The 210,234-nt window shown below is 44.4% G+C and overlaps 5 protein-coding genes across 19 annotated transcripts; 2 read left to right on the top strand and 3 right to left on the bottom strand.

Moving 5' to 3' along the window:
• The first annotated feature begins 9,408 nt into the window (after positions 1-9,408).
• LOC133367141 (uncharacterized) lies at positions 9,409-19,063 on the top strand. Its single transcript, XM_061590973.1, has 6 exons — positions 9,409-10,548; positions 10,929-11,011; positions 14,491-14,559; positions 14,697-14,748; positions 15,910-15,946; positions 16,738-19,063. Exons 1-5 carry the CDS (start codon positions 9,505-9,507, stop codon positions 15,919-15,921), a joined length of 1,260 nt encoding a protein of 419 aa, XP_061446957.1. The 5' UTR covers positions 9,409-9,504; the 3' UTR covers positions 15,922-15,946; positions 16,738-19,063.
• On the bottom strand, positions 15,835-87,627 carry PPFIA3 (PTPRF interacting protein alpha 3). Of its 12 annotated transcripts, XM_061590972.1 has the most exons (30): positions 87,511-87,627; positions 74,908-75,224; positions 62,983-63,084; positions 60,179-60,343; positions 59,602-59,676; positions 58,583-58,663; positions 56,522-56,740; positions 53,784-53,930; positions 53,162-53,296; positions 52,920-53,003; positions 52,367-52,498; positions 50,947-51,009; positions 49,460-49,539; positions 49,048-49,192; positions 46,749-46,951; positions 45,539-45,761; positions 42,694-42,860; positions 41,386-41,531; positions 39,874-39,967; positions 39,030-39,111; positions 38,103-38,303; positions 37,899-37,961; positions 36,162-36,188; positions 34,698-34,873; positions 33,638-33,735; positions 33,296-33,471; positions 32,796-32,864; positions 32,535-32,706; positions 25,420-25,494; positions 15,835-23,276 (listed from the first exon to the last, which is right to left on the bottom strand). In XM_061590972.1, exons 2-29 carry the CDS (start codon positions 75,142-75,144, stop codon positions 25,436-25,438), a joined length of 3,621 nt encoding a protein of 1,206 aa, XP_061446956.1. In that variant the 5' UTR covers positions 75,145-75,224; positions 87,511-87,627; the 3' UTR covers positions 15,835-23,276; positions 25,420-25,435. The 12 variants fall into 12 exon arrangements, with proteins under 12 accessions (XP_061446956.1, XP_061446954.1, XP_061446952.1 ...); XM_061590970.1 differs by lacking the exon at positions 36,162-36,188 and having other exon boundaries at positions 46,749-46,948; positions 49,048-49,108; XM_061590968.1 differs by lacking the exon at positions 36,162-36,188 and having other exon boundaries at positions 49,048-49,108.
• Positions 87,628-101,738: 14,111 nt separating this feature from the next.
• On the bottom strand, positions 101,739-111,787 carry LIN7B (lin-7 homolog B, crumbs cell polarity complex component). Of its 3 annotated transcripts, none has more exons than XM_061589953.1 (6): positions 111,628-111,787; positions 110,557-110,675; positions 109,430-109,501; positions 108,783-108,992; positions 108,074-108,237; positions 101,739-105,768 (listed from the first exon to the last, which is right to left on the bottom strand). In XM_061589953.1, the coding sequence occupies exons 1-6, from the start codon at positions 111,635-111,637 to the stop codon at positions 105,738-105,740; spliced, it is 606 nt and encodes a 201-aa protein (XP_061445937.1). In that variant the 5' UTR covers positions 111,638-111,787; the 3' UTR covers positions 101,739-105,737. The 3 variants fall into 3 exon arrangements, with proteins under 3 accessions (XP_061445937.1, XP_061445935.1, XP_061445936.1); XM_061589951.1 differs by lacking the exon at positions 111,628-111,787 and adding an exon at positions 111,250-111,367; XM_061589952.1 differs by lacking the exons at positions 101,739-105,768; positions 111,628-111,787 and adding exons at positions 106,678-106,906; positions 111,250-111,365.
• Positions 111,788-114,582: 2,795 nt separating this feature from the next.
• SNRNP70 (small nuclear ribonucleoprotein U1 subunit 70) lies at positions 114,583-127,444 on the bottom strand. Of its 2 annotated transcripts, XM_061588681.1 has the most exons (11): positions 127,106-127,444; positions 126,235-126,416; positions 125,670-125,826; positions 125,449-125,511; positions 124,701-124,755; positions 124,400-124,464; positions 124,164-124,226; positions 123,882-123,963; positions 117,271-117,372; positions 116,256-116,343; positions 114,583-115,492 (listed from the first exon to the last, which is right to left on the bottom strand). In XM_061588681.1, the coding sequence occupies exons 3-11, from the start codon at positions 125,814-125,816 to the stop codon at positions 114,838-114,840; spliced, it is 1,320 nt and encodes a 439-aa protein (XP_061444665.1). In that variant the 5' UTR covers positions 125,817-125,826; positions 126,235-126,416; positions 127,106-127,444; the 3' UTR covers positions 114,583-114,837. The 2 variants fall into 2 exon arrangements, with proteins under 2 accessions (XP_061444665.1, XP_061444664.1); XM_061588680.1 differs by lacking the exon at positions 126,235-126,416 and having other exon boundaries at positions 127,106-127,443.
• Positions 127,445-144,961: 17,517 nt separating this feature from the next.
• KCNA7 (potassium voltage-gated channel subfamily A member 7) lies at positions 144,962-180,318 on the top strand. Its single transcript, XM_061589661.1, has 2 exons — positions 144,962-146,095; positions 174,959-180,318. The coding sequence occupies exons 1-2, from the start codon at positions 145,520-145,522 to the stop codon at positions 175,832-175,834; spliced, it is 1,452 nt and encodes a 483-aa protein (XP_061445645.1). The 5' UTR covers positions 144,962-145,519; the 3' UTR covers positions 175,835-180,318.
• The last annotated feature ends 29,916 nt before the right edge of the window (positions 180,319-210,234 follow it).

Raw genomic sequence — 210,234 nt, forward strand, 5'->3', positions numbered from 1 at the left:
TGATATTTTAAACTGTTTTAGAGGTTTTAATTGTATTGTTTTAGTATTGACATGTTTGCCCCCCAAGGCTCCTTTGGAGGAAGGTGCAGGATATAAATCAAATAAATAAATAATAAAGTGTGGTATGTTGCATGACCTCATGACATCAGAACATGCATCACAACATCATGTGTCATTGGGATCCCCTCTTGGGCTGTTTTGACATGTCATCACAATGCCACACACCCTTGCAGTGACTCAAGCATGTACTTTTAGCGCTGTGGCACAAACTCTTCCCTTGGAAGTGAAGCAAGCCCCAGCATTGTTATGTTTTCAACATTAGTTGAAGCATTTTATGTTCTTCCAAACCTTTCTAAATCTTGTTTCTTTTATCACTGCAATTTTAAATTCTTGTTGGTTTTTATTTTAATACTGTTTTATGATATGTGTTATATTTTATATTCTGTTTCTTTACACCACTCAGGTATTCTCTGGTCACATCCATGCAATACATTTAAAGCACATTTAAAAGACATGGCTTCCCCCAAAGAATCCTGGGAACTGTAGTTTGTTAAGGATGCTAGGAAATGTAACTCTGTGAGGGATAAACTACAGTTCCCAGGATTATTTGGGGGACAGCCATGTTCTTTAGATGCACTTTAAATGTATGGTGTGAATGTGACATCTGAATGGAGAGCAGCTTATAAATTCTGAAATAAATAAATTACATAAATAAATGTGTCACTAGGTTCCCTTCTCTGATTCGCTGTTTTCATGTTCCAGTCATGAGCAGCAAGCTGAAAGAGCTGAATGGGCAGTAGTAGCAACATAGAGGAGGATGCCCAGCAGGATCCTTCCTTCAGAAAGTAAAGGGTTAGAGCATGTGAAAAGGCAGTGGAGTTTGGATGCGCAGGAATGCAGAATGCATATGAACAAAACATAGAAATTAAATCATAATCTCTGTTTGAATTACAATATTAAAATTCATTATATAGAAAACTAGACACAGTAGGCATCTGGGAGTTACAAACCTAATAGATTTGACTTATGAGCTACCTAATTTGAGTTTCAGTGGCATCACTAATATAAGGGTTAATAAGAACACTGTTATCTAAGGGTGTAGTCGTGCGAGGTCTAGGGGAGTCTTAGTTCCTTTACTTTTTGGGGAGCAGGGTCCCAGCAGGGTCCCTATGTCTCCAGCATCCTACAGGTCAATCAGCGTGAAAGGGAGTGTGTTAGCCACTGAGAAGAGTCTTCTAGCATCCTTCTTTCCTGCTGATTGTTGCCAATCCGAGTGAAAGGGGGCAAGTCAGCCCCTGAGAAGATTTTTCTCAGTGCTAACACTCTCCTCTTTCATGCTTATTGGTTCCTAGGCATTAACAAGGATCTCATTCTCAACCCCACAGCAGAAAAAGGGGGAGGGAGCTAACTGTGATCAACATAAAGGGACCCTGCACTTCTGAATTTCCCCTTACACTACTGGGTATCCTCCAGGAGATAGAGTCAGGCTGGCAAAGCAACTAGGATCAAAGACATCAAAAAGAAAGCAAATGGAAATCCTTTTGTTTTGTGGGAGACCAGAGAGGCTGACCTGGATGAGAAATACCAGAGAGGCTGCTAACAACATGCATTGACTTGTTTACAGAGTAAAACATCCTTTCAGTATGTTGTCCAGTCCCAGTAGTGTAGTGGCAAATTTATTTATTTATTATTTATTATTATTTATTACTAGTATTTATTAGTCGCTTTTTTTCAACAATAGAACTCAAAGCGACTTACATTCAGAAGTGCAGGGTCTCTTCATGACAGTCATGCCACACACCCTAACAGCCACACACCCTTTTCCACTTTCCCCCATCTTCGTTGCTCTCCCTGTCATCTCATGAATCCACTCTCCACTACAACAGACATTCCTAGGAGCCAATCAGCATGAAAGGGGAGACTGTATGTTAGCTACTGAAAAGAGCCTTCTCAGTGGCTGACCCACCTCCTTTCACGCTGATTGGCTCCGATCAGCACAAAAAGATAAGGACTCTTCTCTTCTTAGTGGCTAACATGCTTAATTTTCATGCTGATTGGCTCATACATAGGGACCTGGTTGAGACCTTGATCCCAAAATAGTAATGGGTCTGTGACCCCCCATGACCTTGGATGACTACATCCCTGTCCAGTCCACTCAAATGCTCATCCATAGATCAATTAAACATCAGAGCTGGGTTAGACACCTGAAGACGTCTGTACAGCAAAGTCTACACATACAGCAACAGGAGGTGAAAATGAGAAAGAATAGACTGCATCACATCAGACTGCAGGTTGGGAATCATATTTTTAATGCTCCCCTACACTAGAAGCTTAAATAGAAATCTAGCATAGCAGATGTCAGGGAGAATGCTGGAACAGAACCATTCTCCCTGATGTGCTCATTTTATACTTGCAGGGAGTTTTTCCATGGAGGAACATTGAAAAAGTGGCCATTTTTTGCCTGCAATCTAAAGTGGCACAGTCTATTTCCCCACCTCTATTGGCTGCATGTGTAAACAAGGTCTTAGTTGATTAATCATATGAGTTTTAGTTGATTAATCCATTAAATTTACATAAATTTGCATATTCATAAAAGTAATACTTCTTAAGAAAAAAACATAGTTTTGTTGCTTTTAGATGATGCACACAGATGTCAGAGAAGACACCACTGTAGGTGAGGCAACGCTTCCTGTTTGAAGAGAGAAAAGAGAATGCCACTTTTTGTGTGTGTATATATAGAGCTACCCATTGCTGGCAAACTCTGAACTCTTGCTGCAGCTAGAGTCATCAGCAGGCCTCCTGTTGTAGCATTTTGCCAGCCTCCTAATTTGCGCAGACTGTTAGTGAGAGCCGTGCTTAAGCCACCTATCACCAATCCTGGGTCTCATCCTTGTCACTCCAAACGCTGTATCACCTGTGTGTACCTCAGGGAGACAGCTACTTTCACAAGCAATAGGACAGGCAGGACATACTACATCAAACAGAACATCACCTGCAGGTCCTGCAATATAATTTATGTCATCGAATGCAAAAAAACAGGATGTCATATCCACTACGTAGGAAAAAAACACAACTGATCTACGCACACGCTTCAGAAACCACAAATCGGCAATCTTAACAAAAAAAGTGGAGCAACCAAGTTGCAAAACATTTCAGCATTGAGGGTCACAGCCTGTTGGACTTTTCTATAACAGCTATAGAGATGCCAACAGATCCAGCAGCATTTACTAAAAGGGAGAACGTTTGGATATACTTTCTGGACACATTGGCACCACATGGCTTGAATCTGGAGGACAGTACAAACATTGCTTCTGCAAATGAAGCCCCTCTGAGCATTCCATCCTCCAAGCTCTATAACTGCCACCTTGGTAACAGCATTTGTATGTTAGCAGCTGATGAAGGCGGAAGCCAAAACATTTTGGTAATACAATAAAAACCTCTGTTTTGTTAATCACTATTATGTGCATATATTTTTAGGTGATTAATGGAATCGTTATAGGGATCCAGAGCAAGCTTGGGTGAAGTTCTGTTTGTTGCTTTCAAAACTGTCTATATATATCAGTTTTATCATATGGACTATCTCCCATACCTTAAGTATTCATTCATCAGATGAAGGAGATGTCAGGACATATCCAGCAGTCACCTCTGCCTGTATTTCCATCTAAAACTTATTATTAGGCAGGACTAGAATATGCTGCATGTCTGCGTTAGTGGCATTACACCTCTAACGTATTTTGTGTTTCTCTATAAATACAATTTATCCTGAATGGAGTTAAGTACCAATGGGATATTACATTATAAAAAAATTGTTTCAGACTGACACCGATAGTTTGATATGGAACATACTTCCATAGCCATTTTAAATTTCTATTGGTATTTCAGCCCCTACATCTCACTCTCATTTAGTTTGATGGCTATTATTTTATAAATCAGAGTCCATAAGAATATTTACTTAACATTTTTTGAGTCTGTTGTATAATCCTGAACATTTCAAACTTAGTTTTATCTCATATATCTCTCTTTTAAGGTGGCACCTGCCACCCGCAGTTTATATAAATCCTTTATTAAAAGCAATTAATTTTAAAAAAAATCTGATTAGCCTCTTGGCTAATAAAAGCTAGCAGGGATGGCACTGTCGGCTGGGCCAGGGAAGTGATTAATGCCTCTCTGTGTGAGGGGGTGGTCCCGAATTGCCTTAAGGCGGCGGTGGTGAGACCACTTTTGAAGAAATCTTCCCTGGACCCTAAAAATTTGAATAACTACAGGCCGGTAGCAAATGTGCCATTCCTGGGCAAGGTTCTGGAAAGGGTGGTTGCATCCCAGCTCCAGGCTCTCTTGGATGAGACCGATTATCTGGATCCATTTCAATCGGGTTTCTGGCCCGGTTTTGGCACGGAGACGGCCTTGGTCGCCCTGTATGATGACCTTTGTCGGGAGAAAGACAGAGGGAGTGGACTATTGCAATGCACTATACGTGGGGCTGCCCTTAAAGACGGTTCGGAAACTGCAGCTCGTGCAGAATGCAGCGGCCAGATTAATAACTGGGACCAAGCGGTCAGAGCACATAACACCGATTCTGGCCCGCTTGCACTGGCTGCCTATATGTTTCCGGGCCCGATTCAAAGTGCTGGTTTTAACCTATAAAGCCTTACACGGCACGGGCCCGCAATATCTGATGAAACGTCTCTCCCGATATGAACCTACCCGTACACTGCGCTCAACATCGAAGGCCCTCCTCCGGGTGCCTACTCATAGAGACACCCGGAAGGCGATTACAAGAAAGAGGGCCTTCTCGGTGGTGGCCCCCAAACTTTGGAACACCCTTCCTGACGAGGTTCGCCTGGCACCTACACTACTATCCTTTCGGCGCCAGGTGAAAACCTTCCTCTTTGCCCAGGCATTTTAACATTTTAACATTTTTTTAACATTTTTAATTTTAGTATTTTGTACTTAATGTTCTAACAGACAGTTAAATTGTAATCTGATGACCAGGTCGTTTTTTTAAAATTGTATTTGTTGTGTTTTTACTTGATGTGCACCGCCCAGAGAGCTTGCTATGGGCAGTATAGAAATTGAATTAAATAAATAAATAAATAAATAAATAACATATTTCTAGTCAGTCAAAAGGCTTTTAAATGATTGATCCAACTGAGTAATTGGCTTAAATGCTGCAGCCCTAATTCAAAGGCAGCATTGTAGCAGGGTGTTATTCTGGTTTTGGGGATACTTTTCTCTCTCTGTTGTTTTCATATTGGAACCCACTGATAACAGGCAGGAAGTGCTGAGGCACCTTTAAAACTAATGGCAGCAATTTGTTTCAATTAAGTGGCCATTTCCTTTGGCTGCCTGGAATGCCTGAAGCTTCTTAATAAAACCAGAAGCAACATCCTCCTCTTGAAAAGGAGACTCACAATACAACCCTGTACATGTAGGAGTGAGTAGAGTTGCATTCCCTAGGGCCTTGGCCATTGAACTCAATGGGACACACTCTCAGGTACATGTATACAGCACAAGTGATGAGCCTGCATGCCAGATCAGGCCCATGAAGTCATTTTTGGTGGCCCACCAGTCCCCATCTTCCCACTGTAATGCTGGGTTTCCTTTCAGATGAGCACTGTGACAGGGATAAATACGTGTTAGGGATGGAAGGATCTGTCCATTCCATTTCTCTCAGTTTCTGAGTTTTCCACCTTAAATTCGTTTCTCCAGATTTCTGCAGCAATTTGCTTTGTTTGCTTGTTTTTAATCATGAAAATTCCTCAGCAATTTAGTGTGACTTTCTCCTAATAAATTACATTTTTGTATGCAGTTTTGACCAAGGCACACATTTCTACAAGCAATTTCTCCTAATATAATGCATTGTTGTATGTTATTTTCACTAATATAGTTTCATTTTATGCACATTTCCCCCTAAAAGATACATTTTTGTGACCATTGTTTTATTGGAGAACTGCATTGCAAAATTCAGTTTAGCACAAATTTCAAAGGATGGCTGTGTTTCGGTTCTCATATTGTTTCAGAAAGTGCAAATTTGGTAAATTCGGCTTTAAAAGTGAATTGAATGAATTTTGTCCCCCATCCCTAGTGTATATACGTGTGTGTGTGTGTGTGTGTGTGTGTGTGTGTGTGTGTGTGAATGAGAGAGAGAGAGAGTGAATGAGTGCTTTGTGCCTGCATGTAAGTATGAGCAAGAAAGAGAGTGCGTGGTGTGTGTATGCATTGTGTGTAATGGTGTGTGCATGTGATGTGCATGTGCGATGAATGCAGTATCCTTGTGCATGTTCAGTAGCTGCTTTGGCCATGGTCATCCTGGGAGGGTTGACCAAACTTGAATGTGACCCTTGGGCCAAAAAAAAGAAAAAGGTTAGTAACCTCTGTTTTAGACAGCTGGTATAGCACAGTGGGGAGGAGAGCCTGGCTGAGAGTTCAGAGTCTGTGAGTTCAAATCCCTGCTCGTGTCTCCTGGGTGTAAAGGGCCAGCTAAAGATCACCTGCACAGTGAGTGGCTCAGGGGTTACGTGCCCTGCCATCTGTGCAGCCGTGGGCAAGCGGCATAGTCCCAAGGAGCCCAGTTGCCCCCCAAGCTGGCAGTTATGGACAAGGAAGGGGCTGGCTTGTGCAGCTGTGGCAAGCTGAGCAGGCCCCTGTTGTGGAGGACTAGCCTCAGAGGGAGGCAATGGTAAACCCCCTCTGAATACCGCTGACCATGAAAACCCCATTCAAAGGGTAGTCATAAGTCGGGATCGACTTGAAGGCAGTCCATTTCCATTTCATCAGTGATGGTGTCATCTCACACCTAAAGCCTTCCATACATGCTACTAGGAGGATTTAAAGAAGTATTATGTGGGGATTGGTGGCAATGAAAGGATTACAGGCGCCTGTTTTATGTGAAGTGAGGCTGAGGAACCAGAGGAATCCCTGACAAGGGCAATGAGGTCTAGAGGAGTTGACTGAGTTATTGGGTGGTATACAGACGCTGTAGAGAGCCAGTGTGGTGTAGTGGTTAGGGTGTTGGACTATGACCTGGGAGACCAGGGTTCAAATCCCCACACAGCCATGAAGCTCACTGGGTGACCTTGGACCAGTCACTGCCTCTCTGCCTCAGAGTGAGGCAATGGTAAACCCCCTCTGAATACCGCTTACCATGAAAACTCTATTCATAGGGTCACCATAAGTCAGGATCGACTTGTAGGCAGTCCAACCTCTGTTTTATAGTATAGTATTGCAGACTCAGTCTTCAGTCCCTGAGGTCTGGTTCATTCTTGTATCTCTCGATTTCTGATCACACAATAGGGTGGCCAAGTGTAAAAGGCTCCTTCACGTTTAATAGTTGTGAAAAAGAAGCACTTTCAACAGGTTTCTGCTCTTCAACCAAGTAGCAGCAGCGCCTCCACGTGACTTTTTGGTGTGAAGCGAAAGAGAAGGGTGTCTGCTAGGCCTCCAGCTCCTCAGTACGTGCCTCCAACCCTGCTTCGGACAGTTTCTGGCCCTTGTCATTAGGAACCTTAGTTTGTGGGCGCCCTCTAAAGTCCAGCCAGGTTCAGCCTGATTGGTTAGACTGGAAGGGATGGACAGATCTGTCAAAGTTGGTTTCTCTTCGTTTCTCATTTTTCCAGTCTTAAGTTCAGTTCTCCACATTTCTGCATCAGTTTTAATATAAAAGAAAAAGCCCTCCGTCAGCCTTTTAGTGCATGTGTTCTCCAAATATACACATTTTGTATGTAGTTTTGTTTCATATACACTTTTTTGCAAGCCATGCTCCCTAATATAATGCTGTGTGGCATGTTATTTTCACAAACATATGCATTTTTGCACACTTTCCCCTCGTATACACATTTGTGTATGCGGCTTGAGAAGTGTGGATTTCAAAGGCTATCTTCGTCTTGGTTTGTATATTGTTTTGAGATGCGCAAATTAGATAGGTTCATATAAAAATGTGAATGGAACCAAATTTCTCTCCCATCCTTATTGGACTGTGACCTGTCATGGACAGTTCCTGCACTGTCATCCAGAGAACAGGACACCAGCAGGAATCATGCAGGCCATTGCAGCACTGCGCAGGTATTTATAGATCTCAGCCAGCTCTGTGGATTTGGTTTCAGCCGCTGGGATTCATCAGCACATTCCTGACACTGCAGGGAATGTATGCCCCCAACCACTAACTCTGAATTAAAAAAAAATACTCTGGAGCATAACCTTAGCTCCTGATTGCTTCATTTCCTTCTCAGAACCCGAGTCCCGAAGCCTTTCTTACCTCCCCACAAGCCTCCCCCCACTAACCATACCCTTGCCTTTTTCTTATTAATCCATGCTGCTGCTGCAATGCCTTCCATAAAATCTGGAGGCTGTATCTTTCTGGGATGCCCAGCCCAATCACTTTAACCATCCATGTTACAGTTTCTCTCAGATGGGATATATATGTTGATTTATTCCGGAGTATGCATAGCTAAAATTGCTCACTTCCTAGAATTTAGGCTGAACTGAAAAAACCAATAAACCAATAAACAAAAAACAGTAAAGCATTTACAACCAGCAAATAATCAATCACATTGATTAAAATCAGCGTTTTCTGTCCTCCCCTTGCCATTCTCCCATTACACCTCTGGTCTGCCTGATTTACTAATATCCAGATATCAACCCTAAACCCATCAGGCCAGGTGTGGGAAGCTTTTAGCCTTCCAGATGTTGCTGAACTACAACTTCTGTCAGCCTCACAAAGCATGGCCAGTGACCAGGGATGATGAGAGTTGTAGTTCAGGAACATCAGGAGGGTGAAACGTTCCCCACACCTACATTAGGCCTTCCTCTTCTTTCAGGAAACACAGGATCCCAGGATTCCAAGTCTGTTGCTCTAACTCCCAGGTACAAAAGAAACCAGGATTCTGAGCTTCCAGTTTCTCTAATACAGTACACTAGAGCACTCTGTCTCTCTATCTTAGAAAACCCAGGAGTCCTGGCTCTTATTTCTTATCTCCTCTGAAATGAAACTCTGCTGGTTTCCCTGTCACTTTGAGGGAGTGCGTTGCAGTTGCTCCTAACAGCTAATAATAGACTAGCACTCTGGCAAGCGGCTTAGCTCCCTCTCTTTCCCTCTCCACCCCTCCAGCCCAGCCACCTCATATGGGCATGGCAGGGCCCATGGGCTTGGCGTTCTCATCTATCTTGGAGGCTGGGCTTGGCAGTCATTGGCTGGGGGCTGAAGGGCTAATCTAGGCCAGCTGTAGATGTCGCTCATACAAACTCTGGGCTGGAAACTGTATATTTCTATCCCTTGGTTCTCCTTGTGGGCTGAGCGCCTTTCCTAGTTGCTTGTCTCTGAGACCTCTACTGAGACTTCTGGGTGCAAGACATATAGCTTCCACCCCTCCCCTTCTGCCATGGCTTCTTGGAAGGCCTGGACAATGGGTCTCCTTCTGGTCCTGCTCTGCTCATTCCAGCTTCCCAGAGCACAGGGAGAGGATCAGCAGCAGCACCATGACCACCACCATGGCAATGTAGAGCACCATGGAAACCACCATGAGGATGAACTCCACCATCACAAGGAACCCCATCACCACTATGAACACCACGATCAGCATGGTCATGATGATGATGGTGATGACAACTATGACTATGATCATCATTATCACCATGCGAGTCACCTTCATGAAGCAGGACATCACCAAGGAGGCCACCATCCTCACCATGATGATGATGGTGATGATGATGACAATGAAAAGGAACATCATCACCACAATGGACATCACCATGGTGAGCACCATCATCACCACGTTGACCACCATGATCATGATGATGATGACAATGATGACCATGACAAGCACCATCAGCAGCATGAACATCATGGTAGCCATCAACACCACTATGATTATAATGACGATGAACACCTCCACCATCATGAGCACCATGGTGACCACTACCACCATCATGATGATGACAACGGTGACAGTTATGACGATGATCATCATCACCACGAACATCAGAGTGACCACCACCATCATCACCACCACCAAGAGCATGATGATGATGAAGATGATGATGATGAACACCACCACCACCATGAACATCACGGCAATCACCATCACCACCATGATTCTGAAAATGATGATGATGAACATCACCACCATCATGAGCATCACAGTGATCACCACCACAATGATGATAGTGATGAAGATGAACACCACTATCATGGACATCACAGTCACCACTATCACCATGATGATCATGACAACGATGATGATGACAGTGATGAAGAAGAGCACGTCAGTCATCACCATCATCACCATGATGAGGAGGAGGAGGAGGAGGAGGAGGAGGAGGAAGAGGCCCATGGGCACCATCACCATCGTGGCCATCATCACCATAAGGAAGGGGAGGATGAGGAGGATGAAGAACACCATCATCATCACCATCACCACGGTGATAAGGAAGAAGAGTCTGATGAAACTTCATCTAAGGAAAAAGAGGAGGAGAAGGAGGAAGGACACAAACAAAAGCATCACAAACATGAAGGCCGTGAAAAGGCCAAGAAACACTCTGAAGGGGAAGAAGGTGAGAGAAATTCAGTGGTTGGGGGCAAGGTGGGCATGTGATAAGACCATGTTTGTTTTTGTTAGTAATAACAGATAGCCTTCCCAACTCTGCCCATCCAGCTTTCATTAATGTCCCAGAAGGCCCATAAATTGTGGCGACCTTTCTTCGCCTGTTAAAGAACCTTGCCTGTTCTCTGCACACAGAAACTCTTGACTCCTCAATATTTCCCTCTCTGGTAATCCCAGAAGCCCAACTCCCTCCTCTTTAGTAGCACCATCCAGCTAGGCCCCAATAACCACCTGGTTCCCACCTGCACCCTAGACCTCCTCCCTCCCCCAGCAAGAGAACCTAGGATGGCCTCTGGACATCTGTCTCTATGTCTTTCTTTTCCATTGAAGAAGAGGAAGATGATGAGGATGAAGAGGATGAGGACGATGAGTACGAGGCAGGCTCACTTTGCCATTACTGCGCTTTCTGCAAGGTAACAAACCTCCACACACAGACCTGCTCAGCTCTGTCCTGTGGGCTTTGATTGCCACAACAGATTGTTGTTAAGCAATTGGGGTCTCTTCCTGTGGCAGATGCATGCCTCACATCTTTTTGTCCACTCCTGTCTGATGCCAGTCGCCAGTTAATCCACAGCATGATGCTTTCTTCGCTGTCTCTGAGGCAGGCATAGGTTTCTTCCTCATTGCCGATTGAGACACTGGTTAGCTGATGTGTGGAACATAGAGATCTGCCTTCTACTGAGTCTGACCATTGGCCCATCTACCTCAGTGTTATCTACACTGAGTGGCAGCGGCTCTCCAAGGTTGCAGGCAGGGAGTCTCTTCCAGCCCTACCTGGAGATGCCGGGGATTGAACTTGGGACCTTCTGCATGCAAGGCACGGTGCTCTGCCACTGAGCTACGGCCCTTTCCCATTTCACAGTACATCTTTCACACATTTCCTTTCCTTTTGATCCTTGGAGCAGAAAGGAGAACTCTGTGTTTCCACCTCTCCACGAAAAGCAGTTTGGGCTTAGTTATGCCATGGCTTGTTCCTCTTCCTGCCCTCATTTGTGGTTATGTCTTTTGTGAGAGTCTACCTTATTTTGCACATCTTACTGCACTGCAGTGTGTGCATGCACATTTGGAAGGCCTGACTCAGAGCTGGCTTTTTCCTGTGCCTTTCCTTGCTCTGTGTCTATGCATGCATCCTTCTCTTCCTTCCTAACTTCTGGATACTGTCTATGCCAAACTACAAATGGCATGAGAGAGATCCATAATCTAAGAAGGCCATGTCTTCTGCTTATTTATAGGGCTGTCAGAAGACAGTCCTCAGTTTGAAGGTGTCTTCTACTGAAAGTGCCCCCTGGGCCATGCCCAGTTTAAAGATAAAGACCTCTAATGCAGGAGAGCAGGAGGAGCCTTGACTGTCCATTAGTAGTTAGCACCTGTACAGCTGAGTGGGCACACAGATCTCCTGGTCACAGTCTTCTCTATTATGTCAAGATATATTGTGTTTCTATTTCATTTGCATCTATACATAGCATATGTATAGATTTTATGCAAAGTGCAGATGCAGATTTGTATACTCTTTTGTCCTCTTTTTTATGATGTACACACTGCCACCCTCCCAATATTTTAATTTTCACTTAAAAGCAACCTGGGCAGTCAATTGAATCAGAGCAGTGGTGCTGGGCGAGGGCAAGGTTAACCTCTCCGGCCCTTTGTCATTTCACCAATCCAAATTCCCCCCTCCCAAAGCTGCTGATTGCCCTGCTGGGGAAAACATACTGATACCAATCTAAATTGGTGGCTGTGGGTCCACTCTGCTTTTAAGTGAAAATGAAGAGGGGAGATCACTTTGAAGAACATGATTGTACACTTCTGAGTGTAAGCTACTGCTGTCTAGCCATCAGTGTGCGTGCGCTCCTGTATATGCAAAGAGTACATCAGAGAGGCCCTTATTCCTGAATAACCCCCCCCCCCAGCCTACTGGAGCATTTAATGCATATTTACACTTGTGTGGACTGTGGACACAGGACCTGCTAACAGAGGAGGAAGCCCACAAGAGTGTACTTTGCCCAGAGACCCTTCAGACCTGGAGCTCACTTTGCAAGGTATCAGGAGAGGATGTGACCTCCTATATCTGGGACCTATTAGTGAAGGGCAGGTGGTAACAACAACAACAACAACAACAATAATAACAACAACAATAATAACAATAATAATAATAATACCCTATTCTTCCACAAATCCTTTTGCCCTCCCTTTGTGCTCTCCTCCTGTCTGGGCTGTGAATGAGGACATCCCAAGACATTTTGCTGCCTGAGGCAAAGACAACACACACACACACACACTCCATGTACAGAAGCTGATTGGACTGGCAGCTGAATCTTACTTCACCACTGAGGACAGGATAGCATCCTCCATTGCACCTGACATTAACAGGCCAGATTAGGGGCCCAGGACAGGCTATGTAGCAACAGAGGGAAATTGCTGGGGGAAGGGGTCAGGAAGAACAGCTGTGTGCTGTCCCTACCCTCAGCATTGGCCACCAGAGGTGGTCACCTCACTGTGCCAAATGATAGGGCTGGCCCTGGCTGTGGAGGAAGACGGGTGAGAAGGCTGATGGAGCAGTGGGGGGAGGGAGTCAGAAAAGCTGTGTCTTCTGCTGCTGCTAGGATTGCGAACTGGAAACTTCTCCTGTACTTTTACGTTCACAGCTGATAGGGAAAGCTGTGGCTTCTTCCCTGTGTGGATAGTGACGCTATATTGTTAAGTCACTAGGTAGCACTGGGCTTAGTTGTTTCCAGGGGGAGTCAGGAGTTTCCTGTGTCTGTTCTATTGCCGTTTAAGAGAGACAATAAAGTTCTTGTCGAGCCCACTAACTGTTGTGTCCTCCTCAAAGGCTCCCATGGTATACCCCATCCCCCATTACATTTCCTCTAGGAACTTTAACCCATCTCCTCACCTGCCTGCAGGATTCCTACATGCTAGAGGAGATATAGAAAGCGGGAGGGGGAAAGGATCGAAGCAGAAGTACGCAGGAGAAGGTCAGATTCAGGAGTGAATTGAAAACTGCAGAGGAATCTCTTGGTTGCGATCAATATTTTTACAGGGACAACAGGCTTGTTCAGGTCAGAGTCTGGCTACTGTAATACAGAATGAGTTACAACAATATTTTCAGGGGGATTCTAGTGGTGGTGGTTTCCAAGGTGGTCGTGACCAGGATAACTATATAGGGCCTGGGATGTATCTCAGAAAGGTCGTGGCTCACTGGTAGAGCATTTGCTTCGCATGCAGAAGGTCCCAGGTTCAATCACCCAACAGGACTGCGGGGAGGGGAACCCTGCCTGAAAACCTGGAGAACTGCTGCCAGTCAGTGTAGAGAATACTGAGCAAGATGAACCAACAGTCTGGTATAAGGGAACTCTTTATGCTCCTATTGGACCGTCCAGATGTTCTTTTTATGATTTGTGCTTCTGATGGTATTGGGGTGGTTATATGTGATCCTGCTTTCAACACAGATTGTGCCTGCAAATGTTTTGGGGTGGACATATTGCTTCATTGGCAATCAGTGTAGGCCCTATCACTTCTTGATGTAATCCAGTAACTTTTTATACCACAAATGTTTAGATTTATTTTTTTGTCCTGCTTTTGTTGTGCTGTAGGGCCAGAGTGCCCCTCCAGACAGCAATATTGCAATAACACTGGGGAAGCAATGCAGAACTAATAAAGCAGAATAATGTGTGGACAGGCCCAGTATGAATCTGCCACGAACACACTGTTATTGTATCAGGGACACGTTGCAGAATGTAATTGCAAAAACAAGCAAACCCATCAGTCTGGAGGGGTCCATTGTGCAGAGTGGTTTTGTTGTGGCATGTAGGCCAGAACTGCTTTGGTGTGGATTTCTCACCCAAACAGACCCAGCAAAGCTGTCGTGAAAATGTCCTCCCTTTTTCCTCCCCAGCATTGCGAAGAGTGTGACAAATGCCCTTGTAAAGAAGGAGACAGCAGTGAATACTGTGCAAGCTGTCAGGTTGGTGTCACAAACTTATCCCTCCATGCTTGTTCCCATTCCTTCCCCTGCCAAAAACTTGCTCCTCTGGTGTTGTGAATGTCAGCCACAGCAGTGCTCTGCTACCAGCAGTAACTCTTCCATTTCTCTTCCTGCAGTACTGTCATTTCTGTTACGTTTGCCCTGTGTGTGAGACAGCTTGTGCGCCAGGTGAGTTGTAGTCTGTGGTTTAGTAGAGCAGTGGGCAGAAGGTAGACTGGGATCCACTGGTAGATCTCTCTTGACTGGTAGGGATGGAAAGACCTGTCAGTTTCGGTTCTCTGTTTCTCAATTTTCCAATTTTAAATTCAGTTCTCCACATTTCTGCAGCAATTTGATACTTTTTTGGGGGGGGGAATCCTCATGAAAATTCTCCAACATTTTAGTGCAAATTTCTCCTAATAAACACATTTTTGCAGGCAGGTTTGACTAATGTACGCATTTTTGCATGTTATTTTCACTCATATATTCATTTTTATGCACACTTTCCCCAATATATGCATTTCTGTAAACACTGGTTGGTGAACTGCATTTCAAAATTTGATTAAGTTTGAATTTTGAAGGGTGACTGTGTTTCAGTTGTTTCGGACATGCAAATTTGATAGATTCAGCTTTAAATGTGAACTGAATTGAATTTCTTTCCCATCTCTAACTGGGATCCACTGGTAGATTTCTCTTCAGTGCTTTTCAGTGGATCAGCAAGGATTCTAACTCCCAATTGTTTAACAATAGTAACAAGAAAAAGGGTGTTTTCCTTCTCAGTTAGGCTGCTGAGCTGAAGAAATATGGGGGTGGCATGTGAAGAAATCAGGAGTGGATTTTTGTGCAATAGGACAGTAAGATCAGTTCCAGTATTGCTCAGCTGAGCATGTGCTCAGACAGAGGCACCCCATTCTTTAATTCTAATGTTTGCATTGGGCTCCAGTCTGTGGATCACAGGTTTGAGTAAAAAATTAAAGAGATCCTGGAAGCCTGTAGTTTGTTCACCTCTGATTTGGTGGGTAGAGCGTCAGACTTGGACTGATAGGAGGCTGGGAAGAATCCAGGTTCAAATAACTGCTAAACCATCTAGCTCACTGTGTAACTTTGGCTGTCACCATCTGTCTACTATCCCCCCCCTCCACCCCCAGGGGTGTTATGAGAAAATAGGATGAATATTCCTGCTTATGCCACCCTGTGTTCTGTGAAGGAAGGGTGCATACAAATAAGCAATAAGCACAGCATGATGACTTTATAAACCACGTTTTAATGGGAAGATGTAAGCTCAGGATGAACAGATGGTATATGCCTTAGAAACAACAAAAATGATTTGTTCTATTTTATGTTCTGCAGGGAGCATTGTAGACGAATTAACTGGAGCCTTATTTCAGTAAGTAACAGCCCTCCATCTCTTTCAGTGTCTAATCCTAGGGAGAGGCAGCAACTGGACTCCAAATCACACACCTGCTCCAGACATTTATTCCACTTTAAGCAGTCATGGCTTCCCCCAAATAATCCTGGGAAGTGTAGTTTGTGAAGAGTGCTAAGTGTTATTGGGAGACTCCAATTCCCCTGACAGAGCTCCAATGGCCAGAATGTTTTAACAGTCAGCCCCTCTTCCCAGAGAATTCTGGGAATTGGAGCTCTGTGAGGGAATAACGCTCTAACAAGTCTCAGCACCCTTTACAAACTATACTTCCCAGGATTCTTGAGGGGAAGCCACAACCGTTTACAGTGGAATAAATGCCTGGTGTGGATGTGGCCCTAGTGTAGTAGCCAGGGCCGGCTCCAGGAATGCCGGGGCCCTAGTAGCCTCTGCCTCTGGAGGGAGGACAGCCAAGATCCAGCAGAGATCTTGCAACTTAAATGTTAGACTTGAGCCTTCAGTTCAAATCTTGTTTCAGCTTGCTAGGTAAAGTTGGGTAAACTTATCTCCCAGCTCTGTTTTCCTCATCTGTGAAACAGAAATAATATGAGACCTTTCAAGACATACGGATCTAGGACAAGCATCTGTCTAGAAAGGAGACACAGCTCTGACCTCTTTGGAGAAAGTGCTAGATATGCGTGTTAACCAGAAATAAAGATTATAATAAAGCCCATATTGAGAGGTACAGAAATAATAATTTAGTGGGGGAGCTATTGACATCCAGAATTCAAACCTTTATTCTCTTTCTCTTTCAGGACATTTGCCAACATCTTTGAGCAGCAGGAGCATTGAAGCACCCCTAGTGGAGAAGCCAAAACTAGGAGGGCGGGGGGGGAAGCAGGTGACCCTTGATTTTTATGCCAAACTACATGTGATGAGAGATTCCATAATTCTTCCTTTCAACAGTCCTTTCCCTGCTTCCTTGTCCTTTCATAAATCTCCCCCTGGTTGTCTTTCTTCTGCTGGGTGAGAGAAAGATACAGAGTTCTATTTATCCCAGACATTTGGAAAATCAGCTGGGGGTTGATTTTGAGAGGACACCAAATGGCAAGAAAGGAAAGGGTTAAGAGGTCATCTTTACCTGACCTCCTGCTCCCAATTTCTGCCTCTCGTAGCTACTATTAATAAAAAAAAAACCTGTTGGAAGACTCACAATTTTAGAACTGGCAGTTTTAACCTAGTTTGGCATATGTAGTTAGCAGGGAAGCCACCCCATGCAGGCTGAAGCCTGTTGGGCAGGGAGGGGAATCAACATTTATGGGGCTAATGTACATTGGGGCAAGGAATAACTAATGCCTCAGTGATCCATGTGTCCCCAGCCTCTGAATCATTTTGAACTTGATCACACTTGTGGCTTGTTCCTGAGCAATAGGTCTGCTGCTCATGTCTCAGCTCACTGGGTTAGGAATCGATGGCTCTCTAGTTGTTGTTGGACTCCAATTCCCATCATCCCTGATTATTAGCTATGTTGGCTGGGGCTGATGGGAACTGGAATCCAGCAACATCTGGAGGGCCACAGGGTCCCCCCCTGCCTTAACTGAATAGGCTAGGCTCAATTATAATGTGATCTTGCACATCTTGATTACTTACTGCAGAATCATGAACTGATCAATCTTCCAAATGTTTTTCCTTGAAAACATTTGTGTCTGACAGCTTTTGGAAGCTTGATCGGTGGAAATGGCTTATTCATAGGTGGGTGTTGTCACTTGACAACTGCAGTCATCAAGGGATAAATGTACCTGTGTGAACCAGCTTTTAACCTGCACTACAACTGGCTTCAACACCAGCTTGACTGCAATTTCCTCACCAAGGAATTCTGGGCTTTGTGGTTTTTATAAAGATGCCAAAGAGCCCATCCAGGATTGTCATGTCTTCATAGAACAGTTACCACAGTTCCTTTCTGCTAAGCAGTTATTGTGGCCATAGCCATAAGCTACACTGGTCTTTGCTAAAAACGAAACAAAACCCTGAAAGCAGTTTTAATGATGTAACATATTAGTTAGGCTCCTGTACATTTAATAAGTTAACAGGGAATTTTAATAGGTGTTTGAATTATGCTGTACTGCAGGGACAAGGAACCTGCTGTCCTCCAGATGTTGGTCCCATCAGCCTCAGCCAACATGGCCAATAGTCAGGGATGATGGGAGCTGTAATCCAGCAACATCTGGAGAACACCATACTTGCTACCCCTGTCCTAGAGATCTGTATTTAAAGCTACAGAAGGACACAATTGCTGCACAGAGGAGGAAGAAATGAAATAGAATCTGGCTAGGGATAATTGGTAGTTCCTCTTAGGCAAAAGATTATTGGCCCTTCCAGACAACCTATTTGAAAATGGAAATGGACTGCCTTCAAGTTGATCTCGACTTATGGTGACCCTAGGAATAGGGTTTTCATTGTAAGCGGTATTCAGAGGTGGTTTACTATTGCCTCCCTCTGAGGCTGAGAGGCAGTGACTGGCCCAAGGTCACCCAGTGAGCTTCATGGCCGTGTGGGGATTCAAACCCTGGTCTCCCAGGTCATAGTCCAACACTCAAACCACTATGCCACACTGGCTCTCAAGACGACCTATTTAATGAGTGTTTATTCTGTAGTAATTTGCATCAAAGCAAGTGTTATCCAACACTTCCCTGGGCATTTTCCCATTACTGCCAAAAGTCCATTCTTTGGGGGAAGTGGGTTCATTGCTCCCAGTCAGCTCAAATGGTGCAACCTGAATTTGCCGGAATGTGATTGAATCCCACCTCAAAATAGTGACAGTGAGTCTGGAAGTGCCCTAAAAGCACAAGTAAGATACAGCTGGTTGCAGGGGGTAGCGATGGCGCCTGTTGCTTCTAGGAGCAAACCCTGTGAAAACAAAATCTGAAACAGAACTGCATGTGAAAGGCTCTCCTCTCCTCTCTGGTTTCTTATCATGACTTCATTGTTTGGGATTCTCCTACTTTGGCTCAAATCAAACCCCTATCTCTCCCCTCTCCTGTCATGGATACTCCTCCCCAGCTGCCTTTTTTATTCTTAATTTATAGCCATCGCTTTGTCTTGTTTCCATGGAGAATAAACCCCTTTTTTTTTTGCTCCTGACATGGCTACAGTTTTCTTTAAAGCCTTTGCCCATGGCCAAGTTAAGTGGGAAATTTGGCTGATATTTCTTCAGGTCTTTCACAGGTTGTAATTAATCCACCTTCCCCCCACATATGTTCCCTGCCCCAGTATTTATATCTTTTATTTCCTTTCCTTGGACCTGCCACATGGATTCTGTCCACCCTAGATCCCTTTAGTGTTGCTCAGACATTGCTATCCCACAATAATCTGGAGTGGAATTCTGAACTGTAGTTCCAGACAGCACATCATAGAATGTTACATCCTTGTTAAAATCTCATAATGTTCATCTACACACTAAACACAAAAGTGGCCAATGCATTACCGACTGGGACATTCAATGCTTTCCAGGTGGTCACTCTCCAACACTGAAGCAGCTGGGCAGCCACCTGTTGGGTATGCTTTTATTTGGATTCCTACATTGAGCAGGGGGTTGGACTCAATGGCCTTAGAGACCCCTTCCAGCTCTACTATTCTACAATTCTATAAATATTTTCCTCCTTCAACTCTCCCCTTTTTAATGGCTTGATTCTTTAATGTCATTTCCCTGGTGGGTTTTAAAAAAATCACCCTGAGATAATAAAAATTGACACCTTTTAAATTTGAGACATACTGAATGCCTCCACAGGTATTTTCCTGGTGAGTCAATTGCTGGATGTGATACTATCACAGTTTGGCTCACTCTTACCTGAGAAGTAGTTTGGTAATAAATTACTACTGGAAGACTGAGAAATGATTTTGCTGCTGTTTGAAAGAGACAATGCAAACAATTCAGAAGCAGTTACAATTTCTGCCCTCTCAGACATAAATAGTCATATAGAATGTCTTTTTCAAAGGCAGCATATTTCTTTACTGAAGCAAAGCAGAATAAGTATGGGATAACCACTATTTTTCTCTCATGAGGTGAGGAGAAATAAGTAGTTTACTCCCCCTAGTGGTGGCAGTGCAAATATTACAGAAGTTAGGTACTTTACTGCTGAAAATATAGGAGTAAATTACAGCTGTTTGAAAAGGCAAATGTGAATGCACCACCGTTCTAGCTTGAACTGTTTGCATAGGAAGTGAACACATTCCTCTTTGTGGTCATGCCAGTTCACACAGGCCGGTCTTGGTGCCCAGATGGTGATGTCTACATAGAGGAAAAGACAGTCGGAACAATCCTAGACCTGGCTGCAAGTTATCTTGCTCTCCCTCCCTTGTTTAGTCTCCACTCAATCCTGGATTTGTGTAAGCCCTCCAGACATTGCTGAACTACAACTCCCATCAGCACTAGCAAATAGGACTAGGGATGATGGAAGCTGTAGTTCAGCAACATCAGAAGGGCCAAAAGTTCACCACACCTAGTGTAAGGAATGGGGTGGAGGGTGACCATGCTGCAGTGGGTAGCCTCTCTTTGTGGTGAGAACTGTGCTTGGTCTTGGCTAAAACAGCCTGTGAGAAATGTGGGCTTCTGCAGTTAGTTGCCTTGATGCTGCAAAACCAAGCAGATGCATCCTTGATGCTAGATGGACTCAGCAGACTCACTATGGATTGGGCAAACACACCCCTAGTAACCTCATATTTGCTATAATGGGAGAAGTGGTGGCAAAGGGAGGGCCTCTGTTGCAGGTAGACCAGGGGTGGATTTTTACTGTTATTTTTTGCAAAGCATATCTGTGTACTGTGGAGTGCAGTTTCTGCTCCTGTTTCTATGTTGACTCTAAATTTTCCAATAGGAAGGAAAAGCAACTATTCATTGATAGGGGAGGAAATACAGAGGTTGGTTCAGGAACACAAGGGAGGGGTTCAATCCAGGGGCTTTTGTACCCTCGACTGTGTCCTAGAATGCAACCCAGAATGCATAGTACTCAGTGGGAGCCACAGAGAACTGAACCAGCTCCCAGACATAAAGTCCCATTTTAGGGGTTTTTTTTAGTACAGTGCAATCCTATGGTCGTTATGGTAGCTGGGGTTAGGATACCAATCAATCAAATTTATTAGGCAACCAAATACAGGTTATAGCCAAGAGTTAGGATACTGACTAAGTCCCCCACACAACAGCAATATTGTCATTGTTGGGACTGCAGCAGTAAATATTACAATGCAGGCACAACGGTGGTGTTGCAAGGAAGAAAAAGTGGCTGCTATCAGGACTTGCTTCTGAAGAGATATGATTAGGATTGCACTGAATTAAATGGGTCTTACTCTTTGGTAAGTACATTTAGGATTTCAGCATGGCCAATGGCCAGGGATGATGAGAATTGTAGTTCAGCAAAGGATCCCCACATCTGGACTAGAATTTTTTTTAAATTGGGCCTTTTAAAGACTGTGACAGAGAGTATTGTCTAATAAGAGAAAGATCCTTCAGCCAATATTTCTTGGTGTTCAGAAGAGAGCGCTTGCTGTTGAATTAAACAAAAATCTGGAGATTCTAGAAAATCTTTTCAAACTTTTTTCTTTTTCTTTTGTTTTTTTTTTTAACATTTCCTATCACTCACTTCACTTCTGCCCCTCACTCTTCCCCTCACCTTGAGGCAAACTGGAGTTGAGGGGAGCAGAAGATCTTTCTCCTCTTCCACCTCAGCTTCCTGCTTGCCCCTCACAATCTCCCTGATAGAATGATTTTTTAAATTTTTTGTCAAGGTTGTATTTTTTCTTCTCCCCTCCCCACTCTCATGCAAAACACACCCCTTTGGTTTGCCCCTCACCTCCGCACACCCTCCCCAGGGCGGTGGGGGAAAAAACAGAAGGCAGAAAATATAAACATCAAATGAAAATTATGGGTGTGCAGGGGAGAGGGATGGGGGTAAAGGACACATTTTTAAATTAACAGAGAACTTGTAACGGCGGTCGAAAAAGAAATTCAATTTACACAAGATTCCACAGCACAGATATACACAGAAAATACAACTCTTATATTACAGTAGTCTTGACGGGAGGGGTGGGGTCAGAGGGTGTCTGTGTGCCATATTGTAAAAGTCCAGAGTTCTATTGCCTAGCCCAGGCTGAGATCTCCCCCTTCCAGTTTGAGCATTTCACACCCGAAATCCTGACTCCCTGCTCCAGAGAGAGAGAGAGGGAGAGTCCATGCTCCACCAATATACAGTTTTATCCCAGCACTGGGCCAGGTTTAGCCTTGGAGGGAGCTTCATGCCAGCACTGAGAATTTTGGGGATCCCTCCACATAATTTCTCGCTTCATAATTCCAGGCCCTTCTCTCTGGAGGGAAAGGGAGCTGTATCTTGGCTGCAGCAGGGGGTGGGGTGGTTGAGGGGGAGAAAAAGAGGGAAGCTGTTTTTAAAAGGGGCTCATTACTTGTGCCAAGATGCGGCTGCTTCTGGGTAAAGGCAACAGCAGTGTATACAGGCATCCCCAACTCAGAGCTCAGTAGTTCAAGTAGTTGCTAAGGATGGAGCATGGCTCTTTATTCAGTGCTTCTCTTCTCATTTCCCATCATGAGCTGAGAGTCCATAGCAGAGGGAGAAAAGCCAGTCCCCCTTGTACCTGTGTCATCCTCATCCCCCTCCACTCTTGTTGAGAAGAGGCACAGCGGGGGCAGAACGAGATAAATTTGAGCAGCAATCCCCTTCTGACAACCATGAGATGAAACTGGGTACACCTTTGTAGCAGCAATGCAAAAATTAAAAAGTGCCTACGGGCATTTAGCACCCTTGGGAGGGCAGGAAAAGGAAACGGGTTACCAGGATAGGTGGGCCAGGTGGGCCAATTCGTGGTAACGGAGGCAAGACGAGATGCCCACCCCACTCCTACCCCCATGGACCTACTGGGGACAGAGTAGAGAGACAGGAAGATCAGGCTGGAGTGGTGCGGGGTGGGGTGAGTGGACGGGTGTATATATTCATTCACATTCCTATGCCCCTGCCTGGAACAGACAACAACAATAAATAGACACCAGGATTGAAGGCCCACTTCCCCTGCAGACTTTGGGAAGGGCCCCCTCCTCAGCTTGAGTTCCTTGAGTATGCCGGTGAGCACAAGCCACTGCTGCTAGGAAGAAGGGGGAGAGTACATTCTCTCTCTCTCTCTCTCTCTCTCTCTCTCATATCCCCAAGTGGCCTCATATTCTCCTTTTTAACAACAGTGGCAGCAGCAGCAGCTCCTCCCAGTCTGGACTGGAGCGCATGATGAGGAAGGAGCATCAGCGGGGAGTTCCTCCTGTCCAAGGTAGGGTGACCAGATGCACTCAGGACAGCATCTGCGCACACACATACACACACACACACACACACACACACACACACACACAGAGAGAGAGAGAGAGAGAGAGAGATGTTATTCACACAAGACTAGAGTGAGTGGGTATGTGTTATTAAAAAAATGAAAAAGTTCCCTTTTTCCTAAAATAGTGATAGGGAACATCCAGCCTGCTAGCCAAATCTGACCCGCCTGGCCTCTTTATTGCCACCCACCCTCCCCACCCAGCATGCTCTCTGGGCCACTTTGCCTTCCCCAGCTCACTGCTTCCCATCACCAGCCTGTTTCATGATCATCCCAACAGACACAAAACAGCCTCTAGTCATTCAGAATAGGACCTGTGGTTGCTTATTATTTATTGTCAGATTTGCTTTTAGCCCATGCTTCCTCCAAAGAGCTTGTGGCACCATATATGGACCTGTTCTTCTCTCCCTTTTATTCTCATAACATTAAAACTCACACTATTATCCTATAACAATTCAAACTATAACTAAAAAATAAACAACAAAATTCAAGAAACCATCTCACCTAAGCTATTATGAGATATCAACAAAATAACAGCAAATAATAAGTCAATGTGACCCTTGTCAGCAACAATAAATTATTAAATTATAAGCAAGCAAGACAATCTCAGCAAAAATACAATAAATTAAATGTCACAGACTATGAAAAAAGGACATCTGTGCCGTCAAGTCACTCCTACTCACTCCTCCCTCCCCCGCCAAAATCTTAGGGGACCTGTTTATCCACAGCAGTCTGGCGATGTTTCCCAAACCTCTCTGATCAATAAACCCTCAGTGTGAAGGTCTGAGAGATATGTCACCAGTTGCTTTTCTCCACATGGAATACGAGAAGGGCTACACAAGTGACCTTTCTCCTCTTGTGTGCAGCTCCTTGGCGCAAAACCTCACATGGCCCCTTTATACATTATGGAGTACATACTTGCTCCAAGACAGAGATTCATATGAGTGTTGGAAAAACAGGCAGTGTGTTGCTCCCATCCACAAGCCCTCCCCCACCTTTTTTCAGCCTCCTCTCCACCGTCTTTCCTGACTGCATCTCTTCTGCAGTGCCACCCCCTTCATTCCTCTTGTAGCTCTCTCTGCCCTTCCGATCACACTCCAATTCCCTTTGTTCCATCCTCCCACTCCCACCTTCATCCTTTCTGCCATGCCCGGAACTACCTCTCCTGTCTCCATCTATCCACTAATTGCCTGCTTTTGACCTCCTAGTTGAACCAAGCCTTTCTCCCACTACCTATTCTGTGCTGTTTTTTACTAGCCAGCCTGTCCATCTACCAGGAGCAGGGAACCTTTTTGACTTGCTGGGCCAGATCTTTATTTCCTCCCACCCCACAGGCTGGGGCAACTTTGACAGGTAGGTGGAACCACCCACCTGTTAATAAATCTGATGTCATAATGGCATCAGGTAATTGACAGGTGGGTAGCCCTGCCCACCTGCAGAATTTAGCTTGCATGGGTGTGGGGGAAAAGTGACCAAGCAGGATTGAACTCCCTGCGCATCTGCTGATGCACAGGGAGTTCAATCCTGCTTTCTGCAGGGATTGGCTGTATGAGCAGCTGATCCACCCGCGTCTCTACCTGACCCACACCTGATGCCACATATGTCATGTGGGGGTGGATAGGTGTAGTTCTTGGAAAATGGGCTGGTGGGCCAAATTGGGATGCCTTGTGTGCCAAATTTGGCTCGTGGGCCAGAGATTTTCCACCACTTCCATATACTCTTGCCACTCCAGCCGCCCTTTCTGTGAAAGAGTTACCAAGGATAGCCAACATGGTGTCTTGCAGATTTTGTTGTACTCCACCTCCCATCAGCCTTAACCAGCTTGGCCAATGGTCAGGGATGATGAGAGCTGGAGTCCCGCAACATCTGGAGATTATCCCTGTGTTAAGCACTCTCATTCTGCATTCTTCCTCACAAATGGCCTGGCTATGAGGGAAATATGAAGTTGGGAACCTCCTGGCTTATTATGGTCCTTATAGAGACAAACACTCAGTACACCTCACTGTAGGATTGCTGAGAGGAAGTCACCTGGGCACCGGCCACATCACTTCTGGGTTTTGTTTTTGCATAGTACCCTGCTGGTACTCAATCAATGGCAAAGAGTGTTAGCACATACTGACCTTGGTCATCTTGGCATTAACAGGAGTACGTTCGCACTGACATACTGTCTGCCCGTTGGCTACCTAATGAGTTCCCTGTGAAAAGAACCGGGTGAAGAGGAGAGGAAGGGAACACAAGAGAAAGAGATCATACAAGATGGCCCTCAACCTTCTGAGCTTTCAAGATTACTTACTGACTAGCCAAGTGGGCAGCCTGAATTCTTAGTATCAGCATGTGTTGGCACAGAAAACCGCCAACACCAGCCACACCTTTTCTCCTCCCACCCCATCCTGTACCACTGCAAGTTTCCCACAATAAGACCCAAGGACGAATGCTTGTACTGATCTGTTTCTAGTTGTTGTTTTTATTGATTGTATTTGCTTTTCACTGGTTTTAATGTATAAATGTGTTTTTAGATTTTACTGATTGTGTTTGTTTTAACACAAACTGATTTTAATGTAAGTCACTTGGGTCACTCTTGTGAGAAAAGCAACTAATAAATATAAATGTTAATAATATTAATGATAACAATAGTCTCCCAGCTTTCCAACAGCACCCGTGACCTTGGTGCTCCAATACAGCCTCCTATTTCCAAGTAACAAAGGTGGGTTGGATCCTGACTGTTAATCACACTTTGTTGTTATCTGCCTTCAAGTTTATTAGGACTTATGGCGACCCTATGAATCAGTGACCTCCAAAAGCATCTGTCATGAGCCACCCTGTTGAGATCTTGTAAGTTCAGGTCTGTGGCTTCCTTTATGAAATCAATCCATGTCATCTTTGGCCTTCCTCTTTTTCTATTCCCTTCTGTTTGCTCCAGCATTATTGTCTTTTCTAGTGAATCAGGTCTTCTCATTATGTGTCCAAATTATTCTCATTATGTGTTTCATCATTTTGGCTTCTAGTGACAGTTCTGGTTTAATTTGTTCTACCACCCAATTATTTGTCTTTTTTGCAGTCCATGGTATGTGCAAAGCTCTCCTCCAACACCACATTTCAAATGAGTTGTTTTTTCTCTCATCCGCACTTTTCACTGTATAACTTTCACATCCACACATAGAGATCGGGAATACCATAGTCTGAATGATCCTGACTTTAGTGTTCAGTTATACATCTTTGCATATGAGGACCTTTTCTAGTTCTCTCATAGTGGCCCTCCCCAGTCCTAGCCTTCTTCTGATTTCTTGACTATTGTCTCCATTTTGGTTAATGACTGTGCCAAGTTATTGATAATCCTTGACAAGTTCAATGTCCTCATTGTCAACTTTAAAGTTATATAAATCTTCTGTTGTCATTACTTTAGTCTTTCTGACGTTCAGCTGTAGTCCTGCTTTTGTGCTTTCCTCTTTAACTTTCATCAGCATTCGTTTCAAATCATTACTGGTTTCTGCTAAGTATGGTATTGTCTGCATATCTTAAATTATTGATATTTCTCCCTCCAATTTTCACACCTCCTTCATCTTGGTCCAATCCTGCTTTCTGTATGATATGTTCTACATATAGATTAAACCAATAAGGTGATAAAATAAACCCCTGTCTCACACCCTTTCCAATTGGGAACCAATCGATTTCTCCATATTCTGTCCTTACAGTAGCCTCTTGTCCAGAGTATAGGTTGCGCATCAGGACAATCAGATGCTGTGGCACCCCCATTTCTTTTAAAGCATTCCATAATTTTTCATGATCTACACAGTCAAAAGCTTTGCTGTAATCTATAAAACATGGGGTGATTTTCTTCTGAAATTCCTTGGTCTGTTCTACTATCCAACATATGTTTGCGATATGATCTCTGGTGCCTCTTCTCTTTCTAAATCCAGCTTGGACATCTGGCATTTCTTGCTCCATATATGGTAAGAGCCTTTGTTGTAGAATCTTGAGCATTACTTTACTTGCATGGGATATTAAGGCAATAGTTTGATAATTACTGCATTCTCTGGGATTCCCTTTCTTTGGAATTGGGATGTATATTGAAGGCTTCCAGTCTGTGGGCCATTGTTTAGTTTTCCATATTTCTTGGCAGATTTTTATCAAAATTCGGACAGATTCAGTCTCAGTAGCTTGTAGCAACTCTATTGGTATGTCATCTGTTCCTGGTGATTTGTTTCTTCCAAGTATTTTAAGAGACGCTTTCACCTCACATTCTAAAATTTCTGGTTCTTCATCATACAGCTCCTCCATGAATGAATCTATCATCCTGGCATCTCTTTTATCGAGTTCTTCAGTGTATTGCTTCCATCTTCCTTTTATTTCATCTCAGTTAGTCAGTGTGTTCCCCTGTTGATTATTCAACATTAGTACTCTTGGTTTAAATTTGCCTTTCATTTCTCTAATCTTTTGGAATAGGGCTCTTGTTCTTCCCTTTTTGTTGTCCTCTTCTATTTCTATACAATAACTGTTGTAATAGTTCTCTCTGTCCCTATGTCCCTATGTATAGTTGCATTTAAGATTCTAACCATGTTTCTGTCTCCTTTTGCTTTTGCTTTCCTTCTCTCTTTAACCATTTTAAGAGTTTCTTCAGTCATCCATTGAGGTTTTTCTCTCTTTTTAACTAGAGGTATTGTCTTTTTGCATTCTTCCCTGATAATGTCTCTGACTTCACTCCATAGTTCTTCTGGTTCTCTGTCAACTAAGTTGAAAGCCTCACACCTGTTCCTTATTTGATCTTTATATTCTTCTGGGATGTTATTTAAATTGTATTTTGGCTTTATGATTGCTTTGTTGTTGTTCTTTAGCTTTACTCTGATTTTCGATACGACCAGTTCATGTTCTGTACCGCAGTCTGCTCCTGGTCTTGTTTTTGCAGAAAGTATGGAACTTCTCCATCTCCTGCTACCAATTATATAATCAATTTGATTCCTATATTGACCATTTGGTGATGTCTACGTGTACAGTTGTCTTTTCGGTTGCTCAAAAAACGTGTTTGCAAGAAACAAATCATTGGCTTCACAGAATTCAATAAGTCTTTCTCCTGCTTCATTCCTGTTTCCTAAGTCCCATTTCCCCACAATTCCTAGTTCTTCTCTGTTCCCTACTTTTGCATTCCAGTCCCCCATGATTATCAGCACATCCTGTTTTGGTGTGTGATCAATTTCTTCCTGTACTTCTGCATGAAATCTCTCCAATTCCTCTTCTGCATTTACCGTTGGAGCATAGACTTGGATGATGGTTATGTTAATAGGTTTCTGTGATGTTCCTGTATTAATGTATATATGGTAAGTGCTGTTTGTATAGAAGATATGTGGTAAGTGGAATGAAAGAGGAGGGGGGAGTAAATGAGCAGTAGAATGCTGGATGATTGGCTGAGTGTTTGGATGGCTGAGAGTATAAATGGAAGGATGACAGTTGAATCTGGGTGGACGTGAGTGGGTTGTTTTGGTGGAGTTTGGAGGTGGGTGTGAGTTGGTGTATGTCAGGAGAGTGTGGAGAAAGAGGGAGGTGGAGTTCGGATTAGTAATAAGTCAAATATCACAGTAATAGATGAAACCATAAGCTTGTAGATCATTATCAAAGTTATCTTGTTATTAATGTTATTTAATAAATACTATTTTGGTTTACCGGAGGCCTGATCCTTGGCTGGGGTTTCACAGACCAGAAGGGAGGGTAAGGTAATGACCAAGGCTGAAGGGAAACAGTAACAAATGGTGGCAGCGATGAAGAGGAGAAGATAACATTATAAGTATCCAGAGCAACCCCGAGTTATGAGTTATCTGCATTGATACAAGGGGGTTGGGAACAGCATAGGCACGCAGTCACGAATGTAACCGGATAGAGAGACTCAGGCAAGGTCTCTGGGAACATTGGTTGTAGAACGTGACTGGTGGTGCTGCCTAGCAGGGGGATCTATTGAGATCTGTGCTAGAGCGGAGAGAGAAACCATAAAAAAGGACAGTCCGGACTGGTGGAGTCCCTGGTGGTGCCTAGTGAAAGGCAGTAGCCACAAGCAGGTAGGAACCTGACAGGGAGAGCCAGGGAAGGGCGTCACAGGTGTTGGCTGTAGCGGTGGGATACGAACAACAGAGAATCCAGATTCGAATAAAAGAGAGTCCCTAACAGTGGTGTGGCAAACAGAAATAACAAATGAAGATTACTTGTGAGAGTGACTGGCAAAGAGTGTGTGGCAAAGAGTGAGTGAACTCCAACATCATGGCTGAATACATAAGGATGAAAAGAGAGGAGCTGGTGGAGAAGTGCATAACATTCAATTTACCTCACGAGGGTAAAGGGGTAGATGAATTGAGAGTAGCACTAATAGGATTTACAACTGTCCAGCAAAAACAACCTGTCAGGGAAGAGACCCCAGAAGGATACTCAAGCAATCCCGCTTATATAGAGTACTTGAGAGAGAAGTTAAGATGGACGCTGAGGAGAAAGACAAACAGAGGGAGTTGGAATTTGAGAGAATGAGAGTGGATGCTGAATTACAGGTGGAAAAGTTAAAGTTTGAAAGAGAGAAGTTTCATTCTGATGAAACAAGAAAGGACAGAAATGAAACTAAAATAAAGGTGACACCGAAAGATTTTGCAGTGTTTGAGCCTGGACAAGATCCACAGATTTACCTCAGCACTTTTGAAAAAGCGGCTCAAATGTGGGGGCTACCGGAGGATAAATATATGCAATATTTATCAAACCTGATCAAAGGGGAATTGGCAGAGGTATACCAATATTTCCCCTCAGACAGGCCCGTCACATATGCCGAGTTTAAAGAGGCAGTATACAAAAGATTCAGATTGGGACCTGACTACTTTAGGAAGTTATTCCGAAACTGTCAGATCCAAGCAGGGAGGTCTTTTGTGGAACTGGGAGCAAAGTTGATGGATATATTTGGAAAGTGGATGAGTAGTGCCAAAGCTCAGTCAGTGGAAGAGGTGAAAAGCCTCATGATACTGGATCAATTATTCCATCAGTTAGCACCAGAAATAAGGCTCCTTGTCAAAGACCGTTCCCCTACATCGGTGCAGGAGGCCGCAGAGATGGCGGATCACTTTGCCTCCAATAGAACTGGCTGGGTGGGGAAAACATCAAGAGAGTTTAAACCCAGACCATATAATGGTGGCAGAAAGGATGTGGTACCACAGCGAGTGAGTCCTCCAGTAAAATCTGAAGGGCACAGGACACCCCAGAGTGGATCTGTGTACCCTAAAATGGAGGAGAAATTATGCTATAAATGTGGTAGACCGGGGCACCTACGTTTTCAATGTGGGGTTGCCAACCCCATTAGTAATCCTGCTCAGGGAAGGGCAGTAAAAACAGAACCAAAAGAGCTGGAAAAAAAGGTTCAGTTCTGCCAGATAAACTGGACCGAAGTAAAAGACTTTGATACAAGTCTTAAGAGAGGAAGTGTGTGTTCAGGGGGCAAATTATTGGGCATTGCTTGATACTGGTGCCGCTCAGACGTTACTGAGGCCAGATTTAATAACATCTGAGGAAATATTACCTCAGAAAACGGTGACTATCCAAGGAGTGAGGGGTGAACCAGAAAACTTACCCATGGCCCTAGTAAACATACAGTGGAGAGGCAAAGAGGGAAATTATAAAGTATGTATTAATGCCCAGCAACAAGAACCAGTGATACTGGGAAGAGATGTAATGGGGGCACAAGGAAAAATATATGTGGTGACCAGACGACAGCTTGGCAGAGAGACAGAAGCCATGTTAACAGAGGCTGAAGAAAACAGGGTGCAACCTGTTATCGAGCCTAAGGTCACCATAGCAACCCTTGGCAGGCCTGCTGAAGGAGACAAACTGTATCAAATGGTCTCTGGGGAAGAGGCAGAGCAGTTCAGGGAAGAACTGAATAGGGATACAAGTTTGAGGCAAATAAAGGAGCAAGCCCTGGCCCAACAGATTCCTTTCACTGACAAACTGAGGAATCAAATTGTGTGTGAGTATATGGGATTTTATATAGACTGTGGATGCCTGCTGAGAGAAAGGATGAATGCCGTTGGAGCATAGACTTGGATGATGGTTATGTTAATAGGTTTCCCATTTAATCTCATTGATATCACTCGCTCAGACCTTGCGTTGTAGCTCCTAATTGCTTTTGCTACATCACTTCTCACTAAGCAACCCCATTTTGTCTTAATTTCTCATTTCCTGCATAAAATATTCTGTAGTTGCCTGACTAAAAATGTCCCATTCCTGTCCATTTTAATTCACTCATGCCAAGTATTGTAATGTTGATACGTTCCATTTCTTGCTTGACAATTTCTAACTTTCCCTGGTCATGCTTCTCACATTCCATGTTCCTATTGTGTGCGTCATACATCTCCGGACTCTCCTTTCACATCTGTGTGCATCAACCTCTGGGTTTCCTTTCAGCTTTGACCCAGCTGCATCATTAGTCACAGTGCTACTCGTACTTGTCCTTTGTTTTCCCCCAGTAGCTCGGCGAGTGCCTTCTGACCTGAGGGTCTCATCTTCCAGCACTATCTCGTGTTGCATTTTGGATACTGTGTTCACAGAGTTTTCGTGGTAAGAGGTATTCACAGGTGGTTTACCATTGCCTTCCTCTAAATTTGGATGCATCTTAGTCTGGTGTCTCAGCTTTGACCATTCCGCCGTGGGTGTCCCTGCTAGGAGTCTAGCCTCTTGATCTAGACTCCTGACGGCATTGCTCTCAGCTTCTTCAACACTCTCAAACCCCCTCACCACATTAAGGTGTGCATCCTAAAGGGGGAATCACACTTAGGTCCTATTAAAAATCAATGTAAAACTGAAGTCTCACCGATTCCAATGAGAATGAAGAATGACTAATTTAGTCTGATCCAATCTAGTGGTTACAACTGTGAGGTCCTAAAGGCACAAACATGCTTGCAAGCTAGTGTAATGGAACAATTATTAGCAGGCATGAGCATAACCATTCAGTAGTGGCATTTTGCACATGCTCTGAAGCACTCTTATCTCCTGCTGGCAGTCTAAAGATGTGATGGTGGTGCGGAAACAGACACACTAAAGCACATGTTCCTGACACCAGCAAGTGCTTAACGTTGCCATTGTTTTGAGAATGTTTATCCTGAAGGTCAGCACAGACATTTTAATAAAGAGATAAACAAATAGTGGGAATGCTCAGAATTCAGCTTCACTTTACACTCGGCCAATGTGTGGAAGAGGGTTCCCCACAGTGTACTGCACACACCCTCTGGCTGCATCTTACGAAGCTGCACCCCGGGTGAGGTAATGGAGGCCACGGAGGCTGTGCGGAAATTGGCTGGCAGCATCTCGGCCGAGTCGGGGCTGACACCGCGGAGGTCCTTCTCCCGGAACATCTTCCGCCACGATGGGGAACGGCTGAAGGTCTTGGCACTGTCCTAAGGGCAGGACACAAGAAAGCATTGGTGGGTGCAGAAGGTTAGAATACCCCACAAAACCAGAGACTGTGAAAGGAGGAGATGCTTACCTCATCTAGCCGCCGGTCTGTTCCCATAGTGATGAGGTTTCCAAATTCTTTTTCCAACATCTGCCGCGCCTAAATAGGAAAATAGGCAAGTTATTCAGTCTCTCCTTCCTCTCCTCTGTTTTTCCAATTTTTAACCTCTTGCAGGTGATTGACAGGAGGATCTGCAAGGTATGGCTCCCCTTTGCCTCTTCCAAAGCATCAAGGAGAGGGAAAAAAAGAGTCTGCGAATCCAGCTGCCGGGGCATTATAGTCCCAGGGCCTCGTACAGCCTGATGAAGATGTGTGTATGTTCATCTGATGTCAGGGAATCAACTTGCCACACTATAAGCATTGGCACCTGGGAGAGGTCCATTGGCAGGTATGGCAAAGGCTCCAGGATTTGTTCCCTCCCTTCCTCCCGTCAGGGAATCATGGCACCATCATTTTGCCCCACCCCATAGCCTATCCTGAGTCCCCTCCCCATTCTTATCCCATCCATCTTTCCCATGCCTGCTTCTAACCTGTGTGTTCTGGGTAGGGATTTGCAGCAGCAGGGCCAAATCGTTGCAATCAAAGGTGTCATCCAGGGCAAGGAGGGCCCCATGCACCCCACTTTCAATCAGGTTGTTGGCAAACTCTTTCAGCCCAATCATTTGCACCCAGCACATCACGCGCTCATTGGACCATACCATCACATCTAGAAAGGGAACAGGAGACAGGCTTAGCACCAAGTCCAATCCCACATCCCCCACCCCCCACAACCCTGCGGTATCAACGCCTTCCTTACTTGCTTTCCCAATTCACACTTTTTGTGGATGCCATTTGAAGATCGCCCTTGGCTTTTCTTCCTGCTACACACCTACCTTTGATTTGGTTCTGGCTCTCTTCCCGCCTTCTCTCCAGTTCCTTCCGGTCGTAGTTAAGACGCTTCAGGCACATGATCCCATAATGGAGGCTCACCCTGGGGCAGATATAAGCAGAAGTTATACCTGAGATATAAGGGACAAACACACTCACTGTTGTGCCAGTTCCAGTGCTTCTCCACTTCTTTCTTCTAAAAATGGGGACATGCTACTCTAGTCAAACCCTGCCCCTTTTTACTGTAAAACCTGGTGGGATCAGCTTGAGTTCGATTTTTTAAAAATTCAGCTTCAGAGAGATTTCACAACTGATCGGCAGATCAACCCCTTTCCACTCCAGATGTGGCTAATGGAAACACTTTGTGCTAGCGACTAGTGTGTTTACCACCATAATGTAGCGTAGCAGCCAAGACAGGGACAAATCCAGGTTTGAAGGGGCCCTTGGCAAAGTGCCCTCTGCTAGACTCCCTCCTGTGATGGTGGGCTTACCTAGTGGCCATGGCAATAGCAATGGTCTGATCAGTGGTGAACAGAATGAATCAGGGAGCCACCATTTGTGCTCTAGTCTATGGCACTGTGGGAAATTAAAATGGTGGCTCCCACACCTGGCTGCCTGGTACTGATTAGAGTGCTGAAGTGCCACAGGCATCAGCGATGAGCCCTGCTGAAGTGCTGGGGCCCTGGTTTAAAATGGTATATTCTTGGTCCAAATCTTGCCTCTTGTGAAAGACAAAGAGAACCCCCTTGATAGTTTCTAAGCTTTCTGTTTTAATGGTGATGAGGGCAAATGATGTTTGGGGCGGGCAATTTGGTGCTTGTCTACTACTAGCATCTTTGCCAAACTACTGTGCCCATAACCTGCTGCTGGGAGTGGAGCCATCACAGGAAACCTTATACACAACTAAGGCTGCTATCCGTTGCATGCTTACACAGGAGAAGGCCCCATTAAATACAGTGGGACTCACTTCTGAGCAAACGTGCACAAGATTGCACTGTAAGTTACGTTTGTGACGTGGATGTACATCTTAGCCATGGAAGGCACAAGCCCTTTGTTCCCCATCACCTGTGGAAGCTGTCAACCATCTTGAGTTGACCCCGCAGTTCCTTCTTGTTGAGGTGGTCCAACATTCGGGCATCAACTAGCGACTCCATGAAATAGCTGCGGTATTGGGGCAAGCCCAAACTGGGCAGCCAATCATTTCCCACCCACTCATGGTTCATGTCACCGTATGCCAGGATCTGCAGAAACAAGAGAGAAGACAGTAAGGAGGCGTGCATGCAGGCACGGACACACACACACGAAGGAGTCGCATCAGTTCCTTTCCTCTTTATTTCCCTGTCCTAGCAAATTATAAAAAGATAAGAGGTTGTCTGTGTTGGGTTTTGAGAAATTAGCATGTGTGATGCTTATTCAATTAACACAGTTACAAACTTTTTCTCGCTTCCCTTTGCCTCTAGAAGTACAACCCTTCCTTCTGTGTCTCTATTTTATTTATTTATTACATTTATAATCTGCCTTTTTCCCCGTGGAACTCAAGGCGGCACAAGTAAGGTCCCTGGATACCCAGACTTCCTTAGCTTCAGCAAAAGTGTGCATCATGCACTTTTTTCAGTCCATGCCCTGAGCAACAGTTTTCCCATTTCAGAACAAAACGGAAGCAGAACAAAGACAAACAACTGCAAACATTCTGCTAAAATGTCAATCAAGTCTTCTTCTTTCCACCCTCAAAATTCTGCCCCCTTACTTTTCAAATCTGTTGCTTCTCTAATCCTTATTACTTTTTATCTTATAGACTCAGGGTTACAGTGTCACTGGATGTTGCAGTGCAATGGAGGAAGCAGATGCTGAGGCGACTGGCATATGTGCTTTCCCCACCTCCAATGCAATATAGAACTTGCCTGTCTCCTGTGACAAGATGCATGAGTTCCGTGCAGATTTGGAATTTGCAAATCTCACCCCGGGGGAGGCAGGCAAGTTCTCACTTCTTCACTCATTACCAAAAGCAGAGTATACATCTCTCATGCCCCTGACTATTTGCCTCTTCTGGGTAATGTTGGAAGCAGCTCTCATACAACACCCCACCTCATCCAGTCACAGAGTAGAAAGAGCAGACAGATGCTCACAATACAGTGAGAGGTACAAAAGAAAGAAAAGGATGCAAACAGATTTATAGAGTTCTTTGTTTGTCCCAAACAGTGCCATCCCTGATTAATGGCAAGGAACATCAGATGCATCTGTGCTAATAATTCCGTTCAAACAAAAATATCACACAGAACATCCTTAAACATGCGATACAGTAGGAAGCCCTTTTGAGTTAACAGGTGACACCCACTGAATACAGAGGAATTACTAGTTCTTCCATGGACCAAAACAAGAAAATCTACAAAATGCAGGAGTGGGGGAACCTCCCTTTCTTCTGGCATCAGCCCTATCCTCTACAATAAAAACAACACATAGCCCCTCCTCTTCCATATACACGTAGGCATGCAAGTAAAATGAGCGCTATTATGCAGATCCTTCTCATACCTGCTCCCAGCTGATTTCCTTTGTCTCCTAGATAGAGGTTAAATGGAAAGCACGAAGGAAAGCAGAAAGGAATTGTTAAGGCAGGGCTAGACACAGCTTCTTTGCACAGAGTAAAAGAAAAGAGCCCCGATCACTGTGAGTAATTGACACATGATCTGGTAGAATAGACTGCATCACTTAAGACACAGGTTGGATCACATTTTTGGATGATCCCATATGTTTTTTTAAAAAGCCACAAATAGAAACCTAGCACACAACAAGAGGGTGGGTTTAAACCTTTCTTCCTGATGTGCTAACCTTTGACTTGTAAGTTTGATTTTTTTAAAGTGGGAGATAATTAAACATAGCATCTTTCAATATGAAGTGGTATGGGCCACACTACCATGTTCCATCTGCTGCACAGGCAGACCGTGCCTCATCTTTGAAGAATCAACAGCAGCTCAGAGTATCCCAAGGGAACCAGGATTAGAGGAAGGAGGGGGCAAGAAAGCAGGAGCCAAAGACAGGTTGCCAGATATCCCTGGGATATTATTTATTTATTGCATTTATACCCCGCCTTTCTTTTCACAATAGAAACCCAAGGCAGCTTACATATAGTTCCCAGGAGGTCTCCCATCCAGGCACTGACCAGAACTGACCCTGCTTAGCTTCAGCAGGGTGCTGGCCTCATGTGCCTTCAGACCATAGCCTGGGATATTAAACTTCTTAAGTTATAGCCTCTATTTCAGAATAATAAAACTCCACAGAGCACTGCTCTTCCTTTCAGAACCTGAAGAGTGCAACCTGATTATGGACTTTAGAGCTGAAAACCCCATAGATTGGACCAGAATTAATTGCTTTGGTCCTCCTGAACAGAAATAAGCTAGAGTGCCATAATTAAGTGCCCTCCATAAGCCTTTATATGCGTTAAGGAAAATAAACCCCACCCTTGCAAAAACAAAAAAAACAGAGATGGACCTAATAAGCCTTCAGAGAAACAGGCAGACACCTTCTGACATCCCAGTTATAGACTTCTGCACACATACAAACACAATCATACACATACACAGACTGGTCTACACGTTAGATAAGGTGAGCCCTTGGCCTTAGGTGGCAGATGGAGGGGATGGCAGATTGGTCCTCACTTGGCCTGTCCACTGCTGACTCCTGCCTGCAGAGTTACTTGCCACCATTTTGCTGACTGGCCAGCCAGACAACTGCTGCTACCACCACCACTAGCCACTGTCTCCAGCCCAGCAGCTGCTTTCCCTAGGACTCTAGGAGCATTGCCACCACTTTGCCAGTACAGCAAAGAAGCTTCAGCATTCCTAAATGACCTTTCTCAGTGAGGCATTGTGGGCAAAGTGGCCCTGAAGAGCACCTGTTTTAAATGTTTATTACTGTGACACTTTTAAACAGTGTTTGCTGTTCTGCAAGGCCGCCTTGCTTTCAGTGCCTCGCTCTGAGGAAGGACCCTCAAGAGTTCCTCAGAGTGAGATGGCTCCAAAGGCTGTAGAGGCAGTGGAGGAGGCTGAATGGGTGAGGGATGGTGGATGAGGTAGCAGCAGGGAGAAGAGAGAGAGAGAGAGAGAGAGAGAGAGAGAGATGGCAGTGGTGAGAGCCAGTGCACAGAGAGATGCCAACAGCTAGTCTGCTCCACTACACACAACAAAATGCCTTATGTTCCGCACAGGAACTGCAAGATAAAGAAATAACCAAAACAGGGAAAGAAACAACACACACATCAGAACCACTTACTGGCTTTGTTGTGGCAGTGAGAGATTCCATCTCTTCGTGCGTCATCCACACATTCCCAGTAGACTAGCAAGAGAGCAGTGAGAGAAAGGAAATGGCTATCAGTACTAAACAAATGAAGGAAGACATTCCAGCTTCACCAGGGTGTGAGCAAGAACCCTTGGCTCCTCCAGCAGGGGGCCACAGAAGAAGCAGGCCCTCACTTACTGTGCGGGAAGTGGCGGGGGCTGAGGGACTGGTAAGGGACACCATCTCCTGAATGGCGAGGCGCAGCTTGAGCCGGTGCAAGGGGTTGCTGATGCCAATTTCCCGCTGGATTTCTGTGTCCGACAGGTTGGCCATAATGGCACCACTCTTGACATTGGCACGGCAGGCAGCCACGTACCAGGCTGGCATGCCAACCCACAGCTGTCGAGAGTGATTGGGAAGGAAAACTGAGGTTAAGCAGAGACCGTGCTTGTCCAACTCTAGTGAAAATGAAGGCCCGGCTCCCCCATCCCATGATTCTCATTTTGCCCTGTTTGAGATTGCCACAGTTCCCCTTCCAGCAAATGTCTCCCTTCAAATGAAACAGTTAAAGAATACATGTATATTAAATAGCAGGTGTGGGGGTCCTGACTGAACTTACCTTCTCTGCCCTGCAAAAGTCTCAGTCTGAATTGGGCCCACCACATCTGCTATTTACTCTAAAAAATACATAAATCACACAATTGCTAATTGTGGGAACAGTATAACGTCTCGATTGGCCCTATCACTAAATGCATCACTTGGAAGTTGTGAGTTATCTTTTTTAAAACTTAAACATCATCTGCTGCAGGGGAGGGGTAAATCACAGAATGTGGGGAGGGGGAGCGTCTTTACGCTTGTCCTTCTGTGTGCGGTCCTGGTAAAAAGATTGCCCCCCACAAGCTGTTGTCTGGCTGTCTCTTCTTGTGGAGGGTATGTCCAGTGTCCAATCAGACTTTACTGCCTTGTAATGGGTGAATATGGCCTGAAGCTGAGCTTTATCTGGGTGCCCAAAAGGTTCTGCTAAGACAGGAGCCGGTGCCATTTTCCACTCCTCGCCCCTCCACCTTCTCTGCCCCTCCCTGCTACCTTCTCATAGAAACCTGAATTTCCTTCCATCCTCATTACCTCCAGCCATGAGACAACAGTGGGCCCATCCCAGGCAGCGAAAGGCAAGCCTTGCCGGCAAGCTTCTTCTAGCAGCTCATGCCTAGGGAAAAGCAGAAGCCAACACAGGTGGGAAGAAGACAGAAGAAAATCTGAACATCCAAGGGGTGTCTTCATCTGATCAAATATTCTGTTAGCTGGTCTCTCCAGGCTCACATGCATGGCTCATATCCCCTGGAGCCGTGTCTTCAGTATTGTGTGCCCAGTTCTGTGGAACACCCTCCTGGCTGAGATCAGACACGTCCCCCTCCCTGATGAACTTCCAGTGCTTGACAAATGCTTTTTTTAACTTCAGAAGGCATTTTAAGCAAGTTTTTTCTCTTTATATAATGAATTGTAACTGTTTTTATCTACTGTATCTTTTCTGAAATCTTATTGTACACCACTTAGAAATCATGGTGTAAAGAGATATATAAATGGTTGAAATAAATAATTAAAATAATGAATAAATATTCCCTCCTTTCCCTATTCCACCCACTATTGCAACAATATTTGGCTGCTCAAGCCTTGTTGTTAACAATAATAAAGGTTCGCAGTTCGACATTACAGCCATTATCATCTTGTTCCTGGGTACAACAAGCCCAAGAAACAGGTTACAATCATTCCCATTTCGCAGGTAGGAAGCTGAGGCTGGCAGGACTGCGTATGTGTGTGACTCACCCACAACTCCATAAATCCCAAGTTGGATATGATATCCAGGTTTGGCATTCCAAGTCCTGGGACGCATTTAGCCTGTCAACCTTCCACATTGTCAGCTCACCCTGCCCCACCCCACCCACGGCCAGTTATTCCTGCCACTTCTCACTTCTTTTTGTTCCTACGGTCCTTGTCCACAGGTCCCGACAGCTTAGAAAGGCCCAGGGGATCTGCAGGCGACATCTCATCTGATGGTGTCCCAGCTATAGAGAAAGAAGGGCAAGTTACACACAGAGAAAGGCACCCATACATACATCATCAGCTCCCTTAATCACCCTTAGCCATCAAGGCAGTAGCCCTATTCAGGCATTCCAAATTCCTCATGTGATAAGGCAGATGTGGGAAACCTTTGGCCTTCCAGTTGTTGAACTACAACTCCCATCAGCCCCAGCAAGCATAGCCAATGACCACGGATGATAGGAATTGTAGTTCAGCAACATCAGGAGGGCCAAAGGTGCCCACACCTGAGGTAAGGGAGAGATGAATACACTGGCTCGGCCCCACCCCACCCCAAATTGCTGCTGCTGTCCCCTAGTTGGAGGGATAACTTCTGCAGCAGGGAGAGCCTTTTGTACTTGCGTAGGTTCCCTGCATGTTCTAGAACCCTGATCTTCCAGGCTTCTAAACTGCATGGGGAGCCTACATGAGTGCTCCTCATTTCAGATGTTATTCCTCTGACTCAGGGACAGGGACAGTGATGGCCAGTGGTGGTGGTGACACACTGAACTAGCATGCTCACTCCTGCTCTCCCTCATTGCATAAGGAATTTAGAAGACCAGAACAGGGCTAGTATTTCTGAGTGTTCTGGCAGAACAGAAGGGTTGAGCACTGTTTATCTGGAGCAGAGAATCCCTGCATATTTTACTATCATCAGCTCCAGGATCTGGGGGGTGTCCGCCCTAGAGTCCTTTGCATGGAATAGAGGTTGACAGGGAGTGCAACCCTTTATGTTGTGCCAGACTCTTGGAGAGCTCAAAGGTAGCATGAATCTCTCTTGAGCGGCTCCAGCTGCCCAGGAAGTCCTGTGCAAAGTAGCAACATCCTTCTCCCCCTATCAAATGTCATCTGTGATGAGCAGAGTATTTGGAAAGGGTCTGGGGGATAAGTATAGAGCCCTACAGAAAAGCAGTCCTCACAATGGAAGCCCAGCTCAGAAGGTCACTAAGGTTATCTTGGGCCTGGCAGGTACCCAAGACAATGGATTCAATTCAATGGACTAGAAACTTAAAGGAATCTAACGAGACCATGAGGACTACACAACTAGAAGTTGTGGAGATGCTGAGTACTTGAAGGTTGTATGTGTTTGGAAGGAGCAAGAGGTCTCCTCATTAGTTCTTATACTGATAATTTGCTGGGAAGCAGAACAGGCAGGTTCTACAGCAGGGATGAGAACCTTATGGCCCTCTAGGTGTTGTTAGACTCCAACTCCCGTCAGCCTCAGCCAGCATGGCCAATAGTCAGGAATATGGGAGCTGTAGTCCAGCAACATCAGGAGGGCTACAGGTTCCTCATCCCTGTTCTCCAGGGGCATGCCACATAATTCTTTTTAAAGGGAAAAGCAGGGAGTGGATGTGAAAGAAAAATAAAATAGAACTGAGGCTCTGGGTTGGGAAAGGCATACCAAGTGAGGGGGACTCACGGCCCAACTGTCCCAGCCTCGCTTTCTCTTTCTTGCCAAAGAGGCGTCCAATGGAGGATTTGATGCTCTTCTTCTTGGTGGATTTGTGCAAGGAGTCCTGACTGCTGTTGGTGCCATCGGCTCCCAGGCTGTGTAAATGGAAGGGGACAGGAGGGGTGGTATGAATGGGACAAGAAAAGATTGGAAAAGTCCTGTGCCCCCAAGAGAGGCTCCTACCCTAAAAAGAGATCTTTCTTGCCTTGTTCCCATCATCCCTGTCAATCAGGTTCATCACTCCAGCCACTGCTAATCATCACCCCCCTACCAGTTCTCTATTTCCCTACCTCAAATGTCATATTTTCCATGAGGCCTTCAGCATAATTCCTCTGTCCATGGCTGGGGAACTTCATCTAGCCAGTGGGCCAGATTCTTACCTTCCCCATCCCCGCATGGGCCAATTTTGACAGGTGGCTGCCTACCTGTCAATCACTGTTATTATGTCATCAGATGACAACTTCAAAGGGACTCATTGTAATTGTCAATCAGAGGTTACAGTGAGCCCCTTCAAAGTCCATTTACAGGTGCAGTTTCAAATGGACTTCAAGATTAAGGGGGATTAAGAATGGGGAACTCCCTAGTGCATATGATCCCAGTGTGGGTTACTGTCAGCAGCAATCAGCTGATTGGCACTATGAGCAAGCCCTGACTGCAAAGCAAGAACTGGGAGCTAACTTTAAGCTCTTGATTGTTCCCTTGGGGCTCTGTCCTTACCTGCCCCACATACGATGTCAGGTGTGGGGCTGGTGGGTATGATTTGGGGAAAATGGTTCTCAATCTCTGTCTTAGTCCACACATTCTAGCCAAGCCTAAGTACGTGCATCTGAAATAAATGCACATATGTGTCTGTGCCCAAGTTGCAGATCCTTTTGCCCCCCTCCTTGTTGGTTTCCCACATCTTTAAGACTTATTTATCTTGCCAGCCATTTAATTTATCTAGCTACTCCAATTGGGTATTTTCCTGTCCTGTCTGAACATTTAGCTGGTTTATAAAATTGTATTGCTTGGATTGTTTTAAGGTGTTTTCTTGCTTTATATTGTTAGCTGCCTTGGGCATCTATTAGACAGAAAACAAGATAGACATTGGTTAAAATAGAAAAAAACCCTTCATTTATCACTGCCTTTATTTCTCTCCCTTGTCAAACTGTAGATGATAAGCCCCCATTAGGCAGAGTCCTGTCCTCTTGTACTTATTACTCTACCCACTGATCACCCTATTGCCCTACACACACCCTATTGCCCTGTCCAACCTACCTAGTCCTCAGGTCTCTCCCATCTTCCAGGGTTCCAGCCTGCAGAGCTAAAGCTTGGGTCATGCGCTCGAGACGCATCGTGCGGGGGGTAGAGGGAGCTGGGGGCTCGCACAGGGCCAGGGCCTTCTCCTCGGACCCTCGCCCTTCTTCCTTGGCAATGTGGTTCTGCTGGGAGGACAAAGAGGCACAAGAAAAGATTAAGATGGTAGTGCTGGGGGAGATTTATTTTATTTTTTTGTTACATTTATATACCACCTTTCCTCCGAGGATCAAAAAGCAGCGTACATGGTTATCCCCTTTTATCCTCACAACAACCCTGTGAGATCGGTTAGTCTGAGAGACAGTGACTGGCCCAAGGGCACCCAGCAAGCTTTGTGGAAGGCTGCAACTCTGGGAGTCTCTCAGGTCAAGAGGCTGTTGTGGAAAAACTGGCAACTTGATTTCTTTGGGGTAAACCTGCTGCCCATCACAAGCTCATGGGGCATGTGCTTAAAAGTAATCTAATTCAACTACCTGCTTCCAAGATACGTGGTTAAAATATGTTATCTCCTCCACATACCCCTCCCCACTTTGGGAATTCTAGCAGCCCCTGAAGAGCCTGCATGTGTCCAGATGGATCTGGACTGCTTGGGTGTGCCCTTTTTGCCCAGATGGCTACTCTATGGTCCTCTCACCCTGAGAACTCCAGCAATTGTCAGCAGCCTCTGAAGAGCCTGCATGTGCACCCCTGACCGCTTGAGCTCCTGATTCTGCCGGAGACGCCTGTTCCAAACATTCAGGCACCTGCCCACCCTCTTTCCTAATCACAGTCCTATCTATTACTTTCCCCGCACTCCCTGAACCTATCCTGCTTCCCTTCACCTGTTCCCACAGGATTTTATTTATTAAAATGTATTTACTTATTAAATGTATTAGTCACCTTTCTTCATAAAAATGAATCCAAAGCGACATACAGTAAAAAGATTAAAACCAGTATAAAACTAATACAAATAAAAAGTTTAAAAACACAATACGTGGATAAGACGGTGGAACAACCCACCCCCTAAAAGAGGCTACAATGTCAAAAGCCCTTTGTTGCTCCTTTGTCACCTCAATTCCTATGTTATTGTAATTAAGTCCCAAAAGTGTGTGACTGAAATAAATCAGATATTCTTCCCTTGCCTATTCATGCTTCCATTCCCCCCTTCCTCTGCTGTTTCCCTGTATCTAGTTTAGATTGTAAGCCCCTTGGGGTAGGGACCTGTTATCCCAAACCTTGTAAAGTGCCAAGAACATAGATGGGCGCTATATAAATAAATAACCCATATCTTGCAGGCATCACAATAAAAAGAGATCAGCAGGAATAAGCCACCGCCCCCCACCTGCCCTGAAGTGTCTGGGCATACCAGGAATCATTAGGAAAGGGACTGGAAAGAAAATTGCCAATATTGTAATGCCATGATAGCAGCACACCTGGAATTCTGAGGTCACTTCACCTCAGAAAGGATATTGTAGAGCAGGAAAAGGTTCAGAAAGGGCAACCAAAAATAATCAAAGAGCTGGAACAACTCCCCTACCAGGAAAGATTACAACATTTGGGGCTTTTTAGTTTAGAAAAAAGGAGGGACATGATAGAGGAGTTAGAGACAGAATTATGCATGGCCTGGAGAAAGTGGACAGCGAGAAAGTTTTCTCCCTCGCTCATAATGCTAAAACCTGGGGCCATCCAATGAAGCTGAATGTTGAAAAATTCAAGACAGAAAAAAAAGCAGGCACTTACTTGGTGCATAGTTAAACGATGGAATTTGCCCCAAGAGATGAAGTAACAGCCACCAACCTGGATGGCTTTAAAATGGGGTTAGACAAATCCATGGAGGATAAGGCTATCGATGGCTACTAGCCACCATGGCTATGTTGTACCTCCACCGTCACAGGCAGTATGCCTCTGAATACCAATTTCTGGGAATCACAAATGGGGAGAGTGCTGTTGTCCGACTTGTGGGCTTCCCATAGGCAGCTCATTGGCCACTGTGAGAAAAGGATGCTGGACTATGTGGACTTTTGGTCTGAACAAGCAGGGCTCTTCTTACGACAATTCAAAAAATAATTTGGCTCAAACAATCGAAGACACCCCACATGAGAACAAAAGAAAAAGAACACAAGAGCAGCCCTGCTGGATCATCCTCTTTCCAACAATGGCCATCCAGGTGCCTCCAGAAAGCCCACAAGTAGTCAAGCCAGACCCCACCCCAGTACCTGGCATTCAGAGGTACAATGTGACCTGAACATGGCTCATTCCCCGATACGTCTAGTTTATATTTATTTATTACATTTATATCCCACCCTTCCTTCCAAAGGAGTCCAGGGTGGCAAATATTCCTGTGATAAAAACTACAATTACAGGGGGGGGGAATTAAAATTTTTATAACATTTAAAAACTGTTAAAAATATCTAAAAACAACACATGCAGCAAAACATCTAAAACAAGTTTCAGAACAGGTGCAACTAAATCATGTGTCTGGATAGGCTGCTGAAACAGAAAAGCTTTCAGCAGGCACCTAAAGCAGTACAGTAAGAGCACCTGCCTAATGTCAACAGAGAATTAAAGGGTTTCAGGCAATAGGGCTGGGAAGGACCTTTACTTGAGGCCTTCAAGGGCTGCTGCCAGTTACACCATAGTGGGCTGGATGAACCAATCGTCTTGAGTTGTATGTTCATTCAAAAATACGCACACAACACAACACAAAGGTTTCTGAGGGAAAACCTTTCAAAACATCCCAAGAGGCATCTCTGCACGATGAATGTACTACCCTGGGGAAGCAGACATGGCCCACCCCATTCCCTGCTCACCGCCATTCACAACGCACCATTTTTTCTCCTTCACGAGCAGGGCTGTGGGGTGCCAAGCGGGGAGTGGAATGGCCACTGCTGGGAGGAGAAGGGCTGGCCAGAGTAGAGCTGGTGACTGAGGGAGGAATGGAAGCGCCTGAGCGGTAGCGGCCCAGGGATCCATCCAAGCTGGCACTGGTCACCCGGCTCTCGATTTCCTCCGCCCGCTGTTCTGTGGATTCTTTTTCCTCCTGGATCAGTCTTGCAAGAATGGCAGAGAAAAAGTTTGAGCAAACGTTTTGAGCAAAAGTTTGTGCCTTCCCTTTCTTCAAAACCTTCTGCCAGAAAATGGAGTGGATCTGAAATACCTTTGCTTCCTTTATTGTGCTTTCACAATTCAGGTTCTCAAATAAATTTGTAGTCATGAGGGTTAAAAACACATCACCAGATAGAAAATTCAGTGTTTCATTCAAAATATAGATGGAGGATACCAATTTTGAAGGCTCCCCTGTGTAAACAAACTCCCTGCAACTAGAAAACTAGTACAGCAGGGAATGGACTGAGCTAGAACATTTCTCCTTGGTGTGCTAGATTTCTGTTACTGTGGTCTGGTGTGCTCACTATTCCACCATCAAGAGAGATTAGATGAACAGGAAACAACAGACTGGGACCTTTCAGTGGTGGCACTAACACTTAGGTATTTATTTTTTTACATCTGCTGAAAACATTCCAATATGCTGCTTTTCAAGACTGCTTCCTTTTCAATTATGTTTTTACTGCTGTAATTTTATTATTTGCTATTTTATACTAAATTTGTTAACTGAGCTGTTTTGAGCGGGACAGTAATAAATAACAATATTTGCAGGGAACTTTATATGGGAGAGCAGGGTATTCCCTCACCTACCTGCAGTGCAAAATGGTGAACCCATTCTGCTCTCTCATTCCCACTTTGTTCTCCTGAATGTTTAAAATTAGTTTATGAAAAAGAGAGCGGAGGGGAGCCACAAAGTGAGCCAGGGGCTTCCAGAATATGGCAGGATGTGTATGTGGTCTAGAGGAGGAGTTCACAAAAAGAAGCGGTGAGAGGATGCTGTATGAGGGTGGCCTTGAAGGTTTGGAATGTTTCCAAGGGAAACCCTAAATCAGGCACAAGGGAGGCTACGGCAGGCTGGCAGCAGTGTAAACAGGTACATCCTGGGAAAGTACTTGCACAAGCCTGATGTAGAAGATCTGGCCAGGACAACTCACTTAATTTCTTTGTTGATGGCTTCCAGCTGTTCCTGTAGCATAATGGCCAGGGTTTGCACATCAGCCTGCCCACTGGGGGAGAGCAGGTCGGCAGAGCTGAACAGGGGATCCCGCTCATCTTCATCTGAACCGTCTAAGCTGCCCTCAAAAGAGCCTCCAGCTGCCTGCTGGGCCCGTTCCCACTCCTGAGAGAGTAGCGCCTGCTGAGGAAGAGAGGGGAAAGAAGAGAAATTGAGAAGTGCGGTCCAGTTGCCCCCCTTGCATGTTGGGATAGTCACCACAGAGAAAAGGGAAACCCCTCACAAGCAGCACACACTTCGGGGGACTATGACAGGTGCACGGCAGAGACCCCTGCCATTGAAACCAAGGCCCTTACTGGGGGCCCCAACCCTTGGCATTGCTCTGCTGCGAGGACAGCTTATTCCTAAAAAGCTGTATCAAGAGAGACACTCACCATGTGGGTGTCCAGTGGAAATTGAGGTGGAAAAGAAGGAGAGAACGAAAAAAAATTATGAGGGGGAAAAGGAGAGAGGAAAGGAAAGGGAGATAACTAGGTCCGCTTTCTCTTGGCTCCACTTTGCTCATTTGCAGGGAACCCTGGGAGAAGCCCTGTCCTGTTTCCCCAACTTGTTGGGAGCATGCTCAGGGTATCTTAAGAAGGGGCCAGCAGCAGAGCCCCTGGGACTTTCACTCACCAAACTGACACTGGGAAAGGAGCTATTGGGGTGTCTTGGGATGCACCAACTGGGAAGCTGTACTACCCTAAACCTCAATAAGCCATGAGTAGCTGCACTTGGCTTGTCTGGTCCTTGGGTTTTGAGCTTATTCCCCCATGGAGCCTGAAGCATTTAAAGTGCCCCTTCCATAGGGTGGCCCCACAGACACCTAGGGAAAAAAACTGGCAGCGTCAGCTATGGCAATTATTTTGAATGTATGCTTAGATTCTCAGCAATAAATGAGTGAATCGTTTCCCTACTGGGCAAAAAGGCTAGTACAGAAGCACCCCTTTATGGTTATGAAGTATGAACTGGCCGAGGGCAGCGGCAAGCCAAGAAATGCTACCTCCCAACTGACAAGATCCCTCGGTTGCTAAGCATTAACCTCCCACGTGACCAGGGGGGTCTAGAAAGCTGTAATAATATTCGGTGGAGAGCTGCAAAACTCTGCATTATTATTATTATTTTAAAACTTTTACACCCTAACTTTCCACCATTTGATGCCCAAGGCAGCTTCCATAAAATCATAAGCAATTAATTAAAAAGATACAATCCAGATCCGTTACATTAGGAGCCACAACTGGCAAGGGTGGCAATGGCGATTTCCAGAGCAACAGTCTATTGCTGCCATAAACTCTTCCAGGCCCTACATCCCTCCCTGTATCCCAGGATTCATTTTCGTGCCTTCTTGAATCTGTGATTTTTCATTCCCCATCTGTGTCATTTGAGTAGCAGCACTCAGACTATGGAAAGCCTTGTCCATGGACACCCACCAGACCCCTTCTCTTTTGGTTTTTAGACATCTGCTCAATATGACCTTACCCAGGCGTGCTTTTTAATGTACGATTTTCATCTGCTAATCTGCTGTAGTCTGCTTTCAATGTGGCTGCTGTTTTAAGATGTCTGTTTTTGTTGCTGTGATTATTTAGTAGCGTTTGTCCATTTCACTGTTTTTGATGGTGTGCATTTAACTTTCATAAGCTGCTTTGCATGATTTTTAAACAGAATAGTGGGGTAGAAATAAATGAAGAAAAAGGCCAGAACAAGACACTATGGAGGATGCATAGCTGCTGCCCCCCAAAACAGTCCTGAGTCTCATTCTCCCCACATCTTCTACTTAACATCTGGTAGCACAAAATGTATAACATGACATCATCTCCGTCAGAGTTTGCCCCTCCCACGCTCTATTTTGTTTGCCGCCACTTTTGCCCCTCCCACGCTCTATTTTGTTTGCCGCCACTTTTGCCCCTCCCACACTCTATTTTGCTGGCCACCACTTTTGCCCCTCCCATGCTCTAGTTCACTGGCTGCCACTTTTGGGCTGCAGAGGAATGGAAAGCAAGATGTCACACCATGTGTTTTCTACTACCTGATTGTGACCGTGGAGACCAAGGCTCAGGGCTACAGATTTTGTTGGCAGCCCACACATCATTGTATCTACTTCTCCCCAGACTTCCAAGCAACAGACTTTGCTAATATCATCCTAGCACCCCCCACACTCCAAATTCTTTCTCTTCAGTATTGGGTTCCTCACCCCGCCCCACTTATGACCCCATGCCAAGCCCAACACAGCAACTCCATACCTTGGTGGCCTCATCCTTGACAGTCCAGCGGCCCTTCTTTGAACGTCTTGCCACACCAGCACTGCTGTAATGGTCCACGTGGGCCCCTACCGGCAGCATGGGCGCCTGGGAGTAACGCAGCTCCAGCGCGCTGCCCGGCAGAGACCTCCGTGGAGCAGGAAAAACAAAAAGTTTGAGCAAGGATGATCAGGAAGGGAAGAAGAGGGTCTCCACCATTAAAATCAAGGGGCTCTCTCCCACCAGTCCTCCTTAGGCCCAACTAAGATGCCCTTCGCCCATTAAAGGCCCCTGCGCCAAAGAAGTCTTCCAGGTACTCAGCCCACTGGGACAGTCCTTGCAGTCCTAGCAATTGGGTGTTGGGGGCACTAAATTGGTTATTATAATAATTCAGGAGTGGGAGGAGCCTTCTTACCGGGAGTAGGTAGAGACTGGGCGCCCACGTAACTGGTCTATCTCCATCTGCATCCTCTCAATTTCAGCTAGCAGCTGCTCCTGCATGACATGTACAAAGGAGGCCATCAATACTGGAGAGTAACCTAGCCGGCTTCAAAGCCCTCCATCATATGTATTAGTTTTAAAGTATTTCTAAACCACTTATTATTTTAAAAATCTCCAAGCCAGTGTACAATAGAACAAAAGCAACATATAAACACAAATGTTTATAATAAAAACAGGTAAAAATGGATCCTGAAATCCAATGTCATTGGGTCCAATCTTATGGATCAGGGAAATTCCTTGCAAAAACATACGTCTCTACAAGATGTCTGAAGCAAATTATAATGGTTCATATTTGGCAGAGAAAATGGCATTCTAAAGTGTAGGGGGAATAGTGGAAAATGCCTTTTTGGATATTCTATAAGATGCAGTGCTATGAATTAAACTTTACCCCAATCACCTACATGGCTGGACAGATCTATACAAGGGCAGGTGGTCCTTCAGGGTAACCTGGTCCTGACATGTTTAGGGCTTTTTATGTTAATGATAAGACCCTAAACATGGCTCAGTAGCTAGTCAGCAGTGCAGTTATCTTAGCACTGGGGTTCCCAAACTGTGGTCCACCAGTGGTTCATTCATTTGGTCCGTGGCATGCCCATGTTAAATATTCGTATTGATTTTTATTGCTTCTTTGATTTTTTATATTGTATTCTATTGCATTACAAGTTGAATTCTATGGAATGCAATGAAATAAACAATATAAATAATATAAGAAATAAAAGAAGCAACAAAAATACAACTAAAAAATCAAGCAGCATCTAGCACAGTGGATTACAATTGCTACAAGAGACAGAAAAAACATTATCTGGTCCGCCAAGACCCTCAGCAATTTTCAAATGGCCCGTGGGGAAAAAAGTTTGGCGAACATTGCCTTAGCACAAGAGTAACATGTGCACATGTAGGTGCTCAACAACTGGGTTGCAACATTCCGCACCAGCTGCAGCTTCCAGACCAGTCTCAAGGGAAACCCCACATAGTACATTACTGTGGTGCAATCATGAGGTTACTAACACATGAGTCACAATATGCAAGCCATCCCTGTTCTTGGAAAGGCATAGTTGGCATACCAACCTAAGTTGATAATTAGGTGTTCCTTGTCACGGTTAGGTGCTCCTTGCTCAGATTACCTGAGCCTCCAATGATACAGATGGATCTAGGAGCACCCCCAAACTATGTACCCATTTATTCAGAGGGAGTGCAATCCTGACCAGAACTGATAAACTCACCCCCCGCTTGCAGACCTGGGAAATACTCTGATTGTTGGACCTCAGATACTCCCAGAAGCTTCTCTTGCTCTAGCCCTTAACTCACACCCAAATTCAGAACTTCCTCCCTACTTCTGGATTTCTTTACTAGTGACTCTCATCATCCTCTTTATCAGTAACTTAGTCACAATAGCCTCACCTTGTTTGCCAGTAGCTCGTCCTGAACCTTCTTCATGTTGGCAATTTCCTCACTCAGTGTGTTCTTGATGGGGGAAGGAGAGGGAAATAGAAGAGCTTAATGACAGCAAGAGCACCTAGATAGGATTCTAGACAGGATGCTCCTCAAACCCTCCCTCCCTGCAGGCCCTAGATCTTCCATCACCCCAAATGAATGGGTACGTTTAATGCAAGGTAGTTTCCCCACTAGGTGATTGGAGCTGCCTGGAAGGGTTGGCTGAAGGACAGTCCAACATAATTCCAGCTTCTGTGTTTACCTCTTCTCCACAGCTGTCTCTGCTGTTATAAGCAACCCAACCAGCAGCCAAAGCCACCACAACAGTTGACTAACACTAAGGGTCCTAACCAGCTTTCACATCAGGACTCTTGACAAAATGCATCATTCTACCTGGCCATCTGTGTGGGTGGTCCCTCTGGTGGCTGCGATTACACCCACCATTATTATTTTCCTGAAATATAATGCACCAGACATTTCAGTGCACTGTGGGTAAAAACACATGGCAGGCGCCATATTTTCTTCTGTCGATGCTGGGCGTCTTTACTCATAGTATGCCAGAACTGGAACTCCCAGTGCACTGCTTGTCAGAAAAATCAAAATGGCTACCACAACTGTGATTGTTGAGGGAACCTGAGCAAGGGTGGACAGGGTGGCTTAGGAAGTGGTGCAGCACAGGTGTCACCAACAGCATAGACTCCAGCATTTGCCCAACCATGTTGCATAATGGTGCCAAGTCTGCTTCACGTTGTGTTTCATCTGGTCAAACTGTTAAGATAGTATCATCTTTTCCTCTTGTTAAGGCCCCAAGGAGGCTTGAACCAGGAATTCTGGCAGCAAGGCTCAGGCACCTGACTCTCTGTACCACTGAGACAACTTAGTTCTGAGGAAGAAGAAACTACTGGCCTCATCCTTGCTGCTCTGCAGCACCAATTGGACAATTGCCAGGAAGATGCATGTAGCTCATCAACCTGGCCTTATACAACTGCTGCCTCAGATTTGTCGCCCAGCCTGAGTAACTTGTCAGGTGAAGTCTGTGCTCTAGAGACTGCCTCGCCTTGTTGCCTTCTGGAACCTGCCTGCCTGACAACTCCTGCCTCCGACCTGCTGGCCTTATAGTAGTTGTCTTCAGGATTTGACCCTTTGTGTTGAAATGTGCTTCCTGCTTCTAGTCTCCTTGACTGCTTTCTCTTGAAAGTGATCTGTGTCTGCCCTTGACAGTGCTATTTGCTCTGCTTCAATTGACTTCTAGGCCCTGAGAGTTCCTTCCTTTGATTCCCAGCCACCTGACAGGCACAGGAGCAACAGACTCAGAAGAATCTGTCTCCCCACAAACCTTGACTTGTGACCACCTCCTCCCACCACATACACATACAGAGACTCCTACCTTCTCCTCCAGGGCCCCCATTCGTTCCTTGAGGTGCAACTGCAGACGCTCGTTGGATTCAGACAGCAGCTTGTCTACAGTTTCCGATAGGCGCTTGTTGTGTTCATCATTCATTTTCTCCCTTTGACGTGCCTGTTTTTCCAAGGGAGACAGCCAAAGTTGGAGAGGGTAACAGCCCTTACCTCCATCTTTCCCATGCATCTCCCAGACCCCTTCACCACTGATTCCAGCTCCTTCTATATCTTCTCCCAACTAGCAGCTCTCCTTATTCATTTTTACAATGCTTTATTGTTTCTGGAACCACAAAAGCCCTGTCAAACTAGAACATAGGAGGTTGCCTTATACTGAGTCAGATCATTGGTCCATCTAGCTCAGTAAAGTCTACACCAACTAGCTGCAGCTTTCCAGAGTTTCAGACAGGAGTCTTTTCCAGCTCGACCTGGGACCTTTTGTATGCAGAGAATGTGCTCCAGCACTAAACTGTGGCCCTTCTTTCAGTTCCTGGTGCCTTATCTACCCATCAGACTCCACACATTTCCCACCATGCCCTCACCCGTTGCAGTTCCTGGTTTTTCTCCTCCAGCTGACCCTCAAGTTGACGTAAGCGCTCCTCAAAATTCCCATGGCGCTCCTCTGCCTAAAGAGGAGAGTGAATGAGATTGTTAATCCATGAGCTCCTTTTCCAACACCCATACTCATTTGATTCCTTTTTCTGGTTCCAGCAGCTGGGTCCCACTGGCCACTTCCTCCACCAGTCACATGGCACACTGCACTTCCTCCGACTTGGCACAGTACCTTGTTGAGGGCTGCCACTCGCTGGGCCAACTGAGCTTCTATCTCAGGTAAGGTCTCGGCCTTCTGAAGGGTCTGCTGAAGCTTCTGCTTGGCATCTTCCAGCCAGTCTTGCAGCTGCCTGTTCTTTTCTTCACTCTGCACAAGGGAAAATATTAAATCCAAGGGCCTTGCCAAGGTATGAAGTCCCAAGTGCCTTGCCAAGGTATGAAGCAGTGATTAGTGACCCCAAACCAGCAATCAGTGCACACCAGACAAGGGGACTGTAAAAGGAGAACCTAGGAAGCCAGGTACATTGTGGACTTAGGGGACAATTTAAATCAGTCTCAGCTGCCTGCACAGGTAGGGAAGGTGCTAAAACAGTCAGGAAGTGAGACCTTTCAAATCCACATAAGTGGGGAATAGAGAAGGAAGCTGTAGTGAATCTCAGTCATTTGGAACCACACACACTAGTGTGTAGAAGTTCAAGGGATCTGCTGGAGAGACACGGGTAATGTCACAACCACCTGTATATATAGGGAAACAGACGGTGCTTGGGACAACTTGACATTAGCAAGGTGATGCTGGGAATAGCCAAGGTTCATCAGCCAGGGGAGACCAGATGGACAGGAAGTAAATGACTCACTTGTCTGTACAGGGATTCCTTACTGGCCAGCTCATTCTCCAGCTTGTCATTGACATCATGAAGAGAGGTTGCCTCCCTCTGAGCACTCAGGTAGCGTTTCTCCAGAGTAGTTATCCGCTCCTCCATGTCCTCCCGCTGGGCTAGTGCCTGTCACCCCCACCACACAAGAGAAGGGAATGAAAGAGGAGTCATGCAGGGTGAGCTATGGACCCTGCCCTCCCTCCCATTACTTTGAAACATAAGAAACCCCCACACAGATCCTTTAGTTGCCGGTTAGATAAATGAAGGTTCCTTGTGCCATATATGTCCAAAAGAATACATGGGGATCTCTCTCTCTCTCTGTATGTATGTATATTGTCTACTTTAAGGAGCAACAGTGGCTGCATTCTTTTGCTTCCCTCCTCCCCATCATATTGCCAGTCACTTGAGGTTTTAGTGCAGCGATGGGGAACCTTTGACCTTCCAGAGGTTACTGGTGTACATCTCCTGTTATCACCAACCACTGGCCATGCTGATGGGAGCGGGAGTCCAACCACATCTGGAGGGCCACAGGTTCCTCATCTCCGCTTTAGTGAAATGGAGGTTTTAGTAGTTTTGAGAGGGAGAAATTATACACTCTCCCTACATAGTTCATAATTTAATGGACTTCTGTCATACCCCACCTTTGTTTTCTGTTGGTGGTGGTGTTGCCTTCTAAATTAAAATCTGTGACACCAAGGATGGCCAAATCCTAAGTTCTTGAAGGCCACTCTATTCTCCAGGCAGTGGTTTGGGCTTCAGAATTGTATTCTGCTCCACAAATAGACCCCCTCATGAGTAGTCAGGCTCCATAACAAAGCTGGTGCCATTTGTAGGAAAAAGCTTCCCACACAAGCTCAGGCATAACTAAGGCGTTCGTATTTTGCTTCATTCTAATGGTTTCTGCACATGAATCTCTTGGTTTGAAAAGCTTTTTCTTTTCCTTTAAACACTTTTCCTTTATGAGAGCCTCTGTGGGCAGACTTTTAACACATCCTGATTAAACTGCCTGGCAGAACCCACATAAAATTGCTATAGGTGGAGGTGTGGCTAGATATGGCCTGCTAATTGGCCAACACTGTCTTAAATCTTTCCTCACGAATGCTTCAGCTGCTAGATCATTTTAGTTATTTTTCTTTACATTTTCAAAACTCAAAAACATTACTTGAGAACCAGAAATGTACAAAATATTCCACATCTAGGTGCCATATAGATTTATATAGTGACATCACATCACTTCCCGTTGTATTTTCCAACCCCTCCTCAATAATTCCTAACACTCTATTTGGCTATCTTGATGCCATATGAAACAACCTGATTAATATCTTCCTCTGAGGCCTTTCCCTATCTTCAGAGATGAGGCAGGTAGCTCAAGGGCTTTAGCAAACTCAATTGGAGGAGGAGTGAGTTGTCCTCCTGGGAAACAGAGGCACAATTTTGGCAAGGTTGGCTCCTGAACCATTTCGTGGCAGTTCATGGGAAGGGAATGCTTTCCAGGGTCTTATAAAACAGAACAATCAAACTCAGAGTGAAAAGCTGATGCAGAGCTGCCATGTTTCCTCTACCCAGAATGCCTCTCTCTGGTGACATAACATTACCAAAGACAGGCATTCTGGTGGGGAGGAAACACGACAGCCCGAGGTCTGTCCAGCCATCACAACCCCATCATCGGATTCTCACTGTCGTTAAGTTTCCCATGGCAAGTGGCTTCACCAGTAGGTCGCTCACAACAATATAAAACACATTATTAAAAACAGTTTTAGTGCTTTTAGACCTTGGGCACCACTGTCTTCTCTGTTAGTGAATTTATTCCATTTTTTTTTTATCTTCATGTTTTTAAAATACACTAGGGCCCCACTCATATGGCGGGTTACGTTCCAGACCCCCACCTAAAAGCAAAACCCGCCAAAAAGCAGAACGCCCAATGCCCGAAAAACACCATAAAAGCGGAACAAGCACCGTATGAGTGGGGCCTTACTCTAATTACTCTAGTTGAAAGCCGCCGTATTAGCGGGCCGCCGTATTAGCGGGCCGCCGAAAAGCGGGTCCCTACTGTATATTTAATTGAGGATTTTAAAAAAAACCTTACTGTTAATGGGTAGCAAATAAATAAATGTCTTTTAGACACCAAGCCAAGTCTATCCTTTTTGCTTGAGCTTTTAATAGCAAGTTTTATTTTATTGACAACTTGACAAACTTACCTGCACTGATGTATTCAGCTTTTAATTTAATTCAGCTATTTTTAATTATTATTTATTGTTTATTATCATGCTTTTAACTTTAAATTGGAAACTGTCTTGAAAACCTCTATTCATTTGCTTACTACATTTATATCTTGGCTTTTCTCCAAGGAGTTCAAGGTGCCATATATGCTTCTCCTCTTTCTGATTTATCCTCACAACAACCCTGTGAGGTAGGTTAGGTTGAGAGAGCATGACTCACTGGCCAAGGTCACTTGGCAAGCTTCATGGCTGGTGCGGATTTCAAAGTTAGATCTCCTAAATGCTAATCTGACATTCTAACCACTACACTCCCAGACTCTTATAACACACACACACACTCACTCACTCTCTTTATAATTTCCTGGATATGTTTTTTCTTGCACTGTTTCAGTGACTCTTTCCCCAGTCAGAGTGATATTGATAATGAATGACATATTAAAGTTAGTAAGCAGCACGCACAGAATGGGGCAATGGATTGCCAGCCATGGTCATTTGTACCTCCTTGAGGTCCCGTTGCAGCTTGGCGTTGATCTCTTCAGACTTGATGAGGTCCCGCTGGGCCGTGGCCAGCTCTTCCTCGAGCTCTGCCATCTGCCGACAGAGCATGGTGAGTCGCTCCTTCAGCTGAGAGAGCTCAGCTCGCTGGCGCTCCAGAACCTCCTCTAGTTCAGATTCCCGCCCGCCACGCCCCAGCTCAAGGGAGACTGATCCATTGGCCTGAAAAGCAAAAGGAAGCAAAAAGGGATTATTACACACCACAGATTTTGGCTCACCTGACTCACCTTCCCAACATGCATCTATGCACCACCCACAACCAAACCCTCCACATGGAGGAAGGCCAATTGCTCTGTGGCAGGGTCTGTGCTTTGCATGCAAAAGGTCCCAAGTTCAATCCCTGGCATCTCCTGTTGTGTTTTTTTTAAAGAATATCGAGTACGGGGCTGGAGGAAACTGCAGTTGGGACCCTGGAGAGCCACTGTCAGTCCAAGCAGACAATAATGGGCAAACTGATAGTCTGACTCAGTATGTCAGCTTCATATATTCTTCTTATCTTCTTCTCACTTTCTCCATGTGAACTGCAACCTCCTCTGGTGGGCTATACTGAAAGAGGTCTTTCCTTCCTACTCAGTCCTCTGGTTTGTTCAGACATGGCAACCGCACAAAGAGGAAGCCAAGATGTGACTGAGATTGATGCCATACTAGCTTATAAGCATTATGGCCTGGAAGAGTTCCTGAATCACAGGGCTGGCAGGCTCAAGTGGCCTTCTGGAGCACTAGCGGAAAACTCAACAAGCGCTTGGAGAACACAAGAGCAAAGAAGGTGTGACGGCATGGACTACAGCAAGGAGGCAAGCAAACTAGTAACTTACCCCCACCACTATTACCAAGTGGAAGTCTTTATTTCCTGGCTCCCTCTACTACAACAGCCCTATCACTGCTGTAACTTACTTTCTGACCCAGACAACTCACTGTCCTGGTAGGGCAGATAGGTATCATAAGCATTATTGAGATTTTGCTAAATGTTTTGCAAAGCAGCAATTCAATAGATATTATAACGTTATTTCTAGAGATAATCTAGAGGTTTTAGCAGTTAACCATAAGAGCAATTAGAGCAACAGAGTCTTGTTAAGTTTCTATTTTCTATAGCAAACGAAGATTTTCTCATTCTCCCTTAAATTTCAGTTCCCTGGGCTGATCTTTCAAATCAAGAACCTAGGGCTAACCTTTACGCAGAACAGACCCATTAAAGTTAATGACCATCACTAACTTAAGTCCATTCATTTCAATGAGTCTTCTCTGAGTAAAAGTTATTTGACTACAACCTCAAGTTTTTAAACAGAAGCAACCATTTTATGACAAAGAAAAAAACCCAGAATGGCTGAACAGTTTTATTCCTTTACACGAGGCAAAAGAGGAAAGAGTGTAACTGAAGTTAGTTCAGAGGAAAGAAGGGAGAAAAGGAAGGAAGAACAGATTTGCAATTAAGGTAAGTGGAGAATAGTTGGATGCATGATGGGAGAACGAGGAAAGAGGAGAGTGTGAAGGAAGTTGGAATACAAAAAGCAAAAGGAGAAACCTAGTATGGTTGGGGCCATTCAGATGACAAAAGTAACTGAGTTTGGGTATTGGAAATGTTGATCCCAACTTATGGCGACTTAGGGTTTTCATGGTAAGTGGTATTCAGAGGGTTTTTTTACCATTTCCTCCCTCTGACACTGAGAGGCAGTGACTGGCCCAAGGTCACCCAGTGAGTTTCATGGCTGTGCGGAGATTCAAACCCAGGTCTCCTAGGTTGTAGTCCAACACTCTAACTACTATGCCCCCCTCCCTCCCTCCCTCCCTCCTCCCTCTCTCTCTCTCTCTCTCTCCCTCTCTCCCTCTCTCCCTCTCTCTCTCTCTCTCTCTCTATATATAAACAAACCAAAATCTGCTCCCTGCTTCTGCACAGGGGCATGTGGGGGCCTGCTTCCATGTCCTCACTGATCTTTGTACTCTCCTCTTTGCATGTTTGCCCCATCCCCTGCCCCCCCAATGAATCTTCCTTTCCACACCACTTACACAAATCTGGGTGTCTCCCTCTTTGCTGGGGTCGTCCAGGCCAGATCGGCGTCGGGCAAGCTGCTCTCGAAGGGAGAGAGACTGCAGACAGGGAGAGGGAGAAGAAGAAGAAAGAGTATGCACAAATGTTTACAATGAAATTTTAAAAATAAGGACTGAGAGGCAGGCAGCAATTGGCTTAGGACAAGAATAATCTCCTCAGCAGCACTAGGAAATCTTTCCAGTCTGGGGAAGAAACTGCCCATAGCAAATGTTGTCCACTGTGCTATACCAAAAGGCATTATGTCCACCTTTTCACCATCATGGGTTACTACTCAGACTCCATAGGCTCTCCCGCCCCCAGTAAAGTGACTACCTTTCAGCTGAGTAATGGCTTTTGGAGGGAGGGGAGGCAATTGATGTGGCTCCTCATGATAAGGCAGGGACTGAAGCTAGAGATGAGAAAGCTTCAACCTTGTTCTCAGGAGTAGAAGACAGCTGGAGTGAGCAGGTGTCTTCCACAGCTGGCCATCCTTCTCCCCCAGTGAACTGCCACTGCTATGGGACAGCATAAGAAGACAAGCTCAAGGCTGGACATCTGGTCCCTGGGTATCCAGCTTGGACCCCCCTCAGTAGTAGTAGAGAGCCTATGTACAAGTCAGTAAAGGACTATCACTATGCGAGGCAGGGCCTTCGGAGTGGCGGTGCCTGAATTGTGGGATTCTCTTCCAAGAAAGATTTGCCTGGCTCCTTTATGAATGGAGTTCAGGATTTTGTTCAACATCAAGCCCACACATCAACCTGCAAGTCGCACCCAGTTATGGCCTCTCTCCCCTTATCTCTGGGGGCTGCTATGTCAATAACACAAACCCATGGCCCCCTTGTGGAAATCTCAACTCACCACCTGCTGGGAATAGCTGCTTGAGTCTTGCTCACAGCAGCACCTGAGGGCCACATGTGTGCTTGGCACAAGACACATCTCGACTAATTTACAGATGCACATACTATCACTGCAGATGAGAGAAGAGCCTTCTTCATACCTCCTGATTGGACACTTCCAGTTCTTCCTCCAATACTGCAACTCGCTCCAGTGCTACTCGCAGCCGTTCTCGAACCTTCCATGAGCCAGAGAGAGATGAAGAGGAGTTAGCATCAGCTGGGCAAGAGAGAAACAGCCACCCTCTTCCAATTTCCCTTACACCCCCCCATCTCTGCCTTCTCCTATATGCGTTTCTGCTAACTGTCTGTCTGTAGCATTTTGGTATCTTGGGCAACAGACCAGATTTTCACCTAATCACATACAGCTTCCCAATTGGCCCAGATGTGGCTCCTTCACTTTGCTCTGACCAGCAAAACTGTTGGCAGAACAGATGCATTTGTGATTTCAGTATGCTACAAGTTATGCTTCTCCTAGAAGAGGGATGAGGAACCCTGCAAATGTTGCTGGACTACAGTTTCCATCATCCCTGACCATTGGCCATGCTCGGGTTGTTGGGAGTTGGAGTCCAACAACATCTGGAGGACCACAGCTACCCCTGCTTCAGAGTCTTGGCATCTGGGACAAATTACTATACCCCACCCACTGTCCCATCCACAGCCATTCAGGGCTTCCTTCACCTTCTCGTCCAGTGCCTTGTGATGTTCAAAGAGAGACTTGAGGGCCTTCAGCACCTCCACCTCGCTGGAGACACCAGCTGGGGACTGGGCCTGACGCTTTACCACCGTCATGCGGAGGGAGCGTTCATGTCGCGATACGAGGCATTCCAGGTGTTCTAGCAGCAGCTAGAGAGAAGAGACAGTTGCTCAGGAATTAACAGAGAGATAATATGGCTACACATAGCTGGGAAAAGAGGTCAGATACCCAAACTTTCACAGCTCAGTTGCCATGTAGACATTCATTTGCTTTTCTAAAATGGCCTCCTCTTCCAAATGCTCACTTACATCAAATAGATACTCTAAACCAGGGGTTGGGGGGAAAGGGTCCTCAAGTAGGGATGGATTAAAAAAGAAAAGGTTTTGATGTCACATGTGGTGGCAGGCTCTACCAGAGAAAACAACAGGAGGAATGAAGGAGTGTTCCTACTGTAACAGGAAAAATGGACCCTGCAAAAACAAGAACAGCACCCCCTAATGAACATTAAAATAAAGAATCTCTAATTGATGGTCATACACAAATAAAAACATAATAAATATATGTAATATGCATATGTGGTAACATTCAATAAACAATGACAGAAGATATCACCACTGCTCATGTGTGCTTTGAAAGCCAAAGTTAACATGATTCTGCCTATGACTGCGTCAAGATTTGTGAAGCATTATAACAATGCACATGTACAGATGTGCACACTAATAAAACACCACCAAAAAACCCCCAAATGTGATGTGATAGTACGTATGGGATTGTCAAGATTATCTTGTTTTACCCATATGTAGGACAGCGTGGTCAGTAAAACACCACACAAAAAGAATCTTGGTGGAATCAGGTACACACATCCTTGTCTGCAAACATGCATCATTATCATAGAAGCAGCAAAAAGAAAAAAGATGCAAATTAAATAGAAGTTGCAGCAACCTGCACATGCTCCAATTAAGTAATTTTAGAAATTCTCCTAGACAAACCAGAATTAAAGAGTAGCGAATCAGGAAAACATTAAGGGACCAGAGTAGTAAAAATCCTCTCATCCTACTGACCCTCAAAGTAGTTGAAGGAAACTTTCCTTGCCCTTTGAAAGAATTGAATAGATCAAGTAATCAGGAAGTGGGCAGCCCTGAAGGATGTGATGATTAGCTAGAGTCAAGTTCTCACTGACAATATGGCCTGGTCTGCACATAATCCTAAATCATGGTTTATTAAACAATGGCTTAGCATTATGAGTAGAACCTGCCTAATAGCTCAACTATGGTTTGTTTACCACAAAGAAAATCACAACCTGAAGCCATGGTTTTTGTTGGCTTACAAAACTTGGTATTTTTCAAGTATGTCTTGGTGTTACATGTGAATTCAGCACCCTTCCTTAAACCATGGTTTGTTTAGCCACCCAGTCTCAGACACTCACCAGGCTACAAAGGCATGAGGCAAGAAAATGAAGCTGAAAAACAAAACAACTTTGGAGAAAAAAGTCATGTTTTGTTTTGTAATCTGTGGAACAACTCATGGTTAACTCATGGTTTGTTAAACAAACCATGGCTTAGTGTTCTGTGTGAACAGACTAGGAATAGGAACTGTTGGCTGGTGCCGCTTCAAAAGCATTCTGTCAACCTAAAAGGCATTATTGTCCACTATCCATTGCTTTTACCAGTCCATTTTTTTCTCCTAAAAATATCACTATTAATATTGATATTTTGAAAGAAAATATTGATATTTTTGAAAGGTATTATTGAAGTCCTGAAAGAAATTATCAATATTTTGAAAGGAATTATCAATATTTTGAAAGGAGAGTGGCTTCATGTCCTCCTCTTCTGCTATTATAGGATATTATAGGCTTGGCTTGCTTCCTCCCCACTTGGAACTTGTATTATTCGAGAGGAGGGGGGTGGCAGAGAAAGAAAGAGAGAGACACAGAGAGAGCTGTACTGCTTGGCTGAGCTACAAGTAAAATCAATTAAAATATATATATTCGGGGGGGGAAATCCAGTGTTGGAGGAAAGCCGCTGAAGTTTGATGCAAACAGGGTTGCTCCATAAAGAGAGAGAATACACAGACCATTGAAAAATCCAGTGCTAAATCTGAATTCAGCTGAATTCTCATCCATCCCTAGATCAGACTTTGTATAATCATGGATCTACTATATAGGGGCTTTGTTTTTCTTTGTATCATTAGTAGCTTTCTTGAAATGCAGTAACTTTTTTTGTTGGAAGAGTTCCTTCCTGGTAAGCTTTGTATGACTTTGCTGCAAAGAAAGAAACATCAGTGAGGGATGGGGATGGAAGTTCTAGGTCCCACTCTCTTCAAATTGCCTGGTTGGCCTTGAGGAAGGGAACTATTTGAAACAGGCCCGGTAAGTGTGATTAGTGTCCCCAATGTATCCTAATTCCTATTCCAGCCAGAACTTTAGGCTCCAGTGTTCTGTTTCCTGATGGCACAAACAGCTGAGCAGGAGATACCTCATTTCTTTCCCCACTTGTCCAAAAAGAACGTTCAGCGTCGCCAAAATGTCAAATTCCACCATCCTCCCATACCTGCTTCTCAAAATCTCACAGGATTTATGAACGATGGCATATACCAGCCTTCTCCAACCGGGTACTCTCCAGATGTTTTGGACTGGGGCTGATGGGAGTTGTAGCCCAAAACATCTGGAGGGCAAGGTGGGGAAGGCTGACATAGACCCTGTAACATGAACACATAAAATACCAGTATTTGGCAAACTCTGGATTTCAAAACAAAGTCAGGAGCTTTCCTTGTCCCTTCCCCTGCTCACCCGTGTGTTGTTACGTTCTGCCTTCAGCTCTGAGATCTCCTCCTCTCGCTCTGACAGTTGTTCCCGGCATAAGTTCAACTCCTTAGTAAGCGCTGCAAATTCCTAGTGGAGAGGACAGACGGTTGTGAGGTTGAGAGACAATGAAGGAGAGCTGAAGATTCTTTTCCCCCTGCACTGAAATTCTTCACTGCGTATTGCACTCCCTGTATAAGTTACCGGAAATCCACCTGTGAGGAAAGTCATCCCAGCCCCAATTTGCTAGATTAATCTGGATAGATCTCTACATCCCTGATGTCACCCAAGCCTGCAACAGCACTTTAAAATGCAAAAGCGAGCTGCGATAAATGGTGTGTGTGCGTGTGTGCACATGCACGCGCGCACACTTGGAGAGGATAATAGGTGAGTTGTGGGGCTGAAATGAATTGACTTTGGCAGTGGAGGGTTTTCTGAAAACTCCTGAGATCTCCGAGGGGCCGCACAGATGGGTTTAAGCTAGCTGCTGCTTGTGCACCGATTCCAATACTGTCGGAGAGGCTTATCTGGCATGCTGGTTCCAGTCTAGGATGTGGAGTCCTGCGGTACACCTCTCAGCTTGTGCACTACAGCTTTCTGTAAGGGAAGGGACAGGCTCAGTGGCAGAGCATCTGCTTTGCATGCAAAAGGTCCCAGGTTCAATCCCCAGCACCTGTAAGTAAGGGCTGCGAGAGACTCCCTGTCTGAAACCCTGAAGAGCCACTGCCAGTCAGCGTGGACAATACTGAGCTAGATGGATTAATATTCTGACTCAGTATAAGGCAGTGAACTATGCTTCTCCTTTTTAATGGAGCAGGAAGGGTACTCAGCAGGCTTGTTGCCTTTGTCTCTTGGTTACCTCTTGTTTGGCAGTCCACGGAAAGCAGCTGATATAAGAGGCAGGGACTGCAGGAGTAGGAAGAAAGTAGATCTAGATCTACTGGTAGATCTCTGGATGATTTGCAATAGATCAGCAGTTATTTCTGACTCCCAATTGTTTAAGTTCCCCAGCCCACCCTAAATTAAACTGCTGAAAAGAAGAAAACTTGGGATCACCAGGAGTGGATTTTTGTATAGAAAGACTCTGAGCTTGCTCACTTCTGGGATCTGAATTCCTTAATGCTAAGTCTTTTGTATCTGGCTCCAGTTGGTGGCTCTCGGGGTTCTTGGTGCAAAAAACAAAGTAGATGCTACAAGCCAGAAGTCCCCCCCCTCCATGCTGCAGGGGGAGGCTTTGGCATGACGAAACCAGAGGATGCTGCAGAGGATACTTATGTGTGCTCTGGGCACCCAGGAAAGCAACCTCTAGTTTTGCCAGAGGGACATTTTGACAAAGGAATGGAAGGTGACAGTCTAATGCCCCATTTCTTGGCCATCAAAATGGTGTGCTGCCATGACTCATTGCCAAGGAAGCTGCTCATCCACACTGAACTGACTCCAAGAGTATAAAATGCCACTGTCTTAAGTCACATCCACACCATACATTTAAAGCACATTTATACCACTTTAACAGTCATGGCTTCCCCCAAAGAATCCTGGGATCTGTAGTTTACCCCTCACAGAGCTACAATCCCCAGCACCCTTTACTACAGTACCCAGGACTCTTTGGGGGAAGTCATGCCACATGCTTTAAATGTGCTTTAAATGTTTGGTTTGGATGTGACCTAAGTAAATTTTAATGCACTGTAAATGGCCTGCAGACATATTAACTAAAAATGGTCTGGTTCAGGCACATGGTTTGGGTGTCAGGTTCTCTGTCTCATGCTTTTGCTCTCTCTCCTGCTGCATGCTCAAATTCCCACCCTCGCTCCCTGATTCATGGACTATCTATAGTTTGTTAATACATCCTAATCGGGGTCATGACAGTTACTCCAAACCACAGTTTGCCTCCAAACCAGAACTGGAAGCCTAGTTTAAACCACGGTAGTCATTTTCTTCCCAATTCGGATAGAGTGACAAACTACAAATTTTGCAAATGAGGGTGGGAAATGGAGCATGCAAGGCAAGAGGAGGGAGTGTATGAAGCCAAAGCATGACTTTTGTGATATCTGAACAGGGCCAGACCACTCTCAATTTAGTTATGCCTGAATAGAATGATTACATGTTTTTGTTTTGTCTTTTTGAAATACTGGGTTCACTTCTGTGCCTTTAAAATAAAAGGGAAAGTAGGAATGTGGCTTTAAAAAAAAACACTCCAAGAACTTTTGACACCAGTAAGAATTTCCATTTAGGACATTATACTGTTCAGCCACTAGATGGAGACAACCATATGGCTCAAGCTTGCTATTTTATAGCAAAGTCCAGGTTTGGCTGAGGGAGAGCTATTTACAAGAAGCAGCAGTGGCTGGTGCACATTCGGACTGGTAGGGTGGAAGGTAGGGGTACCAACAGCAGGGGGAGCCGGAGCCAATGACAGGTGGAGCCAACTCATTCTAGTTTTGCCCCAATCCCCCTCCCTGCTGAGTTCTACAAGGGAAACAATAAGACTACGGAGACAGAGCCACCCACTGGCCTGGATGTAAAGTAAAAAGGCAGGCAGATGGGGGCTGGCCAAGGACAAACTGAGGTTGGTGGGGCAGTGCTCCTTATGCCCTAATGGGCTAACCTCCGCTGACCTAAAGCAGTGGTCTTTAACCTTTTCAGGACCACTTTCAATCCCAGGCACCAACATACCACACATTAAACATTTGGGTTTCTAGCCCAAAACAGATGTGATACAGGAGATTCAAGATCAGGTGTTACCACGTTTTTTGAAAACTTTAATGCCGCTGGAAGGAGGCAGGAGAAAGGAAAGAGAAAAGGGCAAATCAGATTTGGGCAGTGGTAAGGGGGGGGCAATATTTAACCATTTATGTTAGTAAATCAAAATCCCCCCAAGCCTGCTATTATCCTCACAGCATAGTAACGTCTGATATACCATATACTGTGCATAGACATTCTTTCTCAAGTAAGGACGATAGCAGTTTGATTTTGATCAGGAAACCGGGACTGGTAGAATGGTTTAAGCACTGCTCCCCCAGTGGTGCTGCTCCAATCTTAATGCAAGGGGGAACTGGCGGTTGCTTAAGCCTTTTCTTTGAAAAGGCAGCATGGAAGCTGCAGTCAGTGCAAAATACAACTGCGAGACTGCTGTCAGGAACATCATATGAAGCATGGGTAGCCAATGTGATGACCTCCAGATTTTTGGACTACAGCTCCTATCGTCCTCTATCATTGGCCATGCTGGTTGGGGCTGATGGGACTTGGACTCTCCAAAACATCTGTTAGGAGGGCACCACACTGGCTACCACTGAACACCTGTCCTAAAGGTGTTGCAGCCCTGGGCTCCCTTTGGGAGGAAAGGCGGGATACAAATTTAATAAATAAATAAAATAAGGGAATTGTACTAGCTGCCAAAGTGCTTGCAATCCAATTACAAGGTGTTAGTGATGATGTGTAAAGCCCTAATATGCTTGGGACCTCATTAATAGAGACAGCACCTCTCCCTATATATTCCAGTCTGAGCATTAAAATTTGCTGAAGGGGAAGGACTCTCCTCCATGTCCCACCTCTGGGAGCTGTATATTATGCGGAGACATGGGACATAGGGATTTCTGTGACCTTGGCTGACTGGCTGCCAGGTTTTTTTAGTTTTGGTTTTTGGTTAGGAACTCTGACTGGTTGCGGGATATTGAGTTTTCTGCCTTACTCAGGAATCTTGTTGAGGTTGGTATGGTATTGCATTTAGGAATTCATCACTGTCTTTTTCTTTTTCTATTTGCATTTAATTTACCTCTGACCTCACTCTCTTACATCCATAGAAACAACAACAGTGGTTCCATGCGCTCAATTCAACCCCCTTAAACACACTGTTTATGTACCTTGTTTCCATGATGGTATGTTTCTTGCACAATAGTGGTAAAAGAGATTTTGCATACTGGGAAGTGTGGCTGCAATTGCTGTTGTTCCCAAGCTACTAAGACCAAACCATGTGTGTTTTCTCTCTGTCAATTATTACTCACTGGAATTGGGTTGGCTGTCAAAGTGAGTTTATAGCAGCCTACAGGGCAGGCAGGAAAGGGTAGAGAATCTTCTTAACTCTTACTCATTTATCAAACCTCCCTTTGCAATGAAGGGCCAAGTCTGCAAAGAAGTTTGGATCAGCTATGTTAAAAGGCAGGCAGGGCATTCCACGCAGGGGGTTGCCTTGCCTACCCTGCTTTGATATGGATATCTTTAGAGAGAATCCCTAGTCAAGCTTCACTAATAGCACAATCCTAACCATATCTACTCAGAAGTAAATCCTGTTGAGTTCTATGGAGCTTAGTCCCTTAGTAAGTGTGTTTAGAATTGTAGCTTTCAGGGGTATCCATCTTTACTCCTGAGTGCTCCCATCTAACCTCTCAATAGCATTAAGCTCCCTTCTTCCTACAATGGCCTTCTGGTGACTGGCCTGGCCTAAGGGCACTTAAACCCTTCTTGCCAGAAGCCAGTAGGCTAGGCTGAATGTTCCCTACCCAGGCTCCCTAAGCAGGTGAGAAGGAATGATCCCATCACCTCAGCTGGACCTGGGAACACCTTTGTCTAGCTAAGATTTCTATCTTAATTGCCAATCAGCGAATTTTTTTTGTTTGAGTGATATGCTCCAAACAACTGTGGTTGATGCTTAACATATCATACTTAATGACATCACTAGGGCCTGCCCCCATAACATTACTAGGGGCCACCCCTGAAATTTCAGGTTTTGGAATGCTTCTGACCCAGCAACCCTATTTCAGACACCTCTAAGATTTTCCTTTAAAATCTCCAGGACAGTGATTCTTCATACTCCCCAGGCAATTGCTTGCTTGCATTGCTGAAAATCTTAGGGTGTGTACAATATTCCTTAAAACAGGATTCTGTGCCTTCTTCTCTTTCTGCAGGGCAGGTCCAGCTTTCTCCCTCCCCTCCACCTTTGCATAATGCATATGACTGATGTATTTACTATCAATCATATAGTTTCGGTCATCTGTCTTGTCTATCCTCACATGCTTTAGGTGAGTTGTCTGCTTTTAATAAATGTTTCTAAAGTGCGGTTTGCAAGTTTATTCAGTGTTTTTTAAAATAAAAAACACGATTTTTAAAAAGATGAAAAACTGCCTGGCTGAGGAAGGTTTCTGATGTCACAGGAACAAGCCACCTAATGCTGCACATAGCAGATTTCTGCTGCAAATATCCAGAGCTAGTTTTACTGGAGCTTGATTGCTCTAAACCCTTCTAGCCTCCCTGATTCTACTGTTTAACCAGACTGGCATCCTGCTGGGCTTGTTTGTACCTCTTCTAATCTAAGTATACATTTTGAGACTCTATTACAGTGGTTTTAAATAGTCTCCAAGCTTCCTGAAGGGATATGAGCCTCCTAGTTGCACTTCCAGTTTCCTTTAACCAATCCTGTCTCTTGAGAAATTTCTCCTTTTGAAATTAAGTGACTATTGGACACTCTGGGCAATTTCTCACTCTCCTACGTTTAATTTGATAGCATTGTGGTCATTGTTTCTAAGCAAATCAACAAGACTTACAACTTGCACTAGATCTGACACCATCAAGGCGGGCAGAGCAATCCAACTCAGGGGAAGCCAGCGGAAGGGGTGCCAGTGAGGAGGAACCAGCAGAAAGCTCCATAGCATCCATTTACTATTCGGGAGCCACCAGGTTGGTGGAGCGTCAACTCAGCCACAGCTGTGCGCATGAACAGAAAATAAAAAGCCAGCTCTCGCGAATACCGCTACCAGCAAGCAAGCACTGCCCACTGACTTCCATAATGATTATTTTCTTAGACCAACCTTTTTCTTGGAGTGACTTTGGCCCAGATCAGAACCCACAGGAGTGCTCCAAAAGGAAGTTGGATGTTACGTAAGTCCCCGCCCAGGCCCTCCTCCAACACACCCCTGAAATGTCCCTTTTTCAAGCCTTCCACCGGCTCCCATCAGCACCCCTTCCACTGGACTGGGTTTCCCCAGCGGACCCTCGGCTGAGCCAGCAGAGTCCTAGCTCTCTTGCAGCTGAGACAAGGCAAGGGGCTTGCGCCCCATCACACTCCCCTCAGCCTGGAGAAAATACAAGTTGGACTGTGCCCTAAATTATTGCCCCTTCTCTTGTCTGTTTCATGACTAACGGCTCCAAGACACGATAACTCATTGTATCTAGAAATAGTATTTTGTCCCAACTTGAATTTACATTTACCCAGTCAATTTGAGGGTAGCTGGAAGTCATCCATTATTACGCTCTAGCTGTCTCCCTGATGTTCTTACTTCATCTTAGAAACAATGCACCTGTTTTTAAGCCCAACCAGGGCCCTTTGTAACCCCACACTATACTGACTTAGATGCAGTTCATATAACCATCTATTATAGATTTGTATTCCTTCTGCTGTTGCCTGGCCACTTGATTAATTTGGTTGTATGACACTTTTGTTTGTTATGGCTGAATTTCATTCTGTTGCTACCAATCCATCTATCAAGTTCATGGGAAACATTTTGATCTACCTTGCCTGTTCAGCTCTGATGTGAATAAGCAGTATGTAGCATCATGCAAAGCCCATTACCTGGAAGGATGGACTAGTTCTCAGAAATACCTAGAGCAGGGGTGAGAAACCTGTGGTCCTCATAATCCCTGAGCTCTGGCCATGCTAGCTAGGATTGATGGGAGCTGAAGTCCAACAACATCTGGAGAGTTATATGCGTGTCCCATTCCTGACACAGAATAAGATTAGCATCCTTTCTAAATCACCTAAAGCAAGGATGGGGAACCTGTGACCCTTCATATATTGTTGAACTCCACCTCTCATCAGCCCCAATCAGCATGGCCAGCAGTAAGGGATGATGGGAGATGTAGTACAACAATATCTGCAAAGCCACAGATTTGTCACTGCTGGCATAACGTTTTATAGGTGCTGTACAAAGATTAAGATGACAGACTCTACCTGCAGGATTACTATAGGTCTAGCAATTCTTCCCGCCCCCTCCTCTTTGGAAACTCAGTAGCCCAGGTGTAATTTACAGTATTCAGCTATCTTATTTGTGCTAGAGAAAAATACCAAACTCCACACATGGAATAAGGGCAACAAATGAAGATAATTAATGTGAAATATCTCACCCTATCTATATATTTTTAAGCAGAGGTATGCAAAGAAGTCCATCCAGAAAATATTTTATACTTGCTTTTGTATGTTTTCAGTGATATAATTTGATCATTATTGATCATTATTTGATCATCATTGGAATCATTAAATGAAGTTGTGTTCAAGTTCTGTCACCCCAGTTATCCAGATTATTTCCTCAATCTTTTTTTCTTTTTTAAAAGCTAAAGCTGCCAACACATTTTCAGGATCTTCTTTGCATCCTTGAGGTTTAAGACTTACTTTGAAGCAAGGCAGGGGAGAAAGGCAACCTGACAATCAAGCCATTGGATTCCACATTAGATGTTATCATCCATGGTACAATCACAGCTATGCAGATTTTCAAAGCTCCTGCAGTTAATAAGGTCTTCCATTCCCTGCTGAATCATTAAATCAAGGTTTTGGGGACATTCTAACAAGTTGCGGCTGATGACCACTTCATCCTAGCCTATTGGTTTTCTATAGTTATTTTACTGCTGGTCATCTCTGCTTCCTGTTTTAGTATTGAAATGACAAAGTAAATTGCTATTCACTTTTCTAATCTACTTGTGATTTTATAACCTCCCATCATATCACCCCTTTGTCTTCTCACCTGCATAAGAAAAGCACACACATAATAAAAGCAACTATTTCTTAACTTGACTGCAATCCTATGCGCACTGACTTGAAAGTAAATCCCATTGATCTCAGTGGGACTTGCTTCTCTGTAGGCATGCATTGGATTGCACTGTAAATTATTAGCTGCGAGTCAAAATTTATATTATACAAGTGCCTTTATAATATACTGAAGGAAAAGTGAGATTACTAATTTATGTATTAGCAAAAGCTAATGCTCTTTCAATATTTTCCTCTTTATTCCCCATTACACTCACACCAGAACCAAAATAGTTTCTCAAATAAGTAAACCCGTCATACTTAGCTAGCACCACACACCCCTCCCCCTTAACATTTGTCTTTTTGGATTAGTCAGTCATTAGTTGACTAATCTGACATGCTGAACCCTAAGAAATACCTTTTAAAAAAAATGTTCCAAAATTGCATGGACAAATAACCTGTAACATATCAGTAGTCTGGCCAACTAGTAAGACCTATGCTCAATCTCTATAAAGCTAAGCTTCTTCCCACAATTTTGTATGGAAATGAGATCTGGGGCCACTCACTAAGGATGACCCTCGAGTCAATCCAAAATACTTTTTTTAAACAAATCTTGGGCCTCCCAAAAAGTACCCCAGCCGCTCATGTGAGACTGGAGTTAAATGCCCCTTCCTTAATGGTTAGACTTGATTTATCATTTCTACGCTATTGGAAAAAACTTTCGCTCCTCGACTCATCCTCCCTGGTAAAACTATGCTGGGAGGACCAAATGGAAAATGGGGGCTGGGCCTCTAACTTTTTTGCCCTTGGTTTCCAATATCTTTTGACGCCCACCCTTCTTACAAATTTTAACCCAGATGCGCTACGTAATTTCATGTTCGAACATGGCCTACAAGTGGATAGAGCAGCGATCGCCACCTCATCCTTTTCCCATTGGTTTCCACATATTATGCCAAATGGTACAGCCCTTAATTATTTTGATATACTAACGTTGGCCCCCCTGCGCAAAGCATACACTGAGCTGAGATTCCAGGTAATGCCTTCAGCATATTTACAGGGCAGATACCTTGGAATTCCTATTGGTGACCGTTTATGCATAGCTGGATGCAAGGTACCTGAGGATTTGGTACACTATATGCTTGTATGCCCAATGTTCTCTCTCCCACGTGAAAATTTTTTAAATCCTTTGATTGCCACGAGGAAAGACCTTAATAGTTCCCAAAAAGTGATCCTTTTATTATCTTCTGTACAACCCCACATTGTGTTATCTACAGCCAAGTTTGCCTTGGCAGCAAAGAAACTTAGAGTCAAATGTGCTAATAGCTGTAATTGAATTTATTAGCAAATTATTGCTTGTTTTATTTTAGTCTTGTGTATAGTTATGTTTTATGTTTTGCTTTTGTAACAGCCTTTGGCTATATACATTTAATAAACAAACAGTAGTGAGGCCATCGTTACTATCCAATGCGTGCCTGTGGCCAACAGAAGCATATCTCTGTTGCAGAAGCACTGGTTGTGCCCTTGAATAGAGGTTTTGAATTTTAGCAGGTACGTCATGATGCACTACACAAAATCTAGAAAATTGTGTATTGTGCACAATTATAGGGGGTCAGGAGCACTTCCATACCTCTCAGATTGTATGAGCCATATAAACCAAAGGCTTCACTGCAGGTCACCACTGATTTCTACCCATCCCCACTTCCTACTGCCTGCCCTATGACGAGGCAAAACATGACTTTCCCATGTTCCTTTCAATCCATTTCCCCTGACACCCTGAAACAATAAAGAGCTACCTCTGAAATTGCATTGCAGCACCTAAAAGCCACACAGGACTCTACACCACCCCATCTCCCACATCTGTGACTTGCATCTCAATTTCTGTAAGGCGTCAATGTCTAAACCACACTAAACAGTCAAACTTGCTACTTGCGAGTAATGAGTTGGTGGCTTAACATCTGTGAACCTGAAATCTGAAGGGGTGTGGTGGTAGAAGGGAATCTAACAAAAACTGCAGTCGGTGTAACCCTGGAATAGCTTCCTCCTGTTTTCTTTTGTGTCCTGTCTTTTTAGATTGTAAGCCTGAGGGCAGAGGCTGTCTTCTTTTTTAGTGATCTGTAAGCTGCTCTGGGAGCCTTTTTTGGCTGAAATGTCAGAAAAGTCATGCAGAATGAATGAGGCTGCACCCTTAGGGCTGGGACAAACGCCTGCATGAAAGCTTGGAGAGCTACTGTCAGTCAGTGTAGACAATACTGAGTTAGATGGACCAATGGTCTCACTCAGTATAAAGCGACTCCCTATTTCCCAATGGTCCAACTTGTTGTAAGGCAGCTTTCTACTATTCAAGTGACAGTTAATTGATCTGAACGGCCTAGGATCTGACCACTTCCAGGCTATTCCCATGGCCAGCACCAGGCATGACTGGGCCCTTGGGCATCAGACAGCCTTGGACCTGTGTTGTCATGCTCCCGAAACCCACTCCCGATGCAGGTGGCGCTGGCTTAAATAGTCCTGCCTGCCCAACCTACCTCCCATGTCGGCGCACTGCATGCACACACCTGCCATCAACTAAGATGGCAGCAGGGGCATCAATCTCTTACAGTAAAGCCCATGCCACTTGCATAGGGGGGTGTTTCCTGGTGGGGTAGAGCTCCTGCTCTGTGATCCACAGAAGCGTCAGGTTGCTGGGCCCCGTGCCTCAGTGCTGGTGCAGATTGCAGACTGGGAGCTCTGCCCTCCCAGCCTAAGAAGGGGCCCCTCAGGGACTCTTCTGGGACACAGGGCCCCTCGGCCAGTGCCTGACCTTGCCGCCTGCTGGCACCGGGCCTGGATATCCCGTTTCCAATATGTTTTAATTTTTTATTTATTTATTTAAATATTTATAGACCACACTTTCATAAAAATATAGCAAGACACCTATACCATCCCTGTCCGGGACACAGAAGCCAAATGGGCAAGCAATATGGGGTGGGCAATTTGGTGCCCTTTAGTGATGTTGGACTCAGTCCCAGCCGGCATGGCCAATGGTCAGGGATGATGGCAGCTGTAGTCTTGCAAGATTTGGAGGGCACCACCCCTGGGGTGGAAGATCAGAGTCCAACCCAACCCCTAACAAAAAGCAGAGTCGCCAATCACTCCACCTACAATTAACCACAGCTACCCCAGACCACAGTGCAGCCTAGGCAAAGAGCAGGAGCAACCCAGGTGGACCGCTGCAAGGAAGATGCAGAGCAAACTGCTCCTAGATGATGCAAGGAAGCCATTAAGGCCACAAACTGCAAGGGAAGAACAGTCTCTTGCCAATCTGAGCAGATAGTGAAGGAATGTCACTGCTCCTAAAACACACACATTGATCATGAGCAGCACAAAACAAGGGCAATTTAGGGGGAGGGGGAGGAGATCAGGTGCATTTTTCCTGCAATCGGATGTCTAGCCTGCATGTCCACATGATGCCAGCTGCATCTGATCGCTATGGACAGAGAAATCTGCACCAGCGCTCGACCAATAGGGGCCCCTAATGAAATTCACTAACTCCACCTGCTAATTTCCATCCATTGATGCCACACACACCCAGTAGTCCTAAAGCCAATAAAGCTATGTAGAACCAGAAAACAAATCAAAACAAAAACAGTAGTTTATGGGGCCACCGCAGAAGGGTAAAGACGTTGGGTCCCTTCTGCCACCCCTCCCCCTGGCAATCCAAACATTGATCCACACCACTCAACTAGCCATGTGAGCACAACATTCTCTTGCTAAAGTTACACTTCCTTTGGGAAGGACAGTAGCTCAGTGGTAGAACATCTGTCTTGCATGCAGAAGATCTCAAGTTCAATCCCCATCATCTCCAGTTTGGGCTGGGAATGTTCCCAATCTGAAACCCTGGAGAGCCGCTGCCAGTCAGTGTAGACAATACTGAGCTAGATGGAACAATGGCCTGACTCAATATAAATCGACTCCCTATGTCTCTATGTTACGCCAGAAAAGCGGGGATTCCCCCACTGAAGCCATGCCCTCAGCACAAACCATCTACATGTCAGATCTTCACAGTTGACAATGCTTTGAACTTCCAGCCAGCGCCGCCTCTTCCCACCAACTCAACACTTTGAATTCCCCAGCCAGCCCTGCAAACTTTCCCCAACCCATCTCTACCAGCTTCACATGTGAACACACCCATCCCCATTCCTGACCTGTGGGAGGGCAATGTTCAGCTGGCGCTGCAAGGACTCCTTCTCGTGGCCCAGTTCGCGCAAGCGGAGCTGAGAGGTGGCCAGGCTTTCCTGCGTATCGCGCAGAGTCTCCAGCAGCCGCTCGCGCTCATTCAGCATGTTGACCATGAGCTGCTCAAAGTTGGCATCATCGGCCCCATAGGCCGAGCCGCGGCGGTTGTCTTCATTGATAGTTGGCATCACTTCGCACATCATCATGCCAAGTGGGGTGGGGAGGGGCGCCTGGGGGGCTCCTCAGGGAAGGACGGGTGGCTGTCAGGAAAGTTTAGCCCCAGATCCTGCAGAGAGAGAGAGAGAGAGAGAGAGAGAGAGAGAGGTCCTTAAAATGCCAAAGAATTGGGACCTCTGGAGTTTTCTAAGTCAGGGGTTCCCAAATTTGATCCATGAGCTTCATCCAGGTGGTCCGTGGCATGTCTCTAAAAATACAATTAAAAACCATACGGCATCTAACACAGCAAATTACAACTGCTACAATAAGTACAAAAACCACTTAGTCGTCCGCCAAGACCCTCAGCAATTTTCAAATGGTCCATAGGGGAAAATGTTGGGGAATCCCTGCTCTAGGTGAAAAGTAAGGAAATGGTATCTGGATCAAATGAGGGGAGGAACAGGGAAACCAGAAAAGTTTCTTCTAAGAAGTCACAGCTGGGACCCCATCTCAGAAGTAAACCCCCCCCCCCCCGGGCATCTCCTGTTAAAAGAGCAGATGATGGGAAATACCTGAGATCCTAGAGAGCCTCTGTCAGTCTGAGTAGACAACAATAGATGAAGAAAGAGTCTGACCTGGTATAAGGCAGCTTCCTATGATGTGGGAAGGCACAGTCCCAGGGCTCCATGAAGGAAGAAGAATTCCAGAGGTGGTGTGATGTGTTGTTCTTGGAAGAGCAAACTAGGCTAACGGCAGAAGGCTGGAACTGTGAGTCTGGACCAACCAGCACAGTTTCAAGCCCACAGATGTTGCAAGATGTGTGTGGTGGACTGCTGTGGTCCCTAGCATAGCAGTACTTCCCTTGTAGGGAGGGACATGGAAGAGAGGCTGGGAGCCAGGAGTCTGGGGACCAGCCAACAAGACGACACACTCACGGTTTTGCAAACTTCTTATGAATGGAGATAATGGGATCAGAGATGTTACTATAGCAAATATTACATTCTTGCCACCGCCTCCCAAGTAAAAGGATTGGTCCGGAACAGTGCTGGGTTGGCCATGGGGAATGAGGAAGGAAGAGAAAACTTGCTATTAACTTTGTGGGTGGATGGGGAGAGCAAGTGTAATCACAGGTCAGGCATGATGCTCAGCCGGTTGGAGAACAGGAGGTGCCAGAAACCAATCCAGCCCCGCCCTACCCTTTATTTTCCTCTCCATGTGGGACAACTAGCTCCCTAGAGCAACACCCTCTCCTGCCTCAACTTAGGGTCATCGGCCAATTCAGCCTCACTTCTGTGCAGAAACGATCCCTGCCCTAGTCCTCCCCACAAATACAGCTGAAGAAAACAACGGACACTACAATCTGTGCCCTGTGCTGCTTCTCTCCCACTCCCAGACAGTGAGGCCCAGTGGCCATGAATCTGTGGGGATTAGATTCAAATTGGAGCTCAGATCACAACAGAGGTTATCAAGAGACCTTGGGAAATTGACTTCCCTGCCTCACTTTTCCCGATCATAAGAAAAAACACTTCACGCATGTTATGGAAAGAATAACTGGGACCTTCCTTACAGTCAAAAAGGGCAAATGAGTTGAGGAAAGAGTGATGGCAATGGTGTGTTCAAAATATCACAAGTTTTTTAAAAAACTCTGCTGAGTTATGAATTATGCAAGTCTGCTTACATGGTATCAAGACGGCTGTTTTCACACTCTTCTTGACTCAGCATTATCTTCACTCAGATGTGCTAAGTGCTGTACAGAGCACTGAAGTACTGTAACATACATCCAACCTAGGGGGTTTACTCTCTTTTTTACAAGTTGAAGGACTGAGGTCACATCCATATCATATACTTAAAGCATATGACTTCTTCCAAAGAATCCTGGGAACTGTAGTTTGTTGAGGGTACTGGGAAGTTTTGCTCTGTAAGGGGTAAACTACAGTTCCCAGGATTCTTTGGAGGAAGCCATGTTCTTTAAATGTATGGGGTGGATATGACCTGACAAGTTGCAGGGATGGGAGTGAACAAGAAGCAACAGCAAGGACAGGTAACATTGTGAGGAAAGGCTGATGACGTGGGAACAGAAGGAGACAGAACATCTTTAAGTGCACAGTTCGGGGGGACACACACTCCCCATGAGGATGTGGGGCAGTTGATAAGAATAGTGTAATGTCTCCTTGATCCCACCCAGCTCTTGTTTGTGTAGAGTTTAATACAGTGCTAGAATTCTGACCAATTCAGATTTGGTACTGAATTTTCCATTAATTCGCTTACTCTCAGTCGCTGAGGATCAGATTTGAATGTAGCAAATTTCCATGGCTATTTTTGAAAACTGACTTTTTTTTAAAAAAAAAGTCTGCCTCCAAAACATCGATTGTAAGAATGACAATTTATTGACATTTCCTTTTAAAATATATTTTTCTTCAGAATATCAATATTTTTAAAGGAAATATCAATATTTCATATTTTCTTTAAAAATATTTATATTAATATCGATATTTTTCCTGAGAGAGAAAAAACCACAGATCGGTAAAGCAGCGGCAAGCAGATACAGAACAAACTCGAATCGATGCCAGCCTGTTAGGTTGACGGAGTGCTTTTGAACCAGCACTGACCAACTGATCCCATCCCTAGCATCAAGTGGCTATTCCACCCCATCAAGTCTGAGATGCGATATAGCCTAGCGATCACTGAAACACTGCGCCATAAATTTTATATACCTACCTGCCCTTGCCCCATTCTCTACCAATGCAACTGGGTAAGAGGAAGGAGGAAAAACCCTACTGGATCAGGCTAGTGGCCCATCTAGTAGCATCCTATTCTCACAATGGCCAACCAGATGATGATGATGATGATCATTAACATTTATTACCACCCTTCATCCAAAGGTCCCAGGGTGGGCTACAATTTTAAAATACAGCATTAAAACAATTAAAAACAACCTAAAATCACAAAATAGGGCGGGTCCTAAAAATATATGTCTCAGGAGTCAAAGACCAGGGTAAAAAGGCACATCTTCAGCATTAGCCTAAAACTGTATAATGAAGTTGCCAGACGCACCTCTGTGGGGAGGAAGTTCCACCTGAGAGGGTATGTAGGGAAGGAGGCAGATATTTGGGACCAAAGCCATTCAGGGCTATAACAGTAGTGTGAGCATCTTGAATTGGGCCTGGAAACGAACAGGCAACCAGTGGGAAGCCCGCAATCAGGACCTGAGTGCAACCGTCCTCTCCCCAGTTGTGATTCCCAGCAATCAGTATTCAGAGGCATACTGCTTTTGACTTTAGAGGTAGAGCATAGCCAGCATGGCTAGTAGTAGCCATTGACAACCTTATCCTCCATGAACTGTAACTCACCATCATTAGCATCTTGCTAAACCTGGAGAGGGAGCCTGTCAACCCCAGCCAACATGGCTATCAGCTGAGGAATGATGGGAGTTGACGTACAGCAACCAGTGGTCCGCAAACTTCATTCAGGTGGCCCAGGACATATCCGAATATTGATTTCTAATTGTGTTTTTATTGCTGTTATTATTTCTGGAGGGCCACAGATTCCTGACCCGGCTGTAAACTCTCTGCTCCTGTGCCACCAATCCCCATTGCCGATTGCCTTCTCTCTCGAGCACAATGTTGCATTCCAGACAGACAACCTAACTTGGCATGGACAACAGCAGGAGCAATAGCAGCAGCGCTTTGAATAAACTGAAGCCCTTTCTGCATACTCTGTACCAAGTTTGTGTCCTAAAATGCTACCCTGTTAAATGAAGTTCCACATTTTCCAACCCATCACTGCCACCCCACCGTTGCCTCCTTTCGCCTGCCTCTTTACTTTCTACCAGGCTGCTCCCTGTACCTAGAACAGCCTCCATACTCCAGGCCTTTCTCAAACCCTGTTCTTCTCTCACAACAGCACTCTTGGGCCAACGCAGATATACTCTTTTTCTGCAGGGCAACCCTGGTTCAATTTTTACCTTAGCCACGGCCTTGCTAAATAGCCTAAGGCAAGGCCCCATGGTTAACTGTAGACAGGCAGGGCTCCAGTTAGACAGACAAAAACCACTACATAAAGGGCAGGGCGAGACAAATTTGTTTCGCAAGCACTTGATGATGACCCCAAGCTTCATCTTTGCCCTCTCTTGTCCTTCAACCCCTTTTGAATTTGTCGGAGACAACATTTTTTAAAATTAAGCAGCTGTCCCAGAGGGAGTAAGTCAGACCCCAGTGTTTTGCAGCTCAGGTTCAGCTTGAGTAGTGTCTGAGTCTGAAGTATCTGGCTTTTAGTTAGGCCCCTTGCTTAAAGGTCCATTAGTGTACTATAGGGTCAGCAACGGACAGCTGTCGGGCAAAGGGGCTGCTTGAGCCCCTGTTTTGCTAGGGTGGGGAAAATAGTGTAGAGAACACCCATGACCCCAGATTTTGACAGGGATGGAGCAGGCTCATCACTGTTTAGGCTGTACTATCTGCACATTCAATTTAAAGCAGTTTTAATTTTAAAACACTTGTTAGGAGACCCCCTTTCCTCTCTCTCTCAGAGTTCTGATTGTTAAACCACTTTGAGAATTGTAGCTATGGGAGGGGAATATGGGGTCTCCTAACAACTCTCCTAACATTCCTAACAAACTACATTTCCCAGGATACTTTGGGGAAAGCCATGACTGAAAGTGGTATAAAAATGGAAATGGACAGCCTTCAAATCAATTCCAACTTATGACAACCCTATGAATAGGGTTTTCATGGTAAGCAGTATTCAGAGGAGGTTTACCATTGACTTCCTCTGAGGCTGAGAGGCAGCGACTGGCCCAAAGTCACCCAGTGAGCTTCATGGCTGTGTGGGAATTCGAACCCTGGTCTCCCAGGTCGTAGTCCAACACCTTAACCACTACGCCACACAGGCTCTGAGTGCTTTAAATGTAAGGTGCAGCTATGGCCTCTCTCTCTCTCTCTCTCTCTGTGGCTGCTCATTTTGTAGTCATAATTCTTCCCTCTTCTCCTCCCGCCTCCTCCTGCAACCAAAGTGATCAAGGGGATGGAGCAACTCCACTATGAGGAACATTTGGGGCTTTTTAGTTTAGAGAAAAGGCAAGTAAGAGGAAACATGATATAGGAGCATAACATTATGCATGGTGTGGAGAAAGTGGATAGAGAGGAGTTTTCCTCCCTCTCTCATAACTCTTGAACTCGGGGATATTCAGCGAAGCTGCACGTTGGAAGATTCAGGACAAACAAAAGCTTCTTCACACAGCACAGAGTTAAACTATGGAATTTGCTCCCACAAGAGGCAGTGATGGCTGTCAACTCGGATGGCTTTAAAAGAGGTTTAGATAAATTCATGGAGGACAAGGCTATCTGTGGCTGGTAGCCATGATGGCTATGTTCTACCTCCACCGTCAGAGGCAATATGCTTCTGAATACCAATTGCTGGGAATCAAGTGGGGAGAATGCTGTTATACTCAGGTCCTGCTTGTGGGCTCCCCATAGGCATCTGGCTGGCCACTGTGAGAACAGGATGCTGGATAGATGGGCCTGTGGCCTGATCCAGCACAGTTCTTCTTATGTTCTTATCAAACCAGCAAGTCATCTGCTTAAGATCGCGTTCTGGGACCCTGTTTAGCGCGACCTGGCTTCAGGGTTAGGAGAAGAACAACCAGAGATGGGATGTTTTCTGCAGTGGCACCCCAGTTGTGGAATTCCCTCCCCAAGAATACCCCCTTATGGCAACTTTGTTATCTTTTAGGTGGCAAACTGAAATTATCTTACTTTCTTGGGTTTTTAATGGGGCACTTGCTTTGCGGGGGTTTTTTGTTGGTGGTGATGCTGTTATTTTAAATTACATTTTATCTTTTCATTTTGCTTCTAGTATTATTAGTATTGTAAGCTGCTTTGAACACTTTGTGGGGGAGGGAAATGGAAAGCAGGGATTTGAAATAATGTTAAATAGAGGCAGAGGTAATTTAACCTGGATTTCTGCATTAAGCAGGGGGTTGGACTCATTGCCTTACAGAGGCTCCTTCCAACTCTACTATTCTATTATTCTAATTCATGCACACCAATATCAACAATGTAAGGCACTAGTGCAGGCATGGGGAACCTTTAGCCCTCCCAAAGTTGTTGGCCTCAACCCCTATCAGCCCCAATCAGCTTAGCTAATTGTTGGAGGGCCACAGGTTTCCTTCCTCTACCCTAGCGGATCAACTGTCCCATGGGCCATGAAAGACTATACCTATTGGACTCCCAATGATACATTCTTTGGAATATCTCCAAGAAAGGAGATTCCACCACCTCCATAAACATTTTGTTCCATTGCTGAACTCCCCTTAGCAATAGTTCTTGCTATGTTTAACCCAAGCCTACTTCCCTGGAGTTTGAAGCCACACACTAGGCCCAATACTCCTTCCTTCTACACACAGTACAGTACTTCAAATTTAACACACACACACGTGTGCATGCATACAATATTATAAACAGGAATTACACCTGTGCTGTGACAGATAATGTTTTATGCTCACCTCCTCTGGAACAATAACACAGGTGCAGTGGGTTTTTTTAAAAAAGAGGAACGCTGAGGGATTCAAGCCTATCCCAAAGCTGCACCACTTGACTTAAAGGTTCTTCCCATTAAGTCCCAGGCAGAATGGTACCATCAGGCAGGACTCCGGGGGAAAAGTTGATAGCCCCCTTCAGCCAAATGAGCAGGAGGGCCCCCAAATGCACCAGGACCAGTTTACCATATTTTGAAGTAGGTGAAGTAATACATATTAACATTTAAAGAGCCCCCTTCCCCCATAAGACCAGGTAAATCTAGAGTCTCAAATTACTTAGCTGCACCACTGCCCAGGTACATGGAAGTGCCTCAGTTGTTAGGGAAAGATGCTCTGCACACGTCCAAAGGTACAGTTTCCTGACAGCCAGTCAGAAGGTGCAGGATAAGACTTTGGCTCCAGGTATTCATCACTGACTGCTCAAACAACTGCCAGACCTCATTGTCTACTATGGGTCCTGCACTTAAAAGCACCTCTGGCTGCACGTATTGCATCTCCAGGTGCAGATGTTTGGTTTCCCTGGAATAACAAGATAAACAGAAGCCCTTAGAAGTGCCTAGAAAAGATGCCAGCAGGGCTTGAAAGATAGAAATGCTTTCAAATGAATTTTTAAAAAGAGCTCTCACCTATTCAAGGGCCAAACCCTGTCACTGATAAGTTCTAGGGCTGACCTCTGAGGAATCCTGGCTCAAATTAAGCCCTACCTATAGAGAAATATAAAGCCATGCAGTCAATACTCACAGAGATGGCAGATGTCATTCTCAGTGCCTCATACACCTTTTCCTCTCCCCTCCTGCCCCAAGACAAACAAATTGAACCAAACAAGCCACCCAACAGGAGTGGTGAATGCTGAGGACCATCAGAATCTTGCACACTGAAAAATATACAATTTCCAAGGCCAAGACAAGCCCACACTTGCACAGTCACTCTCATGCCTTCAGAAGACGTTAAGAACACCTACAGTAACCAGTCAGGAAAACAGACATACTAAGACTAGGACACAGGAGAGACATACACAAAATGGTCAGATTTGTGGAACCATGGAACACAAGCATTTGATTTCTCTGCCCTTTTATGCACACAATAGACCAGTACAGTAACTCTGTACTGGTTGCCAATTTACTACCAGGCCAGGTTCAAGGTAACACAAGTTCACAAAGCCCTAAACAACTTTGGCTCAAAGTACCTTAAGGACTGCCTGACACTCTACATTCCATCTGGATGGGACACTTTTGGTGGTTCCCCATGCCCCTAGCGTTCGGTTGGCGTCCAACAGGAACCGAGGTTTTAGTGTGACAGGCCTGCTCTGTGGAAATCTCTACCAATAGGGGTTTGGCAGGAACTGTAATTCTTTCTGTTAGGCTTCTCTTGAAAACTGAACTTTTTAGACAGGACATTTAACATGATTTTTTTCTTCCAACCAATGCAATATTTGGTGATGCCTTTAGTATTGTTTTTAATGATGTTTTATTGGTTTTTAATTTTATAATGTTTTGTATTTTGTAAACCGCCTTGATGGACTTCCATGATTTTTTTCTTCCAACCAATGCAATATTTGGTGATGCCTTTAGTATTGTTTTTAATGATGTTTTATTGGTTTTTAATTTTATAATGTTTTGTATTTTGTAAACCGCCTTGATGGACTTTATGAAAGTGCGGCTTATAAATACTTTAATAAAATAAATAAATAAGCAAACTTCGGCACGTTAATTTACACACCTTTTACACACGGGGAGAGAGAGATTGAGACATTTATGATTACAGCTGTGGATGCTAAGGCTAATACAAAAGAGACACCAACATTCACATTCTCTCTGTCTCTCTCACACATACACTCATAGACAGACAGCGTGAGGAATATATGAACACTCCTAGCACTAAAACCACACAACACTCAATACCAAAGGTTTACATATGGACTGTAGATACATCAGACAAGCTCAGAATCCAGCTTCAGACACAAGAGTAGACATCCTGAACATCTCCCACTCCTTTTTTTAAGCCAGTAATGTTTCTAACCCTAGAAGAGTCTAGCAAACACTCGGAAATAAAGAGAGGGAAAGGCTGTCTAGTTATGCCATTCTCATACACCTCCCCTCCTCAATAACCGCAGCTTCTCTTTCTGCTTGTCATCCCTCCTCACCACACACTCACTGACAAACATTCTAGGTTATTTGAAGAAACTCCTCTCTTGTGGAAGCAACATTATGAACAGCAATAAAATTAACCTAAGTTATGCTAATTTAACTTAACGCAGCACAACATTAGTTTATTTTGAGCTAAGAATTTGCATCTCTGTGAAACAGAATCTAGAATTTCACCAATATTGCACATGTTTACGTGTTTGTAGATTCCCAACCCAAAAATGCCTTTACATGCTGCTAGGATTGGCATATGGGTCATGGTGATCAAAATGTGCATGTGCAATGATGCTGACTTGTGCTTGCGTGCACATGAACATCTGTGCATACATAGCACAGGCTGGGTTCAAAATAGGCCCTGGCAAATGTTAAGGATGCTGAGAGTTGTTAGAAGACCCCTATTCTCTTCACAGAGCTACAATTCCCGGAATGGCTTAACAGTCAATCCCTCTTCCCAGAGAACTCTGGCAACTGTAGCTCCTTGAAAGGAATAGGGGTCTCCTAAGAACTCTCAGCATCCTCAACAAACTACACTTCCCAAGATTCTTTGGAGGAAGCCAAGTGGTATGATACTGCTTTAAATGTATAGTGCAGATGGGGGCCTATGTGTGCGCAAAGAAAAGTCAGCACCACTGCACATGGGCAGCATGAGCCCTATCTCTGGTGTTCCAGTTGTCTGAATACAGCTATATGACACATAAGATTTTATGCTTAAAGTGGAGTGCAAATAAACAAACAAGACTATAGGTACACATTGGTGCAAGTTGAACTACATTTCTGGAAATCAGTGTGTCCTAGGAATGAACTTTATACATGTACTGGAACAAGCATGTTTAGAAAAAATATTATTTTTCACCTGTCACATTTAGTCCAATCTATTCAGAATGTCATAACATTCAACTATACTAATCTTGACACATTGATTAAATATACCCCACACATAGTGCAGATAAATTGTTCCACACAACAGACACCTGCAACATACTCCAGTACAACTTTACACAAAAAGAGCTTGCAGCACCTACATATTTGCTCTAACAGATGACACTTTGGTTTCTTCCCATACTTGTGCAGATACATCACATGTTGTCACACTTGTCTACACTAGCATGTCATCCCTGACATTTTTGCATGCAGTCAGATGCATATTGCATGTGTGACTAATACTCCTGTTTGTATTCTTAGACACAATTTTTTGTGCAATATGATACTGTCTTTATATCACAATACATATACAAACGTGTATATAGGCACATATCTTTGTCAACGAACATGCATTATCTCCTGCCCACAGAGTGCAGCACTTTCAGTTGCTTGTGCAAATGTGTTTAACATCACAGCTTGTATGAGCACATCTATGAAACAGTAATGGTGCATGTTGCTTGCCTATGAGTTTGCCTACATGTGTCTGACCACAGCATCACCCACAAACACAAGGAAAGGTGGTGTGTGCTTTTACCTTGTTTTATACACCTGTATCTAGGGTATATTAAAGACAGCTATGCATGCTCAATGAACTTTGGTGTATGGAGGTGGGAAGCTCAGACTGTAAACCCTCCTAGAGACAGCTTCACTTCAGTTGAACCACAATAGCTGCCTGAGGATAAGAAATGTAGCCCTGGAAATCCACAACAGGAGTTTTAATCAAACTCTCTGCCTTTGGGGACAGGGCTATAATGTGATATGCCTCTTGGACTGCCATTCTCCTCCTCTACAGGCACCTCCATTTTTAACTGAACCAACATTCTGGCTCATTTTCTTACTGTCCATGTAGTTCCATCTCCCCAACACCTGCACTGGATTCTCCTTAGCAGTCTTTCTGCGCCCCCTGAAATGTCTACTTAGAAATCCCACCCTGCACCTTCAGACTGGCATCAGCCATCCCAATCACCTGCTTCTGCCAAGACCCCCCTCTCTGCAAAATATTAGGCCACAGTTTCATTGGATTATGTAGGCAGACAAGACATGCATTGATTCCTTGACAGCACAAGTTATTAGGGGCTTGCATCAAAGCCCCAGATTATATGCTAATGGAACTGCCTGATATAGGGTACTGAGGAGAAATCAGAGTGGGTACAAAGCTACTACAGCAAAAGAGGAGAAGAGATGGGGTGACAAGGCACAGGTTAGAAATGGTAGGGATCTAGGTCCACAGGTCTGGGTGAGAGACCATAGAAACAAGAGCGTCAAGGGACACAACCATGGGCCAACAGGTTAAGTTGGTGGCAAGGGCAAGAAAGATGGAACTGTGGGTTTGGGCCAGACAAGGGATACTGGAGCTGATTGTGGGTTAAAAAAAATCAGATGGGATAGAATCGAGTGGAATGACACAGATTTCCAGACAGAAGAGGGTGCAGGCTCCCTATGAGGAAGAGCAGAGAGGTTGCCTAGAGATACAGTGTGGGTTGCTTTAGCCACAAGGGAGTGGGGAGATGCTGGGCTGAATGGCAGGTGGAGTGATGGCGGGGAGCAATGTAGACATATGGCAGAGCTTGGGGCAAACTGGTGTTTGGGGTCCTGGGGGTTCCAGAGAGAAACAAACTCATAAAAGAGTGCCTGCTGTAAGTAATGATGGGGAGTGTGAAATGGGAAAGAGGACACAGTGCAAAAGGTATCCTGCGGAATAGATGAGGGTGGGTAGATTGTTTGGGTTTTGCCTCACATGGGAGCATCTAAGGCTCAAAGGGGAACTGAGGACAGCAGAGGAGAGCACCAACAAGGCTTGTCAGGGGAACTGGAGAGAAAAGGGAGACAATGGGGAAGGGGTCAGAAGGGAGGGGGGGCTGTTCAAAGGGGCATCTGTGCTTGGGGATTGGGCTATGTGGGTCTGGAAGAGGGGCAGGCTTGGGGATATAAAGACAAGATGCCGCAGGAAAGAGGCAGCTGGAGAAATATGGGGGCATGGGACACAGAAGGCCTTTGGTGAGCTAAGGGCATGAAGCAGAAGTGTGGGGTAGAATCTGGACTCTCCCCCCCCTCCGTTTTGAATGTGGAGCACCCTGCAGATTGCAAGCACTGAGCATCTGGGCAGGTCAGCATACCCCTGGAGACCCAAGGGCCCAGGTGGGTGGAGAGATGGAGGGGACTGGAAGGTGGGTCTCTGGATTGGGTTGAGGAGACTGAGAAGGTTCCAGGAGGAGGGAAGCCAGCAGCCGGTTGCAGGCTTTCGGGGGGACCAGGGGAGAGAAGACGGCAGACAGACTCTGCTTTAGGATGCAAGGGCTCAAAGGAAGAGGACGAGCATCAGGGAGTACCGGGAGGCTGGCCGAGTTGAGTTGCAGGGAGCGTGTCGGAGAATCAGGATGGGCGAGGGGAGAAAGGAGAGGCGGTGGTTATCGGGAGGATCGGGGTGGCCGTGATGAGGATCCGTGCCGAGCGCGTGGGGGAAGGTGTGGGTGCCGAGGGGAGCAAAGCTAACGGAGAGATGGGTGCTTGGAGCGTAAAGAGCCCCGGGTGGCAGCGCAATGGTGCGTTTGGGAGCCAGAGCCCTGGGGATGCGGGAGCCAGCGGCGCATTGGGGAAAGGCCGGCGAGGAAGGAGGGAGGGAGGGATGCAGAGCAGGGAGAAAACTGCTGGGCCGTTTTGGACTGCGCTGGGGCGAGAGGAAGACGAAGCAAAGGCGCCGGAGGGTCCCCTCGGGGAGAGGTGGCACCACACTGGAGAGCGACGAGGAGATCGGATGCAACGGAGAGCAGCGCGGGGTTTCCCGGGAGGAGAAGGGGGTTCCTGAACCCGGTTCTTACCTGCCTTTGCAGCAGGCAGAGGAGGCTGCGGTGCTGCTGCTCCTGGTGATGCTGATGCAGGAGGGATGCAGGAGGGAGCCTGGATGCTGAGCCCCCTCCCTCGGCCTTCAGGGACGATTCCCATCCCCCAGGGGGACCCCACTCCCCAGCCCCCACATCCCTCTCTCCCGGCCGGCCGATCGGTCGGCCACCGCCTGGCGCCCCCCTCCAGCCCGCCCAGGCAGATCCAGAGAACGAAGAGAGGAGAAAAACCCGCCCCTTCGCCCAGCGCAAACCTTGGGCGCGCCTGCCCCTTTAAGAGATCTCTGACTGACAAGCATTCCGCCCAACGAGCGTTTGACATGGCCCGGGACAGCCCTTTAGGCACCGCCCACGCGTGGAGAAGGGAGGGGAAGCCGGATTCCGAGTGGCAAAGAGGCAGAGCCAATGGGGTGGACGAACTGGTGGGCGAGGGGACCAGGGAAAGCCAATTGAGGAAGCCGGTGGGCGGGGCTCAGTTTTAGGATGATGTCATCCGGTGGTTCTTTAGGAAGAAGGAGGAGGGAAGGAAGAGGAGCAGAAGAGAATCAGATGCATCGCAGGTAAAAAAAGGAGGGGGGAGTAACAAAAATGCACGAAATCAATGCAACAACCCAAGGAACTGTCCCATCCTGTGTTTAATAATCTAAAGAAGCGCAACAGTCCGGTGAAAAGAGTGAGACGTTGCACCACGGGCGGAAAAATGCACCAAATGCATGCAGAGAGAGAGCAAGAGCGAGACAGTGAAATGCACCGATTCATGCAGCTCAGAGAGGATATTTTTACATGTAGCACCTGGAGATACACCTACACGTGAGATAATGAAGCAACCCGGCGGAAAGCACCAAGACTACACACCACAACTCCATTGCCCCCTGAGATGCACAACAGCTCCGTGCGAAAGGATCATAGCCCGTAAGATACAGAGGAGTGAAGCCATCTAGGGGAAATGCACTAGTCCATGCGACATAGAGAGAAATGAATCAAGGCACCCCATTCCGAGGAAATGCACCAATCTATTTTACTCGGAGGAAAGAGCAAACCATCTATCTCAAGGGAACCTGGAAGGGGAGGGGGGGTGACACACCAAACCACGTGCCCCTGAGAAATGCACCACTTCATACAAGTCAGTGTAAAAATGCATCAATCCATGCAGGCATGCCAGTCAAGATAGCCTAGAGAAATGTATCCATTATCCTGAGGAAATATTCATGCAACAGCCTGTGAAAACTCATTTGGGCAAAAGAGAAACATGAAACAATGCCCTGCAAGGTAAGGCGTTCCTTACTCAGCTCTGTGGATGAGCTGTGCTAGCTTAGAGAATCCAATAAAGGCATGGAAAATATATCAAGACATGCAGTAGTAGGGGAAGTTGCAAAAATCAATGCATGACGCCAAATCAGAACTGCAAATCAATGCAGTGCAGAAGACAGTCCAGGGAGGGAGCTGCAAACCATGCATCACCTGGGCCTTTCCAGATGGGGGGGGGCACATTTTATTCTTGGAGCTATATAAATGCTAGCTCTGAATCAACTCCAGTGTGTGCTCTTTTGTCCTCATTGGTAACCATTCTGATGTATTCTTTAAAATGGAACAAGTGTGTGCTACCTTGCTGGAGAGGGAAGCTGGATGCAGAACGTTCAAAGAGCATTTTAACAACAACAACAACAAGGTTTAAAGAGCGAAAGGAATGGGAAAAGGTTCATGAATGGCAAAACATTGTGTAGGAAGACGGTAAATGTCCTGGAGTCTGTCATGTTTCCTTTTTATTTTCAAAGCTGCATTGGTGGCTGGTGGCTGCATGTCAGTGGGGCAGTGGAATCAACTCCAGGTTTTAGTCTGAACTTTCAAAGAGCACCTTGGATAGCTCCTTGATAGTGCAGACTAAAACCTGGAGCAGATTCCACTGCTCCACTGACATGGAACCACCAGCTGTCACTGGTTGGTGGTACAACTGGGAAACACCTAGCCTTAGCATTATATGACTTATAATGTAGTGATTCAGAGGCACTAGCCAATAGGTACTTGTGCGACAACAATCCTTGGTTATAGATGTGAGAGGAGTCGTGGATCATCTTTTCCTTGTGACAAATTTTTGTGCTTTTAGTAGTGGCAAAATACCATTTCTTCTGGAGGCTTGGGGTGTGTATCTTAGACCCTTTACTTTTTTAGGAGCAGGGTCCCAGCAGGATCCCTATATCTCCAGCATGCTATGAGCCAATCAGCATGAAAGGGGTTGTTAGCCATGAGAAGAGTCTTCTAACATGCTTCCTTCTCTTTTCCTGCTGATTGGAACCAATCAGATTGAAAGGAGGTGAGTCAACCACTGAGAAGACTCTTCTCAGTAGCTCTTATTTTGTGCTTATTAGCTCCTAGGAGCGTCTATTGTTGTTGGAAAAGGCATGAATAAGGATCTCATTCTCAACCCCGCAACAAAAAAGGGGGGAGGGGGCGTGGCTGTGACTAACATGAAGCTACGCTACACTTTTGAATTTGCCACTATGCTATTGCAGGGAATATGACAACTGAGTGGCAACTTAGCGCATTAAAAGTATTTTCTGGAAAGGTCCTAAGAAATGCACCAAGTCTGTAACAAAGATGTGTCAATGCATGCAAATACAAGCAATACTCTGATCTAAATAGAGAATGCCAGTGAATTTTCATTGCCATTAACACACTGTAGAATGCTCACACAGCATAAAGATCATGGCTATCCTCTCTCCCAGGACATTCATTATTTAGTAGTGTACCTCCTCTGGAAATGGAAGTTCATTAAACTATTGTTGCCAATAGGTGTTCATAGAATCATTCTTTGTTAATTTGTGTAAACCAGGGATCAGGAACCTGTGGCCCTTACAGATGGTGTTGGACTCCAACTCGCCCAGCTAGCATGGGCAATGGTCAAGGATGATGGGAGTTGTAGTTCAGTGATATTTTGAATGGTCACAAATTCCCTGTCACTGATCTAAACCTTTTTTTAAAAAAAAAATCAGCTGTAGAACCATCACCAGTCCTTTAGTAATGGGAAACCTGTGCCCTTCCAGAAGTTGATGGGACTCTCAGCTCCCATCAGCACCAGCCAGCATGGCCAATTGGCAGGGATGATTGGAGTTGTAGTTCAGCAACATCAGGAGGGTCATAGAATCATAGAATAGTAGAGTTGGAAGGGGCCTATAAGGCCATCAAGTCCAACCCCCTGCTCAATGCAGGAATCTAAATCAAAGCATTCCTGACATATGGCTGTCCAGCTGCCTCTTGAATGCCTCCAGTGTCGGAGAGCCCACTACCTCTCTAGATAATTGGTTCCATTGTCATATGGCTCTAACAGTTAGGATGTTTTCCCTGATGTTCAGTCGAAATCTGGCTTCCTGCACCTTGAGCCCATTATTCTGTACCCTGTACTCTGGTCAAAAGTTCCCCACACTTGGTGTAGATGAGAACTATCATAATAATGAAATGAGCCCCATGTGTACTGGATGCATGGTCAAAGGGAACAAATCCATAAAAGGGATGACTATTAGACCTGTATTGATGTTTGCTATATTTCTGAGGGGATGTGTGTTTTAAGAAAAATATGGTTCTTAAAATGCACTGCTTCTTTGCTATTTAATATATCCAAGTTGTCCTGAAGGGAATGCTTCGGGATGAAGCCCCTGGGGTATAGCTCAGCAACAGAGCACATGATTTGCATGGAGATGGTCTCAGGTTCAGTCCTTGGCATCTCCAGTTAAAAGGATCAGCCAGCAGGTAAAGGGAAGGACTCTTCCCTGAGACCCTGGAGAGCTGCTGCCAGTCATAGTAGTCAGTCCTGGGCTAAATGGGGAAATAATCTGTCCTGATATAACACAGATTTCTATCATCCCTGCTGTGGCTCTTGCCTTTGCTGCAGAAAGGCAGTCTTACCCCCATCCCCCAAATCCAAAAGAGTGCTCCTTTTGCTAGGTATGCTCATAACCAGTTTCCTGATTGCTCCTGCATCAAACCTTCTTCTAAACCCGTCTTGGTTGGGTCTTCTTGTGTCTCGTTCTGTTAAAAATATCCTTTTTATTTCCACACTTGATCTCCATAGCAGCAATTTTAGGTTAATTTTAGCCACTGCTCACTAAAAAAATTCTTTAAACGTGGAGATCTCTCTGTTCCAGATCATTGGTCTGTGTGGTGCTGGGGACCTGTTGGTGTGTTCTGAAGTGGTGGCAGGAACAGCAGATGGGCCTTTTTAGGTCTTATCGTGAGCCAAGATAATGCCCTGGAACATCTTCTCAGTGCTGAAGTTCAACTTCAGGACACAGGAATTACGTCATAAAAATGTGATGGGGATATAATTGTGCTTCCTGCTTAAAGTCAGTATCGATAGCCATATTGTTCCGTTAGGAAAAAAAATATAGTCAGGATGAGGAACCTCCAGCCCAGGAGCCAAATGAAGCCCTTTAGGTCTCTCTGTCTGGCTTTTGGGACTCTCCCCACACCACACACCACCTTCTTAGGTCACACTTCTCACCAGCACCAGCTTCTTGAGTGTTTTTGCCTGGCTGGCATATGTCCTTGTACTCTGATAACGCCTCTTGTTTCCCTGGGTGGAGGATATAGAGGTGTGTTGGAGTATGTGTTGAAACAAGCCTACTGTACAAAAATAAAATTTACGTTGGTTGCTCTGGTCCTGCCCACCAAAGTTGCCCAAAGAGGATTGTCGCCTTCAGGCTGAAAAAGGTTCCCCACCCTTGAAATACAATGATAACTGTATTAAGAAATCAGAAGGCAGCTAGGACAGGGGAGGGCAGCTGTGAGAGAACCAGAAAAGGTCCTCAAATGTGAAGATGTATCACTGAACACCAAAGTCAGGATCATTCAGACCATGGTATTTCCGATTTCTGAGTATGGATGTGAAAGTTGGACAGTGAAAAAAGTGGATAAGACAAAAATCAACTAATTTGAAATGTGTTGGAGAAGAGCTTTGCGGATACCATGAACTGCGAAAAAGACAAATAATTGGGTGTTAGAACAAATTAAACCAGAACTATCACTAGAAGCTAAAATGATGAAACTGAGGTCATCATACTTTGGACACCTAATTAGAAGACATGATTCATTAGAAAAGATAATAATGCTTGGAAAAACAGAAGGAAGTAGAAAAAGAGGAAGGCCAAACAAGAGATGGATTGATTCCATAAAGGAATCCACAGACCTGAACTTACAAGATCTGAACAGGGTGGTTCATGACAGATGCTCTTGGAGGTCTCTGATTCATAGGGTCACCTAAAGAGAACATAGTCCCAGCTCCTGCTAACACCTTTTCAAGCCTTTGTTTCTACACAGGACTACAGAGTAGATTCTACACATCAGTCTCCATCTTGAGAACATGACATGGACAGTAGCCTGGTCACTTTCCCAGCTAGAAGAGAAAAACCTAGAATCAGTGTTTCATTTCATGTTCTGGCTTGCTGTTGTTGGGTGTCAGAAGATGTTTCAGAAACCAGTAGTGAGCCCCACATATTTATGCCAACATGTTAACTGGACCAGCTCCCAGTAGCCTGTAATGGGTGTTTTGGGGGAGTCTTCCAGAAACAATCAGCCCCTTGCATCAGGGATAAGATTATATCAGTGTTTGCCAGCCTAGTGCCCTTCAGATATTTTGGACTACAACTCCTATGAGGTTTTGGTGCTTTTGCTGCTATTGCACTTTGCTTATTCAGCATGCCTGCCCCGCAGCATCCATTGGCAGCTCCAAATCTCTATTTCTAGAAGGGGTTACGGGAGTCCTTGAATTTCTAGAATGATCAGAGCAGCCAACAACCTGACTTCCTTTCTTCTCTGCCTTCAACATCCCCTTTCATTTACTTCAAAGCTTCAGCAGAAGCAAGGCATTGTGTGTCTTCATACCAACCTCTGGCTCATTCTTTTCTCGCAGGTTTCTTTCAGCAAAGGTCTGATGTGTTCTATCTACCAGCCAGCCACTACACCCTACAAATAGACCCAATTCAGGGATCATTGGCCATAGTGATCTAGTCTGAGGCTCGTACATTCCCCCATCTTCTTCTTCTTAAGTGGATTCAGACAATCCCCTTCATGTGTTTAAAGGATATGAAACTTGAAATGTAGTATTTATTTATTTATTTATTTATTGTATTTACGGGCCCTTCATCATCTGAGGCCCTAAACTGTAGTTTACTTAGTTTGTCCATAAATCTGGCACAGACCTCAAAAGCAGAATTGAAAACCCAGTTAAAACTGTGCTTTCCAGTTCCAGTTTGGAGGCAAATGGTTTGTGATAACCATACACTGATCGGTTCAGCTGTTATGTCAGACTGTAGTTACCACAGAACCAGGAAGTGAAAGAGGGAATTAGAATATGAGCGGGCAGGAGGGTGTATGCAAGCCTGGAACCCATTCACAATATCTGAACCAGGTCCATGGTAAGAGTTCAAACGAAAAACTGTTTCTTCCTTCCTGCCCCTTCCATCTATTCGTGATTGATATAGCTTTGCTGTTTCATACAAGTTCAGCCCATCTATTTGACAGGTGAAACATTCCTTCTGGTCATTAGGCCTGGAGGGATGCTGAGCAGCAAAACTTTAGGATAGAAGGAGGTGGAGTCTGTAGCTTGGATCCCAAGGGGTGAAGAGGCAAAGTGGATTCTAAGTGAAAGATATAGCGCCCCAGCATATGAGGGCCTTCAGGCAGGCAGGAAGGAATCCAGCCTTCTGCCTCTTTTAGTGCCACTGGGTACCACTGCACCTATGTTTTTCTCTGACTGCCATCCCCTTCTGGTTCTTTCTCTCTCCCCCTGACCAGCAGGCTTCTAGGGGAAGGACAGATTGCTCTTGCCAAAGCCCTGAACTGATGACTTGCAAAGGACTTTTTAAAATTAGACTGAGGACTATATGTGGCCCAAGGGCAGGATTAGCCAAGGTAATGCCCTTTGGATGTTGTTGGACTTCAGCTTCCATCGTCCCTGACCGTTGGCCGTGCTGATGGGAGTTGTAGTCCAACAACATCTGGAGGGCACCACATTGGCTACCATTGCCTTAGGGCCTCCAGTTGTGCATCCTTGCCTAAAGGGATGGAACATGCTCCTTTGTGCCTGCCTAAGGGCCTCTAAGGTACCCTTGCTATGGGCTTATTCTTGGGCACCATCCCAGGCATAGAGGAAAAAGACACCTCAAAGATATAAAAAATATCAATTGCACTGACATACTTTATAATGTTTGTTTTGATCAGGCCATGGAGCAAAAACTTAAAACTCAATAATGTTAAAACATGTCAAAACTGTAATCAAATTATAGCCAAGGAGAGAGAGAGAGAGAGACATGTGAACAGAGACTGGAACATGAACTGACATATAAATGGAACAGACATTAAACCAAGATGATGCTGAGTCAGCTTAAATGCACACATGCACACTTGGAAAAACCATCAAAATGCCCACGGCTGGAGCGAGCCAGCAACTGTCTTATAGAGAGAGAGACCCCATGCCAGAGAAACTCAGTTTGAGTTTTGCATGGTCTGCCTTTGTTCCAAGAAGGGCTGCCCAAGGAGGGCAAAAAAAGTTGGCATCAGCTGATCGGCAGGATTACAGCGATCCCCTTTGAACATTAATAGGTGTCAATCACCCAACATCCTTATGAGTACCCTCCTGTCAGGGTTGGCCCATGAAGAGTGGGGAACTGAAGGACTGGCCTGCTGGATGGATCCAGTTCTCCATCCCTGTGTTAAAGGGTGCAGTCAATAGGTGATGAAGAGGTGGCCCATTCAAGGCTGGGCTTCGGGAGAGGGGCATGGTGGAGGAGGCAATTCAGCTGATCCATCTTGGATGTGTGTACACTGGACGCTTTGATGTGACCAAGAGAAGGTAAGGAGAGGGGACTTCATTATGAGTGGCAGATGAACGCACACATGTGCACACACACACACATGGGAGGTGCAGGGACCCTTGGGGAACTATGCACGCACGGTGGGATCACTGTGGGAGGGAAATATTAATTTGTTACATTTGTGTCTCACCTTTTCTCTAAGGAGCTCAAGGTAGCACATATGAATCTCTCCCCAAGCCATTTTATCTTCATAACCAGCCTGTAGCCAGCCTAAAAGTTGGAGGGAGGAGGGCGGGAACCAAAAAAAGTAGAGGGGGAGAAAAAAAGTATGTAATAATTTTAATTATTTTTTGTAAAAAAAAAATAGCAAGGGAGGAAATTTTGGGGGGACCCCCTTCCCCCCTCCTGGCTATGGGTTTCCTTCATAACAAATTAACACCACTGTGAGGTGAGTTAAGCTGAGAATAACTAACCCAAGGTCACTCAATGTGCTTCATGGCTGAATGGGGACTAGAACGCAAGTCTTCCCCACCCTTGTCCAACAGTCTAACCACTACACCTCACTGCTTTTGATATTGCTCTTTACCACAATGGTGGGTAAACAGAAACCCATTTGTAATACAGACTCTTTGCTAAGTAGTAAACTTCCCATGGTGTACATGTATCCACTAGGGAAGCTGGTCAGTACAGTAAAGGTACATACAGTAGTGGAGACAATGGACCACTCCACTGCTTTTGCAGATTTCTGATCATGTGTTGAAGTGCATTAAGACTTTCCTCACCACTTGGCAGGCCAGCTTAGACGATCAGTGGAGTAAGTTACGACTTGGCAAATGATAATCTGAATCAATGTGGTGCCCCCAAGTGCACTGCCATACACTTTCCAATAGGAAAGAGTGGCAGCCCTCCATTCACCTGGGAGAAAGGAAGGGGCTGTATTTAGCAACATTGTTCAGGTAGGGATGCCTTTGATGAACTGTTCCTTCAAGACGGGAGGGGAACCCATGACATTCCAGAAGTTGCTGGACTCCAACTCCCATAATCCACTCGGCGTTGCTGGCTGGGGCTGGTGAGATTTGGAGTCCAGCTACACCTGAAAGGCCACAGATTCTTGATTCTTGCCATAGAACTTTATGGACCCACTGAGAATCAAGCCCAAAAGCGTTGGCAAGAAATGGTAATTTTTTATCTAACGCTAACCCATCAGGACACCCTTCCCCCTCCTGCAGAATTTCCACACAAATCTGCCACTTTCCAACCAGATTCAAAATTTGTCATTTTGATGAATTTGGTTTCTGAAATTCAAATGTTCCCTTTTAGGAACACTGCATTAATTGATCTTCAGACCAATTACTGTTAAATATGTGTTAAATATTTGGTCATCAGATTAAATATATGTTTATACTTTTTGGGGGGTACCCTTTTAGGCCTAAAATAATGAGAATACTAGATTAAAATTAAATTATATATTTTATTTTTGTACTTTGCATGAGAACTACCCCCTTCCCAATTCACTTTTAATTCTACTCTCATATTGCAACCCTTCAGTCTTCCAAAAGACCCATAAATCCTGCTCTTCCTTCTAGATTTCTCTTGCCCTGCTAAAGAACTAGGTACTGCTGGCTTGCCATCCCTTCTCCCCACCCCTTCTGGTAGACAAGCCTCCAAAGGGCAACCCAACCTGTAAAACCAACTCAGGAAGGGTAATGGGGTGATTCACATGCCCGTTGGGCAGGGAGCAGCATTTTTTTTTCTGGAACAAGATGAGACCTCAATATGTTGTAGGTGGCAAACACTCTCACTCCCTTCTCTGGCCTAGGAATGGAGTGAGGCCTAACATGTCAGACTGAGGGGTGCGGTGCTAGGCACATGGATGCCTGAGCTCTCTTTGCGGCTTTTTTCTTCTTCTCAAATGGCACGTGCTCCCATTAAGCAAGCACAGACCTGTCTTCTTTTTTTTACATGACCTTGTATGGGGAGCAGGGAGTGACGGAGGAGGTGGAGTTACAGACAGGTTGAAGGAAACCCTGGGAACTTGCCATTGAAAGCCAATTTGGAACATGAAATCTGCTGAGCCCAAAGGCCTGCTTAGAAGCCATAGGGAGTGGCAAGCAGGTTGGAGGGAGAGTGCAGTTGCGAGCCAGGTCACCAGGCTTTTTTCAGGGGCTAAACCAGGGATGGCCCTCCAAATGCTGCTGGGACTCTCATCAGCCCAAACCAGCAAGGTTGTGGTCAGAGATGATGGGAGCTTTAGTCCAATAACATCTGGAGGGCCACAGGCTCCCCATCCCTTTATGTGGCGTTGCTCTTGAGGTTGGTCCAGAAGCGGTAGCTGGTGCAAAATGCGGCAATATGACTGCTCACTAGGGTAGGATATTGCCAACATGTTACCCTGCTGTTGAAAGAATTGCACTGGCTCCCTATTAGCTAAGTTCAAGGCTCTGGTTTTGGTATACAAAGCCCTATACAGCTTGGGACTACGATACTCAGGAGGTGAGGGCCTCCTGCAGATATCATCTTATCAAGAGGTCTGTTCCAGACAAGATAGAAAGTGGACCTTTAGTGTTGTGGCGCCTACTCTTTGGAATTCCTTCCCTTAAATATTAGACAGGCATCTTCTCTGTTATCTTTTTGGCACCTATTGAAGACCTCTTTCAACAAGCCTTTTAAGTAGAGACCTTATTCCAGTCTGCGCCTGTACTGGAATTGCTTTTTAAGATGTTTTTTAAGCTGTTTTGTTTTAATATGTTTTAAAAGATGTTTTGTTTTAACATGTTTTACAAATGTTTTATTTTAATATAGTCTTTTGTTTTTGAGATGTTTTTAGTGTTTTTGTTTGCCGCCTTGGTCTCTTTCTGGGAGGAAGGATGGGATATAAATCTAATAAACAAACAAATAAAATCCCTTGAGTAGGCCATCTGCATGGTCCCTCTTGGGCTCCAGCAGACCTTTTTCAGGGGACAATGAAAGAAATAAAGCCGTTTTTCATTTCGACAGGTATTCACTTGTCTTCTCTTTTATCCTCCTTTCCTCCCTAATGCATCATGTCTTCACACTTAGGCTGTAAACCTGAGAATCTGGTCCAACATCACCATGCAGCATCCTTGGGCAGCTGCTGGGGCCCCAGCAACCTGGCAGGGCCCACCTCTATCATCTGTCAAGAGCTTCTGTTTATTTTTTTCCCCCAGGTGCTTGGTGTTAGCTGACCACCATTTAAATTTCCCTCAGTGCCCTGACACAGCACCACTCTAGGGCTTTGTGGGAAATGTTAATGGCAACTGACCAACATCAATGGAGGAGTGCTGCTGGCATCAGGTAAGTTTGCCAAGGAGGGCCCACAGGTGTAGGAAGAGGCCCACCAGAGGGCATTTCACCCAAGGACCCTCTTATGCCTGAAGCTGGCCCTGCCAAGAACCTGTGTTATTCCTAACTTGTGTACAATGCCTAGTAACTTTAGGGACATTAGATTATCATGTTGATGATGATGACGACAACAATGTTTATGATGATAATGTATGGAAAGGGACATGCCACAGTAAATGTTGACACAAACATTTGATAGCAGCTCCTACATCTATATTAGAATAAGGGTAGGGAACCAGTGGTCCTCCAGATGTTGTTGGACCAGCTCCCATCATCTCTGACCATTGGCTACACCAATGGGGGCTGATGGGGACTGGAGTGTAACAACATCTGGAGGTCCACTGGTTTCCCATCCCTGTGTTACAATAAAACTGTATTAGCCTACCCATGCCCACATTTTGAAATACACATAACTTGCAGGAAAGTGGAACATGGAAACTTTTAAAGAAGACCCGGAGTTTAGTAAAGGATCCTGAAAACCAGCTTTCACAGAACACGGAGAAACCTCTTGGTTCATTGTCAGGGATCTTCCAATTATCCTGCTTTTGAACAGGAGACTCTCCAAACTGGGGTGCCATTTAGGGTAGGCATGAGGCTGGCCTCACCCCAACTCACCTGTCAGGACACACGATTCCTCAGGAGCCCCTATATTTCTGGCTAACACAACTAGTCCTATAGATAGAGGGTTGCATCCAATATTAGTCATACTCTGAGTAGACCCATCAAAATTAATGGAGGTGACTAACAGGTCCATTAATGTCAGCAGGTGAACTTTGAGTAAAACTTAGTTGGCTATAACCCTGAGAGACTTATTATTAATAAACAAACCAACAAGCTCCTGTGAAAGGTATGCATGTCGTAGGCACAGATCCTTTTACTAGAATAAATAAAAAAGGAGCAACTGATAACTTTTGGTAACTCATAATAACTGTAGCAACACGGTCAACACAGACCAGTCACTCCCTTTTAAAAATTTAAGTACAAGGATCTGTGCCTTTTGCCACATATAAAACATGCTCCTTTTTACGATTTAATCTTATATATTCCCAGAAGCAGATCTTTAAAAAATCTTGCTGAGAATATCAAGGTTAATCCCCCATCCTTGCTTTGGTCAATTTCAGAGTGTTCACTGAAATATCCTAAAAGTTACAGGAATTAAATGATATGAAACTTTCCAGTAAGTGAGCTTTCAGGATCAAAGCCAAGCATTTTGGGATCAGCTCACTTATGTGCAAGATTGCAGGATCTCAGTATATTTATTATTGGCTTTATTTAAGCAAAACTATCTAGCAAGCTTGGGTTATCATTGTTTTAAGTGATTCCAAATATATAATTTCAGTAGCAAGCTGATTATTCCTTTGCTAAGTGGATTGTTAATTAATTGGCCAGGATGGTCAGCTGATGCCTCATCAAAGGGATCTAACAGAAGATTGTCTCCTGATAGCTGGGTATTTCTCAAAGTGTTTTTGAAAGAGATACTTATTAGAGTTTGAAGATGACAACCCACCACTTGAACAGAGGAAGCAGGGGTGTGTACAGGGTTGGCATTCAGTCTGCTATCCATGCACTGTTGATGGGCTACTTCAAGGTCCCTTGAGCTCTTTCTCAGTGTCTTCAAGCTCAGGGACCTTGTAGTGCCCATCAAGAGTTAACACCTGGAAAGCAGATTGAGTAGGCAAACACATACATCAAGGATATGCAACTTTTACACAATTATCTTTTGAGATGCATAAGCTGCCATCCTAAACTCAGTTTGAGAGTTACTAGAAACCTTCCCCATTGTATCCTTTCTTTAGGAAATGAGTGTTTTCCTCTGACCTTTGGGGTTGCTCCTCAATTTTAGCATGTTGCTAGCTGTTGATTGTTTAAAGTGAAGACAACTAATGTGTCTTTGTTGTGTGAGATGTTTGTGTTTTGCTTCCTTGTTTTATTGTTCTAAATTGCTTTGTGGGCCTTTTTGACGGCCAAATGACAGGATAGGTTTGGTTTTTTGAAAATATACAAATACACTTAAATATTCTTTCCCTGTGATAAAACAGTCTGCGTCTGTGTTAGAATTGCTTGTTAATATTTTTAATTAATTTTAACCCTTTTTTAAAAGATGTTTTTAAAACCTTTTAAAATGTTTTTAACATTTTATTTTAATGTATTTTAAGGTCTGCTTTTATGATGTTTTAAAGTGTTTTTAGTGCTTCTGTTTGCCGCCCTGGGCTCCTGCTGGGAGGAAGGGTGGGATATAAATCAAATAATAAAAAATTAAAAAGTACAGCTTTCTTAGGTTCCTGCCACTACTGCTGTGGGCCATTTCCATAATGAAAGAATGTACTAGGATCCCACTGCCCAAACTAGACATACCAACAGCAATCTGGCAGAATAAACCTTTACAAGCAACCCTTCCTGCTGGTGAAACAGACTTTGCACCTACCCTGGTTAAAGCAACGCTCCATTCCAAGAGGCGCGCACACAACGTGAAAAATTTCCTTATGTGCACACATGGATCAGCCATAAATAGAATGTAGTACCAGTAAGGCACTAAAGGAGCTGTAAATACACCAGAGACCCATTAGGGCATTAGACCCATTACTACAACTCCCAGCAGCCCTAGCAAGCATAGCCAATGGCCAGGGCTGATGGGAGTTGTAATTCAGCAACATCTAGAGGGCCAAAGTTTCCCCCCTCCATAGTGCTCTGCCAACTCTAAAGCCCTACACATTGACTTAACCTTAGAGGCACCTGCACTTACTGCCCATGAGCTACCAGCCCAGCTTTAAGGTTTTGTCCTACAAATCCCTAAATATCTTGGGTCCAGGTTATCTGTGGGATCATCTCCTCTCACACTCCCCTAATCGTTTACTAAGATTGGCTAAAGGTTTTGGTTGTACAAATTTGGAAAAGTGTGATTGGTGGTAACCAGGAAAAGGGTCTTCTCTGTGTTTGCTCTCCCCCATAGAATCACCTCCCCCTTGAGCTCAGACAGGCACAAAACACTAGTGATGTTTTAGCATGTTTGAAAAACACATCTTTATTCCCAGTTTTTGCTGTTTAATCCCAGACGTTGCATTACGTTAATTTGCCCTGGGCTTGATGCTGTATTTTAAGATTTGTACTGTTTTAATGTTTTAGCTTGTGTAACTTATTGTATTATCTTTGGTTGCGGTTCACCTTTGGGTGTTGTATGAAAGTCAATATATACTTATGTAAACAAACTAGAGACAGAGTGCCTTTTGAGGAATCAAATCAGACCAATATTTCATCTAGCCCGCTTCAGAATCAAACTTTGCAGCGTTTGTCCTATTTGTGCACAATAAGCATCATCACGTACTATTGATAGTGAGAAGCAAGGCCCTTGATTTAATGAACACATTGAGCACTGTGAGACCAGCATGAAGTTTGGTACATACATCATTCTCCAATTGAGGTTCAAACACCTGCTTGATCCCCACATTCATGTGAAAGAGCACGGGATGGGGGGATGCAAAAACACTGTAATGTGGTTTATGAAGGGAGGCTTCTCAAACATTGTGCTATATTAGTTTATTGATGTATTACACTTATGTCACATTCTTCTTTCAGAAAGTTTGGAACAGCTTACACAAGAGTTCTGCAGTATTCTTCCCTCTCAACCCTGATCAACTTGTGACCTGTTAGTGGTATAATTAGGTAACATCCATGGGGGCCAAGTAATAGGCAGAAAGTTCACTGAAGTGTGGGTTCTACCAAAGAAAGCCAGATCTCCCTAAACAGAGTTAATCAGCTGTTAGCCTTTTGTCCAATGAAAGGAGTGGGGTTGACAGTGCCAGGAAGATTTTGTATCCCACTCCAGGCAGAGTAATAGCAAAGTGTTGTATGTGCTTGTGATGTCCCTGTATTTTAATATCTGTAAATATGGTAAGTGCGGGTTTATTAAGTGATATATGGTAAGTGACTGAGTGAGAGGGGGGAGTTGTTGAGAGGAGTGATTGGCAGAGTTCTGAGGGAGGTTTGGATTATATTTGGCTGGTATTTAGGCAGAATATATAAGACTGGAAACATAAAGAGTGGCACTATATGAAACCATACGCTTGTTGAACGTTCCTAAAGTAATCTTGTTATTTCCTGGTGTTATCAAATAAATACCTTTATTGGTTTACCAAAAGCCTGATCCTTGGCTGGGGATACACAGACCAGAAGGGAGGGCAGGGTAATTACCAAGGCTGGAGGGAAACTGTATCAAATAAATGGTGGCAGCGGTGAAGAGAGAGATATTGTAACATCGTCAAGCATATAGAGCAACCCAGGGCTGTATACTTTATAGACAAAGTACAGGGGGGTTGTGGACGGCAAGGGCACTCAAACACATAGTAAGAAGCCAGAAGGAGACTAAAGGCGAAGTCTCAGGCAGTATTGTTTACAGGAAGTGGCTGGTAGTGCTGCCTAGCAGTGGGGTCTTGCGAGATCTGTGCTAGAACACGTGAGAGAACAAATAAAAACAGAGATCCTGACAGGTGGTGGCCCTGGCGAGAGTATCACAGGTACAGCCAGCTGGTGGGATCATTACAGTGCTCCCCAACACCATCATATTATTAGAGATCCCATCACAGGCAAGCTATTTGGTCCATCTAACCCGGGGGTGGCAAATCTGCAGCCCTTCAGGTATTTGTTGGACTACAACTCCCATCATCCTGAGTATTGGCCATGCTGTCTGGGGCTGATGAAAGTTGGGGTCCATCAACATCTGGAGGGCCATAGCTGAGCCACCCCTGCTCTTGACTGTGCCAGAGCATTCTGGGCCATTTCAGTGATCGAAAGAGCCACAGAACCAAGGGGGCTTTGGGTCTTGCATTTCTCTCATAAGCATCAGCCTCCAATGGTGCAAGCTGCTTTTTTAAAGGGGGGGGGAGAGTGTTAAAAGCAGCCTGCAACAAGGTACAGGAATCTGCTTGTCAAAGATGGAAGTACGGAGTCAAAAAATCCCCTTGAGCAGACTGGGCCTGGGGAGGGCACACAGCTAAAGCAGCTCAGATCCTTTACTTTTAATAATGCCTGCAGAGGCTGTGAACATTAGTAAACACAAGCTGAATATTTTGAGTGAGTTAATTTTTAAGGAGCGAAGCCAATGTTTTTTCATGACCCCCTCTCAGAGCCAAACTAGACCTGAAGTTAAAAGCCTCCAGCATTTTTTAAAAGTGCAAATGTGCTTGTATGTAAGGGAAGGGGCTGATAATTAACAGGCTCAAAGCACATGTAGGAGGAAAACATAACCCTTTCCTTCCATCCTACAGTCCTGAGGAAAATCCCTCATGAATATGCCTTTTTTTGGAATGGGGTAATAAAACACCAATCCGGCATTTCCTCCAAAAGCAAATACCAGAAGAAAGATTTTCCCCAGGACTGCAATATGGGAGGAACTCCTTCTCTATGCTGTTAATTATCAGCATCCTTCTCCTCACCCCCTGCAAGCTGATGCAACCTGCATTGTAAAAAACCAGCATGTCAAATCTAGCTTGGCCCTCAGTGCATACACTGAGCACGCGCGCATGTATGCGTGCGCACACACACATGCACTGGGATGGCCCCAATTCTGTGGAGAAAAAGTACACCTGGAAACGAGGCACATTCCCAGAGAAAATAGTGCAGACTTAAAATTGGGGGAATGACTGTATACAAAGCATGGATCCAAAAGATTTCACAAATAAGTAACACCATATTCAAATCAATCTAGTCCTGATAAAGTATAAGAAGACTGACATGCCTTTGGTATGGTATTTTATTGCATTCCAACATTCAGAATAATATATATGATTTACCTATTTACTTTTTAACATTAAATACCTTTTTTCCAACATAAATACAACCAGGTTGATTTGAAAATGGCATGTATTCACTGTGAAGTGTTTTTGATCTTTATTTTTGCACACTGCAGTCCTCTTGGGATTAAGTGAAAGATTAGGTTTGAACAGTTTCCTCCGATATATATTTTAAATTAGGAAGCTGCCATACCCAAACCAGACTATTCATCTACTCCAGTGTTGTCTACTCTAGCAGGCAGCAGCCCTCTAGGCAGAAGGTCTTTCCCAGCAGCTGATACCTGGCTCCTTTAAAAAAAATATTGGGGGGTGTCAGGGACTGAACCTGGGACCTTCTGCACACACAGCATGTGCTCCACCATCAAGCTGTAGTTTTCTCTAATACTTATTTCATTTTCCGTTACGCTGCCTAACATCAGGTCAGAGATTATTTAGCCATCCAGTCCAAGCTGTGGCTCTGGACTACAACTCCCATCATCCCTGACCATTGGCCATGCTGGCTGGGGCTGATAGGAACTGAAGTCCACCAAGATCTGGAGGGCAACCCTACAGGTTCCCCATCCCTAATGTAGCCCAGAGTGGTCTCTTCTGACTGGCAGTGGCTCTCCAATGTCTCAGATATCATCTGATCCTTTCAGCTGCAAATGCCAGGGACTGAACCTGGGCCTTCTACATGCAAAGCATGTGCTCAACCACCACTGAGCTATGGGATCACTTCCCATGTTGCCCCCTATCACCACATAAAAGTGGCAGATTTCAATCAATCTATGCAGATGTACACCCATGGCTACCTTCTGCCTAGAATTCTTTGGCTTGACTTTTTGAATGCCACTGCAAGTAGTAGGGTTTTTCTAAGCACTCACAGTAGCAGGTGAAAAACTGACCCACATTAAGTTCCGTGGGGGGCTTCTGCAACTCACTCAGGCCAGGATGGCTTCAGCTCAGCACTGATCAGCTAAAAAGGAATGGCTTTTAGATCTGAAAGGGTTACAAGACTAGACACACCAAACTCCCATCTGTGGCTAACTGCTGGGTCAAACCACCAAAATTAAGCAGGGGAGCCATGGAATTTTAAATTGGCATTCCCTAATTGTTATTAAGCAGTTCGATCCCCCATCACCCAAAAATCCACTTCAAGGTAACTTTTTCACAAATCCTGACCAGAGTTCTGCACAGTACATTAAGTGCTCCACCTGCTGGTTAGAGGATAAAGATGCACCCCAGCACATTCCCTTGCCTCCATTTCTTGTCTTCACACCCTGATGGGGCAGCTGTCAGAGGAGCTGAAAAGGAGTAGGACAGGAGAGCCATTTAGAGGCCTGTCAAGAGAAACCTAAACTAGAGGTCTATCATAATTGTTGTGGGAAAGGGGGGAGCTATATTTTCTTACTTAGTATAATCTGAATAGACATTATTTACACACACATATTATTCATAACTTCCATAGCACTTTGCAGTCCAGAAAGCATTAAACTGCTGTTCTTATCTCATTCATTCTCACAGCAACTCTGTGAGATAGGCCAGTCTAGCTCCCATTTTACAGATAGAGAACTGAGGCTGAGTGAGCACAAGCTACCCAAAGACAGCCTGTCTTTGCAGCTGAAATTATTGGAATTTCCCACATCCACATGCAACTTTAAAAAAAAATCACATTCTAATATGGATTGCTATACAAAAATTGGTTCGGCTTAGTGAAGTTGTAGCCTTAGAGTCGTGGGAAAATTCTCTTCTCCCCATCCTCTGTTACTGATAACTGGCACTGAGTCCCAATCTTCCTCCAAGGAACTCGGGGCACCATACTTAGGGTTTCACTATTTTATCCTCACAACAACCCTGTGAGGTAGGTTCGGCTGAGAGATAGCAATATTGTCACCCAGTGAGATTTGAACCCAGGTCCAATGCCAGCACTTTATCCACCAAACCATGCTGGCTCATTCTCACCAGAGCTGCTTGTTTACAGAAGGACCCTTTCCCTGCACCCAAGGTGTTGCAACTTCTAGGGTGAAAAAGGAGACTGGTTAGAGAGAGGATCCCTCACCCACAGTGGAAATGAAATGAAACAGTCTCTGGAGTAGAGGTATTTCATGCAGCGATTTCCTACTTTCCTCTTTTTGGGGAGGCGATAGCCCTGCATATCATGGGTAGCAAATGTGGTATCTTCCCCAGTTTCACAAAGGGTATGGACTCGCACAGACAGTCACTCACACAGAACATTGTTCAGTAAGAGGATTGTGGAGAATAAATACTATACATAGAAGCCTGCCTTCCAACAAAGGGAAGGAAGGTAGATAAATATGATCTCCTGCTATACAGATAAAACCATTGGGAAGGCCATGGGAGGGTGGGGCAGGAAGTATCAGGGGCCAGCCCAAAGCAACCAGATAAGACAATGATGCACATTATCCTCGGGACTCCAGGGATCTGAGGAAACAAAAAGAGAGACAGGAAATGCCAGCCATGAGAGCAATCAGGGAGGCAGCCAGGTAAGAAGACCCCTAAATCTCAAAGCAGGAACCATTTTTTTCCACCTGGCTACTCTACTTAACCAAGAGATAAGAGCAGTATCTGTGACATCCTAGGATGTGATGGTGGAGAGGAAGAGGAAGAGAGAGTGGTGGGTGACCGAACACAGCGGAATGAAATCAGAATAACTGCTGTCTGAGCAAATGCAAAATAACAAAGTTTAAAGATCCTTGGTGAACGCTGCATCTATGATGCTGCCTCTATCATTGCCATTGGTTACCTGCTTCAGCCATCTTTTGAAGACACCCCCTTTTCCCCAGACTCTCCAATTGATAAAGCTGGACTCTATCTTCTGCATGTTATCATGCCTTAGTGCATTTCTGTACTTTTTACCATTGTTCTTAGTAGTTTGCCTTGCTCGTTTTATTGCATATTGTAATTCTTGTTTTATTATCGTTTAATTTTGCAGTTTTTGTTTTTAAGATGCTCTACCCTGCTTAAGAGATATGTCATGCATTCAGCTGCATATAAATAGCCTTAAATAAATAAATGAAGGTTCCCCTGTTCCCTTTCAAGTTCATAAATATGATACTCCATGAGGATTCTGCATCTGTATTTTCTTTCTGTTCCATGCCTGCCCCTTTCTCTTGTAATCTCCCAACCGTGTCAGTTTCAAGACACTCTCTTAGAAGCATCAAATCTCAATTTCACTAATCTCTGTCTCTCTCTGTAGGGAGGCACTACTGAAAGGAATTCAGAGGCCAAGTTCTCATGCCTTCTCAACTTTCAGATTTGCATGTGGGTATCAGATACTGGGAAAATTTCAAAATCAGAATTTCAGATTTGGTGTTAGCAGTGGGAATCAACCACAGATGGATTTTACTGCCTGCTGTGGTGTCTAAGAGTTTCCTGTGTTTGAGTTCCAAAAACAACTCTCAAATTCTCCCCAAACCTTATGGTTGGGCTGGTGATTCAACTGATATTGGCAGCCACCTGGGTTCAAGAATCACCAGCTGAAATTCCCTTCTCCACACACCTGTGAAAAGGTGCAAAAGCCCTGTCCCCTTCTGGTTCTGGCCACTCTATCCATCCCCTTGGAAAGCCCTTTTTGCAGTTAATTCTTACGAGTAGCTGTTGTGCTGCTGCCGGCGCCGCGCCGTCCGCATTTTCTCAAAGCGTGCCTCCATTTCTTCAAGTACTTTGGGTGTGTAGCGTACAACCAGCTTCACGGTACCCTGTGCTGCTTTCAGAAGCTCCACCGCCCGTTCATGTTGCTCACCCTCCACACTCTGCAGAAAACCAGACAGAAATGGAATGTGATCAAGGCAGAAGTGCATTTCCTGATGCAAGACCTCTAGCAACCACCCATCATTCCCAGTCATCACTGCTGAGGTAAGTGAGCAGCAGCCATCCCTCTGCTCCAAACAACATATTTATACATCTGGGACAAACAACAAAATGCTGCAGTACAGAGTGCTCCTCTTCAGGGTTCCGGCCAGTCAGCCAGCCATACCCTTTTCTAGAGCACTCCATTCCCCCTTCTGTCCCATTGTCCTCCCTCCAACAATCAACCGGACTAAACCTCCAACTAAACAATTAATGTATATTTATTTATAATGTATATAAAACATCAATATAAAATCAACAAAAAACATTCACACACACAAATAAAACTAGTCAATCAGCAATCCACGGCCACAGAATATGCTTTGTCCTCACTGAGGTGTTTGGGGTCTTTCCCCTCACTAAAGCATTTTGTATTTCTGCAAACTTTCTTCTCCCTTTCGTACACCCACAAAGAAGCTTCCCGTGCTCCCTCCCACCCAATACACACCACGCCATTGACCGATAGCAACTGATCTCCACGCTTGAGCCCACCGTGGCGGTCAGCCACGCCCCCGGGGATGATGCGGGAAATGTAGATGGGAGAGTTCTGCTCCTTGCCCCCCATTATGTTGAAGCCCAGGCCTTCGTCCGTCTTGGGCAGCTCCACCACCCGCGGGTGTGCATGGCCCTCACTAGCTGCAAAGGCAGCCACCGTCGCCTGGACAAGGGAGGAAGAAGAGAAGATGCTAACGTCAACAGTTAGGTTATCACTTATGGCAAAAGAGCTTGTTTTCAATGCCAAGCCCCTTTTTAAAAACACATTCCCCTCGTGTCCCTGTTTCCTTGATGTTCATTTCACTTGACTCATCCCTTATCATCTCCCATTTGTTCGTGTGCTGTACAGTACACACATCACAGCTGGACAGGCATAAAAAGAGAGAGATGAGACACAGCGAGGGGAAGAGGGCACCACCAGGACAATTCATATAGATGAATGCCTACTCCTTGATCTCAGGAACCATCGTACAAAATTTGGTCACGGTATCTTAACAGGTGTTCAAAATGCATAGCAAGCAGACAAACAGCTTCCCAAATACATATACTAATGTGGGAACCGACGTCACTGGATGTACAGCAACAAGCTTCTTCTGATACCTTAGCTGTGGCATGCGCTCGAATTTCAGGACTCCCCGTGATATCCAGTGTGTCATACAGTTGCTCATAGACCTGTCCAGGAGAGAGACAAGAGGGGGTCAGGGTGATTTGACCATGGAGTCTGGGGGTGACACCACCCAGAATACAGATGCTAAGAAGGATACTTGAAAGAAGCATCAGGTGTGAATTAGGAGCACAGATGGGCTAAACAGGAGACAAGAGGGAATGGAAGCAACACAAAAGCAGGAAATGCTGACTAGCAAGGGACATGGAAGGGGGATTATTAAGCAGGAGTGCTGTAAAGAGATTCCAAACAGGGCCAGCCCAAGACATTTCCCTGCCTGAGGAAGAGCAGGATATAGTTCCCCTTCCTCAAATTGAGAAGCACAGTCCACCAAAGCCGTTCACGTTATTTTGGCACCTGAGGCAAAAAATCCCAGAAATTCGTCTCCCCTTCCCTGATGGTAAAACTACAATAATGATAGAACTAAATAACTAATTATTCTCATTCTGTCCTGGGGAAAAAGGGTGAAATACTAATTTTGCAAAAAAAAATATCCATCTTGGAGAATAGCTTCTCACAAAAAGAAAACTGTCCATCGACCACTGACGTGCAAGAGGAATCATTTGGTGACAGTCCCCAAGGAAGACTGTTTAGAAAACCTTGTCCCAAGGACTGTTCTTTGCAGTACGCTGCAAGTATATTTTCCATATTTGTGGCACCTGAGGCAAAAAATCCCATAAAAGCACCTCTGGCTTTCCCTGACAGGAAAAAATAAATGAATAAGAAAAGAAATAGCTAACCATTTGGGTCCTCATTCATGACCCCCCCAATCAGCTGCCTGAGGCAACTGCCTAACTCCGCCTAATGGTAGCCCCCCCCCAATTCCAAACACAGGATTATTGTAGGTGTGGTGCAGATGAGAGGCCAAGTGTGATATGGGTAGACAGAGAAATGACAGGTAGAGGAAGAGGCAATGAATAGGCATATAGGGAGAACAGACAAGGAGTTTGGGAAATCAGAGGATACAGGATGTAAGGAGAATCAGATATAAGAAACTACACATGAAAAAGAAATTTGTGACCCAAAAGGATTGGAGGTGGGAGGCAAGAATATTCTCTCTCACCTCCCTTATGGCAGAGCAGAATTTGCTCTGTAGCACCCTCTGAAGGGCTTGCAGTTTCTGAGGGGGCACCTCCCCGCTGCGCTGCAGCCGCTCCAGCAATTCAACCGCCCGGGCCACATCTAAGAAGAGGGAGAAGACAGGAGGCATCATTCGACGGAGACGGAATCCAAAGCCAGGAAGTGAAACGCCTAACCCACTCCTCCTCCTCCTCCTCCTCAGCTGAAATAACAGCGAGGAACGGGGCGGGAAAGAGGAGATTCGGACCAGCTTCTCTCCTTTCCTCCCCGGGAGGAAGCGGCTCAGACTTCCTTCTCAGCAGTCATGCCTAGGAATGAAGGAAAAGACCCGGCCGCCACCTCCATCTTCGCAGGGAGTAACACAGTTCTCACCTTCCCATCCGTCTCCCGGCGCTAGCCACGCGCGTCCGTACGATGGGCTGGCTCTCACCACCCCCACCCGCAATTTACCCTTTAGACGTCTAAGCTGTAAGGAGAGAGCGAGCTCTGTTCTACCCACTCTCGGTAGCCAATTCTGCGTCGGGGCTGCTTGATCACCAGTCCTGACTCGCCTCCTCCCTTACCGCATGGGGAAGCCCCATGCATCTCTCCCGCTCCTCATGGCACATTTGAAGCAGCCTCCCCTCGAAGGCGACGCATGCACATCTCTCCTCCCCATCTCCAGTCCGGTGCTTACCCCTCTCCAGCCCCAGAGGCTCTGCCAGAGCTGCCATCTTAGTTCCCAAGCCCCACCGCCGTCTCTCACGTCAACGCATGGAAAGCGGAGAGGGGGAGGGAAGAGTGCGCGCCGGATTTGCAACCTGATACGCCGCAGCCCTGCCCCCTGGCCTGCTGCTGCTGCGCGTGTCTGAGTGGGCACCTGCGTAGGGCGGGCGGCCCCGCCCGCGCACAATCGAGGCCGGGCGGGAGCTTCTGCCGGACCGCGCAGCAAAAGGAATGAACGGGCTCCGAGGGGTTCACCCGCACGCCACGGGCTCTCCCAGAAGAATCCCAAGTCTCCGCAGTGACCAAAGGGCTGAGCTAGCTAATAGACCCTGGTTATTCTTTCTCTTACCTTCGCTCATAACTGACCCAGAGGCGGTGTGGCACAATACTGATGAGTAAAGACACTGCTCCTTGAGAAATCCAAGCTGCCAAGGAAAAGCAGCTCGACCATTAGCAGCCGGTTCTCGCCTCCAATGCAGGAACCAGAACAGGTGGGGGGAACCTTTGACGCTCTAGACGCTGCTGAACTACATCTCCCATCAGCCCCAGCGAGTATGGCCAATGGCTAGGGATTATAGGAATTGTAGTCCAGGAACAGCTGGAGGGGTAACGGTTCCCCACGCCTGATCTGTAGCAAATCCGGAGAGCCTTCCATCCACTGTGCCTCCAGGGTATTATTATTATTAAAAACATTGCAGTGGTATAGACGTTTTGGACCTACAATTTCCAGGCACTATGGAGGAATCGGAGGCAACCCTACTGCCGCATAGAAGTCTGTGTCTTGTGCAAACATTTGTTACAGAATTCGAAGCCTTTAAAAGGAAACTATCTCCACTTAATATATTTTGACTTCTTTCCAGAAGTTCACACAAGGAGCAAAGTATAAGGCCATGAACCTGGAAGCAAGTGATTCTCAGTTTGTCATTTTTGGTTTAATTTGTACAACTGGTCCAAGTATTTTTATAGTGTTTTGTAAAGGACATGTAACACCTGGAAAACCCATTGCACTTGCTTAGGCAAAACAAGTATTATACATATCAAACAGTATGCTAATAAAAGGTTCTTGTAACATAGGTGAGATACAGGGCAAGAATGAAGCTGGGCTGCATTTCAGGGTAGAAGAGCGAGTGCAGTACAGTGGTTAGACTCCTGTAGACTAGTCTCTCCAGTCCTGCTTCCCAATGAATCATATGAAGCTCACCAGTTGAATTTATCTCACAATCTCAGCATAACCTATTGTGCAAGGCTGATATGAGGATAAAATGGGTGGGGAATTACATTTGCCAGGGAATTACATTTGTTCTCTAGCAAAGTACAGTTTTCCCCTGAGAAATGAGCCTGCCAGTGGCAGGCTTCCTGCTCAACAGAAAATAGCATGGTAAGCAGATCAGCCATGGACTAGCAGATGGCTTCCAAGCACAGTTCTATCGGCCATACTCATAGCCTACACTTCTCCCACATACCCTGCTACTGTTGCAGGCATCCTTACTCAATTCTCTGCTCCAGTTCCACTTTGGGCTAACAGCTGTATTTGGCCTGCCCCCTTGCCAAATTCTGCTTGCAGGAGCCTGTCCTTCTATTGAATTAAGGTGCAGTAAAAAGATGCAGTACATGAACAAAGGACAATGAGCCATACATACTGGTTGCCAGTTGTATACCGGGCCCAATTCAAGGTGTTGGTTTTAACCTTTAAAACCCTATACGGTTCTGGCCCAGTTTATCTGAAGGAACGCCTCCAGTATCACAAAATATGCCACCAAACAAGATCAGCCTCGCAGGACCTTCTCTCGGTCCCACCGACGAAGACAGCTAGGTTGGTGCGGACCAGGGAGAGGGCTTTTTCGATCGTGGCCCCCACCCTCTGGAACTTACTTCCCTTTGACCTTCGGCATGCCCCCTCCCTGTTAACTTTTCGCTGAGCCTTGAAGACCTGGCTCTTTAGGCAGGCCTATGGGATCTCTGGGGTGGGCTAGATTTTATACTGTATTAGCGTAGGATGGTCTGTTAGGTGAGATGTTATGATATTAATATTATGATGATTATGTATATGTTGAGATTGTATTTTATATTGTACATCGCCCAGAGTGTCCGTTCCGTCGGACAGATGGGCGTCTGATAAATAAAATTTTATTATTATTATTATTATATACAAATAACTACTCTCCCTAACAAATAATATTAAGAGCTGTAAGAATAGTATGCCCCTGCCCAACCATTCTACTAACAGATCTTTTATCCTCAGGGGAGGCATTCGAAAGGGCACCAAGTCTTTGCTTCTGCTCATCTAGTGTAATCTGCTAATCCCTGCAGCCTTTCAGCCTCTACCTCTATTCTTACTGTTAAATACTGGCTCCAGCTTTTCAGCTACCAATGCTAGTGGGGCTATGTGTTCAATATGATTTCACAGGAGCACAGGATGTGGTGCTGAGTAGTTTCCCAAGAATCTCTGCTTTCATGTTACTAAAACAATTTTGTAGGCCTTATGGGAGATATGACTTTGAAGATTTGCTTGAAAGTGCATGGGCACAACTGGTAAAGATTTTAAAATATAGACGGCTGGTTAAACAAGTCCAGTAGTTGCAGATGGGCATTTGCCCCCTCCCTTGCCTATCACTAAATTATTAGAATCATTCAAAATAGTTTAAAGACACAGAATTCAGCAAAATAAGACATTATGAAAATGTGTTCAATTTATACAAATTATGAAATTTACCATCTCTTAGTTCAAGATTTGGAATGCTTGAATACAAAACTATTTATTTTAATAAAAAATGTACAGCCTTGACAATAGCAGCCCAGAGCCTTTTTCCTGTTGGTGGGCTCTAAATTAAATATACCTGCTCCTTGGTAGTTAACCCTTCTTCACCCATGACAAACTATAATCCCCTCTCATAACTTCAGTGTTACCTCCTTACAAATCCCATAATTAGGCAAAATCTAGAAAAAAACAGCTTAATTTCAGTGCACCAAGATGAACCTTGCTTACTTTTTCTCAGTTGCAGAGCTGCTCCCTTTTAAAGTGAAATGATACATTCTAACCTATTTTTAGCACTTAGTATCATCCTGTTAGAACCTTCCTATAACTGAATACAAAGTTTTCATTGTCTTTCCATCTATTTCCAACTTTTGCTGCTTCTACCCTGCTTATCACCACAAACCATTACTCCATGACCAGTAAAGGTTCCAGCAACAATAATTTGTTTGACATATGACCAAGAACTTCTTTGTGAATCTTTGAACCATGAGCAACCTGTAAACCAGCAGAGCCTATCTTCAAACATGTCAGTTCCAGACACACTTCACATGGAGAAGAAAACATTAACACCACTTTATTCTTGTTTAAAGAAAAATATCCAAATACACAAGGAATCGGTGGAAGGTTACATTTTAAGAAGAAATGGGGTAGGACAGGCAGAACTGAAACAGACTTACCCTTCTAAACAAAACCAGTTAAAAACAATTATATCAACTGGCTGATGGGGCCTCATTGGTTAGGCAGCCTAGGAGGCAGATCCTCACCTGGTTGGACCACAATGGGGCAAGGAAGTGTCTCCATTCATCACTCCAGTGGAGGCTCCATCATGTATCCATTCTCAGTGGACAAGTAGCCATCAGCCGACTGCATGGATTCCTGGTCCAGGAACATGTCCTGGCTGGTTTCTTCCAAGGCCTCTCCCATGCCATTGTCCTGCCCCCTGTCTTCCCGTTTCTCCCCTCCCCGCTCACCCCGCTCACGCTTGTGCTCACGATCTCTGTCCCTATCTCTGTCCCTATCACGACGACGTTCTCTGTCCCGATCCCTGTCTCTGTCTTTGTCACGATGACTGCGTCGCCGATCCCTCTCTCTATCCCTGTCTCTGTCCCGGTCCCTGTCCCTGCCCTTCTCTTCCCCCCCTTCAGGCTTCACCTCCAGCCCATCTACACCCATCTCGCCAAGAGTGGCCTCATCAGGCTGGGCATCACCCACTTCTGGCAGCTCTTCCTTCTTGTCTCTGTCACGGTCCCGATCCCGCTTGCGATCCCTGGAACGGCTACGACGCTTGCGCTCTCGGTCTTTATCCTTGCTGCGTTCCCGACTGCGTTTCCGTTCATCTTTCTCTCGGCTCCGTGTCCGCCGTCGGCGCTCTCGGGATCGGCTGCGACGGCGTTCCCGCTCCTTGTCCCGGTCTCGGCTGCGGTCTCGGCGATCACGCTCCCGTTCACGGTCGCGATCCCTGTGAACCAGGGGAAAAATAAAATGCACTTTGTGAAGTGTAAAACATTTTTTTAACCACTACTTTGGCAATGTGCAGCCCTGGAGTAAGCCAATAAATGAACATGGTATCTATACAGGAACAAGGATATATCTGCACTACAAACTGGATTCTCTCAGAAAGCTAAGAATTGTAGTTCTATGAAGGGTTACAGATCTCTCAATTCCTGGAATATTTTGTAAAATTATAACTTTCAAGGTTTCATGAGAAAGAACTGCTTTAAATCCACTTTAGTTTACAACTTTGCTACAAACATAAATGTCTTCCATAGGCCAGTATAAAAGAAACAGAATGAAAAGGTCAGCAACCTGAAATGCCATCAGTCACAAAATCTGGTTTCATAGTTGAGAAAAGAAACAGTTACCTTACAACCAAGAGGTTTCAAAGAAAAAAAACACAAGGGCAATTTATACAAGGTGCATGAATGTATTCAATCTCCTTAGTTACTATGTATTTAGTTTTGCACAGAGACAGCAGAGTGGTCTTACTGCAATTGCGAAACTAATTTCAAATGCCTGAATATTTATTTTTGACTATAAGCCATTTATACTTTCCAGCGTAGCTGGAGCTAAGTAATACTTTGAATGGGAACAGCCATCAGTAATTCTTCTGTTGCTCCCAGTGTCGGAAATGAAGTTACTACAACAGTATAAAATCGGGGGGGGGGGGGAGAGGAAGAGTGGCAGAGACACCACCTTGCTCTACCCTAACCAGCTCAACTCACCGTTCATCATATCGGGAGGTATCATCCCGGCCGGAATGTCTGATATTGACATCAGCACCGCCTCGCCGGGTGCCACCGAGACCACCACCTGCAAAGGAGGGGGGGAAATGTTAGCTCTTTCCAGTTTTGTTCACTCTTTGGAGGGTTTGCTTGGCAGAATTTGAAGGCCAGGACAAGAAACATCCCCCTTCAGGCTTGTATGCTCAGTGCATGCTGTTCAATTTAAGCAAAGTATCTTATATATAGAACTCCTTCGAAGCCAGACAGAAGAGAGCATGCAGGATCTCAAAGTCCATCTCTCCAGGCATCTGAGTCACATACTCAGTGGGTACTATTTCTCCTGCCAAGCAGCTTGGCAGAAAAGGTATGGAGAGCTGATCTTATCTAACGGAGTAATCCAGAGGTGTAGGACGACAGTACCTTGGAATGGTTTAGACCCATCAATTAACTTCTTTCCAGGATCTGACTGAGATTCCTTCCACATACTGTTCTACAGAATTCTATAAGTATTTCTAGCCACACACAACAACCCACAACGAAAGCATCAACAAATATTTATCCAATATCATCTTGAAAACTTCTCAAAGGAGATTTCACTACTTCCCTGCAGCATTACTCTACTGGAAAACAGTTCTTACATATAAGTAGGGTTTCTTTAAAGAATAAAAGTAAAAATCAAGTCTACTTTCCTCTAGTTAAAACCTACTGACTCTTGACTTGTCCTCAGAAATCACTTGCTTCCCCGGCTCATGTTTAGGAAATGTAAACATCTTTAAATGTACATGACTACCTGCCCTTCAATTTCCTTCTTTCTAAGCTGAATGTATTTAGCTCAATCTGTTTCTCTTCTAGATCTTTTTATCTCCTCTTACTAAATGTCAGTATCTTTGGTGGCCAGAACAGAATACAGTAGTCTAGCTAGCACTGTTTTCACCCAAAAAGTCTTGGAAAAGATACTCTTGTTAATACAACTATTCCAGGCTCAACTGGGAAAAGGAGTAGGGCATCTACTTACCAAGCCTGCGTGGGCGCCATCCCTTCACCGTGCGGCCTCTCTCTACATCTACCAGCACCCGCCTGCCATCAATTTTTTTCCCATCGGCGTGCTTGTATGCCGCTGCAACAGATTAGGAAGGGTATCCAGGAGGAAGGGAAGGGCAAAGGGAATTACCATTATCCACAGTGCACATAAACAAGCCCACCCGCCCCAAAAGACATATCACACAAAGGATTCTGAGGGAGTAGGCTCCTATGGCCCCACTGCCCTGGGCAAGGGATTGCTCCACATCTGCTTGGGAAGTGTTGCCTCAAGCTCTCCAAAAGAAAGCCTGAACATAGTGCTTGCCTTGATCAAAGTAGCCGGGACAAAATCCACATCGTTGTGGAATTGGGGGAGGGGGCAACTGGCAAGCACACCTCATTGGCTGCCTGATTACAGCTGCCACAGAGTCGCAAGTCCTTAGAGTTGTGGAGCAATCCCCAGCTCCACCCCATAATGCAGTCCCTTGGAGTCCGCTGCAAAAAAAGGGAAGGTTATTGAGCAAACATGACTCACACTACATACATCACTTGCCCAGAGGGGAAAGACTAGGTACGAACAAGCAAGCCCTCCACCCAAGCCCTCCCAGCAACCTTCACAGTGGGCCAGGCTCTGCTGTTCATTAGCAACCCTAACCAGCCAGTCCCAAGATCGGCTATGCCAAAACCCTCAACCCAAAGCAAGAGCTCCTGCCATCAAAATAAAAATTGAAAAATAAACAAATAGGCGAAGGGGAGGGAAAAAGAGGGAGATAGAAATGTTTTCTACATTATAGGGGTAGTGGAAGGTCTGGCGGGGAAGAAAGAGGGTAATACGCACAAGTAAAAACACTCAGGGAACTGGCTGGCACCCTCACATAACACTCCCAGCCCACTTTAACCCACTATCCCACCCATGCCACATTAAACCCACTGCAAATCTCTAGGACATCTTTTAGGGAAGGGAAATGTTCTCAAGCCACTTGCTAAGGGAGGGGTGGGTGAGCACAGCTAACAAGTAAAAAGGAAATAAAAGCATTTACCTGGAGAAACTACTTACAAAACCATTGCAACTTTTAACTCCTCAAACTCACTGCATCGGGCTGCTAGCGCTGGGGCCCGAGGCGCAGCTCCCCCCTGCCCGGGCGCCCCCGGCTGGGGCGGTATTTTGGGTTTTGCATTTTAGCTGCTGAGCCGACTTTCCCTGCCTTACCTGTCACAGCAGCAGAAGTCGGACACTGACCCCCCCACCCCTGCCAGACCCTCCCCAGCCCCACCCCACTCCCCAAAACTACGTAAAATTCTTAAGAGCTTGAATATAGTTTATGCCTTTAGGGGTCCTTACAAGCCTCATGGCCCCCAAGACATCACCACTCCTCAAATATATGAAATCCACCTATTTGTGGTGAGTAATACGGGTGTGGCAGGAGGTCCCATGGTCAGTCAAGCAGCACTAGACACTACTAGATGATCTTCGATCCACAAATTTCTAAAGTATTCCCTTTTAAGAACATGTGCGTCACCAAATTCAGACAGCCAAACTTTACTAATGTTATCAGTTATCAAACTGTTGGGGACTTTTAAAAAGTGAGCAAGATTATTGTATGTATTTTTGGACACTTTTAGGAATGAAAATTAACTTTTTATTAAATGTGTGTGGTTGGGAAGAACAAGTGTACGGTTATTTTTAAATAAAAATTCAGGGGGTATAATTTGTTGAAGAGCACAAAATGTTTTAACTGGAAAAGTTCACAGTTAAACACATGCATGAACTATATATTACAGAAAAAGGGAAAACACTATAGTTAAGCAGACACGGGGCAAAAAAAGAGGTAGGAGAGAATCTTTCTCCACCATGTGGGAGCTAAGAGAAAAATGTAGATTTCCCCCCTCCTCACTTGTACTGATGAAGATATTCTCATATATATATATAACTAAAAAAATGGGTTGAAATTCCTCTCTCATAGGAACACATTTCCTGCTCACAGAAACAAATGATGAAAATCTTCTGTTGTACATATATTTAGTGAGAAAACGTTACTTCAGAAAAAAAGATTTGGAAGCTATTCATTTCAAGCAAAAAGTCCCACGAAAGAAAAAGACAAAATTACTGGCTAACTTATTACCACTCAAAACATTCCCACCTGTTCTGATGTATTCTACAGTTTAAATCCTGAAGCAGCAGCACACAGCAGAAAAGCTTTGGTTTAAAAAGTCCAAAAATTAGTTTCTTTGAAGGAGGATGTGTTTTCCAACAGTCTGCCATCCCCCCAACCTTCTTTTTTTTTTTTAAAGCAGAAACAAGAAGTGGAGATTTTTCAGCTACCAAAGGAAGCTTTGGAAGATGGGGCTTGGCAAGATCTTCATCATGAAGTCAAACTTTGTCCAATGACCAGTGGGCAAAAATGTCATCCTGGGCCTCGAAGCCCTGAGAATCAGTAGCCAGTCAGTCTGGATGTTGGGGCATGATGACAGACCACCACCCCTTACAATCTGAGCCTCCAAGTTAGTCTCATGGCTCATTTCCAAAAAGGGTAGTCACTGGACCAAAGTCAGCAAGGAGCAGTGTACCTGCCCCTTTCACCACCATTTTATCGAAAGTAGGAGACGAAGCTGGGCCTTTTCCAGCGAAGAGGTCAGTCCACGGTTGGGAGAGTCCCAGATTTCTTACCTGAAACCGCCCTCTGTGTTGCATCTTACCTTCCTGGGACATTTTATAATTAAGCACCATGGCCCTAGCATAAGAACCTCCTAGCTTTTCTCAGGGCTTTGAAAGGATTTGGGTAACAGCACCTAATATGACAGCGAAATTCACCTAGAACAACTCTGACGTCACATTACAGATAGGCCTGAAAAATTACTATCCAAGCCCTTTCTGGTATCCTATTAATGACAAAGCCCCAATTTTCAAAGCGATTTGAAGTCAAGTTGGACCCTCAAACTTTCTCTCTGGGAGAGGTCAAGGCACATGTGACTCCAAAGGATAAGCTGATGAATTCATTTTTCATACAGAAATCTCATCACAAAGAGAAATTCATATGGTTCTTCATGTTTCCACATCCTTGCACATAAGTAACAAGAGGTAGGGGTATGCAAGGTGGGGAGGTGTTCTGTTCCATTCATTGTGCCTCTCCCATACATTTTATGAGGGCACACTTTCATGGGAACAAATAAATATGCAAGAATATATATAGAATCCCTCTATCTTGTGGCAAGATGGCTATGTAAAAGATGAATACATGACTCTGGAAGTAACACCTACTTGTAAGAATTTAGCAAAGCTGATCTGGATTGCTGAAGTCACAGAACTGCAAGGCTGGCTAAGGAGTTTTCAGTGTTTACCAAATCCCACAACGAGCCAATAGCGACAATTGTCAGCCATTACAGTAGGCAGCTTATAGCTCCAATATGAAACTTATTAGGTGCTGTTTTTTCCTTTTTCCTAAGATCCAAGGGCAGCACTTATAACTTCTTCCCTAGGATTCAGAGTCAGCAGTTAAGCTTCAAGGGCAAAGGTGAGTTTTTCTTTCTGTTTAATTAGCTTACCAACCCAGCCAACAGTGCCCCAAAGCTAAGCAGCGGCAGAGCAGATCTACATCAACCTTTATAGTTTGCCATTTAACCTTATGCTGCTGCCTTTGACATTCAAGATCTTGTCTTGCAGACGAAGACAAGCTGAATGAAGACCTTTGAGAATGGCATCATCAAAACCGTTATTAAGCTTTAAAACTCCAAATCTTACAAGACCTCTGACAGAAAACATCCTTCTAACTATAGAGAAGCAACAGGATGGTCCATTTTAGGCTTGTCCTCAATTTTGCCTTCTCACCCTTGGCATTCCTAGCTATAGCCTGCATTAGGCAGGGTTGAAGGCTCCAAATACTATACAGTTTAAAGATCTAAGCTACAGGAGCCGGAGAGAAAAGGAGATAACAAGAAAGAACAGCAAAGAATGTGTGAAGTATCTGAATTACCCTCTCTAGCAATAATTATGAACCCAGCAACAGTGATATAGTTGCCTGCTTGCATGTTAAAAACCCACATTAGAGGATCAACGATTTGGAACCTCTGTTGAGACAGACATCCCAACCGTGTCCCACTTGCAGGTCCATTATGGCCTTGGCAAGCCATGTCAGGGGTAGCCAGAGGAATTCATTTACATAGCTTTGTGCTCCCACTCCTGCTAACTATCCAACCACCCATTAGCTTACCAACTAAAAGCAGAGCTCAAATATCCTCAGTCCTGGTTCCTATCAATTGAAGAGCACAGGCAAAAAATATGCACTCCCTCCTAAGAAGCACACACCAGCCACTCAGGGCTTATGTACATAACAGGGATATTTAACACAGGGATATTTAACAGACATAATTGTCTCCAAGTTTGGACAGGGGCAAACTTGCACTTCTCGCAGTAAAAAAAATTCAATGCAATTTCTGTACCTAGAGATAAAACACCTCCCAGTACAGAACCCAAAGAATAAGATGCGTGCTAGATGGGCCTCAGCTGTCTCGAACAGATTCCAGTGACCCTAACTGGGAAGAATCCTCCATTCTCCAAATACAAAATCTGTTAATCGCATGAATTGAAGAACAGATTGGGGGGGGGGTGGTTACTACCAATGTTTGCTATTCCTTAATACGGCCATGCAAATAACTGCTCAAAAGATAGCTGCCCACTTCTTCATAAGCTTATTAATATCACTCTACTTCTCATCCCAGCTGCTGCCAGTTATCCCACCTCACATGCACCTAGTCCAGGTGCCTGTCACAAGAACACTTGTGACAGCCAGGTGCAGAGTCTTCATAGTGCCATCTTGTTTTCAAGACAAAGTTACAGAGGCTACCTGTGAATGGCTCTATGCCATTGGCACTGGAGGAGAATCTTCAGGCAACTGTCACTGACCACATACGATCAGGCAAGTGCTAAGTTACAAGGTTACCTTAATATGGTCCAACAGACTTGTTTTTATATAAGCTGGGGTGGTTAAGAATGAAGCAATTTAGGTTTTCCCTACGTTTCCAAAGAGCTCTAACACAGTCCAGTCCTTTCCAAAGAACACTAGCATACTCTAACCCATGCTTGAGAGAATATTCTGGGGGCCTCAGATCAGGCTGTTCGTGCCTACACAATTAGTGTTAATGTTTATTTTTCCACATTCAACATTCTCATGAAGACTTCAGAAGGTGACCTCAAACACTGTGATGTGTTCTGATCAAGAGGAAATGTTTGGGTCTAGCCAATCTGAAAGCGTATGCAATACTGCCACCTCTTTCAGTTTTACTTGGGGCAAACAGAAAATTAGATTCTTCAACAACTCTCACTTGCAATCTGTTTCTACCTATGTTTGATGGTTGCCAACCTGTCCCCACGGACAGCAGACTATAAAACAGCACATGTGTGTCTTGGAGAGGGAGGGTTCACTCAGGATATTTGAGCCCTACTGGAGAGGGCCAACCTATTATTCCCTCCCTCCCCATTAAATTCATGCTGCAACATATAAGGCCAACAATCAAGCATAAGGAATCCATTTCTCCTTCTCCTTCCACACAGCAAGAGAACAGCGCAGAAGTCAGAAGAGAAACGATCCCCCCCTTCCTTCCCTCCACCCCACCCCCAAACTAAATCATGTTACCTAGCATCTGCCTTTGACCTGGCTCGTGTATAGAAGTGTGTTGGGTACTGAGGTTTCTTACCAATTATACAAACCCTTATACCAACCATACAATGAGATGTTGTAAAGGGGAAGCATAAGGATCAGCTGCAAGCCAGCAGTGGCAATAGCCATCAGAAAGGTGGCTGCAGTGACAATAAGAACACAGAATTAATACACCCCGCTCACAACACGCCTCAACAACAGCATCTTTTCAAAACACAGCTACAGGTCAAAGTTACACTTGCTTTAGAAGAACTTCTTCACAGCATTCATTCTCCCTCTTTTACAAAAAATTAACAGAAAGGAGATGGGCAACAGTTCATAGTGTGGGGGCAACCTTTATGACCCTTCTGGGTCCCATAATGCAAGCAGTAACTCCAGCCTGCCCAAAAAGAAGCTGGCATGACTAGTTGCCCACCCTCAGTCTACTGGGTTCTCCCCAACAAAAGGCAATCATGATGGGTAAAGATGGGAGCTGTTGAACTGTTGCCTGATACTTTAGCACACTCACACTACATTTGCAGCACCCCAGCTACGTTAATTTCCTTTTTCAGAACCAGACAAAGAAATGGAAGTGACGCTCCCAAAAGAGAGCGAGCCTACCTTGAGTAAAACTGAGATTCCCAAGTCCAAATCCTACATGAATTACAAAATCTATACAGAGAAGGAAGTAAATTTACCTCCCTTTTGAATTCTATTGTCGATGTGATTGGAAGCCCCCCCCCCCGGAAACCTATCAGGGCTGGATTAACGGAACTTGGGTGCTTGCCAAACCAAGTCAGGCTCCCCCACTCTGTACTTACCTGCTGGGGGGAGCCCAAGCCCTCAAATAGCTCAAGGGCTTTGGAAAGTTAAGGGACTTTTTATAAAAAGCATGCTTTTAAAATAGAATATTGATTTTAAAAAGACAAAACACACAAGACACAAAAATATCCCAGAAAAGGACTGTACTTACAGTGCATGTCACGCTCATGTTCATATTCAATGAAGGCGTAGCCACGTGGCTTGCCGGAGTGCTTATTGTACACCATGTAGATCTGGAAAAGAATTGGCAGTGACAGAAGCAGTTAAGGGTATAACCCTAATACCTCCTCAGGACTCACATGAAGTTGCTAGGAAATTCATCGCTGGGGAATGTAATTATATGCAAAAAAATCATGGGGAAAAAGTAAATATTCTCTAACAGCTATTAAGGTTTACTTTTTTTGCCAAACTGATCCAAAACATTCCTACTTACTCTTTTGATAGGGCCATAAACTTCAAATTCCCGCCTCAACTTGGATTCTGTTGTATCATAATTCTGCAAGGTAAAAGGGAAGCCAAATGAGGAGAAGACAGAGATCATAAATGGTGGAAATTGTTAAAGCAGCTATTTGTTTCAGTTTGTATTGCAACATTTCTTACAGATAAGGTAGCCAGCAACATATTTTAAACTAAGCATTGGCAGGAGGAATAGGGAAGAAAGTAACTTACAACTCTGGCCACAAATAGGGTCTTAAAGGCATCTCCTTGAGCATTGGGATCGTTGTGAGGATCCCCTGATTGGAAGAATAAGGCACCAGATTAGAAGAGAAGTGGAGAAAAGAAAAACACATCTGTTATATTTTCCTGTTTGTTCTCTCACACATGAACCTAGAGGCCCTGTCCCTAATTAATGTGCCAATCATCAACTTCAGAGAAGTCACATGAAACATTAAAGTCAATTTTAAATTAAAAAGTGGTGCGATTTTCACGAAGTCCACTCCTTGCCCCATTGTCATTCTCCCCGACTTACACATCTTCAGTTCACTCTCAACCTCTTGTTGCCGGCGCTCAATCTTCTCTCGCCTCTGCAAGGAAAGGTGAGGAGGAGAGAATCAGTAATGTTGACCTTCCCTCTGAACACTACAGGGACCCATCCACCTCAGCTTCTAAGGAAGAAAGCTACTAACATACAGTCAAGGCTAGAGCCTGAGGTATTCCACTCTGCAATCTAAGAGTCCTGGATCAGAGCTAATGCTCCTATAAACCAAATATTGTTGCTACAGCAACAATAATAATAAAAATAATAATATTTAATACCTGCCCTTCACCCAAAGGTCCCAAGGCAGGTTATAACAATTTTAAAACATGTAACTTAAAAGGTAGTAACAACCTAAACAACATAACAGAAAATAGGGTGGGTCCTAAAAATATACATCTCAGGTTTCGAAGGCCAGGGTAAAGAGGTGCATCTTTAGCATTTGCGGAAAGTTGTACAATGAAGTTGCCAGACACACACCTGGGTGGGGAGGGAGTTCCACAGCTTAGAGACTGCCACAGAGAATGCCCTTTCCCGGGCCACCCTGTATTTCTGAGGGTAGCAGAACTACCAAAAGGGCCTCCTCTGCTGATCTCAACACTTGAGAGGGTCTGTAGAGAACGAGGTGGTCTTTCAGATTTTGGGACCTAAGTCATTTAGATTTAAACACTAACATGAGCACCTTGAACTGGGCCAGGAAATGAACTGGCAACGAATGCAGTTGTTTTAAAACCATTCATACCTTCCGTTCCATTCGTTCCTCCCGCGTCTCTGCACGAGTAGGTGGAGGAGCATCACGGGGGTCCTGAAAGAGAAGCAGCTCTTTTTAAATAACTGACCCTCAGATTTAACAAAGGGAAAAATATTGAGAAAGCAGTTGCTGCAACAGCCATTCTGATTCTGCAGACACTAGCCAAAGTCCGAGCAAATTAACACAAGTCAGAACAATACTGAGGTACCTACCTCAAACTCTCGGATGTAGGGGGCAATACCACAGTAGGGCTGATTGTGGTGCTTTTCATGGGGTAGTTTCTCCAGAGGAGGTAGGTAGGGTATAGGATCACGGGGGGCAAATAGTGCCAACAAATTTGGGGGCAAGAATTGCGTCATCTTGAAAAACCTGCCATGCACAAGGGAAAGAACAGACAATTTGAGAACAGGGCAAAGACAGCTGATGCAGAAATTTCCCTAGAAGCTCTTAGCATGATATCCGAACAGCCATTACTCATCTACATCCATGCATAAAACAGGTTTAATTTCTAAGTGAGAGATTATACTGATTGAAATCAGACAAACCTTTTCCAAAAAGCCGCTTCTGTCAAAGAGCGGAAGCTCAATTTACAGTGCAATCCTATGCATGATTACTCAGAAGTAAATCCCATTAAGGTCAATCGAACATCCCCTGGCATCTCTCACTCTTCCCCCTCCCTGTGTAGGATTTTACCTATACACCAATGTAGCACAGACTAGTGCTGCAATCCTATATACACTTATCTAGGAGTAAGTCCCAGTGAACTCCAGGACTTACTTTTGAGGAGACAAGTAAAGAATTCCACTGCAAGAGATTTCACTTCGAACCAGGAAGCCGTGGTTTGAGTTTTCTCACTACTATGAACTTAGGCCCCGCTCTATGCCAGGAGCAGGTGAGTAGAACGGGAAATAGAGTGGGCTATACCATGTCAGATGGCAAGTGCAGGATTCAATGCTTTTCTGTGAAAAAAACTACTTTTAAGGAGTGAAAAAACAAATTAGCAGAGAAATTTCAAACCAAAGTGCTCTCTATAGTGCCAATATTTTTTCACTCCTCCCCACTTACAATGCAGGAGAGCATTCAAGAACATGATCCCCCCACACACACACAATCTGAAGTGGTACAGTCCATTCTACCACCTCAGCTCCCCCAGCGCCTCATTCTGCTGCACTGGTAGAGGAGGCCTCACTAGGTGGCCTTAGGGAAACCACAGCTCAATTTCTATAGGAGAATAATCATATGGTGGCCTACCTTGCTGGGTAGTTGTAAAAAATTACAACAAAATAATGAACGTGAAGCGCTTTGACCCCTCAAAGAGATATAGAAGAGGTATTTGCAATAATTATTGCTCATACTATCTCAGTAGTCTCTTGGATCGTTCACGCCCCTCCCCCTTTTTTGTAATCAAGGTTTGCCGCCCCCACCCCACCCGAAATCACTGCCCCAAACCTCTCGCTAGTGGCACCCAAAGCCCCCACCCGTTATTTCCAAGTCCCTCCCCCATAGCCCAATCACACACATCCAGGCATGCACGCGACAGAGAAAACACTACACCCCCTTCTTCCACACACATAACACCCCATCCCTCAAAGTGAGCCGTAAGTGCCCCCCCAACCGGGTGCATCGGTGAGCGCGCTCCCTCACGCACTCTCAGCCTCTCTTTCACTGTGGTGGTCGTGGGCGCTCTTCCTCCGCTTTCCGGCGCCCGCCGCCTCCTCAGGCTGGGCCTACTCCGCGCTCCTTCTGCGCATGCTCGGCATGGAACCAAATCACCATGCCTAGATCCTTTCGCGGTGGCTCTTCTTTTTTTGTTTTACGCAAAATCCCCCCGCATAAGCTTTACCGTTGGAAGAAGCTGAGGGGAGGGGCAAGGGAAATAGTTCCTTCGAGAATAGTAAAGCAAAGGGTGGCGGGGAAAGTCCGACCAGCAGAACACTATCAGTTTCGTGGCTTGTGCGTAGTTATCAGCTCTTCTTGGCTAAAGGTGGGCTGGTCGTTTTTGTGTATTGACTCAACGCTGGTGACAGGGAGCCAATCATGAGGCTTGGTACTTGATCTCTAGTTTAGCAGCTGTGGAAATAAGCTATTGGGGGCCAGTTCATGTATTACTGTACTGAGGAAGTTCAAGTGTGTTGAAGGTTTCCCGGAAGTGTATTGTCTCGTGCTGTCATACTGGAATGACTCTCTTATCAACACACACAGAGAGAGCAAAGTCCTTGCGCAGCTGCAGCAGGTGTATGCAAACACGCCTGACCCTCCTCCCCCGACTCCACTTGAATTCTAACGTGGTAGAGCCAGGGAAGAGTTCAGTGGTAGTTGTGGTTGTGTCTGGCTAGAAAGAAAACTCATGTTGTTTCCCCCGCAACAGCAGATTTTCTAATAATGTTGAATACAAAGAGTAAGGAAAATCTTTTCCAGCACATTGGGTGCAAGGATTTAGAAGCTGGTCTCTGTAAGACCAGCGTAACAACGTGGTCATCATGACCCCACCAACTGAAGAGGGGTAGCGATAGTTAAACTTTGATCAGGCTGCAATCTTGGGAGGAAGCCCTGTTAAGATCAGTGGAATCCACAGTCGTCTGAAAGATTTTTTTCCGGGGAAGCGGAGGGAATACAACATTGAAAGGGGAGAGCAAGCTAGTTTATATATATATATAAAAAAAATAGTAGAGCCTGTAAAAATGGCCTCATATCTCAGGTTCTACAAATGTTAGAAGCTTTTAAAATGAAAGCTAAGGATCTGCAGATTATGGGTGGGGGAGCAAATGCCCCCTCTTTGGGCACCTGTGGTGCCATCTGTTTTTAAGTTAAATATGCATAGTACTGGCCTTTTTACCGATTGAAGATAGTAAACCTATTAATAATGTTCTTAGTAAGTCGTCAGGCAGCATTTCTACCACTCCAGTGTTAAATAGGCTTGCTTTAGAATAACTTTGTATGTGATGAGAGTGGCATGGTTGCCACTATGTGGTTGGAGCTCTACACAGGCACTGCAGTTTGTTGGGGTGGTGGTGGCTGTCTTCATGCCAGCAGTTCTCAGGAGTGTGAGAACCTATTATGCTATCCTGTTCATGGTGCCCGGATAAGTTACCTTACTTGCTCTATTATAATGCTGCAAACAGAAAACAAAGTTCCAGATTCCATGTTCATACATACATGTCAACAGCATAACAATCACCACACAATGAGCCAACACAAGGTAGCAGATCCCAGGGCCGGATTTAAACTTGTTGTGGCCCTAAGTTATAACATGAGTGAGGCCCTTCCCTCTTCAACAAATACTAAAAATTTTAAATGCAAAATACAGGCTGTACAATTAAACAGAATTTGATAGTCATGTAATATAGCTATTAAAAATGCAAGTGACATGTATGTGCATTACTTACAGGGTTAGCGCAGTTGACGCCGACACACAGGCTGTTTTCAGCAAGAATCCCAAAGACCGCATGTGTACGACGTTCTGTAGAATTGTTTGCTGTTTACTGTTGTCGGCAAGTGAGCCGCAACAATGATATTCAATACCTACCAAAAATTATCTTCATTTTGTATGATGTTTATGGTTTTCCGGTGGCAACGTTGTAAACATTGTTCTTTCATGTGAGGCCCCTCATAATGTGAGGCCCTAAGCTGTAGCTTGCTTAGCTTGTACATAAATCCGGCCCTGGCAGATCCCCATACGTGCACACACACAGGCATATGCATGAACCTAGGTTAGGAAAAGGGCAATGGCAGCTGGTGCCCACTGGACTTGGTGGGGCGGCTAAGAGGTCATAGGGGCATGGCCAGTGAAGTCACAGAGCTATGGCCAAGTTGTTCTGCCCCTCTCCATCCTTCTCCCTTGTAAAAATACTGTGGAGTGTGGATGCTTAAGCATTGCAGTTTTACAAATAGTTAGCACCTATTAAACTAAAAAGTTTCTTAGTTTGGTTCAGAAAGGGTCCCTTCTGTCACAATTTCAAGGGTGGATTCATGCCACAATAACCGTAATTATTCAGGAATAAGCCCCACTGAATTGTATGGGGATTGCAGCCTGAACTAGCTATTCTTAAAGTGTTATGCAAGACTGTTAACAAGGGATCCCATAAATCTTCAGACCTATGGGAAAATATTATTCCCCTTGCCCAGCTTATTCACTTTTACATCTTTTTCCCCCAGAATGTGGAGTAAGGTGGAGGGATATTCAGTGGTCTAGGACCTGGGAGACCAGGATTAAAATCAGACATGAAACTTGTTTTGTGACTTTGGGTCAGTCACTGTCGCTCAGCCTAACTTGCTTCACAGGGTTGTTGTGAGGATAACATGGGGGAAAATAAGACCCATGAATGCCAACTTGAGCTCCTTGGAGGAAAGATGGAATGGAAATTAATTTAATACTGATTAATAAGAAGTGATCAAAATAATAAGTTTCTCTTCAGCCTGTCTGCCTCTGATTTTGAATTGGGGGAGGGAGGCAAGCTTGGAATCATGAAAAAAACCTGACCTACAAATCAAAGAAAAACCAACTGGGACACAACCAGGATGTTCAGGCCTACAAACACTGGACTTTCACATGTAAGTCCTTGACAAATCCAATGTGTGGCTGTCGGCTGGGACAGGTTTACCTGAGTGCAATGTGAGGACAAGGTGCAATCCATGCTCCCATATTACATATAGGCTGTGCACACTGAGGGCTCATCCAGGTTTTCCATACCCGCTCTGTCAGCTGAGAGACCTCACTTGCCCCTTTTCCCACTCCTTTCCTGCTTTTTGCTGATATTAAAAACACGCTTTTTTACCGGCCGCACACGCAGCCCGAACATGCGGCATCTTCTCGCTTTTTTCCTATCCATGCTCACGACACATCTGATTCGTTGGGAAAATATGACGTCTGCTCCCCTCTCCCCTTCCACTGCTATCAGTTCTATGCATGCGTGCTTGAACGCGGAAGCGCAAAAAGCTGGCGGTCATGGCCCAAACCGAATTTGGAGGAGGCGGCCACGAGTCCTCCCGTAGACTGTGGGGCCCTGGGCAAAATCATAGGTGGCTGATGAAAGGGCGGTGGGCAGCACAAAGAACCCACTCAGGCAGGGGATTCACACCTCCCCCCTAAAAGCCGTGAGCACGGCTGCTTCACAGCTGATGAGCAGGAATCGGGCAGCACAAGGAATTCACTCAGGGGATTCAAACCTCCCGCCAAAGTACCTCACACAAACCCGATTCACAGCTGATGAGCAGAGAGGGGGGAAGCTGTCCAGCCACTCATCTGGGGATGGGGGATGCCCCAAGAGCGGGAAGCGGCTTACGAGGCTGCACGGCTGCAAAGGAGAAAAACACGCCACAGCCCACCAAGCTTCTCATCGCACACAAACAACACCTATGGTTACGGTGTTCCCCACTTTACAACACCATGTCTGCTTGGCAAGTCTTGCAGAACTGCGCATTTGTGGTAAATCAGAATAGTTATTCCATTTGGCAAGCGAGTTCTTGGATATTTCCCGTTTCAGCTTGCCAAACACTCCCTCTGGTTACAATTAGCCATAAGGCAGGATCGCAGCTAATTCTGTTGCTATGGGCGAAAGGCTATAGCTCTGTGACAGAGCACCTATAGCAGCATATCTGCTTGGCAAGTCTCGCAGAAATGCGCATTCGTGGTAAAGCAGAAAAGTTACTCCATTTAGCAAGCGGCTTCTTGGATATTCCCTTCCAGTTTCCCCTTCCTTCTGCTGCTTTCACAAATATGCTTGCTTGCATTTCTGCAATCACGTTAATCCAAAACGGTTAAACAGCCCATATACTTTGGAAAGCAATGCAGCAGCAGTTCCCTTCACACAAAGAGTGTGCGCCGGGCTCTCTAGGAGGTCAGAGTGCTGGCCTCTACTTCCTGCTTCTGCGCAAACCTGCATTTCCGCACCTGCGCAGTATATCCAACAGCACTGATTGGCCACAAGCGCAAACGTGCAAAGGACGGGATTGGCTGGAAAAGAGGAGGGGGACTGGGGAACCACCCCAGGACCGCCCATGCAACAGCGTCATCTCTTAAATCCGCGGTATTGCGTCCGAGCGGCCGAAGGAACTGCGGATGATTCACGCTTTTAAAAAGTATCGCATTTTCCGCGGTTGTGCGAAAGCGGATTTAACCTTGCAAAAAGGCGCTTTTGCACTCGGCGTCATCAGGACGACCGAAAAATAATGAGAACACAAAGCAGTCATGTCACACATTTTGCAGTCGTCTGGATGAGCCCTGAGTTCTCATCTGAACAACTCTCTGCGCCATCCTACTTTTTGTAATAGCATTTTAAGTTTGCCAACATCCTCACAACTCTGTAAAGTAGTTCAGAGTGCAATTTTAGCAAAACAGAAGCAAGAACAGACCTTCCAGACTAACAAGTTTATTATGGAGGGGAAAATATCAATAATTTAAGATGTGCAGATGATACCATACTACTAGAAGAAACCAGTAATGATCTGAAACGAATGCTGATGAAAGTTAAAGAGGAAAGCACAAAAGCAGGACTACAGCTGACTGTCAAGGAGACTAAAGTAATGACAACAGAAGATTTATGTAACTTTAAAGTTGACAATGAGGACATCAAAGTTGTGAAGGATTATCAATACCTTAGCACAGTCATTAACCAAAATGGAGATAATAGTCAAGAAATCAGAAGAAGGCTAGGACTGGGGAGGGCAGCTATGAGAGAACTAGCAGATTGAATATGCTTATTGCTTATTCTGCATGGGATGTTCACTGCTTTTCTGAAGGACTCCTGCTTGGCTAGTAGTTTAATCCATTGGGGAAAGTACAAAATAAAATCAAAATGGATGTTCAAAGGGTCCCCTACCCTCCATAAGCCACTCCGATTGGAATGTATTATTCCAATGGAGACACAGGTGCGGTCATAGGTATGGTTGTGATTGGTTGAGCTGTCCAGAGATGATTACTGGCATAGGAGATGGACAGAAACAAGTCCAGAGTGGCTCTAAATGTGAGGTAATGTATTGAATATGAAGGAAGGAACAGAGAAGGGACTTTGGGGGTTTAGGGTAGACACTGCTTCCACTTGCTCTAAGTGTGGGGCCTCCACTGGGAAAGGGAACAGGATTAATCATACCACTTTGGGGCAGGAGAGTTGGCACCGGGCACAGCTACAGCCACAAGATCAGAGGAAAACAGCAGAGACTTCTTCAGCTCACAATAACCTCAGTCACCACACAGCAGTTTTCATAAAGGGATGAACTGAATTGACTGGCAGCAGGTGGCACTGTTAGATAGTGAATGTTTCAGAAATAGCTATCAGAGAAGACTTACTCGCTTGCATAAAGTGAGAGACAGCAGTAATACTTAAGTTTTCAAGACCCCCAAGGGGTATGATGGATCTGTCCTTGCAATATGGATATAAATTGAACTCGGATCCCTGAAACAATTTGGACTTAAGCACTAGTCTCTTTTAACAATCCACTGTACAGGTAAGGGTGTAACCATAAGGAGGGCAGACAAACTGTTCACAAGTGCCAACTCCAAATACCCCACTTCCTTCATGGCATAAAACTGCACAAAGCATAATAACAATGTCAAAAGCTGATGGCATATTAACAGTCACGGTTCAATGTAAATTGGACACAGATGCAAGGGCACAATGCAAAGGCAGCTGTAGCTATGTATGGATGACGGTGAGATTGTGCTCACAGCCATTGCAGGTTAAGAAGCCACTACATTCTACAAGTTATGCCAAGAAGCAAAAAGAGCACAGAAAAGGGCAGAAACACCTTCCATGGTGGGTGGTCAGAAGGGCTTCATGTAGTGTAGCCAGGGCACTCGCTTGGGATTCTTGGGGTGAGCAGCAGCTAGTGGTTATCTACCTAGATAAATTGTGTCCAAATATTTTCTTCCCAGGACAGCTTTTTTTAAAAAAAACCCCTACAACATCAATATAGCAACACAAAACAATAACGAAGAGAGGGGCCAAAGAAGAGAGCCAGCTAGAACAAACAGCCACAGGAGAGAAAGAACTCAAACCAAACTAAAAGCTGTGCTAAGTAATATATTTACAGTTTGCCAGAAAATGAAGCTAACAATGTTGGGAATTCCCCAGTCTGAGTGCTGTAACCAATAAGTTTCTGTCCTGCCTCCCAGCCAACCGAAGCTCTAGTGGCACTGGGACACAGCAAGGCATCAGATGATGAGTGCAATGAGCAGGCTCCTGAGGGAGAAGGTATCCTTCAAAGAACCTGGTCCCAAACAATTTAGGGTTTTATCAGTAATAACCAACATTTGAATTGTCTCTGGAAACAAATTGGAAACCAGCACAGATTAAACAAAACAGAAGTAATTTACGAATAGCAGACCCTAGACAACGATTTAGTAGTGCTTTCATTCATTGACTTCCAAACAGAAGTGAAGTCAGAGAAGCAAATTCAGACCTTCAGGTACTGCAAATCATGCTAACCACAGAATTACTATTTGTTTGTTTGGAGTATTTATACTCCTGCTACTAGCCTAAGGTCTTGAGGCAGCTTATGGTATATTTAAAATACAATAAAACTGACCAGTGGTTCCAAAATATTTTTTCCATGTAGACCATACTAGAGAGCCAGTGTGGTGTAGTGGTTAAGGTGTTGGACTACGACCCGGGAGACCAGGGTTCAAATCCCCACACAGCCATGAAGCTCACTGGGTGACCTTGGGCCAGTCACTGCCTCTCAGCCTCAGGGGGAGGCAATGGTAAACCCCCTCTTAATCCTGCTTACCATGAAAACCTATTCATAGGGTCGCCATAAGTTGGAATCGACTTGAAGGCACATAACAACAACAAAGACCACTTGAAAATTGCTGAGCGCCTTGGCAGACCACTTAATGATTTTTCTGCCTGTTATAGCAATTATAATTCTAAAGAATTCAAATTGTAATACAATATATGAAATAAAAGAAGCAATAAAATACAATTAAAATCAATATGAATATTCAGTGTGATGGATGCACTGTCTCCCATCTTCAACCACAGACTGTGGACCACCTGAATGAAACTCACAGACCACAGTTTGCAAACCCCTAAAGTAGACAATAACAGCATAGTTATTAAAGTGAGGGAAAGGTGTCAATATATTTTCCCCCAAGTTCTCAGGTGTTCCAACTGCCACAGTATTGAATCTCCTGGCCTGGAAAGAGCAATGTCAGTTCTTCACAGGTCAGGTCTTCCTCACTGGGCTACTACTGCTGATGTCCCTCCCAGCCTCTGGCTTTGCTGGCAGATGCTAGAAGCCTCCCAGTACTCAGATGTTCCGGCTGCAACTCTGCTGCTGGATCTCTGAGCTACAGCAGGCCTCCTGAGAAATAAACCCTGCCCAAAAATGGCTGCCCATTACAGGCCAGGGTTTCCTCATTGGGTGGCTGTTGCTGCTGCTGCTGCTGCTGCTGCTGCCACCACAACCAGCTATGGGGTTTGCTCTTTGGTTCCGATCCATGTGTTGGTTTTCGCAACTGGCTTGTGGCGCTGATCCGCAACATTTCCCCGCCCCCCCCCATTTATTTTTACTATTTCTGATCCGCTTTTAACAGCTAATGAGATTGCTAATGCTGTTGGCAGCGATTTTTCTACATGGTCTCTTGGGTTTTCTATTTAAATTTAAATTAGGCAGATCATCACCTGTCAATTTTGCCTCTTGCCTCAGGTTACTGCAGTGCTGACCAAAGATGTTAATGGTGATTGTTATCACTTCATTGAGAGAGAACTTCAAAGGAATACACTTTGCAGCACTTCAGAGCAAAGCTGTTTAGGTTAATAACTATGTCAAATTAGCCACAGAATTTTTTTCTTAAAAGCCGGTGATGCTGACAGTCGCAAGCATTAGTCAAACCTGAACCGAAGACGTACAGGACTTACGGATTCTGACAGAATTTGGTAACAAATCTGAAAATGCTGAAATTCGCCGCCACCTCTAGATGAGGATGCTACCACTGCCTCTAACAACTTCTAGCTCTGGTAGCAGATGTAGGGTGTGTTGGGGGAGCAAGAGTGTTACAAGCCTCCCTCCTGGTCCTCAGATGTTGACCTGAATTAGGCCATGCACAAAGAATCATGGTTCCCATACTGGTTTTAGAATAAAATATAATTTGTAGCACCAACTGGAAGTTTGCCTCTTCTTTTGTTTCTAGCACTATTGAAAAACCAGGATTGCAGTAGACAAAATGGACCAGCTGCTCTTGGCTATGGAGCAAAGTGCATTCTGGGAAGGAAATAAATAAGGAATGCCCACACATTTGTAGACACTGGGCAGTCATAAATCACAGTAGAAAGTAATCATATGTTGTTATGGGAAAAGCCAGCTAGGGTTGGGGGAGAAATTTGATTCAGTTCACATTTAAAGTTGAATCTATCAAATCCACACTTTCAGAAACAATATGAGAACTGAAACACAGCCATTTTTTGAAATTCACTTTTATCTGAATTTTGTGATACAGTTCTCCAACAAAACAACGTTTACAAAAATGCATATATAAGGGGAAAGTGTGCATAAAAATGAATATTTGTGAAAATACCATTAAAAATACCATAAAATGCATTATATTCTAAGAAATTGCTTGCAAAAATGTGTGCATCAGTCAAAACTGCATACAAAAATGTGTTTATTAGGAGAAATTCACACTAAAATGCTGAAGAATTTTGATGAGGTTTTTTTTAGCAAAATGCTGCAGAAATGTGCAGGAATGTAAGACTAGGAAAATGAGAAACCAAGGGAACCGAAATTTATCGATCCATCCCTACTCTCAGCACAATAGTATTGTGCTTGGGCAGAAACCAGCAAGGTACATCACACAGTGTGGGTGCTATTATTTCCACAGTAACTGTGGATTGGAGACACCTATTCATACTGCGTGTCTGTAGGAGTATGAAACCCTGCTGTACAGGTATGGGACTGTGCTTGGATGGTAGAGAGCACAGTGGAAGCCTCAATGGTCAAAGACTGCATGTTCGGTCCTTAGCAGGATGCCTCATCCCAATGGATGGGTGAATCTATCAGTTTTGCTTTCTCTTTGTTTCTCATTTTTGCAACCCTAAGTTCAGTTCTTCACATTGCCACATCAGTTTGCCATTTTTTAAAAAAGTCCTGATGAAAATTCATCAGCATTTTAGTGTGAATTTCTCCTTATATACTAATTTATGCATGCAATTTCTCCTAATATAATGCTTTTTTGCAAGCAATTTTCCCTAATATAATGTATTAATGTATGTTATTTTCACAAATGTATGCCTTTTATGCATACTTTACCCTAGTAAATGCATTTTTGTACATATTATTTGGCTGGAGAACTGCATTACACAATTTGGAAAAGTGAATTTCAAAATATTGCCACGTTTCGGTTCGCATATTGTTTTGGGAACTGCAAATTAGGTATGTTCCCCTTCAAATGCGAACTGAACTGAATTTCTCCCCCAACTGTGGTCATCCCCAGGCCATTCAATGCGGAACCTATGTTAACCAGGCAGGCAAGTGCTCTGAAGCTGGAGGTAGCCAGTATCCTCATGATCTATAATTCCAAAGAGCTGTGTGGTGGGCTTATTGGTAAGAACTGGGTTCCAATATTGTGGACAAATTGGGAGCTTTTATTCAGGCAAATTTGGAGGGACAAACAAATAAGGTGAAATCAATTCTCCACAATGTGGATACAATCAATGGGTAGCCTCTCCCCACAGTCACAAGGACAAAATAAAGTGTGCAACATTGATATGACCCATCTCCTGTAAGACCAGTGCTTTCAAACATGAGCCAGATGTGAGAAAGGGCCACTATGCATGGAACACACAAAATAGATAATTGTCAAAAAAAGAAGGATATGTCATACGAAGTATCTGCAACAGATACTCCCAAACCCATAATAAAATCAGGTTGGCAGTGACTATGCAGTGTTAGGGGACTATTCTTGGAGTTGGTTAAGTGGACGCCTTACATCCCTACTCATGCTGACCTCAAAGAACACTGCTCCAATGACCAGCAGTGCGTATGTCCAATTTTCCTCAACCACAATGCTCAGTGAGAACATCATACCTGACAGTCACCCAACCACAAGATCAGGGCTGTGCCGACTTCTCAGGCTCCAGTGCCTGTCAGCAGGCAATTTTTTTCTATAATGAAAAGCAAGTTATGAAACGCATAGGAGTCGGGATGAGTGAATTTTCCCCATTTTGTGCAATAATTGTTCCATGGGATCACTGTCCTGCATTGCACTCCTCCTGGATTCTGGTTTCACTAGGAACATTTCTGAAATTAATTCCAGAATTGGAGCATGTTTACTCTGCCACAGCTTTCATTGCCTTCAGCTTGTGCCTTTCCTCGCCATCCCATGCCAGTGATGTGCATGTACTCATTGATAAAACAATGCATAAAAGCACTCTTGATGTGATTGTATGAATGACTGCACCAAGATTTTTGTGTGTGCCATTTTCCAAATGTGCACATGTCCTTTTGCATACTGGCAAAACACACAATGAATTTTGTTGCAATCACATGATCACATAAAAATTGCTCTTTTGCAGTGTTCAGTCAATGCACATATGCTCATTGGTAATGCAGGGGGAGGGTAAAAAGGAAGGACCTGAAAGCTGCCCCAACTGTCAATGCACAGCACTCTGGACAAAATTCAGATTTTTAAATTATTATTACTAAAAAAGGAAAAATGGAGGATTCCTAAGGCATCAGATTCACTTTGGAAACTGTCAGGGCTCTCACACTGAGCAGCAACCTGGGATCTGACCTGGACAAGGAGGGATACGCAAGATCCTTCACATCAGAGGAAGAGGTGGTGTGGGTTTGTCACACAAGTCCTTAGTCCTTTTACTTGCTGCAGGGATGGGGAACCTGTGGCCTCTAGATGTTGCTGGACTACAACTTCCATCAGCCACAGTCAGCATGTCCAATGGTCATAGGTGATGGGAGCTGTAATCCAACAACATCTGGAGGGCCACAGGTCCCCTATCCATGGCATACTGAGTTAAAGGAAAATAGATATAAACCTATGCCTGGCTTCTAGGGTTCTGGCCAACGAGTAGTGTAGCAGAGTGGTTAGAGTGTTGGACTATGGCCTGGGAGACCAGGGTTCAAATCCCCGCTTGGCCATGAAGCTCACTGGGTGACCATGGGCCAGTCAATGCCCCTCAGCCTAACCTACCTCACATTGTTATTGTGAGGATAAAATGGAGGGGGGGAGAAACATGTATGCCGCCTTAAGTTCCCTGAAGGAAAGATGGGATATAAATGCAGTATATAAATAAATAATACAAAAACAGTGGAAAGAAAACACGAGTTTTTTTTTAAGTATGATTTTTTTTTTAAATTAAACAAACTGTTAAAGAATTTCCGTTTGAACATATTAGCCAGTGTGTATTTAGACAGGGTGGTTTTGTATTACCATATGATGACACTTATCTACCCACCATGAACTTCTTTAGTAGATAAGAAACCCTTAAGAGATTGGGGAGGCAGGAAAAGAAGACCTCAGGGCCTCTCTCTCCTCAGGACCATCTACCACAAACTACCCCGCGTGAAGGATCCCAGGAGGGATGGAATCAAATATTAAAACCAGGCACCTGCTCCCACTGAACTGTCGCCTTCCCCCTTAACTTGCCACAAGGCCTGGTGCCAGGTGTAATCAAACTGCCATATGGGAAAGATTGTGAATACTTGTTACGCTTTAAGATTTTTATTGTGATTTTATAGATATGTTTTTATGTTACTTATCAGCCACCTTGGAAGGATTTGTGTCCTGGAAGGCAGAACATAAATAAGTTAAATAAACAAATATGTACCTTTAAGTTTCCCACCACTTAATTTCTGGCTATAGACCTGGTCTCATGTAACCTTTCCTTTTACCTCCTGTAATACATCTCAGGCTTTTCTGAGGACAGGAAATAGAATGAGGGCTGGCTCTAATAACTGTTAAGATTAGTATGCTACTGATTAGCTCCCTGCAACCTGCACCGCTACCATGTAATTAACTGGGGCTGTGCTTTTCAAACTGCCTTTCAGAAATGTCTGGACTTCCTTTGATACTGATCAGGTTCTTAAATTAGAAGGTTAGTAATGGTTGCTGTTTCTCTGGAAGATAGCTTGCACACCACCATCAAACTTCTCCTGCAAAGCACAGCCATGGGAGAGAACTGGGCATGTTTTAGGATGCATTCTCTTTTACACTGAGCCCCAGCAGTAGGGATGGGGCAATCTGTCCATTTTGGTTTCTCTCAGTTTCTCATTGTTTCACTCTTAAATCCAGTTCTCCACATTTCCTCATCAGTTTGCAATTTTTTAAAAAAAGTCATCATGAAAATTTGTATGCAATTTTGCCTAGTATGCACATTTTTGCAAAGCAGTGTTCCCTAATATAACGCATTTTTGTTTGTTATTTTCACTAATATATGCATTTTTATGCATGCTCTCCCCTAATATTTGCATTTTTGTACACATTGGCTGGACAACTACATTGCAAAATTTGGAGGTGTGAATTTTGAAGGATGGCTATGTTTTGATTCATACATTGTTTTGGAAAGTGTAGATTAGATGTGAACTAAATGGAATTTCTCACCCATCCCTACCCAAAAGGCCTCACCACCTTTCCATATGAGTTGGCACACCCAAGAGCATGTCCCAGAATCATCTACAAGACTCAAGGGTTCTGTGTTAGATTTATGTATTTATTAATTTCTGGTCATTTTTATCCCACTTGTCTATTTTAAAAGCACCCAAAGCAGCTAAGAAATATCATATGACATCAAAGTGAGGTCTTATCAGTCTGTCATAAGAGAAGATCTTTCTAGGGTGCAGTGTAGCTTGTCACTTTGTGCCCTGTTCATCTCAGAGGAGATGGGTCAAAGCAAAGGGAGATAGAGGCCTGGCTGCATAAAAGAGAGAGTGCATTAAACATAAACTAGCCATGTGTCCTATTTTACAAACAACAGTTCTCTGAAGGGCTGTCTGATCCAAGTCCAGATTAAAAATAAAGAACAATAAGAAGGGGGTCCTGGAGCTGACCATCATCAGTTACCTGGACAGCAGACTGAGCAGGCACACAGTTCACCTGGTCGTGGTCTTCCTTATTATAGTGGGATGTACTTTTAAAAAAATTAAATGATAGTAGTTATTTCTAAATTTCCATCTCTACTTATATATTAGCATATGCAAATGTTATGCAAATCTGTATCCTCTTTTGACCTCTTTTTCTGGTGTTACAGTTCTTTTTTGGCAATCCCTAATCAAACCACAAAAACTAAATTAGAAGGGTTTTTAAAAGAAAAAAGAAAAAGAAAATACAGAACAGTTCTTGAATTGGAACTAGTACTTCATACAGTTTGGAAACTATACTTCTGTTAATACAGCCTAAAATAGCATGTGCCTTTTTTGCAGCCACATCACGCTGTTGGCTCATATTCAGCTTGTGATCAACAACAATTCCAAGATACTTCTCACATGTAATATTACTGAGCCGAGTATCTTCTGTCTTATAACTGTGAATTGGGTTTCTTTTTCCTAGGTATAGAACTTTGCACTTATCCCTGTTAAATTCATTCCGTTGTTTTCAGCCTATCAACATCACTTTGAATTTTGTTAGCTATCCCTCCAAGTTTGGTATCATCTGCAAATATGTAAAATATTCCCTGCACCTCCTCATCTAAGTCATTAATAAAAACATTGAAGAGCACGGGGCCCAGGACCGAGCCCTGCAGTACCCTGCTCATTACCTTCCCAAAGTTGGAGAAGGAACCATTGATAAGCACTCTTTGAGTACTGTTCTGTAGCCAACTGTGGATCTACCTGCTTGTTGTTCCATCCAGCTCACATTTAGCTAATCAGAATGTCATGGGGCACTTTGTCAAAAGCTTTGCTGAAGTCAAGATATATTATGTTCACAGCATTCCCACAGTCTACCAGGGACGTTACCTGATCAAAAAATTAGATAAGATTAGTCTGGCATTATTTGTTCTTGATAAATCCATGTTTGCTTCTAGTAATCACTGCATTGTTTTTAAGGAGTTTACAGATTGACCACTTTTTAATCTGCTCCAGAATTTTCCCAGGAATTGATGTCCGGTTGACTGTTCTGTAGTCCTCAGGTTCCTCCTTTTTGCCCGTTTTGAAGATAGGGACAACATTAGCCCTCCTTCAGTCATCTGGCACTTCACCCATCCTCCATGATTTTGCTAAGATAATAGACAGTGGTTCTGAGAGTTCTTCAGTCAGTTCGTTCAGTATTCTAGGATGCAGTTCATTGGGCCCTGGAGTTTTGAATGCATTCAAAATGATTAGGTATTCCCTGACCATTTCAAGCTGCAATCCTGCCGCTTCAACTTCACATTTGCCAGGAGGGTCATAGACCCTATTTTGGGAGAAAGTGGAACCAAAATAGGAATTGAGCACTTCTGTCTTTTCTTTGTAATCTGTTATCATTTTGCCATCCTCATTGAGTAGCTGTATCATCATTTATTTTCTCTGTCTTTTACTATGGATGTACCTGAAGAAAGCTTTTTTTGTTGCTTTTAGCATCTCTTGCTAACCTCAGCTCATTCTCAGGTTTAGCCTTCCTGATGCCATCCCTGCAATTCCATGCTCCCTGCCTGTACTCTTCCTTTGTGGCCTGGCCTTCCTTCCACTTCCTGTATGTGTCTTTTTTATTTTCAGGTCATTTCTAATCTTTTTGTGAAGCCACATTAGCTTCTTCTGCTGTCTTCCATCTTTTTTCCTTGTTGGAATTATTTGCCATTGTGTCTTTAGAATTTCCTTTTTTAGAAACTGCCACCCATCTTGGACTCCTTTTCTCATTAGGGTTGCTTGCCATGGAACCTTACATATAACTGTTCTGAATTTATTAAAATCGGCTTTCCTGAAGTCCAGGATATGCATATGGCTACTCTCAGCTTTTACTTCCTTTAAAATAAAGAACTCAAGCATAACACGGTCACTTCCCCTAGAGTTCCCTTAACTGCCATTTCTTCCACAAAGTCATCTCTGTTGGTTAGAATCAAGTCAAGGACAGCTGATCCTCTAGTTGCTTCCTCCACTTTCTGTAGGAGAAAGTTATCTCCAACACAAGCCAGGAATTTCTTGGAGGGCCGTGTTTGGCAGAATTTGTCTCCCAACAGATATTGGGGTAATTGAACTCCCCCATTACTACTACATCATGCCTCCTTCAAAAATTGGCAATTTGCTTTTCAAAAGTTTCATCCTTGTCATTGGGTAAGTGTGGATACAACACCATCCCCATAGCTGGGACTGCCTACATCTGTTGGGATCTGTTTTCAAATGGGCACACTGTGGGGTAAAGCAGAATCAATCTGCAATGAGCTTTTATTTTCAGAATGAAACCAGTTTTTCAAAAACGTTTTTCAGGGGCAAAAAAATATGCAATAGATCTAGATTGTGTGTGGCCGATGAAGAAAAAACAAGTACTCAAGTCTCCATTGATTCTAGAATAAAATGTTGTGCGTATGGCTGTGCACAGCCTGAAAAGTTCTGAGCTGTGAGTTGCTCAGCATCCATCTTGCTCCTTTAAAGTTCCCTGCGGATCAAGACATTTGGTCATGCCCTTTATCATAGCATGAAAAGGAGCAAGAACACTAGCAAAAAAATATTCTAAAGTTGGTAACCTGGCTAGTGTAAGAGAAATGCTTGAGGTGTATACATCATCACCACCACTTGTTATTTATAAATACATCTAAAACATAGTGGCCATTGTACATGGATAAAATGAACAAATTCCTGCCTGCCGATTCACAATCTAAAAAACAGGAGATGAAAAGAGAGAGAGAGCAGTAAAGAAGGGAAAGTAGAAATTAAAGCTGAAATAGTTATGAACCTAATGATAGGAAGAGAAATTATCAAAGAAATCAAATAGAACATCAGGAAGGAAATAAAGGAGAGATGCATTTTTAATCAGTTCTTAAAGCAGCACAAAGAGGACAATCAAATATCTCTAAACAGACAGAGAGTGGCATGCACAAGGGGCTGTGAGAGAAAAAGCAAGGAAATGAGAAATAACACAAAGGGAATGAAGGTCTAGGACAAAGCTTAATGGCTGGGAGAAGAATAGAGATAAACAAAAATAGTTTAGAAGAGAGAAGATCCTGAAAACAAGTAGAAGGAGTTTAAACTTAATACAGAGGTGAGAGGTGTCATTTGTGCAGGGTCGGCCCAGGACATTTTGCTGCCTGAGGCAGAGCAGCAGTGTCTAGGGATAGGCAAGAAATTAATTTCAGTTTGCATTAGCACTTTCCGAAACGATATGAGAGCTGAAACACAGCCATCCTTTTAAATTTGGACTTATATGAATTTTGTGATGCGCAAATGTTTTTACAAAATTGCATATATTAAGGGAAAGTGTGCATAAAAATGAATATATTAGTGTAAATAACATACAAAACATTATATTAGGAAACATTGCCTGAAAAAAGGTGTGCAGTAGTCAAAACTGCATGCAAAAATGGTTTTTATTACAATAAATTTGCACAAAAATGCTGATGGATTTTCATGAGGATTTTTAAAAAAATTAAAAAATGGCAAGTTGCTGCAGAAATGTGAAGAACTGAATTTAAGTTTGAAAAATGGGAGAAAACATGGGAGAACTGAAATTGACAGATCCTTCTATCCCTAAGCAAATCCCTCTGCCCCCCCCCCCAAGGTCAAGGAGCATAGAACACAAGGCTAGTTGAGTTATTTTGGCCTTTGAGACAGGAAGTTCCACAAGTCCCAGACTATGGTCTGAAGGCACATAAGTACAGCTCCCTGCTGGGTCAGGTCTGGTCAGTGACTGGATGGGAGACCACCTGGGAACCATATGTAAGCTGCCTTGGGTTTCATGAAAAGAAAGGTGGGATATAAATTAAATAAATAAATAAGTGCTTCTACTGCTGCCTCCCTGAGCGGAAAAATATAATTAATTAAATATAACTGTTTGTTGCCCTTTCATAACACGCAGTCACCTGAGGCAGCTGCCTCACTTTGCCTTATGGTAGGGCTGGCCCTGCATTTGTACATCTACATTTTCTATCAGTGTAAATATTGGCAAGCAAGGATAGGACTAGTTAACTGAGTGTCTGAGAAGTCTGGCGCCCTAAATATCAGTTAGCGTGGCAGGTCCTTGGCCTCTAATCCAAAGCTTACAACAACCCTTGAGTCCTCCTGAGTCTCAGCCTGTGTGTCTCCTCATGTAGTAGCAACTCATGAGACCCTCCTCTGTTCTCAGAGACCCAGGTGTTTTGGCATAAGCACCACCCTCTTTCTAGAGAGCACAAGAGTTCTGGCTGGCAGTCCTCTCTACCAGCCTGAAGGTGCTCTGCCCACTCCCTTCTCTGCCCCACGCACTCTGCCTGCCCCCTATGTCACCACCATTCCAGTTATTTTTAGTTCTCCCCTCTTCTGATCAGTGTACTGCTGGGATTGCTTTTAGACATGGGGATGGGGGAGGTGCTGGGTTTTTGGCAAGGGGGCCAAGAGTCTGTACCGTCCTGGGCAATCCGATACCTTTAGGTCTGAGGAAAGTGTTTACAGGCAGAAACCTTGGACGCTGGCACTAGAAGGCAGGGGTATTCTCAGAAAGGGGACATAGAGAAGGGCAGTGGGGGGGAATCTAAATTGTGGGTCTAACCCCTTTGGAACACAAATCAAAGTAAGCTTGAATGCCGTGGATCAAAGGGTACAGAGTCAGGGGGATGACACGTGGGTGTCAGTGGCAGGAGACTGGCTTTACGAAAACAAGTTCATGCCAAGAAAGGAAAGAGATGGTGTGAAGTAGAGAAGGGATAATAAGCAAAGGAGGAAGAGAGAGAGAGAATCAAGCCAGATGCTAGATCAGATATGCGTGAAATGAGTGAATCAGTGAAAGGAGAGGAAGGGGAGTTAAGACGGCAGGAAAGGAAGAGAGAGATGTCATCTGAGATACAAATAACGGCATGAGTGAATTGATATTGGAAAGTGTACAGAATAGCTCGACAGACAACTCAGGGAAGCCAGCAACCATCCTCTGGAGAGGGACTGGGCAACAGGGTGAAATCTGAATCATGGCTCCTGACCTCATCCCAGGATTGCTGTAGCTGCCAACCCTGCCATGGAGAAGCTATTACCACTGACAGCAGGGGACAATGAACCCATTGTCCACTGTGGGGAGCATTCCCACAAGGACTGCTGTGAGCGGGTGGTGATAAATGTTTCAGGCCTACACTTCGAGACCCAAATGAAGACCTTGCGCCAGTTTCCTGACACCCTACTAGGTGATCCGCGACGCCGTGTGCGGTACTACGACCCACTGCGCAACGAATACTTCTTTGACCGCAACCGGCCCTGCTTTGACTCCATCTTGTATTATTATCAGTCTGGAGGGCGTCTCCGACGACCAGCCAACGTCCCCATTGATGTTTTCTTGGAGGAACTCAAGTTCTATCAGCTGGGAGAGGAGGCTCTCACTAAATTCCGAAATGATGAGGGCTTCATTAAGGATGAAGTGCAGCCCATGCCTGAGAGGGAGTTCCTCAAACAAGTGTGGCTGCTCTTTGAGCATCCAGAGAGTTCGCAAGCTGCCCGCATCATCGCATTAATCTCAGTGTTGGTCATCCTCATCTCCATTGTGATCTTCTGCCTGGAGACCCTTCCTGAGTTTCGGGATGAGAGGGATATCTCATTGCCGGTGAGTTGTGAGCACCATGTTTATCCTTTTTCTCTATTCTTAACTCCAGTTTTTGCCTTCTCTCTTCTCTTAGTGGTGCTGCCATAACATTTTTAGTAGGTTCAAAATCAGGATCAGCTCTAAAGGGTGGAAAAGTTGGGCCTTTGCCACAGCCCCAAGTCCAGCAGAGGGCCTGCTGCCCTAGCAGTGCTACCATTTCCAGTTTGTGCAGAGTATCCAAGAGGATCAGATGCAGCCAAACAGCATGCTCTCTCAGGTTAGGGGACCCCATTGTGGGTGCCACCCCCAAGGGCCCCCAATCTCCTGGAGTTAGCACAGCTGTTTTTTAAAAAAATAATCAAAAGCTATATTGAATAAATAACAAACAGGTTTATATGGGGCCAGCACAGTTAAAATTATTTCCTCTCCCTTAAAACAGTCACATCATAAGTTTCCAGATGTTATACACTCCTGATATTTGTCCTGAGCCCCTACTTTTTCCACAGAGCTTTAAGTTCTATTACATGCATTTCAGAACTGAGACTTGGAATTCATCAACTACCATCAGCAAAAATAATTTCTACACTAAAGTTCAAGTTTTTTGTGGGGTAGGTAGGGGAATAAAATACCAAATGTTGTATTTGATACATGAAAAATGTCTAATGTGAATTTCATTTTTCATTTTAACCCTTTTTATTTCCTGTTCACCCCCATTGCTTTCACCTGAAAACCTTGGGTTTAGGATATTTCCTTTATAAAGAGTGATAGGGATATGGGCAACTGGGCAAGTCCTCAGTCTATGGACCCAAAGGTTCTTCTTAAGGCATTTTCTCGGCCCCAACATCTTACAATATAAATTCCCCAAACAGACTGGATCTTACCTGTGATTGTGGGGCCCTTATACTTGAATTGCATGTGACCACCTGTGAATGTGGACTCAGATGGTTTCACTGTTGTCAACTATTGGAACTAACAAGTGGCCATTCAAACCCTGTTGATGAGTCAAATAAGTGAACATTTTTAAAAGAACTCCAACATTCCTGTCTCCATCTCCCACTATGCTGAAGACATCCATGTCCATATCAGGATATCTCAGGGTCATAATTAAGATGAAAGTAGTAGAATTAGGGAGGAATCACAAACTGTTATAGTTTGGATCAATAAGTATTTTCTGTGAGGCTGCGACATCCTGCAATTGTGGAACAATGCCTTAGCCACAAAAGTCATCATCCCACAACCCTGAATGCTCTGCTTTCAGATCCTTAGCATTTCTTTTCTCTTTCAACAGCAATCTGAATCCCTTTGAGAAGGGTAGTAAAGGTGGATTCACACAGCTTTTGTTATAATCTAGGCATAAATAAATGTGGCAAAGGATAATGGGAAGAGTCCAGCTCCAACATAAATTGGGATTAATGTTGGTAGGCCCACAATAATGTTGGGCCGCCCCTTCCCATGTCCCAGCTCCACATGTTAGGAAGTGTACAGAAACGGCCATTTAGCAGTGTAAGAAATATTTGCATGAATCTACACTTTAAGGATGAATGTTGTGAAAAGATGCTTCAAGCTTGTCCATGTCTACACCCTTAAGTTGTAGACCTTCAGAAGCCTCAAATCATGATGCCATTTCCAGAGCCTCCATCATCTACATGATGTGCCCAAACCCCCAGGCACTGTTGTGTGATTCTACTCAATCTTCTGATGCTGTGGAATGGCCACACTGTTTTCTCTCTCTGCCTGGATTGTGTCCCCTTCATTTCCCATGACCATTGGACCTGTTTTGATGGTGGGATGTACAGCAACATTTTCCTTAATATAACTCACTAAACATTGGCTGATATTGACTTAGACCTGGAGAAGAGGAATGCCACTTCCAGGGCGAAGCTGGTTAGACAAATAAGATCCATGTGACAGGGAAGGGATAGTAGTTCTTATGAAAACCTACAAAAGTAAAGAATTGAGTGAGGAATCTCATAACAGTGGCCAGTCAGATTACTGTGTAATATGATTAGACAGGATGATTTAAGAAGAATAGGGAGACTCCAACATCCTGGGAACAGGAAAGGACTGTATTGAGCCAAGGCTCATCTCTGGATGATGTGCAGAATGCGTTTTCCCCATCATTAAGTAAGTATAACCCATGTGATCCGCCCTGGAACCTTCTGGTGAAAGGCAAAGAATAAGAATAAGAATAAGAATAGAATAATGGAATAATAGAGTTGGAAGGGGCCTATAAAGCCATCAAGTCCAACCCCCTGCTAATAGTTATAATAATGTACAATGAGGTGGCTACCTCAGACAGCTGATGTGGTGTGTCATGAAAGGGCAGTAAATTAATAATTATTTCACAGATCACCGTTGTGTTTTTGCTGCCAAGGAAGAGGGTGCTTTGGGATTTGGTGCCTCAGGCGCCAAAATACTCTGATTAGCCTTGGGCACTATGCGCACCATTACCTGGGGGGAGGGGCACAGTTTGCTGCTCCCCCCTCAGGAAGCAAAATATATCTTGGGGCAGCTCTTGCATTAGCACTTCACTTATTAGAAATTAACCACTGAATAGAGAGTTCAAAATATATCACACAGAAATCTCAGGGACAGCTGGTCTCTTCCTCTTCCTCTCCCTGTCTCTAAGACAGTTTATCATGGGGTTCCAAATCTCATATTTGTCTTTTATCAATATGGAGGAACGAAATATTTTCAAGGAAGTATGAGTGGACAGGAAGTAGGTACTTAACCCAGCCTCAGCTGTTTCTTCCTAGTCCCCAACTCCAGCCATCCACCCAGCTCTGAGTGAGACTAAGAACAAGCGCATGTTTGCCAGTGTAATTTGTACTTGTGTTTTAAAAAATCACCTTTCTAGAAACGTTAGAGTCATTTCAGACCTCTCAGACCTTCAGAAACATTCAACTGCAAGTCGATGGGAGTATTTGGCAGAAGAAAGTTGCAGCGGGGAAACCAGTGGGCAGAGAAAGGGTTAAGCATCCCCCTCTCCCTACTATTTCTCCAGGCAAAAATGCCCACTGTCAAAGCTGAGGAAATTTACTAAAACTGGTCATAAGGCTTTGTTGCATACATTTGTGTCCCAAAGTTGGTTTACCCTAAACCTCTGAACACTTTTCTAGAGAACTCTGGAGTCCTGGCTCCCAGCTGTAGTGTTTTCCTCAGGAATTGAAATGGGGTGTGCGTGTAGGGGATATTGTTTAAATTTTCACTGAGTAGTTTTCAGGGGGATGAGATCTGGAGGGTGAGCCCATCACTTTTGATAAATGTGGACTCAGGGTATGGCACCATTATAAAAAAAAAAGGTTCTCATCCATGACTATTTAATTAGATTTAACTGAAGACGTTTGAATTAAAATTATCTATGCATACACCAAGGGTGGGGAACTTGTGGCCTCCAAACATTGGACTACAGCTCATGTCAGCCCTGGCTATTGGTCATGCTGGCTGGGGCTGATGGGAGATGGAGTCCAGCCACCTCTGCAGAACCACAGGTTCCTCTTTCCTGATTTATACTCATCTTGTTTTCTAGTTGTAACATTGCACACCACTGATGAATTTCTCAAATGGAGTGTGCTCATTTTCAGTCACGTGTCTGGTAATTCTGGTCCTTCAATTGATATAAGTGAATTCCTTCACATGATCAGGCAGAAGGCAATTTCTTTCAAAACACAACATTCTATTTAGTGGTGAGAATGAACACTGAACTGTAGTTGTCATGGCTGGAAGTATTTATTTATTAATTCTTATAAATATTTATACCTCACCCTTCTAGTGCTTCTATACCACTTGGAGCAGCTTACAACAATTAAAACCAATTATAAAATATAATAACATTCCATAAATGTAACAATATGATAAGACAACATGCGGCTCAGTAGATAAAACAAAGCCACAGGTAATTATCTATATGGTAAAACAAAGGTCTGTTGGAATGTTATTTTATTACCATCCAGCAAGGAGAGGAGGCTAATTAAACACTCAGAGCAAAGGATTCCATAATTTGGGCACAAGCACTGAAAAGGCAACAGATCAATTCCTACTTCATTCATTCTGGGAAACAAAGGATCGGATCCAGACTCAGTTAGCTGCCATTGAATGGTTAGTTTCCCATTGAAATAAATGGAACTTTAAGTCATGACCAAGTTGTCCCACTGATTTCAGTGAGACCCAAGTGCAACTAACACTGGATCCAACCCAAATGATTTTTCTTTTCAACTAGAAAATGATAACACTGCATCTGAATAGGGTTCCATCTGAACTATACATTTTAAGCAGTACCATTCCTGATAGACTGAAACCAGGATGTTCTGATGTCACTAGTTGCTCACCATCACCAAATAATAAATACTTATTTTCAGTTGCCATGATATCAGTAGAGTGCAACATTATGGCCAAACTTCAAAAAATCTGTTCCATTGTTCAGTGCAGTAGTTCCCAACCTTTATGAGTATGGGACCCCCTTTGTAAGCTCAAAAATTTTTGTGACCCCCCCCATGCTAATGTAATTTTAGTCTCTGTTAATTGAAAAAAATGGAGTGTGGCAAAATCATATCTCCAAATATTCCTTTCCATTAAAAGCTCCCTGCAGACAGGAAGGTGTTGCTTTCTTATCTTAATGCAAAGATCTAATCAAATTGGTATCCCCCTCCTCCCGCCACAGTCTGAAGATGTACAGTCCTGCCTCCCAACACCAGTAGGTTACGGTGTTGGACTAAGAACCAGGTTCAAATCCTCATCCAGTCATGAAGCCTACTGAGACCAGACAGAGTTTCTCAGCCTGACCTATCTCACAGGGTTGGTGTAAGGATAAAATGGAAAGGGGGAGGGAACCATGTGCACCACCTTCAGAACTTGGAGGAAAGGTGGGATATAAATGCAATAATTAAATAAATAAATACATCCCTGCTGCACTACCAGGATCCCAGCCTCAGCCAACCTGCTGAGCTTTTTTTTCCTTTTTCTTTTTAAAAAATACTAATCAAGAAGCAGCAATGTGTTAGTGATGGGGATGCTAGATTGTGCACTGCAGACAACAAGGTGCACAGACTGAGGAGGGGGGTTAGCACTTTTAGGCCTAGGGATGATAATCAGAACTGATGACTTGGTTAGCATGCACTTGGAGAATGAAAAGAGCAGAAGACAGATCAGTGCACACACGCATGCACACACACAACACACCTGCCCCTCCTGCAAGCCTCTGCAGGCGTGCACGCATTTGGGCATGTGGGAGTGGGGAAGCCCTCAACTGCTGCAGAGTCTTGGAGAGAGAGATGGGGGGGCAGAGTGTAGGTGGAAGAAAGGAGGGATGCTGGCACACACACTTAGCCTCAGAAATGAGCAAGTCCTGTGCTTCCTCGCTGCTTCTTGGCTCTGTCTGGGCTGAAAGCTATTGCTTCGTGTGGGTTTGTGAGGGAGTGTATGGTTGTGAGTGTGTGTGTATGTGTGAGTTTACAATATGTGCCTGGGAGGAGCCAAAATCAATTGGGAGGATCTCTGGAGGCTCCAATTAACGTAGTGACGGGTAAAGGGAGATATGGTGTTGTGTGGAGGACTTGCCAGGTGAGGGGAACACGGCCCAGACAATTAATAGCTGTGCCATGTTCCGGTCCCCCACGCACCCACAGGATTGCTGGTTGCCCTATCAGCCAGCTCTCAGATCTCCGGAAGCTGCTTTTAAATGCCAGATCGGTCCATAATAAGACCTCTCTCATCCACGATTTAATCGTGGATGAGGGGGCTGATCTGGCATGTATAACCGAGACCTGGGTGGGTGAACAGGGTAGAGCTAGTCTCTCCCAACTGTGCCCACCTGGGTACTTGGTTCAGCATCAGGGTAGGTTTGAGGGCCGGGGAGGGGGGGTTGCTGTGGTCTATAGGAGTTCCATCTTTCTCTCCAAGGACCCTGTCCATTTAGCTACTGGTCTGGAGTGTTTGCACCTTGTGTTGGGTCAACGGGACAGATTGGGGATTCTGTTGGTGTACCGCCCACCCTGCTGCCCAACTGACTCCCTAACTGAGCTGACAGAGGTGGTCTCGGATGTGCCGTTGAGATCCCCTAGACTTTTAGTGCTGGGGGATGTCAACATCCATGCTGAGGCTGCCTTATCTGGGGTGGCTCAGGACTTCATGGTCTCCATGACAACCATGGGGCTGTCCCAATACGCCATTGGCCCAACGCATGTGGCAGGGCATACTCTGGACCTGATTTTTGCAACTGGACAGGGTGAAGGTGATCTGAAGGTAGGGAGTCTTACATCAGCCCCTTTGTCATGGTCAGATCACCGCTTGCTGAAGTTTAGACTTACAGCGACTTTCCCCTTCTGCAGGGGTGGGGGACCTATTAAGATGGTCCGCCCTCAGAGACTAATGAATCCGGATGGTTTTCAGAAGGCTCTGGGGAGTTTTCCGGCTGATAAGGCTGGCGCTTCTGTCGAAACCCTGGTCGAACTGTGGCACACTGAAGTGACCCGGGCAGTTGACATGATCGCTCCTGAGCGCCCTCTCCTGGGTAGAGCTCATACAGCTACGTGGTATACTCCGGAGCTGAGAGCGATGAAACAGCATAGGAGACGGCTTGAGTGCAGATGGAGACAAACTCCTGATGGATGCAACTTTGCACTGGTAAGTGCCTATACTAAGTTATATTTAGTGGCAGTGCGGGCAGCAAAAAAACAACATTTTGCTGCCGCTATTCAATCTTCTATCTGCCGGCCGGCGGAGCTTTTTAAGATTGTCCGAGGGCTATTACATTCTGGCCCTAAGGACATGATAGATCCATCTGAAGCCTGTTGTAATGAATTTGCCAGGCACTTCCAGGACAAAATGTCTTGCATCCGTCAGGACTTGGACTCCAATGTTATAGCAGTGGATTTAAATGAGGCATCCGGAGCACAGTCTGGTCATGTTTTGTTGGATGAGTTTCAATTGGTACAACTCGAGGACGTTGACAAGGTGCTTCGACAGGTGCATGTGACCACTTCTATACTAGATCCTTGCCCCTCTTGGCTGATAAAAGCTAGCAGGGTTGGAACCGCCGGCTGGGCCACGGAGGTGATTAATGCCTCATTACGAGAGGGAGTGGTCCCTGGTTGCCTGAAGGAGGCGGTGGTGAGACCACTTCTGAAAAAATCTTCCTTGGACCCAGAAATTTTTAACAATTACAGGCCGGTAGCGAACGTTCCATTCCTGGGCAAGGTTCTAGAAAGAGTGGTCGCGGACCAGCTCCAGGCACTCTTGGATGAGACCGATTATCTAGATCCATTTCAATCGGGGTTCAGGCCCGGTTTTGGCACTGAGACGGCCTTGGTCGCCCTGTATGATGACCTCTGTCGGGAGAAAGACAGGGGGAGTGTAACCCTGTTGATTCTCCTTGATCTCTCAGCGGCTTTTGATACCATCGACCATGGTATCCTTCTGGGGAGACTCGCTGATTTGGGAGTTGGAGGTACTGTATGGCAGTGGTTCTGCTCCTATTTAGCGGGTCGTCTCCAGAAGGTAGTGCTGGGGGAGTCTTGCTCGGCGCCCTGGGTCATCAAATACGGAGTTCCACAGGGGTCAGTACTATCCCCCATGCTTTTTAACATCTACATGAAGCCGCAGGTGCGGTCATCAGGAGTTTTGGAGTGCGTTGCCATCAGTATGCTGATGACACACAGCTCTACTTCTCCTGTTCATCCTTTTCAGGTGAGGCTGTCATGGTGCTGAACCGATGCCTGGCTGTGGTAATGGACTGGATGAGAGCGAATAAATTGAAGCTCAATCCAGATAAGACTGAGATGCTGTTAGTGGGTGGTTCCCCTGACCAGATGGGAGAGGCTCAACCTGCTCTGGACGGGGTTGCACTCCCCCTGAAGGAGCAGGTCCGTAGTTTGGGAGCTCTTTTAGAACCATCCCTGTCACTAGAGGCACAAGTAGCCTCGGTGGCACGGAATGCTTTCTATCAACTTCGGTTGGTGGCCCAACTACGTCCCTATCTGGATAGGGAAAACCTTGCTTCAGTTGTCCATGCACTGGTAACCGCAAAATTGGACTACTGCAATGCACTCTACGTGGGGCTGCCTTTGAAGACAGTTCAGAAGCTGCAGCTCGTGCAAAACGCAGCGGCCAGATTGCTAACAGGGACTCAGAGATGTGAACATATAACTCCGATTCTGGCTCGCTTGCACTGGCTGCCTATATGCTTCCGGGCTGAATTCAAAGTGCTGGTTTTGACTTATAAAGCCTTACACGGCTTGGGACCACAATACCTGGTGGAACGCCTCTCCCGATATGAACCTACCCGTACTCTGCGTTCAACATCAAAGGGCCTCCTTCGGGGGCCCACCCAGAGAGAAGCCCGGAAGGTGACAACAAGAAAACGGGCTTTCTCTGTGGTGGCCCCCGAACTATGGAACTCTCTCCCTGATGAGGTACGCCTGGCGCCAACATTGCCGTCCTTCCGGCACCAGGTAAAAACCTTTTTGTTCTCCCAGGCTTTTTAACAACATTTTAACAACATTTTTAACATCTATTGTAACACCTACATTTGCACTTACGCTCTTAATATTTTAGTAATTTTAATTACTTAACATCTTAACATCTTAATACTTTTAACTGATTTAATACGTTTTAATATTTTTAGGCTTGTGTTGTAGTTGTTTATATGTTTAATTATGTTCTACTACTTTTGGTATATTGTTTTTAAGTTGTTGATATATGTTTTTACTTGTATATTGGATGTTTTTATGTTGTGCACCGCCCAGAGAGCTACGGCTATTGGGCGGTATAGAAATATAATAAATAAATAAATAAATAAATAAATAAATAAAAGCGAGATCTGGGTGGCCTCGCAAATAATAATTTTTAAAAGGAGGTGGCAGTGAAGCAGGAGCCAAGAAAGCCAGGCAGGCTGGCTGTCAGGAAGGAAGGGGAAAACAGCCTTTCCTTGCAGCCTTGCTTCTTTTTGCTTCATGAAAAGCCCTCTCCTGTCATTCTGAGCAAGGGCGTTGTCAGCAGCGGCAGTGCAAGGAGATGGGAGTCGGCAATAGTAATCCCTCTTCTTCCTGGTAGCTTTGCCCTCAGCCTCCTTCGGCGTCTGCCACATGTTTTATAGGCAGACACCTGCCCTCAGCGTACCTAAAAGTCACTCTGCCACTTCAGCAAAAGTCCTTCCGTCTTGTTTGGAGCAAGGGGCAGGTGTCGTCTGCAGTGGCAGTGGGGAGCAGACAGCATCCAGGGAGGGAAGACTTTTTAATAAAATAAATAAATAAATAAATTCTTTACTGTTCGTGGCCCCCACAGGTTACTTTGCGGCCCCACTAGGGATCATCGCCCCCAGGCTGGAAATCACTGTTTTACTGTATTATGGTCCATCATTGCATCACCTTAAAGCCCCTAATGTATCTATATGCCCTCTAAGCCCCCATCTGCAGTATACATTTAAAGCACTATCATACCACTTTAAATGGTCATTGCTTCCCACAAAGCATTGTGGGTACTGTAGTTTGTTAAAAGTCTGTGTCTGTGTTAGAATTGCTTTTAATATGTCTTTTAATATCTTTAATCCTTTTTAAAAAGATGTTTTTAAAGTTTTTTTAAAGTTTTTTTAATGTTGTTTTGTTTTAATGTATTTTAAGGTCTTTTTATGATGTTTTAAAGTGTTTTTAGTGTTTCTGTTTGCTGCCCTGGGCTCCTGCTGGAAGGAAGGGCGGGGTATAAATAAAATAATAAATAAATAAATAAAAGGTGTTGAGAATTCTGAGGAGACTCTCATGTTCCTCTCATAGCTACAATTCTCAGAGTGGTCTAACAGTCAATCTCTCCTCCCAGGGAACTCTGGGAATTGTAGCTCTGGGAGAGGAACGGGGGTTTCCTAACAACTCTCAGCACCCTTAACAAACCACAGTTCCCACAATTCTTTGGGAGAAGCCATGACTGTTTAAAGTGGCATAAAAGTGGTTTAAATGTATAGTGCAGAAGGGACCTAGTTCATCTTTTGGGTGAGGATATTCAGATGTGTGTGTGTGTGTAATTCTCTGGTACCTCCATTCACTTTATCACCACCATGGATTCTTCTTAAGAACTTTCTCCTCCTACCTGGCAGATCCTCAAAGATAGTCTAGGTGTCCTAACTAGCTGTCCAGCAAGATTTCTCTGGCGCCTGCTTTCCTGCTGGTGTGACTGGCACTAACCTAATGCTTGCTCTGCAGCAGTGGGGAGGGGGAGTGCAGGAGCAGGTGGACCAGATTAACATTCTTGGTGCAGTGTTCACCATCAAGGGACCCTGACAGCAGTGGGATGGGGGAGGGAGTAGGAGATAACTGATGTAATGTTTCTGGCTTTAAAGGCCAAAAGTATCTGGCTTCTGAGGCCAAGAGGGGAATCCCTGCAGGGCACATTGCCATGCAGCACCCCCACTGCCCCTTTCCATCATGTGCTGCTGTCCAAGGTTTCTGTGTCACACGGACACACACATCCCACACCTGGTCTCTGTTTCAGTGCAAGCATGTACATTATCCATAGAAATGGCTGAGTCTAATGCTTATGCTGCACTCCAATCACATTTTGCAAAGCCAAGCCATTTTCTTCTTTTAGAGAAACATGATCCATTTCGGCACTTTTTTTAAAATCCTGAATTTGGGGAGTTTTACAATAAACTTGATATTTAACATCTCTCAAGGAAGGAGTCACCATAACTTGGCAGAAAGGTCTAATGGGTCACTAACAGTGGAATTCTATGCATGTTTACTCAGAAAATAAGATGTTAAAATGTTTATTGTCCTCAGCTGTACACAGTAGCTGAGCCAACCATTTGCTAATGACAATAGCTTTTTTAGCCATAAAGATGAGATACCCTGTGCATAATGCAGCTTGGAAAGGTTTTCTTCTGCAGTGATTAAAGATTTTTCTTCATTAATTCCAGACATCCCCTCCAACCATCCTTTTTATTGCACATTCATGATGATTTATGCTCAGGATGCTATCCAGGCGGTCATATGCAATCCCACTTTCAATACTGTTTGCAAGTGCAAATGTTTCTGTGGCACTCATACTGCTTCATTTCCAGTCAGTGCATATCCTGTAAATTCCTGCTGAAATCCTGTAACTTTTTATGTAACCGCGAATAATCTTTTTTATTTTTGTTCTGCTTTTGTTGTGCTATAGTCCCTCCAGACAGCAATAATGTAGTAGCATTGGAAAAGCACCACAAAACAAAATAAAACTGAATAAATCCATCATTAATTCACTGTTATTGTGTCAATAATATGTTGCAGAATACACCCAAAATAAAACCCCAGTTTGAAGGGGCTCTTGGTTTTAAGTGATTAATTGCTAACTGATTATCGTTAATAATCCAATATTTCAGTGAGGTTAGGTTTTGACCCTTTTTCATGAAGGTAAGCATTTATTTCAGTTCCTAACACAAATGAACGTTTTCTGTTTCGAAGGTATGTATTTAGAATGTTTCAGTTAACATATATTCAGAGAGAGCAGCTCTGATTAAAATCCAGCACTTTCAGCAAAATTTGGAACAACCCCACATCCATTTATTTTTAGTCCTCATAGACTGCAAAGGAAAATATAACCTAGAAATTAATGAATGTCTGGGTAGATGTTTGAAAGACTTCTTTTATCAATCACAATTGCCAAGTCCCAGCCCTTCCCCCCCTTTTAAGTAGCGCACACACACCCTTTGCAAAATTCCAGATGTGGCAATTAAGGAAAATGAAGGTTACATGCATTTAAATGTTAAGCACATCATTAATTGTATGCCAATTAGAGTTTGATGGTTGCAGAACTGCAAAATTTGGAATTTGTATATCTGCATTCTGATTGCATCCTTTAGTTAACACTTTCAATCCTAATATTATGGACTGATTTGGGGACAAACAATTAAAACTTTTGACTCTGGGAAAGGGCCACACCTTAGTGGTAGAGCATCTGTTCTGCATGCAGGAAGGCCCCAGTTTTTATCCCCAGCATCTCCAAGTAGGGTTGGGAGAGACCCCTGTCTAAAATCCTGGACAGCTGCTACCACTCAGAATAGACAATGGTCTGGTTAGAACAAATCTTGGCAACTGCTCATTGTTACTGAAGAGAGATTTAAAAAAGGACCAAGGAGGAAGAAAGCAGCTGCAAGTTCCATTCTGGGAGCCCACATAACACATAGTCCTGGCAAGCCATAGTTTGGCTTACTGTATCATGTGAATCAGCCAGATCAGATGTAGGGAACCTTTGGCCCTCCAGGTGTTACTGGACTACAACACCCTAGTAAGCATAGCCAATGGCCAGGGATGATGGGAGTTGTAGTTCAGCAACATCTGGAGGGCCCAAAGTTCCCTACACCTGAACTAGATGGACCAGTGTTGTGACTCAGCATAAGACAGCTTCCTGTGTTCTATACGCCCTTTCACTGACTATGACCTCCTTCACAGATATAATGATGTCAGGCCAAAAAAACCAACATGATACACCAGCATTTAAATGTCTAAACCAAGCCTATGTGTCTTTCAGTGCTGGCTATCCTTAAACCTCATTCATATCCAAGAGGAATGTCAGATATAAGATATGGTGCATTCTGCTCTGTCTATGTATGTTCTCTTTCATCTATCTTTCTCGCCCCTTTTATTTCGTCTCTCCCCTGTTCTCTCTTACATCTCTGTGTGCTTTAACACACATGCAGACTGAGCATATACAGGTGGTGTTCATTTAATGTTTGTGTATATCTACCCCCTCCTACAGCTTCTTAATAAATGATTAATTAAAAAGAAACATCTTTGTTTGACTTGATGGGGGCCAACCTGTGGTGAAGCAATCATGCTAATGCTCCTCTGCAACCTAGTTTGCAGGTTGCCATTCATGGAGTGTGTCAATGCTGCCAACCTCTGTCAAATGTTTCAGTGATATTTTAAATGTGGGATGAGCTGTGTGAGTTGCATCATGAACAATCGCAGGACCACTTACTTTACTGTAGAATGACCTGCAATGCAGGTTGAGTAGACACATTTCACAGATCATAGAAATTTGCTTATGCATATGCAAGGCTATCATGTCTACTTGGAAGTTAGTCCCACTGAGTTTAGTGCAGCTTACTCCCCCAAGTGTGTGTTGCATCCAACATTAGTTATAATGACACTAATGAACATGACTAATTTAAGCCCATTAATTTCAGTGGGCCTCCTTGAGTACAATAGAATTGTAATTTGCTAAGCTTACAGGTGCAATTAGAGTTTGGTGCAGTGTTAAACAGTTAATCAAAGCTGCAGAAAAGGATAGTTTATTAGATTCCCGGTTCTGTTACTGTATTCTTAATGTATGATGTGCAAGCTTTTGAGTTACGCAGACACCTTCCAAGAGCTGCGTAGAAAGAATGGTGGTTAAATGGAAGTCATTTTGCACATGACACTAAAAGCACATTATCTACATATTAGCATGTTGTTAATTGGTTGTATCCAATGTTAATCATACTCAGAGAAGACCCAGTAAAATTAATTGACATGTCTAACCTAGGACCATTAATTTCAGTGAGCCTACTCTGAGTAGAAGACAGAAATTTCTAATGCACTTTATAAGTAGACAGAATTCAAATGACAGATGTGGCAAATGCAAATAACACAAAACACAATTTAAACATCATATGTGCAAACAGTCTAAGTCTTTGGAGCCACATGATGATTTTGGGCAATTTAAAAACCTGAATTTCAAGGAAGTTAACAAGCACAGGGCTGACAGATGCCCTTCATGTGCATGTATGCATCCAGTAACACAAAGGGGCTTCATATTTAAATCTGCTCACCACCACTGATGCACAGAGGGGCCAGAGGCTGGTGGTGGAGCTCATGCTTTGCATGTGGAACATCCCAGGATCAATCTCCAGTTAAAGGATCTCAGCTGGCAGGGCTGAGAAAGAACTTGGAGAACCTCATGGAGGGGGGTTAGGGGAACAGCTGTCTAAACGGTGGGGTCCAAGGCAGGGGTCTTCTGGATTTATGGGCTGAGAGTGGGTTGGGAAGCTGATGGAACAGTGCCTGCTATAATTGAAAAAAACCCAGCAGGGGATTAGTTGAGTTGTGGGGTTGAGATTGTATGTGATTGCTTGTGAGAACCTAGTTGGCTTTGGGAGATCAGAATATGATCATAGTCTCTTGAGAGATCAGCTGTAGGAAACAGACATATGCCCAGTCAGCAGAGAGAAGCTGGCCTTGGAGGAAAACCTTGGGGGTGGATTCAGACTAAGTTAGTCAAGCTTTAGTCTAAGGGTGGAGAACCTGTGGCCAGATGTTATTGGATTCCATCAGCCCCAAGCAGCATATTCAATGATCGGGGGTGATGGGAGTGGGAGTATGGCAAGTCAGGAGGACTGCAGGTTTCCCATCCCTGCTTTAGTCTCATTGAAATCAATGGGGCATTAGTTGTGTGACAAACTCCACATTGATTTCAAAGGAATGAAAGTGCAACTTAGTGTGGATCCAACCCACTGTCTTTTTAGACTAGCCCTATCTCATAAGATTTGTTATGTTGTTTGGTATTTTAAAAAATATGTGTGAAATAGGAATAGTTTTGTGGTCCTATTTCTTAGCAGAGATATAAATCAACCAGAGAATCAACCAGTCCACCCTTTCCCTCAGACACAATTAATAACAGACACAATCTTCTTAAGTAAAAGATAAAGAATGTTTACTCACAACCTTTCATATGTTCAGGAAACATAGGCTCTATCTTAGGTGAAAGAAAAGTAAAAGTCTCTGTTCATTATAATGGTCATCTTGAGAGGAGCATGTGGCTGCTTCTCTCTCCTCAGGCTTAACGGAGAATATGCAAAAACTACCAGACAAAGGAGGAGGAAGAGAAGCCAGGTAACCCCACCCTTTAGGAAGTTACATCACTGGTAAACAGGTACATGGGATATTTCCCAAAATATCCCTTAAAGAGAACATGCAGGTTTGCTTATTCTAACAATGTATATATTTATATTTTGCCCTTCCTCTAAGGAGCTCAAGGCAGCATGCATGGATCTTTCCCCTCCTCCATTTTATCTTCACAACAACCCAGTGAGGTACGTTAGACCAAAAACAAGTGACTGGCTCAAGGTCACCAAGTGAGCTTCATGGCTGAGTGGAAATTTAAGCCCAGGTTCCTCCAGTCGTAAGACTCTAACCCTCTGTACCACTGGAAGCTAAACTGCCGCTCTCAGGTTATTTCCAGACAACCTGTTTGTTGAACACTCATTTTAATTGCCCAAAGTTTGCAGGAAGATTAGACAAAGTCAGCTGTTTAATAAGCATTTATTCTAATTTGTTTGTAGGGAGGTTAGACAATGTTGCGTCTAGCAAATGTTATCACACACTTTCCAATGCATTTTCCTGTCATTCTCCTTATTGCAAAAAGTCTGATTTTGGGGGGCAGCAAGTTTGTTGTGCAAGAGCTTCCAATCCACTATAATTGTGCAACCAGAATGTGCTAGTATGTGACTGAATCCCACCCCAAAATAGCCACGGTCTAGAAGCTCCCTCAGTTTCTTGCAGGAATGGGAGGTTATAATGCATTGTACATCCATTTCCACTTCATCACTTGGATGTTTCGGTATCTGCAAGAAAGGAGAAAGCACTCGAAAGCATCTCTTTGAAATTTAAGGCTGGCCATATTAGGGAACCACATATACAACCTACTTTAGGGATTTAAAATATGGAGTCACAATTTATTATTGATTTAGCCACATTATGATATCGCAAAATGTATCAGATACAGGCCTTTAGGGGGGCATTAGAACAAATATAAAATAATGAAAAACTTTAAAAACATCAATAAGGCTTTTCCTATTATTGACAGGGGAAACTGTGTATATGTGTGTGTGTGAGAGAGAGAGAGAGGGTTTTTTTTAGCAAACTTCCAGAAGTCTTCTGTCATTGTATTTTGTATACTATGGGACCAACTGTATAAAATCTAAGGAGCTCTAGAAAAAAAAAGGCACAGTATGAGGAATATTATAAGGGTGGAGTTTCATTGGTGCTCGAGCCAAAGCCCTCCCTCACAAATTTAATATAGGGTGCTCCGTGTTCCCATTTGCAGCCCCTTGTGAAACGCCTTCCTCTGAAGGGGTGCAAGTGTGGAGCAGCCTGCATGTGGCTGCTTTCCCCCACAAGTTGCTTTCCCCCGTGATATGGGTCACTCACAAGATATTCCTTTCACAATCTTGTCCTGCCTTCCCCGTCCCCTTGGAAATTTGAGAAGCTGACACATCTGTGGAGTTTGTTATCTTATTCTGGTCACCACCGTCTAGAAAGCCATCAACACCAAAGGCTAATTACTTGGAACTATATTCGGCAAAGCAGTTTTATGTAATGTTCTGATTGCAGCCTGCGGGGTTAAACTGAGGCATGACTATTGCTGTGCCAAGCTAGTTCCCTCTGTTATTGAGTAGGAGTTTCCCACACTCCCGATACACATATATATACACATGTCTAATTAAAGAGGCACGTATCTTTAGTTGCTATGGTGAAGCTGAGTAGTAAGACCAATAGAGTTGTTTGGGACCACTCAAATAGTAAGGTCACAAAGCAGTAAATTTAGCAAACTAATATTTTACACCACCTCAATGGCCATTTATTTATTAATGTTTGAAAGCATCCCTGCAAATCAGATGCTGAGGTTTTGGATTTGTAATTGAAAATTCAGCCAACTTTGGGTTTTGTTTCAATGCTATGCTGCAACCCTTGCATGTCTGATTTTGTGCCATGATGAGGCTTGGTCCAGTGGCTTCGTTTTCTATGGCTGGTGTTTTATTTACCCCACTTAAGTTGCTTTCAGATGACCTGTTTACTGAGCATTCGTCCCTATTACTTTGCAGGGAGATTAGATGACATTGGCTAATTAATGAGTATTCATTCTGATTTGTTTACGGGGAAGTTAGATGATGTTGTGTCAAAGCAAGTGTTCTTCCACACTTTCCAGAGCATTTTCCCATCACTTCCTTATAGAAAAGCATCCGCTGTTTGGGGAAAGCAGGTTTGGTGCGCAGACCTCCCAATGAATCAACTAAGATTGAGCAACCTGAATATGTTGGTGTGTGATTGAATCCCACCCAAAAATAGCAACAGTGTGGAAATGCCCTTAGTTCCCCCCCCCATTTTCCCATGAGGCCCTGCTGACCTCTGAAATGTTATGGGCCCAGGTATTTGAGACAAAGGTCGCCTCCCAATGACCTATTTATTGAGCATTGATCCTGATTTGTTTGCAGAAAGCTGTGGGGAGGTTAGACGATATCAGCTATTTACTGAGCACCCATTCTGATGTTTTGCAGAGAGGTTAGATGACATTGGATGAAGCAAATGTTACCCCACACTTTTCAGTGCGTTTTCTCATCACTTTTCTTCTTGCAAAAAGTCTGATGTTTGGGGGGAAGTGGATTTGTTGCAGAAGAGCTCTAAATTAACTTCAGTTCTGCAACCTGAACTTGTCGGAATGTGACTGAATCCCACATGAAAATAGCAACCGTCTGAAAGTGTCTTCAGTTTCTTGTCCTCCTGTCATCCTGACTGCAGTATCCCTTTTCCAGATTTGGAAGGAGCTTTGTGAATTACCCTGTTCATGTTGACTTAAATTGTCAAAAGTCTATGAAGACCAGACGTAACATCTTAAGGACACTGAGACCGATTGGAGAGAATGCCCTTAGCATTAAATAGAAAACATACCTTTCTGTGTCACAATAAGTTCTGAAAAATCCAGTAGCACACATCCCTCTCTCTTGTCCACAAAGAAGTTTTCGACAGTTTTTGTGTTATGTGGATCTTTAAAATTTATGATTTTAAAAAGCAGACAGCCCACCTAAAGCATAAAGGGAGGTGCAAGACTGATTGAACCAAGATCCAACTTGCTGGTATGAATATGAAAAGCAAGCTACAAAGCCAAGTAGGGCCGGCCCTACCATTGAGCAGGGTGAGGCAGTCCATCTATGGTACCATTTAAATGGCAGCTAATTGTCAACTATGTCATATTTTTACCACTTCCAGTGGTTCCATATAAATGAACAAGTGTTATAACACTGCTGTAATATAACAAATATTGGTGGGATGTGGGCTGGCACAGCACAGCAGGCTGTAGTACAAAAATACACTGTCTCTGTACTCTGCTTTGTATAGAAATATGTGCCTTGCAATTAAGGAGGGGTTAAACTCAATGCTACCTCCCTGGTTTAGTAACACTCTACTTGTCTGTAATTCATATTACTGGAAATCACTAATATTAGTATATCTGCATAACATCATAATGTTAGGATTAGATGAAGCCTAAGATGGATTATTTATTTTATTTAAGCTTAAAGCCTGCGCCTTCCAAAGATTCAGCATGGATAACACTAAAAGTCCATATATGTACACAGACAAGCGCTCTCACACATACGCATATACCTCTGCAAAAGCCCTGAGGCATGAAAGCAACTTGATCCTGTTTCATCCAGTTGTTTCCCCCAGGACAAATGTGGGTAGGACGTTTGAGGGTTCAATAGGAGCATTTCTTCATAGGAAACACATTCCTTCGCTTTTCATTTGCATCGTCCACAGTTCCTGCTCAAAAGTTAGCTGCCAATTGCTTTTTCCTATTCACACAAGCAGCCATTCCTCTGGGGAGGATTAGTCTCGCCTTTTCCTTATGGCCCCTCCATCTAATTATACATTTCCACTCCCTCTGGTTGCTAGGAGTCTGTTCTACAAGCTGCAAAAAAAAACCCGGAAGTGTGAACATCTGTGTTTTTCCTGGCAGGATCCAGCTGAAATACAAATCTTTGTTTGAGCAGTGTTATGCTTTTGCACACAAGTTACAGGGAAAAGAAAATAATGGCACCATTTGAGGCAACATAAAAAAGGCCAGCAAAATGGAAAAGAACAACTGGAAGTTGCTTGTCAGCTTACAGGAAATAAAATGAACAAAGGGAAGATGAGGGAGTGGGCGTGGACAGGGGAACAATTGACACACCCACCTAAAAGCATCAGAGCAAAACGTCTGAAAGCACTAGGGCTTATCTACACAGTGGCTTACTGTGTGTTCGGTGCTATTCACATCTCCTTTAAACTTGCATGGTTCACATGACTTTACCGGCAAACAGAAGCTATTACACAGTTTTCCCCCTGTATATCCGTACTAACTTGATCCACTGATAATACGAAAAAGGAAGAAAAAGTCTTCACTCCCTTTCTCTAGTGCTTGCAGATGCTTTGCTCCGATGCTTTTAGGTGGATGTGTCAATCATTCCCCTCTCCATGCCCACTCCCTCCTCTTCCCTTCTTTCATTTCATTTCCTGTAGGCTGACAAGCAACTTCCAGTTGTTCTCCATTTTGCTGGCCTTTTTTATGTTGCTGTAAACAGTGCCATTATTTTCTTTTCCCTCTAACTTGTATGCAAAAGCATAACACTGCTCAAACAAAGATTTGTATTTCAGCTGGATCCTACCAGAGAAAACACAGATATTCACACTTCTGGGGTTTTTTTTTAAGGAACTTAATGCAGCTGGTAGAACAGACTGAGAATGCTTGGTCACCTTAGCAACCAGAGGGAGTAGAAATGTATAATTAGAGGGTGGGGCCACAAGGGAAAAGCAAGACTAATTCTTCCCAGAGGAATGCCTGCTTGTGTGAATGGGAAAAAGTGATTGGCAGCTTACATTGAGCAGGAACTGTGGACGATGCCAATGAAAAGTGAAGGTAAATGAAGCTTTTTTGCTACAAATAAATGCTCCCATGTAGATGAGCCCCTAGAGAAAGGGAGTAAAAACTTTTTTTCTTCCCTTTTCTTATTATCAGTGGATTGGGTTAGTAGGTATTTACACAGGGAAAACTGTGAAATAGCTTCTGTTTGCCAGTAACATCATGTTGAACCATGCCAATTTAAAGGAGATGTGAGTAGCACCAAACACACAGTGAACCACTGTGTAGATAAGCCCAGAATCACAGTACTAATTTCCTGTTGGACTAAAGATAATGTGAATTGAGACAGCACCAGGCTGGGGCCAAGCCTCCCTGCCCCGCATCCATAGCATTAGTTACACATACCCCAACACATTGACAGTACAAAGAGATGCAGGGAGCTCTGTTTGGATCAGGGGATCAGCATGCTGGCACATCTCTCAGGGTCAAATGACACATTTTGCTAAACATGCGCTTTTAAGGGTATGCTGACTGCCTAATCCCCCCCCCCAAAATCCAGACAGATTGGGGCCATGGTATGCAGGAAGAGTTGCTTAATCTTTCCTCCCCATGCCATATTCCAGCTGAAAATCCTGAACTCCACTAATTGCTCCCTGAGGTGCTGCATGCAGTAGCCACCGCATTCAGGTTGGGGGAGAGAGATAGGAGCTTGGAATCTATTCAGGCAACAGGTAGGGAAAGAAAGGGGGAACTGCCTCTTCACATGTGATGGTCCCCCACCATTACATTCACTGGCTGCCAATTAGCTACCGAGCCAAGTTCAAGGTTCTGGTTCTGGTGTACAAAGCCCTATACAGCTTGGGACCAGAATACCTGAAAGATCGTCTTACCCATTAGATACCCAGTCGATCACTACGTTTTGCAGATGAGATGATTTACCATCTTATCAGGAGGTCCGTTCTGCACAACATAGGAAAAAGGTAAAGGTGAAGAAGGTGTCCCCGCACTTGTAGTGCGAGTTGTTTCCGACTCTTAGGGTGACGTCTTGCGACATTTACTAGGCAGACCGTATATATGGGGTAGGATTGCCAGTTCCTTCCCCGGCCTTTCTTTACCCCCCAGCATATGCCAGGTACTCATTTTACCGACCACGGATGGATGGAAGACTGAGTGGACCTCGACCCCTTTTACCGGAGATTCGACTTCCTCCTTCCGTTGGAATCGAACTCCGGCCGTGAGCAGAGCTTCAGCTGCGTTACCGCCGCTTACCACATAGGAAGCGAATATTTAATGTAGTGGCACCGACCCTTTGAAATTCCCTCCTCTTAAATATTAGACAGGCACCATCTCTGTTATCTTTTCAGTGCCTACTGAAGACATTCCTCTTTCAACAAGCCTTTTAAGTGGAGACCCTATCCCAGTCTGCATCTGTGTTGGAACTGCTTTTTAAGATGTTTTTAAAGCTTTTTTAAAAATATGTTTTTAAATATGTTTTGTCTCAATATATTTTAAAGTCTGTTTTTATGATGTTTTAGAGTGTTTTTAGTGTTTTTGTTTGCCACCCTGGGCTCCTACTGGGAGGAACGGTGGGATATAAATTTAATTAAATAAATAAATATGGACGTTTGCTCACAATCCATACTGGGTGATTGTTGGCCAGCCATATATTTCTCAGCCTAGCTGATCTTATAAGGTTGTTGTGAAAATAAAATGGAAAGGGAGGCCCATACGTGCCACCTCGTGTGGAGGTGGTGCCGTTTTGGATGCATAAGGCTTTAACTTGGAGAAAAAGGTCACTATTAGTATGTAGGATGTGTTCTGGATTTTAGAGAATGGTCTCTAAAGGCAATGGATGTAGTTCCCTCTCTAGACTACAGCTAAGTAAATCTGGGGCTTGTCAAAAAATAGATAAGAGATTGCTTGAGTTGACAGTTCAATGGAGTCCGCTTTGAGCTCTCTGGGAAATGATAGGTACTACAGAAACAGCACAAGTTGCATAGAGAATGCAGGAATTCTCTGGAACCAGTCAGAATGATCTCTATGACAAATGTAAAGAAGCTCTGTTTGCATTTCACGTCCTGATCTACCAGTTTGGGGAAAATAAACCTTTAGGGTTGTATTTTACTAAGTTACACTCAGAGTAGAACCACTGAAATTCATGGATCCAAGTTAATCATGTGCATTCATTCCAATTGGTTTACTCTGAGCATAACTAATGCTGGATGCAACCCTTAGAGCAGGAGCAGCCTTTGCCTCTCCAGATGTTGCTGAACTACAACTCCCATCATCCCTGCCCATTGCTTGCTGAGGCTGATGGGAATTGTAGTGCAGCAACATCTGGAAGGCCAAAGGTTCCCCATACCTGCCTTAGGCTGCAATCCAATACATGTCTGCTCAGAAGTAAGCTCCATTGGGTTCAATGGGACTTACTCCCAGGTAAGTCTGTATTGGATTGTAGCCTTAGTGTGTTCTACACATGTATGTCAGACAGACTGAGCTAGTCCAGGGGCTATTCCGAGTCTGAACAGGTCTAAGAGCTGAGCTTCACCCCAACTCACCACCACACACCTCACTTGCTTGCAAAGCAAACAAGCCCTGCTTACTTAGTGAACAGGAGTCAAAATTAGCGAGCCAGGAAATAAGAGCTGACCAGAGGACAGAGCCAGGAGAGACATTTGACCTTGACATTCGGCTTTTCTCCAGACTTTAGAAACAGCTTTGATTCTCCCTGGGAATATCTAGGCTAAACTGGTGTACCCCCTCTCACTACCTCCCACTCGCTGGTTCCCTCCAACCACTGCCTTGAAATAAATCTGCAATACATAAACCTTGATATTTTTCTCTCCCTACCTCACTGTGGACCCCAATAACACCAAGGGCCCACCTAACCTAGTGTCCCCTTCCTTCCTTTCCTGCTCTCCAGGTCACAACCAATCCAGGTGTGTAGGCCTCTTGTATGTGTTTACTCACAACATATAGAATATTTGAGTTATGTGAAGCCACTCCCTTTGAAGAAATGAAAATGACTTTATTTGAAAGGGTACCCCAAATGTTTTGTGAGTGTGTGCTGTCTTCCTCAGAAATCCACAGGCTTGATCCCACTGAAAACTGTGTCTTCTAAGTCATAGAATCAGTCAGTTTTGGGCTGCTTACACACCATGCATTTAAAGTACATGGCTTCCCTCTAGGGTTGCCAGGCTCAGGGTCGGAGACTGATCCTGTATCTTTAGGAGAAGAGAAAGTTAGCCAAGTGCAAGTGTTCTTGCAATACTGTAATGGGAAAACCACAAGGTGGAATTCTCCCATCCTCCTGCACAACTTTTAAAGATACAGAAGACCTCTTGGAGGCCAGGCCTGGGAACCAAGTTGCAACCCTACTTCCCCCCAAGAATCCTGGGTACTGTAGTTTACTCCTAACAGAGCTGAAACTTCCCAGTACCCTTAACAAACTACAATTCCTAGGATTCTTTGAGGGGAACTATGTGCTTTAAATGTGTGGTGTGTATGCAGCCTTAGAACTGGAAGTTATCTTAGAGGTCATCCAGTCCAGCTCCATGCTCAATGCAGGATGTACAATGAAATATGCATATATAGCCTCTGCTTAAATACCTCTAGTGAAGGAGATCCCACCATCTCCCAAGGAAGTCTGCTCTACTGTGAAATAGCTCTTATCATTAGGAATTTTCTACTGATGTTTAGCCCAAATCTGCTTCCTTGCAGATTTCCTTGCAGTTCTTGTCCTCTGGAGCAACAGAAATCAAGTTTGCTCTCATCCTCTGTGTGACAGCCCTTCAGATATTTGAAGACAGCTGCCTTGTTCTCCTTAATATTCTCTTCTCCAAGCTAAACATACCCAGTTCTTTAATCTGTTCTTCATAGGTTGTTCATGGATGTAATTCCTCCAAACAGTGGAGACTGGTGGCTCTGATGTCAATGGGGCAGTTTTAATGCCCTAGGTTTTAATCCAAACTTTCAAGGAGCTATCCAAGGTGCACTAAGCGCCATGAAAATTCAGACTAAAACCCGGAGTGGATTAACTGCCCCACAAACAGTGGAGCCACCAGTCTCCACTGCCTCCAAATTGCTTATTCCCAGTAATGGGTAAACACTAGCCACGGAGACAGAATGGTAGACCTAAGTTGCTTAGCACTACTCACTTGCTAACATATGAGAGACAAAATAAAATAAAAATCTTTTATTGCATCTTTCTAGTTTTCTTGTATATACATACCAGAAAAGTACATTTTAATTTTATTTATGTACCATGTTTATATATATTGCTTTTCAGTTCCAAAGATATTCACAGCATTAAAAACATAATACCGTCAATTCAAAACAAAAAGTTGGCCATCCAACTGAAGCATTTGGGGTGAACAATAATACTTAATATTTGAATAGTGCTTTTATGTGTTCAAAGTGCTTCCCATGTGTCTTCTAGTTATAGTCCTTTAAAAGCTTGGAAGATTTCTTTTTAAAAGGAATAAATTACAATTATTGTTACGTGGCCCCCACGTAACCATTACAATTACAATTGTTCTGAAAGGAATTGATTACTTTAGTATTATTGAAAAGTAATCACTACAACTGCAGTTAAGTTACTTTAAAAACAAACTAGAGTGCCTACAAGGTGCTAGCCTTGGCTGCTGCACACCTAAGTAGCCTAAAACAACATTAAAACACAGAGGGTAGTAGAATCATTGTTTTTATCCATAAGATTAACAGAATGGCATAACAGAATCTCATATCTACTCCCCACCGGCAGCAATGATGGACGTATAAAATGTAGCCAAAAATATTATTAATTGTAATAGTAATTAATTAATTCTTCACAAGCCTCTGCCCTATTACAAAATTGGCTATAGTGGTGGGGGGCATGGATGGATTGAAATGGGTTTGTTTTGGAGCTTTGGAAGGAAGGAAGGAACTATATAGAACAAATCTCCTGTCAGCAACTAAAGCGCATGCGGAGCTCACCCGAGCAAGCAAACATTATTAAGGTGTAGGAGGTAGGCTGGCTAGATAGCTAGCAGTGGTGATCTCTGTGCTGGCAAAGGAGGAGGGGAGGGAGGCAGAGGCCACAGATCAGAGCTTTACGTGTCAAACCAAGTGCAAACCCCCACACACACACAATCTCTCAGCCAGCAAGTGTTGTCTCTCACTCATCCACCTCCCAGACTCTGCCTTGCCACCAACTAAAGCACACACCTGATGGACTGCCTTCAAGTCGATTCCAGCTTATGGCAACCCTATGAATAGGGTTTTCATGGTAAGCAGTATTCAGAGGTGGTTTACCATTGCCTTCCTCTGAGGCTGAGAGGCAGTGGCCCAAAGTCACCTACCCAAGCAAATATTTTCCCTTGGGGTGCAAAAAAAAGTTGCTGTTGTTGTTATGTGCCTCCAAGTCGACTACGACTTATGGCGACCCTATGAAGCAGTGACCTCCAAGAGCATCTGTCATGAACCACCCTGTTCAGATCTTGTAAGTTCAAGTCTGTGGTTTCCTTTATGGAATCAATCCATCTCTTGTTTAGTCTTCCTCTTTTTCTACTTCCTTCTGTTTTTCCAAGCATTATTATCTTTTCTAGTGAATCATGTCTTCTCATTATGTGTCCAAAGTGTGATAACCTCAGTTTCATCATTTTAGCTTCTAGTGATAGTTCTAGTTTAATTTGTTCTAACACCCAATTATTTGTCTTTTCTGCAGTCCAATGGTATCCACAAAGCTCTTCTCCAACACCACATTTCAAATGCGTTGATTTTTCTCTTATCAGCTTTTTTCACTGTCCAACTTTCACATCCATACATAGAGATCGGAAATACCATGGTCTGAATTAGCCTGACTTTAGTGTTCAGTGATACATCTTTACATATGAGGACCTTTTCTAGTTCTCTCACAGCTGCCCTTCCCAGTCCTAGCCTTCTTCTGATTTCTTGACTATTGTCTCCATTTTGGTTAATGATTGTGCCAAGGTATTGATAATCCTTGACAAGTTCAATGTCCTCATTGTCCACTGTAAAGTTGCATAAATGTTGTCATTACTTTAGTCTTTTTGACGTTCAGCTGTAGTCCTGCTTTTCTGCTTTCCTCTTTAACTTTCATCAGCATTTGTTTCAAATCATTATTGGTTTCTGCTAGTAGTATGGTATCATCTGCATATCTTAAATTATTGATATTTCTCCCTCCAATTTTCACACCTCCTTCTTCTTGATCCAATCTTGCTTTCCGTATGATATGTTCTGCGTATAGATTAAATAAATAGGGTGATAAAATACACCCATCTCACACCCTTTCCGATGGGGAACCAGTCGGTTTCTCCATATTCTGTCCTTACAGTAGCCTCTTGTGCAGAGTATAGGTTGCGCATCAGGACAATCAGATGCTGTGGCACCCCCATTTCTTTTAAAGCATTCCATAGTTTTTCATGATCTACACAGTCAAAGGCTTTGCTGTAATCTATAAAGCACAGGGTGATTTCCTTCTGAAATTCCTTGGTCCGTTCCATTATCCAATGTATGTTTGCGATATGATCTCTGGTGCCTCTTCCCTTTCTAAATCCAGCTTGGACGTCTGGCATTTCTCGCTCCATATATGGCAACAGCCTTTGTTGTAGAATCTTGAGCATTACTTTACTTGCAAAAAATAAGTTAAAACACTGCAAATGCAGCAAAGTAGCCAGTGAGTACAGCAGAGGGCACTTCATGCACCAAGTGCAAACACAGTATTCACTCACATACACACACACATGTGTCATCGTCTCTCACCTCCAGTTTTTCATCTCCATTCTGCTGGTGCCTTCTCCTCCTTCATCCACATCCTTGCACTCTGGCTCCTTTCTCCCGCCACTCCATTCTTCACCACCACCATCCATTTTTTAAAACTATTTTTTTCTCTCCACTCCACCCCGTCTCGCTCTCTACCTCTTCCCTCATCACCTTCTAAACACCCACAGAGCATGAGGGAAGACTCACGCTGCACAGAAGCCGAGTCTGAAGCACATGAGTTTCATCCATGAATCAGAGGAGCAGAAGACTTCCCCTGCTCCCCCGCCCAGCAATGCCCAAAAGTAATGGTGGAAGCATTACAATTACACCTTAAAAGTAATACAATTATTCCTCTTTCTATTACAATCAAAATGTTTAAAAATTACCCACTTGTTCCTCAAAAAAGCAATTGTGCCTCCTAACAAATTACTTCCAAGCTAGTCTGGATCCTTACAATGGCCCATTAAGATAAGTTAGTGTTATTTTCCCCATATTGCAGAAGCTGCGAGTGACTTGCCTGTGTTCACATCAGTTCACATCAGTGGCAAGATTCAAACCGGAGGCTTCCAGAAAGACATGGACAAATCTGCCTGTTTTGGTTTCTCATTTCCAGTCTTCAGTTTTCCACATTTCCACATCAGTTTGTGATTTACATTAAAAAAAATTTTTTTTAATCCAGCAGCATTTTTGTATGCATTTCTCCTGATACACAGATTTTTGAAGCAATTCTGTCTAATATACACATGTTCATGTGCAATTTTGCCTAATATACATTTTAGCAAGCTGTTTCCCCTAATATAATGTATTTTGTGTGGTTATTTCATTAATATATGCATTTTTGTACACACTGGTTGGAGAACTGCAATGCAAAATTTGGAGAAGTGCAAATTTTGAAGGATTTGGTTTGCAAATTGTTTTGGTTTGCTTATTGTTTTTGAAAGTGCAAATTAGGTAGTAGGTTCACATTAAAATGAACTAATTTCTCCTCCACCTACTTCCTGATTCACAGCCCACTCTTAGCCACTATACTATGTGCTCTCCCCATCTGTGAGCACCCCACAGTGATAGCCAAGAACCAATGTCTGTACCCATAGCTCTCTGTATCATGCACATGCCCGCCTCTGTTACCTGGCCACCTCGAAGACAGCTGAATAGGTCATGTGCATGAGGTGGTGTCATACAGTACAATGTGAAAGTACAGCCTGAGCTTCTCTCTGTGGTGCACAAATTGTGTGATTGTGGTGTCTTGTATAGAACAGGAATTATATGGGGGGTTGTGGAAAACTTTGGAAAAAGCAGGAGCTTGTCAGTGTTGATGTGGGGGATTATGAAGTGTTTGAAGTTTCTAAGCTAGTAAGAGAAGACTGGATGGTAGGGGACAATGGCATAATTAAACCTGCTGATCAAAGGTTTCTTAATGTTCTAGACCAGGAGTCTCCAAACTTTTTCTCCATGGACTCCATGATTTCCCTGCCTCTTGTAGCAGTAGTAATGCGCTGTGCTAGCACATTATGTCTTTTAATTGTATTTTTGTAATACAAAAATTGTATTAAAAATTAATTGTAACATGCGGTTGACCACCTGAATGAAGCTTGCAGACCACTGGGGGTCCATGGACCACAGTTTGGGAACCCGTTCTAGACCAGGGCCTTGTTCCACATTTTTCATTCCTTCCATCCCTGGCTTTCCACTTTTCTTATTTTTATATGTCAAAGTTGCTCTTTTATGCTACCACCGCCAAAGGTCAGCTTTGGTCTGTTGCTTTTTTGCTCCTGCAGTCCCTTTTGCCTAGCACTAGCAAGTTGGTTAGGCAGGCTGCAGTATAGCACTTGTGGCTAAACTGGGGATTTGTAGGCTGGCTCTGTGAACATGGGGCTGCTTCCCAGACAGAAGGGCCTTTCCCCTGCAGCCTGTAGGGCAGGGGTAGGCAATGTGAGGCCCTCACCATGTTGTGGACTGCAACTTCCATCATCCCTGACTGTTGGTGATGCTGTCTAGGACCAATGGGAGTTGTAGTCAATGACATGTGGTGGGGATCACATTGGCTACCCATGCTGTAGGGTAAAAAAATAGCATCCTTGGCACTCCCATCAGCATCCTTTGGTAGTACCATGAACATATGCTTCACATGGTGGGCCAGCCATGGCCCTAAGGTGGAACTGGCATGAGTGCTATGGTAGTGATATGGACTGTATTTGTGGCTATGATGGTGTTTGTGGAAATTGGGAAGAAGACAGGATGGCTTGTGTGGCCCTTTTCAGTGTTTGAGGAAGCAGTGCAGTGGTCCTTGGGAAGAGATTGACTGCGTGACACAGATACACCCAAGGGGGCAAGTGCTGGCATCTTAATTTGACGAAGTGGGTCTAAATACTCACTCTTGATTCTAATGTTTTGTACTCCAAGGCTCAGTTTTCAACTCTTTTCAGGTTTTGTAACAGGCCATGTTAACATAGTCATGCCTTAACATTTATCTCCCCCCCTTCTACCCCTTCCTGCTTTCCACAGCTTGTTCATCATCGTTTGAATAGCAGCATAAACCACACCCTGCCGCCCCCAAAGCCCCATTCAGAAGATCCTTTCTTCATCGTAGAGACCGTTTGCATCTGCTGGTTCTCGTTTGAGCTCCTGGTACGGTTCATGGCCTGTCCGAGTAAGCCAGCCTTCTTCAAGAACATCATGAACATGATTGATTTTGTGGCCATCATCCCTTACTTTGTGGCTCTCGGCACTGAATTTGCACGCCAGCGGGGCGTGGCCCAGCCTGCAATGTCCCTGGCTATCCTCAGGGTCATCCGGTTGGTGAGGGTCTTCCGAATCTTCAAGCTCTCCAGGCACTCCAAAGGCTTGCAGATCCTCGGGCAGACACTCAAGGCCAGCATGAGGGAGCTTGGCTTGCTCATCTTCTTCCTCTTCATTGGAGTCATCCTCTTCTCAAGTGCTGTCTACTTTGCCGAAGCTGACTATGACAACACAAACTTTACCAGCATCCCTGCGGCCTTCTGGTGGGCCGTGGTCACCATGACAACCGTGGGGTATGGCGACATGTACCCTGAGACTGTTGGCGGGAAAATTGTGGGCTCCCTGTGTGCCATTGCCGGAGTACTCACCATCTCCCTCCCCGTGCCTGTCATTGTCTCCAACTTCAGCTATTTCTACCACCGTGAAACGGAGGGTGAGGAGCAAAGGCAATACATCCACATCACTACCTGCCCATACACCCCGCCACCATCCCCTGCTCCTGCCGCCATTCAGGAGGCCCACCTCTGGAAGAAACACCATGAGGATACCTCACTAACTATGCCCAATTCGGAACTGCTCGATGGCATGGTGCCTATGGGAAACTCTGAAGTGCCCAACAAACGTCTCGTGACCCAAGTGTGACCCTCCTCATTGATCCAAGTGACCCTTCCCCACATCCTGGCCTGACCAGCCCTGCATCTCAGCGTCTTAACTGGAAGGCTCTGCATTTAGAAACAACAACAAACAGGAAAATTAGCCAAAAAACACCAGTCTTTGGTTTGGCTTTCAAACCCAAAAATAGTATATTGAGTTCAGAGCAAACCTTTCACATCACTTTTGGAGAGGGGACCTGAGGGAGAGACAGCTGTGGCTAAATTTGGGATGGGGCAAGTCACAGTGGGTTGCCGCCGGAGGTGCCACATGGTGTGGGGGGGAAGTGAGTCATGTGGACTAGGTTGCAAGGAGACCGGTCCACAAACAGACACACCCTGTTGCTCTGCTCCTTCCTTTATTGGTTGAGGGTGCAGTCAGTCCAGAAAAAAGTACTTCCTCCCCCCCCAGCTCCTTTGACTCCCCTGTCTCTGCCTTGTCACCCGCCACCACCTTTCTGTGACTCAAAGAGCCCCTGGCATGAAGATGCCTCCATGAAATCACAGCAGTGTGTTCTTGGGTTACATCTGCTGGAGCACGCAATGGAACATACCCAGAGCAACCAGGCCCCAAATAGCAAGAGTGGGGATAAATAAGGGAAAGCAATGAGTCAGCCGCTTGTAAATCAGGATATCACAGTGTGATCACACAGAGGGGGAACTGTAAATACATCCCCAGGATGCAGCCGACTGCTGCAAAGGAGTTGTCAGCCTCCATCTGTCTGATTTTATAGGATCCTTTTCATTGAGGATCTACAAACAGATGGCTATACTTTGTTTTGCTGAGAATCCACATTGGAAGGGGTGGACATGTGTTAATTTCTTCGGCTACAACTAATCTGGAATGCTTACATAACTTATATAACTTTTTGTTTTGTTTTGACAGATCATTTTCATTTCAGACTCAGTCCCAAACCATCCTTCAGTTTCACCTGAAGCAGTAAAATGCCAAGCATGTCACCTTCTTCTGCTCTGGAGCGCCCTCCTTGGACGGCAGCTCATCAGCACAGCCCACCCAAATCTTAAATCCCACATTCAGGGCTGGCTCTCTACTTACCATTAGACAGGGTAGGGTAGCCTAGATCAGGTTGCAGATTTGGCTGGTACCCATCAAAAGGCAGCAACTGATCAATTATTGAATTCAGGGATGGTTAACCTGTGGCCCTCCAGATATTGCTGGACTGCATCTCCCATCAGCCCCTGCTAGCACAGCCAATGGTCAGGGATGATGAAAGTTGTAGTTCAGTAACTTCTGGAGGGCCACAGGGTAGCCACCCTGATTTAGTTTACTCTTATATGTTTACTACTATGGAGAGAGGAAGGGAAAGAGTACTGTCTTTCTGCCTCTGGCTCCAAAGTGTCTTGAGCTTCTTCTTGTGTAATCCAGTGGAATCTCCTTATAACTGAGTCTGACTAGACACTTCTCAGTACGGTAAAAATTCTCTTTTATCCCCAGACGACAAAATCACCTTCCATTTCAGTTTAGTCATTTTCAAATCCACTCAAAGTAGACCACAGCCCCTTCCATCACAATCTGGCTAGCTACAAAATACTCAGCGGTGAGCTCAGTTTAGTCTTCTGCCAGCCAGAGCCAAGCAGCACCCTTCACTTCCCAGAGGGCAGAATATCTGCTCTAATAAGTTCGTCTCTTTTGAAGTCATCCCCTGTGATCAAGCTGAGATATTTGTGTGGGAGAGGAAAGTGAAGTGGTTCTCAAAGTCTTAACCCAACAAATATCCAACAAACGATCTGTACTCTCCCAGCTACATTCTTTGTCTTAATATATATTGTTTCCTTTTCCATTAGTCTTAAGTGCTGGGTAGAGTGAGACTCAGGGACGTTTACATTCAGTCAACAACAGTGACATTTTCTTCCAGCAAATCTTAAGTATTGTTGCATAGGGAATGTGAAGCAAAAATGAAAGAAACAAATCCATTACCTACTTGGGCTTAATAAAGCTGCAACGTCCAAGACTTATGCCATAAGGGAATAAAAGCTACTGTGAGTAATTTGTGTGAGTACGTTACAGATGTCTAAACAGAAATGCAAAGCAGAGCAATTACCTAAGAAAATAGTGATTGTTGTGGCACATAAAGGTAGTGTAGCAGCTATAGTTACCCTAATACTATTTTCCCTTTGTCAGCCGGATTTTGATTTACAAGGTAATTTGTAGGTTATGTAAGAGTGTTATTCATGCTGCAAACCTCAGTAGGTGAAGCTTGTAACTATGGTACAGGGCAGGACCCCATGACCATTAAGGGCTCGCAACTGTGCAAGTATGAACATAAGCAGAGTTTCCTGGATGAGGTCAAAAGTCCATTTAATCCAGCATCCACCAGGCCAAACCGATGTCTCTGGAAAGCCCACAAGTAGGGCATGGCAAAACAACCTCACCTTCTGTGTTCCTAGCAGTTGGCATTTGGTAGTACGCTGCCTCACTTGATGTTGCAAGTAGATAACCAGCCATTGACAGAATGATCCTCTCTGAATTTGTCTAATCCCTCTTTATCCATTGTTACTCGTGGTCAGAGTAGACCCATTGACATTAATAGTCATAACTAACTTAGGTCTGTTAATGTCAAGAGCTTAATTGGATACAACCCAATGGCATCATGGGGTAATGCAGATAATAATACCAAAAATCAATTACGTACCATGTGAAGTTATTACTTCCTTTCATCTACTATGAATCTCCCACAAACAGTTTCATTGAATGGCCCCTGAGTTCTTATGTTCTGAGAGACGGAGAATAACTTCTTTCTATCCACTTTCTCCCACACCATGCACAAATGCACTTATTACAATGAAAGTGGGTATAAGAGAGAAAGAGTTACTCTAATTTGGGCTGCCATCTTATTTTCTGATGGATGCTCTGTGCCTTTAACAGAGGAGGAACTCCACAGTTGCATGGCATACATTCAATTATGTAGCAGCTACATGGTAGCTGTTTAAAAGCCTCTATCAGGATCACAAATATAGGTGGCAATCATCTCTGCAACAGCTATGGCCTTGCATGTCTGTTGTAATCATTTTGAGTAGCACATAATTTCTCTGTATAATTTAGGTCACATCTGCACCTTATATTTAAAGCACTATTATGCTACTTTAAACAGACATGACTTCCCCCAGAGAATCCTGGGAACAGTCATTTGTTAAGGGTGCTAAGAGTTGTTAGGAGACCCCTATTCCCCCTCACAGAGCTACAATTCTGAGAGTAGTTTAACAATCAATCCCTCTTCCCAGGGAACTCTGAGTACTGTAGCTCTGTGAGGGGAACATCAGTCCTCTAACAACTCTCAGCATCCTTAACAAACTACAGTTCCCAGGATTTTTTTGGGGGGAAGCCATGATTTTTGGGGGAAGTGATATCATAGGGCTTTAAAAGTAAGGTGCAGATGTGGTCTTAGTAACTGCAGTGTAATTTGTGTACAGAATAGTTGCACTGTTGTCGCTAAGCAAACTTGTGCTGGCTGCATTGCTGTTGATATTCAATTACCTTGCAATTATTACTCTGCTGTTGTGGACACATGAGTAACAGTTTAGAAAATAGTTATAGTTCAGAAGGCGGAAAAGTTATAAAGTTGTGTGGATTCATACAACTGGGATCCACATGGAAACTTACCACATAGGAAGGTGGTCGTCTGTTGCCCCCAGATTCATGATCTTGCATTCACCAATATCATGTGAGACAATCCTATTGTCCTGGTCTGCATCATCCAGACTGCAGTGGGGAATTGCAACATTGAATGCTTTCCCATAAACATTTTCCTGACATGTATGGAAGAAGGGTTATAGACTAGCTTTCCCCTTGAAGTGCTAGTTGTCTGTGTGCAGATCTCACCCACCCACCTACCCTGGAAACATTCAAACATGCAGTTCAAAGTTGCTATTTTTCACTTGCAATCTTGTCCAGGAAAGGCCATATCATGTGATTCTACTGCATGTGTAGTTCACTTCTAAGTTCATCATTACCCTTAAAAGGTGGCAAGTGGAACTGAAATGATGATGAATTTTTTAAATGCTGCATTGTAAATGCCTTATGTGCACCTACACAAAAGCTGTATTAGAGATTGGCACTGCTGTGTAAGAAGTAAGAATACAATGACATGTGTGTAGCTGAGACTGTTTCTGTGAATAGGTGCTATTGGGAGTACTTACTATAGTAAATAAGACTGCCAGCATTCCCCCACCCCCATAGAGGCCCTGGATCTTTAGCAGTTGCATAACAGGTAGAAATCCCACAGGCAAAGCTGTGCCTGTTAAAGATACAGGAACTCTGCCATAATAAACCCCTCATTAATAACTGAGATATTATACAACTTTTGTGTATGACTGTAACAACAGCAGTGTACATTACACGTGCCAGTAGTTGCGAGAGTTATTCATGCATAGTAACTGTAGAGCAGCCTTTCCCAACCAGTGTGCCTCCAGATGTTGTTGGACCACAACTCCCATCAGCCTCAGCCAGCATTGCCAATGGTCAGGAAAGATGGGAGTTGTGGTCCAACAACATCTGGAGGCACATTGGTTGGGAAAGGCTGCTGTAGAGCATGGAATAGTAATCTGCATCTGATTTACTCCATAGTGCAGGGATAGAGAACCTGTAGCCCTCCAGAAGTTGTTGGACTCCACTTCAGCCCATCAGCCCCAGCTAGCCTGGCCAGTCATCGGGGATGATGGGAGCTGTAGTCCAGTAACATCTGGAGGGCCACAGGTTCCCCACCCCTACCATGGCAGCACCTTTAAGGCTGCAGTGTAGTGCACACTCTCCTAAGGGTAAAACCACTGAATCCAGTGGGACATGCCAAGTAAACATGGAAATTATTAGAATAAGAGGATTGCACTCTGGTTGTGCTTAGATATGAAGCAGCTACAACTACTGTGAATTGTCCACAAACATGAATGAACACATAGCTATTGTGTAGCAACACCAATGAAAGCTAGTTCTTTAAAAGTGAACTGTATAATTCAGCTCCTCCATTTTATGGTACACTAGCCCATAATATTCCCAAGGCAGTGGCTTATATACCTATGGCAAGGAGTTGTGTGATCTTCTTCATACAAGAAATCTCTCCATCGGCATCCTGGAACCTCAGAAGACAGGAAACTCCAAGTGGATCCCCCGTTTTTCACTTCTGATACAATCACATGTTTCAGTGGCACAATGTCTACTCTCAGTTAATGCCTTTACCCCATATTGGGGAAGTTGAAATGCTTCCTGCCTCCAGTTTGATCAACCCCTTACAAAGATAACTGCCAAGCAAATGAACCTCAGATGTGGACACTTCTATTTGACTTACTAACACCACAGTTGCTCATCAGGAACTCTGTCACTTTCCAGTAGGAGTTAGGTTGGACCTCAATGTTTTGTTTAGGTTGGACCTCAGTGTTTTGAGGAAATCCTCCTCCTATTTTCATAGGCAAATGACTTCTGCCACCAAGAGCAATCTGGTGATGAGGCCCCATCCCATGGCTGGGGATTTTGGACAATGAATGTTGATGTTTTGAGATGTTGTTGGTTTGCTTGCTGAGTGTCATTTTGAAAAACTCTTCGCTGTTTCTCAGTGAGGCTACCATTCCCTCCCCCCAAAGTGCCTGCCAGTTGCTTTCTTTAGAAGGTGGCTGAATTAGCCTGCATTTTCCACATGCCATGCCCACTGCTTTCTCCGTTTGGAAGCCAAATCAGGATGGAAACGTCCCTCTTGGAGACAAGTGCACATGGGGCTCTTACGCAGGCCCTGACAGAGCATAGCCAAAGTGCCCCATTGCCTTGGTCAGTATTACGGAGAAAGGAGACACTTGCTCTGTGCTGTATGATCCTGCTTGATTAATATTGGGGCAGGGATTGGCCCTCTCTGATTCCCTTCTTGCAAGATTGGGCTTATCCCTGGCCTTTTATCAAACAAAAAGTGGGAGACACAATAGCATTTTGTGAAGCTGGATTTCTTTAATGATCACACTTCCTCTTGACATCTTAACTAGATGTCACACACACTGAATTCAGTGACTAACAATGGACTGTTGTGGTTCTGGATTTCAACCTACCATAAGAGGGGATTGTTTACAGAACACTGCCTTTGCTTTTCCCCCATGGTGATGAACAGTCTGCCTCTTTTCTCTACCCTTGTAAAAGAGCTTCCCAGTTACCATCTTGTATATCACTATGAAGAGAAAGGTCTCTCATCCTGTTTTATTTACCTACAATAAAGTACACAACACTTGTTATTTATTGAGAAGGAAACAGAGGATGGACATGGTGAGTTTTCTATTCCTTCCCTGCTGGGGATCCTGTGTATATTGTGTCAACAAAACCCTGGAGGGTGGGTGAGGTAAAGAGGCATCTGTTTAGCTTGGGAGCAACCTAGAATGAATCCCTCTTCCCCTCCCAACACCTCTCTCACTTTTCTGCATGGTATAAGCTGTGTTGCATCCCTCTCTTGGAGGCCCAGTCATCCCCTCTGCCCTACTGAGGGGGCAAGGTTTAAATATAGAATAGCCTGGGTTCCAGCTAGGCTCAGGCAACAAAAAATTGGCTGGACAAGCAAGACTTTAGGGGACCTGAATGCTTTTTAAAAAAGCATAACATTTGATGGCCTGAAGGGGATAGCTGAGGGTGAGGGCGTCCCCTTGTGGAAACAAATTGCCTGGATGGACAAGAGGTTACCTTGGATTAAATCCTAGAGAGGGGAAGATTGCATTATTCAGCTAAATTGAATTCAGCTTGGCCAGCACATAGAAAGCAATATTATCTGACGACTGTACAATTTGAAATTTTGCATGGTAAACTCTCAGGGTACATGCACGCACATACTTTTTTTTGCTTTGCAAAGATTTACAACAAAACAGATATACCATCATTTGTTGGTATATCTGGGGATTTTGGACAGAATTTCAAATTTGGGTGGAAGTATGACAATACATGCATTCATTCATTCAATTCAAGGTATTTATATGCAACGTAATCATTAGTATTTCTAAGTGGTGTACACAAAAATAAACCACACAGAGAATAAAACAATAAAACTTCATCATAAAAACCAAATAGAAACCTGAACACTACCTTAAAATGCCTGCTGGAATAAGAAAGTATTTGTCATGCACCTGAAGTTCAGCAAGGAGGGTGCCTGTGTAATCTCAGTTGGGAGGGAGTTCCACAGACTTGGTGCATAGCTTCTACTACTTACGAGTCACGCATCTGAGCCATGGGGAACCACCAACAGACTCCCCCAAAAGATTTCAGTGACAGAGCAGGGGTATAAGAAATCAGGCAGTCATTAAGATATCCTCGATCTAAGTAAGGACTTTATAAATTAATACAAGAACCTTGAACATGGCCTACCAGCCATCCATCACAGAATTCCTTTGATCTGTCCCCTCTTCCATAACCTCGGTAGCGTAAAGGGGTGGGGGAGCAAAACCTGTCCCAAATTTAAGATATGCATAGTGGGGCCTTTTTCCAGCTACCCTCTCTAAGAACATAAGAAAAACCATCTAGTCCAGCATCCTGTGCTCACAGTGGCCAACCATAAGCCTATGGGAAGCCTGAAAGGAGGACCTCAGCGCAACAGCACTTTCCCTACTTGTGATTCCCAACAACTGGCATTAAGAAGCATACTGCCTCTGACAGTTGAGTCAGAGCTTACCCATTATGGCTTTTAGCCATTGCTAGCTTTATCCTCCATGAATTTGTCTAAACCCCTTTGAAAGCCATCAAAACTGCTTCTTATGGGAGTGAATTCCATAGCTTATGTGGTTTAGGGATGGGCAAATCTGTCCATTTTGGTTTCTCTCAGTTTCTCAGTTTCCCAATCTTAAATTCAGTTCTCCACATTTCTGCATCAGTTTGTGATTTTTTTAAAAAAAGTACTCACGAAAATTCATCAGTATTTAATTGCGAATTTCTCCCAATAGACACAGGTTTATATGACGTTTTACCTAACGTACAAATGCTTGCAATGCAATTTCCCCTAATATACAGCATTCTTGTATGTTATTTTCATTAATATATACATTTGTATGGACACTTTAACCCAGTATATGCATTTCTGTACACGTTGCTGGAGAACTGCACTGAAAAATTCTGAGAAGTACAAATTTTGATAGATGGCTGTGTTTCAGTTCCTGTATTGTTTCAGAAAGTGTGGATGAGGTAGGATCACTTTTAAAGGCAAACTCAGTCAAATTTTTCCCCATTCCCTGGTACTGTGTGAAGGTATTTCTTTTATCCTGGATCTTCCAACATCCAGCTTCACTAGATGTCCATGAGTTCCAGTATATGAGGGAGAAAAACTTTTTTCTAACTACTTTCCCCACCATGCATAATTTTATACACCTCTGGGTGAGAAGATTAAGCTGCTGGTGAACCAGAGAGAGCCTAGAGTACACCCCATACATTCAAAACACATTTAAAGTGCATTTCTCCACACCCAAAGATTGTGGGAAGTACAGTAGATTACCCCTAACAGAGCTAGTTTTCAGCATCCTTAACAAACTACAGTTCCCAGGAATCTTTGGGTGGCTGGGAGGAAATGTGCACCAAAATGTCATAGGCCAGCCCTAATGGCTGCAGCTGGACACTTGTCCAAAGTCAGTGTGAAAGTTCTGGTGAAACTATATGAGGAAGAAATAAGCAGAAAGTCATGGAAGTAAAGGCAGAAACAAGAAAGAGAAAGATATAATGATGATGATGATGTCCCTTGCTAAAGGCTGGGGTTAAAGGTAGGCCCTCCTGGATCCTGGATCCACTTGACTCGTGTTAGAGGTGAGGGGATGGCTGGCTACATATGTAGGTCTGGAGGCGGTTAGGCCTCCAAGAGCAGAGTCATTGTAGGCAGCAGTGGGCAGATGTCACACGCCCCACCCCCTGTCTCCTTGTGCTAACTTTGGGTCTGGGGAATCACACGTCAGCTGAGGCCAAACTTGTATCTCCATATGTAAACAGGCTGCATCTCTTGGTAGCTAAGAATAGCCTGTCCTGGTAACATGAGATATCAGCTGGGGAGAGAAACTGGGGTTTACCTCCTCCTTGGCCTTGAAGTGGGAAAAGCCCAGAGTGGAAAAGGAATGCCCAGCTGAGGAGGGTAATTCCTGACAACCCAAAGAATGTGGCCATCTTGCCCCAAAGGAGCCCCTTGTTCCACCCAATTCTGCGTAGGAGAGGGAGGCTTTTGACTGGGGCAAGATGTCTCACCAAGTAGACTTCCTAGCTCACAGAAGTCCCCCTCCCCAGTAACACCTGTTTAATTCAGGTTATCCCAGATGCACAAGAGACCATTCCGGAAAGAGGGGTCCAAAGTGACAAGAAAGAGAGATTCATGTTGTGTACACCAGGAGGCAATGCTTACAAAAGGAATGGGAACTAGCAACCACTATAGGGTATGTTTATTCTTGGTATGCTGGTAAAAACTCAATATTCTTGCAAGATGTGTCAAGGTGCCCTCCAGGGAAAGTGAAGAGAATATCATGGTTCCCCCGATGGCCCTTCCCTTTTCTCACTTTTCATCCTGCTGAACATCATTTATTTCTTGAAGACTCAGGAATCAGGGCTGGTGTCCTGTCCTGTCCACTCCATACCACAGTTGGCATGCATGGACAGCTGTCAGGCTCATACTTAATGCCTGCAGTGCTCCCCTTTATTTCTTCCCTCTTAACAGCCTAGCATTCCAAGCACCACCAAGTAGCTAGATCTAGCCATCCCTTTAATTTCCCACAATGCCCCTGGCCTAGCATCATTCTAGGGCACTGCGGGAAATTTGGCCACTGCAGCCAAATAACCAAACTAGGCTCAGTGACAGAGGGGGCCTACCAGAAGACACTTTGTCCAGGCCCCTGCAAAGCCGGAACTCGTCCTGCCAGGACAGTGGGAGAATTTCAACATCTGTTGAACATCTGCCTGGCACGCTGCTCTTGAATACACAAGAGCCACTGCTAGAAATAAATTTGAAAAAGTGGTGAGTCTTTAGCTCCCTCCCATTCTTGATCAATCACCCCAATTTTGGTCTCCCAAAGAACCTAGACCTGGCTTAGAAGGATGTGGTATTCATCCTTTGCTTTGATCTTACACAACGATACAATGATTCTGGCTTTGGGATCAAAAGTCCACACTACCTCACTGTTGACCCTGCTGCCAAATAAACCTCTGTCTGTTTTATAGTTAGTTCTGTTAATCCTTTCCTCCTGGACATATTCATGACCAAGGAGAGATACTGTCAACTTCCCAAATCCCTTAGGGGCCTAAAAGGGGGAAGCTGCAAGTTGTTTCACCAATTCTTTTGTTCTGTTAATCCTGGCATTGACAGCCAACCTCAGATGCACCCCACCAGGTGGGAGAGTGAAAGTGTGTTGTTGACACAGGGATTCTGCCATTATGACAGTTTTGGGTTGTTATTTGCAGCCCCTGAGAGGGTGCCTGAACAGAAGGCTGAACAGAAGGGAAATCTCTGCCAGGTGCATCACCTGTTGTCACCTGTCTTTGACACTGAGTACCAAGTAAAAGATCAAAAGGAAGTGAGCAAGCTTTCGGGTACATTAAGCAAGCTCTTGAGTTCTCTGTAACCTTTTTAGTTGGCCTTAATAAAGGTATTTTTGGTCCAACACGGCTACCTGCAATTTTTTTGAATATTTTTGTTATTCCTCTGTACACCATCAGCCACAGCATAACAAAAATCATCATTATGATGTCTTTCCCTGTTCACCCCTGCCTCTCCTTCCTTTATTGTTTCCCTGTGCGAGGTTTCAGACAGTAAGCTCCTTGGGGCAGAGACCTTTCTTCTTGGGCCATGCATACTGATTGATTTATGTACTGTATATAAAAAGATATGGGAAGTGCCAAACCTGAGAACATTCTATGCAGCTGTTGCTACATAATCACTTGTTCTGAATGGACTTCAGCAACTTTATTAGGGTCATTGTGAACCAGAGAGAGTTGAAGAGCAGGTCTGTACTACAAGCTTAGCAATGCAATCCTGTGCATGTTTATTTAGAAGTAAGTCCCACTGAACATAGGAAGCGGCCTTATACTGATATACTGAATCAAACCCTTGGCTCATCTAGCTCCTTATTGTCTACACTGACTGGCAGTGGCTCTCCAGGGTTTCAGGCAGGGAGTCTCTCCCAGCCCTACCTCGAGATGCCACGGATTGAGCCTGGGGCCTTCTGCATACAAGGCAGATGCTCTACCACTGAGTTAAATGGGGCTTGCTGTCAGGTAAGTGGATATAGGATTGTGCAGCATACATTTTGGAAGAGTACCCACGTTCATCTGTTCTACTGCACACCACAAAAACTCTTGTGATGCTCTAAAGCAAGGGTGGGAACTGTTTTCAGCCAGAGGGCCATGTTTCCTTGTGAGGAACCTTCCAAGGGCCTTGCATGCCAGTGGTGGATGGGGGCAGAGGCAAAAGTGGGCAGTGCAAGGGATGTGACTCTGACTTTGGACAGGAGGCTACATTCCAGTCATGCAAAAGTCAGAGGTTTCTGAACACACACACACATTTCTCCATCCTCCTTACAATGGTGCCATAGGGATAAAATGGAGAGCCGTCCTAAGTTCCTTGCTGGAATGGTGTAAATCTGCTACTACTTCTAATTAGTAGAAGTATTAGAATACTAATCAAAATAACTAAATAGTGTCATCATCAACCTATGGGGAGCTAGCTGTAATTATTCAAGAAGAATGGAAAGATACCCTGCAGAGCAAGGGTGAGGAACCTGTGGCTCTCCAAGTCCTGTTTGACTCCAACTCCCAGCATGCTTAGCCACTATGGGCAATGGTCAAGACGATGGGAATTATAGTCCAGAATCATTTTCTGGAGGGCCACCAATTCCCAGTCACTGCTGCAGAGTATACATAATCAGAGAACTCTCCTCTTCTTCCACTATTGATGTATGGGGAAAACAATAGCAGGGCTGGCACCAGGCATGACTGGGCCCTTGGGCAGCAGCCTGCTCTGGGCCCGCAGGACCATAGCTCAACACCAGTACACGTGACATAGGGCTAATAAGGCCATCTACCTCTTGTGTCATGTGAATGAAGTGTGAATCAAGGTGGCAGGCAGGCATGCACAGTGTGCACAGCATTCATACTGATGGGAGAGGTAGGTAGGGTGTGTGGGCAGGCTTACTGAAGGTCACATTGTCTGTATGGGGGGAGTGCCTGGGAGCTCCCTCTCTGTTCTGCAGCAGGGTTGCGTTTCATGACCTGACATTGCAGCGGATCATGGATTGGGAGTCCCACCCTCTCATCCTAAGGAGGGGCCCTTCAGGGGCCCCTCTGGATCCCTGGGACCCTTGGCCAAGGCCCAACCCGGCTGCCCTCTGGTGCCAGCCCTGCAAAACAGGCCCAGCTAAAGTGATAATCCAAGAATAATGCTGTAGAATCCAGTAGGTTTATGCAATAGATTTTGTAGCCCAGCAAAGTTAGTATGCAAATGATTTGATCTCTAGCTACTGAGTCTGGTTTACAAAGAGGGATCTCTTTTTCTGATCACGGATTCTGTGTTTGGTAAGAGCCTGCTTTAGAGTTACACGTCTTACTATGGGGAGGTGTCGGGTAACTATGCCTTTTCTGGGCAGAGAGCGTCAGCAGCAGCCAACCATGTCCACATCTTTAATTTGTTCTTCCCACCCACCCCCAGCAATACAAGCCTTCTTTCCCTACATCTGCTGCATCTGGCTTTTACTGGCCAGAATGTAATTTCCGCCCATAAAAAAAGAAATTCTACCATTCCAACAGCTGTTTCAAACGCATCTAGTTGGGCATAGGATTGACACCTCCATGCAAAAAAGAGGGGCCTACAGGAGGGCTTCAGTTTGAGGGAGATTTCCTCTCCAAAGTTCACATAGCAGGAGGAGAGGGAAGAGTGGAAGACTAGCTTCAACTGAATCTGACAGCCACGGGAAGGCAAAAAGGCTAAAGGAGGGTGCAATGAATTCTTCTACAGGAGCACACCTGAGGTTTAAGTGACATCCACACCATACATTTAAAGCACATGGCTTCCCCTCCCCCTGAGAAGTCTGGGAGAGCTACAATTCCCAACAGCCTCACAAAACTACAATTCCCAGGATTCTTGGGGAGGGGAGTTATGTGCTTTAATTTTGTATGGTGTAGATGTGACCTTAGAGGCTCACATTGGTATGAACTTCTCTCACAGCAACAAGATGTGTTGACACCAGAGCAGGAAGATGGCTGGTGATTTACTGCAAAGGTTGGCCTGGGCAATGACAGTGTGGCCAGGGCCAGGGCCAGGCATGACTGGGACCTTGGGCACCAGCCTGCCCCAGGCCTGTGGTGCCGTAGCCCAACACACATCTCAGTTTAGGTGTTACAGGGCTAATAAGCCCACACACACACCCCACCTACCTCTTGTGTCATATGAATGACATGCATGTATAGCGTGCATACCTGCCATCAACCAAGATGGCGGTGGGGGCATCAGCCGTTTAGAGAAGCCCTGCTACCATCTTGGGTGATGGCAGGCATGTACACACAGTGTGCACGGCATTCACATGGATGGGAGAGGTAGGTAGTGTGTGCTTGCAGGCTTACTGAAGCCTGTGCTGTCTGTATTGGGGGGGTGCCTCGGAGCTCTCTCTCCACAATCTGTGGCAGGGTCAGGTTACGGATCTTGATGCTGCTGTGGATCACAGAACAGCAGCGCCACCTTCCCACCCTAAGAAGAGACCCTTCAGGGGCTCCTCTGAGCCACAGGGCCCTCGGTCAGGGCCCAACCTGACCATCCTCTAGTATCGGCCCTGAGTGTGACCATATTCTATGAGCGGGCTGTGATGCCCCTGTATTTTGATAACTGTAAATATGGTAAGTGCAGGTTTTGTAGGATAAATGTGGTAAGTAGAGTGAGTGAGAGGGGGAGTACATGGACTAGAATGCTGGAGAATGCTTTATGGTGATTGGCTGAGCGTTTGAGTGGCTGAAGCTAGAAATGAGAGGATGACAGTTGAGAAAGAGGGCTGTTGGTTGGTTCTGTTGGTGGTGGTTGTTGTGGGTTGGAGTTGGTTGTGGGTTGGAGTTGGTTGTGGGTTGGATTAGGCTGGGTATTGAGGCAGATTATATATGACTAGAAACATAAAGAGTAACACAATATATGAAACCATACACTTGTTAAATATACCATAAGTAATCTTGTTATTTCCTGGTGTTTATAAATAAATATTTTCTTGGTTTACCAAAAGCCTGATCCTTGGCTGGGGCTTTCACAGACCAGAGGGGTAGGCAGGATATTTACCAAGGTGGAGAAACAGTATCAAATGGTGGCAGCAGTGAAGAGATAGTGTTACATCAAGTATCCAGAGCAACCCAGGGCTGTATGCTTTATAGGCACAAAGATACAGGGAGGTTGTGGCCTACAAGTGCACCCAGACACAAAGTAACAATAAGCCGGAAGGGGACTAAAGCACAGTCCCAAGGCAGTATTGTGAAATAGGGAGTGGCTGGTGGTGCTGCCTAGCAGTGGGATCTTGCGAGATCTGTGCTAGAGCTGGTGAGAGAACAAATAAAGACCAGGATCCTGACTGGAGGGACCTGACAGGAGGTGGCAGCAGGTGGGATCCTCACAGGGGCCTCCAGACTGTCACTATTTTGCAAGAGGGATTCAAGCATATACTGGAAACTTAGGTTTGTGCAATTTAAAATGGATGAAAAACGCTCTGTCACTCCATACGCATTCTGTTTGCTGGGAAAATGGAAGAACAATCTATGGAGATTCCAAGGACTAAAAAAAAAAGTCAGAAGCAGGAAACATACACTAAAAGGAAGAGCCAAACAACAGTTCTTTTGGACCCCAGGGATTCCTATTACCTGGTGTCCAAACAACTCACTTATCAATCACAGCTCTGACTTCACTCTCTGGCTAATAAACTGACAGGCAAGAGCTGACAGGCTGGCTCATTTCACAGAAATCACTTAGAAGGGTAGCTGCACATTTTGCTTCATAATTTCCTTTCCAGGAGGGCCAGAGACTTTTTTTTAAAATGAAAGCTCCGATTCTGGGCTACCAGCTGGGGGTGCCACTGGAGGCCTCTGTGGATGCCATGGTGCCTGCGGCCAATGGGTTGGCGACCCTCATAACTGAAAAGCCCCTGCTCCTTACTAATGGCAATCTAAACTCCCTAGTTGAAAGAACATGGAACAGAGACTGATGAACAGATCGTAATGTTCAGAGGGGCTAATAGAGAAGGACGTCTTATCCAAGATACTCAGGATCTGGAGAACATACTGTACCTTTAAATACCCTCTTAGCAGCATAAGTGGCCAACCAGATGCCTATGTGAAGGTCACAAGCGGGGCAGGAGCACAATAGTCCTTTTCCACTCATGAACCCCAGCAATTGGTATTTAGAGACAGACTGCCTCTGACACTAGAGGCAACATATAACTGTCCTGACTAGTAACCTTTGATAGCATTATCCTCCATGAACCTTTCTAATCCACTTTTATAAGCTGTCCAAGTTGGCAGCCATCAGTAGACCTTCTGCCAGCACAGAAGTGGGGAACTTCAAGGCCAGGGGTTGAATGTGTCCCTCCAGGTCTCTCCATCTGGCCCTCAGAACTCTCTGCATGCCGCCCCTCCTCTCCCCAGGGTACAGCCCTCACTGGCACCACAAGTGCTTTCGCTTGGCTGGAATGTGATATTCTGAAATTGCTTCTTGTTTGCCTGCAAGGTGAATAGAGAGGGGTGTGAATCAGCAAATGCAACCATAAAATCATCAAACACCTTACATTAGGCTAAGTTAATAGATGTACATTAGGGGGTCTCTGCCCCCCTGTTCACTCTGCTCCTCATCCCCACCAACCCCCACCCCAATCTCCCCACACACCCAGGCAACCCCACTCTCCTTGCCAACCTCCACCCCCTCAGGCACCCCCAGTCCCCTCACCAACCTGCTTCCCTCACCTGTTCCTCCTGCCCCGCGTCACCCTGGACAAACACTGGCACTGCACAGTGCACCTAGGCTGCCCACTGGCCTCCTGCCCACCCAGCCAGGCTGCTGCCTAGGCTACACGCCTAGGCCACCCACTGGCCTTCTGCCCACCAACCCACCCAGCCAGGCTGTTGCCGCTGCCACCACACCTGGGACATGCACTTGCTCGCTTGCCTGTTCACCCAGGCTGCCACCTCCCTTGCCTGCTTGCTGTGGTGGTGGGGCAGCAAAAGTGTTCATGCTGCAATTCACAATGCCACCTGTCTGTGGTGCTGCAATCTGCATAGCATGGCACATTTTATTATATGTATAGATAAGCAGGCTGTTCTTGCCAATAAATTGGGGGGCTCAGGAATTCAGGGGCCCCAATCCATATAACATGTAATGAACCCAAGAAATCCAGTTGGCATCCCTGGCAGGAGGTCTTTCAGTTAAACTGGTTTGAATTGTTTTAGATTCTGTTTTAAATTAAAGCACTTAAAATAATGTTGACATATTAACAGTTTACAAGCCCTGCTTTTCTTTAAAATAAGAAAAAAGGACGCTTGCAGAGAATTGGAGCCTAGACATCTAGCTCCCATCCTTTCTATTTTAACCCAGTCCTAGAAAAACATGATACCTGTCCAGAACCTGCTTCCCACTGTACCAAGTATTTCCCAATCCAGATCTTGCTCTCTGGTCTATTTTTGTTCCTGTTAATTAGAATATAGGTGTGAGACTGGGATTAATAGCAAGACACCCACCCACCCCCAGAAAAAAGCATCTGTCCAACATAAGGAAGAATAGCCTGGCAGTAATGCAGGGGCACATCTGGGTAGAGAGAAGAGGGAAAACAGAAGAGGTTGCCTCCCCAGAGTAGTAAGACAATTGTTCACTCCTTGTACAGCTCATAGAGAAAAACGGGGGGGGGGGTCTCAGTAATGAGTTGGAGGGAGGTGATGCAAATTTAATGTAACACATTAAAGCTGTGTATGTTTCTGTGTGCTATTATGTTTCCTTTTCTTTCTCTCTGCTGCCCCCTGCAGCTCATAGCCTCACACTGCTCCATTTAGTTTGGTAACCACAGCAACTACAGTATGACCACTTACTATGAGGGGACCTCCAGACTGTCACTGTTTTGCAGGAGGGATTCAAGCACATACCAGAAATTTAGGTTTGCACAGTTACAATGGATTAAAGTGCTCTGCCACTCTACCACAACAAGCCCACTTTAAAAAGCAAACAGGCTTTTGGCGGTTTGGAACATAATGGGGAAAGGCACTGAAAAGTGTGGGATGAACATATGCTTAACAGGAAGACATATGTAAAGACCTCACGACGAAACCAGTATAAATACTCACTGCCATATAACCTCCCTGCAAACAAATCAGAACCAGTGCTCAATGAAGACCAGACATACTCTTACCTCCCCATAAGATTTGTGCAAGGAAATCAGGAGAAATGCTCAATAAACAGGTTGTCTGGAGGAGCACCTATTCAGGACCATCGAGTTGCAACCTTGGCACAAACAGGTTCCAGACACCTTTGGTTTTAAATAATCATAATCAGTACAACTTAGCTGATGATGACTGCTAATGAGGCCACGAAGAAGATCCAGCCTGAAAGTACAAAAAAAAGCCCAGAGGGGGGCCTCTGGACAACTTTTTTTATTGTTCATTCATCTTCATTTGTTTGCACAAACCTTATGCAGAGGTTAGATTATATCAAGTCTATTAAGCATTCATTCTGATTTGTTTGGGGGGGGTGTTGTATGACAATGCGCATTCATTTTGATTTGCTTCTGGAGTGTTTATACGTCTTCCCATTTATCATTAGTTCATCCCACACTTTCCAGCACATTTGCCTGTCACTTTCCAAAACACAATCATTCTTTTTCAGAAGTGGATTTGTTGCACTAGGGCGACAGAACTCTTTAATTCATTTTAACTGCACAAACCTATATTTCGAATACATACTTGAATCCCTCCTGCAAAATACTGACAGTCTGGAGGCGTCCAGAGGTGGACCTCAACACAGTGCTAAAAATGATGATGCATTCTAGAAGCTCTAAAATGTGCAATATATTTCAAGGTAACCAGTGAGTCTTTCTCAGGGACAACTATAAAATATCAGTGTGCCTGAACAAACATTAACATTGCTAATAAACAGAATGTTGCCATGTCCATGAACATCTTTCACAGGATATCAGTTATCGTCATCTGGGTGTATTGTGTGACTCATTTACGACCAGTGAAGGTGCACCAATATCTTTTTAAAAGTTGTGAGACAAACAACCCTAACCCAGTTCAGCAACTGTTTTCAGCCTCAGCATTTCTATAAGAATAACAAGTCCTGTGGTATTGTAGTTTATTGGAGCATATGCTTTGTCAGATGCATCAGACTAACACACTTGCCCTTCTGGAACTTCTTTATAAGATCATTTCCCTGGTGTCAACTAAGTCTGCTTCAAACAAACCACCAGGAAGCTGTGTTTCCACAGCCCATTAGACAAAAAGAAATACACACTGAAGGAATGTCATTACACGTGACAGTGCTAATGTGATTTGCATTATCAGGTGTCTGTGTGATTGATTGCATGTGGAAAAGACAACTAGATTAGCAGTAGGATGAAACAGCTAAGCAACACTAGACCAACAAGGGCATGGGTGGTAGTGCTCTTGCATATCACTCATACATTTCACAGGAGGATTGTGCCTCTCTGTCTTTTGGACAGTGGAAAAAAGTTGCACTTTTATGCATTTTCCAGACAGTGACACACAGAGATGGAAATAAATGATGCTTCCTCCAGAACAGGGGTGCAGAACTTGGTGTCCTCCAGATACTGTTGAACTTCATCCTGAACAATCAGCCATACTGGCTGGGGCTAATGGAAGCTGGAGTCCAACAACATCTGAAGGGCCACAGGTTCTCCATCCCTGCTCTACAATCTGATGCCCATTTCACACAGCTATATGGTAGGGGTAACCAGTGTGGTGCCCTCCAATGCTACTACACTACAATTCCCATCAGCCCCAGCCAACATGGCAAATATTGGTCAGGCATGATGGGTCAGGGATGATTATTTATTTTAATTTTATTTATTTTGGTGTATTTATATCCTGCATTTTAAAACACAATAAAATCAACAGTGGCTCTATCCAAATGTGCTAGTTCTACTCAGAGTAGAGCTATTGAAGTTAATGGACATGACTTAACTTCAGTTAATTAATTTCAATGAGTCTGCTCAAAATAGGAGTTATTTGGATATAATCCAATGGTAAGATTGGTACTTGAGTGAGACAAAGGGTTCTTAGGTGTTCCAACTGCCACTGTGCCCCTGAATCTCCTGGCCTGCAAATGGCAATGTTAGTGCCTCACAGGTCAGACCTTGGACAGCCAGTGTGGTGTAGTGGTTAGAGTGTTCGACTGGGATCAAGGAGACTAGGATTCAAATTCCTGCAAGGCCATGATGCTCACTAGGTGGCTTTGGGCCAGTTGCTGTCTTTCAGCCTAACCTACTTCACAGGATTGTTGTGAGGAGGAAGAGGAGGAGAACCATGTTTGTAGGCCACCTTGCATTCCTTGGAGGAAAGATGGGAAATAATAATAATAATAATAATAATAATAATGAGGATGAGGATGAGGATGAGGATGAGGATGATAGATCTTCTCTGATTGCAATGTGTTAGAAGACTCCCTCTCAGTTGTCAGACGTCCCAGACATTCCAGCTGCCACCCTAAATCTCTGGGTCACAGCAAGTCTTATAGGAAATAATCCCAGTTCTGACATGGCTACCTAAGCAACTGAATGTTAGTCCCTCCCAGGCCAGTGCTGACATTATTAGTATTAGCAGATAGATAGATAGATAGATAGATAGATAGATAGATAGATAGATAGATAGATAGATAGATAGATAGATAGATAGATAGATAGATAGATAGATAGATAGATAGATAGATAGATAGAGACGGGGAGATAAAATACTTGTCAGCTGATATTAACAACAATAACATTCCAACAATTCTAACTTAAACATATACATTAATATAGTCAGTCCATATATCCAAATAGGTATCTAAATGAAATTGTGGATGATAAGGCCATGTGTTCAGAGGGCAGTGAAATCTTCAGGGCTGACATGACAACATATTTGGAATTATGGTGATTTATAACAGCATTATGAAACTTCCTGTTTTATTTTCATTCCTTTGCCTAATAAATAATAACACAGTGTCTATATGGGTTGTTTTGAGTGTTTATACTGCTTCACACATGTACAGTGTATGAATAGTCCTTAAAACAGCATTGTAAGGTAGACTACTTCTCAGACTGGGGTTTTTTTGTTTGTTTTGTTGTTGTTTACTGCTGCAGCTGATTTCAGTGACATCCACTGAAAACAGGTCACATCCACACTGTTGTCAAGAAGCCTACAGTGCTGCAAAGAAAACTTTATTGGAGTCAGAGAATAAAGCATTCTTATACCACTTTAACAGTCATAGCTTCCCCCAAAGAACCCTGGGAATTGTAGTTTGTTAAAGGTGCTGTGAATTGCAATTCTGTGAGAAGTCGCCTGATAACCCTTAGCAAACTACAGTTCCCAGGATTCTTTGGGGGAAGTCATGACTATTGAAGTGATATAAGAGTGCTTTATTCTCTGACTCCAAGATAGTTTTCTTTGCAGCATTGTAGGCTTCTTGACAAGTCCAGTGCCCCCGTTTTCATTCTTCCGCATCCCCCACTCCCTCCAGTGCCATCTGGATTCTGGGCCTCTCACTTCCCCTGTGTTTTGCTCCTATCATATGTCAGGTATTAAATAATTTGGAAGTGGCAGGTAAAGTCAGGTCAGTCCGAAATCCACACCTGCTTCAGGGCAGACAGCTTGAAATGGAAGCAGGCTCCTCCACCCCCACCTACCAAAGAATTGATAAGTAGCCTCAACAGGCAAAGGATGACAAAACCAAGTGGCCACAGGCACAGGGCGGAATTGAGGCCTTGGCCTGGAGCAGCCAGCTACCTCCAGTGTGTCTATAGAGAACCAGTGTGGTGTAGTGGTTAAGGTGTTGGACTATGACCTGGGAGACCAGGGTTTGAATCCCCACGTAGCCATCAAACTCACTGGGTGACCTTGGGCCAGTCACTGCCTCTCAGCCTCATGAAAACCCTATTCGTAGGGTCGTCATAAGTCAGAATCGACTTGAAGGCAGTACACAATGTGTCTATCACTTTTCTCTTTTTTGGGCAAAGCCATGTCTCAGTCATTTACCATCCTTAGGCTGAATATACATCATACATTTAAAGCACAGTTTCTCCCTTCCCAAAGAATCCTGGAAACTGTAGTTTATCCCTCCCAGAGCTATACTTCCCAGCACGCTTAACAAACTACAGTTCCCAGGATTTTTTTGGGGAGGGGACATACTTTAATGTGCTTAAAATGTATGATTTGTATGCTTACAGGCAAATGGGTTTTGCTATTCTCTTATCAGCACACCTTCCACACACATTTGCCACCTTTCAGGTTGCATGGATGGAAGAGACAGAAATATACTAACCCTGCCAGATCAGGCCAAAGGCACATCATAGTCCAGCTTCCTCTTCTCATAGCGGCCAACCAGATGCCTCTGGGAAGCCCACATGCAGGGCCTGAGTGCAATAGCACTCTCCCCATTTGCAGTTCCCAGCAACTGGTATTCAGAGGCATGCTACGTCTGACACCAGCAGTAGCACATAGCCATTGTGGCTAGTAGCCACTGATAGCCTTAACAAACTAACTAACTAACCTCCCCCCCCCAATATCCTTTTTATTGTGCATTCCTGATGTTGTTATACTTAGGATTTTTGCACAGAATTTCAAATTTGGATGGAAGTCTGACAATACACTCCTCACCTCCTCCCGTCACAGAATTCCTTTGATCTTTCCCCTTGTCCATAACCTCTGTAACATAAAGGGGTGGAGGAGCAGAAACCTGCCCAAAATTGAAGATATGCATAGCAGGGCCTTTTTCCAGGTCCCTACTCTAAAAACATAAGAAGAGTTCTGCTGGATCAGGCCAGTAGCCCATCTAGCCCAGCATCCTGTTATTACAGTGACCACCCAGATGCCTCTGGGCAGCCCGCAAGCAGGGCCTGAATGCAACAGCACACTCCCCACTTGTGATTCCAGCAACTGTTACTCATGTCTCCGGCAACAGAGGTTGCCATCATGGCTAAGTAATTCATAGTAACATTCATAGCCAAATTAACTAACTCACTAACTGTTGCTCCCACTACAAAGCCCTTGCCAGTCAGCTCCCAAAACAACCACTTTCTTTCCTCCTTCTCCTATTCCTGTGGGTCTGATTGCATGAGGTGTGCTTCCCTGCTGCAGCTTACATACGTCTAATTTATTTATTTATTTGTTACAGTTATACCCCACCTTTCTTTTTTCATGAAACCCAAGGCAGCTTACCTATGGTTCCTAGGCTGTCTCCCATCCAGGCACTGACCAGACCTGACCCTGCTTAGCTTCAGCAGGGAGCTGGCCTTATGTGCCTTCTGACCAAAGCCTGTTGTGCCAATATTGCCTATTTGGCTGGTCAGGATCCTGTCAGCTAACATATGTTTTATATATACATTTCATTGTATTGCAAAATCACTTTGAGATGTTTCATAGGAAACGATTCATAAATGAAATAAACAATTATTATATGATAACATGCCTTGGGGGAGGTATGGGGATTGTGCCTGGATCTGGCCACGGCATATGGTGGGGAGGATGTTGAGCTGACCACTGTTTTGTATGTACTTTGTTAACCAGGCGTGCAAGGTGTGTGGCCCCAGTTCTAGAACTGGTCAGACTTCTGATTTGCAATGTCAATCTTCCATCCATCCATCCCCATTCTGTCTCTTTCTCTGCCCATTTTGGGCAGATGTCTATAGGTATGCTGCTGTGGTAGGGGAAACACAGAGCATGTAGTGGCTTGTGCTGTCGCACTAAAGCTCTGAGTTCACTGTGCTGATGTAATGCTGTGTTGTGCTTCAGCAGGGAGGGGGAGCCTTTTTCAGCCCAAGGGCCACATTGCTTTCTGAGCAATGTTTCTGGGGGCCACATGCCAGTGGTCGGCAGGGTGGAGGCAGAAATCAGCAGAGCAACAAATGTAAAATCTTTCTTTGTACACAATAGGCTAGTTTCTACACACACTCACACATCTCTCTCTCTCTGTCCTCCATCCAAGAAGGCAAGAACTCCTATCAGAGTTCATGGACTCACTGTGGCCAGGCAAAGAAAAAAAAAACCCATAAGCAGCGTTGGTGTGCTATAGCAAAGGTTCCTAGTCCTGATCATGACTCTTTCTGTGCCACTAGCCCAGAGCAGCAGGAGAACAGACAGAGCTGTAGCGTTCATCCGATTAAGCAGCAATCCAGCGCAAAATTAAGTTTCGCAACAAGGTATGCAATCCTTAATATTGGCAGATGCTCATATACTTTTAAATTATATTCCCGTAGTATGGGGATTAATGGCAGGACAACAAAAGTGGATTTTGTGAACTCTTGTGGTTGCTAAGAGACTTATATTATAAGCCTAGAAGGAATAACAATGAGGACTACACTGCCCTGGCTACCTGTGAACACGTTTCTTACAGACATCCATTTTGCATGGATACCTATTTGGACATTTGGAGGGCTTATATTAATTTACCCGTTTAACTTAAGATGGATGTGAGCTGATGGTGGGTTTTTATTATTACACAGTCCTTTTCCTTTCCTTTTTTTCTCTTTTTCCCCTTTTATTAAATTTGCAATAATAATAACAATAATTTAAAAGCAGAAACAAAGTATAGGGCAAGAGCCAAACATACCGCAGGTAAAAATAGCAAGCTTGGGAGAAAAGAGGAGCTCATATAAACAACAAATGGGTGGAATGCAGACAGATCTTAAAGATGAATTGCTCTGGGACTATACAAGGATCTAGGTGTAGAAGGATTCGGACTCATCCATTGGTCAACAGGCCAAGAGCTGAAAGAAGCCTGTGTGGTGTAGTGGTTCGCATGTTGGACTAGGAACTGGGAGACCAGGGTTCAAATCTCCACTCAGCCATGAAGCTCACTAGGTGACCTTGGGCCAGTCAAAGTCTCTTAGCTGAACCTACCTCACAGGGTTGTTGTGAGGATAAAATGGGGAGGTGAAGAATCATGCATGCCACCTAGAGCTCCTTGGAGGAAAGGTAGGATATAAATAATTAAATAAAAATCATAAAATTGCTCTTGGTAAGAAGAAATTCCAGCACTGCAAAAACTTTGGGTATTTGGGGGCTCCTTATAAAATAATATTACACATATACATGGCTGGACAAATGTTAGAGGAGGACTAACCTGGAGTCGGGATATAGTAGATTTAACCATGTTTCCTGTTCCTCATGTTTCCTGTTCAGTCTGGCAGCCCAGGAATGCCTCTGGGTTTGGAAGATGGTTTGCATTACCTGCACCCATTGCCCCCTTCCTTCTGTTCATTGAGCTGCCCTTCTCTGCCTAAGTTTAGAGTGAACAGAAACACTTAGAAGGTTCATTCAGTCCATCACTCTCAAACTCGGCAGGTTTTGATCTCTGGCCCTTCACCTTTCTTACCTCAGTATGGCTATAAGCAAAGGAAACAGCTAAAAGGCAAGGAATCATGCCATTACTGACTGCCCCATAGAATGCGTGGGGAAAGTGGGGGGGGTGGATGGGCTGTGAACAGTGAAAACTTCTTGGTGCTCACATGAACAAAGGCAAGTGGCTCTAGGTAACGTTTACTCTGTAAAAGCCTCACCTTCTTTCCAAACTTGTTCATACAGACTTTATATAATTGAAATACATATTAACAACAAAAGAGTCTTGTGGCACCGTATTGTCACACACATTTATGCGGTGTAAATTCTTGCAGACTATAGTCATCAGTCTGGTTTTACTGCAGCAGACTCTGGACACATTCACACCATATATTTATTCCACTATTATTCCACTTTAAAATGTCATGGCTTCCCCAAAAGAATCCTGTGAATGGTAGCTTGTGAAGGGTGCTGAGAGGTGTTACAAAATCCCTATTCTAGTGGTTCCCAAACTCCTCCTCTATGATGGCCCACTTTAAAATTGTTGAGAATCTTGAAGGACAACTTAATAATTTTTCTGCCTGTCATAAGCAGTTGTAATGTGCCCTGCTAGATGCTTCATGAATTTTTATGACACACTGTAGACCACATGAATGAAGCTCATGGACCACTGGTGGTCCACAGAGCACAGTTTGGGAAGCATTGCACTATTCCCCCTCACAAAGCTACAATTGTCAGAGTGGTTTTGCAGTCAGTCCCTCTTTCCAAAGAATTCTGGGAATTGTGGCTCTGTGTGGAAAAGAGATCTCTCCTAACAACTCTCAGCACTCTTCACAAACTACCTTTCCCAGGATTCTTTGAGGGAAGCCATGACTGTTTCAAGTGGAATAATAGTAGAATAAATGTGTGGTTTGAGTGTGGCCCCTAGCTTCTCCTCTAGATACTACTGAAACATATTTCTCACTTTTTCTCCACATGGACAATGATGTTTGGTGAATCAATGCCAGGATATCACAGAGCCAGCTATCGTCTCTCCCTCTGCTCTTTGTTGTAGAAAGAAAGTCATGCTTCTGAGAACAAGGGCATCCTGGGAAGGGTTGAAGCAGGGTATGCCAACCCTGGGAATTTTCACACAAGAGGAGTTCAGTACTCTTGTTCCCTTCTCTCCTGAACCTGCCTCATAGTGAAAACCCCACCCAAGTGAAGAGGTATTAGTAAGTTATTGGAGTGGAGATAATGTAAGAGAGAGAGAGAGAGAGAGGAGGGGGTGTCTCTCCACAGACTGTCACTATGTTGTGCGATGGAGTCAAGCGCATACCAGAAATGTAGGTTTGTGCAATTAAAAAGCTCTGTTGCCACACCACAACAAATCCACTTAAAACCAAACAAAACAGACCTTTTCTGGTTAGGACAGTGATGGGGAATGCATTGAAAAGTGTGGGATGAACAAACGATTAATGGGAAGATGTGTAAACATCCCAAAGACAAAACAGGATAAATGCTCGTTGTTGTATAATCATCCTGGAAACAAATCAGAAGAAATGCTCAGTAAAAACCAGATGTAGTCTAGCCTCCAAGTAAGCTTTGTGCAAGCAAATCAGGAAGGATGCTCAACAAACAGGTTATCTGGAGGAGCCCAGAGAAGAGGAGAGAGAGAATTCAGTAGCAATATGGGAAGCTGCATTTTTGTGATAATTGCATGTTATGAAAGTGACATACTGACTGTCATGTGTAATGAGATTTATATTCTGCATCAGAAACCCTTTTTGTTGCTGTTCTTCATGTTACCATGTAAAGCCACATAATTTGGTAGTTATTATTATTATTATTATTATTATTATTATTATTATTATTATTATTATTATTAATAATAATAATAATAATAATAATAATAATAATAATAATAATAATAATAATAATAATAATAATAATAATAACACTTCACAGTGGAAGATATAGGGCAGATCCCTGAACCTGAACTAACATTTGCAGGAAGGGATTCTGAGGAACTGAGACAAATAGTGGTAACAAGAGAGGAAGTTCTAAGCTTAATGGACAATATAAAAACTGACAAATCACTGGGCCCGGATGGCATCCACCCGAGAGTTCTCAAAGAACTCAAATGTGAAATTGCTGATCTGCTAACTAAAATATGTAACTTGTCCCTTGGGTCCTCCTCCGTGCCTGAGGACTGAAAAGTGGCAAATGTAACGCCAATCTTCAAAAAGGGATCCAGAGGAGATCCTGGAAATTACAGGCCAGTTAGCTTAACTTCTGTCCCTGGAAAACTGGTAGAAAGTATTATTAAAGCTAGATTAACTAAGCACATAGAAGAACAAGCCTTGCTGAAGCAGAGCCAGCATGGCTTCTGCAAGGGAAAGTCCTGTCTCAGTAACCTATTAGAATTCTTTCAGAGTGTCAACAAGCATATAGATAGAGGTGATCCAGTGGACATAGTGTACTTAGACTTTCAAAAAGCGTTTGACAAGGTACCTCACCAAAGGCTTCTGAGGAAGCTTAGCAGTCATGGAATAAGAGGAGAGGTCCTCTTGTGGATGAGAAATTGGTTAAGAAGCAGAAAGCAGAGAGTAGGAATAAACGGACAGTTCTCCCAATGGAGGGCTGTAGAAAGTGGAGTCCCTCAAGGATCGGTATTGGGACCTGTACTTTTCAACTTGTTCATTAATGACCTAGAATTAGGAATGAGCAGTGAAGTGGCCAAGTTTGCTGATGACACTAAATTGTTCAGGGTTGTTAAAACAAAAAGGGATTGCGAAGAGCTCCAAAAAGACCTCTCCAAACTGAGTGAATGGGCAGAAAAATGGCAAATGCAATTCAATATAAACAAGTGTAAAATTATGCATATTGGAGCAAAAAATCTTAATTTCACATATACGCTCATGGGGTCTGAACTGCCGGTGACCGACCAGGAGAGAGACCTCGGGGTTGTAGTGGACAGCACGATGAAAATGTCGACCCAGTGTGCGGCAGCTGTGAAAAAGGCAAATTCCATGCTAGCGATAATTAGGAAAGGTATTGAAAATAAAACAGCCGATATCATAATGCCGTTGTATAAATCTATGGTGCGGCCGCATTTGGAATACTGTGTACAGTTCTGGTCGCCTCATCTCAGAAAGGATATTATAGAGTTGGAAAAGGTTCAGAAGAGGGCAACCAGAATGATCAAGGGGATGGAGCGACTCCCTTACGAGGAAAGGTTGCAGCATTTGGGGCTTTTTAGTTTAGAGAAAAGGCGGGTCAGAGGAGACATGATAGAAGTGTATAAAATTATGCATGGCATTGAGAAAGTGGATAGAGAAAAGTTCTTCTCCCTCTCTCATAATACTAGAACTCGTGGACATTCAAAGAAGCTGAATGTTGGAAGATTCAGGACAGACAAAAGGAAGTATTTCTTTACTCAGCGCATAGTTAAACTATGGAATTTGCTCCCACAAGATGCAGTAATGGCCACCAGCTTGGACGGCTTTAAAAGAAGATTAGACAAATTCATGGAGGACAGGGCTATCAATGGCTACTAGCCATGATGGCTGTGCTCTGCCACCCTAGTCAGAGGCAGCATGCTTCTGAAAACCAGTTGCCGGAAGCCTCAGGAGGGGAGAGTGTTCTTGCACTCGGGTCCTGCTTGCGGGCTTCCCCCAGGCACCTGGTTGGCCACTGTGAGAACAGGATGCTGGACTAGATGGGCCACTAGCCTGATCCAGCAGGCTCTTCTTATGTTCTTATGTTCTTATGTTCTTAATTAGGTTGAATGTTGGAAGCAGGCCCAGTGCCAGCAGGTGGCCAGATCAGGCACTCTTGGACGGACGGCCCTGCGGCTGGTTGAGGGCTCCTACTGCTAGTTGAGGGCCCCTGCAGCTAGGAGGATGGAGCTCTCGCTTCATGACCAGACTGTGGCGTGGATTGCAGAGCAGGAGCTCTGCTCTCCCAGCTGACATGTTAGGGCATCATTCTTTCTGTTTTTTTGGCATGTCTTTTAAATGGCCCAGTTGGTTTGTTGTCTCTTCCTCTTCTTCTTTGTCCTGGTCTGGTGAATTACAGGAGGGCTTAAGAGTTATCAAGTTTCTCTCTCTTGTTCAGCAGATGTTACTTACACTAGGCCATCAGTTACTTTTAATTTAATTGCCCCCTCCACTCCTTCCCTTTCCTCATCCATCCATCCATCCATCTAAGAGGGCAGAAAGAAAGCTTCAAAGCACTTGCAAACATATCCCTCCAAGCACATTCATTCCCTGCGTTGCTTTTAGTAATTTGGAAAATGCTTTTTAAAAGGGCAAAATGAACAATAAAAGAATAGTTCATATGGCTGTGCACTGGCGGATTAGGGCACTAATATTTACCAAATGTGGGACAAACCCCCACCCCTCCACAATTTCCTATCCCTCCCACTTCAGCAATGTTCTTGATTGGTTCATTCAACTCCCCCCCTCCTCTCCACAAAGCCCTTTAAAAACATGTGATTTGACCCATTATTTCACATTCTTTGTCCAAATCGTGGGTTTCAGTTTGTTCTTGGGGCAAAGCAGGGGAATTCCAAGTGGAATGGAACACAGTGCATCAAGCCAGAAATCCTGAGTTCTTGTAAAGGGGAATGATGTCCAGGGGCTAGAGCACAAATACCAGAACTGGGTTTTCCATAAGATATTAGGACTTCATGTGTTTCAAAAGGCAGGAGGCCTTGAAACGATTCAACCAAAATTTATCCAATGTCACTATTTCTTTATTTACTGCATTCATATCCTTCCCTTTAGTGAAAAAGTTTCTCAGAGTGGCTTACTCAAATCAGGATTAAGATGGTCCCTGCCCTCTGAACTGCAATCTAAAAGGACATGACACGAAAGGAAAAAGAAAAGGCCGGGAGGAGGGAAATGCAAGCTCACACACAATAAAGCAGTTAAGAGCAGCAACTCCTTGCTGATGTCAGTGGCAGTTATGGATGTCTTGCCTTTCATAAAGAACAACCCCCCCAAAGCAGCCACCCCCACCCCAGGAACAGAGGAGATGACCATATCCAGGCTAGGAGAACAGGGCAGCTCCTGCCACACTGTCAGAGTCTTGATGGCAGTTGTAGAATCCTCACAGGAGGGGGTGTGGTGGAGTTACCCTCCTCCCTTGCCAATGTCAGTGGCAGTTCCCGTTAGGATATTACTATCCTAAGAAAAACTAGTGTGTGTAGTGGATGCCATACTGGGCAAACATGGGTTCAAATCCTTGCTTAGCCATGAAGCTCACTGGTTGGCCGGCTGCATCCCACTTCTGTTATAGGGACCTTTGGGCAAGATGGGCCCCAGAGTAGGCCTCTTCCTCACCACTGCCAATTCACGTGCCCTCAGTTCCTGGGGCTGATCCGCAGCACGTCACTGTCTGCACGTTCAGAGAGGGCAAGTGAACAGGCAGCAACAGCAACGAGGAAGGAGGAGGAAGGCCAGGCGGCTTCAGCAGTCAGCAAAAGGACCCTTTCTAGAGTGTAGGACTCAGCAGGTGCTCAGTGTCACCCACCTCGTGACATCTCCATCACCCAGAGACTTCAAGTTGCTGATCCCTACTCTCTTTTAACCTATGATGCCGCTACTTGGGTTCCCCTCATCTCTGACCATTGGTCGTGCTAGCGGGCGCTGATGGAAATTGGAGTCCAAAAACATCTGGAGAGCCAAAGGCTCCCCAACCCTGTTAACAGTGAGTCAGACCTCTGGTCCAGTATTGGGCCTGAGGTTCTCCACCCCTGGCTTAGCTGGAGATATGTTTTGATCTAGGTGATGGTGCCAGTTGAAAGAGGATCTGGGTCCAAGCCGAGAGTTCATGGCGAGAGGTCAAGGCAAGGCAGAGAAGGGACACATTCAATGGAGGATGGTGGCTTCAGTGTCAGTGAGGCTTTCAACACCTTGGACAGCTCCTTGAAAGTTCAGACTAAAACCCGGAGTGGGTTCACTGCCCCACTGACATCAAAGCCACCACTCTCCACTGGACACATTATGGGGTTAAAACACAGTCACCTCTGTTCTTTGAATCTGGGTATACACATGAGGTCACCCACAATTACCCACAAGCCACCGGTTTCTTCATTTTGATGCGGGATAAATAAAACCAGCTTCACTCCAAGTTTAAAACTGTTTGAGTGAAGAATTCAGATTTCCTGGGGGTGGTCCTACATGCCTGATGTCAGCGGTGTGTGTGTGTGTGTGTGTGTGTGTGTGAGAGAGAGAGAGAGAGAGAGAGAGAGAGAGAGAATGATGGAGGAGCCTTCCATTTCCCACCTACCTATCCACTGCAATCTTACCTGTGTCTACTCAGAAGTAAGCCATATTGAATTCAATGGGGCTTACTCCCTGGTAAGTGGGTAGGACTGCACGTCTTGTACATTTTAAAACAAGAGGTGGTGCAGGGGGTGGGGGAGAGATCTGTGCTTATCTCTGCTCTTCAGTCTCTGTAAAGAAGGGGGGAATTGTCTCCTCTCACTCAATTTGATTATTTAAAGTGCCAACACCTGGAGAAAGAACAAGAAGATGCTATGGGGGGGTGGAGCTGGAGGGATGAAAGCTTGACCAACAGGAGTTGGAGTGGGTGGGGGAGTGGGAAAACCGGATACAGAGAGTGGGTGGCTGGAGACACTGGAATTTGGAAAATTGAATTGAAAGACAGCGAGAAAAAACAGCCTCACTGTGTTTTAAGCTTCTAATGTACACATAGCCTAAACTTTGGTTCTCCACATTTCTGCAGCAATTTGTGATTCTTAAAAACAGAAATCCTCATAAAAATCCATCAGCATTTTGGCACAAATTTCTCCTAATAAATACATTTTTGTAGGCAGTTTTGACTAATGTACATATTTCTGCAAGCAATTTCTCCTAATATAATGTATTTTGTATGTTATTTTCAATATGTTGATTTTTATGCACACTTTCCCCTAATATGTGTGTTTTTGTAAACATTGGTTGGAGAACTTCATCACAAAATTTAAATCTACAAATTTCAAAGGATGGCTGTGTTTCAGCTCTCATATTGTTTTGGAAAGTGGGTATTTGATGGATTTGGCTTTAAATGTAAAAAAAAATAGAATTTCTCCCTCATCTCTTGTTCCCATCTGGCTGATAAAATACGAGCTCCCTTGCTGTAAAATAAGCTCTGACAAGTATGCCAGCACATATGAAGCTTTGAAATGCTGAACTGTATAGTATTTGAGAGTTAGGTCACTACCAGATGAACTGCACATTCATCCTGATTTGTTTGCACCAGGTTTGCAGGGAAGTTTACACAATGTCAGCTGTTTATTGAGCATTCATTCTGATTTGTTTGTGGGAAGGTTAGATGACATTGTGCCAAGCAAGGGTTATTCCACACTTCCCAGTGCATTCATCCATCACTTTCTTTATAGCAACAGTTTGCTTTGGGGGGGGCAGGTTTGTTGCATAAAAGTAAAAATCAGCTTTAGTTGTACAACCTGAATTTACTAGTATGTGATTGAATTCTACCTGAAAATAACAGCAGTGTCCTTAGATGAGTATGACATGGTGAGAAAAATATTCAAGGATGCCATATCTAAACACATCCAAAAATGTGTTTTGTAAGTGGCAGAGATGTGTTGTTTGTTAAAATGGAGTTTGACAGACGATCAGTGGAGGCTGGAGGCTCTATATCAGTGGGGCAGTGGAATCCACTCCGGGTTTTAGCCCAGACTTTCAAGGAGCTATCCAAGGTGCTGAAGAAGATTCCACTGCCCCACTACCCCACTGTCATAGAGCCACCAGCTGCCACTGCAGACAACACCCTTGAAAGCAGCTTGCTGGTGCCATTTGGCTTCTGCTTCATTATCAGGATTTTTTTTTCTTTGATACAATGTGTACTACTGGCATGTGTTGGTATGTCCAAATACTAAACAGGCCATTAGAAATGCTACCAGCTGCAGTAGTTCCTTGATCATAGCACAAACACATCATCATTCTACATATCAGAGATGTATTTCCACTGCTTCAAACAAGCTACTTCCAGATGGACAGCTCCTAGCATTATTAATCATTGCTTTTCCACTGCAACCTTCCAGCAGGATTGCAATTAACTTTCCACACTATCATGGATAGTGTGGCTTTCCTATGGATACATCCCACTATATCCTGTTCACCATATGACAAAGCTGTGGTCATGTGGAAGGTGAAATATACAATTCACTTGAACAACCATTAAAAAAAAGTTTGAACTAATTCTTTTTTATTTGTGCTATTGTGCTTTTTTATGAAAGCTTTGATTGCCCAAATGTATTCATTTATCAATATGTCCATACCACTTTATTATAATAAAACCCTAAGTAGTTTACAAATGGTTTACACTTCCTGTCCTGATGTGTACAAAATGTTGGGAAATGTTGCATTCTTAGGTTGGCAGTGTTTTAGATCTGAAGTTTTTAAAAGGACAATGACTGGAAAGGCAGCAGTTTTTTCCCGTTACTTAATGCTGCAGTTCTCTCGCATTTAAGTGCTATTCTGCAAGTATTTTGATTTTTTTTAATTGCCAAAACAGCATATTCGTGCTTATATCCTAGCTCAGTCACTGAGATCATCTGCAGGTGTGGCTTGGGTCATCCCCAGAGTTGGCGAGGCTCATTTAACATTGAACTTTCAGTGTCATCAGCCCAGTTCTCTGGAATGCTCTGCCAATAGAGGCTGGCGCCTCCTGTTTTAACCTTTTAAATTAAATTAAATTGGCCAATACACCCATGTCTATACTACTGTACGCAGATGATGCGGCCTTACTGTCCCAAACCAGTATTGGTCTGCGTAGGCTTCTGAGGGCCTTTACATCTTTTTGCACTGAGGAAGGATTGGAAGTAAATCATGATAAATCTAAAGTGGTGATATTCACCAAGCAAAAGATCAGACACCGATGGCGAATAAACGATCGCCCGATCCAACAGGTTCCATTTTACAGATACCTGGGAATAGTCTTCCATGCCTCCGGCTCCTGGAAGCCCCATTGTATAAATGTTTCTGCGAATGCACAGAGGAGTGCAAAGGCACTGCTCTCTTTTTACTATAGCAAAGGAGGACAATATATCCCTGAGGCGCTACAAGTGTTCTGCGCCAAGACAATAGCACAACTGCTATATGGGGCACAGTTTTGCGCTTACAGTGACTTTGGGCGTCTGGAAGCCATTCAATCTAAATTTCTTAGAGCAATCCTAGGGCTCCCCTCCTGTGTCCCTAATGTGGCCACCCATTTAGAGGTTGGACTTCCTTTGACAGAGCCCCGGGTTTGGACCCTCAGGATCAATTATTGGCTTAAGCTGATCTTTGCCCCCGGGGGGTTGGCCCCCCTCACATTAGAAGATTCTTACCAGTCAAAGTGGAAGCGGTTGATTTATGAGAAAACACATGCCTTAGGTTTTTCGCCAGAGATCCTCATTGATCTTGGGCTGCCTAAGGCCAAAATGGTCATTTCCCAACGTATAAAGGACATTGAATTCCAAAACAACCAGAGCCTGGTGGCGGCATATCCAAATCCAGGTCTGACCCAAAGAATGTCTTTCCCGGCAAATTATCTTGCAAATCTAACCATTGCGAAATATAGACGAGCATTTACCCTAGCAAGGCATAATGTTCTGCCCTCTGCTCTGTTGAAGGGAAGATATAATGGAGTCCCCTATGCAGACCGAGTTTGCCCATGTGATAACAAGGAGGTGGAGTCAATTGGACACGTTCTTCTATATTGCTCCTTCTACCGGGACATCCGCCATGTTTTTATTACCCCCATTTACAAGCATTCCCTGCGAAATAGGAATTCGATTACCTCTCTTTTATGCTAGCAGACACCATTCCTTGGGTCACTAATAAAGTAGCAAAATTTTGTGCTGCTGCCTTAAGTATAGAAAAATGTTATTGAATTCTGATTAAAATTTCTGTTCC

Source organism: Rhineura floridana, chromosome 11, assembly GCF_030035675.1.
Source record: "Rhineura floridana isolate rRhiFlo1 chromosome 11, rRhiFlo1.hap2, whole genome shotgun sequence".
In the NCBI taxonomy this organism is placed as follows: Eukaryota; Metazoa; Chordata; class Lepidosauria; order Squamata; family Rhineuridae; genus Rhineura; species Rhineura floridana.

Coding starts and splice junctions, on each gene's coding strand:
- PPFIA3 (XM_061590972.1), bottom strand. CDS start 75,144: ATGATGATGTGCGAAGTGATGCCAACTATCAATGAAGACAACCGCCGC. Junction 36,189..37,898: donor TCACTGCCACAACAAAGCCA/GTAAGTGGTTCT, acceptor ACCTCTATCTAG/GAGACAAAGGAAATCAGCTG. Junction 34,874..36,161: donor AGGAAATCAGCTGGGAGCAG/GTATGAGAAGGA, acceptor TTGTTTCTGCAG/ATCCTGGCATACGGTGACAT.
- KCNA7 (XM_061589661.1), top strand. CDS start 145,520: ATGGAGAAGCTATTACCACTGACAGCAGGGGACAATGAACCCATTGTC. Junction 146,096..174,958: donor AGAGGGATATCTCATTGCCG/GTGAGTTGTGAG, acceptor TGCTTTCCACAG/CTTGTTCATCATCGTTTGAA.
- LIN7B (XM_061589951.1), bottom strand. CDS start 111,286: ATGGCAGCTCTGGCAGAGCCTCTGGGGCTGGAGAGGG. Junction 108,993..109,429: donor GAGCGCATGCCACAGCTAAG/GTATCAGAAGAA, acceptor TCCCTTGTCCAG/GCGACGGTGGCTGCCTTTGC. Junction 105,769..108,073: donor CAGCAGCACAACAGCTACTC/GTAAGAATTAAC, acceptor ACTCCTTTTCAG/CTCCTCTGACAGCTGCCCCA.
- SNRNP70 (XM_061588681.1), bottom strand. CDS start 125,816: ATGACGCAATTCTTGCCCCCAAATTTGTTGGCACTATTTGCCCCCCGT. Junction 117,373..123,881: donor ACATGAGCGTGACATGCACT/GTAAGTACAGTC, acceptor AATCTGTTGCAG/CGGCATACAAGCACGCCGAT. Junction 116,344..117,270: donor ATGGCGCCCACGCAGGCTTG/GTAAGTAGATGC, acceptor CCTCCTTTGCAG/GTGGTGGTCTCGGTGGCACC.
- LOC133367141 (XM_061590973.1), top strand. CDS start 9,505: ATGGAAACCACCATGAGGATGAACTCCACCATCACAAGGAACCCCATC. Junction 10,549..10,928: donor ACACTCTGAAGGGGAAGAAG/GTGAGAGAAATT, acceptor TTTCCATTGAAG/AAGAGGAAGATGATGAGGAT. Junction 11,012..14,490: donor ATTACTGCGCTTTCTGCAAG/GTAACAAACCTC, acceptor TTTCCTCCCCAG/CATTGCGAAGAGTGTGACAA.